General features: G+C 38.9%; 1 protein-coding gene across 1 annotated transcript; it reads left to right on the top strand.

The window, feature by feature from the left end:
- The first annotated feature begins 115,164 nt into the window (after nucleotides 1-115,164).
- Nucleotides 115,165-212,681, top strand: LOC149302956 (protein Largen-like). The gene is made up of 2 exons (XM_089481917.1): nucleotides 115,165-115,308; nucleotides 211,923-212,681. The coding sequence occupies exons 1-2, from the start codon at nucleotides 115,165-115,167 to the stop codon at nucleotides 212,679-212,681; spliced, it is 903 nt and encodes a 300-aa protein (XP_089338043.1).
- Nucleotides 212,682-288,358: the final 75,677 nt, after the last annotated feature.

The following is a 288,358-nucleotide window of genomic DNA, read 5'->3' as shown; positions in this document are numbered from 1 at the left end:
ACCTGCCCATAAACACACACATACACTGCCCTTACACATGACTGCCCATTCACTCTGCCTTTACACATACCTGCCCATAAACACACATATACACATATACACATACACATTCTGTATATGTAGATCTGCAAAAATATTTTAAGAAACTCACCCTAAAAAGATTTTTCATTAAAAACAATGATAACCAACCTAAAAGAAGCATGGAACATCTTAGGTGATTCCAACATACAGTACATCTATTCCCACCCAACAGTTTAATGGGGAGCTATATATACCCTCTTGATATCTGCCAAAGAAGAGAACATCACTAAAACTAATTTTTATTATGTATTAGATAAGTTTTTAAGAACTTTAACTTTTTATCACCTACCCAACATACATAAGAATGCTAAACAGCCTCTGAGAAGACCAATAATAAGTCGTATACAGGGGCGTACCTAGAGTATTTGGCACCTGGGGCGGATCCTGTATGTGGCACCCCCCCACACACTTTAAAACTGCATAGCTTCTACCGTTATATACCGGCGCAGACACTGAAGGTGGTACAGCATAACACTTACTGTTATCATTATATACTGAGGCAGACATTGACGGTGGTACAGCATAACACTTATCACTATATACTGAGGCAGAAATTGACGGTGGTACAGCATAACACCTACCACTATATACTGAGGCACACATTGACGGTGGTACAGCGTGATCCCTATCACTATACATTTAGCCAGACATTGACAATAGTGCAGCATAACTCCAATCACTATATACTAAGCCAAACATTGATGTGGTGTAGGCTTACCACTTCATTAGTAGTAGGGATGCACCGAAACGAATTCTGGACTGAAACCGAAAATGCAGCATTTACCTGGCCGAAACCGAATATGACCCCCCCACACACCATAAAAAAAAAATCTAACACTTTTATTTAAAGTAAGTAACACACCAAAATAGGACAAAACAATTAAATAACAATATTAATATATATATATATATATATATATATATATGATTGTTAACAGCAATCACATTCCTATCATGCCCAGGCATACCCAGATTCCGGGATGTACTCGCAGACTTGGCATGATAGGAGTATGATTGCCCTATCTACCCCTTCTCACTTCCTTTTTGTCCTACCTACCCTTTCTCACTCCCTTCTCCCTATCTACCCCCTATCCCCCCGTCTCACTCCCTTCTTCCTATCTACCCCCTCCTAACTATCTACCCTCTCCCCCTTTGAAGTTCACTTACCTTTCAGGAGTCCTGCGGTGGGGTTGCAAGGCCTCTGTCTCCCAGCTCTGCCACTGTATGGAACAGTATAGAGTGATGGGAGTTATGATGTACTAGAGCATAATTATATAATGAAAAATACATTGGAAATGGTACAGCATAACACCCATCACTCTCACACACTTACCAATCAGCACATATACCAATCCACACACATACCAATCCACACGCACACCAATCCACACACACACCAATCCACACATACACCAATCCACACATACACCAATCCACACATATACCAATCCACACATATACCAATCCACATATATATACCAATCCACACATACCAATCCACACACATACCAATCCACACACATACCAATCCACACATATACTAATCCACACATATACTAATCCACACATACCAATCCACACATATACTAATCCACACACATACCAATCCACACACATACCAATCCAGACATATACCAATCCACACATATACTAATCCACACATACCAATTGTATTGATTATGGACTGTCCCCATGCATGCGAAATAACATATGACCTACAGGGGGCCTAGTGAGCTCAGTGACGTCGAGTGAGTAAAGATGGCTGCCGCATACTCAATGAGACATGTGCTTTTGAGAAAGGAAGTTGCCTAATGAGAACTGTGACGTCGAGTGAGTAAAGATGGCTGCCGCATACTCAATGAGACATGTGCTTTTGAGAAAGGAAGTTGCCTAGTGAGAACTGTGACGTCGCGTGAGTAAAGATGGCTGCCGCATACTCAATGAGACATGTGCTTTTAGGAGGAAGTGAGGATCTTTGGGTCACTTCCTTACACAAATAACCACCTGTAGTGACCGCCTCCTAGAAATGACCATTCGGTATCGGCTGGGTTACTCCCGTGGGTGGATACTGGATTTAAGGCTATTTAAGGTTCTACCAGTTAGTTTAGAGGGAGTTTCATGACTGAGTCGGAAGAAGCCAGGTGTCTTATTTGAGGAGCCCATGTACTTCAATTGAATATGCGGCAAGGAACTCTCCTCATTGTTTCAACTTTTATGCTGAGCCATTTATCCCGTGTAAGCTGCTGAGTCTACTAATAGAGCTAAGTATATTTGTATTGTTATATTTTGTGTGTATAGCTATTATACTGTTTTGGTTTTTCTTATACATGATATATATATATATAGGGTTTCTTCAGCAATGTATGTCTAAAACATTTGATTGATGTTTGTTGTTTATTTTTAGTAAAGGTTTGTTTATACTTTCATTGAGTATAAGCGAGGGAGGAGTCCAATATGCAGGGGTGTATTGAAAAGAGTCCCAAAATAGAGAGAGAAAGTTGGTAGGCAAACCAAGGTCTAGGCGGGCGGCAATCAATAGGCAGGGTCAGAGAACAATCTGTGGTCAGGTTAAGGCAGCAATCAATAGGCAGTGTCAGAGAACAATCTATGGTCAGGTTCAGGCAGCAATCAATAGACATGGTCAGATATCCGTGGTCGGGTAGATAAATCGGCAAAAGGGTTACAGAAGGAATAGGAGCGCAGAACTAGGGATGCACTGCAACAGACAGAGCGTCTCAGAGGTATTTTAGGGATCTGGGACGTGACGTATGACGGTGGCTCTGGAACAGCTTGTAGAAGTGCCGCTCCTCCTGCCAACGTACCCGTTGCCTCTGACTTAGACTCCCCGCGTGGACGTGGGAAGCGAAGAACAGGACAGCGAAGCAGACGACGGACAGAGCCACGAAGAGGACCGGCGTCCCGTTGCACCACCCCAATGCCCCCCATGTGGAGGAAAAAAGGTACATGCCTGACACCCCCCCTTCTCACTAGCTAACCTATTCCCCTTTGTAGTTCACTTAGCTTACAGAAGTCCTGCTGTGGGAGTGCGAGACTTTGTCTCACTGCTCAGCCGCGGTGCGCACTACTTTACTGCTGAGTGGCGGTATATGACGTCATATTGCAGCGCTCTGCATGAAATGCCGGCATTGTGACCAAGACGAAGTTTCCATTTGCCAAAGCCATTTGAATATTTTTTTCACTTAATACAATATTGTGGCTTTTAAGATCAAATATATATTAAACACCTAATAGCATGATGTATTGAGGAATGTCATTTCTAAACTCCACCACCATAATTTTTTTGGAAATATGAAAACAATATTAGCATCAAAAACCACTCCAAATCACTTAATGGCTTTGAAACGCAATTTTTTCTATTAAATCTGAAAAAACACCAAAAATGTAGTGTATATTCTACAGTGCAGCTGTGGCCAGCTATACGTGGTAAGGATGGGCCTTAAAAAAAACAAGTGGAGGAAAATGTATACAATATAACAAATCAAAAAAGCACCCTATACCTTTCCATTGTCATAGCTGTCCTTGGTTTAAATGAAAGACTCTTTTTCTTTAGCATAGAAAAGATAAAAGTAGTTTGGAGGGGGGAATGATGTAGTCCAAAAGCTCTCAGAAAGAGAGGACTTTTGGATACATCATTTATAAACATAACAACCACATGGCCTTAACCAAAACTTTGATATGGTCTGTTTTTTTTAATAATATTTTTGTACAATGCTTTAAATGACTGGTATATATAAGAGATTATTGGATGTATTTTAATAAATGTGGTCTTTTGATTGTACAAGACAAGCTTCAAATAGTTTAGAATAACGTGTTATCTCTAATCCTTTTAAGATGTCTGTATAACAAAATAAATTAGTATATAAGTATGTTCTAGTGTTTGTGTATTATTCATTTCCTGGTTTTCAGTTCTTCTGAATGTCCCCCCATCTTCTCTATATCTTTGTCTCCTTGCCGCATAGCTCTGCTTCTTCTCTTGCATTTGTCCTTTTGTCTGTAGATTCATGGAGAAAGTGAGGTGCAGAAACACTTATGTTTCTCAGTCAATCTGTCTTCATTATTCTTGCTTTCAGGTGAACGTTGGACACACCCTCTCCCCTGTTCCTCCAATCTGGAAAGAGCGTTCCAGAGGATCTGTCCCAGAAGTTCTATGTTACTGTATTGTGGGATCTTTAAGTATCATTACTATAATCCTCATTAATTCCTTCACACAATTTAAACCACTGCCACTGGTGCGGTTTGGTGGTTATTTACTAGATGTAAAAGTCAATAGTGACATTATAGCATTTTCAACAGAATCAATTAGAAGTTGGTGATGGGTTGTTGCATCCTTACTCTGAAAGCCCAAGATAATGAGGGTCTCACAGTAAGCTGGCAAAGTCCATGGCACATTTAAAACATAGATAATTTGTTGAATTAGTTATACAGTCAATGCAGTGTGTTGGTGAAGGCCTCATATAACCTCTACATCCTAGAGTTCTGATCACAAGCTTCATGGACATCCGTCAAAAAAGTATTTCCACGAGATGTCTTTTTTCCTGACCATCATGAGTCATACTACGTACAGTGTATAGAAGGCATGGACTACACTGCATTGCCACACAGTGCATCACAGCACCATACAACTGCAGTGGCAGTAGTTTAAATTGTATAAAATACCGTATTTGTGCGATTATAAGATGACCCCCCAAAATCGGAAAAAAAAGAAAAAGCCTGATTATAAGACGACCCTATAGGAAAAAAGTTTAATTCATGTAAACTTTTTGTTTGTTTTTATTTCCTTTTATTTGCCACTCTGCCCCCAGAAATGCCTTATACCCCCTATGTGCCACTTTGCCTCCCTGATATGCTTTTTACCCTCCTATATGCCACTCTGCCCCATGTTATGCCTTTTAACCTCCTATATGCCACTCTGCCTCCAGAAATGCCTTATACCCCTAAATGCCACTCTGGCATATAGGGGGTTAAAAGGCAAATCATGGGACAGAGTGGCATATAGGGGCTTAAAAGGCATAACATGGGACAGAGTGGCATATATGGGGACACTTACACACCCAGACATATACCCACTTACATACCCACTCTGACACTTAGATACCCAGACCCTAATATACACTCAAGCAACTAAGAGACTTCACTTTTAACCTCCTAAATGCCACTCTGCCTCCAGAAATGCCTTATACCCCTAAATGCCACTCTGGCATATAGGGGGTTAAAAGGCAGATCATGGGACAGAGTGGCATATAGGGGCTTAAAAGGCATAACATGGGACAGAGTGGCATATAGGGGGACACTTACACACCCAGACATATACCCACTTACATACCCACTCTGACACTTAGATACCCAGACCCTAATATACACTCAAGCAACTAAGAGACTTCACTTTTAACCTCCTATATGCCACTCTGCCTCCAGAAATGCCTTATACCCCTAAATGCCACTCTGGCATATAGGGGGTTAAAAGGCAGATCATGGGACAGAGTGGCATATAGGGGCTTAAAAGGCATAACATGGGACAGAGTGGCATATAGGGGGACACTTACACACCCAGACATATACCCACTTACATACCCACTCTGACCCTAATATACACTCAAGCAACTAAGAGACTTCATTCACTATGATGCCTCAGCAGGCGCTTACTGCAGCTCCCACGGGATCACACACAATGACGCTGTGTGACCCCGCTAGGCCCCGACTTTGGGACGGCATGGTGCCGCCGGGGTCCCAGTCTTTCTTCTGATCTCTCCGACCAGCTCTGCTTCCCCGGCAGTGGGTGGGCTATCCGGGCAGTGAGAAGGTACGCACTTATGCAACCTCCGCTCTGTGATAGACGCCGGTGGAAGTGCCGGCAGCAGCTGAGGTTATCAGACAGGAGGATCCAGGTCCCCTGCAGTGCTGCAGGGGATCTGGATCTTAGTCTCATAGTCAGACCTCTATTTGAGGTCTGATTAGAAGACGACCCCGATTATAAGACGAGGGGTATTTTTCAGAGCATTTGCTCTGAAAAAACCTTGTCTTATAATCGAGCAAATACGGTAATTAATGAGAGCACAATAGTAATACATTCAACCAAGGAGATAAAAGAAAAATACATAGTTGAACTTTTAACTGACACGTGTGAAAAAGTTGATCCATATTCAATCAGCATGAGAAAATAAGCAAGCAAAAACAGTTCAAGCTTAATGCATTTTGCACCTAACTGGGCACTTACTCATAAGCATATAGTGAAACAGTATCAGTTTAACCATTCATATGAATTAACAACACACAATAAAAAATAAGCGCATATAATTGCTTAATAAGTGAGATGCAGAGGTTGTTTAAACCTTAGAGTCACAGGGTCAACTTAGCCCTTCATTCTTCCGAGGTCAATAAAATGAGTACTGTCAATTGGATAATAACATCTATTATTTAGCTGTCAATTTGGTTAATTCTGAGAGCATGCACCAAAAGCGCCTTGACTCCCACTGGGAGAAAGGTGCTACATAAATACTAAATAATAATACTGAGTACTACTACTATAATAATACTAGTAATAATAATAATAATAATTGTCTAGTGCTGATGTCAGCTAATCAAAGGCGACGTATTCAATAACACTTGTGAATAATTATGTGATAACTATTTGTATACGCATTGCTATTTATTTTTTAACACTCGTGTCTAAGAAATGTATTAGCCTAATAAAGTGTTAAATGTAACAAAATAACAATCTGGTACAAATGTTAAACCTTTATTTAGGCCCTTGGTTTCTTCCTCAGAAAGAATTGTGCTTGACCAGGTTACTACATTTAATAGTTCTTCTTGCAGTAAGATGTTTTTGAGTATCTTTTTTCTTTTTCTACTTCTTCTGTTATATCTCTGCACGATCTTCTCTGCTTTTTTGTGGGTGTCTGTTCCAATTTTGTGGAAGTTTTCCACTCATAGACCTTATTATTAAGATACTCCGAATGATCTCTAATAAGTTTTTATTTTGGCAATTGCTTCTTCAGGGTTAGTTGTACTCAGTTGTAATTTGTCTTTATGCTCCATTATAGTTGAATCTACAGTGTGAAACACTTTGTGCTCTAATTTAGTTATTTCATTCTACAACATTATCAGAATTCCTTTTTTTATAATGCGCAATCAATTCAATGAATTTAAGGAAAAAGGATTCCAAAAGTTTGTTCCATGCAATCTGAAATTGATATCCTCTTCAATAAACGCCGTCTGTATTTCTTTGAAGTGTTTTGATTCCAATTCTCTAAATAGTTGTTAAGTGTCCAAATGACTAATGTATAGTCATAGTTATAGTAATGTGGGAAAGCAGAAGAGGAGTGGCGTGCAAGGAATATAAGCCTAGCAGCAGCATTTGGGACAGACTGCAGAGGAGACAGTCGAGACCAGAAGAGTCCTTGCAATAGTCAAGACGGGAAATAATAAGTGAATGAACCAGAGGTTTTGTGGATTCTTGGGTAAGGAATGGGCAGACGAGAGACAGTTTTTTTTAGGTGCAAACGATAGGATCTGGCGAGAGACTGAATTTGAGGGATAAAGGAGAGGTTTGAGTCAAATATGGCCCCAAGGCATCGTGCCTGGTTAGCAGGAGAGATAGTCGTGATGTTAATGGTGATAGAGAATTTAGGTACTGGTGTGGAGATGGAAGGAGGGAAGATGATGACTTCAATCTTAGAAAGACGGTTGGTAATACGGGACATGAGACAGAGTAACGTCTTCACTCACTTTACTTCTGCAAAAGGGCAGAGTCTCTGGGTACTCCCACTCCCTCGGTTGGAGGAACAGGGAGATGGTGTACCCTGAAGCTCTGTCCTTTTGCTAAAGTTTACAGGGAGGCCAGAATAATGAAGACAGGCTAGCTGAGAAAGAGAAGCATGTCTGCAACTCTCTTTCTCAGTGAATCTACCTGTATTATTCTGGCCAATCTGTTGAAATCCGTAAAATGGCAGGGCAACGGGGACAGCCCTCTCCAGTTCTGTTAATTGGGTGGAGGATGTGCCCGGAGGCAGAAGTTCATCCGTAGTTCATCTCTAGTTCTCCACAGAGAAGCGGATGAAGAAAGAAGACTTTTTAGAGCAGTGGACAATGAAAATAGAATGAACACAGAAGAACAAGAAGATGCAAGAGAAGAAGCGGAGCTGTGCGGCAAGGAGACAGGAACACAGAAGCAGTCAATGTAGAAGGTAGAGAGATATCCAGAGAGTGTGAAAGAGACTAAATGAGAGACTATAAGAGAATGTATATGAGAGTATGAGAGAGTGTAAAAGAGCAAGTGAGTGAATGAGTGTGGGCGACAATGAATTTCGTTCAAAATGTAAAAAGCCCTTCAATTTTAGTCCAAACTTAAAGAGAAGGAAAGGAAATTAGTTGTCCGAAAATGAACAGACCAAAAAATGAAAAATGTGAACCAATCATTTTTGGTCCATTTCCACAAGTATAGTTTATTAATCTTTTTTTTAATCAAGCGCCTTTAGCGAATGAGCTGGTCTCTATCCACTGCCAGAGGTACATACTTTTATTTGAATCAAGGGTTACTTTTATGAGTAATCCTAACCATAATATGTCTGATTTTATCTTGAATCTGTCCCACTTAGCATTAAGCAGGTGGTGACACTGTACAGACATTCATATGACTTTTTTTTAACTGTGGTCAAAGTGCACTCAACATTTAGAAAGATTTAACTATGAGTAAGGGCAGTTTTACAAAACAGTCCATTGCCCCTTTGTCTGCTATTCATTCTAAGAAAAAATATAAACAGGGAGTGGATAAAAAGGAGAGAGGGAGCAAGAATACAGAATAGCCCCTCTGTAAAGATGTCATCATGAAATTAAAGTTAGTAACCATTAGAATGCCTATGAAATTGCTGAGCAGAGGAGACAGAAGAACAGATGATAGGAGGCATGTCTAGCATTAAGTGTTACATACCAGAAGATTATGGTTCTTTTATGGTTTGGAATATCACATTACAAGAACAGAATAGCATGAGGTGTATCTTCCTAAAATTGACCTGGCCTGACCTCATAAGTACAGTATGAAAATAAAGCTTTTGGAGTTGTAAAGATTTCTTAAGCCACATCCTGCTGTCCAGTGTAAATGTTCATTCTAGGATGGAAACAACATGATATCAATTAACCCAGCCAAATAGGATTATAGCATTAAAGTGAATCTCCATTTTAACACCACAAACTCTCCAAATACTTGTTATATTGCTATGATGCTGAAAAGTAGCATTAGAATTCTGATTATAATAATGTAAAGCATTCTCAGCATCATAATTAAAAAGTGTCTATCCACAAACCATATATGTCGTTCAGTACACTAACAAACCCAAATGGTGGTGTATTAAAAAAATACATTTTTATGTATCAAAATGTGCATGATTATTTACATAATATCTTCTCTTTTGTTAAGTTATCTATTATCCAGGACCCACGCTCTAAAGTGTTCTATTGAATACAAAGTACAAAGCTTTAAAATCCAAATGCTATTAATTGAAACAGATTGTTTTATTATGAGAAGCAAAGACAATACTTGGTTATCCAGACTGAAAATGGTTGCAGTTGAAGGACATCTTCATCTGATAGTAACTCCTTCAATACAAGGGTTTTTTTCCGTACCCTAACTACAGTTTTGGCATAGCTGCTGAATGTCGGTTAAACTATTATTCCCCTTTTTCATGAATAGTGTATCCAAATAAACTATATATTGTTTTTTTAAGGAGAGATAGAACTTTTTTTTATACAATATTTGTACACATTTCTGTAAAGCAGACAATCCAGGGTATGTCGCTAGGGCTTCTGGACACTTGTCATGCAACTCTTTGGCCAACAGTCACTGCCAATGTTATTCGTAGCAATAATTTCCTGTGCTTTTTGTCACCAACATCATCTGTGTTGTTTAGGATTTTTTGCACATGTTATGTGTTATGACAGATAAATCCATCTGAACTTGTTCAGCTGTGTCTCTAGATTATGGAAATACTCTGCATATATTGACTTCCTGTTCTTCAAATTCTCTGTGGGACAGATTCTGTTTCCCATTGTAATTACTCTTACTCTTACCATTTTTTGGTTGTTCATTTATGTTAAAATTAAAAGGGCTACCTCACTGGAACATTTGGAAATCCAGAAAACTAAAGATTAATTATGTTACAAAAAATACAAAAAATAAAGGAGCGCACAACCTAAAATCCAGGCATAAAAATTCAGATTCCCGTGTTGCTGCCAGAATAATAATGACCAATAAGTATACAAAGCAAGAGTTCAGTGCATGCCCAGTGAATACAAAAAGCCCTCACATTTTTGTACATATTTTATTATATCTTTTCATGTGACAAAACTGAAGAAATGACACTCTGCTACAATGTAAAGTAGTGAGTGCACAGGCCGTATAACAGTGTACACTTGTTGTCCCCTCGAAATAACTCAACACACAGCCATTAATGTGTAAACCTTGGCAACAAAAGTGAATACACCCCTAAGTGGGAATGTGAAATTGGGCCCAATTAGTAAGGTGAGTTTATTTCACACAGGCAACATTTTGACACACAGGTCTTTCTCAAGCATTGTGAAAAAGGCTTGAGAAAGACCTGTGTGTTGAAACGTTGCCTGTGTGAAATAAAAACCCACCTTACCATTGAGTGCTGAGCCTCTGCTTCTTTATTTTGGACTCTCTCATACTGGTCACTGGAAGTTCAACATGGCACCTCATGACAAAGAACTCTCCAAGGATCTGAAAAAAAGAATTGTTGCTCTACATAAAGATGGCCTAGGCTATAAGAAAATTGCCAAGACCCTGAAACTGAGCTGCAGCACGGTAGGCAAGACCATACAGCGGTTTCACAGGACAAGTTCCACTCAGAACACGCACACTGCATCAAATTGGTCTGCATGGCTGTCATCTTAGAAGGAAGCCTCTTCTAAAGATGATGCACAAGAAAGCCCGCAAACAGTTTGCTGCAGACAAGCAGACTAAGGACATGGATTACTGGAATCATCTCCTGTGGTCCGATAAGAACAAGATAAACTTACTTGGTTCAGATGGTGTCAAGCGTGTGTGGCAGCAACCAGGTGAGGAGTACAAAGACAAGTGTGTCTTGCTTTCAGTCAAGCATGATGGTGGGAGTGTCATGGTCTGGGCCTGCATGAGTGCTGCAGGCACTGGGGAGCTACAGTTCATTGAGGGAACCATGAATGCCAACATGTACTGAAACAGAGCATGATCCCCTCTAGGGCTGCAACAACTAATCGATAAAATCGATAATAATCAATGATTAGTCGAATCGATTTTTATTGATTATAAAAAGTTTTTTTTCAGAGCTTTGAAAAACTCCTCTCCTTATATAATCCGACCTCAAACAGAGATCGGATTATAACACTAGAATCCAGATCCCCCGCAACGCTGCAGGGGACCTGGATTTCCCTGTCAGCTGGTGGGTGTTCGTGCGATGCGCACAGACAACTTCCGTCTCTCCCCTCCACTTCCACTGGGGCTTCTTCGATGCAGCGCCAGCATCACATGATGTAGAAGCCCCAGCGGAAGTGAAGGGGAGTAACGGAGGCTGTCTGTGCACATCGTGCAGACCCCCACCGGCTGACAGAGAATCATCCTGTCATCTGGTGGGTGTCTGCGCGATGTGCACAGACAGCCTCCGTTACTCCCCTTCACTTCCGCTGGGGCTTCTATGAAGTTGCAGTGAAAGTGCCTGTCAGCAACGGAGGTTCACAAAACACCAGGGAGTCAGGAGAGAGGCAGAGCGGTCTATGGGAGGGGGAGGAGGCAGAGTGATGCATGGGAGCCACCCTCCCATACACCACTCTGCCTCCTCCCCCTCCCATACACCACTCTGCCTCTCTACCCGACACCCTGGTGTCTTGTGAACCTCCGTTGCTGACAGGAGGCAGAGTGGTGTATGGGAGGGGGGAGAGAGGCAGAGTGGTGTATGGGAGGGGGAAAGAGGTAGAGTGGTGTATGGGAGGGGGGAAAGAGGCAGAGTGATGTATGGGAGGGGGGGAGAGGCAGAGTGGTGTATGGGAGGGGGGAGGAGAGGCAGAGTGGTGTATGCAAGGGGGGAGGAGAGGCAGAGTGGTGTATGGGAGGGGGGGAGGCAGAGTGGTGAATGGGAGGGGGAGGAGGCAGAGTGGTGTATGGGGAGGGGGGAGGAGACAGAGTGGTGTATGGGTCAGTTATAGGGTATAATGAATTTCAGGGTAGCAGAGTGGTGTATGGGAGTGTAATGAATTTCAGGGAGGCAAAGTGGCATATCTGGGGGAGTTAGAGTGGTGTATAGGGGGAGGTAGAGTGGTGTATGGGGGGGTATAATGAATTTCAGAGTGGCATATCTTGGGGAGGCAGAGTGGTGAATCAGGGAGTATAATGAATTTCAGGGTGGTGCAGGGCATTTATGGGGGATGGAGTGGCATATCAGGGTGCACAGTGGCATATAGGGAGGTATAAGGCATAAATGGGGGCGATATCGATATTAGGCATATCAGGGGGGCATAAGACATACCTGGGGGTAAAAGGTATATTAGGGGGCTCATTTGCATATCACTGACATATAGGAGGTATAAGGCATATCTGGGGGCAGAGTGGCAAGCTGGGGGTCAGATGTGCATAACTGGGGGCAGTTTGGTAAATAAAAGAAAATTTAAACAAGGCTTTTTTCTCATAGTTTTTATTAAATATGAAAAATGGTTAACATATTAATTAATATTTACTAATAACTTTGTATTAAAACCTACTTTGAGAAACACTGTGTTTGGGTTCTTGTGGCTTTTATTATTATGTCAGTAAAATAAGAAGGTAAATAGAAAATTCTATAGAGAGGCCATTGTGATAAAGAGATGAAAGTGTACATTGTAAGTTTTTTATTACATTATTTTAAATAAAAAACATTGCATTTTTTTTAATCCGATTAATCGATTAATTGAAAAAATAATCGGCCAACTAATCGATTATTAAAATAATCGTTAGTTGCAGCCCTAATCCCCTCCCTTCAGAGACTGGGTAAAGTATTCCAACATGATAATGACCCCAAACACACCTCCAAGATGACCAAAGTCTGAGGGTAAAGGTGATGGGCTGGCTAAGCATGTCTCCAGCCCTAAACCCTATTGAGCATCTGTGGGGCATCCTCAAACGGAACATGGGGGAGCACAAGGTCTCTTATATCCACCAGCTCCGTGATGTCGTCATGGAGAGTGGAAGAGGACTCCAGTGGCAACCTGTGAAACTCTAGTGAACTCCATGCCCAAGAGGGTTAAGGCAGTGCTGGAAAATAATGGTCGACACTTTGGGCCCAATTAGGATATTTCCACTAAGGAATATACTCACTTTTGTTACCAAGGTTTAGACATTAATGGCTGTGTGTTGAGTTATTTTGGGAGGACAGCAAATGTACACTGTTATACAAACTGTACACTCACTACTTTACATTGTAGCAGAGTGTAATTTCTTCAGTGTTGTCACATGAAAAGATATAATAAAATATTTACAAAAATGTGAGGGGTGTACTCACTTTTGTGAGATACTGTAAATATTGGGGATTCTGTCAGACTATATGGCCATACATTACTTAGCCCTCCACTACATCAAAGTACCCCAAGTTTGGTGAGTCCTACCTAATTTTTCATGGCTACATTGCCAAGCATATATATTACGAAGTAGCTGAATCAATGGGACTACATTGTATTTTAACCCAAATGAGACTCTCAAGCAATTGAGTAGGGTGCGTACTATTATGGTTCTGGTTTCTAGGACATAATACAAAATAACTACATTTGATTAAATTGCCCATTGTGTAAAGTGTAGTTTATTACTGAAGGGAATATTAGTTTATCATTAAACATGACAAAATGAGGAGACTTTACACCAAATAAAGTAAATATTTATTTAGTCACAAATACCTTTATTGAGATTACAGGCATAGATTGTGCCAAATATATTTTTTCAAGTAATATTCAAATGAGAGGTAAAGGAGGAGAGCGGTAAAAAATATACTACTTTTCTCTAACATGTTGATCCATGATCTGAAGCCCTTTTCTTCTTCCTATTCTTTATTACGAGGAGCAGTAATTCAATCAAAAATTTATTTAATAGGATGGTGCTGCAAAAGGCATAATGAATACTTTTAATATAAAGACAGCACAACTAAAATACCATTTTTACTAGATACTAGTTATTTCAAATAGCTAGGTCTTGTCATCATGGTAATTCATTTGAAATAGACTAAGACTAGATAGAGGTGCTTCAGTTATTTGTTAAGTATTTTTACATTGTTATTGTCCAATATCTTTTGTGGGACAAAAACAGTAAATACTTTAATTAATCTATTAATCTATTACAATGTTACAAATAGCATTTAGGCAAATGGGCACTTTTAAAATATCGGATGCCTAACTGTATGCAGAAACCCCATAATGCTGTTGGCCGGAGTAATTTAATTGCATGATCCATGTAAAAACGGTAATCCCTAAAGCACAACATTTGTTTTCTCTAAAATTCAGTTAACAATACACTTTTCTATCCATATTTTTACATCAATATAACGTTGCATGTCAAACAAGCTACAATTTCAATAATGGATTGCATTAATCCGTTACGAAAAAAAAGAATATAATCATGAAGATTGCTCATGTAATCATTTTAAAATGTCTTTAATGGTAATCACTTTCTCCATGAATCCTTATGTCTACATAAAATTATTATCACTATTATAAAACAGTTATTGTTTAATTATTATAAGTAAATTGATATTTTCTGGCTGGCTGAACTAAATGCATTCTCACTAAGTATTGTCATTCTAAAGTATTAATAAATAGAAGTACTTCTACATACTCAGTTTGAAATGGATCTCACTCAAAGGGGGGAATGCATCTCATATTTGATTGGATGGAAAGCAAACTTCCCATCTGGATACTATCAACGTCAAAACAATTTAAAAGAAAGCCTAATGAACTAGTTTGTGGCAACTAGTTTGAAAATAATTAGAAGGGAAATGTCAGTCTTAATATAATACAGATTAATTCCCAAACACATGGTTTAATCTACAAAATAGTCCCAATACAGAGGTTGTCTTTTTAGATTTTAAATGGTCATGATGAGGCAGTTTCAGTGTTGGCTGTAGGATTAGTCAGCAATGAGCTGCATTTCCTGTAACAAATAGAACATATGGCTGATCCAGTACTTTACACACACACATGTATATAAACCAATCCTTCCTTTAGAAAAAAACAATAATATATATATATATAACATATGTATGTAAAGTGTTAAAATGACACTATTTGAAATACCCTCGGTGTAAATTTAATTGGATGGCTTCAAATATGTCCCAAATAGCATATGGGGATACGATCACCAGATTAAAAAGATTTTGAAATAGAAAAATGTCAATTATACCTTTTGACCTTAACTTGTAAGTATTTCTAAATTCATAACAAATAGTAGTAGTTTTTAAATTAGCTTTTGTAGATAAGCAAAATACTTTTCAAATAAAAGAAATAAAAATGGTTTCTCAAAAATGTCACCATATTTTTTTAATAGAATAAAATTGAATGGTATGAAAAAAATGGTATCTGAAAAAAAACAACCAATATTTATCTTGTGTGGTTATACTAAATGAGAGAGAAGAAAATTACTGCTTAACACGAACACCGCAATAAAAATTAAAACAGCCTTGGTTGGTTGGGTACAAAAAGGAAAAAAACAAAAACCCCAGTCAAGTCCACAAGGGGTTAACAATGGTGCTTTTTTTAATTTTATTTTTTTTAGCTTTTTTATAACCTTCACCTTCAATTGATATATTTTTTCAGCAACTTGCTACAAAAGTATCATGTGAAGTATCCAAATCACAATGATTTCATTGCACAATTCAGAGCAATGTATTCATGTTAAGTAGAAGATTGTGTTTCCAAAATGAAGACTGACAGAATTCTGGGATGAAGCCCTGACAAATGATTTTTCATAATTAGTACTTAACTTGGATACATTGTAGCGAGTTGTTTGCAAGCATGCCATAAAGCAATTATGGAGGAAGCAAAAACATTGTAAATTCAATAAGATGATAATGTATAGGGATTTAAATGTATACATATGTATTGTATTTTGGTTATATCAAGGGGATCTGGACACATTTGTATGGCTAGTTTAGCTTAGTTACATATGTTGACTTATTCTGATTTCAAGTCAACACTTGGAGGTTTTCTTAGATCTGCTTAGAAAATAGAAAAAAATAATTTATTTATTAACGAGTAGTAAATTAGTGAGCAATCTTGTTTTTCCCAAAAGTCTTTATTTTCAGATGTCTCGCTAAATTAAGCTCAATGTTTATCCACAGTAAACATCCACTTGCAGAGAGATAAAGTTGTTCCCCTGGATGCAGTGTCCTTCCAGCATAAGATAAGGGTTATTTTTTGTGCAGCTAGTCTGCTAACAACTACAGAAATTATTTCCCAGTAGAGAGTTATGTGTTAATGGTGTGCTTTTAAACAATATTTCTGTCTTAGCTCAAAATGTATCTACAATAAGATTTTTCTAGTTTTCAATTGAGTCCTGCTAAACATTTGCATCTAAAGTACACTTTGACAAGATAATACAATTTTCATAAAGGTTATAAATCCCCATCACAGACATTTTGCTTGATGTGCAATATCGGGAAAAAAAGACAGACTAGATGTACCAAATGGATCTTATCTTGCATTCCATTTTCAACTCAAGTTTGCAGTAGTAGATGCACATTCAGCACCATTGCAGGCAGTTGGTTAGGCTTATATTGTGACATTATTTTAAGCCAAAGATATGATCACTTATGTTGCTTGTAGTTGGGTTCTATATGAAAGCTGGAGTACTTTGAGGTCAGTTTGAGAGTTTAGATTAGCAATTGTTTCCTCAACTTCATGTTAGTCTAAAAGTTAGACGAAAAATGATTATGGTATTTATGTGAATTCATTTATCATTTCTATAGTTGTTGGTTGGGGTGGTTTCAATGTACAGAAGGTGCTGTGATCTGATATTTACTTACCAATTATGAGTAAAATAATAAGATATTATCTGGCTTTGTTTTCCCTGACCCCCTTCACCTCTGTGCAGTGGGCTACAATGTTATATCCTGGCCCTCCCCTCATAAGGACAATGGTGCAGATACGGATATTATTGAGACTTTGCCAACTAATTACACATCTCTATAGTGTAACCAGGCTAGTATTAGGTACCTTCTTCACTTTATGTGTAGCAGAGCCCAGAGTGCAGAGATGGACACAATTACTTACTATGGTACAAACCAGAAGGAGACCATGAGTATGAGTGAACAAACCATAGTAGAATTCAATAGAGCCATAGAGCAGCAACAACGTTGAACCAAATGTCAGAGGTGAGGAAGCCAGAGAGCACCAGTAACAATATACAATGCCAGAGGTATTGGAATAAAATAAGTCTGCTAGATGGGCTGTATATAATAATATAATAGTTCACCTATGTGTTTTAACCGCACAGCTTTATTAACTAAACAGCAACATGTGGTGAGTTTCACTGACATGAAAGATAAAAAAATTGTGTGACAGAATCCTCGATACTTATGCTTCACGTAGTATAGTATTGTAAATGGTATTTACTATATACTGATTCCTTGCTTTGTTATGAAAGATCTCAGCTTTTACCCCTTCAGTCCCCTATGGACGTATTGGTATGTCCTGCTCTTCTTGCAGCGGCAAATACACATCCCTGCCACTGCCTTGATGGCAGAAGCCAGCATCTCTGGCTTTCTGCTGCCCAATATCCGATCGCTCAGATGAGGCACAGACACTGTGATCTCTATGCAAGTCTGTGGGGACTTGCATAGAGATCACAGTGTGATAGGTGCAGGGGGATCGCAGGGAGGAGAGTGAGAAACCATGTTTCTCACCCTCCTCACTTGCTGAAACACAAAGCGAAGAAAAAATGGTTAGTGATTTAAAAATAAATAAATCACTAAAATAATATGATAAATAAGAATTAAAACAATAAAGTCCCTAAGAGGACTTCTAACCATTTTTTAAATAAATATAAAAAAATAAAAAAAATGAAATAAAAAATAAAAAAATATAAAATAGATAATAATAATAAACATTTTTAAAAAAACATTGCATCCCATTGCCCTAACACAACATCTAGACAGTATAACCCTCCTGCCCCCATTCACAACCCCCAAACCGTTAAGCCATAAGCATAAAAATTCTATGAATAATGTATATCTTATAGTATGTTCCCTATAAGTGCTGGGAAAGAATGGACAATCTATATAAATTAGGTATTTCTGAAATCAGGACACCTGAATTGATAAACTTGGAGGGGATTTTACATCATTTTACCTAATTTTGTGAGGATTCAGAGGGAGTTTTTTTTCTAATTTTTGCTAATTTTTACTAAATTTCTCATTCTAAATGTTCAGCTAATCATCTAACTATGGTATCAAAAAATATATTGTTTACATGGGTGGACTATTTACAGGAAAGGAGAATGATCGCTGAACTGACATACCGCAAAAATGGCAAAATTGCTCCGGGACTTGAGGTACCAAAAACCCCTGGGACTGAAGTGGTTAATTATGTATTATAAAGAAGTGTGAGAAGTTTTCCCTTGATACAACTGACTGATGAATACAAATAATCACTTTAAATTAGTGCATTTGGATTCAAGCAGAAGTTCCAATAACAAGACAAAACAGTAAAATTAAATGTGTAGTTGTTATATTACATAAACCCATCTTTATGAAATAACCATGGTGTCTGACTATTTTTGGATTAATATGTTATGTCATTCTGGAGTATGTGAGAAATACTTAGCTTGATTCTCAAAGAAGGCAAATTCAATTTAATGGGTTCTAAAATTGAATCTGCGTACTAAATGTTAGTGAGACTGAGTGCATTTGCCATTATGGTATTGGATTTCCTTTCTTTATTAGTGGATTGATGGATGGGCTGCTTGACAGAGGCTTCCTTCAATGTATTCTTATTTTGCCCGTTTCAAAATGGATGTTATCACTGTGGCATGACTAGACTACTGATTTATATCATGATTCTAGGGAGAGGGTTATACTACTTTACAGATCTCTGGTTAGACATAACCTAGAGTATTGTTACATCATTAAGAACCACATCTCCAGAAGGGCAGAGAAATCCAGAAGAGAGTACTCGAAGGAATTTATATATAGCTTGGGGATAGAAGGGATAAGATAGTGATATGTATGCCTTTGGGTTTCATGGGTCTGGACACATTTTCCCCTTGGGAAGAAAGGACAGTTTTAATAGTATTACTTTAGTTATTTTTAGGGAAGAGGTCTTCTCACTCTCATGTCTATAATAATGGAAGCCTTGCCTGTACATTTAAACACGTGAGAATGCATTAACAGTTATGATGAAAATTATGGGTTGGCTCAGCAGCCCTCTAAAGACAGAAGATTTTTTTTTCTGTTATTGGCAATATGGTTGGTGTCACTGTCACCCCTTTCAGTACCGGGCGCGCGCGTGCAGAAGACTGCTCGCACGCGACGGTTACGGAGAGCATCAGTTAACACCCCCGATGCGGGTGCTCAGGGGTGCAACAGTCGGCATCAAAGTCGGGAGCTAAGAGTCTTGCTACCGACGGGCATCATATTGCCCGACGAAGCAGTGACTCCCAGTATTCGGTACTTACCCGCGCTCAGTCCGACATCATTCCTTCTGGCAGTAATGAAGGGGCTGCGGCTGGCCTGCTCTGGAGGCGGAGTTCTGGGAGGTCGTCCAGCGCTGCTGTGACGCGATCAGGGGGGTGGGGCTTGAGATGAGCACCAGATTTAAAAACACCGGAAATGTTCCTGCTGGTACCCTGTTTTGGTCTTCGTTGCTGTTTGCATCCTGCTGTCTAGTTCTCTGAGTTTCTCCGGATTTTTGACCCTCTGCTTACCTGACCAAGCCTTTGCCTTGCTATTTTGTACCATGTCCTGTGTCTCCCAGTTTCCAGTTTTTGGCTCATCTGATTACCCGCTCCGTTACCAACCTGGCTTGTAGGACTACCCGCTTTCGTGTACTGACCCGGCTTTCCTGACCATCATGTTCGTTGTAACCTTTGCACTGCTGAATTGGTTCCTGGTTCCTGTGCCTTGCACCTGGCCTCCTCACTGTTGGGATCATCTAAGTCCCAGCTCCCTGCCACTAAGGGTCTCCTTTGATGGAGGGCTTCTGGGCAGAAAAACTTATGCGGTGTGCGCCTTAGTGTAAGCGGTCGTGACATTTGGCATTGAAAAGTTTAAGTACAATAAAGAGATTCAATAAAGCACAAATGTAAATAGTAGGAGGACACATGTCAGGATGAGAGGTCATGCTCTAAAATTAAAAAACTAAACCTTAAGAAATGAATATGGAAAAGGCATGAGACAAAACCAAGGAGCATATTTTTGTAGTTCTTACCTGTAAAAAAAAAAAGAAGGATTGATGGTATCTTTTGTCAAATTTTTACAGTTTCATGTTGCTATGGTGATCCTGATTAAGTGACAAAAACACTGCAGAGAAGAAAAGAGTTAAATATATTGCTATTGCATAGAAATTGTTGTGGTTAAGGGGTCTCCCTCAGTCGTAGAAATTGCCAAGTGTGTCAATTACACACATTTCGTCTCTATGTCACTTCTGAGCACTTGTTAAATATGCTGTCTTCTACAACAGTAGTTCATGAAACCCCATAAATCTTACATCTCTATAATACAGCCTTTGATTTCATTGTGCAAAATAAATGCCAGAAAGATAATTGAAACCACTTCTTGCTCTCTAATGACATGGGTAATTAAATAATCACATTGACTTAAAATACTGAGACTTCTGTTGTACACAACATGTCCTTCACATTCTGTCATGCCAACTACTATCCGAGATACTTAATTTCCCTGTTCTCTGTATACTAATTCTGTCCCATAAATTCCAAGACCCCATCTCAAAAAGATTTACGTGGCTTTATCTGACAAAAATGAAATAACATTTTAACTCAAGAGTAAATGGCTGTATTTTCACATTCTGTACTGTTTTAGATATTGTGACTGATCGTGGTTAAATAACCAAGAACAGATCTCATGGGATACATATCTCAGTATGATTCCTTCATGCTGAAATATTTCAGGTTCAATGCCTTGCTCTGTCAAGATGCCCATCAAATGGAATAAACAAATGTGTGTTCTAAAAAAGAACTATGTTTACTTTTGTTAATGTTGAGAATTGTACAGCTTTCCACATAAGAAGCTTATCAATTGTTGTTTTTTGTAACAATTGATATTACAAAGCATTCAAAAAGAACATTCCTCAAATGCTACAATTTGTTGTAGCAGAGAAAATAGTTTGTAAGTAAGGAAAACAAATATGGGTTTATAAAAGCAGACCGGTAAGAACTGAAGTTCATCAATAAACCATAAGAAGGTTGTCAAGAAACCATAAGTAGCAACAAACCATATTTATTGATATAACTTAATGTTTAAAACAAGGTTAATTTCCCCCACTCAGTGTATGCACAGAGAAATACATACAAAGTTACAGAATTAGTGTTACACATGAGTTGTATTGATTGGCAATATCGTTACTGCATATCTGTGTCATGATTCCACCCTGCTAGCCTGGACCATGCATAATTATTTCGCGGTCATGTCCATCTCCAACCACTAGTGGCCACCCTTCTCACTCTGAAGTGATTATCAGGTCCAGCTGCTTCATATCACCTGAGCAAGCCAGGCTTTATAATCCTGCCCAGCCCTTCAGTCTGGGCCTTGACATTATCGTTTAAGGACTACCTGTTTGATTCCTGATCTGTTCCTGGTTTGATTCCTGTGTTGTTCCTGAGTTGCAGCCAGCGCCCCACTAGTGGACTCCCAAGATGAGTGCCCTGCATTCGGACTCCCAAGATGAGTACCCTGCAAGTGGGCAACCTGCCGTGTGCCCTGCAAGTGGGCAACCTGCCGTGTGCCCTGCAAGTGGGCTTCCAGCCATGTGCCCTGCAAGTGGGCTTCCAGCCATGTGCCCTGCAAGTGGGCTTCCAGCCATGTGCCCTGCAAGTGGGCAACCTGCTGTGTGCCCTGCAAGTGGGTAACCTGCCGTGTGCCCCATCCAGAGGGCTTCTAGCAGAGTGTGCCCCATCCAGAGGGCTTCTAGCAGAGTGTGCCCCATCCAGAGGGCTTCCTGCCGAGTGTGCCCCATCCAGAGGGCTTCCTGCCGAGTGTGCCCCATCCAGAGGGCTTCCTGCCGAGTGTGCCCCATCCAGAGGGCTTCCTGCCGAGTGTGCCCCATCCAGAGGGCTTCCTGCCGAGTGTGCCCCATCCCGGGGGCTTCCTGCCGAGTGTGCCCCATCCCGGGGGCTTCCTGCCGAGTGTGCCCCATCCCGACGGCTTCCTACCAAGAGACTTTCCTTGTTTATATGTTGTACCATCCTTTACAATACAAGTATTATCAGTATCATCAGTCTGTGGTTCATTTCATTCCGCTCGTCTGTATTATCCCCTGCACCTGGGCTCCTTCTCTACCTGTGTACCCGGTTCGTGACAATCTGAGATATAATTTATTGTTTATTTGGTGCTTAAAGTTCTATGAAACCTAAAACGCTCTTAAAATGGACTTCAGAACTTCAGAAATGTTACAGAAATATAATCGCTGCTTTTTCTGACATACTGGCATTCAAGATAGCGGCATATTTTTTTCATAATTTCATTCACTCATTCACATTGACAATTTTTAACTTTACCAACATTTGCCAATTTCATTAATTTGCATGAAGGTCCGAAAATGAAAAAGCCCCCCCCGATGAAACAAATAAAAACAAAACAGAGATCAAAATCATGTATCTATGAAAACTACTTTATCATTTCTGAATTATCCAATTATAACAAATAAAGATAAAAAATAAATACATATAAATAATACCAAAATCATCACATAATTCATTTTCCACTCCCAACAGATACCAAGCGGGGACTTGGTGCCTATTTTGAATATTCAAAAGACGTGTCTCATATTTATTGATGTTGTAATATTGCTTCTTCTAACTTCAAATTTACATTGTTCATAAAGGGAAAAAAAAGTTAATCTCCTGCAGTAGAATTTTGGAGATTAATGAGAGGTTTTTGTTCATCACATTTGATGTTCAATATTTGTTTTCTAATGCATTCCTGTAACTGTTTACTAGAACAGCCTACATATTGGTTGTAACACTTCTTACATGTAATTACTCCTACTTTCCTACTGAATTAACTGATAAATAAATGGGACACAGTATGTGACAGTATGTGGCTCAAGCCCTTTGTGAAATATATTTGATCTTGATATTCTGACCAAAGATATATCATAGTTGTTTTTATTGACTCTTAATTTGGGCAGGTTTTTTGTGTGCTATCCCTAATTTTGTCAAATCCAAATTATAGTCTGTTGTAAAAGAAAATACATTTTCTTGTTTTCATCGATGGCACTGGGCTTCTATTTATTTTAATCGTGGGTCTCAGCATTTGAATGGAGGAAAACAATATCGAGAGCAGGAAAAGCTGTGCAGAGTTCTTGTTTAACCAGAGCCGTAGTTGGCTCCATTTGCGCTCAAGGCAAGAATGTAAAATTGCACACATGCACTTCCTTTACACATATCTGCCCATAAACACACATATACACATACGCTGCCCTTCCACACTGCCTTTACACACACCTGCCCATAAATAAGCATATACACATACACTGCCCATAAACACACACATACACATACACTGCCCTTACACACACACACACACACACACCTGCCCATATGCGTTGCCCTTACACACACCTGCCCATTAACACGCATAAACACATACACTGCCTTTACACACGGCCAGCCCATAAACACGCATATACACATACACTGCCCTTACACACACCTGCCCATACACACTGCTTTTACACACACTTGCCCATAAACACACATTTACATAGACTTTCCTTACGCACTCCTGCCTTTACACACACATATGCATATACACACACACCAGCTTATAAACGCACATATACACTGCTCTTACACACAACTACCCATAAACACACACATATATACACATACACTGCCCTTACACCCCTTTCTCCTTATCTCTTACCGTTCTCATCTTCCATCCTTAATTAAATTTTGGGAGAGCGAGGTCCATAACTTCAGACCACAGCTTCCGTGCTCCCTCATCACTATGCGCCAGCTATTAATGCAGAGCTCGGGGATGATGAAATATCCCGGAGCTCGGCATCATTTGCCGGTGCATAGCGATGATGGAACACGGGAGCCAAGGTCTGAAGTGACAGACCTCACACTCCCTAATGTTGGGCCATTTAGAGGGGGATTGTGATCTCCCCAACCAGCCTTGAAGCTGCTGATCGGGTGGCTGTCCCCTCGCAGCTGTGCCCGAGGCAAGTGCCTCTTTCGCCTCACACTGCCTACGGCCCTGTGCTTAACCCCCCGTGACAATGGCTGATTTTATTTTTTGTACCCTTCATGACAATGGCTGTTTTAATATTTCCGCGGTGCTCGTGTTTAGCTGCAATTTTCTTTATTCTCATTTACTGAACCCAGACGAGTTATAAATTGTTTTTTTCAGGACAAAATGTCATTTTGATTGTATCATTTAATTTACTATAAAAAAGTATAAAATATGGTGAAAAATTAAGAAAACATTTATTTTCTCAGACTTTTACTTGAAAAATATTTTACTCATCTTTAAAAGCTAATGAAAAAAAGACTGCTAAATAGATTCTACTATTTCTCCTGAGTTTAGAAATACCCAATGTTTTTATTACCCAAGTTATAGGGCAATAATTACAAAGGCCTGGAATTTTTCACTAGAGAAGCATTTCAGCGAAACCGCTTAAGCTTAGGAGGCTTTTTTAAATCAGGCGTCTACTGGCGGACATTGACATCTAGGAGGAGGGGCTGCATGGGGCCCCTGCTGCCGATCACGGTGTTGTTGAATGCCTTGACATCGAGCAATTACAGCAACACCATTTGGGTGAAGAAAGCGATCATAGGTCACATAGATGTGTCTGGAGTGATGTCTGTGAGAGATTTCTCAGGAACATGTATTAAAGTCTCTCTGAGTTGAGTTGGTGGGGGAAGGTGTGTCTGGAGAGATGTTTGTGAGGCTGCAGGTAGAAATATTGTACTTTCGTATAATACGCTCACTCTAGATTAGGCCTCTATCTGATGATCAGTGAGACTGATCAATGACCTAAAGTTTTTTTATGTTGTGTATGTGTCAGGAACCAATTTTTCGCTGCCTGAACCATGGCTTTTTTAATACCTGTGGTGTTTACATCTGCAACCACTAGTGGCCACCCTCCACCCTCTGGAGCACTCAGAACTCAGGTGTGCCTTGTTACCTGGGTTGAGCCCTAGTCTACATCCAGCTGGGCCTTATTACCTGGATTACCCTGCCTTTATGAACCTGCCCTGCCCTTTAGTCAGGGCCTTTGTATTGAAGTCTATGGACCTTCCTGCTGTGGCTCTGCACCTGTACTGGTCCTGGTTCCCTGCTATTGTGTCCTTCCAAGTGGACTCCCTGCTATTGTGTCCTTCCAAGTGGACTCCCTGCTATTGTGTCCTTCCAAGTGGACTCCCTGCTATTGTGTCCTTCCAAGTGGACTCCCTGCTATTGTGTCCTTCCAAGTGGACTCCCTGCTATTGTGTCCTTCCAAGTGGACTCCCTGCTATTGTGTCCTTCCAAGTGGACTCCCTGCTATTGTGTCCTTCCAAGTGGACTCCCTGCTATTGTGTCCTTCCAAGTGGACTCCCTGCTTTGTGTCCTTCCAAGCGGGCTGTGTGCCTTTCGTACCCTTCCAAGCGGGCTGTGTGCCTTTCGTACCCTTCCAAGCGGGCTGTGTGCCTTTCATACCCTTCCAAGCGGGCTGTGTGCCTTTCGTACCCTTCCAAGCGGGCTGTGTGCCTTTCGTACCCTTCCAAGCGGGCTGTGTGCCTTTCGTACCCTTCCAAGCGGGCTCTCTGTCTGTCGTGCCCTTCCAAGCGGGCTCTCTGTCTGTCGTGCCCTTCCAAGCGGGCTCTCTGTCTGTCGTGCCCTTCCAAGCGGGCTCTCTGTCTGTTGCGCCCTTCCAAGCGGGCTCTCTGTCTGTTGCGCCCTTCCAAGCGGGCTCCCTGCCAAAAGACTTATTACCTGTATTTTATTTTGCCATACGTCCGGTTACTTGCTTAGACTATATTACCCTTATTTGCTGGCCCTGTTATATACATGAAATACACTGCATTACCTGGATTTCTGTTTGTGGTGTCTTTGTTTGCATAATCATGCACCGTGGGTTACATACTGAACCCCAAGTATCCCCTGCGCATGGGCTCCTACCCGACCTGATCACCCGAGTCCTGACAGAATACAAAGGCCATTACAAGGAGTCAGCGGGGTTACTTTCAGTCATCAAAATGATAGGAGAATGCTTGCTTGAACTGTGCAAATCATTAATGCAAATCTGGGACTCCAACTCCAATCACTCTCATGAAGACCATTCACCTACACCTGCTACATCACCTGAGAAATCCAACAAGCCTGTTACCAGTGTTAAAAAGGAATCTCCTAGGAAATCTAGGAAACGTGAACCCCTTACCACAACCGAATTACAACAAAGGCGTGATGAGGAATCTTGCTTTTACTGTGGCAAAAAGGGACACTGGATCACCCAATGTCCTCTGAAACCTCCTAAACCCTCTGTACCGATTGAGCAGTCTACGTCACAACCACAGAGCTCTGCTAAAAGGGGAAGTAGCTTTATTCCCCAGGATAGTGAACCCATGGAGTATATACCAACCCTGGTGATTCCTGGTGCTTCTCAAACTCCGGTGGATGTCCAGCTGAAGCCTGATGATTGTTCTGTGACGGAATGCAGCGTCTGTGATCCTACAGTCTGTGGCAGTGTGGGTTGCTCCCATATGGATGAACTTCCTATTGCTTTCTGTTCAGCCGTGATTGCAACTCCTATCACTGCTACCTCAGCAAAGTGTGATACACCAGAGACTACCATAGCCCCTAGTATCACCTCTGGACTGATAGCAAAGATACATGACCCTATTCCATCTCTGAGGAAGAAGGGGCCTTCCATCAGTGCTTCCCATACCAAGCCTGCTTCTCCCGTTTTGACCCAGTGCAGTTCTGGTACTACCCCCCTGCTCCCAGTAGTGCCCTGGGTACAGGGCAGCTATGTGACCCCTGGTACATGGAAAGAGAAAGCACTGAATCATACCTTCTCATCAACTTCTTCAGCATCCAGTCCTAATTTGACCTACGATTGCACCACAGATAACCTTTCCTTTGATTGTGTTATTACCTCTAATGGCAATATAATCAGAAAGGAAGACCTGGAGATCTGTGAACAAGCTTTACCGAAAAAGAAGAAGAAGAAGAAGAAGAAATCACGTTAAGTACACCCTTCTGCTCAGTTTATTAAAGGTGTACAGATTTTGTTCAGTCTGTTTGCGTTCAGTGACCGCTCCTTGGGGAGGGGGTACTGTCAGGAACCAATTTTTCGCTGCCTGAACCATGGCTTTTTTAATACCTGTGGTGTTTACATCTGCAACCACTAGTGGCCACCCTCCACCCTCTGGAGCACTCAGAACTCAGGTGTGCCTTGTTACCTGGGTTGAGCCCTAGTCTACATCCAGCTGGGCCTTATTACCTGGATTACCCTGCCTTTATGAACCTGCCCTGCCCTTTAGTCAGGGCCTTTGTATTGAAGTCTATGGACCTTCCTGCTGTGGCTCTGCACCTGTACTGGTCCTGGTTCCCTGCTATTGTGTCCTTCCAAGTGGACTCCCTGCTATTGTGTCCTTCCAAGTGGACTCCCTGCTATTGTGTCCTTCCAAGTGGACTCCCTGCTATTGTGTCCTTCCAAGTGGACTCCCTGCTATTGTGTCCTTCCAAGTGGACTCCCTGCTATTGTGTCCTTCCAAGTGGACTCCCTGCTATTGTGTCCTTCCAAGTGGACTCCCTGCTATTGTGTCCTTCCAAGTGGACTCCCTGCTATTGTGTCCTTCCAAGTGGACTCCCTGCTTTGTGTCCTTCCAAGCGGGCTGTGTGCCTTTCGTACCCTTCCAAGCGGGCTGTGTGCCTTTCGTACCCTTCCAAGCGGGCTGTGTGCCTTTCGTACCCTTCCAAGCGGGCTGTGTGCCTTTCGTACCCTTCCAAGCGGGCTGTGTGCCTTTCGTACCCTTCCAAGCGGGCTGTGTGCCTTTCGTGCCCTTCCAAGCGGGCTCTCTGTCTGTCGTGCCCTTCCAAGCGGGCTCTCTGTCTGTCGTGCCCTTCCAAGCGGGCTCTCTGTCTGTCGTGCCCTTCCAAGCGGGCTCTCTGTCTGTCGTGCCCTTCCAAGCGGGCTCTCTGTCTGTCGTGCCCTTCCAAGCGGGCTCTCTGTCTGTTGCGCCCTTCCAAGCGGGCTCTCTGTCTGTTGCGCCCTTCCAAGCGGGCTCCCTGCCAAAAGACTTATTACCTGTATTTTATTTTGCCATACGTCCGGTTACTTGCTTAGACTATATTACCCTTATTTGCTGGCCCTGTTATATACATGAAATACACTGCATTACCTGGATTTCTGTTTGTGGTGTCTTTGTTTGCATAATCATGCACCGTGGGTTACATACTGAACCCCAAGTATCCCCTGCGCATGGGCTCCTACCCGACCTGATCACCCGAGTCCTGACAGTATGTATGATAAGAGAAAATAACCATACGCTTAATGTTAATTACATGGACATTTCAAGACTAAAAAGTATAAATAGTTTTGCTATTCTGCAATTCACTCCCTTAAGAAGTTGGTCACTGGCCAATGAAATGCGTAGTCCACAGAGTTCACAGGAACAAAGATTGAGATATAGTGACATTACACCATAGAGAGGGACCGATTAAAGAATCGGAACAGAGTTTATTCCACAGCGCTCATCTCCTAAACTGTTGCCATCATAGAGAACACTTTCTGGGATGTTTCTTTAGAAGACATAACCTTTTTATTCATAGAGCTTAGTACCCCTTTTTTATTATTACACTTTTTATCACTAAACCAATACAACACTATACAGTTTTTCTTACCTTATGTGTTCCAGATCTTAAATTTGTGACAGACCATCAACAGGTAAATTGATAATACATTCTAGACAATTTTCACACAGAATATAGGATTTTTTTCTACCACACATAATATACTATAACTATAATATATTATTATCATAACAAAGTATATTACTGGCAGATATGTGACACTTCTGATTGCTGAACACAAGGGGCAAATGCATTAATACTTTTGAGAAGGTATACTGCTGCTTCTGACAAGGGCTTAAAATATAACCTTGATTGTTATTAAGCAGTTATCTAATGCCTTGAGAACAACTCATTCAATCTGCATTATGAATGGCTGGTCCCTGGGGATTTCTCCTGCACGGATGGCAGAGGTGCCTTTTATAATGTATGTTGAGGTGAACCTGCATAAAGTATGTTGGATTGGTATATAGTAGCTTATCTAATATGAACTAGAAGTCTACTTTTCTTTTTAGAAGAATTTTTGAATGTTCTAGGGCTAGAGCCCATGGCAAAATACAACTGCATTGTTGAGGCCAAAAAAGTATCTACAAATGGAGAGCTTTTTTTAAGCACAACCGTTCTGTCTGGTATTTGCTCTTGCTCAGGTCAATGCAACGTCTTTACATTTCTGTACTGTCTTCTATTCCCAAATAAAATGTTCTAAAGAGTACATGTGCATTTGGAACTCCATGCTGACTGATGTGGTCCCTGTTTTACATTGGTAAATGTAAAAGGAATAAGTTCCTTTCTCCTTATTTCGAATTATCTCCTCTCAAGGGCTGTACTGAATCATTAGTATCTGTAACCACATTGATTTCCGCTTAGAAAGTTCATGCTGCTCTTTTCTAACACCAGCAAAAAACACTATTGTATTCAGACAATTATCATCGATGAGCTGAATCTGAACAACTTGCAAATCCTGGCTCACATGAATGATTGCAGGTGAGCTTCTTTGATACAAACGCACTTATGTTTTACATGAGTTTGCATGGTTTCTCTGATGCTCCCGATCTGCTGTGCAAGGGTCTTATTCTGTAGTCTCTGACACAGTTTCAGTACAGTATTACATTATACTTTATAGATTAATCCTTTCATGATCTGGGATATTTTACAGTCAAAAGACTAGCTCCTTTTGCCATCAAGCCACCACAAACCTTTTAAACAAACTAGTAGACCTGGGCCCACTTCCAGAGAACACCCTTTTGGCCACTATGGATGCAATGGGCATATGAATGTTAAAACAATAAGCCAACCTTGTATGGCAGAAATAGAAGAATACTTCATATCCATCCGCCAAACAGAACCCCTGATCTACCTTTGCTACATAGATAATATTCTAATCATTTGTAAAGAGGAACTTCTCTCTTTTCAAGAGAAGGATAACACATCCCATCCCAACATCAAGCTCCCAATCAGCTATTCACCCTCAGAAACCAACTTCTTGGACAAAAATAAGAACAATTCTGAATAATTCCATTCACACATCCCTGTACCACAATCCGACAAACTAACCTACCTGAAAAATGACAGCTTCCACCCTAAACACACAAGAAATCCTATCATATACAGCTGGCCCATGAGATACAACCGCATCAGTTCTGATATGTCAGACCAGGACAACCACCTCCAGAAACTCGGAGGACACTTTATAAAACAGGGCTACAGTGCTAGTATTATTTACAACCAGATAGAGGAAGCCAACAACATTACCAGAAAAAAATGTTGAGGTATAAAGAACATCATACTGGAAGCCACATGCCACCGGTTGTCACCTTCCTCCCCCATATTGAAGTTCTGCACAAACTATCAATGAATTTAAAACAACATTACACACAGATGACAGTGTCAGGGAAATATTCCCACAAACCCCTATACCCTCATTCAAACAGCCCCCAATCTAAAACTGATTTTAAGAAGTGCCATGAACAAAAACACAAAATATGGCACCTCTCCACACCTACAACCATGCATACACATTTACATGCAATACTGTATCATGTGTGCAAAATCTCCAACAGCCCTCTATGTTGGTAAATATTTTTGCCAAATTGGATACAGCATCAGAGACATCAGACTGACTGTCTTATTTAGACTATTCCACAACCAGAGGGAGAGGACAATATGGGAAAGTAAACTAATGCTTGAATTTAACAGCCTAAATGATGGCCTCAACCGTGTCAGGGAATTTATTTTTCAATTATCACATTGTAGACTAACCTGCAAACCAGAGATCAGTGTAACTCTTAACTGCCCACTTATGAAGAGTCCACTGGGAGTAAGACCACAGCAGCTACATTTCCAAGCAAGTTTCCAAGTGAGGCCAAGAATGTATAGGGCTGCCTCACAAGTGGTCAGATAAGGTAATTGCATACATGAGGCAGACACACCTTGGCTAACAAATGCAATTAAGATAGACTAGAGGGCATCACATGTAACCCTTTGATAGCAGCAGGGTATGGAGACATGCAGCGTAAAGACATACTGGGTGGAATACAGGGGCAACAGCAGGAAATGAGGGGTTCAGGTGAAAGGTGCACCAATCGCACTGAGATCAACAGACAGGGCTCCATAACAATCCCACTTTATAAGGATTAACTAGTTTTTTTTTATAGAAAACTTCTAAAATTTTGCTTCTGACATTGTGACAAAAATGCTAAATTGCAAGTGTTCAATGAGATATTTTATCTACCATGCTATCAATGCAACAAAAATAACATTATTGCATTGTCATATTTCATATCTTTTTAAAAACAAATATAAGTACATCAAATCCATTTAAATTCTATTGCGCCCAGAGTTCTACTTAAAGAACCAACACATACAGAATGAGAAGCTAAAGAAATATTGTGGTGCGTATGTATTCAAAGCTATCTATTAGCTGTATAACATCTAGTCTATACAGTTGGATTTTATATAACACACACAATGTACAGAGCACCATGATGTATGTATAGAAATATAAAATATTAAAAGTGAGGGAGCTTAAACAGGCAGAGGAGGATGCAGAGGCTAAAGATAAAATCCCTCCAAGATAAGCGTGTGTGTATGACAGATTGTGAGAGTTAGACTGTGTTATTGTTTAATTTTTTTATGTTATTTTTTACCTGTTGAAGAATGCAGATTACTTACAATTTACCGCATTCTTCATTGATGAGGATGCATGGCACAGTAGAGTGCCCCTTTAACTGAAATGACCTTTTCATTTTAAAGATTTTAATAATTACAACTTTTGGGTATGAGTAAAGATTACATTTCTGTGGTATCCCCTTTACAAATGCTTGGGGGGATTTCTCGAAAGAATTGTTGGACAACAGAGAAAGAGGGCAGCTGCAGCATTGATCTTAGGTGATTGATTTTAATTTATTTTATTTTTAAAAATGAATGTCAGTGTACTCACAGATTACTTTGGTGGGACTGTCAATAATAGTAAACTGTCCCTTTTAACATGTATTCTTGCTACTTGTGTTTGCTGATAACAGAAACCACAAAAGATAATTTTATGAAAATTATGAACTAAGGTTCTTAAAGGAGTTTGCATTTTTATATCACAAACCCATAGAACCCCTCATGACAATGTGCCACTTATCATACACTAATAGTTTTTCACAATAATCCAGGTACCAGTACAAGATTGAATATCAGCTGTAGCTGAATGCGTAGAACCATTCAACAGAAGATTTATGCTGTACTATTTTTTTCCAGTCTTTTTGCCTTGACACAGACACGTGCTGAAAACTTCAGGATATTCCGTGTCCATATTTATATATTATATTTATTTCAAGAAAACCAGAGTGTCTCTGCAGTATCAAAGATCTCAAGTTGTGAGATCCCCAGGACTTCCCAATTTCACATGTTCTTGTTTATGCTTTTGGGAAAGAGATGTCATATCAGAGTTAGTCATAGTGCTTCTGTCGCTTTCTTTACTAATCTTCTAAATCTCCTTAAGGATAAATTATTCGTTTGAGCTCATTATATATGTCTTTTGGCAGTTAAATGATTGAAACAGATAGTTGAACACAAACACTAAATTAGAAAAATATAGATTTTTTTGTTTTTAGTACTATGGGAGAATGAGCTAGTGATTCTAATTGTTTTATGTAGACTTTTTTTTATGCTTTCATCCTTACAATATTAGACATAAAAACTTGGTGGAACACATTTTTTCAAAATAACATAATTTACTACTGTACATAAAAAAGAACATGTACGGTATATATTGTACTTACAGTTTTGTATATTATGATGATACCTTTATCTGAGTGCAAAGACTAAATTATCATAGTTAGAAAACCAAGAAATCAAAGTGTTATAAATGACAAAAAAGACAAAAGGAAAGTACAGGCACACACAATCCATGTGTAAAACGTTGTGGATTAAAACAAGATACAATAAATGTCCTGTGATGATTAGTGAAAAATATTGCTTGTAATTTATTGCATGCACATAAGGAATAAACCAGAAGTTGATGGCTAAATGCTAGGCATATATGTAAATAAGTCAGGACAAGCAGTTTTGTTCTACAAGCAAACTATAGTTATGGGTAAAGTACACAGTGTCTAATAATCAACAAAAATTTGTAAAGAATGTAATATTCCGATAGTACCTGTAAGATTTGGGGCCAATCACAAAGAATCGATTGAGGCTTAATGTTTATTACAAAGGTACTTAGTGGCTACTAAAGCTTTTCTTTAACAATTGTTCCACCAGGCATCTTTGTTCTGGTTGTTAAGATTACCTGCCATGGAGCGCAGGACACCTCTGGACTCTCCTCTTCTCAACAGCTGTTCCAAGTTATTCACCTGTCTTGGAGCCTAATTAGCAGCGATATATTAACCAGCCTTTGCTTACAGAGTGCTCTCAGATACCAGATGTGTCAGACAATGGGATCTATGTGACTGAAATAAGCAAAGAAAAAGCTATAAAGAATAGAGAGAGGAAAAAAAGTCTAGCAAGGTTGACCTATGAATGAACAAAATGAAATGTTATGGCAGCTGTTAGGAAAAAGGTTGTGTTCAGCAGTGATATATTAATGGATGCTGCTCTAGTCGATGCATTGTGATTCCACCCCTACAAGAATTAAACTAACGTATCCTTTCACACATGCAGATGACGTTCCTTGCTACCCTTGCTTAAATATATACGGGAAAGGGAAATCTCCATTTAAGGGTGGTATTTTTTTAACCGTGCACCTCAGCGTCTATATCAAATATGGTTGGAGGCTAGATTTTTCATCAGCTGTACATTTATAGATTAAAACATGTGATACTGTAAATTCCTTCAAAAATATCATAGATTTCTTATACCAAATAGCAAGGCATAGCAGCCATAATCCTGTTTTCTGATTTTTTATATTTACAAATTAAGATTTCTGAGATATGTTCAGCATCAAAACATCTGGTAAAAAGAAATTACTACCACAGAGCTTCTAAAGCTTAGTTACTACTTTGGCTGGCAGAGTAGCACAGTACTTAATTTTTAGACTTCACGTGCCATCATTATAATTCTAAAATTATTTAATGAATCACTGAATCAAAGAAACAATTGTGTCACATATAAAAATGCGCCGGTTTTATTTTCTATAACACTTTTTTGTGAGGCCATTTATAACATTACAAAAAATGTGCAGGTGTTCATAAGATACATTTCTGTCTTTTATTTTGCACTACTTCACACGTCTGTCCTGCACTTCTTCACTTCTGTCCTGCATTACTCTAAATTAGCAGCATATATGCTGATACTACTACTTAAGGTGGTTTTTATTTATAAATTCTACTGCATAGAACAGTATAATTTAATGAAAGAACAACATGAACATTTTAGTCCCCAAAACTTTTTTTAATGGATGTTGCCTTTTACTGCATGCACATTAGAGAATGCATTTTGTAATTAGAAAATTAGACAGCTGTCCGACTTAAGTCCTAATCTTGATGCCTCTACTTTTTGCACAAACCCAGTTATACTCCCATTGATGTCACTGACATCACTGATGTCACCAATGTTGCAGCAACCAATCACAAACATCAGTGTTCAGATTGCATACATGTGATTGGCTTTTGATACCGAAGTTAATTTCAATGGTAGCTTAGCTCCCTTTCATTAGAACATGATTTCTTCTAAGCATGTGCAAAAAAGCATACCACAGAATGTTCCCTGCTCTTAGTAGAAGATGCTGGGGTCAGGGCCAGCCTTAGCATTTCATTTCTACATGAAATGCCGGCACCGCGGCAGAGCGGGAAGACGGATGCCTCCCGCTCCCACCGCAGGACTCTGGCAACAAGGTAAGTGAGGATAATGAGAAGTAGGGAGAGGGAGTAGATAGTTAGAAGGGGCAGGGGGGGGTAGTGAGAAGGGGCAGAGGGTATAGTGAGAAGGGGCAGAGGGGGTAGTGAGAAGGGGAAGGGGGATAGTGAGAAGGGGCAGAGGGGGGTAGTAAGAGGGGGGATAGTGAGAAGGGGCAGAGGGGGGTAATGAGAAGGGGCAGAGGGGGGGAGGTAGTGAGAAGGGGGTGCCAGAGGAGTATTCCACACAGGGCGCCAGAACACTTAAGGCCGGCTCTGGCTTGGGTCAAGAGTTGAATAAAACAGAAAACATCTATAACTAAAGAATGCTTGTACCGATATGCATGCAGTAAAATCCATGCAAAATAGACTGACTGCAACATATACTAATGGAATAGGATTAGACTAGAGCAGACAAACCTTTAGCAATGCACAGGACTGACACCTTGACATAGAAACAAATAAATAAACGATAGCAAGTAAAGAAGAATAAAATGAAAAAGAAAACAGAATTGAACAAAACTCATAAAGAACAGTTATATTGTCTATAAAGACAATGGAAAATGTACTGGAAGAAAAAAGTTTAGGCTCAAAAACAATAATCTATGGATATTAAGGAAAATGAAATAGCTTCAGCCAGTAGTGGTACAATATGTACTATGACTAAGACTTGTATTATTTTAATTAAGTTTCATGCAAAAGTGCAGGGACAGGCAATATATATTAAGCAACCTTAAGTAGAGTCAAATTGATACCTATTATTAATGGCTAATTGAGTAGATTTAGAATGTAAATGTTCAAGACATCTCTCATTTCTTCCTCGGGCATATTACAGGAAAGGTTGAGGTGCCATATAAATGTATAATAAATAATCATGGAAACAGCCAAATGTTGTGCACAAACATGTACTTTTTACAAGCCATTTTAAAGTCCTAGTGTATATTTGTCTTTAAGTTTAAGAAAAATGAAACTTGGATAATGATAGTTTTTTGCAGTTAATTAAAGTTAGAAAATGACATTTTATATGTAATGCATAACAACTGTGCCCGCTAATGGAGTAAATTGTAAAAATCCTGACAATTTGTCACAAAAGGAAAAAATATGCTGTGAAACATTTTATGAACGTACAAATTCACAAGGGGATGCAGAAAAGGACAATAACATTTTTATATCACTCTGGGCAAAGAGTATCTTTTTCATGTAGTTCCCCTGACTTATACCAAGCATATAGATAATAGTCTGTGTAAAGATCTAATCAAGTTCATTTATTTATTACAATATTTTCCATAGTAAATATTATTTTTATTTTTATTAATTATCCTTACATTGAGCAGAAAAGTGCCAAAAGCCTACCACCTTCCAAAGCACAACAAAATAAAACTTATATCAAAAGGTCAATGTCTAAATCAATCCCAATCCAAAGTCACTGAAAGTTTTGAATGCACTTCATTTCCAGAACATAATGATATGAGATGTGTCACTTATATATATCACATATAAGGGGTAAATAATGGAGAGGTGAATTGAGTTTTATGGAGTCACGTTTCATGTGTAGCAATAGAAATTGTGATGCTCAATTTGCCTTAAAGAAGCTACCAATTAATAACTTCAGTTTTCCTGGGGGAAAAAAAGATTTTTTCTTTGCCATGGTTATGCTGCCGCAAAGATGAAAGAGGGAAATTTGTCTTCAGAAAATGCTTTAAGAAAATATTTGCAGGACTTGGAATAATTGGAAATTTTACCTATATACCTATATAGATATAATTAATAATATTGTCTATTTTGGATTTTTTGTTTTGTCATAATTCATGTAAAAATGTTTAAGGGTGATTTAAAAAAAATAAATAAAGAATTATTAAAGTATTCACAAGGTACTTTGATATGTATCTTTTGTTTAGGATCTTGCGTTTGAGACTGGAGTGTGCCTTTAAATAGTATCATAGTATAGATAAATGTTTAGATGAAAAGGGTGTGTAGTATGTGTCCTGCTGTATTCTTAAATTGGAAGGAGTTGCTAAATTAGAATTCTGATTTTCAGTTTTAAATGGTTTAATGTAAATGCTTTTGATTTCAGTATAGTAGAAAAGGATATTAGCGTACATTTTGTCATGTAATTTTTCCTTTTCAAATCTCTGTGATTCAGCATTGAGATAAATATGCCACTCTTTTTCCACAGTAAGAATATGATGCATCAAATTACCTGACACAAAAGATGAGGCAAAAGTACTTAAAATGAAGTCTAAAGGAATCATTAACTTCATAATTTGAAATAGAAATGTTTGAAAAACCCACCGTAAGGTATTTTGTGTTGATAATGATAGTATGAATAAGTATAATCTAAGAATAAAGTGAACTTAGTGTGTATACCCTTTCTTCCTTCAGAATTTGTCTTCTTTTAACTAAAATCATAACATTAACTGCAACAAAGCCATAAAAATACACTGTGCAGAGGATATAATCCTTGATCGCATACTTAAAAACATTTTTCTCTCTTTTTTTTTTACAACTAGAATGTCCTGAAACACACTATATGACCAAAAGTATGTGGACACCCCTTCTACACCCATTGCTACCAGGTGTATAAAATGAAGCACATAGTCATGCCACCTTCATAGACAAACATTGGCAGTAGAATGACTGTCACAAGTCAGTCTATGAAATGTCTGCCCTTCTATATCTGCCCCAGCCAACTGTAAGCATCTATGAGTAACAACAGCTCAGTCACAAAGCGATAGACAATGCACATTTACAGTGCTGAAGTGCGTAGCTTTGTAAAAAACTGCCTGTTCACTGTGGCATCAATAGGTCTAAATCCCCTCTGGTAACAACATCAGCACAAACACTGTGCATCCTGAACTTCATGAAATTGTTTTCCATGGCCGAGCAACTGAAGATCACTGTGCACATGCCAAGCGTCAGCTGAAGTGGTACCAAGGATCAAATCAACTCAATGATCTGATAGAAACCCACGTTTCTGCCTTTCTGCACAGTTACAGTAGCAAAACTTACCCGGAATGCACACAAGATGCAGAAAGATTGAATAACTTTTAATTTAACTACAAATTTATATCATAGATATTGTTATACCTTAATAATATTACAAACACAAAAAGACAGCTGAACAGATTCACTGACAGTTCTCTTATTTTTATTGCAGTATTCCTCATGAATTAAACTAAGTGCTTGACAACTCTTTCTACACATTTTTTTAGTCATCCCTACAGAACTGAGAATGCTTCACTTTCCTTCGGGATACCCATTTCCTATTTATAAATAGTTTTATTTATTTTTAGTTTAGGAGGTGAACCCCCTGTTAACTCCCTGACTGAGCAAACAATTTTTGAATCAAATACGTTCAAAACTAGCGTTGGTGGTACAAATGAAGTAGCATACCTCCCAACAGTCCTGAATAGAGCCATCATCCTGCTGCCCCAGGTAGAACTTTAAAGTCAATCAAGGTCTTTGTCTTGTAGCATGGATCATGGTTCCATGTGGCTTAGCCTTGCAAGGTGCCTATTCAGTTGGGAGGGTTGTCACTCCACATTTTAGATGGCCTCCCTTCTTGTGGCTAGCACATTCAAGTAAATCCAAGTAAATAACTGTGTAGTCTTGGAACGAACTACAGAAAATAAATAGCATCTCATGAATTGCAGGAGCGCCATGGGCTATAGATAGAAACCAACGCTTTTGGTGCATGATTGCCAGGCTTTGATTCATCCTTGCTTCGGTTGAATAAGGGTGTACGAAAATAATCTAAATATGCATATTTAATATATATATAATATATAATATACAAAAGCAAAACCACAGTGTTTAGAAGCTTAAATCAAACATTGCCATTTTTAAGTTATACACGTAAAGGACTACAGTTCATCGTCTTGCTCCTAACATAGTAAGGTTGTATTAGACCGGTAGGTATTATTTGTATTACAATTGTTAGTGGTATTGTGGGGCAGGTAGAGTTTAGAATAGGTTAGGATTTGGTGAGAGCCACAAATAGGGAATACAGTTATCAATCATACAGTTGGTATGACTAAATGGGTCTATTCATAAGTCAAGTGGCCAGTTCATTTATGGGTTAAGGTGAGTGTCCCAACTCAATTGAGCATGTCACAAAAGAACTGCATATTCACTAAAATATGAGGGTTTTTTTGCAAGTACATGTATATGTAAATTTTCACTTTTTCTAAATGAAAACTTGCATGTCTTTACTGGCACCTCACAAAATCTCTAGCAATGAAATGAAAATAACTACATAACTAGGAAGATAAAAATGTAAAAATAGAAATGAGGGACCCCTAGCACTCCTTTTTATCAGATATTACCTAATGTGCATAAACGTTTTCACATTTTCACAAGTTTAATGATAACTTGCATGTCTTAACTTCCACCTCGAAAAATCTCTAGCAAAGAAATGAAAAAAATATTCAAATAAAAAGATACATTTAAAAATGTAAATTTATTAATTAAGGGGGGGTTATGGTCTCCTCCATCCTCCCCTACTCTTGGTAATTAAAGTATAGAGCCAATCTTTACCCTCCTTCATCCATATCTCCTCACTGTCCTGTACCTAATGATGAGAGTGTGGGGATAAAAGAGAAAACATATCCCCATGATATGACAGGGGGCCACATTGTGATATAGCTAATCTCTGTGACCAGGGATGGTGCAAGGATTTTTGCCACCCAAGGCAAAACATAAATTTGCCGCCCCTGGCCCCACCCCAACAAGCCCCTCCCATTTTCACCACACCCATTTTTACCCCACCTCTCCCTGTCTGTGACCGCACAAAGAATATAAATATACTTTTTTTTTAATACATTTAATATAAGTATCTTTTGATTGCATCAAAATGACCTGAGCCTTACTTTTTAAGCATCAGCTGTTAACTTATTTAACTGGTTTATACAACAAATGTGTTTATACAGCAAGAACACAGTGTACAGGAAACATGGTGATAATGCCAAGCACATGGTCACTGCTCGGTAAGTCTAGCAAAATTATGTCATAATATAGTAATAACGTTTTAAATCATTGTGACTGTTACAGGTTGCTGGATGTTTAAAAATGTTAGCACAGCTATATGTTTTTGTTGCGATACCGCTAACTTTACTTTATTTCAATAACATATTATAACACAGTATAGAATTTAGCAGCTGCTTTTTATTGCTTTTTACCTTGGCCTCAATGTGCCTCTTTAGATTAAATTGTTCCATGTGAGCACAGAAAGTACTTTAAGAAAATCATGTTGCTGTGGAAATAATTCTTAGTTCTATATAAATTTCTATATAAAAATAGATATGGTGAGCATATTTTAAAACAAACATCTACCATATGGATATTCAAACAAAAAGTAAAACTTCATAAAAAAAAAAATACACAGTTCATTTATTTTTGGGCTGGAAAAACTCACACATTACAAATCATTCCTATATGCTTGAATTCTTGGCTGGACTTAAATCCAAGATTGCCTTAGCATAAAGGCTATAATGACCCAGCCACACACACACACACAAATGAAATACACCATTTATAAGCAGGGAATATGTAAAAATAGGATTAAATTTATACATACAATTTAAAATTCTTTGTGTCTTGAACCAAAAATGAAAATCACTTTTAGCAGGGTGCAGCCATGAGCAAAGCAAAAAAAAAATTTATACTACATATACAAAAATGTGTGAACTGTGTTCAAAGTGCTGAGTGTCCTCAGTGCCTTATGGTCTTGTTTGCTCACAAGGAAAAACAGAATACAATAGGGTAATATCACCAAAACAACTTTAGTAAATCTTTAAACCACCCTTTTATGAAAATTGATGATGGATTTATAAACAATGAATAGTAAATGGCAACCTCTCCACAAAAATATGAAACAATCTTCACTTTTCCTCAAGACATTTCATTGTTCGTTTGACCCGTGTGAGATAATGTACACATCATTTGTTTCTCTAAAGGATTGAAACGCTTTACAAACAAACCCTCTAATTTCTAGTTTCTAGCATGTATGTATAGTTCTATCATCAAGCTTCGCTTATGAAAGTTACTCATTTTAAGGATGCCTGTGAAATAAACTTGTTTACATTTATTTTTTGCAACCTGGAATCTTTGAAGATCATGTTTTTGTTGAAAGACTTAACCATTTGAATATGTTGTAATTATGTGTCAAATTAAAGGACGTTTGAACACTAAACTACAACTGCTTAAATAATTATGGGAAACATAATGGAAACTGTGTTTGGCAAGAAATAACATATTTTTAATCAAAGTAAAAATATTACCTTTACATAAATAACTGAAATACGTATTTGATCCCCTATCAATCAGTAAGATGGCTCCCAGGTGTCTTAAAGGGAGTGCTCCTATTCTCAGCTTGTTACCTGAGACACCTGTCCACAGAAGCAATCAATAAGATTCCAAACTCTCCACCATGGCCAAAACCAAAGAGCTGTCCAAGGATGTCAGGGACAAGATTGTAGACCTATGCATGGCTGGAATGGGCTACAAGACCTTTGCCAAGCAGCTTGGTGAGAAGGTGACAACAGTTGGTGCGATTATTTTCAAATAGAAGAAACACAAAATAACTGCCAACCTCCCTCGGTATGGGGCTCCATACAAGATCTCATCGCGCGGAGTTTCCATGATTATGAGAACCCTGAGGAATCGGCCCAGAACTACACAGGAGGATTATGTCAATGATCTTAAGGCAGCTGGGACCATAGTCACCAAGAAAACAATTGGTAACACAATACGCCGTGAAGGACTGAAATCCTGCAGCGCCCGCAAGGCCCCCCTGCTCAAGAAAGCACATGTACAGGCCCATCTGAAGTTTGCCAATGAACATCTGAAAGATTCAGAGAACTGGGTGAAAGTGTTGTGGTCAGATGAGATCCAAATCGTGCTATTTGGCATCAACTCAACTCGCTGTGTTTGGAGGAGGAGGAATCCTGCCTATGACCCAAGAACACCATCCAACCATCAACATGGAGGTGGAAACGTTATGCTTTGGGGTGTTTTTCTGCTAAGGGGACAGGACAACTTCACCGCATCAAAGGGACAATGGATCGGGCCATATACTGTCAAATCTTGGGTGAGAACCTCCTTTTCTCAGCCAGGGCATTGAAAATGGGTCATGGATGGGTATTCCAGCATGACAATGACTCAAAGCACAAGGTGTCATGATTAACTCATATAATGTAGTAGATGCATGGAAGGGTAACCAAGCAGATGTGGTTAGTTTCTTTGTTTAAGCCTTCAATGAGTTAATCTGAGGCTGATTTAAATGTGTTTCTTTGTGCATGCCCTCTGTATCTGTTCTGGCTAGAGGTGTCATCTTCCCAAAGGACCCCTGTGGTGATTCATGGCATGGAACAGATGAGGAGAAACTCGTGAGTGAGGAGAAAATATTGGAGAAACTCGTGAGTGAGGGTCCTGTGTTTAAGTCCCATTGTTTTTAAGAACTGTTTGCTGTTTTATTTTTCTTTTGTATGTCTTGTTTTTTGTAATTCTGGCACTGTGTAATCTTTGTCTTTTTGTTATTAAAATATTCATAATCTAAGTCTAACATAGTAACATAGTAACATAGTTCATAAGGTTGAAAAAAGACCAAAGTCCATCAAGTTCAACCTATATACATATTGTGTCCCTACTGTGTTGATCCAGAGGAAGGCAAAAAACCCTTATGAAGCAGATGCCAATTGCCCCATACCAGGGGGAAAATTCCTTCCCGACTCCAAATAAGGCAATCAGAATAAATCCCTGGATCAACGTTCTGTCCCTATTAATCTAATATCCATAACTTGTAATATTATTGCTTTCAAGAAACACGTCCAGGCTCCTTTTGAACTCTTTTATTGAGTTTACCATCACCACTTCCTCTGGCAGAGAGTTCCATAATCTCACCGCTCTTACTGTAAAGAACCCCCGTCTGTGCTGGTGTAGAAACCTTCTTTCCTCCAGCCGTAGAGGATGTCCCCTTGTTATAGATACAGTCCTGGGTATAAATAGGTCCTGGGAGTGATCTCTGTACTGTCCCCTTATATATTTATACATAGTTATTAAGTCCCCCCTAAGCCGTCTTTTTTCCAAACTAAATAACCCCAATTCTGATAATCTTTCTGGGTACTGTAGTCCTCCCATTCCCCTTATTACTCTGGTTGCCCGTCTTTGAACCCTCTCCAGCTCCACTATATCTTTCTTGTACACTGGTGCCCAGTACTGTACACAGTATTCCATGTGTGGTCTGACTAGTGACTTGTACAGGGGTAGAATTATTTCCTTGTCGTGGGCATCTATGCCCCTTTTGATGCACCCCATGATTTTATTTGCCTTAGCAGCAGCTGCCTGACACTGGTCGCTACAGGTAAATTTACTGTTAACTAAAACTCCTAAGTCCTTTTCCATGTCAGTCGTCCCCAGTGTTTTCCCATTTAATACATATTCCCAGCCTGGATTTTTCTTCCCCATGTGCATAACCTTACATTTATCTGTGTTGAACCTCATCTGCCACATCCCAGCCCAAGCCTCCAACCTATGCAGATCCATTTGTAATCGTGCGCTGTCCTCTATTGTGTTAACCACGTTACAGAGCTTAGTATCGTCTGCAAAGATTGATACTTTACTATGCAATCCCTCTACAAGGTCATTAATAAATATATTAAAAAGAATAGGACCCAAAACTGACCCCTGTGGTACCCCACTAGCAACAGTCACCCACTCAGAGTATGTACCATTAATAACCACCCTCTGTTTCCTATCACTGAGCCAGTTACTTACCCACATACACACATTCTCCCCCAGCCCAAGCATTCTCATTTTATGTACGAGCCTTTTATGTGGCACCGTATCAAATGCTTTGGAAAAATCAAGATATACGACATCCAGCGATTCACCCCGATCCAGTCTTGAGCTCACCTCCTCATAAAAGCTGATCAGGTTAGTTTGACAGGACCGATCCCTTGTAAACCCATGCTGATATGGAGTCATACACTTATTTTCATTGAGATACTCCAAAATAGCATCTCTTAGGAAACCCTCAAACAGTTTACACACAACAGAAGTTAAACTAACAGGCCTATAATTCCCCGGGTCACTTTTTGTCCCCTTTTTGAATATTGGCACAACATTTGCTATGCGCCAGTCCTGGGGAACAGACCCTGTCACTATAGAGTCCTTGAATATTAGAAATAGGGGTCTGTCTATTACATTACTTAACTCCCTTAGAACGCGGGGGTGAATGCCATCTGGACCTGGTGATTTGTCTATTTTGATTTTTTTTAGGCGGCACTGCACTTCTTCCTGGGTTAGACAGGCGACATGTACTGGGGCATTTATCTCATCCTGCTGTATATTACCTGGCATTTCATTTTCCTCTGTGAATACAGCAGAGAAGAATATATTTAATAGATTAGCTTTTTCCTGATCCCCGTCTATAACTTCTCCCTCATTACTTTTTAAGGGGCCAACGCTTTCATTGTTAACCTTTTTACTATTTATATAGTTAAAGAACATTTTGGGGTTTGTTTTACTCTCTTTGGCAATGAGTCTTTCTGTCTCCAATTTTGCTGCTTTTATCTGATTTTTACATATTTTATTTTTTTCCCGATAGCTTTTTAGTGCTTCCTCACTGCCTTCCTGTTTTAGTAGCTTAAATGCCTTTTTTTTGCCATTTATTGCCCCCTTTACATTTTTATTTATCCACATTGGTTTTCTCTTGTTCCTGACTCTTTTATTCCCATACGGTATGTACCTTTCACAGTGAGAATTTAAGATATTCTTAAAAATCTCCCATTGAGCGTCTGTACTCTTGTTTTTGAGGACATTTTCCCAATTTACAGTGTTAAGGGCTTCTCTTAGTTGATCAAACTTTGCCCTCCTAAAGTGCATAGTTCTTGTGGCTCCTCTAAGAGTTCCCTTATTGAAGGACAAGTTATAATGCATCATATTGTGATCACTATTTCCTAGATGTCCCCTGACCTGCACATTAGTTACTCTGTCAGGTCTGTTGGTTAATATTAAGTCCAGTAGGGCGCCCCCTCTGGTCGGGTCCTGTACCATTTGGGACAGATAATTATCCTTACTTATAGTCAGAAACCGGTTTCCTTTATGAGATTCACAGGTCTCGGTTTCCCAGTTTATGTCGGGATAGTTAAAGTCCCCCATAATAACCACCTCATCGTGATTAGCTGCCTTGTTTATTTGCTTTAATAATTGATCTTCTGCTGCTTCCATTATATTTGGTGGCTTATAGCAAACCCCGATCAGTATTTTATTATTTTTCTTTCCATATATTTCTACCCATAATGACTCCACATTATCATTTCCCTCACATATATTCTCCCGCAGTGTGGCCTTTAGGCTGGACTTTACATAAAGGCAAACTCCTCCCCCTTTTCGTTTTTTCCGATCCTTCCTGAATAGACTATACCCCTGTATGTTAACCGCCCAGTCATAGCTATCATCCAACCATGTCTCTGTTATACCCACTATGTCATAATTTTCTTCAGACATTATTAACTCCAGTTCGTCAGTTTTATTGGTCAGACTTCTGGCATTAGTAAGCATACAATTTAGAGGTGTATGGTTTTTTTCCCTATGAAGCCTATCCCTATTAACTATTCTAACCCCTCCCTCTGCTCCACCCCCAGGTACATTTATAAGCCCCAGCTCTCTATCTACACTATCTTCCCCTTCTATATTGTAGTTTCCCTCCCCCCCTTTCCCTAGTTTAAACACTCCTCCACCCTTCTGACCATCTTCTCCCCAAGCACAGCTGCACCCTCCCCATTGAGGTGCAGCCCGTCCCTACCGTAGAGCCTGTATCCGACAGAGAAGTCGGCCCAGTTCTCCATGAACCCAAACCCCTCCTTCCTACACCAGCTTCTGAGCCACTTGTTTAGCTCCCTAATCTCCCGCTGCCTCTCTGGTGTGGCACGTGGTACAGGTAATATTTCAGAAAATACTACCTTGGAGGTCCTTGCCTTAAGCTTGCTACCTAAGTCCCTGAAATCATTTTTAAGGACACTCCGCCTCCCTCTCACTTTGTCATTGGTGCCAATGTGCACCATGACTGCTGGGTCTTCTCCAGCCCCTCCCAGTAATCTGTCAACCCGATCCGCGATGTGCCGAACTCGAGCGCCAGGCAGACAACACACTGTTCGGCGATCCCGGTCTTTGTGACAGATCGCCCTGTCTGTCCCCCTAATAATTGAGTCCCCCACTACCAGCACCTGTCTGGCCTGCCCTGCGCTCCTCCTTCCCTCCTTACTGGAGCAGACACCCCTCTGGTGGTCAGAGGCAGTGACTTGCTGCAGTACTGCTAACTCTGAACTAACATCCCCCTCATCTGCCAACCGGGCAAACTTGTTGGGGTGTGCTAGATCAGGACTAGCCTCCCTGGCGCTTTTCCCCCTACCCCGCCTTCTAACTGTAACCCAGCTAGCTGCCTGACTGTCCTGTACCTCCATCCCACTATCCTCCACCACCTCTACCTGCGAGAGAGCTTGCTCAGTGAGCAGCAGACTCCTCTCCAAGTTGTCAATAGATCTCAGTGTTGCCAGTTGCTCCTCCAGACTCAGGATTTGTGCTTCCAAATGAGCAACCCGCACACATCTCGCACAGCAATATGCACCCTCGAAGCGCTGCTCAAGGATTGCATACATTGAGCAAGATGTACACCTGACAGCATTGTCAAACATGGAGGACATCTTGGCAATGGGGATAGCTCCAATAACTGGCAAAAACAGACAGTAAGGCGCAAAATATATATAAATATATTATATGCAATCACAAGGATTTATACTTTACCCTCCTTCTTGCTTTTTAACTCCTTTTTGCTTTTTAACTCCTTCTTTGCTTGTAACTCCTCACTTAGAGATGTCACTTAGGAGATTCGCCCCAGCTCAGGATTTGCTTGTGTGTCCAAGCTAAATGCAACTGCAAAAGCCAAGCAGAACTCACAGAGAAGGTTACTTAATTAGCAACACACCTGAAATAGCCCTTACCCTTTTTTTTTGCTTTTTTCAACAAAACTTTACACTGAACACAACACAAACAAACACAGTGCTCCCCCTTGCAATAGTAATGAATATACTCTCCTTCTTTGCTTGTAACTCCTCACTTAGAGATGTCACTTAGGAGATTCGCCCCAGCTCAGGATTCGCTTGTGTGTCCAAGCTAAATGCAACTGCAAAAGCCAAGCAGAACTCACAGAGGCCAAGCAGAACTCACAGAGTCTGTCTTTGGGCTCTAGTATTGATATCCACGAACCCTAAGAGAGGATAACACGTTACCGTATTGTTATTAAGTTCTACAGGATATATATATATGTTGGTTGCCCAGGGTGGGTTGATATATATATATATAGAGATAAAGGTTCTAATTCAGATTTCTCACGAATCCGGTATCAAAATCATGAGTGGTGGCAGACTACCTGGGGGGATACAGGCAGGATTTGGGGTTTTGGTGTAACTTATGCCTTGTTAAGGGGTCAAGTTAGTAAATCCAGAGGCCTGGTGCTATTAACCCCTTCATGCCCACGCCCTCCACACAGTCACGGCTTGGCAAGTAGTCCTGACCGTGACATAAGGCAACAAAGGAGTTGCTTAAGAAGAAGCACATTAAGGTCCTAGAGTGGCCTATCCCATAGAAAATCTGTGGAGGGAGCTTTCCTTTTCCATATTGATATACCTTTGGAAAATAAAACAAATCGGTACCTGGCCATTAACGTTTTGGCCGCAATTAAAATCTGTATCGCACGGAATTGGAAAATGGAGCAATCTTCATCATGGCCCCAGGTTCTTTCTCCGATAAATTACCAATATAAAATGGAGAAACATTTTTATAGAATTCATAATAATATCAAAAAATACGATGCAATTTGGCTTCCATGACAAAAAATTATCTCTGCCGCTGGATTAGTATACTAGAGTTTCTATATAACCTTGGCAATTATTATTATTATTATTATTATTACTGTCATTATCTTACTCCCCTCGATGGCCTAGGTATTTTATTAAATCGTAACTATATCAACTTACCGTCCTTTGTATGAATGTTAGACAATTATTTTGGTAACGTTACTCTTAAAACGTAGGAGTTTTTATATGTTTATACTTATTATCTCTATATCTACCAAATAAAAAAAAATCTGTGGAGGGAGCTGAAGGGTCGAGTTGCCAAACATCAGCTTCGAAACCTTAATGACTTGGAGAGGAGTGGGACAAAATCCATCCTGACCTCTGTGATTGCCAACTAGGGTTTTGCCACAAAGTACTAAGTTATGTTTTGCAAAGGGGTCAAATACTTATTTCACTGAGTAAAATGCAAGTCACTTTATAACTTATTTGACGTGCGTTATTCTGGATTTTTTTTTGTTATTCTGTCTCTCACTGTTCAAATAAACCTACCATTAAAGTTATAGTCTGATCATGTCTTTGTCAGTGGGCAAACATACAAAATCAGCAGATTTAGTAGATTGTATAGAATTTAATAAGCAAGTATCCTTATATGTAAAATGGGAGTCTTATCAATCAGGAAGTAAACAGCAGCTAAAAGCGACAAAAGTGCACTGAAAATAATCCATACAATGTCCACAATAATCTTATTGCAACCTCCACACCCTGCACATTTCACTCTTACATGCCTTCCTCTTGTAATAGATATCAGCTGTGGCGTATTCTGGTCTAGGCAGGCAAGGCTTAGAGCAACACTCAGTTAAAAAAAACACAGGGTACGAATCTATATGCCAAAGGATTTGTATTGTACTTTGTTTGAAATTGTATCTGTGTAAACCATTTTTACTATGCTGCAGAAAAAGCTTGGGAAGAAATGTGATCTTGACCTAGTGGAGCATCAACCTAGTAGGGTCTTCTTCTGTTGCCTTTTTTTTTTTACAGTTTTACAAAAACCAACAGTCAATTAATTGAATGATAATTTGGACAAAATCAGCAAAACATATTATAGGACATTAACATAGAACATACATATAAACAAAAACATATTACAGCACTTTAATGTATCAGGAGCCTCTCACTCCTAGTTAGATATCTCACCCCCAAAACATCTCATTGTTCTATCCCATTTGTGGTGATCCAATAATAGCATTTTACATGTCATTTATAATAATAGGTGGGTGTCCGACCTGCCTTAATTCAGGATCTGCTGCAGTCTTCTCATAATACTGTATGTTTTGGGTATAATTCACTATATTACAGAGAAAAACAGAAGCCCAAAATACCATCTTGATGCTGCGATGCCAGTGAAGTGAGAGCACAACAGTCACCATGGTGACTGAAAGGTACATATTAAGCACCCTGCAACCTCTATATTATACCATAACAATAAGATGCTATGAATAATCCAATATACATGCCATTTAGATTTATTAGCAGTAACTTTATAATTTTATTTTTAATTGTATCTTTATTTGTAGTCAAAAAGCATTCACTGAACTATGAATAACCTGAACTTTACATTATGTGTGATGAAAAAAATTAAAAAATATTAATAGCCTTGTTACCACATAAATTGTCTGTCACACTGGACGGGGCTAGAAGTAAGGCCCAATCTAAGTGCACATGCTGCAGTATGGCCACTTTCCATCTCAGTGTGTCCCACAGCTACAAATGGTTTCTTGCACCTTTTTAAAAAAGGGATCCTGTAGGCTACAGAGACACTCTAATGCTCTGAACATGTGAAGGTTCCTGGTTGGAGTTGAACATAGACCCTCTGGCTGTAAGGCCTGAACAATGCTGACTCAACAGCATTTTGCATTATTCCGATCCATAGGCTCCTGTGGAGGAGCAAAGTATTAACTTTAGCTACTCATCATTAAGGGCTTTAAATATCTAACACACACAACAAATCAATGCACTCGGACGGTCCTGCATGTATCCGCTACCAGTGCATTGTTTGATGTAGTTCCTGTTGTGACCCTGCTTCCTGCAGCGCCTGATCTTTGGCTTCGACATTCAAATATCCATTTTCTGGCAATCTGACCTTTGCTTTGGCATTTGATTAGTCAGTTTCTCCTAACTTGATGTTTTGGCTTGACCAGCTGGTTCTACCATTATCCAACTACTATATCAAGGGAGGCACTTGAGGTTAAAAGTGGATCATCAAGGGGGGAGACAGAGCAAAACTACTTGATTCCCCATGAGATGAAAGGCAAGATACAAAACAAAGTTGTTTACACCAGTTTTTTACGTTCCCAGACTGATGTCAGCTCAATAGTAACCTATAAGTGGCCAATTTAAGAACTGGTAGAGTTCCCAAAATAAGTCTAGTAGCTGGGCCAACCATCCTTTTGTATCTATCCTTTCATCTCATTGGTGGTTTAGTGGTTTTGCCCTTTTCACAGTGCATGTTGTATGTAAGTGTCCTTTCTGCAAGTTGTTCTTGCTTGACAATGCAGTGTGCAGTGCTTTATCATTGCTTGCATGGGTTTAGACAAGTCTAGTGGAGGTTACATTAAACGTTTGATGGTCTTAAATGTATGCGGCACAATGTATCCTTGTACAAACTGCACACCTTATTCAACAGCTTTGAGAACAGAGCTTTCAATGGTTTGAACGTGGCATTTTCTGTGCATTTGTACTGTAACATTTACAGTCGTTGTTTTCAATGTAGTCATGTCATTGAAATGCTTATTGCAATGTTTTTATCATTGTTGGAAATTACTCTATAGTGAAGTCATGCAATCAATCCCATTATGTCTGAAATATGGGATTTTACAAAACATTTGATTACAATACTACTTTTATTACCCTAAGCTATGATCACTGTCTATTTATTGTGCAAAAATATTTAGATGATTAAAGAAGTTTGATTTCCCAAAAATACAACTTCTGGCATGTTTTCTTAAAATATATTCTTTTAATGTCCTAACAAAATTAATTTAAATCCTTTTTCATAACTAATAGAAAGCCTATCTCTAATCCTCAGTATAAAATATTATGTTCATTAATAATTTCCACTCAAAATGTGAACACAATAATGCTGTATTTAACAGTATTTGAGTGACTTCTTCAAAAGCATGAAAATACATCAGAAATTGAATATATCGGTGTTAGATCTATAAAACAATGAGTAATGTGAAATTACGGCATACTATGAACACCTATGCTCTTGATCGTCTGTGGTGCTATGGGCTTGTTGGGGATATCAAAAGATCTCTCCTGACTGGCTCAGAATTTATTTTGCCTCTACTGGCACGGGCCAAGTTCCATTGTATTGCACTGGGACATGAAGACATGTTACATGTAAACATGGGACATCGGCATTCAATTGATCCCTTGGATCCTGATAATTTTGTGCAATGAACATCAATCTCAGCCTCTGCTTTAGCTAACTGCCACTGTCTAACACCCCAATGCTCATCAGTTTGTAACTGCTGCTACTGACAACTTAAAATGGTATCAGCACACTTATATATCTAATGCTTGTCCCTTCACCTTGTAAATGTTGGTTGACCAGAGTGAAAAAGTAATGAAATACTCCCTTGATGTTGGACTCATCAATAATAGCCATAACCATGGATGAGACCGCCTCACAATGTTTTGGCTGCTTCTACCTATCAGTAGCTACCAATTCAGTGTGCCCAATAAAACCATATGTTTTTGAAAACTAGACCCTTCTAATGCTGGTATTGTAACTCTTTCCACTCTTTCCATGCACTAATTCTACCACCAGTCTTTGCAGGAATATTTTTTGTGTGTATTTTTCCCACACACATTGTACTTTAGGTTTGAATTTACAGGTCCTGGTCAATGTTCCATCTAATTTTTCTTAGTTGGTGTGCGCAGAAAATTTCTCTTGTGCAAAAAGTTTCACAGAGCAAAAATTTTGTGCGCACAATATCCGCACCGCATAAAGTTTCAAAAAAATTATTATTTTTTTCTTTTTTAGGGGAAAAACTGTTGTGCGCACAATTTTTGGACATGTGCGCTCTCTAAGAAAGCTATGTGCGCGCGCACAAACGCGCACAGCTTAGAGGGAACACTGGTCCTGGTATATGTCACTGTCACACAACACCCCAATATGTGTTCAGCAACATCTCCTGAGTACAGTGATACATGCATGGGTTTGCAAATTAGACTTTAAAATTAAATCCTTCCCAGTGTGTTAATTGGGACATTGTTGAACCAAGCCAATTTAATTTACCCTATCAAATCATTCATGTTTTAAAAGTAGACACCCCATGGGCATTTAATATGCCAGTATTTTTACTCTTTCCATGTGAGAAAATAAAGCGCTAATTTTAGGACTTGCTCATAAAAATATATATATATATAAAACATTTTTTGGCCTTTTTTTAAAACATTTTTTTGGAACTGGAAGGATGCCCAGATGGTGACATCAGTGGGAAATAATTTTTACATGTTACCATTTGTTAACATTTTTCTTACTCCCTGTAGTTCAACACATGTAAACAGCACTTGCACGTGTAGATCAACTGAATAAGACATACAACCCCTTTGCAGGTATAAAATAATAATGTATAGAAACATAGCAGGTAAAGATCAACAGAACACACAAACCCAGCATTGCAGATATTGATCAACCAGAAATAACATATAAACTCAGCACAGAAGGTATAGATCAAATAAACAACACATGGAAACAGCTCTGCAGTTATTGATAAACTGAATAAGACATACAAACCCTGTATTTGCCGGTATACATAAATAATGTATGGAAACATAGCATTACAGATTTAGATCAACAGAATAACAAAAAAACCCAGCTTTGCAGGTATAGGTCAACTGGAATTCACATAAAAACTCAGCATTACAAAAAAACCTCTAAATGACAGGCATAGATCACAGGTTGCACACCCCAAAGGCCAGCCCTGGTGCCCACATAGAACTTGACCAGCACCCAAATTACACACCTAGGACTTGCCATCTTTGTCCCCAAACAGCCAAGCCTGAGTCAACTTTGTCCCCATAAAGTCCAGCATAAGACATCCTTGTCCCCAAACAGCCCGCCCTGTGCCATCTTTGTCCCATAAACACCCTGCCTGTGCCATCTTTGCTTTTCCACAAAGAAATTATACATCTATTATACCCACAAACACTTATACAGTCACTCACTCATTCACACTTTTCATTTACACAATCATTTATTCTCACTCGTTCACACAAATCATTTACACATATTCATTAATGCATTCTCACAAAACATTCATGCAATTCATCCACACATGAATTCATTAATTAATTCATTCTCTAACTCATTTACGCAACTCATACACACTTTAATTAAAACTCTCACTCTTTCACACAATTCATACATACATTAATTATTTCATTCGGTCACTCATTCTCACTCTTTATTTATTTCAATATTCTTACTATTCCCCTTTCTCACTAGCTACCTCTTCTCTCTTTTCTCACTATCTACCCCTTTTTCACTATCTATCCTCTCTCCCCCCTCTTGTCACCATCTACCCTCCTCCTATCTACCCCCTCTCTCCCTTCTCACTATCTACCCCCCTTCTGACTATCTACCCCCTCTCTCCCTTCCTCACTATCTACCCTCTCTTCCCTCTTCCCCCTTTTTAGTTCACTTACCTTGGTGAAGTCATGTGGCGGGGGGCGCAAGGCCTCTGTCTCGCTGCTCTACTGCTCGGTACCCCTCAGTCTAATCTGGGAAGCCTCTGTCTCGGTCGAGGTGCCGGAACATGCTAAACGACAGAATATAACATCATATCCGGGTGCTCAGCAGTGAAGCCGTGTGCACTGCGTCTGAGACAGAGGCCTAGAAGATTAGACTAAGGGGCACCAAGCAGTTGCTGAAAACATATTTTTCAATCGCATCAATCAGTGTTCACTCGTGGCTGCACAAAAATTAATGAAAGTATGGCGTTTCAATTGAGGGGCACACGAGGGAGAAGAGCATGATGTAGGGGGGCATGGCCCCCTCTGGCCCTCCCCTGCTGATACCACTGATGAATACTAACAACATTTCTGCTCTTTTGCAATTTGTTTTTGGAAGTTTTGTCAAGGGTCTCACTCATGCAAATGCATACAACAGGCAATTTCCGTTAAAAAAAAACAACATTCGTACAAATCTTAAAGGATAAATATAAAAACCCTATTGTTGACACTCATCCTGTGCCTTAGACTGTCTCATGAAATAACATATTATAGTGGACATGGATTACATCATCCATTATTAGTGATTCACGTCACAGATGCAAATATATAACAAGAAAATGCTCAAATAATAACAAGAAAATGCGTCTTTGATAAGAAAATGGGGGGTTTAATACTGTGAAGGAGGGAAGACTGCACTGACTCCCACAGTTTTAACCTGCAGAGTCAGTGTGGCAAATATTTATTTTTGGTGTGGGAGCGGAGGGAGTGATTGCATTCTAGGGACCGTAGAGAGGGGGACCCAAGGAAATGCTTGCATAGGGTCCAATATTTTCAATATTAAAAAAATGGTTTTGTTACAAAGATTGCATTAGCTGCCCCCCCTATATTTAGTGTATTTAATGTACATTGTTCTTACCAGTGTTTCCAGTTAGACATTATTTTACTCTAGTTAAAACTTGTTTGTTACAAGATTATTTTCCTTTAATTTCTGTATGGGGGTGCCAGGGGAGTAGTCCTAACAGGGTGCCTAAACGCCTAAGGCTGGCCCTGTATATACTGTGTATATATATATCTATATATATATATTTATTTATTTATTTATTTTTTATTTATTTATTTAGTGTATATGTAACATTTTATAATTGCTCCCCTCTACTTTGCTCCCTGTCCCCCATGTGACCCACCTAAATATGAAAGCTGGAGACACCACTACTTCCATACAGCACTATACCATGCTTTTTATCACAGTATACACAAGACATTGTGTTCCATGATAGCATAGTATGGTATGTATGTTAGTGCAAATAAAGAAACAGAACCTGACAGCAGAAAAGAACCATTCCCTGATGTAAAAACTTAGACCATAATCAGTCATAATCAGACTATATTCAGGATAGCTTAATGTCTATCCCATTCATACTTATATAGTCAAAATAACGAAATCTATGTTTGCCCATGCTTTGTTTTTAAGAAAAAAGTTAAAGTGGTACACTAATCATTAAGTAGAACTCAACAATCATTATTAAACCATTGACCTTCAATATGTTGAAAGGCTCAATATTTCATGAGACTAATCCTTTTCGTTTGCTAATTAAAATCCATACCTTCCTTAACTCCATTAACCATATGAAAGAAGCTAATTATGATAAATAAGCCAGGGCACACTTTGTTTATAGACAACATTCAAGATATTAAGTATGTGTCATTAAGCCAATTATTACTGGGAAAAAAACAAAAGGATGTAAATTATGCTGTCAAGTTGCAGTATGACAACTTAAAACATAACTACTGTAAAACTGAGAAAGTTTCCTATGTTTTCTATCGCACTCATCATACACTCCATTGTTAGTGCTTGTTACTGGAATTACTCTTTATACATAACACCCACATCTTTTTTCTATTTTATAGTGAGTTCATAATAGTATGTTCCATATGTAAAAAGGTTCTCACTTCCACAGCTGCTTACAAATGTTATATTGCTCTAAAAACTTTGCACTTTACTGTGGATCCATCAGGATTGTCAAAAATAACTGATTATTAGGCAGTAAACTGGAAGAATGAAATAAAATTGACACCTACTTTATACAGGATTTGACATTAGCAAAACAACTGCGTGGACAATTTCTTTTTTTTTTCTAGGAGTTTTCATTTTAAGAATATTCTGGTCACAACTAACTTTTTTAAGCATATAACCCAATTTTTGATACATGTAACCAAAGCTTTGTATATATATGTAGAGAATTTACTCCAGGATTTTTTTTTACACCCTTGAATCTATAGGAACTAATACTCAACATTACTGTAATATAGATTGGTTTAGATACCCGCAGATACATTGTTCTGCACAGAAAACTTAAAGTGCTAAGCAGCCTACTATACATTTTTTTCAAAAGCTCTGTTATAATAGTGCTCACCCTTCAGGCCTCTATTAGTATCAACCTCTATTGAACATATAATTTCAGAAGGTTTCCTCTTATATTACTATATGATAGTTAGACCTGGGGGACATTGTGGATGGTGTGGGAATCCTTAGAACTGTGCACCATACTCCAGGTGAGGTCCAACTAATGATCTGTAAAATGGCAGAATCACCTCCTTCCTCCTATTGCTAATGCATCTAACTAAGTAACCCAGCATCCTGCTTGCACTGCCTGGTTACCTCAGAAATGATTATTCCCAAACCCCTTTTGATAACAGCATCAAAAAGGTGCAGCTCCACATAAACGTTTTTTACCCAACTTTCCTAGATTCTTATATTAATATGAACTATTGTGGTATACATCTTAAATAAACATATTCCTCTTTCTAAAATAACAAACCATTTTACTGTATCTTTCCCCCAAAACATTTCAGCAGTACCTCATAATGCTGTCTGTCTGCACTGCTCTGATATCACAAACAGAATGTTACCTTTAAGGTCTTGAAGTTTAAGGGAACTCACTCCCTCACTACTATCACAGAAAACACCTCACTCCCTCACAGTTATCACCCATCACTTCCATTATGCATGGCAACGCTCACCACCATTGTGGGTCTGAAAAGCTCTACTGTTTTACCTGCGTGAGCATGAAATGGCAGGTGGATGTGGTTGTAGGTGGTCAGACTGCAGTGATATAATACATAGAGGGATGACAGGACTATTTCTAGGCATCTATAGTAATTTTATATATACAGTTTTTCAGTGGCAGGGAGCATTAAGGAGAGAAACCAAAGATAGGTTTCTTTTACTTCTCTCTACATGGTGCATCGCTTATCTGGGGATATTATAAGAGGCTCCCTAGGTGAAACTGCTAGCGCATTCTCTAATTTACTTCAATTAATAGATTATTTCACTAGGAATGTCTACCCTGTTGCACATCTTTGTATACCTTTAAGACCTTGTGTGCCATTATAAAAAATAATGAGTTTTGCTGCGTTACCCCACAGTAGCAATATCTTCCTCTAAGTATTCTCTGTTAACTTTTGTCTCTTGTTAGTTATTTTAACACCTAAACTCTCTTGTATATTTATGAGTCCACTATGATGGATAGTGTCAAGTACTTTTCTGAAAATCATATCTTCAATATCTACTGCACCTTGCCTTGTCTATTATATTAGCTATCCAATAATAAAAAAAAAATCTGACTAATTTGACAGGAAATCCTTTTTTGTGTAGCAGTACTACATTTGTCAATTTCCAATCTTTTGGGATTGCTCCTGTCAATACTAACTACATTGAGAAATGTTTACATTTTCCTGTCCCTGAGTGAAAGATCGAGAAATAAAAGGAAAATGGTGTGGATCTGATAGACCCGTCTTCTTTAAATATATAAAAATTATTATTATTCCAAATACAACTGATCTTTGATTCTATGCTAAACTTTTTCTGTCACCCCCACCAAGATAAAACATATTTTGAAATAAACCCAAGCTATAGTTAAATTGAAGGACATATATAACAAAGTCCACATGTGTAAAATAGAGTCGAAAAATAAAACTTCCTGCTTTGCTTTCAAGTACTGGCTTACCCATTGCTTTTAAAGCTGCTTTGGATAATAAGCATTGATCCAGCCTGCATGCCTTTAACTTTTAAAATAAGCAGCTTGCTGGGCAACACTGTTTGCAAAGCACATAAATGGCACTACGTGAGTAAAGCCAGCTAACTCTTTATGTTGAGGACAAAAATGTGCATACTTCTCAAGAGTACATTCAAGGACACTTGGTAAGGTAGCATTGAAAAGCAAAAATGCACCACACTTTATGCATTTTACTAAGATTGACTAATACAAAATTAATTATGCTGTGCCCCTCAATTATACAAGCTAATAGCTTTTGGATACAGGAAAACCAATGCACAAAACTGGTAAGTTTAAATACCTTTTTATTGTTATTTTTTAAAAATTTTAAATCAAGTTCACTATAGGACATAGGCAAGTTCATACTCAACAAACAAAAGTCAGTGCAATCAAGAGCATTTTTAATCCAAAAATGGCTTATATGAAAATCCTTTTATTTGGCTTCTAAAATTCGGTTGTACCAATAAACTTTTGTAGTGCACCTTAAACCCCTTCCACCCTTCATGACGTTCTGTGCTGTCATGAATGAATCCAATGTAAAAAAAAAATGAACGTAATTCCTAATTTTGGCAAAGATTGAAGGCTGAGCGGTTGCATGACGAAAGTCTCAATGCTCCTAATAAAATACCCTGGGTTGTCTGATTTCCAGAAAAATCTACTTTAACCCCTTCGTGACAAAGGCTGATTTTACTTTTTGTACCCTTCGTGACAATGGCCTTTTTAACATTTCTGCGCTGCTTGTGTTTAGCTGTAATTTTCTTCTTTCCCGTTTACTGAACCCACACACATTAGATATTGTTTTTTTCAGGACAAGAAGGGCTTTCTTCAGATGACATTGTTTTGATTGTATCATATTATTTACTACTAAAAAAAGTATAAAATATGGTGAAAAATTTAGACAAAAATGACTGTTTCTAACTTTTAGTTGAAAAATCTTTTACTCATCTATAAAAGGTAATGAAAAAACCTGCTAAATGGATTCTACTATTTGTCCTGAGTTTAGAAATACCCAATGTTTTTATGTTTTTTTGCTTTTTTCTACCCATTATGGGGCAATAAGTACAGGTAGCGTTTTGCTATTTCAAAGCCATTTTTTCCAAATCTGGTAATTCTTCCCCCCATGTGCCATTTCGGGTATCTTTGAACCCGGCCAATGCAATTTACCCCATCAAATCATATATTTTTGAAAACTAGACAGCCCAGGGTATTCCAAATGCTAGTATTTTAACTATTTCCATGCACCATATCTACCACCAGTTTTTGTCAAACTTTGTGGTAGTCATTTTTTTGCATTTGTTTTGTCACACACATTTTACTTCAGGTATGAATTAAAAGGTTCTCGTTTATGTCACTATCACAAAACACCCCAATATGTGTTCAGCAACATCTCCTGAGTACAGCGATACCTCACATGAATGATTTTGCCTGGCTGTTTGGGGGCAAAAGGGCCACATTTGGGGCATGCGCATTTTTCAATGTTGAACTTTGGCATTTGGGGATCCACTGCCTATGCCCTATTTGGTACATCTTTGAGTCGGGCCATTTCAGTGTGCCCAATAAACCCATATATTTTTGAAAACTAGACACCCCAGGGTATTTCAAATGCTAGTATTTTAACTCTTTCCATGCACCATATCTACCACCAGTCTTTGTCAAACTTTGTGGTAGTCATTTTTTTGCATTTGGTTTTCCACACACATTTTACTTCAGGTATGAATTAAAAAGTTCTCGTATATGTCACTATCACAAAACACCCCAATATGTGTTCAGCAACATCTCCTGAGTACAGCGATACCTCACATGAATGATTTTGCCTGGCCGTTTGGGGGCAAAAGGGCCACATTTGGGGCATGCGCATTTTTCAATGTTGAACTTTGGCATTTGGGGATCCACTGCCCATGCCCTATTTGGTACATCTTTGAGCCGGGCCATTTCAGTGTGCCCAACAAAACCATATATTTTTCAAAACTAGACACCACAGGGTATTTTAAATGCTGGTATTTTAACTCTTTGCATGCACACATTTTACCACCAGCATGTTTTCAAAGTTTGCAGTAGTATTTTTGTGTGTGTATTTTTCCCACACACACCTACTTTATGTATGAATTTACAGCTCCTGGTATATGCCGCTGTCACACGACACCCCATAATGTGTTCAGCAACATCTCCTGAGTGCAGTGATATCCCACATGCATGGGTGTGTCATTTTTGTGGGAACTAAAAGGCCACATTTGGTACGTGTGCATTTTTCTAATTGGAAATTAGGTGTGTGGCCATCCTTCCCCCGGTGTTAATTGGGACGTTGTTGAACCTGGCCAATTCAATTTACCCCATCAAATCATACCTTTTTTAAAAGTAGACACCCCACGGGCATTTAATATGCCAGTATTTTAACTCTTTCCATGCGAGAATTGTTTTAAGCTAATATGCTAATTTTAGGACTTGCTCACAAAAATATATTTTTTATATATATATTTTTTTTTTTTGTCGTTTTAAAAAAAAAATTTTAACATTTTTTTTCAACTTGGAGGTTCCCCTGATAGTGACATCAGTGGGAAATGATTTTTACATTTTACAAGTTTTTTACTATTTTTTTTCTAATTATTATTAATTTTATTTTCTTTTTTAATTTATTTTTACTAATCACACTGTGATTAGAAAGCTGGGTTCCATTGACTTGCATGGTGAATGCAGTACCTGTATTCAACCTGCAAGTGGAGCCAAAGTTCTCTAGATGGTCTGGACCATCTAGCGAACTTTTAAAATTTGTTGGTTCCTGTTACAGGGCAGCGGCCATCTTGCTTGATGGCGAAGATCATCGGCAGCTGCGGCTGTGACCGCTCTCCGGAGCGGTCACAGCCCATCGAAAGGTAAGCGTTTGGTGTCGCTGGATGCCTCCTGATCGAGGCATTCCAGCGACACCATTTAAGTTTAGGAGGCGATCGTCGATCGCCTCCTAAACGCTTTTAAAACGGGCGTCCGCCGCCATACAAAGTATGGCGGATGTTGACGCCCCGTGGAGGGGCCAGAGATGGCCCCTTCGTTCCGATCGCGGCGTTGCTGAACGCCTCGAGGTCGAGGCATTCAGCAACGTTTTTTGGGTGCAGAAAGCGAAAACAGATCGCTTTCTGCACCAGTTTAAAGACGTGCCGGTCCTGGCACGTCAATTGTCGTAAAGCACATGCTTTTCCGTGTCGTGCCAGGACCGGCAATTGTCGTTAAGGGGTTAAAGGTTATTAAGGTTTTTGTGTTTGCTATTATGATTACATTATTGTAAAAATGTAAGACTTTGAAATAGCAATGTTTCCCTTGTAATATTCAGTCAAATTGCAATAAAGCTTGAGTTTCTGGGGTACAAAATACACTCAGTAAAAAAAGAAGTCATATTTTATAAATAAAGGCAATGTAGAACTTGCCAGGAACGGATGCATTCATATATCTCGGTAAAGAGTGATAAAAAATTAAGCTCTTTCAGTAAAATTTTAGGAGCCATTGCTACTTAGTGTCTGGGTTTTCTCCAACCCTGAATAAAGGTACCAAATCTAGTGGCAACATTTGTTAACTGTGTAAACTACAAGTGACTTATGAGGATTATTATTATTATTATTATTATATTTTATATATAGCACCAACAATTTACTCAGCGCTTCTTACAATACATATATTTAAGGGTCTATGACAAGACTAGAATTGACTAGACTTGGGCACCAGGGGGCTCTTCGTGTTCGTCTTCGTGCTCGTCTTCGGGGAAAAAAAAATCTTCGTATTCCGCGAATATTCGCCCGTTCCTGTCTTCTCTTCGGGCGAATATTCGTTTTTTCTTCGTTTTTTCCGGTTAAGGGGTTAATACGGGGTTAACGCAGCTCTGGCGCCAGTATTTTAAATGTGTGTATCAGCAACTCCATTGGTCGCCAGCAGGGGGCCTCCTGCTGTCGACCAATGATCACAGTACCATATATAGCTAATATATTCTCGGGCAGAATATTCTGCTACTCAGTGTAAAACCAACAGAGGGCAGCATTCTGTCCGATGATATATTAGCCATATGTGGCAGTGTGTTAATTTTCATTTATTAATTATTTAAATAAAATATATTTCCATGATCCGCTGGTCTCCCCACTGCAACAGTTAAATGTCCGCACTCACGGACATTAATTTTGTCGAATTTACAAACTCTTTTTTTCTATTTATTTTGGGTTTTTTTGTATTAAACTGTTAGACGAAAGGATCATGGGAATAAATGCAAATGAGCACACGGCCCCATATGGCTTATATATCTTTGGACAGAATGCTGCCCTCTGTTGGTTTTACATTAAGTAGCATATGTTTGAAATCCAAAGTTATTCTGCTACTCAACGTAAAACCAACAGAGGGCAGCATTCTGTCCGAAGATATATTAGCCATATGTGGCAATGTGTTCATTTTCATTTATTAATTATTTAAATAAAATATATTTCCATGATCCGCTGGTCTCCCCGCTGCAACAGTTAAATGTCCGCACTCGCGGACATTAATTTTGTCGAACTTCCAAACTCTTTTTTTCTATTTATTTAGGGGTTTTTTTGTATTAAACTGTTAGACTATGGCTAATATATCTTTGGACAGAATGCTGCCCTCTGTTGGTTTTACGTCGAGTAGCAGAATAACTTTGGATTTCAAACATATGCTACTTAATGTAAAACCAACAGAGGGCAGCATTCTGTCCAAAGATATATAAGCCATATGGGGCCGTGTGCTCATTTGCATTTATTCCCATGATCCTTTCGTCTAACAGTTTAATACAAAAAAAACCCAAAATAAATAGAAAAAAAGAGTTTGGAAGTTCGACAAAATTAATGTCCGCGAGTGCGGACATTTAACTGTTGCAGCGGGGAGACCAGTGGATCATGGAAATATATTTTATTTAAATAATTAATAAATGAAAATGAACACACTGCCACATATGGCTAATATATCTTCGGACAGAATGCTGCCCTCTGTTGGTTTTACGTTGAGTAGCAGAATAACTTTGGATTTCAAGCATATGCTACTTAATGTAAAACCAACAGAGGGCAGCATTCTGTCCGAAGTTATAGTAAGCTATTTATACTAAGTTAAATGTCCGTACCGGCGACTTTGTTGGTCGCTGGCACTGACATTTAACTGACACAGTTGTTTGATGCCAGAGGAAGACCCTGCAGGTGACCAATAGGCTCACTCACACTGCCCTGTAACCCCTGACGACGAACCTTCTGATTTCCACTTCAGTCAACTCCCGCGATGCTGTGAAGATAAGGTAAATTAGATGGGGGAGGGACCGGGTAGATTAGTAGACGAAGGCGAAGATTCTTCGTGTGTGAGTCTTCGTCTTCGCCTACGTTTTACCTGCACTGTCTTCTCTTCTTCATGTCTTCGGAACGAACACGAAAACGCACTCTTCGTGTTCGTTTTCATGTTCGCCCGAAGACGAATGCACAAGTCTAGAATTGACAGACTAAGACAAACCGATACATTAGGTGGAGAGATCCCTGCTCGCAAGCCTACAATTTTGGATTATATTTTAAATATTTTATATGTTCCATAAGTGCATCTTTAATTAATTATTTGTTGCTCTACATAATCTTGACATTTAAGTTTTTATCTTTAGCATTCCATTATACTTTGTCCTAAATTTCATAGGCATAAACAATACTTTCTTAAGATTTTAAATACCAAAACATACCAAAACAACCTCAAATTGTTATAATTAAGCTTTCACTGTTTTCTTCATTCTCATTACAGAGTATACACACAGCACAAAAAAAAAACAAATCAAATTATAAACAGAAATGAACATCCTGTTTATCATTTTTAATGAATTATTCAAAAAGCAATCATGAAAAATTATAGCACTTGAAAAAGATTGCAATGTTTGTATTGGTATAAAAGAAAGTATAACAACACTGCAAAGCAGTTTGTATAATAATGATTTGTATAATAATTATTGAAACAAAAGGAACTCTCATTATTATTTTTTTATATAATAAAAAATGTGTAAAGTAAAAAAACACTAGAAATAACTTAATTGGTCCCTGAGTAGATATGATTTCTTCTATTCTTGCAATATGAAGATTTTCATGGATCTCTGCTGTATTTTTGATACTTAAAAATGTTTTACCTGACATAGAAGTTGCTGTCCTGCTGCAGCAGCTGCCACCCCCTCCACTGTTCGACATTTGTTGCCACTGATGGTTACGTGAAGCATTCAATCAGTGACAGGAAAGTACTTCCATTGAAACCAATGGCAGCACTTTCCACACATTTTAATGGAGGTCTGAACAGACACCTGCACATAGCATTTGCCATGCCAGCACTGGAGCTGGGTATAGCACATGCATGGAGGTATGTGTGACTGAACAGATCTCCTGCAGGGCATTTAGCTTGAGGGTGAGGAAAAGAGCAAATGCATTTGGAGGAATTCTCCACAATCCTCCTATGCTTTTGCAAAACAGACAACATGACATTTTAAAGGGCTCATGCAGCTATTATATGAATTAAAGTGTATATGATGGCAGGAGTGTCCCTTTAAAAACAGACTTTTCCTTTATGTAAAATTTTATAATCTGTTTAGTCCTAGGCAAGCACTGCTATCATCACTGATGCATACAAAGAACTTTGGACACTTTACTTTTTAAGACTTAGTTATCCTGCAAACCCTTTTTCCAACTCTCCCTTTTGCAAGAAGACCCCAAATAGTATTTATTACTCTGTATTTATGGTTTAAATTACATTATAATATATTATTACAATTTTTCACTCTTGATAATAAAGACTTCATTGGATAGAACTTGACTGGCCCACATAGAGCCCTGACCTCAACCCCATTGAACACTTTTGAAATGACTTGGAACAGAGATTGCGAGCCAGTTTTTCTCATCCAACATCAGTGCCTGACCTCCTGAATGCTCTCCTGAATAAATGGGCAAAAATATCCACAAAAATGCTCCAAAATCATGCGGAAAGCCTGCCCAGAAAAGCGAAAGCTGTTAAATAGCTTAAATAGCTAAATAGGAATACCTCCAAAAAAATTCCCATCCCTTGCCCCCTTAATCCCTGTCCTGTGTTGGAGGAGGTAGGTTTAATAAAAAAAAGAAAATATAACAAAATAAAAAACGTGTTTGACAGGGCGAAGTCCGTCCAAGGACCCCTTGAATGTCATATGGTTGAGGCCACCAGGAAAAACAAAAAAAATGGCCCATGTAAATGAGCCATCCAAAGAATAAAGATATTTTTAAAAAAACCAGAGGAAAAAGTACAACCTTGCCCCCAGGGGCGTAACTTGAAGCCTCAGGGCCCTGGTGTGAGAATCTGCTAAGGGCCCCCCCAACCCATCTACCCCCTTCTCAGGCAATCTAACCTCTCCCTCTCCCCCCTTCTCATTATCTACCCTCTCCCTACCCCCTTCTCACTATCTACCCTCTCCCTACCTCCCTTCCCACTATCTACCCTCTCCCTACCCCCCCTTCTCAGGCTATCTACCCTCTCCCTACCCCCCCCTTCTCACTATATACCCTCTCCATACCCCCCCTTCTCATTATCTACCCTCTCCCTACACCCCTTTGTAGGTCACTTACCAGCCTCTGTCTCGCAGCTCTGCCGCGGTGCGCACGGCTTCACTGCTGAGCGACGGCATATGACGTCATATGCCGGCCCTCAGCGTGAAGCGCCGGCACCCAAGACAGACGCCTCACGCTCCCACCACTGCAGTCAGGGGAGGGCTGGCAGCCTAACGCCTGGGGGGCAAGTCTAGTCAAGTGGCCCATTGCGCCACCGAATCAGCACACCATCCATGCCCATCTTTTCCTGATTTTCTAACGCATATTGATGTAATGTGATGGGACTGGGAGTAAAAAAAAATATGTTTAATACATTAAAAAACAGCTAATCTTTGTAAAAAAAATAAAATTTAAATATGGAAAAATTGGACCCTAGGCATTTCCTTGGGCCCCTGCCTGTAATCATCCCTAGAGTCCCTTTGTCCCTCATTCACTAAGCCACACCTCTGTTTTACTTACTCCCTGTAGTTCAGGTATAGATAAAATAAACAACACATGTAAACAGCACGTGCATGTATAGATCAACTGAATAAGAAATACAAACCCTGTATTTGCAGGTATACATAAATAATGTATGGAAACATAGCACAGCAGATACAGATCAACAGAATAACACACAAACCCAGCATTGCAGGTACAGATCAACTGGAAATCACATAACAACTAAGCATTAAAGGTATAGGTAAAACCCCCTAAATTACAGGCATAGATCACAGGATGCAGACCCCCAAAGCCAGCCCTGGTGTCCACACTGCCGACATAGAACCCGACCAGCACCAAGATAACATTAACAAATTACAGTCCAGAGTGAGACAACTTTTTCCCCAAACAGCCCAGCGTGAGCCAATTTTGTCCCCAAACAGCCCACCCTGACACCAGTACAAGCTCTGCAAAACTGACACCCAAACACACACACCAGGACAGGCTCTGCCACACCGACACCCAGACACACACACCAGGACATGCTCTGCCACACAGACAGTCAAACACACACCAGAACAGGCCCTGTCACACAGACAGCCAAACACATAGACACCAGGACAGGCTCTGCCACATCAACACCCAAACACACACGAGGACAGGCTCTGCCACACCAACACCCAAACACATACACACACACAGACACCAGGACAGGCTCTGCCACACTGACATCCAAACACAAACCAGGACAGGCTCTGCCACAGCTACACCCAAACACACACACACACCAGGACAGGCTCTGCGACACTGACACCCACATCCAAAATGCTTTCCACACTGGATTGCTGTTTGTTTGTTTTCCCCCCTTGTGTATTGATGCCCCAGCCACCCCCCCCCTTTGGTTTTAATGTATATCCCCCCCACACCCTTGTGTATTGCCCCATGTGGATTTGTGCCCCCAGCCAGCCCCCTTTGTACATTATGCCCCTTGTGTATTGCCCCATGTGGATTTGTGCCCCCAGCCAGCCCCCTTTGTACATTATGCCCCAACACCCCTGTGTATTGATTTATGTGATGTCCCCAGCCAGCCCCCCTTCCTTGTGTATTGATCCCCCCCTTTGCATTGCTAATGTCAATAATGTATATTGAACCCAGCCACCCACCCCCCACCTTTGTGTATTGATTTATGTGGTGCCCCAACCACCCTGTTATGTACTTATACCCCCTAGCCACCCCCATTTTGCATTTAATTGTTGTCCCAATGCAGCCCCCCCTTTGAATATGGCCCCCCTTCTGCCTATTACCCCAACTATTTTTTTTATTTTTTTAATACTTGCGTTTTTGCTGTCATTCCTCACTGCTGCTGTCCTCCAACGTGCTCTTCTAGCTGTCACGAGAGAGAGAGAGAGATAGATCTTCAGTGTAGCGTTTTCAATCCAGTGGTGTTGATCTGGCTATTGCACCTCTTACCCGGGTTTTGTCTAAAGGCTGTCTTGTGCAGTTTGCAATTACTTTCAAGGGATCCATGTATAAAGTGGATATAGAGGCTAAGGTGATAATTGTTAGACTTATTTGCATGTACCTACCCAGAATCCATTGTGGTTGTGGCAGCACCATGAGATTTCTGAGGAAAAAACAGGCCTTCTGGCTTGTATGGTGTCTGTAGATGAGTGTTTAATAATACTTCTACTGTATATGTTTTTTTATTAGCGCCATTTTAACTTGCTACTATGTTTTTTAATAAAAAATATAAAAACGTGCATAGCTATAACTAGTCTAAGTATTTTTTTGCAAAGTTCCAGTGTGTCTGTTCCATGAAGAGTTACCCTGTAATGCGAGAGCTTGTCTGAAGATTTTCATTACACCTCTGATTGTTCTCCCCTTAGCATCTGATCTTTTGTTTGTGAAGAACAATACTTTATAGAAACGTATGATGAGTTTAGTCGATTATATAAAGATACTTAAGAAGCATATAAGCCTAAAGTAAAACGTTAAAGTCATGGACAACATGTTATGGAATTTCATATTGCTATTTAACTTAGAACCTGTTCTCTGAAGCTCTTGTGACCACTCATTCAAAATGGTGGTTTATTAAATGCTATAGATTCTTTGTTATCATGAAATAGGTTTGCCATAGTCAAACAGAATTCATAATAAAACAGCATGAGTTAAAACAAAGCTCATAATTCACACTATAAATCTCATTTTTTACCTTTCAAATATTAAAAATATTGTAACAATTTTAAAATAATTAAAACTACCAATTACACTTTTTATTTATATCAGAGAAAATAATCATTTTGATTTCTAAAAATATTGTAGGAAAAGTAATTTTCCATATTATTTGCCATATAATCCCACAATTTCCTCCTTATGCATACAAATTGTGACAATAAATACATTTAAGACCACACTAATTTGTTTGTTTATTATTTTTGTTCATGTTCTTTCCAGTAGATAATTTAGAACATTGAATCCTTGCAGCCCTTACTAGTAATACCCTTGCATAATTTTATTGTAGTGGTTGAATTATTTTCATCATTTGCATAAAATACAGCAACTCAGTTTTAATTATATAAAAAGCCATCCATACTTCCTGTAGCTTTGGGCGTTTTTTACGTCCATGTTTTAAAGGGTGCTGCCATTTACTGATTTGTGAACAATATCAGGGCTTTTTTTTTTAACACAGAATATCTTGAGGATCTAGCTTCAGGTACTTACATTATATGAAACCTCCAACTTAACATTTTTCTATGGGTGCATTATAGCTGCATTACAATGATGATATCTGAGCTATATACTGATATGTATTAGTATATATGAATATACTAATAATAAAACATTATTTACTATGTTTATGGAAACGTTTCAGAATCCTCATATAACATTTATTAATGAGTAGTGCTTGTTCATTGCACTGCATGTAACATTCTGAATTGTAAATTCATTAGAATTTGTTAACCACAAACTTCGCAAAGCTCCACGTCGTCAGATTCAGCCCTGGCACTCAAGGCAGATGCGCAATTTACTAAAATGTAACCGACTAGAGGAAGATTGTAATCTCCCAACTAGTCTTGCAGGCTGCATCTACTGATCGGGCAGCTGTGCGCCCCCCGCAGCTGCACCTGAGGTGAGAACGGCTCTCACCTCACCCTACCTCTGCCCCTGCCCCCTAATTTTTTTTCCTCTTACAGCCATTTACCAATTTGTACTTTTTTTTTCAGAGTGATTTTTGTTTGCATATCCATTACTAGGTAAGATAAAATTATGGTGTAATTACATATACATGTATATTTCCACTTTTTTTTTATTTTTTATTGACAGGTGGGGAATTTTGTTTCTATGACAACATTAATTAGGATACAGCATTTATTCTGAGAAACATGTTTCTCTTGAAGCATTGTTGATTTTTCTACCCTGTGAACTTTAACATAACGCTAATACAATATGAAGATCTATTGAAGCGTCACACAGGAGGATATACCATGAAGTTAATCAATAAATTGAAAGGCATTGTTGGTATCATTTAGAAGCGCAATCTTACTAATTATTCTGTTAACGATGTTAAAGAAAATTGATTGCCAATACCTGAAAATGCTTTCATTGACAAGTGCTATGATCCCTTTAAATCTGATGCTCTCAGATATATAAAAAAAATAGAAAAAAAAACAAACTCTTATTCAACATCAAGGTTACAAATTCAGTGCTGATTTTATTGTGTGGGTGTCTCAAATTTTGAAGGATCTGGAGAGATTCTGTACAGATGAATAATTTTAGATCCATTGGCATATATTCTCCAACCTCAACAGGCATTATACGAGAAGTCTCAGCTGTTATCTTGGCAAAAGGAGGTAGCACAGAGTATTGACTCAAAAGGTGCCAATAATTGTACCACAAATATATTTCATAATTTTCTTTTGGGGGTAATCCTGTGTTGTGTTTGCAATTGTTTGATAACCATAAGAGCAGATATTTGTGTATTTTTTTTTAAGAAAACAATTAAGACATTTTTTAGAGCTTTCCTTGCTCATATTTACCAAGGGTGCAAATATTTGTGTAGGGCACTGTATATATATATATATATATATATATATATATATAATGTAAAAGGGTGAAGCCGTATTAGTCCAGTAGACACGATGTCAAAAAATAGAGTATTGCAGAGTATGCGGTGATACCTTTTTTATTGGACTAACATAATATTAAAAAGACAAGCTTTCGAGAGTTATCCTCCCTTCATCAGGTCCGAAGCAATACTAATCAACATGATAGAGGTTACAACTTAAAACAAGTGATGGTATAAGAGAAGGGTGGTCACAACAACAAAACATACATCATCAAAGATTCTTACTCATGTACATCGGCAAACGTGGTGTACATGATACAATGCTCTGCATGTGACAAAGGGTGCTACATTGGAGAAACTGGGCTTAAGCTGCACCTTAGAATGAACCTGCACCGAAGCTCCATCAAAAACCATGAGGAAGAAAAATATTGCACCCCGGTAGGACATCATTTCACACAGAACAATCACTCCATCCAAAACCTAAAAATTAAAGTACTCAAAGGAAATTTCAGAGACTCTCAGGAAAGAAAAACATTTGAGATGAAAACGATTACACATTTTAACACCATAAAAGAGGGACTTAATGTGGATTCTGGTTTCCTTACACACTACCAGAACTTCATATGAACTTCATCTAAACATCCAATTTGTGTCTAATTGCTGTCATTATTTTTGATGTTTTACTGTGGTTATTGGTTTCCCTAAGTTTATTTGTTCTGTCCCTGGGTTATCTCTCTACCTCTCTGCATTTCTCACCTCTAGACCTAATATTTACGACACCCCACTCAACCCCCCCCACCCTTCTCTTATACCATCACTTGTTTTAAGTTGTAACCTCTATCATGTTGATTAGTATAGCTTCAGACCTGATGAAGGGAGGATAACTCTCGAAAGCTTGTCTTTTTAATATTATGTTAGTCCAATAAAAAAGGTATCACCGCATACTCTGCAATACTCTATTTTTTGACATCGTATATATATATATATATATATATATATATATATATATATATATATATATAAAGTCTGCTAGTTAAACCCTCAGCAGCTGCTAATTAGGCCAGGTGAAGTAGTACAAACTATGGAGGATTCTGGGTCCTAAATACCTTCCTTCTATTACTAGACTCTGTCACAATATATATATATACATACAGTATTGACTAATCGATTCATGTACCTTGGGGGATAGATATAATGCTGATATATTTAAAATAAGCAGTTACACTTTTACATTAATAATTTTGCACATATCAACAGTGTATCTCTGGATAAGGTTCAGATTATTTGCAGAGAAAGAGTATAGTTTTAGTGGATAGCACAGTAAAAGGTAACGTACCTGGGAGGGATGGGGGTGCACCGGAAGAAGACAGAATAAGAAAAGAGAGAGAGAGAAAGCATTAGTAAGTGCGTGAGAGTGATGGGAGTTACGCTGTAGTCCTGCAGTATGTGGGATGTATAGACTCATGGAAGGGAACCAATAAGTCAGTTATACATCATCCATACACTTTATCTGGTCAGCAATATGTAAAAATGATATGTGTCCTGGAAAACATGGCTGATATGGTCATCCTAATCTCAGTACATAATGATAGAAGGTATGCTGTACCACCGTCAATGTCTGGTTTGGTGTATAGTGATAGGATTTATCCTGTACCACCGTCAATGTCTGCTTCAGTATATAATGATAAACGTTAGGCTGTACCATCTTCAGTGACTACCCCAGAATATAATGGAAGCAGTAATGCTCTACCACTGACAACAATATGTTTCTCAGTTTATAATGATAACAGTTATGCTGTACCACCGTCAATGTCTGCCTCAGTATATAATGATAGCAGTTATGGAGTTTTAAAGTGTGTGTGGGGGTGCCACATACAGGATCGGTCCCAAGTGCCAAATACTCTAGGAACACCCTTATGGTAAATATTGACTGAAAAGTTTTTATGACAAATTAGTTTCTGTTTTACATATTTTTAGACATATGAAACAATTTCAGTGATGTGTTGATCCAGGTCCATGTATTTGATATTTTGTTTAATAAGTGATAAGGATATTTAATTAGAAAGGGCCTATTTATGATATCTGATGTTAAAATCCCAGTAATCTGTGATTAGTGCTCACAGCTAGTGGATAAAACCCGTAAGGCGGTTCTGTATTCTCTGTCAATGCCCTATTAAATTTTATGTGTGTTACTTGTCTTCAATAAAGATCCTGATGATTTACTAACCCAAGGTCCAGTTGTAAGTTTAAAGATTGCTGGAGTGTAAAGAAATCCTGCTTATTGAAGGGATTATTTACAGCCCATGCTTAATTAACAAACCCCTTTCTTCAATGGTCACCGTCCTTATAAAAAATATATAATATATATAAATAAAAAAAATAAAAGATGAGCAAGCAAACAGAATGAAAAGGATATGTAGTAGAATCAGATCAGCATTAAGAAATCATATGATAGGTTAAGTAAGCTGAAAAAACATGTAAAAATCATCAGGCAGACTAGAAGGGCTGAATGATTTTTAATTGCCATCAAATTCTTTTATCTGTCATCAAATGTTTCTATCTGATGCAGTTCAAAAAGGTTTAACATGATATTCCGATCAGAGAACATTTATATTATAAGTGGCAAATGCAATTGTGATAAATAACTACATATTACTAACTCCAACTCCTTACTCTCTTCAGCATGGAACATGCTTGCATACTGTGTTTGTCAGTGATTAATTTATGAACAAATCTTTACAGGCCCTTAATTAATCATAACAATAACAACAAGAGTTCTATTCCTGCTGTTCATTGCTTCCCCCAGAAAAAAATGCTCCTCTATCATTTTAAAGCAAAAATACCTGCAAATAAAATCTACAAAGAAATTGTATAAATTATATGCTTATTTTGTATTAAAGTAGGTATAATTTTTGGAGGTTACACCAATGACGACATTAAAATAATAAGATGATATACAAAATGGACAACGATAATGTCAGGGTTTCGGCCTACCTGCACTGGCTTTCCTCCTCATGGCTCTCTGTTTGTTAGGCCGCGCCCCCTTCCTCTTCCAACTTTATGTCCTAGTTAACCCCTCCTCTTCCTGCAGGCTGTGACTATATTAACCAGCTAGTTCAGTTGCTGGTTGCCCTTTCGTGGTTCTGGACCTGTGAGTGCGTCCTTCTTTCCAGTGTTTGATTCTTGTGTATGACCCGGCCTGTCTGACTCCCATTCTGGTGCTGACGCCTGCCTGCTTTTGAACTATGTGGATTTCTGGACTCCTGACCTTGGCTCGTATGACTACCCGTTCTGGCTCCTGACCTTGGCTTGTTCTACGACCACCCACTTGTCTTATGTTTTGGATTCTTGTTATTATTTTATTTTAATAAACATTTTGACCAGTACCTTTTTGCCTCCGTCCTGATTCACTGGTACCCTGACATTACGAAAGGGCCATGAATCCTGATGGTACTGGTACTCTTCCTGTTCCTACAGTCTTCACCCGGTTAGACCAACAGGATCACAGGTTGGACCAGTTGGCTGCTGCAGTATAGACACTCCTTAACCGTACAGCGCATTTGGAACCACCACCTGCACGACCTATAGCTCCAGCTCCTTATGTTGTACCTGCACCAGCTGTTGCAGCTGAACCACTGGCTCCCAGAGGCATGAGTGGTACTGCTCCTCTGCCCCAACGCTATGGAGGGGACCCCACCCAGTGCCGTGGCTTTTTGAACCAGGTTGGCATATATCTCGAATTGGTGCCTCAGGCTTTTCCGACCGAGCGGGCCAGGGTTGGTTTCCTGATCTCACTACTAACCGACAAAGCTCTAGCATGGGCCAATCCACTTTGGGAGGCGAATCGGCCTGTTGTGCAAAATTATGCAGAGTTTGTGGTTTCTTTCCGTAGAGTCTTCGACATTCTGGCCCGCGCTACCTCTGCTGCCAAACACCTTATGTCCATTCGCCAGGGGACTAGGACTGTGTCTGATTATGTGATTGAGTTCCGTACCTGGGCAGCAGAGGTCGGGTGGAACAATGAGGCTCTAGTGGCTGCTTTCTTCCATGGTCTGAACGATTCCATTAAGGATGAAGTAGCAGCTAGGGATCTCCCTACTGACCTCGAAGCCTTAATCACCTTCCTGACCCTTATTGATACGAGGCTTAGGGAGAGACCCTCTTTCAAGGAACGCCTGAGGAGGCATCTTTTTAGGTTGGCGCCAACCTTTTTGAACCCACCCGTTCCTCCCTCTCCTCCCGCGCCTCCTGTGGATGTCCTGCCAGAGGGCGTTGAGCCCATGCAGTTGGGGGCTACCCGGCTCTCTGAGGCCGAGAGAGCATACCGTAGGAGGGAGGGCCTATGTCTTTACTGTGGCCAAAGTGGGCATTTGCTACGTTCCTGCCCAACTCGCCCGGGAAACGCTCGCACCTAGGGTCCGGTCGGGGACACACTCTAGGTGGGCTTACCCGGTCCCCTAACATTTTCAAAAACAAGCCTCTAGTTACGGTTGTTTTGTCATGGCCAGTGGCTTTGATTGTTACTAAAGCGCTCATAGACTCAGGTGCTGCCGATGCCTTTATTGACACCTCCTTTGTGGCTAACCATTGTATACTTGTTATTAACAGGGAGAAGCCCTTGGCCGTCCAGGCTATTGATGGTAGGCCTCTACAGCCTTCGCTCATTACCAAGGAGACTATTCCTCTCTCCATGTCCATCGGGGCTCTCCATCAGGAGAAGATCCAGTTCCAGATGATCTCCTCTCCTTACTTTCCTGTGGTGTTGGGCTATCCGTGGTTACAAAAACATAATCCTACCCTCGACTGGCGGCAGTCTGAGGTGTTAGCCTGGTCGCCTTCTTGCCAAAAGGAGTGTCTTTGCGAAGTTATCAAGGTCCTTTGTACTGATGCTACCCGAGTGTTGCCACAAGGATACAAGGACTATGCTGATGTCTTTGACAAAGTTCGGGCTGGTTCCCTACCTCCCCATAGCTCCTATGATTGCGCCATTGTCATAAATCAAGTACTCACCCCCCCGCCATCGTTCCCACGCTGATGTCTCCGCTCCTTCCCGGCTTACTGACACAGCAGCAAGCAGGGCCTCTCCAGCTACACTCCCACGCAGCTGCAGCCGGAGGTTAACAGGAGGGAGGGGGCGCTCGCTCCGTTGCCAGGGAGACGCGTCTCTCTCTAGCTGCCGGCAGAATCAAGTGAAACGTAGGACACGCTCCACCGTTGCCATAGCAACACGTTTCAAATACTGACGTCATTTTGGCGCCAAATTTGAACGTATTTAGACGCTTCAGTCCCAGTATCCTTTGCTGAAGTATCAGTTGAAGTTTATTTCCTATACTGAAGCGTTCTCTGTGTTTTGACCCTTTGTGTACCAGACCCTATTCTCGCTTACCGACCATTATCTATTTTGCTGCCTGCCTTTGACCCTTGCTTGTTTTTGACGCTGCCTCTGCTCGTGCCCTATTGTACCTCGTCTGGATTTTTGTCCTGTGTGGATTGGTGTTTTTGCGATTAGGAACCTTTCGCTTACCAGCTCACTTACGGATCGTGACAGTATACTTCAGCCATGACTATGGTTCCTGCAGGACTCCAAGCCACGCTTTCAGATATGAACGAAAAGATGGAGAAGCTGGCCCAAATGATGATGGACATGCAAGCTCAATATGGAAATCTTCATAATGAAGTAGCGGACCTAAAGAACCAAGTTGCTGCTCCTATTAACCCTTCTCCACCACCTGCTCCCCCCGTTGCAGTACCTGAGTCAGGACCGTCGTTTGAACCCCAAGTTCCTTTACCAACCAAATTCTCCGGAGACCGAAAGACTTTCCGTACGTTTATTACGAATTGCGAACTCATATTCTCTGTTAAACCACGTACTTATAATTCTGACTCAGTGAAGATTCGTTCAATAATTTTGTTAATGGAGGGTGAACCTGCCAGTTGGGCACATCGTTTATTATCTTCAAATGATCCTGTTATTCATAATTATACCTCCTTTATTGCTGCTTTGTCCTCATTATACGATGACCCACACCTCCACTCCTCGGCATGTTCAGCTATCCGTACCCTATCGCAAGGCCGCCGTCCAGTGGAGGAGTACATTACAGAGTTCCGATGCCTCGCTGCGGATACTAAATGGAACGATTATGCCCTCGCTGACCAATTTCGCCTAGGTCTTTCGGATGCTGTGCGTGACGAATTGGCTCATGGCCAAGTTCCCGATTCACTTGAACCTCTCATGGCTTTGGCTCTTTCTATTGATCGGAGATTGCGAGAACGTAGGGCCGAGAAACATCGTTCCTGGACTCCCTCATGGAGAACATCTGTGCCTCGTTCACAGGATCCTACTCCTACATCCTCACCTCTATCAGAGGTGGAACCTATGCAGATTGGGCTAGCAAGATCTTCTCTGTCCATTCAAGAAAAGAACAGACGTAGGGACAATAATTTATGTTTATATTGTGGAGCGGATTCCCATCTCCTGTCGGCCTGCCCTATTGTATTTCATCCATACTTCTGGAGACCGCTACTCACCTATCTGTTCCTCTGCGTTTACAGTGGGGGTCTCATCAACTTCATCTCCAAGCCATCATCGACTCCGGGGCAAGCAGCAATATAATTGATAAAGAATACCTCGCCAAACAGAAGATCCCTACCTCTTCTAAGAAACATGAGGTATTTATCCAGACCATTGATGGCTCACCTGTGTCTTCCGGACCAGTGCATTTAGAGACTGTCCCACTCACCTGTTCTATAGGGAATAGGCATACAGAAAAAATAACCTTTGATGTCATCAATTCCCCTTTATTTCCATTAATCTTGGGCCTGCCCTGGCTCAAGCAACATGATCCCGTCATTCATTGGACTACAGGACGAGTTACATTTTCCTCTCCGTTCTGCATCCGCCATTGTCTCAGTACTGCACATATTACTCTTCAAACGTCCCCTACTGTATCCAGAACCTCCATCCCGGGTTTGCCTTCATGCTATATGGAATTCCAGGACGTGTTTGATGAGAAGGGAGTTGATTGTCTTCCGCCACACCGTTCATACGACTGTCCTATAGATCTCATACCTGGATCTAAAATTCCTTACGGCCGTATATATCCCTTGTCGGAATCAGAACTGAAAGTACTACGAGAGTACCTCGACGAACACCTAGCCAAGGGTTTTATTCGTCCATCCACCTCGCCAGCCGGGGCAGGGATATTCTTTGTAGGAAAGAAGGATGGGGGTTTACGGCCCTGTGTGGACTACAGAGAACTAAACGCTATAACCATAAAAAATCGATACCCTCTTCCTCTCATCCCGGAATTATTCGAACGTTTAAAACAAGCCGCTATATTCACCAAACTAGACCTACGAGGAGCATATAACCTTGTTCGTATTAAAGACGGTCATGAGTGGAAGACTGCATTTCGCACTCGTTATGGACACTTCGAATATTTAGTAATGCCCTATGGACTATGTAATGCTCCAGCTACCTTTCAAAACCTTGTCAACGATATTTTCCGGGATTTATTAGATACGTTCATGGTCGTCTATCTAGATGATATATTGATCTTTTCCGCTACCCTCCAAGAGCACCGCAGCCATGTCCACCAGGTTCTTTCACGTCTTCGTGCCCACCGTTTGTTCGCCAAAATAGAAAAATGCAAGTTTGAAACGAATAATATAGACTTCTTGGGATTTCACATTTCATCCAAAGGCATCGAAATGGACAAAAATAAAGTTAAGGCCATTGAACAGTGGCCACAGCCTCAATCACGTAAAGATGTGCAACGATTCCTTGGATTTGCTAATTTCTATAGGCGTTTCATTCATAATTTTTCCAGAGTCGTCCTTCCTCTCACAACCCTCACATCCAAAAATACCAAGTTTTTGTGGAGCACAAAGGCCGAGGAGGCTTTCGCAATGCTTAAACAAAGATTTACCTCTGCTCCTATACTGGTACATCCCAATGCTGATCTGCCTTTCATTGTGGAGGTAGACGCCTCTACAGTAGCGGTGGGGGCTATCCTTTCTCAAAGACAAGGACCTAAAAATCTACTTCACCCTATAGCATTTTTCTCTCGCAAACTCTCACCGGCGGAGAATAATTATGACATAGGCGATCGTGAATTGCTATCAATAAAGTGTGCACTAGAGGAATGGAGACATCATCTCGAGGGGTCTCGACATCCGTTTGTTATCTTTACCGACCACCGCAATCTGGAGTATCTTCAACGAGCCAAGAGACTACGACCTCGTCAGGCGCGCTGGTCTCTTTTTTTTACAAGATTTAATTTTCACATAACTTACAGACCAGGAAGTAAAAATGGCAAGGCTGACGCTTTATCTCGCCAATATGTCAATGAACAGGTGGACCCCAACACCACCCAACCAATAATTCCCCCGAGACATTTTTTGGTCACCAAGAAAGATTTTATTAGCTCCCTGAGGGACTACTTCAAATTCAGAGTTCATCGTCCTACAGTCCAGCCGTTGCAGAGGAGAGGAGGACTCTTTTATCATCAAAATAAATTGATAATACCTCCACCTTTTGTGACCGACGCTCTCCGCATCTGCCATGACGCTCCGTTGGCAGGGCATCCAGGGATCTCAGGAACGCTCAGTTTGCTTCGCCGTCGCTTCTGGTGGCCTAACATGGCAATGAATGCAAAAGACTATGTGAACTCATGCCAAGTTTGCGCAAGGAACAAGACCTCACACCAATGCCCTCCGGGATTGTTACAAATTATTCCCACTCCCCAATCGCCATGGTCCTCCGTATCAATGGACTTTATAGTGGAATTACCCTTATCTAACGAATATAATACCATCATGGTTGTTGTAGACAGACTGACCAAAATGGCGCATTTCATACCACTGAAACACCTCCCATCAGCAACTGAGACAGCTGACATGTTCATAAAAGAAATTGTTCGCTTACATGGAGTTCCTCTTCAAATACTGACTGACCGGGGTTCTCAGTTCACTTCAAAATTCTGGAGGTCTTTTTGTAAAGGGTTGAAGATTGAACCAGCCCTATCTTCTGGTTATCACCCTCAAACTAATGGTCAGACGGAGCGAATAAATCAAAGTCTAGAACAATATATTCGTTGTTTCACATCTTACCTCCAATCGGACTGGTCATCTTTGCTACCTATGGCAGAATTTGCACACAACAATATTAAGAACTCATCAACACAAGAAACCCCGTTCTTTCTGCTATACGGTTACCATCCTCCTGACTTACCTATATCCATAACCCCAGTGATGGTGCCCGAAGCGGCGAAAAGACTACGAATAATACATAAAGCATTACGCATGGCAAAACAAAATCTGACAATTGCTCAACAACGATATAAGGGTCAAGCGGATAAACATAGACGTAATGGCCCTGACTATCAACCCGGGGATAAAGTATGGTTATCTACTCGAAATATGAAACTAGCCATACCCTCTTTAAAGTTGGGACCCCGATTTATTGGTCCATATACCATCACTCACCGTATTAACCCAGTCACTTATCGACTTGCGTTACCGCCATCTGTCAAAATCCATCCGGTTTTCCACACCTCTCTGCTTAAACCGGTTACTACCAATAGACTGGCCACACGGTCTTCCTTACCTCCTCCTCCTATCATTGTTGAAGGTTATCCTGAATATATCGTTCAAGACATTTTGGATTCCCGTCTTAGGGGAGGCCGTTTGTATTTTTTAGTGGATTGGGAGGGTTACGGTCCTGCTGACCGTTCCTGGGAACCGGCCTCTTTAGTTCACTCACCTGTCTTGGTTCGTCGGTTTCACAGGAGTTACCCCTCTAAACCTGGTCCTATCGGTTCCCGGAGGTTACCGTTCGGGAGGGGGTACTGTCATAAATCAAGTACTCACCCCCCGCCATCGTTCCCACGCTGATGTCTCCGCTCCTTCCCGGCTTACTGACACAGCAGCAAGCAGGGCCTCTCCAGCTACACTCCCACGCAGCTGCAGCCGGAGGTTAACAGGAGGGAGGGGGCGCTCGCTCCGTTGCCAGGGAGACGTGTCTCTCTCTAGCTGCCGGCAGAATCAAGTGAAACGTAGGACACGCTCCACCGTTGCCATAGCAACACGTTTCAAATACTGACGTCATTTTGGCGCCAAATTTGAACGTATTTAGACGCTTCAGTCCCAGTATCCTTTGCTGAAGTATCAGTTGAAGTTTATTTCCTATACTGAAGCGTTCTCTGTGTTTTGACCCTTTGTGTACCAGACCCTATTCTCGCTTACCGACCATTATCTATTTTGCTGCCTGCCTTTGACCCTTGCTTGTTTTTGACGCTGCCTCTGCTCGTGCCCTATTGTACCTCGTCTGGATTTTTGTCCTGTGTGGATTGGTGTTTTTGCGATTAGGAACCTTTCGCTTACCAGCTCACTTACGGATCGTGACAGCCATAGAACTCCAGCCAGGCGCTGCTCCTCCTCGTGGTCGAGTCTACCCATTGTCAGTTGCTGAGAATAAGGCCATGGAGGATTATGTCTCCGATGCCCTGGCTAGGGGATTTATACGTAAATCCACTTCCCCCGCTGGTGCCGGCTTTTTCTTTGTAAAAAAGAAGGGGGGTGAACTTAGGCCCTGTATTGATTACAGAGGTCTGAATAAAATTATGATCAAAAATGCATATCCAATACCGTTGATCACTGAGCTTTTTGATCGGTGAAAAGGGGCCAAGCTGTTCACCAAGTTGGATTTACGTGGGGCCTACAATTTGGTACGCATTAAGCAAGGACACGAATGGAAGACAGCATTTAATACCAGAAGTGGGCACTATGAATATCTGGTTATGCCTTTTGGCTTATGCAATGCCCCTGCTGTCTTCCAGGAGTTTATCAATGACGTACTCAGAGATATGCTACAGGAGTGTGTTGTTGTATACCTTGACGATATACTCATACACTCGCCTTCTCTCGAGACCCATGTCAGTGACGTCAAACGTGTCCTCCAACGCCTCAGAGAAAATGGTTTATACTGTAAGTTGGAGAAATGCGAGTTCCATAAAAACCAGGTTGCATTTTTGGGCTATATTATTTCCGATAAGGGCTTTTCTATGGACCCTCAAAAGGTTTCTGCGGTACTTAATTGGCCTCGTCCTGTTGGTCTTCGGTCTGTCCTACTCTTCCTCGGTTTTGCTAATTATTACCGCAAATTCATACGCAACTTCTCTGATTTAGTCAAACCCATTACTGACCTCACCCGAAAAGATGGTGATCCTTTACGATGGCCTCTGGTTGCGATTCAGGCATTTGAGGATTTGAAAAAAGCATTCGCGTCCGCTCCCGTCTTGGTCCACCCAGACCCGACACTACCATTCATCCTGGAGGTAGATGCGTCTGAGACAGGAGTAGGCGCCCTTCTGTCTCAACGTCCTAAACCTGAAGGCCCACTACACCCGTGTGGCTTCTTCTCAAAAAAACTCTCTCCAGCCGAATGCAACTACGAGATTGGTGATAGGGAACTTCTGGCTATAATTCTAGCACTCAAGGAATGGCGTCATCTCCTTGAGGGGACCACGACACCTGTTTTGATTTTAACAGATCACAAGAATTTGACCTACCTCTCCGAGGCCAAAAGATTGACTCCTCGGCAAGCTCGGTGGGCCTTATTCCTTTCCAGGTTTAATTTTCTGGTATCTTACCTCCCGGGCTCGAAAAACGTACGTGCGGATGCTTTATCTCGACAATTCACTTCCTCTTCCAGAGAAGAAGTGCCTCCGACACCGATTATTCCTCCCGATCGCATCCTGGCAAGCATCCGTACCAGTCTGACCTCCCCATTGGGGGAGAAAATCCTGGCTGCACAAAATCAGGCTCCACCGTGCACACCGCCTGGCAAGTGCTACGTACCTGTTCCCCTCCGACATTCCTTGTTGCGCACTTACCATTGTTCTAAGGCCGCGGGCCACCCTGGTAAGAATCAAATGATTTGGGGTATGACCCGTCAGTTCTGGTGGCCCAAGATCCGTAATGATATTAAGGAATTTGTTGCCTCCTGCCAGACCTGCGCTCAAAGTAAAGATCTCAGGCATCTTCCTGTGGGTTTACTGCAACCTATTCCCAATGGCGAAAGACCCTGGACACACATTTCCATGGACTTCATTGTGGAACTTCCTCCCTCCCAGAACAATACTGTCATTCTGATGGTAGTGGATCGGTTCTCCAAGATGTGCCACTGTATCCCACTTAAGAAACTCCCGTCTGTGCAAGAATTGGCAAACGTCTTTACGAGGGAGATCTTTAGGCTGCACGGAATACCTAAAGAAATAGTCTCGGATAGAGGGAGTCAGTTTGTGTCTCGCTTTTGGCGTGCCTTTTGTCTCCAGTTGGGGATACGCCTTTCCTTTTCCTCGGCCTACCACCCACAATCTAATGGAGCCGCAGAGCGCTCGAACCAAGGCTTGGAGCAGTACCTTCGATGTTATATTTCGGATCATCAGAACAACTGGTCTGACCTGTTGCCTTGGGCGGAGTTTGCTCATAATAGCCATGTATCCACCGCCTCTGGTCTCTCACCTTTCCTGGTAAACTACGGGATGCAACCTACCATGCTACCCGATAGCTTTCCACCCCAGAGCATCCCTGCTCTCGAGGACCGTCTACGCGAACTCCGATCCATGTGGGCACGGGTCAAGGACTCACTCCAGTTATCAGCACGACGGTACAAGCTCCAGGCTGACCGCAAACGGCTTCCGGCTCCTTCCTACCAGGTCGGGGAGAGGGTTTGGTTATCCTCTCGCAATCTGAACCTCCGGGTTCCCTCTCACAAACTGGCCCCTCGTTTTGTGGGTCCCTACCGTATTCTGCGCAAGGTTAATCCGGTGGCTTATGCCTTAGATCTTCCTCCCAACATGCGTATTCCGAATGTCTTCCATGTCTCGCTGCTGAAACCACTTGTTTGCAACCGATTCACTGCTTCAGCTCCTTGCCCTCGCCCGATTCCGGTTAATGGTCATGACGAATATGAAGTTCAGTCTATCATCGATTCTCGTGTGTCCAGGGGTCGCCTGCAGTATTTAGTTCATTGGAAAGGATACGGACCTGAGGAACGATCTTGGGTGCCTGCCCAGGATGTTCATGCCCCTAGACTGGTACGAGCCTTTCATACGCATTTCCCCTCTAAACCTGGTCCCTCCCTCCGGGGGAGGGGTCGTTAGGGGAGAGGTACTGTCAGGGTTTCGGCCTACCTGCACTGGCTTTCCTCCTCATGGCTCTCTGTTTGTTAGGCCGCGCCCCCTTCCTCTTCCAACTTTATGTCCTAGTTAACCCCTCCTCTTCCTGCAGGCTGTGACTATATTAACCAGCTAGTTCAGTTGCTGGTTGCCCTTTCGTGGTTCTGGACCTGTGAGTGCGTGCTTCCTTCCAGTGTTTGATTCTTGTGTATGACCCGGCCTGTCTGACTCCCATTCTGGTGCTGACTCCTGCCTGCTTTTGAACTACGTGGATTTCTGGACTCCTGACCTTGGCTCGTATGACTACCCGTTCTGGCTCCTGACCTTGGCTTGTTCTACGACCACCCGCTTGTCTTATGTTTTGGATTCTTGTTATTATTTTATTTTAATAAACATTTTGACCAGTACCTTTTTGCCTCCGTCCTGATTCACTGGTACCCTGACAGATAATAGCATATTAAAACATACTGATACAGACAGAGAAGAGCCTGGCCCTTGTCAGTTTACAATCCATTAGATTGCAACAAATCTATTAGATTAGAATCTATTATACTTAACTTGCTACCCATTAGTATCCTGTTTTGTACAATGTCCCCAGTGTCCTAAAATGCATAGTCAGCCATGTAGGTAAAACTGTGTCACCATTCATCTATTGATTCAACACTAGTGGGTTCCTCTCACATAGTTGTCAACTTTTTTCCCGGAACATTCCCAGGATTAGGCAGTTTTCTCAGTAATTTCAATGTCCTGGAAAATCGGCAGTTGCTGGTTGTGGAGATCAGACTCCACAACCTGTCAGACTTCTGCTTCAGTACTCTCTTAAACTGTGTGCTGGCGATTGACCTTGAGCTCCAAGATATGACATCATATCCTGGTGCTCAGCATGGAAGCTGTGCGCACAGCAAGGGAGTGCTGAAGCAGAGGTCTGAAGAAACAGAGCTCACGCTCCCACCACAGTGAGCAGAAGGTAGAAGGTAAGAGATGAGGGAAAGCGGGGAGCAGAGGGAGAAAGGTAAGAGATGGGAAGAAGGGGAAACCAGAGGAAGAAAGGTAGGAGATGAAAAGGGGATAGATGCTAGTGACAAAGGTGAGAGCTAAAGAGAAATGAGTGAGTTGTGTCAGCACACATTGTTAAACTGCTTTGGGTGTTAGTGTATGATGTTGGAATAAGTATGTGTTAGTGTACAATGTGGTGTGTCAGTGTACAGTGTACAGTGGAGTGTATAGTGTTAGACTGTGTGGAGTTTCCATGAACAATGTGTTAGTTTATGATGTTAGACTAAGTGTGTGTACCTGGCTCAGCTGCCCCTGCATAAGAAATATTTGCTCTGCTTTACAAATATTGCCATCTATATAAAAGAATGCAAGGACGTAAGAGAATATTTCTGCCCCGGTGTGTATGAATGTGTGTCTGGGTATGATAGTGTGTGTCTCTTGATGTTATTGTGGATATATGTTTTTCTGTAGCAATTAACCTTCTGGATATAGTATGCCATTCTGACATATTCACCAACATTTCTTTCTTGAATCCCAGGACAAAGGGGGCAAGGGCCTAATGGGGGGCATGCACTCTGGGTGACCCTGCAGCTAGGTAGTTTGAAACTCATTTACAAGCATTTATGCTGTGTGTGTCTATCCAGTTTAAACACAATGCAGCCTGTGCACAGTGTAATATACTGTGTATAGACAGTATTTTTATGTTGGAACAGACCTGCATTTGACAGGGACAGGACCTAAAAAACTGAACTGTGCCAGGAAATTTGGGACTGTTGGCAGGTATGTTTTGATCATTTGGTATGTGTGGACAATATATTGTGTAGTTTATGTAGGTGGGGCAGGAGTGTGCCTTGCACCCAGGCACCAGTAACCCTGGGCTCACTCCTGGCATAAGTGCTGTGTAAAAAAAAGGCCTGCCAAATGGTTGCAGTGTTTTCTCTTATGGCAGTTATCTGCCAATAGGAAACCGCCACAAAAGTCAAGTTGCCCCCAGCTGGGCAGCCAATTAGGGACAGCCCTGGCTCCAGAGAAGTTAAACGTGCTTTATTATTCTTTTTTTCCTGATGTACAAATTCTCTTCACGTTAACGGCTTCAGTACAGGTACCTTTAACCCAACATATCAGTGCACAAATATGTAACCAGAGAAATTAATATATGTTCTTTGTTTCCGGCTTTAGATAATTGCATAAAGCATATGGTTTAAATGATGCAAGAAACATCATATAAGCAACATTGAAAACTGTAACTTAGTCATTTACAAAACATCTTTATTGCAAACATATGTGAAGGCAATAGTGTTTCAAAATTGAATTTCCTAGGTTCTTGTGTGCAAATTGGATAGGTCCAGTCAATATAAATGTGATTAAAGAACATTCTGTAGACTAAATATTTGAAACATCAAAATAAATACCGTGTTTATTAGAATCAATGCCCAAGAGGTAAACTTTTGTCCCGAAAATGTAACCATTTAATTTCCAGAATGCATTAAAACATGACATTCAAGAGACCAACATTTAATAGAAAAATACAAATGCATATTCTATGTTAGGTGATTTTTAACACACATATCTTGTTTGTATAGGGTTCATGTGCGACAAGAAAATATGGCGTAATTCCCAATTCCTTCTTTTTATTTAGCAAGCTTCTTTATTTATTATTTGAAAAATCTTTCTGAAAAGTAATTCTAATTCTGTGAATATTGCAGCATCGTACACATTACTCGGAACACTCCGGATGCAGCACTGCTTCTCTGGGTCACTCTTCTCTTTCTTCAGTGCAGGAGATTGTTGCTTAATCACATCCACTCCCTGTCTAATCTGCCTCCCACTAGTAGATTTTTTAATGTTATCTGAGGTTAGCCCCACCTCCTGAAGACACTTTCCTTTAGATAAAAAGTATTTTTAAACTGCATTGGGGAATTCCCAGGTACACTATATGACCAAAAGTATGTGAAAACCTGGCTATTACACCTATGTGAGCTTCTTAGACATCCTATTCGATGTCGATCGGACACGGGTCACGGGCCAAAGGGTGAGGCAGGCGGCTATCAATTGGAAACGGGTCACGGGTCAAAGGTCGAGGCAGGCAGCTAACGTTCAGAGACAGGGTAACAATGCAAGGGTCAGGATACAGGTACTCAGAGCAGGCAACACACAGGTACGCAGCTTAACCCCTTGATGACAATTGCCGGTCCGGGCACGTCACGGAAAAACAAGTCGTTTACGACAAATGACGTGCCAGAACCGTCATTTGTTAAAACGGGTGAAAAAAATCGATCCGTGATCGATTTTTTTTCACCCAAACGGCGTTGCTGTAATGCCTCGACCTCGAGGCATTCAGCAACGCCACGATCTGGCCCCTCCCCTCGGCGTCAACATCCGCCATACATTGTAAAACGCCCGTTTTAAAAGCGTTTAGGAGGCGATCAACGATCACCTCCTAAACTTAAATGGTGTCGCTGGAATGCCTCGATCAACCATGCAACTCAATGGAGCCCAGCTTTCTAATCACAGTGTGATTAGTAAAAATAAATTAAAAAATAAAATAAAATGAATAATAATTAAAATAAAAATAGTAAAAAAAAACAGTAAAATGTAAAAATAATTTCCCACTGATTTCACTGGGGAACCTTCAAGTTGAAAATTTTTTTTTAATAAATAAAATATATATATAAAAAATATATTTTTGTGAGCAAGCCCTAAAATTAGCACATTAGCTTAAAACAATTCTCGCATGGAAAGAGTTAAAATACTGGCATATTAAATGCCCATGGGGGTGTCTACTTTTAAAAAATGTATGATTTGATGGGGTAAATTGAATTGGCCGGGTTCAACAATGTCACAGTGTGATTAGTAAAAATAAATTAAAAAATAAAATAAAATGAATAATAATTAAAATAAAAATAGTAAAAAAAAAACAGTAAAATGTAAAAATAATTTCCCACTGATTTCACTATCAGGGGAACCTTCAAGTTGAAAATTTTTTTTTAATAAATAAAATATATATATAAAAAATATATTTTTGTGAGCAAGCCCTAAAATTAGCACATTAGCTTAAAACAATTCTCGCATGGAAAGAGTTAAAATACTGGCATATTAAATGCCCATGGGGGTGTCTACTTTTAAAAAATGTATGATTTGATGGGGTAAATTGAATTGGCCGGGTTCAACAATGTCCCAATTAACACGGGGGGAAGGATGGCCACACAAAAATGACAAACCCATGCATGTGGGATATCACTGCACTCAGGAGATGTTGCTGAACACATATTGGGGTGTCGTGTGACAGCGACATATACCATGAGCTGTAAATTCATACATAACATAGGTGTGTGGGGGAAAAATACACACAAAAGAATACTACTGCAAACTTTGAAAAAATTCTGGTGGTAAAATGTGTGCATGCAAAGAGTTAAAATACCAGCATTTAAAATACCCTGGGGTGTCTAGTTTTCAAAAATATATCGTTTTGTTGGGCACACTGAAATGGCCCGGCTCAAAGATGTACCAAATAGGGCATGGGCAGTGGATCCCCAAATGCCAAAGTTCAACATTGAAAAATGCGCATGCCCCAAATGTGGCCTTTTTGCCCCCAAACAGCCAGGCAAAATCATTCATGTGAGGTATCGCTATACTCAGGAGATGTTGCTAAACACATATTGGGGTGTTTTATGATAGTGACATATACCAGAACCTGTTTATTCATACCTGAAGTAAAATGTGTGTGAAAAAGCAAATGCAAAAAAATGACTACCACAAAGTTTGACATAGGCTGACGGTAGAATTAGTGCTTGGAAAGGGTTAAAATACTAGCATTTGGAATACCCTGGGCTGTCTAGTTTTCCAAAATATATGACTTGATGGGGTAAATTGCATGGGCCGGGTTCAAAGATACCCGAAATGGCACATGGGGGGAACAATTACCAGATTTGGAAAAAATGGCTTTGAAATAGCAAAACGCTACCTGTACTTATTGCCCCATAATGTGTAGAAAAAAGCAAAAAAACATAAAAACATTGGGTATTTCCAAACTCAGGACAAATAGTAGAATCTATTTAGCAGGTTTTTTCATTACCTTTTATAGATGAGTAAAATATTTTTCAAATAAAAGTTAGAAACAGTCATTTTTTTCAAAAATTTTCACCATATTTTATACTTTTTTTAATAGTAAATAATATGATAAATCAAAACAATGTCATCTAAAGAAAGCCCTTCTTGTCCTGAAAAAAACAATATCTAATGTGTGTGGGTTCAGTAAACGGGAAAGAAGAAAATTACAGCTAAACACGAGCAGCACAGAAATGTCACGAAGGGTACAAAAAGTAAAATCAGCGTTTGTCACAAAGGGGTTAACAAGTAAGCACTGTGTGTGGGGACTGCTAGGATTATATAGGGGTAGTGATAACATGTCCAACCCCCCAATCTAACATCTCTCTAATCCCTTATAGCCAGAAGAGAGGTAGAGGCGGAGTATTCCACCTCCCCTCATTCCCCCTAGCATCTCCTAGGCAGTCGCCACACTCATTGATGTGAGGCCACGCCTCCTCCCAGTGGGAGGCGCGTCCGCGTGTGAGAGACGCGATGCATGCCTGCTGCGAGGGGGTTGTGCCGTGAAGAGGATGCTGTTTGCCCTGCAGCTGTCTGCTATGCGGCGGAGTGCCCGCGCTGCGTGGATGTCGGCGGTCCTGGACATCAGGGCACAGTCATGTTGGAACAGGAAATGGCCTTCTCCAAACTTTTGTCACAAAGTTGGTAGCATGCAATCATCTAAAATCTATTTGTATGCTGTAGCATTAACATTACCCTTCACTGGAACTAAGACGCTGAAACCATGAAAAACAGCCCCCGACCATTATCCTTTCTCTACTAAACATTACAAAAGCAATTCCAGTAAATGTAGTGTTCTTCAGTATGTGAACACATGTCTTTGGGTATGTCGGTCTGTGTGTCTGCTTATGTTAGGGTCTGGGTATGTGTTGGTGTTGATGCTGAGTGTCTGTGTGTGGTAGTGTGAGTTTCTGGATGTGTGTTAGTGTTGATACTCTATTTGTGTTGGTGTGATTGTCTGAGTGTGTGTTAGTGCTAAGTGTGTGCGTTTTTTGTTAGCGGGTGAGTCTGGATGAGGTCAGGCTCCGGATCTGCCACTGATGATGGCTGGACTTTACCTATAATGAACTGAGTTTACCTTTTATGATTGCGGGAGTGTACATTTAACCCTTTGAGTGCTTGGCCTTGAGGCAATAATTTGAGGCTTTACTAGTTTTCATAGTTTTGCTATAGTAAGATGACAATCTTATAAAAAGCTTAAAGTTACCTAGGGGACAGTGGCTTAACATTGTTTTTATTAGTAGATTGTTAACAAGAATAGAGCCCTCTTCTTCTACATCAGTATGTCTTAAAGTATGTTAATTTAATTGTCAAATTGTATGTCAGTTATATTTTTGGTAACAATCATCGTAGCACTACAGAATGTGCTGGAGCTGTGTAAATACATTTGGAATGGTGGGGCAGCACCTGCAACATCACAGTCCTTGATTCCTGCATGGTAGAAGGGATAAGGCATATTTACCAGTATGGCAGTCAACTGATCACACAATAGATCAGCTAGCCGCATGCTGGCTACCTTTCCATGTACTAATTGCTTCGTAGAGGTGAATAAGATAATTTTGTATTCATTAATAGAGATGCTGCCAATTAGTCTATGTTGGTCTGCAACATTCTCTTTATCCCCAAGGGAATCATAAAGATATATTACAATTTTTGAGAAGTAAAAGAAGTCAACTCTGTAAGATTATTTTTCTTTTGTAATAAAAAGTATATATATATTATATATATATATATATATATATATATCATTTTTGCTATATGTTATATTGTATATGGATGTGGTTGCTGCAATGATGATTTGATTTTATTCATGTATGATCGGAAAGCAAATTATGTTGTAGTATTTGGATATTGGTGATACTTACCATTGACTATTTACATGTCTCTTAGTTTATTTACAGTAAGTAATAACAATGTATCATGTTTTTCAATGTTTCCTTTTGCAGGGATATCTAAAATAATTAATAGATGTCTTAACTGGTTATTCAACATTTTGTATATCCCTTCCTGTCTTTTTTGACATTCACCTATTTGATTGCTCGTTTGAGGTTAAGTGTTAAGTTTACTATTTAACACTCACCATATAGTTTTGTTTTCATTGGTATAATGGGCTTTTGCTCTGAAACATTTGCACATTTGTTGGATATGTATATAGAATTTGGTGACACTAGTGCACCTAATAGCCATTGGTGTGTGGAGTATACTTGTTTTGCACTATATTTGATTATTTATTGAACATTGATACAGCAGCTGTGTTCTCATATACTTATATATACAGTCAGATCCATAAATATTTGGACAGTGACACAATTTTCATAATGTTCACTGGCAATGTCTCATTCACTCTTTGAGTTGGCTTCTAATATTATGATCATGATCTGATATGTACTGGGCAAATGAGCCCAAAATGGCAAATGAGACTAACCTGAGTATTTGAGAACATTTTGTTTCAAAGGATCAGAAAGGGTGAACTAAAGGTGTCCATTCCCAGCTTGCAATCTGTATACCTACTTTGGGATGAGCCTATGCACATACGCACATATTAACACAAACTTGGTCTAACACCATACACTTACACATACATACACACATTATCTCCCTTGTCTCTCTCAAATTACTAACCATAGGTTCATCCCTGACAGCAACAAATGCTGACACTCACGCTAACACCATACACTAACACACACATGCACTACACTTACTAATACCATAGCATACAGTTTATCATACAATATAACCCACATGTACATTCTGTTGCCACATAGAAACACACACACTGTCCAACAACATACAGTAACACATATACACACTCTCCTCTTCTCCTGCTTTCAGTGCAGCTCACACAGTTCCCCCCCTCCCTATTACCTCCTACACAGCCATGTAGTATTAGCCCAATTTTGAGACTTTTATTAACCCCTTTAACACTGAAATATTAAATCATCCCCAATTCACTGATGAGAACCATAGAGCCAGATGTCAAACTGGATGAAAGCTACAGGAAGGTTAACTATAACAAGGATGTGTTTTGGATGTTTAACTATAACATGAATGTGAAAGCTAATGGATAAGTTTAACTATAACATGGATGAGGAGCATGCACTTGGGCTGCCAGTATTTCCTCACTCAAGGGTGAGTTAAGGTTGGTACGCGTGGTAGCGGAATGACCCCGAAGCAGAGCCGCCTGTTCCCTGGATGAAGTGAAAAATTGACATTCTTAGACCTAGGAAGATAGGAGATAGTTAAATCATGAGAGAAAAAGGGCCTACCTGGCCTGCCATGGGGATAGGTGTTTGGCTTCAGACAAATAGGTAAGATTCTTATGATCCATCAGGATCAGGACAAAGACAGTGGTACCCTCAAGGATGGCCTCCATTCTTTGAAGGCCAGGATGATAACCAATAAATCCCTCTTACCGATTCTGCGGTCGACAGGAATGCAACAGGGCCTCAGGTGAAGGATGTCTGGACAGGAGGGTGCCTACTCCTGTCTCAGGCATATCAACCTCCTAAAGAAATGACCAGGGAGGGTTAGTGTGCGCCAATACCAGGGCAGCAGCAAATGCACATTTGAGATTTTCAATAGCCTCGATAGCCATGGGTGGCCAGTAGAGATTATTGCTTTTAGTGAGATATGTGATGGGTTTGAACAACATGGAAGAATTTTGGCTACATTTTCAATAATAGTTGGCCAAGAGAATTGCTGAATCTAGCCCATTGGAAGACCGGGGATAATTTTTGAGGGTCCATGGAAACCCCTTTGTCTGAAAAAATGTCTCCAAGAAAAGAAAACCTACGATTGATAGAATTCACATTTTTTCCAATTTAAAATAGAGGCCATTCTCTCTCAATCTTTGTAGGACTCAAGGACATCATGATAGTGGGTATCTAGGGATAGTGATTGTATGAGGATGTCATCCAGATACACCACTACGCTTTCTTGTAAAAAATGTCATAGGACATTGTTTGTAAATTCCTGGAAGACAGGGTTAGCATTACAAAAACCAAAGAGCATCGCCAGATACTCATAATGCCCGCTCCTGGTGTTGAACGCTGTGTTCCCCTCATGCCTATCTTTAATCCTTATGAAATTGTAGGCCCCATGTAAATCCAGCTTCGTAATAACTGTAGCTCCCTTGAGGACATCTAGTAGTTTGGTTATTAGGGGTATTGGGTAGGCATTCTTAATGGTGATTTTGTTAAGACTTCTGTAATCAATACAGGACCTTAACTCACCCCCTTTTTTCTGGACAAAGAAAAACCTGGCACCAGCAAGGGATGTTGACTTGCGAATGAACTCTATGGCCAAAGCATCTGTGACATGCTCCTCCATGGTCTTATTTTCAACAACAGAAAGCAAGTACACTTTGCCACAAGGAGGTATGGCACCAGCTTGGAGTTCAATTGCACAGTCATACGGTCTGTATGGTGGTAAAGCGCCAGCTTTGACCTTATTAAAGAAGTCATCGAAGTCTGTGTATACTTTGAGAATGGAGAGCTACATAGGAGCTTAACTAGTCTGTGGAAGCATTTCTTGGAAAATTGGGAGGACCAAGATAGAATTTCAGATTTTTTTTTTGCCAGTCAAAAGTGGGGTTATATCTTTGGAGCCATGAATAACCCAAAACTACTGGAAAATGAGGAGAAGATATGATCTGAAACTGAATCTCCCCATGACAGAGATAGGAAGCATCTCATAGGTGGTTGTAGGGGTCTGCCATCAATTGCTTGGACAGCCAGAGGGAGTAGTACACGGTCTAATTGGTATAGCGTGTTTGGCAGTGAAGGAGCGTCCATAAACATGTCAGCTGCACCAGAGTCTCCCAAGGCCTGGGTAACAACAGAGGAGGGAACCCAGTACAGGATAACGGTTTACAAATTATTTATCCTTATTAAGTACTTGGGACGTGGATAGCCCACCCAAGGTCTGTCCCCAACAGACCTTAGGTGCTGGCGTTTCTTGGGTGAGTAGGGCAGAACAAGTGACCGCTTTGACCACAGAAGAGATAAAGTCCCTCTCTCCTCCTAAAGGCCCTCACCGTCTCATAGAGGCGAGTAGCTCCCAGCTGCATAGGTTCGACTGAGTCCGTAGACACAACTCCAGGAGGCGCAGGAGGAGAGGGAGGCACGAGCGGGAGCGAAAACAGTCTAACAGGAGGTCTCTGCAGACGCTCCTGAAATGAGGGTCTCTCTCAGAGCCTGGAGTTTCTATTTCGGCAGGGAGGTCCCAGGCCGCAATCTCATCTTTTATGGAATTGACAAGACCATGACAGAAAGGGGCCACGAGAGCTTCATTTTTTCATGAAGCCTAGGAAATTCAATTGCACATTCGGCTACAGTTCTAGTACCGTTTAGTGGCCATCAACTGTTTGGCAGCAACGGTGGAGTGGTGTAGGAACATCAAACACTTTGCGAATATGAGGCAACATTGTGGAGAATTGGTCTGCCAGCCTCCCAAAGAGGATTCGCCAGGTCATACACCCGAATCCACAGAGCAAGAACAGAAACGCACTTAGAGGTCTGAAACCACATAAACTAATTATAGGCAAAACCTGAAGGAAGAGGAGGACTTTAGCTAGATTCATAAGCTATAAAAAGAAGCGGGTGCACAATGAGAAAGCTATAAGGAGGAGGAAAACCAGTGCAGGTAGGCCAGAACCCTGACAGTCACATACACATAAAATACATATATTTATATATAAATATACAATATATAATATATATCTCATATGCACACCAATTCACATATACACACCATCACATACACATAAAATACATTTTATATTATTTTATATGAATTATTGGGAAGCCTTGGAACCATATTGATTTCAGATTTAATAATATATTTATATTATAATATACTTAGCGCTGGCTGTTATTTAAACTAAGCGTGGTGTGAAGGAGAGATCATGAGGAGAGGCTTCTGAACTCTTAGCCAATAAGGAGTGTTGAGAAGTCTCTCCTGATTGACATAGACCTCCTTCACTCAGAATTCTCCTTTTGGGACAATGCATTGTGGTCACCCTACTGTAAGGGTGGGCGAGATGAAGAACATTAGGACATGACATTGTCTGTTATGCAGCACTGACACACCAGCTAAATATGTGCAAAGTAATTATGCTGAATTCTAAACAAAATGTACAATAAATAGGTAGTTTTATTTAATTGATTTAGTATGCTGTAAATTTGAAGAGCACAATAACAAAATTTAATGAGCTGCCAAGAACACTCTTGTGTTTTCAACAGATCATTGTATACAACACTTTTTATTATATTGTCAGTAAGAAACACTACTTTCATCACTAAGTAACATTAGTCCTTGACCAAAGGCTAGAATGAAAATTATTTCAATTTTGGTTTTATGACTTCAATGCGAAACCCACCTCCAATGCAGTGTTGTTGTTTTTACCTTACTTTGAACATGCAGTTAATTTTCACACAACAATCATTTTTTGTTATTACTCATCAAAGTATGTTACTGAAAATGTATCACCCTGGCATAACCTACTATTGATGACTAAATCATTGTAAATAACCATAAAAACTGTAGGAGTGATCAGAAAAGTTGAATAAGTTGAGTAAGTGTCTTCCATGTAAAATTAACATTGAAAAAAATAATGTCCCTAGGTTTTTAGAGCTAATAAGTAAAAATAAAATGGGGGGGGGGTAGTATCTCACACTTAAGGCGGATTTAGTTACTCTAACATACATTATGTCAGGTCTTTGAAACGCTTAGGAATGTTTGTAATTGGTTTTGGGTCATTGTCGTGTTAACACACCTTTTTATGTTCACTTTATTTTGATGTCATTATTTTGATTGTATCATTTACTATTAAAAAAAAAAAGTATAAAATACGGTGAAACATTTAGAAAAATGTCTTTGTCAAACTTTGTGGAAGTCACATTTTACTTCAGGTGTGACTTTACAGGTCCTGGTATATGTCACTCGAACAAAGAAAAGGACTCCTAGCACTCCAAATAAATTTCTCTAAATAAAGTATCCTAAAGGTTGGAAGCTGTTTGGAGGGCTGGGATTCATTTTCTTTGTTTGTGTGCTTCAAGAGGGTTTATGCTGTCCCTTTTTTCCTGCTAGCACCCAGCTTCCTGGGAGGTGAGTGTAGAACCATTTTTTCTTTTTTACGGTACTGGTATATGTCACCGTCACACAACACCACAATATGTGTTCAGCAACATCTCTTGAGTACAGCAATTATGGAAGGCCACCTTTCAGAGGTGTGCATTTTTGGGGGGAATTTGAGCAAAATCGAGCCTGGATCTCTTAACTTTGAGATGGTGCTGCTGTATCTCACAAAAGTGAGTACACCCCAGGAAAATAATGGTGGCCACAGAAAATATGGACACTTTTTGCCCAATTTAGACATTTCCACTTAGGGGTGTACTCACTTTTGTTGCCAAGGTTTAGACATTAATGGCTGTGTGTTGAGTTATTTTGAGGGGACAGCAAATTTACACTGTTATACAGGCTGCACACTCACTGCTTTACATTGTAGCCGAGTGTCATTTCTTCAGTGCTGTCACACGAAAAGATATAATAACATATTTACAAAAATGTGTGGTGTGTACTTACTTTTGTGAGATACTGTGTATATATATATATATATATATATATATATATATATATATACACATAGACTTTTCAGTGGATAATTATTTTTACATGTTACTATTTTTTTAATTTTCTAAACTATTTTTATTTTTTCTTATTTTTTTAATTTATTTTACTAATCACATTGTGATAAGAAAGCTGGGCTCTATTGAATTGCATGGTTCAATATCTACAATATATGGCGGACATTGACGCCTGGGGGAGGGGCCACACAGGGCTGCTGCCAATCTTGGTGTTGCTTAATGCCTTGACATTGATGCATTACAACAACACTGTTTAGGTTAAGAAAACCATTTGGCAAGGGTCCCAGAAAATGTGGTTCATTAGTCCAGCAAATCTCTCAGGTTCTGCTTAATAAGTATTAGCAAATGCAACCTTCCAAGAAAACAATCAGGGCCAGGATGCAAGAGATTACATAAAACAACAAAAATGCTATAGTGAACCAATGCCAGAGATATCTATTCTAAAAAAAAATCAACTTTTTAATAATATCTTTAAACATCTCAACCAAAAACATCAACTTATAACAGAGAGGTGAAACGATGAGAAACTGAAACCATGTCTGGGGTTCTGTGGACCTTAAGCTACTTCTACTGGGAGATTGATTTACATATCTACCAGAAGTATATCTTCTTTTATTACATTAAACAAAAATAAAACTCTTAGGTGTTCCGTGGACCTTAAGCTACCAGAATGATATATTAGCCTGCATTGCTTCTGTGGGGGCAGCACAAGGTTCCTCAAAATTAACAAAACGTGGCTTTAATTCAAAACTAATGTCTCACTCAGCTGCCGCAAAATATGATACAATCCTAACTTAAACCACAGAGGTTAAACAACTAATAGGGATCGCAAATGTATAAAGTATAAACCATTAAGCCTGACTCATTTCCCAATGTACATCATCACTGCTTCATCCGGTCCTTTAACCTCTGTGGAATCTAAGCAAAGTCATTATTCTTCTTTCAAACAGGTAGTCGGATAATTCATTAAAACAGTTGTCGGTAAAACTGATGATGTTACTGTGCATAATTTCATGTAAACACATATCTGATACAAACAAGTGACTTTAGGTGAAGCGCTGAACAAACGTAATAAGTGCTGCTGAATCACTGAGGGTAAAACTCCACAGTTACCCCAAAAGTAATGAGAAATATCAAAGGTAATTAGTGACAGCGCTCAAAAAATCAAGTTGTGAAAAAAACAACAAAACAAAACAAATCGATAAATAAAATTGTATCAAAGATATACTTCCCAAACTTTTGTTTCACATGCAGTGTAAGTTCTCAAGAATCCTAGGTACCTGAAAGAAAAAAAAAACTAAAAAAACAAGGAACTTTATGGTGTCGTATGCAAAATAACAAGTGTTATATGTAAGAGGCTCTTACACTTTGCAGGACAATGCCTAGCCTCTTTATATTTTGTTTATTTACAGTGCAACTTTCCGGTGTTCCTGACGGCGTGCATGAAACCAGTTCCCCCCCCCCAAAAAAATAATTAATAAAAAAAAATCGTAAGGCGATTACCAGGAGGTTAAAAAGTATAACTATATCTTTAATCTTGAATAAAATCTGGTAGTTTACATTAAAAAGTGGTTTAAAACATTCTGTAACTAAGTTTGGTGTTGTGGTAGATGTAAATTCTTTAACATTCCTCTCTGCTTGCTTTACACTTCTACAGGCCAAACACATCCCACAGGCAAAAAAAACATTTTTGTGAAGAAAGCCCTTCATCATACCCCTTACCGGGGTCTTCGGCTGGATGCCGTGCTCCGTTCCGAGGCAGACTGCGTCCCCGTCCTCCTGCAGTCCTTCCCGCGCCGCCAACCACGCAACGTACCGTCCGCCCATCATGGCCGCCCGTGGCAGTTCCCGCTCGATCGCGGCCACATGCGCCATCTGCTGTTGTCACGAGCTGAGAACACAGGTTGATAAGGAGCCCAGGTGCAGGGGATACGAGGGGCTCTGTCTGTACCCCACGATGCATTATGGTCTGGGGTTGTTACAGACAGGCGCAGGATTAAACCACAGACAACAGATCTGGATTAAGAGTTGTATTGACTGCAATGGTACATCAATAAATACAAAGAAAGTCACTCAACTTGGCAGATAAGCCCACTTGCGGGGCACACGGCAGATAAGCCCACTTGCGGGGCACACGGCAGGTACTGGAACAAGGCAGGTACTGGAACAAGGCAGGTACTGGAACAAGGCAGGTACTGGAACAAGGCAGGTACTGGAACAAGGCAGGTACTGGAACAAGGCAGGTACTGGAACAAGGCAGGAACCAAACAGGTAGTCCTCAAACATTAATGTCAAGGCCCAGACTGCAGGGCTGGGCAGGTTTATCAAGGCTGACTTGATCAGGTAAGCCACTGCAGCTGGACCTGATAATTAGTCTGAGATGTCCTGATTGGCTAGGGCGGCCACTAGTGGTTGGTAAATGAAAATGAACAACAAAGTTTGCACAAGTCCAGCTAGCGCATGGTGAAACGTGACATACCCCCACTGCAAGGAGCAGCCTCCGGATGCTTACGGAACCACGGAACGGTGGTCTCACCGTTTGCGGTGAGACTTCTTTTTCTTCTTCTTCTTCTCCTCCTCTCTAGCACGTAGTGCTTTCTCATATGCTTCCAGATCTACACGACATATTACATTGCCGTTGGATGTCACTACACGATCTGATGGCAGAGGTTCTGTTGTGCCGAGTTGGGCTGGATAGACAGATGCGAAAGTCCCGGTATGTGCTTGTCGTGTCCTACTTCTACTCCTGTGAGTGGTAGGAGTGGTGCTTCTGGCTGCACAAACAGCCGGGGGGTTGATCTCCATGGATGTGTCCATGACCTCTGTATCAGATGACGCACTGTCCATATAGGGCCACTCGGGGGTGTCAGACAAGGTCTGGAGGTCTTCTGACATTGTGATGGAGGGTGTAGGAGTCACAGGTGCCGAGGACTGGTTAACCCCTGCATCACCTGTCTGTGGATGTGACAGGGTATGCTCCTGCTTTGTGACGTTGCTGGCGTCATGTGCAGGTTCTGGGGCATGGGGTTTCTCCAGGTGGGTTGCAGATGTCTTGACTGGTCTGTGCGGACAATATGTAATCCTGTGGCCAGTCCCTCCGCAATAAAAGCATAAGTCGTCCTCTTGTCTCCTTTGTATTTCTTTTTTGGTGAGCGGCTCTCGCTTAAAGCTCTTAGCAGCCTTCTTTCTTGGTGTCTGGGTCTTGGTTTTTGTGTCCACGCAATCGGCTTCCACCACAGTCCTTACCGACTTGCATAGGTGGAGTACACATTCTGCCAACAATTCCAGCACTGCAGGTATCCCCGCGAACTCCTTGTATGGGCCTTGACATTCTGTCACGAGCTGAGAACACAGGTTGATAAGGAGCCCAGGTGCAGGGGATACGAGGGGCTCTGTCTGTACCCCACGATGCATTATGGTCTGGGGTTGTTACAGACAGGCGCAGGATTAAACCACAGACAACAGATCTGGATTAAGAGTTGTATTGACTGCAATGGTACATCAATAAATACAAAGAAAGTCACTCAACTTGGCAGATAAGCCCACTTGCGGGGCACACGGCAGATAAGCCCACTTGCGGGGCACACGGCAGGTACTGGAACAAGGCAGGTACTGGAACAAGGCAGGTACTGGAACAAGGCAGGTACTGGAACAAGGCAGGTACTGGAACAAGGCAGGTACTGGAACAAGGCAGGTACTGGAACAAGGCAGGTACTGGAACAAGGCAGGTACTGGAACAAGGCAGGTACTGGAACAAGGCAGGTACTGGAACAAGGCAGGTACTGGAACAAGGCAGGTACTGGAACAAGGCAGGTACTGGAACAAGGCAGGAACCAAACAGGTAGTCCTCAAACATTAATGTCAAGGCCCAGACTGCAGGGCTGGGCAGGTTTATCAAGGCTGACTTGATCAGGTAAGCCACTGCAGCTGGACCTGATAATTAGTCTGAGATGTCCTGATTGGCTAGGGCGGCCACTAGTGGTTGGTAAATGAAAATGAACAACAAAGTTTGCACAAGTCCAGCTAGCGCATGGTGAAACGTGACAGCTGTCCGCTGCACGGTAGTGCAGGGCAGACAGAATTAATTTATACTCAACACCATGGTGGGGATTACATATCCTCACAGGTGAAGGTGGTAACACCTGTGAGTCAGTGGGAGGAACCTGGCCTGTAAGATATAAAACCCTGCTCACCCTCCAGTCTGGGCTTAGTTATTGAGCTTTCTAGTGCCTCTTGTCCTGATCTGTGCCAGTCCTCATTTATCCTGCCTTTTTTCATGTTTGACCTCCTGGTATTTGACTTCGGCTTTGTTCTCTGGACTTTGTGTACCTCTCCTGTTTTTGCTCCTTCGCTGCCTGCCATGACCCGGATTTACATCTCGGACATTGTCTTTGGCTCCTTCCTACCATCTGGTGCCACCCTGCTCTACTCTCCCTACCTATCCATCAAGCATTCCGACAGTTATGTACTTTTTGTCCTATATCAGGTTTTAAAAAACTCCTCACTAATTTATCTTTTATTTTTGGTGCCCCCCTGAAAACAATTTTAGGGTGTTCTGGTATCATTCCCATCAAACGTCATCTTTTTCTAAAAGATGCCAATGTCTGTTAATAATATTCTGTACTTTCTTACATGCTCCATTGTAGTCCAATATCAATGGATATCAATGTTTATTATTATCTCTTGGTGCCTTATTAACTTTTTGGAATGTAGAATGTCTTTTTGATCTTTTTGGATTACTTTCTTTAGAATTTGAACTTGTAAGGGTCATATTTTTTCTCAATAAAATAATTTTTCACTTTTTATGCTTGTAAGTTATATTGCGTTGTGTCAGTACAATTACTTTTATTCTAATGAACTGGCTTTTGGGGGTGTTTTCTAGCCAGGGAGTGTGGTGGAAGCTGTCTTGATATATGTAGCTGTTGACATCGACTGACTTAAAAAAAAAAGTCCTTGTTATTAAAGTGGAGTTTTCTATATATGTAGTTAGATCTAAAAAATTGACTTCAGTCTGACTATAAGTAGTGGTGAGGTGTAACCCCCACTGGTTGTTGTTGTGTACAAAAATGTATCTAAATTTTCTTGAGTACTGCGCCATATAAAACAAAAATTGTTTATATATCTTTTATAGGTTACCAGGTTTGCCCCAAAAACCTGTTTAGAGTAGATGTACTTGTTTTCCCAGGCTGCCATAAAAAGATTGGCATAAAAAATAATTGTGATTTAAAACTAGTTGTATCCCTTCAATACTTATTACTTTATTTTAAACCTTTGTTAAGTATGCTAATTTGTATGTTAGTTGTTTCCACTAAGATTGAATATTCCTATTTCAGAGTTGTTTCTTTCTTTCTCACTGCCATCGTTATTTGTTCTTCTTCCTCCTCTTTTCCCCCTCTTTATGAGCTCCTCAGCCTTTTTTGTGGTGTGTGCCAACGATCCCTCCAGTTTGGATCCTGAGCTAAAAAAGTCCCAACAGGTAGTGATTGTCTGTATTTGCTCTTGGTGTATGGTCTCTATTGGACATATCATTGTTCCTATAGTGTTTAGGTCTATACATTTTATATTGATCTCTATCTACTTTTCTGGTTTTACTCTTATATTGGTTTGGATAATTTAACCCCCTATCTTTGTTATATTTTTAGTTTTTTTTTTTTAGGCCTGTATTCATTCTGTGTGTGTGTGAATGTCGGCAAGAAATCTGACGACACCAGTTCAATGAGTTGAGTAAGCAAGAGCTTCTTTATTCAAGTGCGCACAGGGGAGAGTCCAGTTCGCAGACTTCTTTCCCCCCTCCTTAATTTTCTAACAATATATAGGCAATGAAGCGCAAACATTTATTAGCATATTGTCTAGCCATCTGTTGGTATATTTACTTTAATTTGCTGACACACACGGTTTAAAAAGGTCAAGAAAAAATAGCCCCCCCCAGACATGTGAAATCTTTACTTACAGAAGGTCAAGAAAGGGACAACTTGTCCTTTGTCGTGGTGGACTCTGATTCTTTTGCAACAAGGCACTTAGAGCAAAGAAAACACACAAAAACATACCATACGTACACATTCTTCCAAGACACAAACAAGACATAAGTAAACTAAGAAATGAGGTAGACAGGTGATTGTAGTGTTATCTTATCTGCTATCAGCAGAATAAGCAATGAGGTAAAGATCATTGTGCTGACATCCAGAATCAGCAAAATTCTTCAACTTCCACAGTCCCCCCTTTTTATTCTTACGGACTGACTGTAAGAATCAATTTCTTCAGAGTCCAGTGGAGGTCTAAGTTGGCCAATTCCATGAGCCTTGCTCCTTCTCATATTGATTTTCAAACATGTCACTGTGCAAAGTCTCTAGGGGAAACTCATCAAGTGGGAAGTCATCATCATATTTCTCCTCCTGTATCTGTGGCATTGCTCTTGTTGGTCCGAGACATTTTTGAATTAGTGTTTTGCAACAAACAACAATTACATAGATACATACAAAAGCCACAAGCAACAAAAACATACCAGACATCAGCTTTGCTCCAAGTGAACCAAATAGTCCACCCAGACCAAAAAGGATCCCAAGTAGTCTCCCTAGATCTAAGTCTTTCCTGATGTGGTGGTTTGCTCACCTTTTCCATATATCCACAAACACAACAAGGCCCAGAGACATTAGAAGCATTATACACCTTTCTCAACATTTCTACAAAGGTATTATCTTTTTCCCAAGGAGAAGCATGCACATCACGTTTAATTCATGAATGTATCTTATTCTCTGCTATATTTTTAGTAGGTTCTGATCTGAACACCTGAAAAGGACTGAAAGGAAAAAAGAAAAAAATAGCAAATACATTTAGTATAAAACAAGTAACGATAATATACTCAAACATTTTTTTTTCAAACATCTCCTGATGACCTCATTCTTCGTATCTTCACGAGGGGCTCTTGCCGATCTCGTCTTATGTTGGTTAACCAGCTGGGATTATTGTGCCCGATGGAATGGTTAATTTAGGAGCGTGGATTGAGTTTTGGCACCAATTTAAGATGAGTGCAATGAATCCACGGTGTAATTTCAGCTACCTTTACAGCTGTTTTAGTGATCAGTAGTACTTGGTATGGACCTTTCCATCTGGGTTTTTCTGTTGGAAATGCTTTACCAGCGCGTAATCATCTGGTTGGATGTGATGAATTGGTTTTTCGGACTCTGTGTTCGTGCGCACAGCAGCAGCCTGGGATTTAAATTGCTCAAGAGATTTTATTAGTTTTTACAATACACTTCTATTGTGTCATCAGTTAGAGCATGATCATGTCTTAGTAACTCTACAGTATTAGCAGCTATCATGGGTCGACCCATTATGAGTTCATGAGGAGAACATTTAATAGCTGAGTGTCAGGCATTTCTTATTGACATTAAGGCTATAGGTAATGCATCTGGCCATTTTAAACCTGTCTCGGCACATATCTTGCTAATCTTATTCTTTAAGGTGCCGTTAGCGCGTTCTACTTTTCCTGCGCTTTGTGGATGGTAGGGACAATGTAAATAATCCACAATTCCTAGCCTATGTGCTATCTCCTGCACTATCTCAGCAGTAAAATGAGTTCCTTGATCAGAGTATATATGCTGAGGAATTCCATACCTAGGAATGAACTCTTGTAGCAACTTTTTAGCAACTGTTAGAGCGTCCGCATGTTGGCAAGGATAGGCTTCTATCCAGCGGGAATATGTACACACCACCACTAGTACATATTGATAATGTAGAGATTTAGGCATTTCAATAAAATTAATTTGCAAATTTTGGAAGTGTCCTCGAGGACAGGGAGTCTTTCCACCTGGGCTGAACAGTGAGGTGGGAGAGCATTAGCTTCCACTTCTCCTTCTGATGTAACTACAGCATACCCAGTACAACGCCTGCCGTCAATATCCATAAATGAGGAACCATCTACAAAGTATTCGATATCAGGGTCAGTCAAAGGTCGCTCATACAATCAGTCGCAAGTAGTTTGTAATTGTTCTATCAAAATCACACAATCATGAGGAGTTCCCTCCTCTGGTTCTGGTAAAAGAGTGGCAGGATTTGACACTGTGCACCGGTGGACGGCGGCATTGGGTGTACCCTGCAAAACAATCTCGTATTTAGTCAACCTACTATTAGTAAATTGTGTCGATCGACGGGTTAACAATGCACTCACTGCATGAGGAACCATCACTTTCAGTTCCTGTCCCTGAACTATGGCCTGTGCTGATTCTACTAAGGCAGCAGCCGCCGCCACAGCCCGCAAACAAGGGGTTAATCCAGCTGCCACAGAATCAAGTGGAGTGCTGTAGTAGGCAAGGGGTCTCTGTCTCTCTCCTTGGCTCTGGTTTAGTACTCCAGAGGCATTACCCTGTATTTCATGACAAAATAAAGTAAATGGCATATCATAGTTAGGGAGCCGAAGAGCAGGGGCACGCCACAAAGCCTCTTTTAACTGAAAGGGTAAATCAATTCAGCAGCATCAGTATTAGGTTCAATAGAACCAGCATCGGCAAATTGTTACCAGTTCGTCTAGCAGATCTACAATTTCTAGCCAAATGCTCTGGCTTGTTACAATTAAAACAAATAACATTCTTTCGAATTTCCTTTCTAGAGGAAGATTGTCCGTTATCTCTCACTACATCAGACAGAGTTCTGTGAATAGAACTGTCTCTGACTTTCCATCAACATTCTCTGTTCTTTCTCTCTAACTTTCTCTTGACGTTCCTTATTCACTTCCTTTTGCTTTTCAAAATGTTTAGCAGCTGCTATCATTTCAGAAAGCGGCTTCTTTTCCCACCCTAATACATTATTAGTGACACCCTTATGGAAGTCTGGTAACAACCCTTTTACAAAACAAGATACAATCAACTGTCTTGCATTCTCCTCTGGATGTCACACCACTGTGTCCTGTTACAACTTTCGCTACTCTGTCAGCGAATTCACTTACTAATTCATTCTTTCCTTGCATTGTAGAGTTAATCTTTCCCCAGTCAGGTCGCTGTAGCCATGCAGTCTCACAAGCTTGTATTATACAATCTATTGTCTGCTGTCTCTCAGTACTCAATCTCTTAATAAACAGTTAATTAGCTCAAGGTGTTACACCAGGAATTCTATTATAAGCTTCAATTAACTGTTTTCTCTCTGCATCAGTCATAACCAAATCAAACAATTGCATAAAATCCCTTTTCACTGGATCATAAGGAATAGACACACTACGTAATTCTTTACAAAACTGACCAACAATTTCAAGTCTGGGGAATCGATCTTTCAACAGCAATAATTCCCCTGGTGTCCATGGATGATGAAAAAAACAAAGGTAGGCCTCATATTATACATTTGTATTATTTGAGCCTGAGACTAGCTTAGCGCACCGACATTTTTTCTTTTCCCTGTTTGTCCATGGATGATGGACAGATAGAGGTACACCTCTATCATCTCTAGCCCCCCCAGTCTCTCTCATGGGCATAGCATGCACAAATGTCTTTTCCTCAGCATCAGAATCTGAATAAGGATCTAAATTGGGCTTTCTGGATCTGGTTCTACTTGATGGTCCTGTGGGCTGAATGTCGGACCTTGATGTTCTAGGAGGATCAGGTTGCCTTTCTTGGTCTAAGGGTGAAATATGAGCTGGTGGTACAAATGGGACAAGCTCCAAAGAAAGTGGCAACTCTGCTTCTGGACCTGCAGGGTGTTGATTAGAACCAGGCATATTAGGGTCTGCTGGTTGAGGTCCATTATATGGGGGTGGGTCAAATAATTCTTTTATTAGAGTCCATAGATCAGATGGATCTAAGGATGGATATAGCAAAATATGGACCTTAGGTGGTCCTGGGGTTACAGACACCTCCTGTGCTTTCTTAGAAGTCTCAACAGGTTGAGGTGTTTGAGCACCCTTTTGATTCTTAAAGTTACCTGCCGGACGGCAAGGATATTGGGAATCGGCAGAACAGGTGGGGTCTAGTAACTTCTGCTGTTTCTGTCTTTTAACGTTGTCCCACCCTTCTTGATACCATTTCAAGATAATCATTCTCTCATTCCTTTTCACATCACACATATTCAAACATTCTTTCAAATTATCTAATATTTCTACATTCAAACTACCGCCAGCTGGCCAAACATAACAGCTTTCATTATCCTCTTCAGATATTTTCTTCCAATGAGACATATATTTTCCTGCCTCCTTTCCATGTTTCCTTATCATATATTCTAAGGGCGTCCCCTTAGGCACATTTTTTGACAACAAACTCCCCATCTCCTCTGCTACAATAATCCGTGACTATGTACTTCAAAAATATTTACACTAGTTCTCACCACTAGGTACTTTACAATAGCCCGTGATTATGTACTCAAATAGTTACACTAGTCTTTCACAACTAGGTACGCTACAATGGTCCCTGACCATGTACTTAAATAGTTACACTAGTCTCTCACAACTAGGTACGTTACAATGGTCCCTGACCATGTACTTAACAATAGTTACACTAGTCTCTCACAACTAGGTACGTTACAATGGTCCCTGACCATGTACTAAAAACATTTATCACAATTAAACAATTCAAGATCTTATAGGTCTTACTTACTCAACTCTGGATCCCGTCACCCGGATGGAATACCGAGGACGACCTTACCCTCATCCACCCAATAATTAAACTATAGGCATTTCAAAAGGTGCCTTACCTCTTTTGGATGGCCAAGGATTAGGTGGATCAAGGTTTAGTCCGCTCCTTCGATTACTGCTTCCGAGACTGTTGGGATCCCGGACGAGCCCCCAAGTGTGAATGTCGGCAAGAAATCTGACGACACCAGTTCAATGAGTTGAGTAAGCAAGAGCTTCTTTATTCAAGTGCGCACAGGGGAGAGTCCAGTTCGCAGACTTCTTTCCCCTCTCCTTAATTTTCTAACAATATATAGGCAATGAAGCGCAAACAGTTATTAGCATATTGTCTAGCCATCTGTTGGTATATTTACTTTAATTTGCTGACACACACGGTTTAAAAAGGTCAAGAAAAAATAGCCCCCCCCAGACATGTGAAATCTTTACTTACAGAAGGTCAAGAAAGGGACAACTTGTCCTTTGTCGTGGTGGACTCTGATTCTTTTGCAACAAGGCACTTAGAGCAAAGAAAACACACAAAAACATACCATACGTACACATTCTTCCAAGACACAAACAAGACATAAGTAAACTAAGAAATGAGGTAGACAGGTGATTGTAGTGTTATCTTATCTGCTATCAGCAGAATAAGCAATGAGGTAAAGATCATTGTGCTGACATCCAGAATCAGCAAAATTCTTCAACTTCCACATGTGGTATCTCTGATTTGAGTAATGTCTCTTTCTATCAAAGGAGTGTCTTTGTGTGTATGTCTAGGGGGTTGTGTGCAATCTTTGTGTGTCTCTTATCTTTTTTCTCTCTTCTAGTGTATTGTGTTCTTGTTTTCCCAAATTCCTAATTCTCTGTTGCCTATAATCTTCTTTATCACTTATTGCCTATAATCTTATTTATCGTTTTTTTTCACAACTTTATTTATTTTTGAGCACTGTCACTAATTACCTTTGTTATTTCACATATCTGATACATCCCTTGATTTTAACAATACATCTTTTCATCAGAATAATGTGACTTTTTCATTTCATGAAGGACAAAAACATTATCCTAGGTTCCCTAAAAATCCAAATTTATATGTTATTTGTTTACAACATCAACTAAACATAACTCAGAATTTACAGCTCTTAATTTCATATGGTAAACCATATGTTCCTGTATCTTCAGCTACTTCAGCTGGACAGGTTTATCGAATTAATTATGCAATTCGTTGGTAAATACAAGACTAATGGGGTTTTTGCTAGTGAAGTGAAGTTAGGATTTTATTAATTGTCTTTTTTGACACTTTCTGGTTCTTCAGTTGGTTGAAATCGATTGTGATTAGCCAAAGTAAGAGGAAGTTAGGAGATGTGAAGACTCTGGCTTTAAACCCATTGAAGACCTTTGGGATAGATTAGAATGCCAATTGAGAGCCAGGCCACCTCATCCAACATCAGTGCCTGATCTCAAATGTTCTTTTGGCTTAATCAGCATAAGTTCCTATAGACACACTCCAAAATCTTTGGAAAAGCCTTCCCAGAAGAGTGGGGCCGTTATAGCCTTTGTGAAGGGGGTAACTCAGTATTAATGCATAGGTTTTGGAATGAGCTGTCCAAGAAAATCAAGATGTGATGGTGTGATTGTGTTACAAACAAAAGTCTTGATGGTGTGTCAAAGGTGTGATGGTCAGGTGTCCTCATTCTTTTGTTCATATAGCATGTCTATTAGCAGTCACTAAATGGAGCAAATTCCATTGGCAACAATACCTGTTTTTTGCTTTATTTATTATATTTATTTTAAGAGTTTACAAAACTGAGTAGCATGCGATTGAACAAAAACTGCCAACAAAGAGAAGGTAACTAGGAGAAGGAAACCATCAGTAGATAAACCCTATATACCCTGTTGTCCCTCATAACATATAATATCCTTTGGCCGTTTTGTGTTTTAAATCAAATCAAGTAATTTGTAGCTAATGAAAAGCCATTTTACCACATAATTACAAATTAATTGATTTAAAAGATATTGCATGCCACATTACCTCCATCCTAGACTTATCCGCCAATTACAATGGAATGCATGTGTTAGATTCTTCACAATACCACATTGTTCATTCTCAGTAGTGTCCTTCAGAATATACCACACTTGTTAAACCTTTTCTAATCATGGCAACTAGATCCATGCTTGCTTATGCCCTACACATGTAGGCTTGCCTCAGAGAATCAATAGTGAAAGCCAGATTCTATTCATGTTAAAATTATCTAATGACATAAAACAATACATTTTTAACTGGTCAGCATACAATGGCCAGATGCATTGCCAACATTGATCAAATGTGAATGGGTTGTTTGAATCACAGCCATGGATATACAGCATATGCACAACATGAACCCGCAGACATTGGTGGTAAACATTGAAACCCATAATGGACATAATGCGTTTTAAAAGAAACAAAACTTTTAGAATAGCACAAACGACTTATTAATACTTAGGGGATAGCCTTCAAAATATATTTTTGAGAAATTCTTGGATCACACTTTACTCATATTTTGTAAATATCCACTCATAAAATGTTATGGAAAATGTTCCTCTTAAAATGTTCCTTATTGTGACATTCTTGACATTTACTTAACTGTTCGTGGATAGAAGATTGATGTTACCTTATCTGTCTGCTGTAAACTGGGGCATATTTAGATTTAGGACCTGTGCCTCAGATCTCCACCTCACTCCCCCTCATGCAAGCTGCAGTGAGCACAGAATGGTGGGAAATGAGATTTGATATTTGAATTTAAGATTCATATATTTCTGTGATGTAGATGTTGCTATGGGGTGCTGGTTATGACCTAGGATAGCATATTCCTTAAATACATGTTTTTCCTTTTTGCAATTACAGATAATATTGCAAATTAGAACATATGGCGATATCACATCGTTATTCCTCTAGAAGCTTGCCTCATAGTCTTGTTTTTCTCTCTCCTCATCAAGGACTTTGTGGATTTTAGGAATGCCTTTGGGTTCTGAAGCATTACTGGGGCTGTGTAACAAAAACAGAGACAATGAAGACTGAGAAATAAATATATGATCTCTTCCAGGGCCTCAGGCTCATAGAAATGTTAGCATGTCAAAAAGGATTATTTACAACTAGTACTGTACTTCAAGCATGTACGTGTTAGATTTAATTTTCTGGGAAGGCTTTCCAAAAGATTTTAGAGTTTTTCTGAGGGAAATTTTGCCCATTCATCCAGTAGAGCATTTGGGAGGTCAGGCAATTATGTTGGACAAGAAGGCCAAGTTCTCAATCTCCAACAAATCTCCCTGGCCCCTTCCCCATCTAGCCTATCTTATCTGCGCAGCATAGCAGGGGTTAACAGGAGAGAAAATCCATAGGTCCGTGCGAGCCAATTGGTTGATGCTAGAGGAGGCCCCTGTCGGCGACCAATAGAGTCACTCTTATGGACCTTTAACTCCTGGAGCAGGCCAAGTTCCACCGTCAGGAGTTAAAGGTCTATACAAGCGACTCTATTGATCGCTAGTACGAACCTTTAATTCCTGGAGCAGGACATGCTTCCTACCCTGCAGAAGAACATAACTAATAGCAACATGATATACTTCTAACAGTTCTTTATTGAGTAGACTGTAAGCTCACAAGAGTAGGGCCCTCATCTCATCAAGAAAAGAGTTACATTACAGCACAACTATTCTAGAAATGTTTTAACTCCATCTTTGCGTGCTATCTACATATGTGCCACTGCATATATATATATATATATATATATATATATATATATATATATATATAGATACACAAAATTTGAGAGTAGTAACATCCAGACCACAATTTGGTACTTGATCTTAATGTACTAACCCAAAGGTGGTTGATCTTCAGCGTTGTTTAACATTGACTTTTGAGACAGTCTCACAGGTCCCAGTCCCATCTGATGCATGATTTACCTTGACCTAGGCATTTCTAAATAGTTTAACTTGATTTAGCTGTTTGTTAGGTTAACTCCTAGCTATATCTATAGCAAAACTATAAAAGAAAGTGCCCTACCTCTTGGGTACATAAAACTGCATAAAAAATGCACCTGCATAAAACGCATATTATGATACTTTCTCTAACTTTTTTTATAGTTTTTACATAGCCAAGAACCTTACTGTATTTAAAAAATATAGTACAGATGAAGTAATGCATCTTTCATCACCTTCAGTAGAGGAATCTTTACAATATGCTAAAGCTTTAGGATCCCTGGACACAAAAATATTCTTTTTTGATTCAGTGTATTTGATACAATTTTTATCGCAACCCTGATTTTATATTCTTGTATGTAATGTCAGTTGTTTGCATTCACAAGTATACAGTTACATTGGGCTGCCAGGATTAGAAGCATCACAGCTGCTGCTTGCTGATTTTATCAATGAATTTACTGCTACTGAAAATTCCATGGCTGTTGTAGCCTCTGTCGCATCAAATGTGAGTATGCTTTTAGGAAATCATGTTACACACAACCATTTGACAATGGAACATTTGAGGCAGGACAAGCGTCAAGGAATTGGTTAGGTAGAAGGGAGATCTGAGCTAAGGAGTAGGAGGAGCCAAACTCTATTCCATTACCTGGAGACTGAAGGCTGCTACGGAGACCCAGCTATGATACCCATAAACCCCAGGCCAAACTTCCAAGGTATACAAGATATTCATTTTGCTGTTCAAGTTCAACTCTAATTATCCTGTGTCAATAAACCCAGTTAATCTGGTCAATGAAGATAGCCGTGTATGCAGTCTTAAATACCCAAGGATACTTTGCCATTCAGTTTTTCATATTCAGTGGCCTTTTGACAGTGGTCCTTGTCCCATAACAGGTCTAGAATACCTGGATCTAAAGGCTGAGGTACCATGAAGACCAAGGTGCTGTGCTCCTAGGCAGGTCCATGTTAGGCATGTCCAGTTGTTGATTTTGATGTGGGTTGCACCAGGTCACTTCTTGAAAAGGCATTGGTAAGAGCTTGGATTCATCTTGAACCCTTTATTTACATCTTAACCAGCCCTGATTTTTGGCTGTCAGGTAAACAACAATGATGGTCCCAACCATTAAATGTGTGTACTTCATTGGTTGATGGCAGAGGAGGCCACTGCAGGCGACCAATAGAGTTGCTTGTACGGACATTTAAACTCCTGGCGCTAAAACTGCTGCGTAGTCCGTACCGGGTTAACCCAGCGTTAACCCCTTCTAAAAGCAACGAAAAAAAACGAAGCAATAAATGAACACGAAGAACACACGCGAATATTTGCCCAAACAGAAGCCAGGAACGGGCAAATATTCGCGGAAAAAACGAACACGAAGAACGCACGCGAATATTCGCCCGAACAGAAGACAGGAACGGGCAAATATTCACGATTATTTCTTCTCCAAAGACAAACAAGAAGACGAACACGAAGACACCACCGGCGCCCAAGTCTAGTACTAACATAAATCATGTCACAACTTTTCCCACCTTTAATGTGTCCTATAACGTGAACAATTCAATTGCAAAACAAACTTCTTTGGGTGATGTGCAGTGTTGTTTTTGCGTCAAACATACCCATTTGGAATTATGGCCAAAAAGTTCAACCTTGGTTTCATCAGATCATAACACATTTTCCCTCATGCTTTTGGGGGACTTGATGTTTGTTTTTGCGGACCATGGCTTTTGCTCTGAGATGCAACTAAGGAAATGTCAGGTAAATCCTACTAGAACAGCTGAACTCTATTTGTGATTAATCAGAGTCACTTTAAATGATGGCAGGTATGTAATGACTTCTATTTAACATGAGTTTGAATGTGATTGGTTAATTCTGAACACAGCCACAGCTCCAGTTATAAGTAAGGTGTACACAGGTTATTGTGAGTTTTTGGGGGTTTTTCCCCCTCAAAGATTTCAGTCTGTTTTGCAATTGAATTGTTCACATTATAGGTCACATTAAAAGTGGAAAAAGTTCTGACATGATTTATCTTTGTCTCATTCTTTAACATCACAAGAACCTGGCATTTCAATAGGGGTGTGTAGACTTTTTATATCCACTGTATATTGTATAGTTCAATTGGATGTTTAGACTACAATGCTTTCTATGTAATATTATTTTTATTGTCCTCCTTAAATTTCCTTGAGATTCAGGATTCACGATCGTAGCACTTTGTTTTTCTCACAAATGGCTCAAATTGCTTATTTTATTAGATGTAGGCTTTGGTCAAAGTTGGTACCTTTAACTGTGCCAATGTAACAAAGATGTAAAGTCAAGTGAGGTAAATGTAACAAAAGACTATAGTAGATAAAAAGAAGTCAAAGTAATGGAATGAAGATTAAAAGCAGCACATAGAAGAAAGAAGGATATTCATTTTCCCAGGATTCCGCTACCCTGCATAATGTTACCATATTAAATAATATGCAGGCATACTATGCCCCAACTCTTTGCAAATGGTCAAAGGAGGACACCTTTCTTTTATGGGATGTGGTTTGTAATGTGGCTAGGGGGCAGGGGTTTACTAATCCTTTTTTTATAACTTTATTACCTATAGGTATTTTTTTAAGAATTTATAAGAAGAATTATGTATTTTATTTACACAATTTAGTTTATAAACATTTTCTTCTGTCTCTAAACACATTATTTGGAACTTGTACGGTTGGAGAACACTGAGATACACTCATATTCACCAATGGAGACATGAGAGAAGGAAAGATGGATGGTGGAGTTTAGGGCCACTTGGGAGGTATGCTCCTGAAAGTATTTAAGGATTTTCAGTAATATTTATGCATAGTGTCTTTATTGGTGCTCTGGGAAGCAAACTCTCACACACCTTATCATTCTTTCCCCATAATTTCCCAATTTTCTTGCATATGTTATTTTTAACCCATGGGAATACTGTTGATATCTGTGGCTAGGGTTTGTGAAGTAGGTCCAGTCATCTGCAGGCATTAGGTCGGCCCTTTATGCAATGTTTCAGATTTCAAAACCTGGATGAGCAAGACTAAGACTGAACTGAACCGATAACACGCTCTATACATTTTTGTTTATCTTTTCATCACTGAGATGGTTAACTGTAGTACAGAATGTATTGATGGGCGGCTGGTTGCTACCACTCCAAATAGTCTTAGCCAGTAAAGATTCATATTTCACGGGGAAAAAGACTGACTTGGCATTTTGTGAGTACTATAAATTAGTCAATTGTGACATTTTTAACTCAGCTGGGACTTAGATGGTTAACGTGGTTCCTTTACAGTCTTTGTATTTTACTTTCTCTATTTATAGCGTATCTGTCATCTACAGAACTAATACAATACTGGAGAGTTGACAAACAGATTTGAATGTCCAATCTAACCATTAAACTGGAAATAAGTGCAAACTAGACATATCAATTTAAGTCTTGTACTGAGCAGTATTTCTCATTTGGCACATAAATGGGTCATTTCCACATCTTAACCTAAAAAAAGCAAGAATGTTGCTGTGTTTCAGTATTGATTTAATTTGAACCTGATGAATGTGGAGCAATAAATAAAGAAAACCCTAGAGCACTAGGTAGGAAAATGGCAGAAAAAAAAATAGCCACTATAGAATGTTATTTATTCATACCATTTACTTAAAATCAAAGCCCCAGATCTTTATATTTTTTTATATTTTTCCAGACCCTTCATTTTTTATCCTCAAAATTGATCTCTTTCTGACATCGCCGCTTATTATTTCATTTCTTAGATGATAAGACTGCAAAAAGATGAGAACAACATTTCCTACCTAAGCTAAGGAACTATCAGAAATAGGAAAACTCTTCTGTAGACAACAATTTATTATAAGGCATGTGAATTATGTTCCTTAAAGGGGCCATATTGTGACTTATTGACATTGACATCAAATAAGCTCATTAAAGGCTGTATTTTTTGTGACATCCCTTACAAATCTTTCGTGCAATGCATATCAATTATGATCTGTGCTTTAAGCAAGTCACAAAGGGGGGTGATGCCTGTTATCACTGGTCCCCTTGGTAATATGGAACACTGCTAGTGCTGCATTAGATGGAGAAATACGGTAATGCAGGAACGTATAACAGAACAGCTTAGAGTGTGTGTGTATCAGGGAGCAAGTAGCATGAGCGCTGTATGGAGCCGTGCACCAAGCAATAGAAGGGCATCCATTCGCTGTGAATGCCTGTCAACCATTAAAAGTAAATGGATATTATGCGGGCTCTTTAAAAAGGAGTGTTTTGCGTTACATGTGAACTTCAGGGTTTTTATTTTTTTCTATTTTTTATTTTTTTGCACTTTTCCCCTCCTTGATTTAGCAGAGTACTGTGACGCAGGCATTCCCGGCCACTAGTCTGCAGCCCATTCCCTGTGCAGTTGTGTGGAGTTGATGGCACCGTGCGAACAGGGAGAGGAAAAAGAGGAGAAAGAGGGAGATCTAAGGAGGAAAATGTGGAGAATGAGCATCTCGCAGAGGGATGGGACCAATCACCCTCTTTTGAAGCTCCCTTGAGTTGGATTGCAGCATGTCAGCGAAGTCTAAGGGAACATCCTCACCAACAGAGGGGCAAGCCTCCAAAGCCAAGGTGAAAGAACAGATCAAGATTATTGTGGATGATTTGGAACTAGTGCTTGGAGATCTGAAGGATGTAGCTAAAGAACTTAAGGAGGTAAGGTCTCCAAGAGGCAAGAGAAAAGAAGAAGGCTATTCTCAACTCATTGGGGCAACACATAGCAGTTGGATTGCTTAAACTCTTGATAAAACTACCAAACACGAGTAATGGCTATTTAAAATTCATTTATTTTAATGCTTTTCCTTATTTTGTTACTGCATGAGTACATTTGGGCAGTTCGCAAAAGATAGATGCCAGCATACAACCGACAATGCTTTACATGCACATTAAAACAAGCCACCCTTTCATACACATGCATCAATGTGCATCTGAAGCCTGAAATGCTTTTAATTACCCCATCATGCCCCTGACTATATGATTCTGCCCCAGCAGTGTAGTGTCATTTTTTTCCCATGATGAATTCCCATGCAGTGTTGGTGGGGAGACTGTGGGTGATTGAAGATTGCTGGTGTTTTTAATGGAGATCTGTGATTTATTCTGGATTCTGACATTTCACGTAGACTTGTTTTCTGAGTAGGAGTTGCCTTGAATTGATTACAAGTTTTGGGCTTGCTCTACACTGTACCCATTGCTTGTAAAACAGTGCATGTTGTGCAGCCAGTAACAATCCTACATGTATGCTGTGTCTGTATGATTCATCTCTTACCTTGTGACTTTTTTGTATCAATGATATCCAGATCCTGTTCAGCCATTGCAGAAAACAGGGGTTGTTGGTTTTTTTTACTATTTAAGGGCCAGGGCTTTTGCACACACTTTTGTATGTAAAGGGTCAATATCATTAATGACTTACCTCTCACAAGGCTGCCTGACTCTCATTGAAAGCACCTTTCTTAGCTTAGAGAGATTTGCTATGTCCTGTATTACAATAATCCACCATACAGCTCTCCTTTAATTAACACAGTTAAGGGAGACACCCCTGAGATGCAGAAAACTTGATATGTATCCACTTAATTACAAAATGTGGGGTACGCCTAATGTCAAAAACCATTAATAAAAAGAACAAAATCTTTAAATGTACACACATTTTTTTTAATTATTATTTGGCACACTGTACAAGTAGCCCTATTGAATTCTCTATATGTGAATGGACAAAAAGGTTAAGTAAAAAGTGTGGTTCTTAAACCCATGTTACAGCATCTGCTTGAGAATAATTTACCATGAAAAATATAGTGTATTATGCATCACGAGGTCATTCCATATGAATGGTTAGTGTCAAAGGTTTGAAAAAGTAATTAGGTAAGCGCTAAAACAAATAATAGATTTCATCGTAATATTTACATTGGAATGATTCGAAGACATAAATCAAAATTCTCTATCCGTCTTGAGCACATTCAGGGAAAATCATGCATCCCTTTGCCAATGGCAAGTGTCAGAATCCTTCTGGTTTACAAAGAGACATAACGGATCTCACAGGATAACGTCAACAGCAGATAAATGTAGCTACAAATAAAGAAAATGTTTTTATTTTTTTCCTAAGCAATTTCCTAAATCATAATTTTGGAGCACAACTGGTCGACAGATGGTTGGATTATTTACTGAAATTCAAGTCCAAAGACTTTGTGCTTTACCTAGTAATCCTGGGTTTGTTTTTATTTATAGAAGGCATTCCTTTCATTCAGTATTTAGTATCTTTTTGAACTGCCTGCAACAGGTTTTTATTTGTGTCCTGGAATTTAACCAACAGTGCGCCAAAGCATTCCGAGCAACAATATGTTGCTCCAATAGTTAAAAGCGTCATTTAAATAATCCCATCAGAATGTTTGTATAATGTGCTGGGATGGTTCTATCGATGCGGTATAATAATGGCATGGAAGGGAAATGTACTTAACTTTCATTGAAGGGTGTTATAATTTGTAAAGTTTTTTTTATTTTAGATTTTTTCCTCCAGGCATTGGCTTCCGGGGTGTAGATGAAATGGCTCTGTTTACAATTGTGCTGTAAAGAATGTTGAATTACATCACATGTCAAAGGGATTTTATCACTATAACTGGAATCAAAATGACAAATGAATTATATCATTTTCTTTCTTTCTCATACAGTAGTCATACAACATGAATCTTCTGCTTGATTAACTTTATTTTTTTTATATAATGACACTAATGGCTTGGGAATGTAAAACACTAAATTGTATACAAATCTTTTTTATATGTATTAATCATCTCTCTTTTTTTGTGATTCATTCCTCATCTTACTGAAAGCATTTGCTGATTAAGGATTTTTGTCCCACATTCTAATGCCAGTGGCAAATAATTCAATTAAATTGGATTTCTGTATTTTTAAAGATCTGAAAGGATATCCTGGTAAAACCTATTTTGTTGCTGATTGGGGCAGCCTAACATCGAATGATGACTGTAACTGTAAGGCAGATGGAATCACTAATCCTTCATCCCAATTTTGGGGCTCTTCTTATATGTCTGAAAAATTAAACACAGTGGATTATTTGTTTAAAACAGATTGAAGAATATAATTCCTTTCTGTTGTCATTTTTTAACCAACCCAAACCATTGACTCCACACAGTAACATATATATTCATAGCAGTTGAACCTTAATTTCTTAAAATGCTGTATAGCGTGTACTTATTTTTTAATCTCTGTGTGTTTGATATATTTGGTTTCAAAGTAGGAGATCAAGGGGAAAAAATGCGGAAAATCCATAATAACAATTGTTTTCCTGTTCTGTTTAATCACACCACAATTATGAAAGTAGAGAGACCCAATCACCTGCCATCTAGAAGGTACAAAAACTTCTCAACCAAAAAGGAGAAATAACCTAAAGGGGCAGTTTAATGTCCCTAAAGTAGTTTAATATGCATTATTTAAAATAAAAAAACAAAAATATAGGAAAAATCACTTACCCAAGATAGAAGCTGCAGCTATACTCTTTGTTGTCCAATGACTCTTGCCATTGATTGGCTGCTTGAAACAGCCAATTGGTGGCAAGAAAGCACACCCATTAAAATCAGTGGGAGCACTTTACATGTAGGTCTGAACCAAGCTGCTTGCCGATGGTCTTGTAGCCCATTCCAGCCTTGTGTAGGTCTATAATCTTGTCCCTGACATCCTTGGACAGCTCTTTGGTCTTGGCCATGGTGGAGAGTTTGGAATCTAATTGATTGGTTCTGTGGACAGGTGTCTTTTATACAGGTAGCAAGCTGAGATTAGGAGCACTCCATTTAAAAGAGTGATCCTAATCTCATCTTGTTACCTGTATAAAAGACACCTGGGAGCCAGACATCTTGCTGATTGATAGGGGATCAAATGCAAATCAATTTATAACTTATTTGACATGCGTTATTCTGAATGTTTTTGTTGGTATTCTGTCTCTTTAAACCTACTATTAAGATTATAGACTGATCATGACATGTCAGTGGCCAAACATACAAAATCAGCAGGGGATCAAATATTTTTTTTCCTTCACTGGATATATATATATATATATATATATATATATATATATATATTATAATTTGTTTTAATCATAATCATAGCTGCATTTGGTGTAGGTAACTGTTAAATGTACTGTAGGTTCTGAGAAAATAGCCAAGGGACAGATAGTTCTGAAATTAAATACCTTTTAAGTAATGGCCCTGCTCAATCACTTGATAAAACTAATTAAATCATAAAGGATAGTACTAAAATAGATGAGATAATTTAATCTTCACATGGCAATAAGGATTTTGAATAGGTTATATTTCTATAAATTTGCACATAATTATGGCCCATTGCTGTCTGTTTTACATTATTTTTTCTGTTTTACAAGAACAAAGGTGAGCAGTCAACGCATGGTAGAGCAGTGGAGGTTTTTTTAACCCTTTTTTAACCCTTAAGCGTGAGCTGCTACTGGCATATTAAAACACTGGTTACTGGTCTTTAAATGTGAAAATTTGATTTTTGTAGTGAAATTTGCCCTATCGGTACTGGTACAATAATAACCATAGAAATCCAATGTTTTAAAACCTGGCTAGCTTAATACAGGGACTATGGTTTTTCCACAGGACTGCACAGGGCACTGCTGGTATGTGTGGTGGGCTCTTATTGTTGGAAGGTGGTATTGACATTCCAGTTCAAAGTGAGCAGTTGCAGAACCTTATCAGTTACAAAGTGTGTATAGCATTATCTGTTCTATATATCTCACTTACATTTTTACTATTTTCAAGATACTAGAAATTGTTAGTATTTGGCTGAAGCTGATGGTGATGAATCTTTACTTTTGGTGCTGCATTCTGTCGCAGGATGAATTCTCAATCTTGGTCATGTGTATCATTGTGATCTTTGCACTTTACACAGGACATACAAGCAATTGTGAAAGCTCTTGGCTTCCCTATTGCAGCCACACTCATGGCTATAGATGTCCACAGCTCTGCAATAAAGTCCTCATTGTAGTTATGTTGATTGTCTAATGGTCCGCAAATGTGTTTAGAAACATAATCATAACAATTATAAGCGTATTATTCTATGAATGAAATGTAGGGTCTGGAACATGGGTCATATTAGATGACATTGTAGTACACAGGATAAGAATTGTCTTCTTTGTAGAACACCTAGAGTGACCTAAAATCGAAATATGTCCCTGTCTGGTCATATGCATCTCTCTCCCTGAAAGTGCTGTATCATTAGCCATTAATGCAATACCACCTCTGAAAGAATTAAGGACCTTTTTATCACATTTGCTTAATCAAGGGGACATACTACAATTTGAACTAATAAATGTATGAGTCTATGTAATGCTTGCGATAGTAACTGATTTTTATTTCAGCATTGGCTGAAATGTTTGTCCAATGCTGCAGTATGTTAGCATACATTATTTAGAAAGCTGCTGACCTCTTCGTTTATTGCATGCTTTTTCTGTGGCCAGATGTAGCAGGTGAGTCCATTTTAATTCAGAAGTATGCGCTGATGCAGAAAGAGTTTAATAATGTGTTTTGATAAATTTTTAATAGAATGCTCCCATAGATATGTAGGTTTAAATCTGGTCATTTAGCCAAGCACTTGGTTCTTTTCCTGAAAGGGAATATTTGATTTGAGGTCTCGTTCATACAGATGTAGGACAACCATTTGTTTACAATGGGAAAATGCTGGCAGAAAGCTAACCTTTGGACAGTGTGCAAGTATATAGTTCAAGCACCATATGACTGATTGTTTTCTTAAATGTATTCCTTGCTAAAACGTGTTCCATTAGAAACTGATTGCGAACTTCAATTAACACTTCTAAGTGCAAGTGCATGGTCGTTGTGAAGCATACTACAAAACAATACACTTCTCACCTTCTTAATACCCCAACAACATGGCCTCCACTAGCAATATTTTGTATTTTTTTGTTGTTTATGTTGCCAAATTGTTGCTTGGTAAAATATTGGTACACAATTCAAAATATTACCCCCTACCATGTTGCACTATGCCATTAAAAAAGAGGTAGGTTTATATACTACTGGTGTTGTGGAGGCATGAGGCATTATGAATCCTGGAATTGGACAGTATGCTTGGAAGCACTGTAATACCCAGTTGCAACTGTTTGTTAAAACTAAATAATGTTTGTCATTCACAATGATCTTTTGTTAAGTTCACCTCACAGAAGCTGAGATAAGTGGCATCCTGTTGCCGAGTCATTGACATGCCGAAACTGAGCTGCAGCAGCAGAGCAGGGCACAGGGCAGGCACTGGCAGACAGATATATCTCCAGCCTTAAGACTAATTCCCCTCCCCATATTAGAAAAAAGATAATGGATTCACCAAAGCAAGGAAGGTGAGGGGCAGCAGCAGCAGCAGCAGTAGTAGTAGTAGTAGGGCACTGAGCCTGGGCAAGCTGGCACTGGCAGATGATAGGCACATGCAGCCCCTTGAAGCAGAACTGAATTTCCCCAATATTATACATTATACATATTATAATGCCTGGTTTTGTGACCAATATTTATTTATCAATGAAAAATAATATGACATGATAAAAGATAATAAAAAAAATAACTTGTTCACAAATTAGAGGTATGGCTGGTAGTGATTTAAACTACACAGGAACACGTTTTCAATTTTAAACAACTGAAAGAAAGTCACGCTATTCACAAGGCCAGTAGAATGCCTGGTTTTGTCACCAATATTTATAATTGAAGACGAAGAATAATATTTGATAAGATAAAGTTAATACAACATATTTTGGGTTTTGCCCTAAAATAAATTACATGGATGCAGATGCAAATTAATACACTACAGTAGTACACCAAAGCTTCTCCAAGCTACCCCACACCAGTAAATTTTTTGCACTAAAACTATGATTACTTTATTAACTTGCAGTATTTTATTTGGGCATCAATTTCAACCTCTGCTGAGCTAACTGCCGCTGTTTCACACTCCAACTCTCATCAGTCTGTAACAATCACAGCCATAACAATCAATCCGACCACCTCTTGTTTTTGTTTTTTTTTGCTGTTTCTACCAGTCATCAATCAGTCATTGATATGTACCGTCCCTTCCCACTTTACCTCATCACCTAATAAATTTCTGCAGTTTTGCAATTCATTTTCGTCAGTTTCTTTGGGGGGGGGAATCACTTTGGTTTTTGGCGATCCATACGAATGCATGAAAAATTTCGTTAAAAAAACAAGTTCGTACAAAGTCTAGTGGTTACACAGATTTTTTCTCTCAATTTACTAACACAGACAAAATGTCAATTGAATTCAGTTTATCACAAGCACCCTTAAAGTTGTTGTGAACTTGGAATATGCTGCACTACAATGTCCTTTAAAATTCAAAACCCTTGGAGCAAGATTTTTTTTTTAATGTAATTTCATTTAGTCTGAGACATTCTTACTTCTGTAATGTTTATTCTCTCTTCTGGATGTTTATTTCTTTATTTCACCTGCACCTGCTATATTGTTAAATTTAATCTTGGCACAAGTATCCTTAGCCATTAATGCAATACTTCTTCTGGCTGCGGGACTATAAATTGTAATAAAACGCATAAGGAGGTCTGTGGCTATCATAGAACCTGTCAAGAAAGCATCTGCTACAGTGTTAAAGAATGTTGCAAAATGTAGTACCATCATAAACCTACACATTACTTTTATTCATCCATTCATTGTTCGTTTCCCTGTCCTGAGTTCTGGGTTCTTAGTCTGCTGGCAGCTTAGGAAAATATGGGTGCATTAAACACTCTAATTCATATTCTTTCATAATGTGTCAGCATTTTCAGCCTATGGCCGGACCAATACTCTGTTGTCTACAAGCAATTCCATTACAACTTGGTCCTGTTAGAAGACCCAGTCAGGGCCAAGTTTTAACTTTTTTGTCCTGTGCCTTTTCCAACAAAACTCCCCCACATCATGAAGCCACCGCTCCCATGCTTCACAGTTGGGATGGTGTTCTTCATATTAAAAGCCACACCATTTTCTTCTATACCGTACATAGTGCTGATCATCATGACCCTATAATTCAATTTTTGTTTCATCTGACCAGAGAACACTCCTCCAAAAAAATAGATTTTTATCCTAGTGATCACCTTCAAACTTAATTCTGTTTTTTATTTTATGCTGTGGCTTCTTCGTGGACCAAAGTACTTTCAGGCCTTGGAGTTAATTTATGCTCCATGCTTTTTATGTTTGTATGCAATTGTTTGTACAGTTGGTCGTGGTACCTGCAGTTGTTTGGAAATTGCTCCTAAGGAGAAACTGGACTTGTGGAACTGGGTCTTCTAGCAAGACAATGAGTAACACAATGACTTATAGACAACAAAGCATTGGTCTAACCACCACAAAGCCCTGACCTGAATCCCATACAGAATTTGTGGACTGAACTGAAAAACAGTGTCCAAGCAAGAAAGCCCACAAACCTGACTGAGATACAACAGTTTTGTGAGGAGGAATGGGCAAAAATTCCAGCTAAATATTGTGAGACGATTGTGTAAGGCTACCCAAAGCGTTTGATTCAAGTTAAGAAATGAAACAAAGTGTATGTAAACTTTTGAACCACTGGAATTCTGATAAAGGCTAGTAATTATCTAGTAATTCTCTTGATTTTATTATAACACAAGTAAGATTTTAAGTATTGCACTTTTGGTAGCTATATATAAAATCCCCTTTGTGTTCCTTAGTGCGCAGCCTTTTAAAGCATCTTTAGGTAGCATGCCTTCCTGTATTTTGCTGAAATTCAGGTATGGCCAAAGTGTCTTTGATGATCCTGTCCTGCTGTGCGCACCCTGTTAGTGAAACTTACAGCTACAGAGAAATATCTGGTCCCTGAACTACTAGGTTGTCACATAGAAGTATCCCATCCTGAACCCAAGACCTGAAATTAGATTTGTTCTTTTACCTTGATGATGACATATTTGTATATGTATTCTTTATGACAGGCATGTCCAAACTTTTTTCGAAGCGTGCCAGATTTCATGAGCGAGGGCCAACCATTTTGCCTGACATTCTTTGAACTATTAAAATTAAATGCAAATTAACTATTTTATGCAAAGTTTATTGAAACAGCATACTTTTCATTTTGTGACTTGGATGACAAATCTAAACAGGTGTTAAATCACTCTGCCTTTAATATAAAAAAACCAGATCTATATTTGGGCAGCTTATCTGTGGGGCCTTATCAGTCCGGAACGCGGGCCGCAATTGGCCCTCGGGCCGGACTTTGGACATGCCTGCTTTATGATATGGAATTTTACTTGTCAACCCCATCCAGCCATATATACTTTAGATTTTGCCTCTGCGCATACATTGATTGTGTGATACGTCTATTACCATTGTGTAGAATGTAGGACCTTAAAGCTTATAAATGGATTCAGCACAAAGTTTTCTCTAATGGTCAGAGAATAAAAATGTCTGCCTTCTCTGTTGTTTTCCAGCATTGTCTTTGTCTGTTTCCTATTTCCCTGACTATGCCTGACTGTTCAACTTTGGTTAATCATTGGAGACATAGGAAAGCCTTTCAGATGTACTACTGCAATAAATAATGCATGAGATAATTAATAACATGTTATTAAAAATGTGCATGGCAACATGGCTTGGTAGGTATTAAAATAGTTTTTGTGTTTTCTTTTTTCTTTTTGTTATTTCACATTTAATTTGTTAACATATAACTTAATTTTGAACACAATTCTCATTGTCTTACTATATGGTAGGTTTTACAATACCAGATTGGAAGGCACAAATTCTAGTCAACAAGAATCTTGAGAGAACAAGGCTTTAGTTATGTGCACTTAAATTGAATAACTGCTTCCTTTGGAATTTACAGTGGAAACCAAATCATTTGTCTGGAAAAAAACTATTTTGAATGGGTTCTTTTAAAATAACTTAAGTAAGAGACCATCAAATCTGCCAAGTAATTCCACATCTTATGAGTGATTTACGTTAAACCAGTATGTTTTCAGAAATTCATCAGCTTAAAAGAACCCAGGTAAAATTCAGTTTCTCTTGTTCCAGCCATCGTGTGCACTCTGGAGGTATTTTTGCTTTTAGGTAAATTAATGCATATTTGAAGTGCTTTAATATACATTCCCCACGATGAGCTGATAAACTGTCCCTTTTAAATAAACATACGGTTTAAGATGTCTTAAACACAAATGGTTGTAGACCACAAACTGTTGTGAGTAACAAAAAAATGCATTTATACCATATTTATAATATGCTTAAGGTTAGGGGCTTGGCAAACCATTTAAAAATGCTGCCGTTAGAAGTAGACAAATGTAGTTTCCTCCAAAAGCTTTAATGATCTACAAAAACAGGTACTTTTTACATGGACAGAATAACTTTAAAAAATTCCAATCCATCACTCAGGTGTGTGTGTGCATCAAAATCTTTTTAGCTTTCAAATACTATGTATGTACATAAATAAAGCTGAGCAATTCCCCATCATCTAGAAATTGTCCTTCCATTTCCTTCACAGTAGAATTTGCCATTACCTGATAAAATGGACCTTTCAATGCTCTGCAAATGTAAACTCTCAGTAGAGCTGAATTCTATTACTTACCATGTGATAAATTTATCGTTCACTATCTTTCTCTGTTCCCCCGCAGACTCTGAAAAACACAAAGCGATGACTTTCTTTGATAAACATCACTAGAGTGCATCCTACATATGGAGTTTTTAAACTTATGTGACATAGATATACATAAACAAAGAAAAACACTTTACATGTATTGTGCTGTTTTAATTAAGTGTTTAGATTTGTTTAAAATGAAATCTGTCTTTTAGAGACATAACCATACTTTAATGCATATTCACTTTCCACAACAAAATTAACAACAAGAAAAGGAGACAATTATTGTTCTCAGCAGTTTGGGGATACATAATACCCTACCAATGCAGCAAGGACTCAATTCTGATCAGGGACTACCTTTTATTAAGCAGCCGACCATAGGCATTTGCACGGTACGGTAACTGGAGGTACTTGTTGTCATGGTCAGGACTACTTGCGAAGCCATGACGGTGTGGAGGGCTTGGCATGAAGGGGTTAATATCACCAGGCCTCTGGATTTACTAACTTTACCCCTTAACAAGGTTATACCAAATTAACCCCCAAATCCTGCCTGTATCCCTCCAGGTAATCTGCCACCACTCACAATTTTGATGCCGAATTTGTGAGACACCCGAATTAAAATATCTCTCTATATATGTATCAACCCACCCCGGGCAAACTATATATATATATATATATATATATATATATATATTGTCCCCTTGGTTTCTTGTCTACATCAGTAGTGCCTTGTAGATTACGTTAAAATAGTGAGGATGTCATCAAGCAGATTGGAGAAATTAATGGAAGAAAGAACATTTTGTTTCTAACCTGAATATTTGCTAGATAACTAGTGTTATAAAACCAAGTGAAACAGAAAATTAAATGTTTGCTTTCAAACCTTGCTTTTACTGAGGAGTGTATTCAGAGCAAATATTTCCTAATACCATCAAACTAAGAAGGAAAACTCTAATCTTTTTAAATGCATACTTATTTGGTTCTTTGCGTTTCAAATAACGGAAAGCTCAGATTGTCTGAAAAAAGACAACTTATTATATTTTACCTACTGTAGTCTTAGTATACTAAACAAAACAAAAAACAGGAAAAAAAAAGACTGGAAAATGTATTAATTTTTAGGAACAGTAGATAACTGTGAAATGGCAACTAGTATTTAAGAAGAATCTATTGAGATAATGCTACTTGCATGCCATGAGTTCATTACTGCATCAACTTATTAATAATTTTTACTTTCTTACTACTTATAGTCTGGAACAGTTATGTGAAAATATATCCCAGCAATAGCAACACAATGTTAAATAAAATAAAAAAAATGTTTATGGTAGATGGCAACTTTTATCATGGCTTAAATGCAATCTCTCTCCAAATTTCCTCTTACTGCCTCACCCTCCTCGTGTTTAGTATTATTCATTCACTATCATTAGCATCAGAATAAAAGCCCTTCTATGTATCCATACATGCACTTGGAAGCATCAAAATCCGGACGACGAGGAATTGTAGGTCTGTTTTCGCTCTGGCTTGTGCTCCTATTCATTTTGCTCCTCTTTTCTTCTTAAGCAAAGGTCACCCCAATGTTTAGACTTTAGTCTGGCTCTAACCAATATTGTTTCGTCCAGCTGTAAGGGATTTCTGTATACACACCTATAATGCTTGGTGGGGTTTTAGCTATATGACAATAACAATTTTTTGATGAATAAGTGGGTAAATAGTTAGGGACTAATGGGGACTGACAACTTTCCTACTCATCTGCAACTAAACTAGGAATGGCACTTGCATAGTACATGAGTGGGGCGCTGGTTGTTTCAAGCGCCTGGTAATATTAAAAAAACAAAAACTGTCTGTGCTTCTCAGCCTAATAAAGTTGGCAACAAATATATAAACATAATATAAATGAGAGGTTTTGGTTATATGAATTGGCCAAAGCATAATTAAGCTCACCCGTCATGTCAAGGCTCCTCTTAATAGGGTGAGATCCTACTCTCACCTCCTACATAGTGGGCACACAAAGCAGGTTATACGGCTACCAAAACATCATTTATTATTATTAATTATTTGTATACACTGTATACAATACACTGTATTTACAACATCCTCACACCTGTTTGGTAGGCTTCATTTTACACATTTGTATTATTTGAGCCTGAGACCAGCTTAGCGCACCAACATTTTTTCTTCTTCTTCCTGGTGATATTAGTCTCTAAAAACTAAGTTACACTATTAGATTTGGACTCCAGTTTTCTTCTTACAGACCTATCTTTTAAAAACTGTTCTGAGATTCTTTGTGTCCTACATTGACCAAAAAAAACATATTGCATTTATTATTTTATTTTCAAAATGCATTGTAGCTTCTGATCAGTAAGTCACCCATACTTTTTTTTCAACAAACAATACTGTGTTTTTCTAGCAAAAGAAATGTTAAACACTGTTTCCAATAATTCAGCTTCATTACATAAGTTTTAAAGAATGCATTTTCAATGCATATTTATATTCATGTCTAGCACAATAACATGCTTGAAAAACATCAGATATACAACAGATCATTTGGACAAAGAAATAGCTGCTCTGTATGGTTTATAATATATATAATTACTGTAGGAATTGGAACCATAGAATCAGATTTTTTTGTCTGTGTCCATAGCTACAGTTGCTAGAAAAATGAAATCATACAAAAGATTTGCAGTAATTCTATTGAGTCCACCGCTCCAGGGAAACATGCTTTTAACTCATGATGTAATTCAGATGCTTACAGGGTTAAGGCGAAGGGATGCTGTCAGACAGTTGAATAATATATCTAATGCTGTCTGTCTACCACAGAGCAGATATACAACATTTTCAGGCTATATTATGATTATTTTGTTATCTGATTTGGTAACTTATTTGTACAGGATATAAGATCCCGATGACAGTTGGAGCATTGTACAGTGGGAGAATATATGGCTACCCAATAAACAAGTGGCCAAAGGAGTATAAAAGTGGCCTCATCATCATAACCCAAGTAATGTCCAAATTCAAACATAATTATTTCAACTAAAAAATATATAATTAATTTATAGTGTCTAATTGTGTCTGCATGCAATCTCTGTTGGAACAAATATCAATACAGTTGGCAGCCTCACTATATTGGATTTTACTGGCTAAGAAGCGTTGTGGGCGCACAGTCCCTATCGCACATGCTCGGTAGCCATGAAGAACTTTTTGGGGGGCTAGGCCCTTTTGTCGTACTAGGGAGCTTCCCTGCTCCTTATGGAAGAATGGAAGGTGATGTGGCTTCAACAGAAGGACAGGACTAGTCCATAAAGCGGTGGAACCTGGGCAGTATGTGATTATGACCAAATGCAACTTCCCTTCCTGAAGACTCTGGAGACCCAGTGAAACATTGTTTAAGTTTAGGTGGAAAAGCTGTAAGCTCTGCTTATCATACATGCTCTGCAGCTGTTCTGCTTGTGGAGCACAAATGAAAGGCTTCCTCACATCCACAAAACTATCTGGTTGTAGGATGTGTTGGAGATACCTTAGCAAGGTGGTCTTGGAAGGCCTGATTGCAGTGCAGAGGAGCTGGCCTGTTTTATGTAAGGCTGCTAATAATTTAAAAATATTAATTTTGGCTGTGTTATATCGACTACCTGTGACCTGTGGTTCCATGACCCTTGCTGTGTATACCTTTCTCTGTCTGTCCACCCATTCTTCTGGCTACCCACAAGAGCGCCCTGTTATCATTCCAGACCTCTTATAGCATGTTCTGCATCAGCAAGAGTGTCCATTCCTGCATTGGAGTTGCTTATCGTGAAAGCAATCTTACAGTAGGGGGATTACAGGAGTTGTTGAAGAGGGGCATGTAATGAATAAGTACACCATAAGAAATAAGGCTGTCAAAATAATATTAGTGACAGCGTAGTGGCCTAGAGCTGAAATTGAAATACCGTATTGGCTCGGATATAGGCCGCCCCCGTATATAGGCCGCACCCTAAAAGTTTGGTGCTTTTTTAAAGAAAAAGCACCAAAAAAACATGCTGCCACTCTGTCTCCCCCCCCCCCCGAGATATGCTGCCACTCTGTCTCTCCCCCCCCGAGATATGCTGCCACTGTCCTCCTCCCCCCTCGAGATATGCTGCCACTGTCCTCCTCCCCCCTCGAGATATGCTGCCACTGTCCTCCTCCCCCCCCGAGATATGCTGCCACTCTGCCCCCCCCCCGACTTACCAGAGGAGACTCCCGGGTGTCTTGCAGGGCTGGCGGGGGACATCTACGCAATACGCGTACACAACTTCCGGTGCCGGCACTTAGCTGATGTGCCGGCACCGGAAGTTGTGTACGCGTATTGCGTAGATGTCCCCCGCCGGCCCCGCAAGACACCCGGGAGTCTCCTCTGGTAAGTCTTGGGGGCAGAGGTAAAGCTTAGACAACCTCCCGTGCTGGCACCCCCCTCCCCCGTGGAAAGTGCTGGCAGGGGAGGCTGTCTGAGCGTATCGGGGAGTAGGATGCATGTCCCCTGCACCGCTGCGGGGGATCTGTATCCTAACCCTGCCCGGCGCCCGGGACTGCATGTCCTGGGTGTCGGGCGCTAGACCCCGAATATAGGCCGCACCCCCACTTTAAAGACTTAAAGTGGGGGGAAAAAGTGCGGCCTATATTCGAGCCAATACGGTATGTGTCCCATGGAGTTTTGCAGAATCTGGAAATTATTGTCCAATATTCTTGTTCCCGTGTTAGTTTATAGATAATAAATGATATAAACCAAAAGTTCACATGCTAGAGAATATTTTATGAACTAATCCTAAATCCAACAATTGCATTTTAAGATAAAGATGAAGGGTAGGAGTAAAAATGTGTACAAAATATCTTCACAATTATAAAATTTAATTCTTAAGTAATATAAGAATATGTATATTGCTGTATATTTGATATTAACATGTTGTCTTGAAAAATATTTATCCATTTAGTTATTTAATTTTGTTTTTATTTCAAAATGTCACTAGTCACCTCTGCAATAAAATATGTGCACAAGCAAATCTATTACCTATGTCTCAAATTGCCACAGAGTCAGAGCTACATGTCGAATGCCAATAAGCAAAGATAATTGACACCTTCCTTGTAGTTGCTATGAAAAAAGTCATTCAGACCCCTTTTTTTGGAATGTTGGAAAACTTGCATGTGTCATAGAAGCTAAATTAAGGTCTCTGTACTTGTTACAGTGTTCTTCTCTGAACTGAGTATACATACAATGGTATAGCTGGGCAAACCAAACAGCTGTCTGACTTAGTCCACTTTGTTCTCTGTATGGTTGTTATTCAGTATTTTGGCTCTTGTAGATATCCATAATTACCATTTATGTAGAGGGTGAATCTGGCTCATTTTGCGTGCAACATGACAAGCCAAGTCTAGGCTGACTCCACCAAGCTCTGCTCTTTTAACTAACCCACCTTTATTCCGGGGTGTGTTATCCTCCTTATTTGATAGCATCTTTTCAAGGGCTGTCTTGAACTGTTTCTAGTACGTGACCATATGAACCATTTAATAAACAATCACTGTTCCTTCTGTGTTAACATTTTTTAACATGCTGACAGTTTCTGAAATGTCATTATTAAGTGGTATACAACATGGTGTAGTGCTGTTATTCAAAATACATAATGAAAAATCCAAGAGAAAATTTTGTATTTAGTCCAAGTGGATATCTTTTATTGAAAAGCTGGAAAGCTACATAAGTTGTTTCGATCTTACCAAGAGCTGCGTATGGCTCTGAAAGCATAAACAAATTTAAATCTTTTTCTATGTTGGTCCAATAAAAGGTATGTAAAAGTTACTCTCGCTAAAGACACCAAAATACACTCAGGTGGACATTTATCTTTATTCTTTTTCCTAAAACATCAAATATATAAACATAGTATATCACATAGGCAATGGTGTCAGGATACACTTAACTATATAAAGTAAATCTAATATGAAACTCTTGCATCAAATAGTGTTTTGATTACTGTATTTGCACAAGAATCTGCCTCTAAGATGCTGTACATATTTTTAATGTTGTCATTTGCTTTCCTGTCTGGAAAATCGGGGAGACCGCCAGTGAATCACTAATGGTGGTTAGCCACAAAACATTGTGGTTGCTTTATTTATTCCACTGTATTCCAACTCACAAGGACAAAATAACTACATCAAATAAAACAGATTAATCCTTTTGAGACTTTAGAAGGTAGTTGGCCTGAGGGTTAAATTACAAAGATGCTAGAATATGTAGCTAACAACATTGTCTTTAGCATGCTTTGTTTCCTCTTTCAAGGTTGACTGGTATGAATATTATGGTTAAACATAAAGTATTTTAAAAATGTTTTAATTGTATTATTATTGTTTTTACAGCAAAAAGTCCACTTTATTATTATTGTTTTTGTCAGGCATTGTTAGTTCATTTCAATAGACAGTCCTGGGTGTATTACAAACGCCATCTGTTAGACTGTTACAATCCGTTAGGGAGAAGGCCTTGCTTCAACTTTACATGTGTAAATGTGGGTCATTAAAATAGAACTCCAGCTCTCTTCTCATGTTAAATGTGTATATGGACTCCAGGCCGTTTTAAATGCATGCAAAGCCATGCAGGCATAGCTTAGTTTTTGGAGTTAGAAAATGATACCTTTTTATCATTTAAGTCCTCCCCAATCTGCCGCTACTGAAAACAGGAAGCATTTGTCAGTACACTTCTTGAACATACTCGGTACAACATCTATTCTAGTAAGTGGTAGCTGATTTCCATTTAAAAATCAATAGAAGTAGCATCAGCCAATCACATGTACTGTATATTGAACACTGTTTTCCAGCATACACTTGATTGACTGCTGCTAGTTCCATTGATTTCAGTGGAGCTTAGTTAGCTTTTTTTATTTTTATATTTTATTTTTAACATGACTGCTACTGAGGATATGCAGGACGTGTATGTGCCATGGCGTCTTGGTTTTAGTAGAAGCAGTAAGGGGAGAAGTTAAATGAAACAGAAGTCTACTTTTCCAGCTCAATTAACTAAAGGATGTATTCACCAATTTGCATGCAAAATGAACTCCTACATGCATTGCAAAATATAATTTTGGGGAACAGTCTGTTCCTTTTAAGCCCCTTGGGAATTTGCAGTGGGTCCACAGACTGCAGATTATACCACATTATAAAACTCATACAACTGCCTTAATGCTCATAATGTTTTGTTATTACTTTGCTCAAAGGGTTAACCCTGGTATCTAGATTTATTCCACTCTTCAATGTGTGATGAATATAAATGGAGAATATAGAACATGATAATAAGATCTTTTTTTTCCAACTGCAGTTGCTAATCTTTCATTTTATTTATTCATTGGCTTGATATAGAAATGGAGTGGTCTTGCTGTGTTTATTGTAGAATTTAAAAAATTGCACGCATACTATGTCAGATGGCCAAGAACTGAAATGAAACTGTGCGTGATAATAAGCACCAAACTACACTTTAGGGAGCTAGCCGTTGTCCCATGTCACATTAAGATATATGTAAGCTAAAGAAAACCATATGGTGCATAATATTTCAAAATGGAGCCAATATATTAATAGAGGGTTATATTATTAAAGATTTATTGGCATGTCAGTTTAAAAATGTGTATAATTTCATTGGCACATTACTTTCTGTAGACTTCATTTTTATTTTTTTTACATGGCTACTAATTCGTGCTAAGATCTGGTTCTTTGTTCAGAAGTTCTTTATTATGTTAAAACACGTCCAATCTAGTTGTTCATGAAAATGTTCTTTGTATCTAAAATTGAAATATTAACCTTCACAAAAAAAATAAAATCAGCAAATTTGAAACTTAATAGGAATTTAGCATTCATTGTACACATTCATCATTATGAGTGTCAAATGTTTGGCACCAGAACAATTATTTCAGGATAAGTTTCACATCATTAGAATACGTCATATTTTAGAGTGAAAAGTGTGTGTGGTTATCTTTTATGCAATATGCTGAAAGGATTTTTTTGAATTGTCAGTCTTTGGTTTGATGCAGTATGAATAGGTTATTGTGATAATTGCCAATATCTTGTTCTGAATGGTGAGACCCAAGAGCTACTATAGGAAAGTATTTAGGTTCCCTGATTTGCATGGATTGGTTCACAAAAGAAGACTGCAAAGTAGATCTAAGTAATATATAATAAAGCACACACCAATTGTGGCTTAAATCCTTCATTTTGAATCTCAGAAATCCCCTGGTGCAACCCTATGGATTAAAGGAGCTGCCCCGTTGAACTTGGCACCTCAAACACCCTGAATTTCCGGTTCAACCAAATATAATGGTGGTTTACCACAGTAGTGGTCTGGTCCAATGATAAGTGTATGTTACAAAGAACAGTGTTATGATGTCATATCTAGCTCTACTAAGTCTAGGCTAAGCTGACACCAGTGTATGTTATGACACCCCCATTTTATAAATTATCCAGGGCTATTTAAAAGCAAATAATTATCACATGTAACAGACAGTAAAGTGACTGACATAGGAATGTATTTACTAAAGAGAGAGCTGGCAGGAGAGTTGTGATTTTAACACTAGCAGGTTTCTCCAGTTATGCACGCACGCACACAACCTCTGCTGCTGCTGGCACTTCCTTTGGGCCTTCTATGATGGAGCGCTGGCATCACATGACTTTCCGGTGCTCCACCATAGAAGCTCTGGCGGAAGTGTCGGCAGCACCGGAAGTTGTTTGTGTGCATTGCGCAGACGTTCACCGGCTGCCAGAGAGGAGGATCGCTGCAGGAGACCTGGATCCTCCTCTCTGGTGCTCAGTCATAGAAGCCCAAGCAGAAGTACCGGCCAGCAGCAGCGGACCAGCAGACCTCCACCAGCTGCCCCCACTAGACACCAGGCAGTCTGAAGCACAGGGGACAAGTCTAGGGATGCACTGGTAAGTCGGGGGGAGGTTAAGAGTGGCATATGGGGGTAGAATGGATTTCTGGAGGCAGAGTGGCATATATGGGGTAAAAAGGCATATCAGAGAGGCAGAGTGGCATATAGGGGCATATAAGGCATATATAGGGGGCAGAGTGGCAAATAGGAGGTTAAAAGGCATATCAGAGTGGCTTATAGGGGTATATTAGGCATATCTGGGGGCAGAGTGGCATATAGGGGGTATAAGGCATATCTGGGGCAGAGTGGCATATAGGGGGGTATAAGGCATTTCTGGGAGGGCAGATGTGCATAACTGGGGGCAATTGGCAAATAAAAGGAAATAAAAACAAAAAAATATTTTTTCGCAATCATTTTAATAAATATGAAAAAATAGTTTACATGTGAATTAATATTTACTAATAAAACCTTTTTCCTATAGGGTAGTCTTATATTCAGGCCTCTTCTTTTTTTCCTAAATTAATATTCAAATTTTCATCTTATTATCAGGGTCGTCTTATAATCGAATAAATACGGTATTTAAAGCATAACATCTTTACTGACTTGTGTGTGCTTCAGTGCAGCTATCTCAATAATAAATGGTCTTCTCTATCAAGAATGGAGGACAATTTGTTGACCACATCTTTGTTTTATATTCGAACTGGGAACTAATGTGTGTCAGATATGATACGTCCAAAGATTCCTTGTGCTTATATTGTACTGCACACAGTCAGGTATTGATCAAAAATGGTTACCTGTCATCTTGTGGCTTTTATGATCCGCATGGCTTCACTTGCATTCAATCACAATAAAGCAAGTGAGGTAGAAAAAATCTATTTGTGCATCTGTCTTCTGTTGTTTTGAAGGATCTTAGTTCATTCAAATAACTAGATCTGGGCTTACATAGTAGACATTGGAATATGGTTTGTGTGTAACTGGCTTTACATTTTATGGATGAACATACAAGAGTCATACAATTTAGACCTGTGCATTTTGATTTGTACAAATTTAGCCAATTTCGTTAATTTGTACGAATAGAATGTGTTCAGATACATGACTTGGCTTAGATTAGGAATCTAATATAATGTAAAACAGTGAGGGAATTAAAAATATGCTTGGGAAGACCTGATTGAGGTCTAAGTCTTCACATCAGGAAAAATGGTCAGGCTAGATGGGCCGAGTGGTTCTTATCTGCCGTTAAATTGTATGTTTTAATTTCTAAAAGTGTAAAGTGGAATTTGAAAGTAGTGACTTTTTATGTCAATGTTTCCTGTGCACAGATTTGCTGGAAAAATGTTGATTTTTAATATGTATATCATTTTATGAAGAATATGTTTAATGATCAATGGAATGCGATTGTCTTGATTAGGGCTGAAACAACTAATCGATAAAATTGATAATAATCGATAATTAAAATCGTTGACAACGATTTTCATTATCGATTAGTCGAAACGATTTTTATCGATTATAAGAGGATTTTTCAGAGCAAATGCTCTGAAAAACTCCTCTCCTTATATAATCCGACCTCAAACAGAGATCGGATTATAACACTAGAATCCAGATCCCCCGCAACGCTGCAGGGGACCTGGATTCCCCTCACTGTCGGCCGGTGGGTGTCCGTGCGATGCGCACAGACAACTTGCGTCTCTCCCCTCCACTTCCATGCACCCCTCTGCCTCCTCCCCCCTCCCATACACCACTCTACCTCTCTCCCGACTCCCTGGTATTTTGTGAACCTCCATTGCTGACAGGCACTTTCACTGCAGCTTCATAGAAGCCTTAGCGTAAGTGAAGGGCAGTAACAGAAGCTGTCTGTGCGCATCGTGCAGACCCCCACTGGCTGACAGAGAATCGAGGTCTCCTGCAGAGGATCCTCCTCTCTGTCAGCTGGTGGGGGTCTGCATCGCACAGACAGCCTCCGTTACTGCCCTTCACTTACGCTGAGGCTTCTATGAAGCTGCAGTGAAAGTGCATGTCAGCAATGGAGGTTCACAAAACACCATAATCGTTAGTTGCAGCCCTAGTCTTGATAAAGTCTACGATGAAGAATAATGGATACTAACGATCCATCATCAGGCAGGAGGTAGCAGCTAACAATGTAGGCTAAGATGAATCTAAGACAAGACCAAGCACTGATTAAGATGTGAGTCTTTACATCAGAAAGCATTAGCAGATTAGATGGGCCAAATGGGTCTTATCTGTTGTGAAATTCTGTGTTTTTTTTATCCTGAATAAAACATAGGTTTCCCAAGGTGAAAACTGTTTATATGATTGTCATCTAAATCTAACTACAGCAAAGCTTTGAAAATAAGCCTGGGCTCTTAAGGGGAACAATCTATCAAATGGTTAAAATATACAGCTGTATCATTCATGTTACATTGTACTATGAACAGTTTATCTACTTAAATAGTATTTTTTAATAATGTTTTGTTCTTTTCAATGGTTAATGGGGTGTTTAGGTTTGAATTAGGGGCAGTTATGGTTGATGGGGTCTTTAGGGTTAATTTAGGGGCAGTTATGGTTAATGGGGTCTTTAGGGTTAATTTAGGGGCAGTTGTGGTTAATGGGGTCTTTAGGGTTAATTTAATACTGAGGACTGAGGGTTAATTTAATTAATTTAATAAAGTTAACTTAAGGTGCAGTTAGAGGTAAAGGGAGGCAAACTAAGGGGAATCTAAATCCTGGGGCCAGTGAAGATTAATCCTGTATTTATTTATAAAAGTATTGTGTCAGTGTGCTGTGAACGAGTCTGTGAATCTATGAGGGCACTATGGAATATCTGGGGGGTATAAGGCATATCTGGGGAGGACAGAGTGACATAGCTGGGGGTATAATGTATACTGGGGTATAAGGCATATCAGGGGGCACAGTGGCATGTCAGGGGATATAAGGCATATGTTGGGAGGGCGGAGTGGCATATGTTGGAGGCAGTGTGGCATATCTGAGGGTATGTGACATATCTGGGAGGCAGTGTGGGAAGCCTGGGCTCAAATGTGCATAACTCGGGGGGGGGGGGCAGTTTGGGAAATAAAAACAAGAAATGCATTTTTATCAAAGGGGGTTTTTTTTATTCAGCCGTTTGTTTTTAACATCCTGTTTGTTTATTAAATTATTTTAAATAAATCCGATTAATTGAAAAAAGAATCGTACAACTAATCGATTATGAAAATAATCATTAGTTGCAGCCCTACTCTATATTAAACTTCAAAAAGGTATTTTTTAGAAATACATGACTCTTTCTATCAATGTAGATTGCATAGCCTACATATAAACATAGAATTTGATGGTGTTAAAGAACCATTTCGTCCCACTATTCTGCCGTTTTTCTTCTGTAAATACCTTTTTTAGTCCTTGGTTTTAAATTTCCTCACTGTATTAACCTTTACCACTCAGAGAATGTTCCACTTACCTACAACCCTTTCAGTGAAGTAAAACAGCCTTACATTACATCCAAGGTTTTTACCCTTTCCCTTTAGACAATGACCCCTTGTTCTAACATTTTATTTCACTCATGTGCTTTATTGAATCCATTTTATGTATTTAAATGTTTCTATCGTATCCTCTTTTTTCTGTTCTGTGTTATAGACTAGTAGACACTATACCTTGCTGAGTATCTACGTAAGTAGTCAAAGACTAACCTTCATTAGAATGTAATAATCATTAGGTCTTAATATGTAGCGGTACTTAATATCCCTTGTACTTTCTTACAGAGCAAGCAAAACAGACTTCCATGATTTTCCTGAATGGACACAGTAGGCTGAATCTGTTAGTCTTAGTCAATATAAGCGTACAATGCTAATGAAAGATCTGTCATATTTTATGTGAAGAAATGTTGAAAACCTTCGCTTTTGACAAAGGGGATAGAAGTTGTTTAATAGCAACCTTCAGCCTCACCGAGGTTAAGATAAAAAGTTCAAAATAAATGATTTCTAACATGGCAAACATTAATCATTTCTGATTCCTGTCTGTGTACAGTAGTTGTGGGGCAGAGGTGTGGAAAATGAAACCTTGAACTGGATTTTGTAGCAGTATAGCAGAGGATATAAAACAAAAAAATCGAGGCACGCATCAGAATCAGTAAAATCGGGATTGTGCGACGAGGAAGCAAAGTCCCCAAAATAAAAACATCTTAAATGATCTTGCATTGCAATAAATTGGGCTATAAAATCAATAATTCGACTAATAATAGTATTACTTGAAACAAAATCCAGGTTTACATTCATGAGGGCCCTGTACATACAGTAATATAATATAATAATAAAAATAAGAGTTGTTGTGGGAAGGGAATAGCATAAAAATACTGAAGCCACTAAGTCCTACTTAGGGCCATACCTAAACCAGATATGACCACTGACCACATATAACCTAAATATTTGACTCTTTTAACCCACAGTACTAATTTTTGCCAGGGTCACGCTTGGTTCCCATAGTCTTTCCTGCAGCCCATATAGAGAATACTATATGCATGCCTCAGCCCTTATTGCACGTGGAGAATCAGTGAGCAAGTAGGGGTCCAAAGCATATGGAACACTCATTGACATCCCAGAATTGGGTGACCTAGTATGTTTTTTATTTTAGGGAATCAGCACTAGATATAAATACCTGGAAGGTCACACGCTTGTGCATTCCATTTTTGCAAAAGAACAAAACAACTTTATGTCAGAAAAAGTGTTGGTGGGAGAGTTGGAGTCTCAGCTCCCTCTTAAATCTTTATGAATGGCCAACATTGACAGGTTATTCCAAGATGGGGGGAGCCAGCATAATTCAATGTCTGAGGTGATGGAACAAATCTCACTGCTTTGACTATATATTATAAAGTATAGCCAAGTTCTTTCTACAGCAGATGCTCACTTAGGTTGGGCATTCATAATTAGTGAACTCGCTTTAGTTAATAAACCCTGATGGGTTATTCGTGAGAAAATGGTATACTGACGATCTTTGAGTACAGATACAGAATAGCTTTAACTTAATATTTTATGTGGGAGAAGGAGTGTTAACAATTTTCTGAGAATATACTCTAAATATATTCAATTTTCTGAATAAAACAAGGAATAAACACACAAAACTGGAAATATCAAGTGTTATGTTCTGTTAGTACAAAACTCCCATTGGTGTAGGTGCTACGAATTAGCTGCACATATATTGTATGTCACACGGGGAAACTATGTAGCAAGTTCATGTTTTTCTCAGGCCTTCATATTTGTGTTAATGTATTCTCTTTATCAGCTTGTTCAGACTGTCTCCATTGTTCCCTGTCCTTTAAGGGAGTAAATCTCTCACCGCTTTCCCAATCAAAGCTTCTTGATTCTGTTTTTTTAATGTATATAAATATTTGTGTGTTAGAATCTGTCTTTTCCTTCAAAGCCTGCAAAATAATTAACCTCCTGGCAATATATATATACAGTATCTCACAGTGAGTACACCCCTCACATTTTTGTACATATTTTTTTTTTTAATTATTTTTTCAGATCCTCAGAGAGTTCTTTGCCATGAAGTGCCATTTTGAGCTTCCAGTGACCAGTATGAGAGAGTGTGAGAGCGATAACACCAAATTTAACACACCTGCTCCCCATTCACACCTGAGACCTTGTAACACTAACGAGTCACATGACACCGGTGAGGGGAAATTACTAATTGGGCCTAATGTGGACATATCCACTTAGGAGTGTACTCACTTTTGTTGCCAAGGTTTTAGACATTAATGGCTGTGTGTTGAGTTATTTTGAGGGGACAGCAAATTTACACTGTTATACAGGCTGTACACTCACTGCTTTACATTGTAGCAGAGTGCCATTTCTTCAGTGTTGTCACATGAAAAGATAGAATAAAATATTTACAATAATGTGAGAGGTGTACTTGCTGTACACCTGCTGTGTATTTTCAAGTAGTTAGGTTTTCTGTAGCTTAATTAAATTTTTATCAGTAGTAAGTTATTGGTTTTGGAAACTTTTTTGTTCCATACACTGTTCCACAGTTTTTTTGTTCCATGTACAGTTAAAAAAGAAAAGTTACATTCTTGTGATTCTGTTGAGTATTTTTACAGTCTTTGTTCACCTATGTACACCTTATACTACTTTGCATGTAAGTTTTTTGAGAACTCCCCCCTCCCCTTGACTACCCCAACATCCATATTATCATACATCAGCCATTTCAATTTATCCTATTTACCGTATTTGCTCGATTATAAGACGAGGTTTTTTTCAGAGCAAATGCTCTGAAAAATACCCCTCGTCTTATAATCGAGGTTGTCTTCTAATCAGACCTCAAAATGTCCGCTGGGGCCATGCTGCTTACCGGGCTTTGGTCGTGAGCAGCAGGAGAACAGGAAGCTAGAAGAGTGTCACATAACTCTGCCTCCCCCCTCCTTCCTCTGGGGGCGGGGCCAGAGAAGTTGCTCGCACAGCCGGGCCCCTGCAGAAGTCTACGAGTGAGAGATCTGCAGTTCAGGTAAGGGGGTGGGGGAGGGTTTTTGAGCAAGTATGTGTGATTAATGGAATGAATGAGTATTTAAATGTTTGTGAATGAGTGTGTGTTAGTATTGATGTGTAAGGGTGGTGGTGATGGTAGCATGGCATAGGGAGGCTGTACTCACACTCCTATCATCCCCAGGTTCCAGCATGTACTGGCTGCCTTGGCTTGATAGGAGTGTGATTGCTGTTAGCAGTTATATATATATATATATATATATACCTCCAGAAATGCCTTTTAACCCCCTATATGCCACTCTGCCCCCATGATAGGCCTTTTAACCCCCTATATGCCACTCTGGCATATAGGGGATTAAAAGGCACATCATGGGGCAGAGTGGCAAATAGGGGGTATAAGGCATTTCTGGGGGCAGAGAGGCAACCCTGGGGGCAGATGTGCATAACTGGGGGGGCAGGTTGGCAAAAGGAAATAAAAAAATATATATTTTTCTCAATCATAGCTTTTATTAAATATGAAAATATTGTTTACATGAATTAATATTTACTGGTAAAACTTTTTTTCCTATAGGGTAGTCTTATATTCAGGCTTTTTGTTTTTTTCCTAAATTAATATTTAGATTTTGGGTGGTCGTCTTATAATCGAGCAAATACGGTAGTTTATAATTATAGTAGTTTGAAAGTTTGTGTATAAAGCTGTAGAAAGAGTGTGAAAAAATATATATTTTATTTATTATGCGTACCTCAGAAGCAGCCATCTTTATTAAATTGCTACGGCAGCAAGAGGCTTTGGTCAGACATTTATTTATATGACCCATAGGCATTAGTAATTTTATAAGCCTTGTCACATTTTCATGGAACAAACATTTTTTTGTCAAAACGGATCCATTATTGGGAGTAAAATAAAGCCATATAGCGCTCAATAACCTAATACCAAAGTAGTTGTAGTTGCTTTAGTGTTTTTGCACACTAGAAATTCCCCTCGGGTGAACTAAATACCAATATACCTTTTCTGCCATATCTAGGATTTTCCATCTTGTACCTTGATGTTCTCATTTAGTTGAGTATTATTTAAGATCTGGCAATCTTCCATTAAGTTCAGTTTTAGGCTAATTTGTGTATTTTGAATATTAGGAAACGTTTGAGGTATGTATGCTTCTTCTGTAATAACATAAATTATGGCATTATTATTTGTTTATATTGCACAGGGTTGTGCAGTGGCAAACCATGGGCGGATCCAGGGGGGCAACAAGAGAAAAGTCTGGGTGTGAGTGTGTTACTATGTGTAAGTGTTGAATGTGTAGTTGTGTTAGTGTCTAGATGTGTGTGTTAGTATACTGAGTACAGTGTGTGTGCATATGTGTTAGGGTTGAGTGTCTGTGTGTGTCTGTCTCTGTGTGTGAGTTACCCCTCCCAAGGCCAGGCTCTGGATCGGCCCCAGGGCAAAAAATACATTATGCATTTATTGTGTCCTTTTTGCCCCTCCCGATGCCAGGCTCTGTATCTGCCCTGGGGCAAAAAGGACGTAATAAATGCATAAGGTAAAATTAAATGATTAGGAAGGATCTGTCCAAATGAGATTTTATACCTGAGGTTATTTTGATCTTGACCTTAGCCTGTTAGATTTGGGTGTCCTTCCTATTTTTATCAGTTTATATGACTCACTTTAATCCGTAATGTAAGGGGTTTTTGAGGGTTTTTTCCTTTTTTTGAGAAATGCTGTGCCTTGAGTAAGACACTTTTTTTGGAGAGACATAAATCTAGTGTTGCGTAGTGTAAGGGCAAGAATCGTAGCTTAAATCTCTTGTTATATCCAAATGCACACATAAAAGTACATCTTTGGAAGTACTATGTGCTTGATGCTCTGGAACAGAATGAATAGTCCTCAGGTCAGAATGCCAGAAAAGATCCTCAGTTTTGTCAGTAATGTTGAATCTTGCCAAGTGCCCTTTCTCTCCCCTTTAATAAAGCATGGAATGCCATCTATAATGTATGTAACATATAAAGTATGTTTTCAGCGTAATATAATTTGACTAACTATGTCAAGGACATTCAAAATAATGTTAACCCATGCAGAAAAGAACACCTTGATGCCTAATTGATTGATTATCTTTGCAAGGCAGAAATACGTTTTGAGTAAACCGGTAAAAAATACCCCTCTTTAATTACAATTTGGGTTTCTTAATTGCTTTTTTAATTAAAGAAAAAGCCAGGAACAAAAGCTTTTATTTTGGAATGAAACTTACTCAGAATAAACTTTCCATACATTTCCAAACATTTGCTGTTAATATTTCTGTGCATTGATCCTTTTTTTAAAAAATTTTTATTATTTTTGTCCCATCCTTTGTTTTTTTTTTTATTTAGTAAACCATGAATTTGAACATGAATAGAATATTCCATTCTGTGATGTCGCAATGCAGGAGTATCAACCTACACTAGAAGAGCTCATCTACCAATGGATAATGTATATTCAGCTTTGTCTAGTGTTCTTGATTTTGTTCCCAAAGTCTTCTCACTGTCCTGTAGGTTGAGTGTGTGCTGAATTATGCAGGTTGTGTCAACCAGTTACTTCTATATTGACAGTTGTTGTATCAGCTTGGTAGGTCAGTTCATATCAAGAAAACAGACATTAATTGCCCTTATACATTCAAGTATTTTTTTCTCATTTGGATATAGCCGCATAGACTATGAAATGGTTAGAAAAAGTCATTCATTGGTAATATGATTTTTGAACAGGCATATCCACTTTATAAATAATTAATATTCCATTATTATGTCTATATGAATTGATTTTCATGATCATTGGTCTTAGCATGCCTAGATTAATAACACTACCAATAGATTGTGAATTTTGTTTCAATTAGCCTAATAATTTTACTTTAAACTTTATATTGTGGTAAAACTGGCATAATTTAGTGCTGGGAACATTTTAAAGTCAATTAAGGTTTATTTACTAAATGGATAGTTGGTAGAAGAGTTTGCAGTAAAGTTGTGGCTTCAACTCCTTGACTTCAATGTACATTATGACGGTCCATTGCTACCAGAAGAGCTTGACTGAGCTTTCTTTAGTCTTCTTACACTTTACATTATACATTATAAAAGGCTGTCTCTGCACCTCCAGCTATAGGACCTCTCCAGTGTTTGTCATTTGTAATGTACAGTGAAGTGAAGAAGTTGAAAATACAACTCTTCTACGTACTCTCCTGCCAACTCTCCCTTTGCTGAATATACCTAATTGTGCTTGACCGGGAAAACTTTAGCAGAATGTAATTACATTTATTGTATTTATTGTATTGTGCTACTCCAAGCACCCATGAAATATTCTCAAGCTATATGACTTATAGGCGGTGGAGTGTTTTTTGTTTTTTTTTTAACTAAAATACCTTAAATATCTTTATATGCAGCTTTGATGTAGAAACTGTGCAGAGCCATTATTTAATTACTTGCTTATCCAGAAGCAGAATAAATCATATGGAGAAGAGCAGACATCACAGAGAAACAATGACATGCAGAAGTGTGTTTATTAAGTGCAATACATTGTAGCAGGATATAGTGATGTCATTTGTGTGGAAACTTTGCATTAAGCAGGAAGAATTCACCGTATATGTTGCATTTTGACTTGAAAGGGGATTTTGAGATAGTGTTTCTTAGTGATGGCATGGAGGTGGACTGTGTGCTGTCATGTACACAAAACAGAGAGTGGAACTTACATTCTGTTATGTAACACAGTAGCTTAATTTTTCTACTCGAGTCTGAAAGACCATTTTGAATATGTAATAAAATTAATACAATATGCGAAACATAAAAGCACTCAAGCCTGTCAGGATCCTTAATTTCACAGCACAAAACCCGCACATTTATTTTTCACTGTGTTTTGCTTAATTAGCTATAAAAACTATAAAGCTATATTTTGGGCAATATAATTGATTTTGTCTTTTCTTCCAATTAAAATGTTTTTGTAGATGTGTATTAGAAAAACCACAGAAATATGTCATGTCATATTACCAGGAACCGTATTGTAGCACTCTCAAATTACATCAAGAAGACAATCGTAATGTCCTGTAGATCTCAGACTCTTAACCAAATGTCAATTGGAAAAGTAAATCCTTGACGTGCTACAGTATCTGGTGGCAGATATTATTTTTGTCTTTTTTCCTGAACTGATAAAAATGGTTTGTAGAACACATTAAAAAGAGAAAGATGTCTCAGTTGCCATTGCGTGTCAACGCTGATATCAATCACATCACTCAGGTAATACTTAGTCTACAAAGAAGTCCCTTTGGGGCCTAAGTGGCCTTTTACAACTGTCTCCAATATTCCTATCACCTTGACTTCTCCAGAATACAGGCTGTTCCTTCATATCGCACAGTTGTTCACTTAACAGCAGATATGAACCATGACAAAAATGACATTCTCAAATTAACACACTGATTATTGTGTTCAAACATCTGCTCAGAGCAGACTAGAAAGTAACCATTTTCTGCTTATTGTTCGGTTTCTCTGAATGACATCTATTGTATGTGTGGACGCATCAGGAAATTCAGTGGCAGAACAGTGACAGTGCATGCATATTCATATACAAAAATATCTATAAAAAATAGCAGCTTAAGGCTGTTTCATTTTTTTTTCTAACTTCCATTTAAGAGCATGTTATGTTTTTTTCAACCAATTTTGTATTTATGACCATACTGTAAGTTGGATACTGCTAGTACCCTATAGCATTTTGTAATGTGAAAGCTATATATATATATATATATATATATATAAAATAGTCCCCAAAAGGGCTAAAATTCGTTGTATATTCAGTTGTCATCAGAGGACGTACACTGACTTGTCTCTGGAATCTGTTACCGCAGAATATTAAAGCTTCTGCCTCTTTGTACTGAGTTGGATTCACTGAGCTGAAGTCCACCTTCCTGTTGTTGTAAGACAACACCTACATATGATAAGCTGTGTGGTCTACATTTTTGTGTTTTCCCTTTTGCACGGGGGAGGGTATGAACAACCATCCATATGCATTTGCCCCTTTCACTCCTCCTAGCTAAATGTAGGACATATGTTTGGCTAAAAACAGCTCCATGTATGTGATATACAAACCTCTAGTGAGCTCCAGTTCTGACACTGGGCATCTGTTTTGCTTGCAGTGCATATGCATGGAAATGGCTTCATTAATTGTTCCACTACGGAGGAGGAAGGCAACTGCACAGTGTACTCTAGTATGCATTTTTCTATAGTAGGGTTGTCAGGGACATTAAACTGTCACTTTAAGGGTGCTACCGTACTTCCTTTTGACATATTGACAAAACTTTCCCTCTGATACCTACCGCCTTTATTTTTTCTGCCTCTCCTGCTTCCCTGGCCACTATCCTATGGTTTTTAACTCTTTTACTGCTGTATTACCTAACCTAACCTATAACCTGGAGACCTTCTATATGACAAGGATGTTGAGATGATTTCCAGCAAAGGAAGCGCCTGACACCCTCTAAATCAGCCATTCTGGTCCATCCTGTCACTCTCTCAGTGGGTGATGAAGAAAGGAAACCGTGTGTTTGCACTATAAAATAAAAATAAAAGCTGAACTTTAAATTCGACGGTGCTTGTGTAGAAACAGTAATAGAGGATTTGGCACCATGCAAGAACCATCTAGTCTGCCCGTTTTTCTCTGCTTTAAAGACTTAAACCTCAATCAGTGTTTGATCTTTTCTTATATCCAAAGTAGCCATATAATTATCTCATTCATGTCTAAATTCTCTCACTGTGTTAGCTTCTGCCGGGAAGATGTTCCATCTATCTAAGCAGTGAGTATATTTTTATATGATTAAAATGCAAAAAAATATTTAAGATCTTATTGCATGTTCATTTTAGGTACTTAGGTAGGAACTTCTTGTACATTTTGAGAACCCAATATACTTTTTTGCAAGCCCAAACAGTAAATCACAGTAAATTCTGTTATTTGCCATCAGTTTATCACGTATATATCCGGTACTATCACGTATAACGTAGACAGTCGCATCCAGTCAAAGGACCAGTTAGCTTCACACTGCATACAAATGTTCTGTTTCAGAATATAATTTATAGCAAAGCATGTTTTTAAAAGTGTACCAAGAACAAATTTATATCATTGAGATATATTGGAACTGTCAGTTGGATATATATAAAAAAGACCTTATGATGAATGTGCCTTTAATTTGACTCATGGCCTTGGAAGTGTCATTCATTAAAATATGATGGTTGAAATGTGCTCTGTGGGTAAAGTGGCAGTATCTTTGTGCTGTAGACAGGGCAAAGACAAGGAATGAACTCATCCTGTTCCTAATTGCAGTCTATTAAAGCATAGTAAATTAAAGCTGAAGGCTAATTGGATTTTTCTTAATCTTCTACTTGCCTCTGAAAATATTGAACATAAAAACTCCATGGTACTTTTTACATTTAAATAACATGTTTTATGTTTTTAGATTTCCTGTTTTGCTTAATGAAAAATAAAATTTAGTTTTAACTTCTAAAACTGAATATATGATGCTGCATAATTTCGTTTAATAACCTGGTATATTCATATACATTATTGAAATGTTCCCATTATGATGTATTTAAGGTAAGCCTTTAAAAGGAAACTGTAAACCAAGGACAGCTCAAACTGGTACTTAAACAATTTATGCATTAAACACGAAATTATCAGTTGTTTTTGGACCAGTAGTACTGGCAAAAAATGTATATGGTAATAAGGAAAACATATATGTTTCCTCTATTCTTGAGGGTCTGCATTGTTTCCCTTTTTTGGATCATTAAAGTTTATTGAATTTTTGAGCATACTTCATATGTGCTTAAAGATTAATCTTTGGAAGAGTGCCTCCAATTTTGCCTACTGCTGCAAGAATTGTTATTTTATACAACTACATTGTATTTGGCTACAAACAAGCTTTGATTGCTTGTCTTGCTGGTGTCGCTTAGGATGCTGACACCTACTGGAAGTGCACTGGAGGACAGGAGAGACTTCCTAGACCCTGCAGAGATCTCAGATTTCTCCCCCTGCTGGCTGATCTCACATATTGCGATCAACGCAGGGTTATTCATGCCTGATTGCTGATCACAATATGATCAGCAGACACAGGTTAGGGGGAGGAGAGGGCAAAAAAAAGAAAAAATGAAATATACATTAAAAAAATAATTATTAATAATTATTTTGATGCAAGTAATGTCATCATTACCATTACTGGCATCAAATATGTTGGTGATGTGACCAAAAATGAATTTTTCCTATTTTATATTATCACTAATCATTATGTATTATGTATTTCAATGTTTTTAAAAGAAGGTCTTGCCCTGAACAAAATGATGTATAATTTGTGGGGGATTCATTAAATATTGTCAGGCCCCATCCAGGGGGAGCTGCATGTCTTTTGCTTCCCTGTCTTGATGTGGTCCATTTCTGGATTTTCGTATGTTCTGTCCTGAACCTCTGATTCCTGGATTCTAGTTGTGCTCTTTAAATACTGTTTATGTCATCCCCTCTCTGGTTTCATTAAAATACATATTATTGTACCGTTGTAACTTTAGACAGTTGTACTAATTCTACTTGAATATAGGCATTTCTTTTATAGGTGTAACTTCTATGAAACAACAAGTTTTAGCGTTAATCATACCCACTGTTTACTCGTGCCTGAAAAATCTGGAGATAAAGCAATTTGACAAACGTCACAAGTCACTGACATAGGGGTTACACTAGTATTACTTGTTGATTAATTTTTTCAGAGTCACTAAATTTATTGACTACATAACTTCATCTTCCAAAGGTTGGACAGTCAGACCTCCCTTTTAATCTAGGTCATGTTGGAGAAAACTCAGACAATAGGCTTCGTAGACCACAAAGCAGCAGAATGGTAATGTGTTTTATTTCTGAAGTGTCCTGTATGATAGATTAGGTCTAGCAGCGCTTTGACAGCAATAAATCAATCACCCATTTATTTGAAGAGTTGATAAAAAGGAGGTGTTCATAAATTTTATAAAAACAGATTCCTGAAGTATATGTCTTTTGTATGTAGCGCTTGCATCACATTGAGGATTATCCTATTAAATTTAAATAATATATTGAAAATATGTGTTATTAACAGTCTGAATATTTGAATATACTGGGGGATCAAACAACTTTTAATATAAGAAAAAGGCAAAGTGTGTTAACACAAAATGCAGATTTTAGTGATCATTTCAAGGTAAAGAGTTAATCAAAAACTAAATCACCCATGTGTTGCGTTAACTGGAAATTATTCTTTTACATCGCTGTGGAAGATTTTTGGCCCACTCTTCTTGTCAAAATTGTTTTCATTCAGCCATGTTGGAGGGTTTTAAATCATTAACTGCCTTTTTAAGGTCTCAATTAGATTCGAGTCAGGACATTGACTAGGCCACTCCAAAACATTTGTTTTGTTTCTTTTGAGCCATTCAGAGGTGGACTTGCTTAGGATCATTGTCATGCCACATAATCCAACTGTGCTTAAGCTTTAGGTCACAAACTGATGGCCAGACATTCTCCTTAAGGATTTTCTAGTAGAGAGTAGAATTCATGGTTCCATCACTTATGGTAAGTCCTCCAGGTCCTGAAGCAGTAAAGCAGCCCCAGACCATCACACTACCACCACTGTGTTGGTGTTATGTTGTTATTGTGGAATGCTGTGTTAGCTTTAAACCAGTTCTAAAAGGACCCATGCCTTCCAAAAAGTTTTGTACCAAAAGTTTTGGGGGTCATCAAAATGTTTTTGGGAAATGTGAGACAAGCCTCCGTGTTTAGTAAGTAAAATAAAATTTTTCTTATTGTGGAATCGTGAACACTGACCTTAACTGAGGCAAGTGAGGCCTGCACTTCTTTACATGTTATTTTTGGTACTTTTTTGACCTCCTGAATGAGTCATCGGTGCGCTCTTGGAGGAATTTTAGTAGGTTCACCACTGTTCCAGGTTTTCTCTACTTGTAGACAATGGCTCTCACTGTGGTTCACTCAAGTCTCAGTCTTTGTAAGCCTTTTTTAGAGTGATAGATGTAAATGTGTTTCTCATCTGTTCTTGAATTACAATTAAATTAGGTTAATTAGTTGATTTATTAAGTAAGGGGCAATTACTTTTTCATATACACTCAGGTAGGGTTGGATAGCAGTTTTTCTTCTATACATGAAATCATCATTTAATAACTACATTTTGTGTTTACTCAGGTTATCTTTGTCTAATGTTTAAATTAGTTTCATCTGAAAGATGTAAGTTTGACAAAAATGCAAAATAGAAAAATCAGGGAAGGGGCAAATACTTTTTCACAGCATAGATCAGGGGTGTCCAAGTGTTTTTTCTGCAGTGGGCCACTTCATCAGAATTGTATACGTGTGCGGGCCACACACATTTTTACTGTGAGAAAATATGGCCTTTAATAAAATATGCAGATTAAAATAAAGTAAATGACACAAAACCTTTACTTTTCCTCTCACTGATTTCTGGGCCTAGAAAGTTTTGTTACTACAAATTCAGGATTCTGGATAAGTTAAAATAAAATAGTTCCATTTATACTAGGGATGCACCTAAATGAAAATTCTGGACCAAAACCGAAAATTCAGGGTTCACTTAGCCAAAACTGAAAATTACCCCCCCACACACACTTTTAATACAAGTAAGTTGCACACCAAAATTGTACAAAAAAATTATATATTATGATTGTTAACAACAATCTCAGGCATACCCAGATTCCAGTATGTACTGGTTGGCTGGGCATTGTACCAGTAATTTTTGTCCAATTTTAGTGTGTAACCACACTTTTATTAAAAGTAACACACCACAATTGGACAAAAAAATCAACAATATGACTTGGTATGATAGGAGTGTGATTGCTAACAGCAAACACACTCTTTTCATACCCAGGCAACCAGTAAATGCTGGAACCTAGGCATAATAGGACTGTGATTGCTGTTAGCAATCACACTCCTATCATGCCAAGTCAGCCAGTACATGCTGGTACAGGGTGGCTGTAAGTGCAGACCCCATACTGCTGGCAGCATCAATACACAAGGGGGGCAGCTAGCCAGGTTTCAGCATGTACTGGCTGACTTAGCATGATAGGAGTGTGATTGCTAACAGCAATCACAGTCCCATCATGCCTAGGTTCCAGCACTTACACATCCATGCTATCACACACACACTCATTCATTCATATACTCATTCATTCACACATGCATTCCCTCACAGACATACTCATTCAAACAACCTCCCCCACCCCCTTACCTACTACAGCTCTCGATGCCGCTCACAGACTTCAGCAGGGGGCGCGGCCTCCCTCGTTCTCTCCACAGAGGAGGCAGGACTGGAGCAGAGAATAGACCCTCCAACAAGTAAGCAGGGCTTGTGATGATGTGATCCTGGCTGCCGATCTCACGCGGGCCGCACCTCGAGGTCACGCGGGCCGCATTTGGACGCCCCTGGCATAGATATATAGATCTATATAAACATATCTGCACACTAATTCATAGATATCAAGCTTTATACATCTCGTATGGCTATATCTGCAAGTATTTATAGTTGTTAATTTTTTTCTGCATAGCTATATATATAGAGAGAGAGAGCTATGGTTGAAAACACTTCTCATACGATGCCTTTTTAGGTTTTGCATCATGTCTCAAAGAATTACAACCTGCATTGTGTACTGTGTTTTGGTAAATCTAGTGCCAACAGAGATCAGTTTTATACAATTTACAAAAGGCCAAGCAGTTACAAGTATATACACTGTAAATTTACATAATGAAACATTATTGCCTCATATTTTTAATATATAGCCCTTCTCACTATTTTCTGGTGTTCTACAGCATACTTATTGAAAAATGATTTGACGGTACGGAAACTTTTTTATCGCTTGCAGACTGTCGTGTATTTATTTATACAACATTCACTGTACAAATATGATGTAGGACGTGTTGCATGAAATGTAAAAGCCCAGCGTATGAAAAGCCACATTGATGTATTTAATGCCATAGCAAAATGTTTATTGAAACTCCGATTTATAAGGAAAGACATATGGTCTAATAATCTGTTTCATAAAAAAGACATAGCCATTCAGCAGCTTGTGAGCATTCCATATGGACGCTTAGAGCAATATGAGCCAAGCAATCTATCTTATTTTAGTTTTGTATATTTTGTTCAACAAAGATCAATTTTCATAACATTTCTAAATATATTATAAAAATAAACAATGTTCAATCGGATAACCGGACACATAGGGCGTGGGTGTGCAAGGGTTAACGATATCAGCCCTTTGGTCACTTACTTTACCACAAACACTCCACAAATGCCACACCAGGCAGGTAATACGCTGCCACCACTAAGTTATGTTTAAAGCTGACTACAGCTTGTGGACGCTTCGGTACTGCATTGAATGGATAAAAAATGTATAAAACCCAATTTAAGTAAAACAATTCAGTAAAGTGGTTTATTCTGGCTTTCCCGGAAGGTAGAATTCTGTTAGAGCACAGAGACGGAAACGGGTTTAATATGTAGTTTAATCTGACGAATGTCACAGTGTTTATGTACTAAAATAATATGAACAAGGATGGTAACAATTTAGACACACAGTATATGACACTGTTTGTAGAAATAAAGAAGAAACACAGAAAACCCTAATTATTCAAAACCCATATAGGTCCTCTGTGGGAACCTCAATGTCCTTGTTGAGTTTGAGGGTTTTCAGCGATCTTACAAATCCATACAATGTTCCAGGAGAGGTTCCCTGATTTTCAAGAAAACAGGAAATTTTACCCCCTGGTGAGATGTTCCGCCCCTCCAGTGTCACAGAGAAACGTCTTTTGCCTAGCCCTTAGTATCACACTTATATCAACTACATTTTAACATAAATCTGTTAAGATTGACAGATCCCATTGTGCCCTCAAGATGATCCAAACCCAGCATAGAAGGCCATCACCCTAAATTCAATGTCATAGGGGAGTTACCACTAATGGTCACTGCAGCTGAACCAGAATGGATTTATGGCAGGGCTCTGGTCAGTACAAGGTGTGGGGCATTCTGTATGGCTTAAGAGGGCAAGCTGTTGGCTGTAGAATACATGTGACTAGGTTAACCCTTCCAATGTCAAACCCCTGCATGGCAGTTCCATTCAACTTATTTTTAATCTATAATTGTCAGTTGGCATTTAGTTTTTTGATTCAAATTAAAGCATTTTTATTTTATTACTAGTATGAGATTAACATTAGTTTAAAAAAATGCTGTGCTTTTTTGCATAATATAATATTTTCAGACAGCCGCATATAAGCCATTTGCATTCGTTCCATCTATGTTATCTTAGACCAATCGAAAAAACAATATATAATTAGTGTGAGTACACCAAATGAGAGAGAAGAAAATTACAGCTAAACATGGGCACTGCAGTAATGTTAAAACAGCCATTGTCAGAAAGGGTACAAAAAAATTCACCAGCTTTGTCATTAAGGGGTTATGTAAATACTACTAAAGTTTACCAACATGATTTTCTTCACAGAGTCAATCATTGTTTGTAAGAATCTTGATTTTTAGTAAATGAAAATGTGTAGAATGTTTGACTATAGAATTGTTGGGCAATACAATGGTAAACTATATAATTACACTAAGCCATGCATAATTTACTTGAGGAGCCTCTGGCCCCCTCTGCGACTGCTGTCCAAGTGATGTCACATCCAACCACTCTGACTATTAAGGAGAAAGGGTGCCTGTGTGTCAAATGCCTTACTGAACTGAACTCCATGTAGGCTGTACCTCCTGCTCCTTCCTGGTCTATTATTTTAGTTACCTAGTCAATTTATAAAAGCCCCAAGGTTAGTGGGTCCACTGTGAAAAAAACATGCCAGAAGGCCACCGCACACCTAGCCTAAAAGTACAAAAAAAAATAAAAAAAATGGTTAGTTTGACAAGATCTCCCTGCAGTAAGCCCATGCTGTTTCTGGTCATGCAAACCATTTACACACAAATATTTAACAGCCCTTTCATGGTTTGGTGGGCCGCTTAACCTTAAGGTCTGGCCAAAACATCTAAATTTACACAAAAAGCAAGCACATTCTAAGAAGCATTGAGGTGATTTGTAGGTGTGCTGCTGAAATGACCAGCAGGAGTGTGTATCAATTATATATACAAATTATAAAGATTCCAGAAGATATAGCAAGCTTTTCAAATGCCACCCAACGTTTCAAATGGCCAAACAGGCTGATATTTATGAAAAAGAATAAGATGTTTAAGAGAATAATGTATTTCATTTAATTTACACAATTGTAATACTGATCAGATTTCCTGTTGTCCCTGTGTACTCTAATGGGACCTGTACAACATGATCCACTCATACCCAGGTAATGTTCTAAACTTTTTGAAAAGAGGGGCATCAGGGGAGAAGAAGGATTATACTTCTTAAAATGGGATACACATGAGGTATGCAAATGAAAGACAACATTGAATTGTATCAGCATGCCATGTCAAAGGAGGAACAATAGTAAAATAATTACAAAAGTGAAAAGTTAAAGGCAGGTAAGGAGTAAGGTTAAATAAAAGAGGGTATTTTAGGCACAGAAAGCATGAAATGGACGGCACCCCAACCTTTTGTTGTTGTTTGTTTCCAACATAACAGATTATCTCCATTCTGATCTATTTTTGGTTGTTGGAAATGCATTAGAGACTGGAGAGGTACTAGAATGAAATGACTACTGAAAATGCATCTGAACATTGGTTGACCACACTTATTGAATCTGAAGTAGTCCTCACTACCTACTTGTGGAGTGAAATCTAATTTCTACTCATTTCTGCAAGAATACCTTGTAGGTTTCCACAGTAATCATCAGAGCCCTTGTTGTGGTTAGTATTGAGAAGCAGGCCACTTGATGCATTAGATCAGTCATCCTGAAGATTATAGTTTGTGCTCTAATACCCTACTAAAATGATACAAGCCAGCAAGGATCTCCTTCTTATTTTAAGATTTGTTGAACAGCATATAACAGGGGTGTCCAAGTTTTTTCTGCAGTGGGCCACTTCATCAGAATTGTATACGTGCGCGGGCCGCACTCATTTTTACTGTGTGAAAATATGGCCTTTAATAAGATATGCAGATTAAAATAAAGTAAATGACACAAAACCTTTACTTTTCCTCTCACTGATTTCTGGGCCTAGAAAGTTTTGTGACTACAAATTCAGGATTCTGGATAAGTTAAAATGAAATAGTTTTATTTATCCTAGGGATGCACCTAAATGAAATTTCTGGTCCAAAACCGAAAATTCAGGGTTCACTTAGCCAAAACTGAAAATGACCCCCCCACACACATACTTTTAATACAAGTAAGTTGCACACCAAAATTGTACAAAAAAATTATATATTATGATTGTTAACAACAATCTCAGGCATACCCAGATTCCAGTATGTACTGGTTGGCTGGGCATTGTACCAGTAATTTTTGTCCAATTTTAGTGTGTAACCACACTTTTATTAAAAGTAACACACCACAATTGGACAAAAAAAAATCAACAATATGACTTGGTATGATAGGAGTGTGATTGCTAACAGCAAACACACTCTTTTCATACCCAGGCAACCAGTAAATGCTGGAACCTAGGCATTATAGGACTGTGATTGCTGTTAGCAATCACACTCCTATCATGCCAAGTCAGCCAGTACATGCTGGTACAGGATGGCTGTAAGTGCAGACCCCATACTGCTGGCAGCATCAATACACAAGGGGGGCAGCTAGCCAGGTTTCAGCATGTACTGGCTGACTTAGCATGATAGGAGTGTGATTGCTAACAGCAATCACAGTCCCATCATGCCTAGGTTCCAGCACTTACACATCCATGCTATCACACACACACTCATTCATTCATATACTCATTCATTCACACATTCATTCCCTCACATGCATACTCATTCAAGCAACCTCCCCCAACCCCTTACCTACTACAGCTCTCGATGCCGCTCACAGACTTCAGCAGGGGGCGTTCTCTCCACAGAGGAGGCAGGACTGGAGCAGAGAATAGACCCTCCCACAAGTAAGCGGCAGGGCTTGTGATGATGTGATCCTGGCTGCCGATCTCACGCGGGCCGCACCTCGAGGTCACGCGGGCCGCATGTTGGACGCCCCTGGCATATAATGTTCCATTCAGCATATCAACAAGAATTAGTGTGTGTTAAAACGGTTGGAAAAATAAAGAAAAGTACATTGTATTATGGGTTAAATGTCTATATGCAGTTGCTACTAATAGTTGACAGATGACAATAGACAAAGGCTACAAAAAATTATATTTTATTGTAAGTGTCATATTTTCCCATGGCTCAATGACTTGACAACATTCAAACCATGTTACTTTTCACACTCTAAAGCATGTGATTTATTGTACTTTCTGCAGTACATTGTCAGTTATGTTGGAACAATTCCATAAGAAACTTCTGGTTCACTCAAATGAGTCAGCTGTAAAATGTCTATTGGTGCTTGAAGGTATTTTAGAAAAAAGCTTTAATCGGTTTCTGTAGTACAAAATATTCAAAGTTAATATTTAAAAAGTTTTTAATGTTAACATTTTACTTGTAAGTAAATATTTATATGTATATATTTCTATAATATTCATGTAATGATGCATTCCGTGAACAGAATATTATTTTTGTAAACATATTTTTATAAAAAATATTTTTTCTTGTGTAGAATGTAACCACACTATGATAATTTAGCAAATGGTAAGGATTAATGCATAATGGAGAACATTTTGCACTGACTCCAGGGAATTTTAATGCATACAAATATGTGCAGGCAATTTTTAGAAAATGAGACTTCTGCACACCTTAACTCCACCTAGCTGCCACTACTGAAAGCAAGCAGCATACCTTAATATGACTCTTGTGCATACTCAATAGAGCTCCCACTGAAGTCAATGGAAGTAGCAAGAGCCAATCACAAGTATGCTATGTAAACACTGATGTTCTGATAGCACACCTGCAATTGGCTGCTCCATCAGTAACCTTAGTGGAGGTGCTGCTGTACATGTGCATGTCTGGGTACATGGAACCCAGAGAAGGAAGCACACAGATTTCCTAATTTGCTCAACATGCATAAAAAAAATAAAAGGACAAGAGAAATAGATTCATAACGGGGCACTCAAGCCATCATATGCACATGACATTGCAGAGCAGTCCTTTAAATTTCAGCATGGGCCCCCTTGCAAATGCATGGTGAGACACTGAATAATGCATTTCCTTCTTTTGCTGATCCCCTAGCTGTATGGCAGTTATCAGCCATAAGATTATGACCACTGACAGGTGACGTTAATAACACTGATAATCTTGTTATCGTGGTACCTGTCAGTGGGTGGGATATATTAGGCAGCAGTTGGACATTTAATCCTCAAAGTTGATGTGTTAGAAGCAGGAAAAATGGGCAAGCATAAGGATCTGAGCAACTATGACAAGGGCCAAATTGTGATGGCCAGACGACTGGGTCAGGGCATCCCCAAAACTGCAGACCGCTGTGATGTAATACATAGAGGAGGGCTTTGGAGGAATGACAGGACTCTATTGCTAGTATTTGAATGAACTATTAAAACCAGTTTGTAAGAGACAGTCAGCATTAAACAGAAAAACAAAATGGCAGATAGCTTTCTTTTATTTGTCTCTACATGATGCAGAATTTATTTGGGGATATTTTAAAAGCTCCCTATGTGGAACAGCTTTAAATTTCACTGTAGTGAATGTATCCATATATATATAAAATGTAATATGTTTATTCTGTAAAACTCTTTTATATTCACTAGTGATATATTTAATACGCTGTTATTGTAATGCATTAGAAAATGCATTACCTATTTTTCTTCCAAACCTGCTGTTTTATTGCAGAGAAAAGCAGTTCGCTATTTCCACCATCATTATTTTTCTCTTTCAAAGTAAAGACTCTGCAACACTTTTCTCAAGCTCAAACTGTCAATTTCTTTTTTTAACGCAGGGGACAAGATATGGCAATGCACTAGTGCCAGTTATGTATTAGTGCCGAGTAAATCCCACTGATGATTGAGAAAAAGAGTGTTTTTGTGCTTTAATGTTATCTTGGAACCACCACACTTTCATGCACCATCCCCTTAGGAAGTTAAAGCAGCTGCATGTTGCCAATTAAAATTCAGTAACTAAGCTTAATTGCAGCTGCTTCTTTTGCAGATGCTGGAAAAATGCCTTTTCCCATGGATTTCAGGAAAAGTTACTATAACTTGCATTTGAGTATGTTTATGACAGACTTGCAAAAATTGTCAGTATCTGCCTATATACTACTACAATATTAAGCCATTTCAAGAGCAACATACGTCATTATCTATAAATAAAATCTTCCTCAATGATCTAGGAAGATAATAATATCAGACTGTAATTCTAAGATTGCGAGAAGGGCCCTCTTTACCTAATGTAAACCTCTTAGACGGTCCCTAAAGCCCTGAGTAACCGTGGGCCTTTCTCAGGATGTCAGCTGGGCAGTTCAGGGGTGAGGAGTGGAATTATTAGAGAAGGGATCAGGGAGAATGGTCCAGGGGGGCCATTGAAAAAAGGGTGGACGGCTCTCTGGACGACCTTTTTTTCAGAAGAGTGAAGAGGAGTGAGGACTTTCCCACCAATCTTCCCTTGGCTACAAGGGTATTCTTTTGTTGAGATGTTTCTTTCATCTGGGTCTAGTTTCCATTATAGCAGGTGCTCTGTTTTTTTCTGAAAAGGAGATTTGGGAGTTCATTAATGGTATGGAGACAGTTATCACCCTGCCACTAACTCTGACACTATACATACACACACACAGTGACTAACACTATGGTACAGTACACACACTCTGACTCTAGGACCATATATATACATATGCACCTACACTGACACTACAGTGCAGTACATACACATTGACTCCAGCACTATACATATACATACTGTGAGATAGGTCTAGGATCGCCCCTCGCTGAGGTCAAGGGACAAGTGTCCGTCTTCATTCACACCAGGCAAACAGCAGTAAATTCATGCAATCTGACACAGGGTCAGGTTTATTAGAAAGGTTGCAAAGACAAAAGAAATGTAACAACACAGCAACAAAAGAAATACCTTGCCTGTCCGGCACTTACTATACAAGGGATGTCCCTCACTACCAGCTGGAGAGCTTCTCTCTGCCAACTTAACATAATATGTCCAGCAAACTTTACTCACATGTCTCTCCCACAGACAGGCTTTCTGTGTCCTCAGCCAGAGAGCTACCTGCCCTCCTGGCTTCCCTTTTATATCCGCCCTCTCATTCACCTACATTAATTACATAGGAAAGGAATCTAGGAGAAACATACCTCCCTTCCACCACCAATCCTACATGAATGTCACAATACACACTTCCTCAGACCCGTGAGCAAGCTGCCTGCTGCTACCTCTCAGGGTCACCTAACGTGGATTCCTTGGTGTCGCGTGCTTGCCGTACATGTGTCCCCCTATAGATAAGTGGGGGGCCCAGACATACCTTCCAGGTGCCCGTGAAGTGATTTCTAGTGGCTATGGAATTTGTCAAGTCCTGGGAAACTGTCATTTTTGTTGTATTATTACAATATACCTATATATATATATATATATATATATATATATATATATATATATATATATATATATTACATTATCATATATATCATATAACAATAAAGTTAATCCTTGATATTTCTGGGGGTTTTTCAGAAAAAATACTATATTAAAATATTAATCTTTTAACACAGAATATGTAGTTTGATCACTTTATTCTTTATTTGTTGTTTCTACTCTCCCTTTAAAGTTATAAACAGAAGCTGTTAAGTAAGCACAAACATAATGACAGTTATAATGTGACAAGATGGATCAAGCTGTCAAATAGAATGGTATTCCAGTAAGACCAGACCGTGTTCCATGTAGTGGAAAAAAAACATTGGACTATATTTACGGGAATGGTCGTAAATATGTGTTTATTATTGCAGAGTCAATATTATTCCATTCCACTGCCTCTTGCAATTTTGAAACTCCTGGCTTTTCATTTATGAATTTATAAAGCATCAATCAATATTTTTCCTGTTTTAAAAAACTTCTCCTGTTTAATGTCTGTGTGACAGCATGAACATCCATCACCGGAATGACTTCTGCCCACTGTAGACAAATCAGTTATCACATATTCCCATCCCATCTCTATCGTTCTAAGGTTTGTAGGGCCATATTCAAAACCCACACCTCATTATGGTCCCCTTCTTGCTCAGTTTATCCTTCCAGCCTTTTGTTCTTTTAGATGTTACCTTTTCCTCTAACAATCCAACTGTTTGTGCCCCATTAATTTTTGCCAGTTATTTCCATCCCTTTCATTTACCTAGACCTTTCTACTGACACATCCTTATAATGCCCTGGTTATGGACATGGTCCTTATGTACTGGTGCTGCAGACATTGGTTGGAGCTAGTAGACTATTCAACTAATACAGTTTCATTAGCCTGTTGCAAAAACCCATAATTGTGTTCCAATAGACTCGCCCATGTGTCATTAGTCTATTTACCAAGTAGTCCTTAGAATTCTAGCAGGTTAACATCAAAATAAAACACGTTTGCACAATTTTTTTGTGAAATTATTAAAAAATAAATAATGTGCTTGAAATGTTAAAATATTTTTTCTAATTTGTTTGAATAGCATTAGTGATTATAACCACAAAAGTCACATTGTAGACTGTTGTTCAACTATTTTATACAATTTAATGCAAACTATATAGCAGCTGAGTCCAGGTGACATCACCAGAGGTAGCACAGATGTAAACATAGAATTTGTTATATACTAAGGATAACCTTATGCTTAGTATATGATTGTTTACATTTCCTTACTGTAATAATGTGATGGGAGGAACTGTACCCCGGATAGGTACACCCGCCAGATCGTTGCTTCCTTCCCGAGACTTCAGTGATTAATCCTCCCAGCGCTAGACAGAACTAGCGCTAGAGAGATGAAGCGGGACTTTGTCGGAATGGAGCAGTGCTGGCACTGTAGCTGACCGAAATCTAGCTGATGCAGCGCTGATACTGACCTGACAAGGACAGTAAGTGATTATAGCAGCCCACCCCAAGCATCAGACTGAACCAATGTTGAGGCGAAAACAAAGAATACTTTGTTGTGAAAACACACAGCCTTATATACAAAGTCTATCAGAAAAAAAGAAAATCCCATTACCACAAACAATACCCAGCCCAGACAGCCTGGCGCCACCAAGCACAGCAAAGCCCGTATAACCCTAAATCGTTGTTTTCGGGTTGATCCCAAGGGATCAGTATCCATCCTATAGGTCCGGGTGACACAAGTGTGGGATTATACTCCTGGGCATAACCAAAACAGGTAAACACAACTGAAGAAGGGGTTAAAAGTCCTCTGCAGCCCTAGTTCCGTGACAAATAACCTCTACCTTTTCTGTTGGAAGTAAAACTTGAATCACTTGACTTATCAGGCTATGACTCTCCATTACTAGACTAGCATGTTTCCTTCTTTGAAATATACTTCTACTTTTGTTGAATCTCATTCTGTATTGAAATGTTCTGTGTTGAAAATCAAATCGCCCTCTTTCGCCTGTCCTACAAATTGTAGAACAATCAGATTTGTAGTGCACAATTGTACCTAATTTATTATAAATCCACATTAGAGCAAGTACTACCAACCACTTAATCACTAGCTTTTGAAATTTGACCAAACCTAGTTGCTACTTTATACACATCAGATCATATATACTTTTTTTCATTGTAAATACATTGCAATGTAATTCATGTTTCTGATTATCTTATTATATTAAGGATTTTTGGAAACAATGATAAAAAGTGGCCAATTGACTCTAATGCACCGGTGAGGAAATATCCCTGCTGGTACTTGGGAGATCGGGTTGTTGTAAGACAGCCTGGAGTCTCCCCTGACAGCAGGAGCCAGCAAACATATTATTAAAAAAGTTTTAAAAAATGTTTAGGGATTAAACTGAGCTGTGAAAAAAACTACTTTACAATGAGCAGCATGGGTTTTAATTACTTTACATTCCCTAGTAATACCAGTTTCCTGTGTAAAGTATTCATCTTTAATGTTTATATATATTCTCTAAAATGAAATAGTATTTTGATTAATGTAACAAACAGTATAATGATGATGAAAATTTAAGAGATGGAATTCCATTCTAGTGCAGAACTATTCACTACCATCAATTTACCTGCAAGTCCACAATATTACGGACATTTATAGAGGATAAAGTTACTTAAGGGGATCCATTCCATCTCCATTGAGGGAGCACTTAGGCTCAACCCAGGCTGGGTGGGAGTTTAATATCTGCCTTAGCACTTGAATGATGTTACATGTGGCTGCCAGCTGGACTTGGTTGGTTTGCTTCATAGCCAGTCAGTGTTCGACATAAAACTAATATTAGATTTCCTTCTTTTTGATGTCTGACACTTTCCCCCAGTTCAGAATTCTATAGTTCCTATGAACTGGTATATACAGTACCTATTGCTAGGTCTGTTACATGACCCTGCTAGGCATCTTGGTTACAAGGGCACCTCGGTGCAGCGCACCTGCCTCCTAGCACCCCTGGCCGTGACAAGGAGATATTACATTTAAATACAACAACAATATAAAGAACATAATATTATCCTTAAAAAAACTTTTTCCCAACAATATAGGCCACATATGGAAATAATATTTTTTTTAAAACATATTTTTGTCCCTTCTCATTTTTAGAATGTCTGAGGGCTTAAACCCTGCTTTTTACTTATTTTTTTTTTTGTTACATTTTGTGATCCATGTTCTTACAAAAACTGGAAAAAAAGATGTCTGACTAGCTGAAAGATGCTGCTTCCCTCACACAAAAGATTAATTTAAACAAATACATCTTGGCAAAACTTTTAAGATCCTTTTTTTTACAATATGTTACAGAGAAAGTATGGTACTGTATTAACCAGCAGAATAGACACAAAAGCAGAGTAAAAGGATACCGTTAATGGGTAACCAAGAGGATGGTACTTGTAAGCTTATAAGATACAGAGGTAACTTTTTCAGGTATAGTTTTTATTTAACTGTGCCTGAAGAACTCTGTGTCAACAAAGTTTGCATTAAATAGTATTGTCTACCCAGCTTTTGTGATACCTTCATTACAGATGTTCCACAACCCCTATGAGTTTCTATGGTAACAATCTGCCATGTCTGCTTATTGCCACATGACACATTCCCTCACAAAATTGTGAATGATTAAATATTTCTGTGTTTAGGCATTTAAAATTAAATTTGCCCCGGTCAATGCTACTACCCAGAGCCTCTAGGGCAAAACCAGGGCGCTCCCTTCATGTTATTACCATAATGTCCTAAATAGACCTGCCTTGATCAAGCCTAGAAATAAGCTAGTTAGGTTAAGAGACATACAAATACATACAACGTATACTAAAGTATATAAACTGAGTTAATTGTCTACATATAATTGCCTATGCTATTAGTAATAATCCTGTGCAGAATCGTCTAAGTACATCTGTGTTTTCATTTATTTATTTGGAACAGAACACAGCCAGGATTTCTTGGCAGCCTTTGCTAAAGAAAATCCCTAAAGTGCAATTGCATGACCGAAGCAGGTCTAGATTAGGTATGTTGGCATTGGCATTGGCATGGGTGCATAGGGAAGCCTGTTGTAATGTTTGCCAGAATGTTTCTAGACTCCGTCCAGAATTCTGAAGACTCTATATTTACAGAATGGAAGGAAGCATTTCATTACTTTCTTTTTATATTCAATTACTAGTTGTATAATTTACTACATTATAATAATAATAATAATAATTTACAATAAATGCTTGAAATTATTTTAGTCGTTAAATGTATGTATACAAAATAAAATACAGATGTCATTATTTTCCCTTCCATCCGTTTACTTTTAACTTTTTTTAATTAGGGCTAAGACTTAGAATATAATTTATCATATTCTGAAACATTGAAACACTTAAAACTGTAAATGTTACTACCTTGGATATTATCTCTTATCTTTGAAGGTTGTAACATTTTATAAGAATTGTAATTATAATAGACTGAATAACCGATTGTTTTAGACAATACTTTAACCTTGGAAAGGATATTGTAATGTAATTAGGATACTTTTACTTATCTTTTAATGTTTTACCAGATTCTCTGCTTATGCTTGCTTGATTTACTACTTTTTGAAGTATATTTGTTGAAAGGTGAATGAAATGATTATTCAGGGTTATTTTAGATTTTAGATTTTTATTTTAGATTACCAAGTCTCTCTTTTATAAACCTAACAAAATTATTTTAAAAATCGTTTATTATTGCATAGGAGAGAACCGGAAACATATTTTCTTTAAGTGCAGAACCACAATCAATTTAATTTGGTTTAAAGATCCAGAGGTTATAATTTGATTTTCAAGCCACCAACAACTTTCCTGCCCACAAGATTATATAATAAGGAAAATGATTTATATTCTTGAGTGTGTCCCTAGAGACCAAGGTGTACTTACAGGTCTTCTCTCACATCCCCTTCTAAAGATACCACTTATCCAGCCTGCACTATATGGAATTTGAATCCTGGATCTAAAATGAACAAGAGCATTTATGCACAATTTAAATTATGGTGGTTCTCTATGTATACTGATTGTATGATCATAAATGTATGATTATTGTCTAAATAAGTCTTAATAAAGTTACACTTACATGAAATGCATAACAAATGATTGTCATACACTGATTAAGATAGACTACCTGCATATATACATATCACCGACCACCGATCAGCCATAACATTATAAACACCTGCCTAATATTGTGTAGGCCCTCTTTTTGCCGTCAAAACAGCCCTGATCCGTTGAGGCATCCATGTGTTCTTTAGGTAAGCGACGCACACGCACCCTGCCATCCACATGATGTAAACGAAAGTGTGAATCATCAGACCAGGCCACCTTCTTCCATTGCTCCAGTTCTTATGCTCACGTGCCCATTGTAGGTGCTTTTAGCAGTGGACAGGGGTTAGCATGGGCACCCTGACTGTTCCCATATGCAACAAACTGCGATGCACTGTGTGTTCTGACAGCTTTCTATCAGAACCAGCATTAACTTTTTTAGCAATTTGAGCTACAGTAGCTTGTTTTTTTTTATTTGAACACAAGGGCCAGCCTTTACCCCCCATTTGCATCAATGAGCCTTGGTCTCCAATGACCCTGTCGCTGGTTCCCCACTTCTCCTTCCTTGGAACACTTTTGACCACTTACTGACCACTGCAAACCAGGAACACCCCACAAGTGCGGGGAGATGCTCTGACCAAGTCGTCCAGCCATCACAAGTTGCTCAGATCCTTATGCTTGCCCATTTTTTCTTCATGCAACACATCAACTTTGAGGCCGAAATGTTTGCTTGCTGCCTAATATATCCCACCCACTGACAGGTGCCATGATAACAAGATTTTCAGTGTTATTCACTTTACATATATATATATATATACACACCACCATAATTTGCTAGAAATCTCCACAAAAAATGCCTTTTCATGTATAAAACCTATGTAGACATGTAAAAAAAAAGCAGAGGCAGACAGAAGACCAAGTAAACTAAGAAACATCCCCACTTTTACAGAGAAACCCTTTTTTGTGTCACCACAACAACCACAGCTTGTTCTTATAGAGACAACACATGTCTTTTATAATAGTTGACTTAATCATAGAATTTAAAGTCCTTCAGTATGTATATATCATGGTTCCCATTATGTAGTAGTGTATTCACAGGTTTCTGATGCTGTTAATTTACGGAATGGAAAAAGAGGGTCACTGATAATTTTAAAGAGTTCAAATGGATTTAACAATATAACCAAGGAGATATTTTATGTTATAAACAGTGATTTAATCTTTGAAACTGACAGCATTGATAAACCGTGTCAAAGGTCACATCCTACAGTAAATTCTGTTTTGCTGACCCTCCCAACACATAGAAATGTCCAGGACAATAGAATGTTTTATTACCATATGTTGGCATATGATACACAGTTTTAAGGAATACAACATTTTAGGGACAAACCATTAACCTAAAAAACGTATTACCAATCAATTTTCCTTAACCAATTTAAGGAATAACATTCTGGGGGTCCTGAAAAGAGTGATTTGCCCCCCCCCCCCGATTTGGGAGCAGGAAGAATGCTTCCCCCTGGACTTGCTGCCTTAGGCCTGAGTCAAAATGTGTCACTCCTCTGATGTATCGTATCGATATTCCCTCAAGAGTGTAAGCTCGTTTGAGCAGGGACCTCCTCACCTGTCATCTCTGTAAGTCAAATTGTTATGTTACACACTACTTGTTGTGTCCTGTCCACCCATTGTACAGCGCTACGGAATTTGATGGTGCAATATAAAACAATAAATAATAATAATAATAATATGCAAATTTGGTAAAGACGATACGTTTATTGTCTAACGGAAGATAAGTACAGCATTATCTGCAGGCCTAATTGCAATATAATAAATTTCAATTTGCCAATTCAGGTATTACCTTTACCAAATTAACCTCTTTTCTTTCACAACTAACATAGTACAGCTCTATACGTCTATTACCATATTCATATGGTGACTGTTTAGAGGCAAGCCATAAATCATAGCATATATGGGCTGGCCATATTTATTGCAGGTTGTTGTATTGTAAATTAAGTGTGATGGTGCAAATATGGGGCTTTTTGAAAGGTTTAGCAAACTTTCTTTATTGTAATGCACTTTTCATAGAAATAATACGAACATGCCTAAAGCAGTTGATTAAACTTAATAGTGCACATTTTTGTTTTTTATTTAGTAAGCCAGATGAAGTTCAGTGGGTACTTTGCATAAGTATTTAGATGGAACTTAAAACAAAATCCTGTTGATGCAAACCTATCTCTATGCAGATTGATTTTTAGTATGTATACCGCATGCTGTTTAAAAATATATGAGAGAAAAGTAAAGTATGATCAGTGAACTTGAATTGACATTATTTTCAACAGTATTTGGCCATTTTCCACAGGAAACTACAGAATGCATATGTTGTTTGGCTTGTTTAAGAACCTGTTGTTTCTTACAGATTCACGTGTTTCAAAGAACGTCATAGCTTTGCTTATTGAATATGTTAATAAACATTTTCACAGCCTCATGTATTGTGCAATATTTCTTCAAAACCATCTATTTGATATCTGCTGAAAATACTTTAGAATTGTTTGACATAAGGTTTAATTTATCATAGATACCACTGTTTAGATATGTTAAGAATCTTTTACTCATTTACTCTACTATTTGTCCTGAGTTTAGAAATACCCAATGTTTTTATGTTTTTCTTTTTCTTTTTTTCTGGAAGTTATTGGGCAATAAGTACAAGTAGTGTTTTGCTATTTCAAAGCCATTTTTTCCCCAAAGCTGGTCATTCTGACCCATGTGCTATTTCGGGTATCTTTGAAGCTGGCCAATGCAATTTACCCCCTCAAACCTTAGATTTTTGAAAACTAGACATCTCAAGGTATTTCAAATGCTGGTATTTTAACCCTTTCCATGCACTAATTCTATTACCACCCTTTGTCAAACCTTGTGGTAGTAATTTATTTTGTGTTTTTTTATCACTAAAATTGCGCTTTAGGTATGGATTTACAGCTCATGGTATACTTCACTTTTAAGCAAGACCCCAATATGTGTTCAGCAACATCTCCCGATTACAGTGATACCCCCCATGTATGGGTTTGGCGTGTTGTTTGGGAGGTAAAACGCCACCTTTGAAGCCGGCTAGTTTAATTTACCCATCAAACCGTATATTTTTTAAAACTAGACACCTCAAGGTATTTCAAATGCTAATATTTTAACCCTTTCCATGCATGAGATTCTACCACCAGCCTTTGCCATAGTTTGTGGTAGTAATTTTTTTTGAGCCCGGCCACTTAAATTTACCCCATTAAGCCATTAATTTTTTTTTTAAATTAGACACCCCTTCTGTATTTGAAATGCTTTTACATTAACTCAATGTCAACATTTTTGGGAAGATACAGTGCTAATTTTAGCATTTGCTCATGATAATAAACTTTATTTTTTTATTTTATTTATTTTATTATTTTTGGACTTTTGAAAAAATTTTGCTTGAACTGAATGATTCCTCTGTTGCATGATTATTTTTAAATGTTACCACTTTTTTTCCTCATTTTTTTAAAATAATTTTTTTTAAATATTTTACTAATGCCATAGTGATTAGAAAGCTGTGCTCCATTGACTTGCATGGTTGAATGCAGTACCTGTATTCAACCTGCAAGTGGAGCCAGAGTTCTCTAGAGGGTCTAGAGACCCTCTGGCGAACTTTTCCAACTTTGTTATTTTTTTAAAGGACGTAGATAACTTTCTAAGCTTGTTTAATGAAATGACGTGCCAGGCAAGTCATAGGTCGTTAAGTGACCGTTGTTGCGTGACGTGCCTGACCCGTCAATGGACATTAAGGGGTTAACTTACATAAGCTCATTTAGTTCAAAGTAAGTCTGGATTTAGGTGATCCTAGTCACAAAAACCATTGAGGTCTCCATCCCATGTGTTCTTAAAAGTGCTTGTGGGTGGGGAATGAGCAAATAAAGAATAACATTATTGAAATAAACTTTGCTTGGTAAAAATAATAATTGGGTTAATATGGAAATTGAAAGAGTTACTATTCAGCTTTACCGCCTGCAACAAAAACAACAAAAAAACAAGATAAGACAGACACTGTTGCACTGTTTTATTTTATTTACAATCTAACTGTTGGATTGTAAAGAAAATTACGAGGGTGGCAAGAGTGCTTGTCTTTTCTTTTTTCGTTAAACACACAATCCTTTTTCCTGTGACTGAATAAACTTACTATATTGCCTTCCAGCCGTAGTAGTAGCCTGGTGTGTATTTAATTCCTCCCACAACAACCCTAAAGAAAATATTGTGCTTTAGGCTCTAGTCAACTTTAGAGAGGATGCAGCTCTGTGTCAATTTTTGCACCTAAGTATAAACCAAAAAGTCAAATATAATTTTCCCAATAATCATTAGATAATCTCATTGGGATCTTTCAAGAAATGTGACCTTCTTTTTTCCATAGAAGAAATATTTGTGAAAATTTGCATCTGTTTATAAATTGTTCCGCAACAGTCACGCTGAAAAGTGAGCCTGTGAAAATGAATAGATGCACAATCATACCATAAAAATCAGTGCATCTGCTTTTCACATTTTTTCAACCTTTTGTACCCCAAAAGGCAGTATTGCATCTGTCAGTGAAGTATGCTGTTGGTGTATAAAGGCTGGTTCATTTTTGACAGTATGGCTATTATTACTTTATATTAAAAATCATCCTGTTATTGTTTTATAAAAAAAAATCCAGAAACATCAGATAAAATAAATAACTGGTTTTCTTTTTGCTTTGGAAAGTAACCATTTTGGAGAACCCTTCCAAGAGACATAATTTATATACTATTACTATTATAAAAATAGCTCACTTATCTTAGAGCAGCCATGTGGCCCGCAACAAACAGCTTTCAAAGATGTACATAGAACAGTATTAATGTCAGCACACTATTTTTCTTTTTTTCTTGCTTAAGTGGTCTTAATTATGAGTGATTTAATGGAATCTGTACAAAACATGCAATTGTCAATCTTTCTTTATCTTAAAGAGGATTAGTAATATTGGTTTTCAGTACACATACAAAAATATTTTTTAAAATCGAACTCTTCAATTACATAATCATGGGAATACAAGCCACACTCTGCATTCACATATACTAAGCATTTCTTTGTTATTGAGCATATTATGAACAAATCGTTCTTTGGAAAATAGTCATGCATTTTGTTCTTTCTTTTTATTGTCATAAAGGTGATATTTAGGAGTTTCTGCAGCTTATAGTATACTCCTCATACATACTAGATCAATTCTTCTCCTTCGCCCTATGTTCCTTTTTTCTACAATAAAGAAAGAAGATGTGTGACCTATTATGATATAATATACCTATATCTTAATTTCTTGAACATGGTATACTTTTGATAAATCATGTGTCTGCGGATTCAGTAAATCTGAGTAAAAACAAAGTTGCAAAACAAAAATATTCACAGTAATAGAAGATAAAGGCTGCATTTCACATATTTATACTGGATAAGTATCAGTGAATGGAGGTGATCCCTTTGAAGAACCCTTGTAGATACTTATGCAGGGGCTTTTTTTGCAGAATGTAGCCAGGTATTTCTTGTCAGCCTTTTTGCTTTAGGTGCTTTGCATGATTGTATGACAACATCTAAATCACTCCTGCAGATCTGAAACATACAGGCTTGTGACAGATTTCTCTTATCTATTTCTCTGGTCGGAATAGCTAACAAACATTTCTTTTCTAATACCTCTTGCACCCTTCAAATATGTATGGACTTGGGCTGAAGCCAAAAACAGAATGATTGATGACTACAATTTTTGGTGTAGATTTTCATAATGCTGGTAAAGTTATAAATCTGCTGTCAGTTATTCATGTTTTTGTCACTGCAGTGCTTTAAAATTCCATTTATTGCTTTTTCTGTATGTAAAGTGAAGTACAAATTTCTATGGTCGGGGAAATCGAACACACGTGTGTGTATGTATAATATAAAATTATAATACTTAGACATAAAATATATAACAATAGTGCCAAATTCCAGTACTAAGCTTTAAAACTTATGGGCACAAAAGTGGCTGTGTATTACACATATAAACACATATATATTTCCAAAAGTAATGTGCTATGGAATGATACTTTTGTTATTGGACTAACATAATACTTGATCATTCAACATGGGAAGCCTGAAGCCACAATTTAGTACGACTAATCCTTGAAATAAATATTATAGAGTAAACAACACAATACCTTAACTTTTCCACTAAATGATTTCAGGGCCTAATATTAGATCCTGCTGCTGATATATATATATATATATATATTAGCCCCTGCTGCCCATATATATGAATATTAGCCCCAGTTGCCGATATATATATATTAATATTACCGTATTTGCTCGATTATAAGACGAGGTTTTTTTCAGAGCAAATGCTCTGAAAAATACCCCTCGTCTTCTAATCGGGGTCGTCTTCTAATCAGACCTCAAATAGAGTCTGATTAGGAGACTAAGATCCAGATCCCCCGCACCGCTGCAGGGGACCTGGATCCTCCTGTCTCACCCCCCCCCCCATCATACACACACTTACCGGTGCTTCCTGCTGTATTGCCGGGGCAGCGGGTTGACGTCTACGCGATCCGCGTAGACAACGTCCGCTGCAGCCGGAAGGAGGTGTGGCTAGCAGCGGGGGTTGTCTGCGTCCGTCGCGTAGACCTTCCCCGACTGTCAGAGATCTCTGATCTCTGACAGCCGGGGAAAGTATACGCGACGGACGCATACAAACCCCCGCTGCCAACTCCACCTCCTTCCGGCTGCAGCAGAAGGCGACGTCAACCCGCTGCCCCGGCTGGAAGCACCGGTAAGAGAGGGCTGAGAGGGGAGAGAGGGGAGAGAGGAGAGAGGAGAGGGGAGGGGAGGGGGGGGAGAGAGTGTGTGTGTGTGTGTTAGTTAAATGGGGGCATAGGGCATTTCTGGAGTGGCGTTAAGGGGGCATTTAATAGAGCACTCTGCCTCCTGAAATGCCTTATACCTCCCTATATGCCACTCTGCCCCATAATATGCCTTTTAACCCCCTAAATGCCAGAGTGGCATATAGGGGTATAAGGCATTTCTGGAGGCAGAGTGCTCTATACAATGCCTTTTAACTCCCTTAATGCCACTCTGCCTCCTGAAATGCCTTATACCTCCCTATATGCCACTCTGCCCCATAATATGCATTTTAACCCCCTAAATGCCAGAATGGGATATAGGGGTATAAGGCATTTCTGGAGGCAGAGTGGCATATAGGGGGTCAAAAGGCATACCATGGGGCACAGTGGCATATAGAGGGTTAAAAGGCATATCATGGGCCACAGTGCCATATTGGTGTGGCAAGCCTGGGGGCAGATGTGCGTAACTGGGGGACAGGCTGGAAAATACAAGAAATAAAAACAAAAAAAATATTTTTCTCAATCATAGCTTTTATTAAAAAAAATAGTTTACATGAATTAACATTTACTGGTAAAACTTTTTTCCTTTAGGGTCGTCTTATATTCAGGCTTTTTCTTTTTTCCTAAGTTAATATTCAGATTTTGGGGGGTCGTCTTATAATCAGGGTCGTCTTATAATCGAGCAAATACGGTAGTCCCTGCTGCCGATAGCAGGTATAGATCAACACATTAACACACAAACCCAGCTTTGCATGTATAGATCAACTGAAATTCACTTGTGATCTCAGCACTGAAGGTATATATCAAATAAACAGAACCAGACATACAAATCCTGTATTTGCAGGTATACAATAATAATATATGAAACATAAAACTGCAGGTATAGATCAAATAAATACATGGAAACAGCATTGCAGGTATTAATCAACTGAACAAGACATACAAAGCCTGTATTTGCAGGTATACATAAATAATGTATGGAAACATAGCATAGCAGATCTGGATCTACAAAATAACACACAAACCCAGCTTTGCCGGTACAGATCAATTTTATATTTAAAACCGACTAAATTACAGACATAGATCACAGGTTGCACACCCCAAAGTCAGCCCTGGCGTCCACATAGAACCTGGCCAGCACCCAGATAACACACATAAGATTTGCCATCTTTGTCCCCAAATAGCCCAGCACAAGTCAACTTTGTCTCCAAATAGCCTGGCCTGTGCCATCTTTGTCCCATATACACCCTGCCTGTGCCATCTTGGTCCCCAAGGCTCAAACATCCTGTTAGTGCCATCTTTGCCCTTCCACAATTATACATCTATGATACACACAAACACATTAACTCATGCTCTCCCTCATTCAGACAATTCATCCACACATTAACTCATGCTCTCCCTCATTCAGACAACTCATCCACATATTAACTCATGCTCTCCCTCATTCAGACAACTCATCCACATATTAACTCATGCTCTCCCTCATTCAGACAATTCATCCACATATTAACTCATGCTCTCCCTCATTCAGACAATTCATCCACATATTCACGCATGCTCTCCCTCATTCAGACAACTCATCCACATATTCACGCATGCTTTCCCTCATTCAGACACCTCATCCACATATTCACGCATGCTTTCCCTCATTCAGACACCTCAGCCACATATAAACTCATGCTCTCCCTCATTCAGACAACTCATCCACATATTAACTCATGCTCTCCCTCATTCAGACAATTCATCCACATATTAACTCATGCTCTCCCTCATTCAGACAATACATCTCACTCATTCACACTTTACTTCAATTCAATATTCTTACTACCCTCTTTCTCACTATATACCCCCACTCCCTCCCTTATCACTTTCTACCCCTTCTCCCTCCCTTATCACTTTCTACCCCTTCTCCCTCCCTTATGACTTTCTACCCCTTCTGCCTCCCTTATAACTTTCTAACCCCTCGCACTCCTCTTTCCCTACTCACTATCTACCCTCTCCCCCTTTGTAGTTCACTCACCTTTAAGTCCTGCGGCCGGGGAACGAGGCTTCTGTCTTCCTTCTCTGTTGCGCTGCGCGCGGCTTCACTGCTGGGCACCGGATATGACGTCATATACCGGCGCTCAGCATGAAACACCGACACCGCTACGGAGGTGTAGAGGACTCATGGAGGAGACTGAGGGGGGCCGAGTGGTTGCTAGGCTTCCCTCTCTCTCCTCCGCGTCAAAAAAAAGAAAAAAGCGTTTGAGGCTGCCCAGGACTTAAAGTCCCATTGTGGGACTGTACTGGGCAATCCGTTGGGTGGTTCCAAATTCGGCGGTGGGGGCAACATTGGGGGCAAGGAATAACCTAGGGGTTATATTGCCCCCCTGTAGCGACGCCACTGAGGGGAAGTATTTTATAGAACATGTCCTGTTCTACACTTAACTGCCTACAATGTTTGAAAATTGAGTAGGAAAGTCCCAGTGTTGTTTTAAATCAAGTTCTTGCGGTCCTTCCCACACCAATTGTTCACGTGCACCAAACCTGCTACCCTTGTTCCTAGTGTCCTTGTGGTTATCCTTAGTTATGTCCTCACATTTATATATTATGTTTAATGTGCTTTGGAACCTTACAAACCTCAGGTTGACTCTACCCAGGAATAATAATTGCAGAATAGTATTCATTAATTATATTAACAGTACCATAATTGTTATAGCAGCATGTCATTAAACATGGCAGTCTTCACATATGACCAAACTTGGCAACACTCACCTTTGCACATGTGGTTTTATTTACCTACACAAGCAAGAACAAAACGTAAAAATGAAAATTGTAAAATGTAAGGTGACACGTTCCATAAAATAAGACACTGAACCAATTGCTATCATCATATATGATAGCATTGTAGAAATGAGAAACAGATTTCAGTAAATGTCTAAGTATTAATGTACCTACATCTACCTCGAACATTCAGATATTGTTGAATGAACAGGAGCGGCATTTCTTTGCAGTCATGGTATGCAGATAGTTATTGTATTCCCCAAAGTGCTTATTACCTTGGGTGTTTTGGTCACAGAGCCATTATCATTATACGTTATCTTAAAAGCCTTTCATTTATGTGATACTCCTACAGATAGGATCTTTGTTCAGTGATACGCCACACATGTTTTTGAAAAGGACATGTTCCTACTAAATCATTGAAGATTATTTCATGTCCATGTAAGGTTTCACTTGCAACAGTGGATAGAAAATGGGATTCTGTGTGCAAATCCAACTAGAACTCCTATCTTGATATATAAAAGGGTAAGGAGCGAGGTTATATTTGCCTTCCTGGGATTATGTTTCCAGCAGTACTTCAAGATCCTTCACTAGACCATAAAGACATGTATAAATGTTTAACTCGATTGGACATTTTCATATTATGCTAGGTTGCATTGGGGATCACTGTACAAATTGCTTCTGTGTTCAGCCCAGCATATAAGTCCAGCCTTTTGACTTAATATATGCTTCTATCAAAAGTATACATCAAAATAGAAATAGAATGAAAAGATTTATACATATGAATGCATAAGGTCTGTGCATAGATATCCCATGACAATGCAGAACAGTCCAAAATAAATGAACTGGAAACAACCTTAGTGAAGACCTAAAATAATGTATATAATGTATCTAGGCACATAAGTGCATAGGTTTCACCAGTTTTTCCCTATAGGTTTTACCGGCATTAGTATCTAAGATGTTTCCTTCAATTAGGTCCCGAGTAAAACACAGAGCGTACTCCTAATTTTGCACATTCTTACTCATATTACATGGTCTTAACAGATAATTTATCCCCAATTATTGCAGGATTGTAGTTAATTGTAAAGGGGAAGTTCCATGGAAAATATCTTTCTCAGCATAAAATATAGTGCTGTGTACAGACAAGCGGGATATGACAAAAGACTTGTTTTTGCTTGTTCTTTCTATTGTTTGGCACAGGCAGTATGCCAATGAGTTAAAGTGTTTGTTAAGTACATTGGGCTAAGATAACAGAGATGAAACAAATGGCTAACATGCAGCTGCCTGCAAAAATTATACTATACAAAGTTTACTATTAGAAATGTTTTAAATAAAGAAACTATTAGAAACTATTAGAAATGTTTTAAATAAAGAAAACAGGACACTACTTAGTAAATCTATTTTAATTCTGATACAAGTAAAAAAAATGTTGAGAATTCAATCATAAAATGCTTAAACCTACCATTGCGGCACATATCAATCTCTGGCGCTTGGAGGCATGACCCTTTTTACCTTATATATAGCTTTAGAATTGTCTGACATGCTGTTTGTTGAACGAATCAGACAATCTATATATTATTGGCAGTAAATAAATAGGGAAATAATGTAAAAAAAAATACGTTTTGTAATGTGACCTTATTTTGCATTGTTCATTGTTCCTTCATTTATTTTCACTACTTTAAACATTCGTTTAATACTTTTGGTTCAGAAATCTCATCTTTGATAAAAGATTTGAATTGTAATCTTTCTTTATTTCCCTAAAGCATTTGGTTCTAAAGTCTCATTTAGTGAGTACCTGGAAGCCATTATAAGTAAACTACATTAAGGCTATGCTAATGACCTATATAATGGCCATCATTAACTTGTGGATAAAGAACTGATCTAAAGGGGAAAAGCATCTGTTCAGAATTTCAATAATATCACATTATATCCCCATATTTAGAACATGATGTTCCTTGTGCTCTATCACAGATTGAGAATCATCTTGGCATGATTTCTGTAATTTTGACAAGGTCTTATTGTTGTACTCAGTGCATCTTGTGATGTGCCGGACAAGTCAAACAGTTTATTATCTTTAAAACGTCTGCGATAAACAAAGTATGAAATATCATTTTTAGAATATTATCTTGCCACACATTTCTTCATTTTTCTCTATCAATTTGCAGCTTACCAAACATTTGTAGGAAACTTATGCCAACATTACCAATAAGTAATAAAAAAAACTATAATAAAGATTAAAAGTAACTTTGTCCCTCAGTTTTTTTAGAGGGTACCATTTTTTAGAGGGTACAGTATTATGTAGAATGTCCTGCCCAGCGCTCTGTTCGGTTACATCTATTAAGCCTTAGGCGCATAGAAGTTTATATTATAAATGTAGTCTTTTTTCACTATTTTTTGACAAAACTTTTAACCTCAAATGGAATACAAGAAGTCATTTTTAACAGCCCTAAAAAAAGTCAAGCTTGTGTCAGTGATATGTAACAAAATGGGTACTGTATTCTTTGGACACTGCATTCTACAGAGATAAAAATGTATTTTAACTATTTAATTAAGTTTTCTGCATTTAAAATAATAGCCATTTGTGGGAGCTTTGCAATATTTGTCATCTGACCAAATAAAGATCTTGGATAACACATTTTTTTTTCTTCTTCAAAATGTTACCATATTGTGTTGAGTACTGCTACTGAAAAAGAGTTCCTCTTATACACTTATGGGAAAAAGAAACACCACATTTATTTCACTCCTAAAAGACATCAATATTGAAAAGATATGTAAGTTTAAAAAATTATGTTACATTCAGGTTAGGAGGCTGGATGACTCTTAATAGTATATAAGCTATTTAAAAAGAGGCTGCAATTTGAATGTTCCAGGTCCTCTTTGTGTGTGTTGTTAAAAATATAAATAACTATTTACATACTGTCATAATATTTAAATATTTCAGTTACTGTGTTTTTCACCCAAAGATTATACAGAAAATTAAGTGTCCTGATTTGAAGAATGTTAAAGGTTGAAGAATGTTAGCCTACTGGTGTTTACACATCTGGTTTTAATACATTTTTAGGTGTGATCTGCATAATTTAGTTCTGCAGTGGAATGCTTTTTTTGGTATTGACCTATTAAGTTTAATACATATTGAAGAAAAAACAAGGACCATGCCTTTCCAACAGCCCATACCTGCTATCTGACGAGATCTAAGTTTGTTTGCACTCAGACTTCTTAACCAAATATTCTCACAAGCCTGAGGGACATGTTGTTCTCACTGTGTTATGCTTCTCTAAGTATAACGAGCTATATAAATTTGCAAGTTTGCAGTATACACTCTTTAATACACCATACATCATTTAAAACTGACAAGTATGTTACACCAAACAAAGCTAAGTTCCATATGCTTTGTTGTACTAACTTTAAATAGTTTTCTATGCATCCTTTGCATATATTTTGTGCACGTAATGGCCTATTTTCTGTTCAGCACACAAAACATCTGTTTTTATCAGTTATTCAGTATAAATTTTGTGAAAATAATATCCATTATAATATGAAATCTATAATTCTATAAAAAACTGAGCAAAATGTATTTTGTTAACAATGCATTTTGCCTAGCCATTTAGTCCCATATAGTTTTGATACAAAATACTTTCATTTTACCACTTGTGACAGAAAGGCTGGTCCAGTAGTAGATGGGTGATATATACGTCCTACTTTGGCTAATTTTGTTTGCCCTTACACCTACAATTGAAGACCAAGGGAAAGATAAGCACAATAAATATTTAAAATATAAGTATGAGACTTACAAACTGTGTAATGGGTCCCTGGGTGGAGTATCCACCAGACCAGGATTTTCAGGTGACTAACTACAGCTCACCTGGTGTAATCAGGAGAGTTTAAAAAGCCCAGCTTGGTGCAACTCACTCTCCTTCTTGTTCCATCCAAGAAAGCTGCTGGACAAAAACCTTGCTTGATCTATTTTGTTTGGTTGGAGTGTTTTGGTGGGAGGTGGAGAAGCCACCCCAACCTAGAGAGAAAGCAAAACCCTGTTTTGTTATTGCTCAGAGGAGCAAGGATTTATTTTGTTTATATTGTATTTTGGTTTTGCTGCTGATATTTCAATTGTATCTGTATCTGGAATTTTATATTACCCTAGAAGACAGATGGTTCTGAAAGATCTCTTTTTGAAGGCATCTCCCATTAGGCATAGTAAGGTTTATTCCCTAAACGGTGAATGCTTGCAAACTTGTAGCAGCAAACTCCCACAAGCTTCACAAGGACAACAAACTTATTAAAAAATCAATTTACACAAAAAAAATCACACACTCTACGGTAACCTTTAGCCAGAATACCTGGCTGTCATGTTGATATCCTGCACATGTCCTCCATGAATGGTCGTGTAAAGCTTCCAGGCAGCAGGGCACAATCCTCAGGAGTATAACGCAGTATAGCTCTTTACCCAACAAAGTAGAAAACTACTAATAATGAGTGTAACTAAACAATCACTCCTTTATTAGAGACAAAACCAGGTATTTTATACACACCAGAACAATGGGAATGTGATAAAACAATAGATAATTTAAATTTGGCTTGAGAACAAAAAAAACACTCAACAGATGGACTTTCACAAAAACAACCAATCAGGAGAGGCAGATAATTGCACACCGTTGGGGAAGGTATAAGGTGGCTTATGGGAGGCCTCTTTGTCTCCTGGGAGTAGGGCAACCCATAGAAGTGCCGACCTGCAGAAGAGGTGATTTAATTGAAGTTGAAAAAACAGGCAGGTTATTTTATTGGATAGTAAAATATTATACTGCACAGGGGATGGTTATGAGGAAAGTATAGTTGGGGACTATAGTTCCAAGGGTTTTTATTACCCTTGCCCCATCGTTCACAGGATGGGGGTGATCTTCAGCCCCCTCCTTGGTTAGGAGTAGATCCTGTTTTGTTTAGTATTATTTATTTTAATTTATTGTGTGCATTTTTTGTGAGTCTTTATTTAACTTGCATGCCCTTGCTTGAAACACTCACAATGTAAAATTGTATGCACTCCTATGCATGTACAAACAACTCATGTTAAAGTGAATATGCACATTGTTTTGTGAATATGTATATGAGAGAGCTTACAAAATTACTCAAGTCTTGTCAGTCAAGTTAACCTTTAACTGTAATGGCCACTCAACTTTGTGAATAGTGAATAATAGTATTACTGAGATCAGTGACGTCAGTAACGTATTATTCACAGAAGCTTTTAAGAAGCTTTTAAAGTTTGTGTGGTAAAAAACTTTCGGTGCCCACTTGTGTCACAGGAGAAGTATTACTTGTGCAAAGATGGAAATGCGGCAAAACTTTAAATATTTGAAAATATTTTTATTCTGAAAGATTAGGCATAGGTAAGTAGTAGGAATACATCTAATGCTGCAGTTAATTTCACAATTTTTAAATTCAACAGAGTGGTTAGGCTAAATGAACAAAACACTTTATTTTGGTGGGAAATCAGTGCTGTCTCAATCCTCTGTTAATTTGAGTTGCATTATGGGTAGTGAGGAAGTGGAAATTTACTTTCATTTTCACTGGGACCTATTAGTTTCTTTTTAAACAATAGTAAGGTCTAATGTACCTTGCTAGAAAATGCATAGCTTTTTTTTCTTTTAGAATCTCAGAATTCTCCATTCTTTCAGTGTTCCAAACAACATATTTTTTCATTGTACAAAATATTTGGTTGTCAACACCCATTCTTTCAGTGTTCCAAACAATCGAAACAGACTTACTGCACATATTCCATTGTACCAAATATTATTTGGCTCTGAAAACGCTTTTTTTATTTGCATATGCCAGAAGTATTTGCCTAAGGCTGAAGAATTATTCTTTTCTCGTATTTACGTTGTTCCAAGCAAGTACTGGAATGTCTATGCAGTTCATCGCAGTGATTTTAATAAAGAGTAGAATGCATAGAAGAACTTTTAAATACTGTTTTGACAGAAAATGAAATTCTTAAATTGGATTTAAACGTATTCAGCGAGTAAATCTTCCTAAATGAAAAGAAAAGCCTGACCTGTGTTATTATCCAATTTATTCGTACATGAAATAGAATGATTCTGATGTCAAAAAATAATCCAAATCTCAAATACTAGAGATAAATTGCTTTACACAGCTAATGATTTTCTTAATTCAGACCTAAGGCCATGTCAGAACAGAGCACATATGCATCAAGAATTTGTGTGTATTACGGGTCCTCATTCTTACTACTTCCAACCCCTAGGTGCAAGATGAAACAAGTCTGATAACGTTCACCATCCTTACCCTAGTATATATATAATTGGATTTACTTTACGTATTTTTTGTTCAAAGTTTTTTTCCCCCACTCAAAGCTCTGTTGCCAAGTTTGCAGTCTTCTTCACATTTTATAAGAGGAGGCAAATTAACTGGTGATGAAGCACCAGCCAAGCTAGACCAGGGCTAACATGTCGATATAGATGTCTGCAAGGACTAAAACTCTAAAGTGAGTTACTTACTTACTCCAGTAAGCACTTACCGCCCTATCTTAAACTCAGTCCAGCATTAGTCCACCAAATGTTTGGTGCTTACTCTTGGTCTTTAAAATTGTTTTTGGCATATGGTTAACCACATGATTTACTGATATATTTTAATTAAGAAGAGGAACATGTAAAAAAAAGGCATAAAAACTATTTCAACTGAAATCCTATAGTCTCAACTAGTTGGAGTAATTCAGACATTGGGTTTGTTGAATTGTCCATGGGGTACTCAAGCAAGGGTGCATAACATCTAAAGTGTGTGTTATTAAACCTAGTGGTCTCCTTATCTAGCAGAAAAATAATTATCTCTGTTTCCAGTAGTAAGAATACAAGTTTAAATAAAATGGTAGAGGTTGTCAGGGTTCCTTGTGTGGGCAAGTTCAACTAAAATGTTGTTCTGATTTATTAAAATAATGGAAAAAAAATACTAAAGTATAATAATTAGTTTGTAGCCTCCTTGTGTGATAAGCAAATGTGTGTTTGAGAGTCATAGTTAAGAACAAATAATGAATATGTCTCAATTAAAGTCATATGGTTGCTCTGGAATTACTTTGAATCAGCCTTTTTTATGAACCCTTGGATTTGCAATAAATGTGGCAAGTTAGTTAGGGCTGTTTGTTTTAGGAAACCAGCCCATACGCCACTTTAACTCTAATAATAGTTCTTGGCATCTCTATATCTCTGTGCACAATCTTTATTGTGCTTTTTAGACTAATACATTAGTAATGTTGCTTCTTGGCCATCTGTCTCAGATAGAACAGTATTTGTCGAAACAAATTCTATTATTTGGAGTGGTGCTTTGCCAAACAACAAACAAGATTAAAACATAAAAGAAAAGGAATCCTGTTTAATAAGTGGATGCTATTGAATCAGTCCCGTTTATCTGAAGTCTTAGGACTCAGCAAATTAATCTACGTATACAGTGGTTCCCATTTGTATTGTAGGTATTGAGTACTCTCTTTCTGTTCACAACATGGCAATTAAATCATGTTAATTTTTAATTAAAAGAGACAATACCTTTGGGGACCATTGCAGTTCATGAAGAAATTAATTGCTAGACAAATTACTGTACATATTACACTGTCAGTTTTCAGAAGAAAAGGCGATGAGTGTTACTATTAATTTCCACATTAATAATCATGGAGCCAAGTTAGAATCCAGAAAAAGGACATGTTCCAATGGAGGCCCACATTTCCCTTCCTACTAAATGTATGATAATGAGGGATGGAAAATAACTAGAAGCCATCCACACTTCCTATATTCAACTGAAATAGTCACTAATCTCTGTAGTGTTATTGACTTTGATCTAACCATTGACTATGCTACTGTTGGGATTGTCAATTTAAACATTGTTTGATATGTTAATGGATGTACACATTGGCTTTTTTCCTTTCGTTATTCATTAACATTAAGGATCAAACTGTAGTACTTGTGTTCTGTGTTCTTTTTGTTTTAGATCTCCTTGGGTTTTGTACATTATATGCAGTCACTAATTTTAATTATACTTTTTAAGAGGACATTAGAAAGTCGAATTCTCTTCCCCATCCCATCAGACTTTCTCCGTCATACACAACTTTTAAAACTCTCTGAAAACCCACCTTTTTCGAGAAGCATACAGCCTTTCTTCCTAACAACACTTAGCCATCATTCTACTCAAGTCATCTGAGTGATCAACAACTTCAACAGATCATCCAGACCTTATGAACTCATCCTCATCTAAGCAGTCCTCTCCCATTGTTTCACTTCCTCCTCAACCACCAACTTAGATTGTAAGCTTGCAAGAACAGGGCCCTCTTCACCTTTTGTGCCAGTTTGTTATTGTGTGATATTTTATATTATCCCACTAATTGTAATTATGCTATGAAATCTACTGGTGCTATATAAATAAGTGTAACATTATTGTATCGTAAACATGTCTATGGTTTAGGTTTTTCTAGAAATTGACTTAAGTTGTCAAGAAGGTTCTCCTTTTTGGGTGATTGTGATTTATTTCATTTTGTGCATAAACTCCAGAGTTTCAGGGATAATGACATAGCAATTTTCAAGTCACAAGTTCACATAAAATAGATGCATAATTACAGTTTGCAATTACCAAAGGTTTTGTGATTGTCAATGGATTTTTTTCTTTCATTTAATTTAATTTCCTACAGACATAGAGTAGGGTAGTAAAATAAAAACAGATGTTACTTTTCCTAAAAATCCCTCATTTAACTCATTTAAGGCTATTTTTTCATATTTCAGTATTATTTTTGCACCATGTGTTAGCACTAACATGGTATGCAAGTTATATAAGCATAAAATAATGAGAAAACATATATTAAAGCAGAACCAGTGCATATGTATTAACATTTTACTGGTATTTCACCATATTTAGTTTCCTTAATACATTCAATGTTTTAAATTAAAATAACACTAAAAATAGCAGAATCTATTCTAAGAAAGTAGCATTAAAATAAGTAGTAACAAAAATATTTCATGTATTTCATGTGTATTTATATACAGTATAATCGTTGTAGGTAGCCAGGGTGCTGTTTTGAAGGCATACCATTTTTCCAAAATGTCTTGATATGCTGAAGGGAACATACCAAGACATCTTGGACAATGCAATGCTTGTGGGAAGGTGCTTTTCTATTCCAGCATGACTGTGCCCCCGTGCACAAATCAAGGTCCATAAAGACATGGTTGGATGAGTTTGGTATGGAAGAACTTGACCGGCCCCCCCAGATTGTGGGCTAGGTGTCAGGACTCAGGTAAGCAAGTCAGGAAGGAGCCCAGTCACAGGGGATACCTGAGGCTTAGTTTGTACCCCACGATGCATTATAACTAGAAGGATGATACAAACAGGCAAAATGAAACACACCACAGGTTGAATAGTACAATATGGTTTGTATTGGGGAAGCTGGACGACAGGCAATTACAGGCTGTAAGTCTTTTGACAGGGAAACGGACACACGGCAGGGCACTGGACACACGGCAGGGCTCTGGACACACGGTAGGAGGCCCTCTGGCAGGGCACACGCCAGGAGGCCCTCTGGCAGGGCACACGCCAGGAGGCCCATCTGGCAGGGCACATGCCAGGAGGCCTATCTGGCAGGACACACGGCAGGAGGCCCTTCTGGCATAGCACACGACTTGGAAGCCCTTCTGGCATGGCACACGACTTGGAAGCCCTTCTGGCAGGGCACACGACTTGGAGGCCCTTCTGGCAGGGCACACGGCAGGAAGCCACTCTATGTAGCTGAACTGGCAGGGGCCCGCTCTGTGTAGCTGGGCTCAGAAAAGACAGATACAGTATGCAGCAGAGTGGTCAATATCAAGCCAGGTCAGAAGCAGGATGCCAGAAACGATTCAGGACCTGGTACAGAACCACAGCAATAGGCTGCTAAACTGCAATTCAAAGGGACCCAATGGAGGCGGAAGCAGCTATTTAAAGGGTAGGGTTAGCAGAGGCAGCTGGTCAGCTCATTAGTCTACACAGTGCTGTGTACAAACATGCGGCCTCTATAGGCTGCCGCGGAAATTAAATTAATACAGATTCCTGGCTGACGGTGGAATCCTGACACCAGACCATATGTTAAAATAATATATTGATAAAGTGATTTAAGTTGTCATCTCATGCAGACAGGAATCTGTAAAGTCAAATTCGGTTAAATACCAAAACAATGTATTTCACATTTAGGCAACATAATTTGTTTTGTTACTTAATATTCTATCAAATACAAAATAAATGTTTAACTATATTTGCAATGAGATTAGACTCCCATCCAGATGATCTAGCCTGGTCTCTTGATATATCATGATCTATGATAATGGTAACAAAACTATTTCAGTGCCAACCCTGTACATGGTATGTGATTGACCCAGAAGGCAAAACAAGGACATCATACGTGGTGGAACTTAAGGGTAGCCTATAAAAACACTTTCTGTAGTGCAGCAGAGAAGCTGATCTGCAGCTCATCCAACCGGCAGCCATGTTCCCCCTTTCTCAGTTACACCCTTAATTGTATATTGTTGATCCAATGAGAAATCAGATTGTCCTTTTTGGAGTCGTGAGTTTTCCACTTTTTTGAGCCACAAATGGAAATTGCTTCATTGTGGATTTTTGTTTTCCCTTCTGGATCAACAGCAAAGTTGAACTCGATGGACATGTGCCTTTTTCAACTACTATGTTACTGTGTTTGTAGACATCTGTATTTTCTGACTAGAGTTAGCATGATCATGGATTTTAACCCCTTCTTATGTATGTCTACCCTTTGATATATTGTGTGCTGTCATATTTATGGGCTTTGTGTGAATTCTACCTGTATATACAACCAAATTTATTTGATAACTTAATGGGAGTGAAAATTAATTTTGTGCTACTTTTACTGTATGGTGTTGCTTTTAAAGATAAATGAATGGTGGATAATTACTTTTTTCAAATTTTATTTTGTACTTTTTGTAGTTTCTACTATTTGATGTGATTTTCCACAAAACTGTTGTGACCCTCCCCATGCAAAGGATGTTTAGTTTCCAAATGACCCCTATAAGGCCAGTAGGATCTATTATTCTAAGAAAATCTAGGTATCATTTGTTTAGTTCAATGTAGTCACTAGAACAGTAAAACTAGTTCCAATGACCCAATGAGTATATGAATAGAACAGCAAGGAAGGATACAGCTTATATGCTCTTATTCTGTCTGATATAACTATCCTAAATATATTAATCGTGGTCAACAATACCAGCATTAAATATGTTTAGAACTTCCTAATGGATTCTTACAAAGAGTTATTGCTACTACTTTTTTAACAGTAATATAACATGAGAAAAACTATATGCATTTCGTAGACATTCTAAAAGGTCTGCTAAAAGTACCTTTGTTCACGTGTCTTTTAAAACAAACCACTATTTTTAATGGAAAATGTTAAAAAAGCAAAATATATTTTATTATCGGTCACAGATGAAACCACTGTGGATTTTCTTATTCTAGTTACTTAGAGAGACTATAAGTACTGTCTTAATGTCCTATCTGACCTTTCTTGACATCACATTTAAGATAAAAATGCTTTGCCTCTTAACTATGACTTCTTCCCATGATGCATATGAGTAATGCACACAAAACACAATGTTCTAATTAAGTGCTAAAGTAAGGTCGATGCATCAGTAACTATTTTGTCTTAATATGTAAGTGGATGTTTCTGGAAGATTGTTGTATCATTTTTATAAATATGATTTAGCATTCTTTGGAATAATTTTGTACAATAAGAGTAAATGTGTAATATTAAAATTATCTGCATTAAGACTATAAAAAGGACAGTAAAGCCATTATATGTACCATGTACCTTCATGCATATGATATAGCGGTCTCTTTAAATGTCCATGGTGTTCCTTTTTCAAATGCATGGGGGGGAATCTGCAATTAGACTACAACTGCCATCACATTCAAAGGGAGAGGACATTACCAAAATCACGGTAATTTTTCCTTTACGTGAACTGAGGGCAATATGCCGGCGCTTTTGCGGTGACATCATCTGTCACTGTACTGTTATTTTGCTCTCACATGAACTGAAGGCAATATGGCTGTGCTTGCGTTGAGGTCCTCTTCCCATATTGGCTGATCGGGGAGGACGTAACCGCAGCAGGTTATGTACGCTGAGATGTGGATGAGCAAAGAACATAGCAGATTAAGGATTGAATAAAGAATAGAGAGAAGAGAAGGGAGAAGATAGAAGATGAAGATGCGGAAGAAGAAGAAGCAGAAATAGTGTGCCAAGAAGGTAGGGAAACATTTAGAGTTTGATAGAGTGTAAGTGAATGTGGACCCATGAATTTCAAATGAAAATTCTGAGCTCTTTGCTTTGTTTTTGTCCTATTTGTGGGCTTCGTATGAATTGCAGAATTTACCGATTCGGTAACTTTGCACAAGTCTAGAGGCCAGTAGATAAAGAAATTCTAATATAATAACATACATTAGTGGCTCTTTATACACCATATTGTTGGTAATCACTTTGTAGAATGCTAATTGTTTGCTTCAATGTTGTACTTGGCTTATTTGGGCTAATACTCGATTTTGAATTTCGATTCAGTTGTTAAAGACAAATCCGTGCCATTGACTATAGAAGAGGTACAGAGATCTTACCCTCCATAGGACTTTCCCAATTAAAGGGATTTATGATAACCTTTCCCATCTTGTTTTAGAGTTAGATTCATGTTCTATATTTTTCCCAGACTGTTCCTTGATGTCAACTACTATTGATGTTTAATGCACACTGAAGTCTTATTAATTCTGATATGTGTATCTCTGGTTTGGTCAAATTGAAATATAATGATATCCTTCAAATGCAAACATTGCTAAGCTGTCCCAAAAAGAAATTAGGTTTTCAACAAAACATTCTCTTACTAATAGTCACAATGTATAAATCAATATTGGGAGCACTTCTATAAAAACAAAAACAAAAAACCCCAAGAATACGTGCAAGAATAGTGCTTGCTAATGACATCAGCAAAATATGGCCAGCTTTTTAGAGAGAAACATATAATGTAACCAAAAATGCTGTATCATATACCAAATTCAGAAGCAAGAGTGTAGTGTGACATTGAATAGTCCGAGGGAGATGTTTTGAGGGAATTTTTTGGAAATGTCAAAGCCCAATTTGCATGATCCAGCCCAGAATTCTCAAGAAGCCTGCAAGAGGTAGAGGACACCGCCATTTAAACTACTTGAAGCCTCACAATCAGTTAGACTGTTGAAATGAGACAAGGTTTACCTATACTCCCAGGGCAAGACAAGGCCCTGAACAGAAGACCCATGAGCCAAGTAAGGCAGGTAAAGCCGAGTGAACACATCCGCCTCTTGCCCTCTGTAACTAAAATACACGCTCTCACACTTACACACAATTATACACTTATGCTAACACAATTACACACATACATAAATAGTCACTAATTAGCTATTGTGTATCAGCTGTAGAGTTAGAGTGAATAGAAGTACCTTAGAATAGGGAGAGACTTTGGTCTAGGCTGTGGACTACCATTGTGGTGCCTCTTCAAAAGCTTTAATGTGAAATGATGGTTATGTCTGTATTAAAAATATGTTTTCATTTAATTTTCCTCGCATTACATTATACATGTTTTTGTAGTATGATAACGCTGTAGCCATGGGCGTAGGAACCCCTAAAAATCTGGGGGGGACAGCATTTTCCCCCATCAGATCCCCACTTTCTCCCCATCTCTCACACTATCTCCCCCCTCTCCCCCCTCTCACTTTCTTACGATCTACCCCCTCCCTACCCTCCCTTCTCACACTATCTACCCTCTCCCTACCCTCCATTCTCACTAGCTACCCTCTCCCTTCTCACTAGCTACCCTCTCCCTACCGCCCCCTTCACACTAGCTACACTCTCCCTACCCCCCTTCTCACCAGCTACCCTCTCCCTACCCCCCTTCTCACTAGCTACCCTCTCCTCCCCCTTCTCATTAGCTACCCTCTCCCTACCCCCTTCTCACCAGCTACCCTCTCCCTACCCTCTCCCTCTCCCTACCCGCACTCATTTTTCACTGTGAGAAAATATGGCCTTTAATAAAATATGCAGATTAAAATAAAGTAAATGACACAAAACCTTTACTTTTCCTCTCACTGATTTCTGGGCCTAGAAAGTTTTGTGACTACAAATTCAGGACTCAGGATAATTAAAAATGAAATAGTTACTATTTATTCTAGGGATGCACCAAAATGAAAATTCTGGACCAAAACATTCACGGTTCACTTGGCCAAAACCGAAAATGACCCCCCACCTTTAAAAATAATAATAAAAACTAAAAATTTTTATAAAAGTAGGTAACACACCACAATTGGACAAAAAAATTAGCAATATTACTTGGCATGATAGGAGTGTGATTGCTAATAGCAATCACACTCCTATCATACCCAGGCAGCCAGTACATGCTGGTACAGGGTGGCTGTAAGTGATGTGCAGACCCCATATTGCTGGCAGCATCAATACACAAGGGGGGCAGCTAGCTAGGTTTCAGCATGTACTGGCTGACTTGGCATGATAGGAGTGTGATTGCTAACAGCAATCACAGTCCCATCATGCCTAGGTTCCAGCACTTACACATCCAACCAGTAAATGCTGGAACCTAGGCATGATGGGACTGTGATTGCTGTTAGCAATCACACTCCTATCATGCCAAGTCAGCCAGTACATGCTGGTACAGGGTGGCTGTAAGTGATGTGCAGATCCCATACTGCTGGCAGCATCAGTACACAAGGGGGGCAGCTAGCTAGGTTTCAGCATGTACTGGCTGACTTGGCATGATAGGAGTGTGATTGCTAACAGCAATCACAGTCCCATCATGCCTAGGTTCCAGCACTTACACATCCATGCTATCACACACTCATTCATTCATATACTCATTCATTCACATCTTCATTCCCTCAATCATGCATACTCATTCAAACACCCTCCCCACCCCCTTACCTGCACTGCAGCTCCTCGATGCCGCTCACAGACTTCAGCAGGGGGTGCAGCCTCCCTCTGCGTTTTCTGGTACTGCACAGAGGAAGCGGGACTGGAGCAGAGTCATGTGATGTCACGTGAACTCTGCTGGGTTCCGCTTCCTCTGTTGCTTTTAGGGCTCTTGTTGTAGCAGGGTGTGGACCGCGTAAGATCGGTTGCCCTGGCTGCCGATCTTACGCGGGCCGCAACTCGAGGTCTCGCGGGCCGCATTTGCGGCGTTTCTATTGCGGGGGGTTCCTACGGCCCTGGGGGGGATTTCTTCATTATCAGTGCCCCCCGCATGAGTTACTGGGGGGATCTGTCCCCCCCGGTTCCTATGCCCATGGCTGTAGCGTTAGTTGAAATGTGCACCCTTAAAGGTAATGCCTGGTTTATGCAAGCTAAAAACGTGTACTAAAAAAAGTATCTCAGAATTCGCCACAGTAGAAAATATTGTACACTTATGATTTATTTGAATTATCTCTGAGTCTGCCAAGTAAACTAAGCAATTCAAAAGCCGATTTCACTGAGGATGGATTTTATTACTTTGGAATATAATGTTTGTGCTGTCATTTCAGATAAATCCAAATGAAAAATAAAAAAAATGGCTATTCGGTTTTATAACTTGCATTGGCTGTGTTGCAGGAACATTAAAATACTTGTTGTGGTGTGTCTATAGCAGGGGTGTCCACGTTTTTTCTACAGTGGGCCAGTTCATCAGAAATGTATGTGTACATGGGCTGCGCTAAATTTTCATTGAAAAAAACGACATTAATAAAAAAGGCAGTTGACAAACACATCCAGACAGTCATGCACACACACTAACACACACACACCCGTACACCCACAGAAACATACCCAAATACTCATACTACAAACACATGCTCAAAGATACATGATCACACACTAAAAATACCCCATACTAACATACCCAGACACACACTTTCACTTACATACCCAGGCACACACTTTCACTTACATACCCAGGCACACACTTTTACTTACATACCCAGGCACACAAGCTAACATACCCAGACACACACATACAAACATACCAAAAAACACATGTTCCCATACTACAATACCCAGACACACAAACATATCCAAAGACACATGCTCACACACTGACTTATCCCCACACACATACTAACATATCCCGACCCACACATTAACACACCCAGGCACACACATATATACATAGACACCACACACACACACCTTATCTTTTGTTTGTGAGCTGCCTCGCTACTCCTAGCAGTCAACCGCTAAACAACCACAAAAAAATGAAAAAAGACTAAAAGGAAGAGCAAACAGCTTCATGACAAGGGACCAAGACATACAGTATTACATGGACACGGTGCAAGAAGAAGCTGACAAAATAACTGAATTGAAATTGTTGGTGTCACGGTCAGGACTACTTGCCAAGCCGTGACTGTGTGGAGGGCGTGGGCATGAAGGGGTTAATAGCACCAGGCCTCTGGATTTACTAACTTCACCCCTTAACAAGGCATAAGTTACACCAAATTAACCCCCAAATCCTGCCTGTATCCCCCCAGGTAGTCTGCCACCACTCACGATTTTGATACCGGATTCGTGAGAAATCCGAATTAGAACCTTTATCTCTATATATTTATCAACCCACCCCGGGCAACTAACATATATATATATCCTGTAAAACTTAATAACAATATGGTAACGTGTTATCCTCTCTTAGGGTTTGTGGATATCGATACTAGAGCCCAAAGACAGACTTGGATTATGAATATTTTAATAACAAAAAGACAAAGATTACACAGTGCCAGAATTACAAAAAACAAGACATACAAAAGAGAAATAAAACAGCAAACAGTTCTTAAAAACAAAGGGACTTAAACACAGGACCCTCACTCACGAGTTTCTCCAATAAGTAGGCCTGTGGGAACTCCTTAAGTCCAGATGGTTTCTTATGATGTTGTTCCGATCAGAGTATATCATGGAGTTCTGCTTTGAGGTCGCTGCTTTGTCCCTAAATCAGACTTTTGCAAGCAAACGCCCCTCTGACCACATGACTGATTATATGACACCATCCCCAAGAATCGGGTCCCATCTTTGATGTGCCAATAAGTTATGGTGGGGTAAAGGTGATGGAAACCCCCCACTTAAGATAGGAATGGAATTCCTATAACTCAGGGTCCTTATCTGTTAGGCCATGAATCACCACAGGGGTCCTTTGGGAAGATGACACCTCTAGCCAGAACAGATACAGAGGGCATTCACAAAGAAACACATTAAATCAACCTCAGATTAACTCATTGAATGCTTAAACAAAGAAACTAACCACCTCTGCTGGGTTACCCTTCCATGCATCCACTACGTTATATGAGTTAATCATGACAGTTGGGACTCTAATGGCTGCTCTGCACTTTTGGCTATCGCATTTTGATCCACATCAACAAGTATGTGTGGTGCTTCTGTGAGTGCTGCTTACTAGCAGCCTGTTTTCCTATGGTCGGTTAATACTATTGTTATTGTCAATTTCGAAGTTATGTTTTGGGGTGTCTCCAAATTTACAGCGGTATTTACTACCTTCCATGCCCTTGCTTCCAGGCCTTTGATAAATATAGTCAAAGCCAGTTCCCTGAACATAAAGAAAGGTACTTACAGCTAAAGCAACATATAGGGATATTGTGCCGAAATACCCAATAGAAACTTTGCCCCCAGAAATCCTAGCAGTGGACAAGGATGTTTTCATAAGGCAGAAAAAAGTTATTGCATATTATAGTGGCTGTGGCATGAAAAACGTTGCTACACCCTTGTTTTCCAAATGGAGTGGTTGAAGACTAGTGCCAAGGGAAAAAGTAAAAATACTTAAAATCTGGCAACCATATATTAACACCTTAAACTTGACACTTCGGCAACAAAGTCAAAGTCAACTTTTGAACCTACCTTGCGTTGTTGCATCCTACTCAGACAAGATGCCCCAGTTATAATACCTTGATCACTAACTTGATATTTGTTGCCTAATTATGGCCACTTAATTTAGCTCTTGACAGTGATGGTGACCTTTTTTCCTTGGAGACATTTTAAATCCTTATAACTCACGGGCATGGAGGTAAGGATAATGGAGACACCTTGGGAGGGGGAGGGAAGGGAGTTTCTTTTTCTTTTTTTTATTTATAGTTCGGTGGCATCTAGGGACTCTGTGCAAGGATTTGTACATTTAAGCTTCATATCCTGAGGATCAGGAAGGGGAAACAAGAAAATGTGAATTACCGAATGATTCTCATACTGGCGTGTATAGGATTGTCTTCCTTCCGGCTAATCCATAAAATGTAATGTATTACCAGTTGGATTTCTGTATGCCTGTACTTTGATGATGCTCTGTAAATCCCATGTTGTCCTAAATTAAAAAGTCATATATATAAAAAAGATAGAGCCTAATATCCACTCCTAGAATAGTAAGCTAAAATTATAAAAGACCACTGGCTGAGGGCTGCATTGAGTTATTTGGGGTAACAAACTTAGGGCTCTTGCTTGTAATACATGTTGTGTTCCCTATAAAATAACCTGCAGTCTCACTAGAGCACTGTAAGAAGAAGGCAAAATTCTTCCGATTACTCACCACTCACAGAATACTGACTCCATGAAACAGATAATCTATCCCAAGGTGTGACACCCAAAGAAAATGATAAACTATGGTTAAGTGAATGGTGCCTGTGACGTACAACATACAAAGGATATAATGTACTTTACCTTTGATTTAGAACCCTGCTTTACATCCCTTGATGCATGAAACAAAGGTTCTGAACTGTCAGACTTGGTTATACTAGATTATGAATAAAATACAATGTAAGTGAATGCCCAAGACAATCCAGACACAATGTTATACACTTTCTGCAATTGTATAATTCCTTAATTGACTATCTTCCACGTCCTAGGACTAAGCATGAATATGCAAACACATGTAAGAGAGTATGCAACGTTGGCATGCACTTAACAGGTCATCAGTGAAATGTAAAGATCTTGATCTATTTCTTATGACAGGAAGTCCACTGGCCCAATTTAACTTTTTAATGATGCCTCTGTAGTCTCATTCTGTCATAGTAGGTTTTTATAAAATAATGCGGAACTGATGTTGATATTTCGCATGACAGAAAAGACATGGCATGAATGTACAATCAAGTGATATTTGGCAGATACATCAATTAAAATGTTCATATTCAAAAAAGCACTTTACCTACATAAAAATATTTGGGTACTATTAGCATCCTGTTTGCATTTTGACACTACGTCCTATGGCATCTTGCAATATTACACAAATTGTGTTTGGAAGCAAGAGTTATTGCTTTTAGAGTTCAGTTTCTTGGCAGATCGGGACATATTTAGTGGGAGTGATGAGCTAGAAATAAAGTGATGTATCAAATGAGATTCTGTTAACTGGTTTGGAAATTAGTAGTTTGCAGATAATTAATAGTTAGGGTGACATTGTGAGCATGCTATGAAAATGTTGGCAATTATCCGGAAGGAAAAAGAAAACAGGCTTTCCAAGTGGAAGTCATAGTTTTATGTTTCTCTGGTAGAAATCCAAATAACATTTACATTTATTCTAAGGGACTAAAGTTATTCATGGGGAAAAAAATCATGTAAACGGATTTTTGTAAAATATTTATATTTAAGTCTGGGTAATTCATATGTTTTGTAAGTGTGTTTTCACTCAACTGATTTGTCATCATTTTGCATCATTGATTTTAGCACAATACAACCAAAAACAAAAAACTGTCAAAGCCATACAAAATGACAGAGACACTCTTAAGAGACACTCTTGTTAAAAAACGTTATGTTACATCGGGGCTGAACAAATCCAGACCTCAAGGGGCATAAACAGGCCATGAATTCTGAGTATGCTTGCCTGAAAACAAGTTATTCTTGCCTATATTCAAGCTGTGAGATCCAAACATTGTAGCTTGTCCACGAGGACTGGAATTGTAACTCCCAGGTTCAATTGTTCATTGCACTTTTGTCAAAAATGCCTCTTTATCCATGTCCTTAGGTGGACGTTTTTATGACCAGATAGTTCCAATTCTCCTGTAGCAGTGGGTTTCTAAAGTGGCTTTACCTAAGCTCCTTTTAAGCCTAATAAGCATATACAGTATACATGGATATTGAACAAGGCTGGTAACAGATTCCATGGTTTGATCTACCAATCCAGCAAATGCACCAGGGTGGGTTAGAAGGCAAAGGAGATGGCCTTGGCTCTACCTCATCAGCAAGGCAGAGATCTCCCTACTGTAAATGGGTTTCTTTACAAATTCTAATCAGCCCAATTAGTCAATTGAGCAGTGGCTCACGAGGCAGCCCAGTCACTCAATAAGTCAGTCTGCCCAGTATTAAAGCACAGGGGCTACAACCTCCCAGGACCTCCTCCCTTAGGCCTCGATATATCACTAATGTATTTGTTACAAGGGGGCCTTTAATCACTTTCACTGACACGTCAGCAGCAGCTGAACATATTGGCCAGTTGCCAACAGGAAGATTTGCCCAGTAATGCAGCACTGGGCTTGCCAATAGGTAGGCATTGGGCTGGGTTGCCAGTATCATATATGTGTAATTTCTATACTGTAAGCTCTGTTTTGCTCCTGAATTTTACTATTTACCTTATAAAGGTATTCCACAAATATAAAGGAGGCTAGACATGTTGACATTATAAAAAATATATATGTAATCTCAGTAGACCAGTTGGACACAAATCCATTTTAACCTCAAGCCAGGCTGTGGATAAACACCTCCTAAAGCATTGCTTCCAAATCACATATGTCATTCCATATGTATTTCCTCTCAACTGTGCTTTCTTTCACAGGGCCTCAAATTACTCCGGGATAATGATCTTCCCTGATCAGTTGCTATAAACACTGACCACTCTTCTTTCTTTTGTAAGAGTGCCAAGCCATAACTGTGTTGTCAAAGAAATCATTTTTAAAATCAGGATGGATTTTTTGGCATTACTATAGAAACACACTTTTGAGTCCCTATCCAGTGCCCCTCCAGCTAGTACTAGTCACAATGATATGTGAAGCACTCATTGTACAATTTTGATTCTAAATGAGGGCAAATAAAATAGATGATGTGATAAATATGTTAATAAAAAAAAACCTTCACCCCTACTCCTCGCCCTTCGTCTATGATAGCTAGTTTTTACCAGCTTTGCAGGTTATTTATTCATATGTATAATTAAAATGCTGATTTTTTCTTGGCTTGGGCATTTCCCTTTCACTTTTTTAAATGAAGATATTCACCTTCATCATCTGCTGTTAAATTAATATGCATTGAAATGGTATTTGGAAGTAGTGGCAGGGTGGACTTTTTTTCATGACCAGTTGAGGTTTTTTTTTTAATGCTGTGGCGTACATAATGTATTGTTACACACTTCTCTGTTCTCTCTTCAGTGACTTGCATGTCACGTAGAGATCAGTATGAGGTCTTCAGTTCTTGTCAGCTTTTTTGCTCATAGATAGAATACTGCATGTAGTATTGACAAGTGCAGCCTACGGCTGCAGCAAATGGTACCTCACACACTATTTCTAAACCATAATATTCAATTCCAGGGGTGTAATCTGTAAAATGACAAATGTTACGCTACTATAAAAAATTTAATCAACATCGCCGAGAAACCCTGATATTTTATTTAAATAACATAATGTTTTAAAGGGTGTGACATTTTAGGTATTATTTCTCATTGCTTGTTGATGTGAAATCTATTTATAGGATTTAAATAGTGTGTGATGCTATTATCATAGTGTGGATTAGTAGTCTTTTTCTATGCAAGGCCACATTAGGGAGTTGTAGGCCCTGGAGCATTTTTATAGGAAGGGCACTTTTTCCGGATTTTCCACCTTTAGGAAAGATATTTTTCCCCTTTTCTCTCTACTTTGTGCATCTTGCGCATAATGAATAAAACATTCTATCTAGAAGACATACTTTTAGATGCCATGTGCCAAAACAGCAAACCAATATAATCCAGATACAGTCTGAAAACCAATACTGTTTGGATGTTATTATGTGTTTGGAATAACAAAATTATAATCTACCTGGGATAGTATAAAAAAAAGAACAACTAGAACAGTGTGCATGTGACGTCTACATTTAAAAACCCCACCATCCGTGCAAAGAAGAAAAGCCTCCATATGATCCGCATAACAAATGGACAACTAAATGAAAAGGCAGCTACTAAAGCAATTTTACCAGGGAAATGAAATTGTGGTGGAACTTTGCTCTTTATCTTACAATTTTATAGTATATGGCAGTGGAGGGCTGCCAACATTTAGCCCGGGTGGCAGCCCTAAACAAGACAACACTTACATTTTACATACACTTAATGTAATGCATAGCAAATGCTTAGAAAACTCATAAAAGGTGCAGAGGAAGGATCTAGTTCCCAATTCAGTGTTGAATTGGGAACCCAATCTATGTGGTGGCTTTACATGGAATTGCAAGTAAAAAATACCAGGAAAACTTAAGAAGACATTTGTAGACAAATATTGTTTCTATTGTTACGTAGATTAACTTACATATCTTCATGTTACCCCTTTTGCTCCAATTTCCCTATTTCATATCATTTCATTTAACCAATTGCCAAATTACCCACTGACAGCATTGCAACTTTTCAGGAAGTGATCAATTAGAATATTTTTGTGTAAAAAAAAAAAATAAGCGGAACCAAAAAAATGCTGCATGTTAAACGTACTAAATTAACTACATTTGTCCAGTTTTATCCACTTTATGTTTTTTACCTTGTTGAATTTGCAAGTACATATTTGTGTTTATGAAAAGGCCTTAAAACGCCTTTATTCTCTAGCTGGTGTTCAAAGAGCTGCAGTGACTCATACCACTTTTAAACCATGCACTTGTGACTTCTACATTAAAATAATCATTTTGAGAGACATAGTACAAGACGAAGATGTTTAGATATTTCCTTGTGTAGTAATTCAGGCATCCATCCGGGTACACATTTTCCGTGTAGAATACTATAGCACCCATATTTATCTCCCTTCTTTGCTTGTGGATTACTTTTAGTTAAATCGTGTTTTAGGGACAGTCTTCCATGGGGAGTTCATTGTTTTATATTTATATATATATTATATATGTAATAACATTGAATGGCATAATGTGAAGAAAATAGGTGAATTTTATGTTTTACCGTACACGTATTTCTTAGTATAAAACAGGGTTGTTCCAGAGTAAGGATGCTGTTTGGTTAACATATTGTAAAATCTTACGTGTATCACATTTCCTCTCATTTTTAGGATGCTAAGGGAAAGGTACTGCAATATTCAAAATATTAGGACCTCTGATATTTTGTATAGGAAAATACAATAATAACCATAGTGCAAAGATTATTGAACAGTACAGCAAAAAGAAAGTTACATGTCATAAGAAGGACACCGTTTACTACTTTTACTCTTTAACGCTATTACGGAAATGCATAAGACTATGTTTAAATGTTTCTATTACAGTGGATTTTAAAACAAAAATATCTGTAAAAGAAAGCTAATTTGAATCATTACGGTTACATTAAAAACACAATAATGTGAACAGATTGCCTCATCTGAGGTTTCCATAGTCAAGGGATGTGCTAATGTTTTGGACCCAACATATGAAAGGTGCTATATGAAGGCAATCTGCATCACACTTTGCCAAATCTACATCGAGCAAAGGGTTATTATATATGGCTTGAATAGATATAATATATAATTAACAGAGACTTACTCAGCTAGGATTAATATGAAAACAAGCGTAATGGTTATTTACCTAGAAATCATCTCAATTGATGTCACTTGGTGATGACAGAATAATAGAGGGTGATTAGGCATTCTCAGTGTAGCCCAGAAATAATTTTTATTTTATTATTGATTAATGAGAAATTACAATAATGGGCCTATTTGCTTTTTGTTCTCTGTGCATAGCCCATAACATTTCCATATAGGTAACAGCATTGATCCATAGATTATTTGTTAAATTCTGCAGTGATGAGCCTCAACAAAAGTGGCCTTCTGCTAAGGGGTCACAGGAAGAATACATCAGTTTGAGATTAAGGCAGTGTTGCACCAGTCCTCAAAATGTGTGTGCCCTTGTTTGGAAATTAGTATTTTAATGAAGTTTTGGTTGACATTCCAAAAGCTCTGGACTGTTTGCAGCACTTGATGACTGTTGTTGTGCAGCCCTAGATTAATGCATAGGGGCTAGGTATGCATAACTATGTAAATATAACTGTGTAAGTACAATAATACAATTCTGTTGAAGCTGGGTTGCACTCAAGTTCAAGATATTTGTAAAACCTGGTTTTCTTAAACAGAAGCTACCACTACTTTTTGGTCATCACTCAGTGTTTGGCTGTATAATATCCCACGCATAGTAAGATTTGAAGAGATCTGAAGCATGCCAAGACACATGTATCAATCTCTATGTGGGTTGCATAGAAAGACACTGATATCTTCAAATGCATTACTCACCCGGTTGTACCTAAAATTCAAAGGGTTGTAAATGTGACGGACTGTGTTGAAGATCATCACAGAGTTTAGTAATACCCCTGGCTTTACTTGAGTATCTATCTAGTGGACCAACCTACCCACAACCTGAGCTCAGTTGCCAGGATCATGGGGTTTGTACATGAACTCAGCTTAATTTCATCAGAATAACAGGGGTAACGTCAACTAATCTCAAAACAATACTGCCATTTAAAATGATATTGTGTTACTGTATCTGAATGACAAATTTACCATGCTGAATTGTTTGTAAATTGAGTTTATTCCGTTTAAGGTTCTGCTGACTGCTGTTTTAAGCTTAATTTTCAAGAATAAATCTGTGCAGCTAAATGCTACTCACTAACGCACATACATTATTGTTATTTCAAGATGTTTGATTGGACCTCAAAGAAGAAACTTCTTGTTCACCTTTTTGCTTTTAATCTTGCTGCTCATTGACAGGTGTTTTGTATTAAATCCTGATGTTTTCATGAAGTTCTCCAAGTGCTTAATGTGGTGGAGTAGTATAGTATAACGACTAATTGGCACACTTCTTTGATAGCACTTCTATGTACTGTACTTTTCTTTTAAGTTGGAATAGCTTCAATTTTTGTGTTAGTAAAAGCAGTGCAGGAGCAATAAAGGAGATTTTCTTACTGTCGGTTTTAAATGCAGAACACTATAGTAAATACAGGCTTATTTGGCATTAGTAATCAGAGTTTCTCATCTAATCAGCAATGTGCCTGACAATACGCAAACAAGCAGTATTATGTATAAAGCATGTAACTGAGGAGAGAGTGTCTTTGTGCGTTTATACACAATGTGTGGATATTGTGCATTTTATACGACCAACTGCCAAGAGTGCTAATCGTCCCCTCAAAAAAACTACTTGGATGAGACTCAAACAGTGGGGCCTACTTTTCCCTTACTTTGTTTAACCCCTTCAAGACCGGGACGTACCTGGTACCTCGTGGTCAAAGGTCACTATGAACTATGAACGCTGGGATCGGGAGGGGCGGGAGCTACTGACCTCTGGGTGTCCCCAGCGATCCGTAGCAGCCACTCCCCCTCAATTCCGTGCACGTGATCGCTTTGAAGCGAATCACGAGCACGGAATTTAAATATTTAAAAAAAAAACTGCGGTCTTCCAGGGAATACGCAGTTTGCAAACGTCGGTCTTGAAGGGGTTAATAATTAAATTCATATTGTCATTGAGAAAAATTGTTAAAGGATAAATTCAATCTAGGAAATCACTTTCCAGTGTTATAGTTGGATAGTTGGGTGCACATTAATGAATTTCCAAAAAATTAGTACACAGTTCCACACTATAGTGATAACAACGCACATGCATATAAAGATGTGTTATTGTAATATACTGAAAAAAGATTTGATTTTTCTTAGCGTTTCGAAAGCTGACAATTTATCAAAGAGAGCGTTATGTTCATATATTGCTCCATATACTCTTAAAAATCGATCCTGGTGCCTAAAATAATCAAACATTAATTTAAAGCAAACAATATACATTATAAATAAATTTTTAACATACTTAATGTGACATGAACATTAGAACTCATTTTTCTTAAAGCTTATACAAATCTATGAAAAATGTTTCACCAAGATTATCTTATCTGGACCAATGTGACATAATACATTCTCAACACAAATCCAAATATTTACAGTATACAGCACAAAAAAATCTTATTGAATATTTAGAATCTGGTTATAAGTATAAAAATATAAAATTCCCCTCTCAAATCAAGCTATATATTTTTGTTTTTATGATAGAATAAAATCTTATCTATTGATGAAATATCATCGTGTATCCTATAATTTGATGGCAAGCCAAAAAGAAACAAAAAAGTATTTAACTACATAATTCATCTGTTGATTACTATGATTACAACCAGGCTGTGAATTGTGGATAAAAGCAATTAAAACAACAAATGTCCTTAAATCTTTTATACAGATTTTTACATCTTTCTCTTAAAGCATTAAAATGTAAGTTTTAATTATGCTGATCCAGTCAGATATAATGCTTGTGAGCATGCTCTTCCTATTGTAGTCATTAAATATTCCCTTTAGTGATCTTTTGTTACACTGCAAGGTGAACTGAAGACCCAAAATGACAATTATGTTACGGAATGCATGTTAAACTATTACTTTTGACTGGAATGCAGTTAATATAATAATCTGTTATATTTAAAATAAATAACTTTTCTATAGTGTTATTTACACAGACTTGCACTCTATTTTATACCTACAAAACTGCAGTGTAAATATAACATCACATATTACCTATTGAGTACTTAAAAAAAAAAAACTATAAAATATTTTAAAGGAAAATATTCTACAAGATCAGCAAATGTAGTGATGCATAGAAACCTTTTTTAAACATGTTGACATTTTATATTCTCTGTAAATGTATCATGTTAATATTAAGTTGACAAGGCTTTCAAATTAAAGAGAAGGTAGGGAAAGTCAAAAAGGATTTGGAATTTTATGACACTAGTAGATAAGGTGAGAGTGGAGTTGTAGTTCACGTTAATAAAAGGGGTCAGGTTGGTGGAAGTATCTACCAGTAGAACCCAAATCTCAGTAGCTGCCAAGTTGTATTATATATGGTTTTCAGTTAGTTTATATGTGAAATTCTAGTAATAAACCAGCTTAGTATCTGGGTATTGGGGTCCTGGGCAACAGCATTTATTACTATAGCCCTAACTGGTAACTGATTTATAATAGCGGGCATATAGAATTGTTTCCACATTTCAATAATTTCCAGTTTTGAAATGGTAGTATTTTATTCCTCTGAATTCTTCTTTGTTTTCACACTTTACACCTTTTATGATTGTCAATCTTTTCCAAGTTGTATTTATGTCCAAAGAGTAATTTTATGTCATTGAATTATAATGACACTTTATCAGTATAATTTTCTTTTCTTCAACAGAATTGCCAGAGTAACAATTGAACGGTTTTAAGGAGCTGTTAAGTACTTTATTAGACATAAAGAACTAATTTGAAAGCGTTTTGATTTTTTTTTATTGTGCATAATGTTACAATACATTTGTTCATTTTCTAAAACCATTTGAAACACATCTGCATTTTTTTGTATGAAAGCAGATTCCACGACTGCTTCTTTGGTTGGCTTTGTCTTAGTCAAAATACAAATGTATTGCCCTTTGATGTTTTTTGATTCATTAGCCCTTAGTTATGTTTTTATTTGAAGTGAGACTGTTAAAGCCAAACCTTATTTTGTATATTTGTAACTCGCTATATACAATAACCATGCGTTATGCTCTTATTACCCCAAAAAATCAAGTTCCCTAGTTATTTTTAATCCATTTTTCATGAACTCAATGCATTTTACTGCATGCAAAACAGTACATGGCTTGTTTAGTTTGTAAAGCTAAAAGATGAGACTTCTAAAAAGGGGAAAAAAAGTATATCTCTAGTATGTCTTTCTATTTAGTAAATATATGTTTTTGTATAAATTGCTCTCTTTAAATACATTGTGAGCAAAAAAAAAATACACTGTTGGCTTCAAAACAAAACAATGTGCCTTATTTCTTTTAGTTATGAGAAAATCTTATTTATGCAGTCCAGATTCCTGATTGCAGTATTTGCAACAAGAGAGAGGGGTCACCAGTGATCCAGAGTATGAGCAGACCCTCCTTGATCTCTAATCCCCTCATTTAGTGCTTTCAGTGATATCATAATTGAACAGGAGTTGGGCATTTCAGAAGTGTTAATGTAACAGGCAGTCGCACCAAGCACTGATACACTTAACCTGGTAGCCTAAAAGCAGTGACGCTAGCTCCTGCTGACAGGGTAAAGTACAGGCTATTATTAGACAGACTGATCTCCATGGTATCAGCTGGAAAGTGCCATTGCAATAACCTTAAGATGCACTATTACATGCTAAGGTAGTTTAGGTTACTTCTTAACAATTGAATTTTAAAGGAGAGGTGCTTTAGGAAAGCCCTAAGAAACATTTCTGGATCAGGTAGGGGGATGAACTATACCAAAGTAAATTCTTCATCATATCCCTGAATGGCTTCAGGACCTCCATCATCTGCCCCATGAATGCCAATTCCCATTTGCTAATGGTGTTTATACCCAATGTTCTGCTCAGAGCACATGGAGTGAATAGCCCACTGTTGCTACATCCTGACGTAGATGGTGCTGGTATAGACCAACCTTTCCCTGCCCTCTCTGCTGGCTTGGCTTCACACATCTGCAGTCTAACAGCACTTTTCAATCAGTTTCTATACCACAATATGTAGTATATGTGCTGTGGAATGCAAACTCACACAGTCTCATCAGTCACCACAGTCCCATTTCTACTGCTGTGCCTGCCTGTGGTCCAATCCACTGCGCCAGCATCTTCCTAAGAGCTTCCAAAATGTGAGGTGCCGTGTGTTTCTCATCCATAACCTCAGCATGGAGTAGGAAAGATCTATAACCCTGGTCCCCTTCTGCTCCAGTTCCACCACCCCTTTTATACCGTGTCCCTACACCAGCTACAGTTGTACCCAGGGGCGTACCTAGAGTATTTTGCACCCGGGGCGGATCCTGTATGTGGCACACAAAAAAAATTATGTTGGCAAGAATATTTTTTTCACAAATTTGTAACTGTATGTCAACTGGAAATAACTAGAAATCTGAAAGAAAACAAAACTTTATAATTAACTTATTTAATAAATGAAATAAAGTTAAATGAATAACATTTACCGAACAGATATGCTACAGCATAACTCCCATTACTATATACTGAACCAGACATTGACGGTAGTGCAGCATAACCCCTATCGCTATACGGTAAGCCAGACTTTGATGTGGTAGGTCTCTGCCCCTCCCCATGCCACCGCTGCCCCTAAAACAGTCTTTCTGTACCACCGCTGCCCCTAAAACAGCCTGCCTGTGCCACCGCTGCCCCCCCAAAGTACCCTGCCTGTGCCACCGCTGCCGCTGAAGCAGCCTGCCTGTGCCACAGCTCCCCCTGAAGCAGCCTGCTTGTGCCACTGCTACCCCTGAGGAAGCCTGCGTGTGCCACCGCTGCCCCTAAAACAGCTTTCCTGTGCTGCAGCTGCCCCTAAAACAGCCTGCCTGTGTCACTGCTGCCCCTAGAACAGCCTGCCTGGGCCACCTCTGGCCCTAAAACAGCCTGGTCATGCCACCTCTGCCCCTGAAGAAGCCTGCTTGTGTCACCTCTGCCCCTGAAGCAACCTGCCTGTGCCACCTCTGTCCCTCTAAACAGCCTGCCTGTCCCCTTTCTGCCCCCCTGAAGCAGCCTGCCTGTGCCATCTTTGCCCCTGAAGCAACCTGGCTGTGCCACCTCTGCCCCTCTAAACAGCCTGCCTGTCCCATTTCTGCCTCCAAACACTTCATTCATTCACCCACTCACACATTCACTCTCCCGCACCCCCTTACCTCTCTTGTAGGTCACTGGTCCAAGGGGTGGCCGATGTAGGCTGGGGCCGTGCAGACATCCTAATGCGGACCTGCCGCTCACTGCTGTGGTGCCCGCGCTCTCTGTGAGGAAACTCTTTCCCCGAGCAGGTTCCTACTCCCCCTGCATGGGAAAAAAAAGTGGTGGACAGGGAAGGTGGAAGTGGGGAACGAAGTGCCTGAAGAGCACTCCCTCATGGAGAAGGAAGTGCCTCTGACACTGATAGGATGACTGCTGCTTTGACATGACCTTTGAATGGAAAGTGTTCTAGGGTAGGCTGGTGCAGTGGATGTCCTTGTCCCACTTGTCTCTGGTAACCAGCCACATACTTAGAGAAGTCTAAGGACTGACCACGCCCTTCACTCTGGCTGCTGCTGTTGGTGAGTCGTGAGTTTGCTGTTGTCGCCAATGCTGTTATTTCCCCCATGAAGCAAAGCTGCACAGTGGCGTGTACGTAGATGTTGGTTCATTTCCTTACAACACAACTTCCTTACAACACAACTTGCACCTTGCAGTGTGTCCATCTTCCATACTTCCACACTATACTACGATGTTGCCCACCATACAGGGTAGCAGTGGTACTAGTGTTTTTTTTCTTCCCATGTCAGTATTAGTGATGGTGGTGTTGACGACAATGCATGTAGGGTAACCAGTGGCATGGCTGTGCTGCTGCTTTTGCAGAGTGAAAGGAGCAACACGTCTAACAGAGAAATTAATGGAAGATGTGTTGTTTTACTACTCCTCCCCCTTAGGCTCATATTCTAAATCCAGGTCATTGTCTTACCATATACTTTTCCAATTGGGCTGGTGCAAAAGTAGACCTTCCCTCTTATTTCTCACTTTTTTATGGACAAAACAAGAGTATATTTTTGGTTCATGAAAATAATTCCATCATTTACATGGACTTCATGGAGCAATTGAACCTTAATGTGTTTTTTTTGGATAAGACTACCTGTTTTAACAGACTCTGAGCAAGAGCCATCAAAGTTCATTTTTCACAAATGCAGTACACATCCTTCTTAAGTGTTATTTCTCTTATTAGACCTTTTCTTTTTGAAAAGTCCTTATCTTTAAGCATTCTTACTTAAATCTGTTTTTGTGTATTATTTGTGGTTGTTGAACTTCCAAAATCTTTTTTCTAGAATGCACTGAAAGCTTTAGTAAGTTCAGTGTAGGTTGGGACTCTTGTGATGCCAGCATGTGGTTAGGCAGGTCTAGCACCGCAGCATCTAAAATAATGATGAAAACACTCTGGAAACCATTAGCAGAGCTTAGTAGCACAGGATGTAACTGTAGTGAGTATAATAAAGTGGAAATTGTGGTTTAATCATGTCAGCTTCTCAGAAAAAATGTTGTACATCACATGGTAGAAGTAGTTTGTAAATTGTAGTAGCCGGTGTTTCGTTGTGTAGTGTACTGCAATGTCAATGACTTCATATGAAATATTGGAACCATTATTACTGTAGCACGGCAATGCCATATAGCTCTGAGGTCCATGTTATTAGACAAAATAAGCACTCAAGTGTCCTAGGGAGCCCCTTAACCAATAAATACATATGAAATAACTTGCCCCCTTCAGTGTCCCAGTATTTCACGCAAACACATATGATAGCTGGAGTGTCTGTTTAACATAACTGTACTGGTCAGCCTGAATTATTATTATTGTGATTATTTTTATCTAACTATCCACTTATATATTGTGCTGTGAGATTTGTGTTTTGTGTCTTCCAAGTATGTGATTTGTGTACCCACATTTTTTATGTTTGTGCAATTTATATGTGTGTTAATGCAAGTAAAACAGACCCAACTATAGTAATTTTTTAATATTGCTGAAATATATATAGCTATATAGGTGGCAGAGAATGTGGTAGTGACTTGTTTCATGAATTCAATCTCAGAAATATTGTTGGTCAGAACCATATTTTATCACTCCACCCAAGTTGTAAAGTTGTACAATAAATACAATTGTTAGTAGAGAAAAATAATTAACAGCTTTTTTAAAAAGCTTAATGGTACATGAGTTTAACCTCCTTGATTAAGAATAGGCTCACACAAATCTTGCATGCTTTCATACCTTCTGACAGCCTCTGTTAGACCTAAAGGTCCATGTGGCTCTGTTCTATGCGCACACAATATTTGACAGATTTGAGGGTATCACATTGTTTTTCACTTTCAGCCCTGAAAGTCATAGTAATACAGATATAGACACACTATATTAGCATACAGGGGAACGCTAAGGGTTTCGTGGCCCCATTTCCTCGTTAAGCCACTTAGAGACCTGGGTAGCCTAACCTAGGAAGTTCCTGAGTGTGAGTTTATAAGTGGAACTGTCTAAGTCACAATGGGTTTTTTTCTAGATGCTTCATGCAATTACATGAAGCATCTATCAATACGTCTCGGCATGTATCAGTAAAGCCATCTCTCCTAGCCACCCATCATCCTGTTTGGATGAATGAAAAAATGATTGAACTCCCTACTACTAAAACCACAATCCAATCTATTTGATGTTAAAGAAATTTAATGGGGCTGCTGCGTTTACTCAAGGGCAACAACATCAACAGTCTCCCACCTACAAGTTAACTAAATAACCAAAACACTTCAAGGGGTTAAATAATAAATACAGTTTATTAAATAATGAAATATACCTTTCTCCAGTTCATGAATACAGGATTGTTAAAAACATCATAACTGTTATAATGTAATTGTTTGCCAGTAGAGGTCATTGTTCATAGCATTTATCAAACAGTCACATTTTTCCAAATTAATTACAAATAAATGCATTATAATGAATACAATAATTTATCATCAAAATCAGATTATTGAATAAAAACATACTAACTCATTTTGTTTTCCTCTTTTGAATTTATGTTGCATTGTATTATAATTTAGTTATTATCTACAGTAATTGGTGATGATTGAGACTATATTTAATATTTAAAGTACTGCACTAGGGGGAGAAGACACAATAATATCTTACACTGAAGGGATGGGTACTAAGTCAGCTGGTTTTGGGTTACAGAGATAAAATCTCAAATTGGAGGATTATATTGTGAACTATAAATAAAATTAAATTTGTACATTTCTTACATATCAGACATTCTCTGTGGGAGTATAATAAAGTAGTGCAAATGTAAATTACAATGTCATCTAGTGGTGCATATGTGAAAGTCTTACTGTTTTAAATAGACATTTTTTTTTAAATAATTCACTTTTGACTTTTTGTGATATTGATTGACATAAGAACATTAACCCCTGCCATTTCTGAATTGTCATGTATGACATTAAATATTATCATAACTGCTCAGGTCAAAGCTGTTATAGTCAAAGATTATGAACTACAGCAAATATTGCATGTGCTTTCCTGCCATTGATTGCCTGCTTCAGCTGCCACATGCAGTGCAAAAATGGAAGTGAGTGGTGCACCGCACCCCTGGAGCTGTAGCTTCTCCTAAAGTTACCCCCCCACACACAGACACACACGCACACATACGGGTACGTATGCAATGTAGTCATTCCTGGGGCTATGGCATGGGACTTAAACTTAAAAAGCGACTGGTGACAATACTAGAGAGAAAATACTTTTTTGTTAAATTACATTAAGAAAAAAAGTTTAAGAAATAAATGCACACAGAAAAACCAATTATCAAGGTAAAACCAATGCACAATTAAAAGCAATTTACCAATTTCAAGTGGAATTTCAATGTGATCTTCCTCAGATTGTTTTGCAAAGACTTAAATAGTAATTAAATGTGGCATAAATTTATGCCTGATCTAAAAAAAATTGCCGTTAACCTAAGGACAGGAAGATTTGAGAAATAAAGTGGAAGACAGTAAAATGTTTTTACCGTATATTCCGGTGTATAAGACGACTGGGTGTATAAGACGACCCCCAACTTTTCCAGTTAAAATATAGAGTTTGGGCTATACTTGCCGTATAAGATTACCCCTCTACCCAGCATACAACAACCAGCCAATCACGGCAAGCGATGTACCTTACCACATACTCACATACGCCTGTCCATACATACACATTTATACACTGCCCTCACCACACACCCCTGCCTTTACACACACACATATATATATATATATATATATATATATATATATATATATATATATATATAGGGTATATATACATGTGTGTATATATATATATATATATATATATATATACACACACATGTAGATATATATATATATATATACACATGTAATGTATATATATACACACACACACATATGTGTCTATATATATATATATATATATATATATATACATACACACACACCAGCTTACAAACACACAAATACCTACACTGCTCTTACACACACCTGACCATACACATACACTGACCATCTCACACCAACATACATACACTGCACTCACACCCCTTTCTCCCCATCTCTTACCTTTCTCATCTTCTATCTTCTTTCTTCCATCCAGTTGTGGGAGCGCGAGGTCTGTCATGTCAGACCTCTGCTTTACTGCTTCCTCATCACTACGTGCCGGCAATTGATGTCGAGCGCCGGGACATGACGTCATCCCCGCGCTCGGCATCAATAGCCAGCGCGTAGCGATTAGGGAGCACGGAAGCCGAGGTCTGAAGTGCCAGACCTCGAGCTCCTTATTGTTGGGCTAGTTAGGGGGAGGTTGTGATCTCCCCAACCAGCCCTGCTCATCGGTCGCCCGCTGATTAGGTCTAGTTGGGGAGATCACGATCTTGCACCCACATCGGCGCAGCCCTGAAGACCGGCCCAGGGGAGGTGGCTTCTCCACTCGCCCCTCCCCTAGAGATTCGTGGCTTCGTGGGAATCTCCAGCTCGGTAAGTACCCGGTACTCGGTTAGTACCCGGCGTATAAGACGACCCCTGACTTTTGAGAAGATTTTCTGGGGTTAAAAAGTTGTTTTATACGCCGGAATATACGGTAGCTTGTTAGGAGACTTCATAGTTTTTTCGTAAGTCTAACATAGTTGACGATAATTGTTCCCTCTATAATACGCTTTTGTTTTAGAAATTAAATTGTTAAAATGCAAATAAAGATATTTTACTAGTGTTTTAAATCACTAAATTTGTATGTTAACAAACCAGATATTAGAAAATAGAGAATTAGAAAATTAGAGATAAAGGGCAATGACACTAAATCTCAAATTTACATTATTATCACATTTTTTGTGCAATCAATATTTTTTCATTGACAAGCATTTCACAGGTTACATTGTAATTGTTAAAAACAGAAAAACTTAAGAGGTGAAAAATATACAAACATCATTTTATTTTTAAATAAATCCTGTGGTTTGACATACAAATGTAACGTAACTTATCCCGTTTAACACTGAGCTTATCAATCACAATTTCATTTTCTTTAATACCTTTCTTATTGGGTTACAGATACAAATTAAAATGGATTCACAATGGATATAGTAAGATTTATAGCTGAAAAGAAATTTATAGTTGAGTGACTTCTATGATGTATGGGGATAATTCACTAAAGCTGGAGCTTGCAGCTTCTTTGTGGTTTCAGTTCCTCAACTTTATTATGTATTAGCAAGACCAAAGCCTTGCATTTTTTTCCTGTGGACATGCTGAGATGGCCTTTCATAATCTCATTGATATCTATACATTATACAAGTAACTTTTATGATTGAAGAAGCTTATCAGAGTGATCAAAAGCGTGAAATTTAGTAAATACATCCCCAAGCATGGGCTGCTTTATTTCACAACTTTGTATTTATCAAATGTGGCACTTTTAACACCAACATTGTCAATCATTCACACAAGAACATTAGCTATCTGTATTTAAGCTTTCTATCCTTGCATGATCTAATTTTGATAATTATCATAGAAAACATATGTATTATTGAAATGGTGCATATTAATATATAATCTTATGCAACATACATTGTTTTGTGTACTGTAGGTCTGGAAACTATGTGGAAACTTTCATAATTGAAATGTTTTGACCCATTTTGTATTACCGTGTTTGCTCGATTATAAGACAAGCTCGATTATAATCGGGGTCGTCTTATAATCAGACCTCAAATAGGTCTGACTATGAGACGACTAAGATCCAGATCCCCCGCAGCTGTCTCCCCCCCCCCCGCCCCACTTACCGGTACTTCTGAGTCCCCGGTGTGTAGCTGGGGCAGCGTGTAGATTCACGATTCGCGAAGACAACTTCCGCTGCAGCAGGAAGGAGGTGTGGCTAGCAGCGGGGGTTGTCTGCGTCCATCGCGCAGACCTTCCCCGGCTGTCAGAGATCAGAGTTCCCTGCACCGATGGACGCAGACAATCCCCGCTGCTAGCCACGCCTCCTTCCGGCTGCAGCGCAAGCGCGTGGGATCTACACGATGCCCTGGCTACATGACAGGGAAGTCAGAAGCACTGGTAAGTTGGGGGGGCGGGGGAGTGTTAAATGGGGGGCATAAGGCATTTCTGGAGGCAGAGTGCTCTGTGAAATGCCTTTTAACCCCCTTAATGCCACTCTGCCTCCAGAAATGCCTTTTTTTAACCCTCTATATGCCACTCTGCCTCCTGAATGCCTTAACCCTCCCTATATGCCACTCTTCCCTGTAATATGCCTTTTAACACTCTAAATGCCAGAGTGGCATATAGGGGTATAAGGCATTTCTGGAGGCAGGGTGGCACATAGGGGGTCAAAAGGCATATCATGGGGCACAGTGGCATATAGGGTTAAAAGGCATATCATGGGGCACAGTGGCATATAGGGGGTATAAGGCATTTCTGGGGCAGATGTGCATAACTGGGGGGCAGGTTGGAAAATAGAAGGAAATGAAACCAAAATATTTTTCTCAATCATAGCTTTTATAAAAAAAAAAAATAGTTTAGATGAATTAACATTTACTGGTAAAACTTTTTTCCTATAGGGTCATCTTATATTCAGGCTTTTTCTTTTTTTCCTAAATTAATATTCAGATTTGGGGGGTCGTCTTATAATCAGGGTCGTCTTATAATCGAGCAAATACGGTATATTCACTATCTTACATAGATATTAGCATTGAGAAATTAAAGAATAAACCACATACTGGTATGTGGGTATTATTATAAGCGTGATTTAAATTTAAAATCACTGTTTTGGTGTTTTTTTTGCGACGTACACATAATCTAGATACGTGTGACAGAACATTTTTAGTTTATGACTTAAAATGCAAATGTACAAAACGTTGTATATGACCGCTGAGAGCAAATGTTAAAATAGCTTTAATCAAAAACAATATTATTTTAATCAAAACTAATATATGTTTATCAGTACATCTGTAACTCTAAAATTGATTGATGCTTGCCCTGTGCGAAATTGTAGAAATCGGTTACACATAATATATTAATTGCATAAAATATTAGCATGAACCTTCAGCTTGCAGAAAAAGGCATAGTAATTTATAGCACTATATTAAAACGTTGGAAAAACAAATCAATGATTAGTTTCTGGTAATACTCACAATTAAAACAGCATTTAAGCTTGGTGATGTCTGTAGATAAAGCAGTAAATTAAATTTACTATGTGTCTATTTATACTAAACAGAGAAACAATTTAATTTATTATATATTTCCATATAAGTTATGAAACCAAAATGCTATTTAAAATTATGTTCAAAAGTAAAAAGTAACACTAAACTCATATGCAATCCTGATAATAATTAGCAACATCAGTGAAAAGCACTACTTGGGATTAAAAAAATACTATTTGTAAAATTAAACCACAACATATCTGATGCAACATATAGTAAATTAATGAGATAGAGAAAGTGATAGATCGTCTTTTCAAATTGTTGTTCAACCATTAGAGATTTTACATCATTTTGCTGGTTATTCTCATCCATTGTTAAATCTTTCCCTTTGCTATTTGCTGGCAGATTGAAAAGGAGTATTGAGTAGAATAGAAGTAAATTTAAGAAAAAGCCATATCAATAAACCTGACAAATGAGCCAGAAGAGACATAACTCAAGAAGTATTTTGTGTTGAGGTATAACAATAGCTATGATTAATAACACTAATGTCTGACATACTTTACGGTAGTTATTAAAATTATATTCATTATTAGAAAGATTGGTAGACTGAAGTAAAGCATTTATTCCACCATGTATATTCATTCTTGTTTCTTATTTGTAGGTGGTTGACCAAATTGATACTCTCACTTCAGATCTACAGCTGGAGGATGAGATGACAGACAGCTCCAAAACCGACACGCTGAACAGCAGCTCCAGCAGCACAACAGCCTCAAGCTTAGATAAGATAAAGGTTCGAGCAAATGCGCCATTAATAACACCTTCCGCACATCCATCGGCTGTTCTGACAGTACTTAGAAAGCCTAATCCACCTCCACCACCGCCACGATTAACACCGGTGAAGTTTGAAGATACTCATAGGTTAAATAATTCAGCAAGTACTGTAAACAATAATGGACTTTTGCTACGGAATGGTGAAATACCTGGAGTACCTACCAAAGTTCCCAATGGTGATAGATGTGCCATTCATAATATTAAGGTGGATAAATTACAAGCGCAGCCTATGACACATAGACCAGAAAAAGAACGCTGTTCTCAGGCTACAACAAGAGAACGTGTGCGCTTTAGTGAAAATGTACTATATCATGGCTACTGTCCTGACTGTGATATTCGGTCTGAAGTAAAAAACAGAGAGGTACATCTGCATGGGGAGTCTGTCCATTTAGCTGGAAAACTTCCTCATCATTGTCCGCCTTTACAACCGCCACCTCTCCCAGCTTTTCCCCTTGAAAATGGAGGATTCGGAATAAACAGTAGTAATAGTAGTAGTCACCCTGGCCAAAAGCCTGGTGTCTTGCCTCCGCCGATTGCACCAAAACCTCAAAAAACTATCCTGAGGAAATCAACTACTACAACAGTGTGATATTTTTATATATATATATATTTTTCATTTTGAGGTAAATCTACATGAACATAAAAATGATTTGACAATGAGTACCTTAAAGCAATAAAAAGTTCGAATATAACCCTCCTATCTTTTGAAGTGGAATAACAATCAGATGGTAAGTAAAATGCCAATTCCAGCAATGTTCATTGTTCATGTGGACACGGCTGACTCTAAAGTTAATGGCTCCATGTTGAAGCTTCTCCTTTTGGAACTGTCACTGTTGCACCACGAGGAGGATACAAAGATATCAGGTACAACGTTTGAATCCTGAGAGAGAAACTTGGTGCAGCAGTGACAGGAATTCTCTGCACTCCATCAAAGCATCCTTTCATCAAACCATCCTTTAAGTCGCTCTATCTCAATCTCATGTCTGTATCTTTCCTCCACTTTAGTTGCTTGCTAGTGCAAGCTTTTGAGAGGTCCATGGACAGCGAGAGAATTACTTATGAACATTTATTATACACAGACAGAGCTTTAATTTTGCTCTATTAGAGCAACCAGTCCACAAATACAATGGTAGCTACAAGCCAAACATATTCACAGTTCAGTAGGGTGTTTTACTATTACATTTTACACACAGATTAAGAATTTACTGTATTTACTGTGCCAATATTTGTTCCTTTAAAAAATGTTGGCAGTTACACCATATGCAACAGGATATATTTATATATTTATTTCCCATGAACTGACATATTTAAACATTCTTCACCAGGCCATGTATCCGGAAATATGTCAGACACGATTAACGTCCAGAAATCTCTACCGGTGCATGTCTGACATATTCTGGAGAAAAAATGCACATAACAGGATGACGTTATACATAACTGTGATAGATAATGTATATTGATTTTAGTAGGTAATCATAGTTACCTTACACTATTACAAGTCACAAATTTACGCTAAAACGTAATATTTTTTAATCCGAGTTAACAATTGGAATGAGTACAGTGGTTGTTAAAAAATACACAATATTATTGAAACTAGTAGTAAAATGCCAAACATTATGTGATATATATCCATTCAAAACCAAATCCCTTGTGTGTAAAAGGCCTAGCTATTTAAACACACAGCTCAAAATCATTTTAAAATAAAAGGCAGACATCCAGAAACAGTTTACTATACCTGGCGCCCCCACTAAAGACACAAATCTTACCTTGTGAGCTGCCCTCCTGCTCCATGGCATGACGATTCTTGCCATTTAATGCTTGAAGCAGGGGCGTACCTAGAGTATTTGGCACCTGGGGCGGATCCTGTATGTGGCACCCCCCCAAACACTTTAAAACTGCATAGCTTCTATCGTTATATACTGGCGCAGACATTGAAGGTGGTACAGCATTACTGTTATCATTATATACTGAGGCAGACATTGACGGTGGTAAAGCATAACACCTAACACTATATACTGAGGCAGACATTGACGGTGGTACAGTGTAATCCCTATCACTATACATTGAGCCAGACACTGATAATAGTGCAGCATAACTCCCATCACTATATACTAAGTCAAACATTGATGTGGGGTAGGCCTACCACTTCATTTTCTGGCTTAGGGATGCACCGAAACGAAAATTCTGGACTGAAACCGAACATCCAGCATTTACCTGTCCGAAACCAAATATGACCCCCCACCATAAAAAAAATCTCACACTTTTATTTAAAGTAAGTAACACAGCAAAATATATATATATATATATGATTGTTAACAGCAATCACACTCCTATCATGACCAGGCATGCCCAGATTCCAGCGTGTACTAGCTGACTTGGCATGATAGGAGTGTGATTGCTGTTAGCAATTATATATATATTGTTATTATTATTGTTCACATGTGAACTCAGCACTGGAGGCATAGAATCAGACATACAAATTTGCAGATACACAATAATAATGTATGGAAACATAGCAAGAGATAAAACTACAGGCATATAGTTGCACAACCCAAAGCCAGCCCTGGCGTCCACACTGCCCACATAGAACCTGACCAGCACTAATTCACACTTTCATTCACATAATTAATTAACACAATCATTTATTCTCTCTCATTCACACAAATTTACACATTCATTAATGCATTCTCACAAACTCATTCAGACAATTCATCCCTCATTCAGACAATTCATCCACACATTCATTCATTCTCTCACTCATTCTCACTATCTACCTTTCCCCCTTTTCTACCCCTTCTCACTATCTACCCCCCTCTCCCTTCCTTCTCACTATCTACCTCCCCCCTTCTCACTATCTACTCCCCCCCTCCCCCTTTGTAGTTAAAGTTTTTTTACTTACCACCCTGTGGTGGGAGCACGACGCCTCCGTTTTCCTGCTTTGCCGCTGCTTCCTGCTGTGCCGCTGCGCCGCTTCACTGCTGAGTGCCGAAATATGACGTCATATTTCGGCGCTCAACATGACATGCCGGCACCGCGACGGAGTTAGAGGCCTTGCGAAGGAGACTGAGGGGCGCCGAGTGGTTGCTAGGCGCCCCTCTCTCTCCTCCGTGTAAAAAAATAAATAAAAATGACGATGCTGCCAGGGATCCGGACATGTGGTCACCCTAGCCCGTGGCACCCCCCTGACGATCGGCACCCCGGCAGCATATGGTCACAAGAGACTGAACGATGCCTGCCCGCAGCATTCCCTGAGCCATTTGTGGAGCTGACAGGAGGTATTTTTATCACGTGTAGGGATATGTGTTTGGCCAAACAGATTCCCTGCACTGCATAGAGCTGGGGGAGGGTAAAGGGACAAATGCATATTTGGGGGATTCTGCAGAATCCCCCCATGGACTTGCAAGGGAGAAATTAAAATGTAAAGGGATCATGCATTAAATTACATATGATGGCTGGAATGACCCTTTAAGGACATTGTTTACGGCACCTGTTGGAAGTTGCTGTCTTGGAAGGAAGACACCATGAACATTTAAAGGCAGGATGCATTAAAAATACATATGATGGCTGGAGTAACCCATTAAGGACATTGTATACTTGCTTATCAATGAGAAACTAGATGCAGTTTGATAAAATAATAGCGCCTGATGAAGTCGCTGTCTTGAATCTTTTGCACTGCTTAATTCAGAATACAAAGGGACATTTATTGAGCACACTGAGCACAGAGGTAGATTCCCTGAATCAGTGATGCTCCAGTCCAGTCCTTGAAGGGTACAAACAGACCAGAAATTATTTGTGCCATTGCCTGAAAACAAGTAATATTGCCGCTGAAGGGTGCACAGCATGAGGCTACTAAGTGTTTAGGAGGCTGCTCCAGACAGCACACTTTCATAGTTCAAATGGGCCAGGTACGAGGGAGATCCATGAGCTCCCCAACCTCACTCAACCTCTATCCAGGTAGCCCTATCGCCCCCCCTTACTCTTCTGTCTAATGCTTACATTAGTATACTCCACTGACCAAGACACTATTAGCACACTGAAGGGCATGAAACTAAAATCTCAAATTAAAAACAGCTATGATTTTATTAAATAAAATCCTCGAGAAGGACATTTTCTTCATAAACCAATATATCTTTTATTAATTTCCATTTCAGTGAGTAATAACAATGGGAGGCAATTACAATAACCATGGAAACAATCAGCTTGTAGCCATCAATCACTCATGGTTCACATTTTGACTTAATACTGACTGCAGGCAGATTTAAAAAAAAAAAAGAAACAGCTTGATTTCACTTCAGGATTTTTTTTTCACCCCCCTGCTGGTATAGTACTTGATAACATTGACATTCATGAATGAATTTACATATGTCCCTTGGCTTTTTAATTACATATCAGGAATATAATTTAGGCCCCTGGGGTTTTAGGTTCAGGTTGGTCATTTGAAGCTGAGACTAAAGATATGTACTGCTAATTACCTCTATAAGGTGTTTGATATTATGCAGAATAGAATGCATATATTTAATAAAGCAGAGTGCAGTTGGAGCGTTTACATGCATCATTTGTTATTTCATCTGGAAAAATGATTCGCAGTGCAGTTAAATGATTTATCTGTAGGATGACCACGTTTCCCACTCATGAGACAGGTCTCTAGAATACCCAACTCAATACTCAATTCGGGAACAATACACTATCCTACAGTAAATGTCCACGTTGTAGACACGAGAAAGCTGTCCCCTGGTTCCTGTCAACAACATTACTGCTGCTTACCACTCTCCCTGTATTTGCTCACATTGTCTGCAGCTTTATGATTGCTACACTTCTTTCACGCTTGCAGATACCTAAAGTGAAAGGGAGAGTGGCAGGTAAGCAGCTGTAATGAGTACTAATTTAATTTGTGCATATATTCTGATAAATGACCATTTTAATCTAAAACTGATTACATATATGTAGAGGGGGTAGCATTTAGCATTATGCCACTGATTAAAAAAATGTTTTCAAATAAGACTTCAACATTTGCATTGTAACTGGTGAGAAATTCAGGGTGATAATTCTCTTGAAATATGGGAGTAAGAGCTTTCATAAAAGGAAAATACATCTCTGCTAATGGGAAGGTACTGGACATGTCTTGTTGACTGCACAGTTTATTTCCATGACAAATATTTTTTTTAAATGAATCTAAGTGTATCATCTGTATCTCAGGATACTAAAAACCCTTTCATAGTCTTAATTCTTCCTATAGGGGAAGTCCAGAACCAAAATATCCATCCAATTGCCTCTACACATATGCCATAATCTACTATGCAAGTAGTGATGCCTAGTGTTAGGACTACAAATAGCATATTAAGGATTATTTTGGAAACTTGGCAATAACTAGAAAGATTTGCTTAAAAGTATGATGGGATGTGTGTTGCTTATGTTGTATGGTGTTGTATTTGTAGTTGTCATTGTTCTCTCCATAAGAGACTGGTATAAGAAGCTTGCACTTATACACCACGGCTGAAGTCACAACCATATCTCAAATTACATTTATCAAAATCTTGATATACACTGTATATGTTTGTATGTACTTTTTGTAGTTGCTTTCATTTGCTTATGTCCATAAGAGATTTATTTTCACTGGCCTATTTCAACAGCACTTTGAAGGCTGTAATACATATAATTTCTCTAGGGATTTGATCGAGTGCTCATGAGTGATTTTCAAATACAAAGTATCATGCCGTAGAGTAGTGCATTAAATTTACTTTATTCGTAATGGTGCATAAAATAGACATAGACAAAAAAGCGTGGTCTCCGATAAAAGTCCATCCCTTGTGGGGATATATCTCCTGTTCCAGGAACTACTTCATATTGTAACTGTGGCTTATTACCGAGGAAAAAGAATGCATGATCATCTTCATTAAAAAAAAATGCACATTTATATTACAAAACTAACACATGAAAGGTTATATGGGTATTTAAAGCCTCAGTGGCATGGATTTTTACCAGGAAAACATACTTTAACCTTTGAGAAAATTCCTTTATTAAAGTCAACTTAATATTGACAGAACTACCGTGTGAGAAATAGTATATTGTTCTGCCTAATGATCTGTGGAATTTTTTGCATTGTCATTTGGCCGAATGTTTTTTCTTATTATATTTTTTTCCTAGAAAAGAGGGCAGTACAGGTTTGTGCAAATGATAATTATGATTTTATAATTTTAAGGAGATAATGTGAATATTTTTATTCATTTGTTTTATAATTAAACCATGACAAAACCTGCAAGTAACATAAGCTGACAGCTCTGAAAAATAACTAATACCACAGAACTGCCTGGAAAACGACAAAATTATATTGAGACTTTTAAGATAGCCTTTTACTTTGTGTTGGAGGTCCAAATATAGAACTAACCTAGGTTTTGGTCTTAGAAAACCCTTACCGGGAACAAAAGAGGATTTTGCCAAGCTTGAATTTGTGAAAGCTGAGCTATGTGGTAAGAATTGTAAACCTAAAACCTAGTTTGGTGCATCAGAGGGACACCCCCTGTGCCATGTTTATGTTCCATATGAAGGTAGATGTGAGAGAAAATCACACAATGTTGGAGGGGGATAAGAGGGCTGTTATTCATTTTGATGATGATAATCCTCTTATCTTTGTATCGGTGTTAGTTTTCTCTAGATTTCTAGCCGATAAATGTGATGTCGGCACAAAATCCAAATAAGTTAACAGTAGTTTAAAGAAAGGCTCATAAAATTGACTTCTGCTATTTGCTGTCCTGATGACAGTAAGGGAGAGGCGCCATTGCGTCAGAGGTTGTTATAGTCTAGAAAATGTCTTCAATGTCTTATACTATTATTATCTTTTATTTATATAGCATCAACAGTTTATGCAGTGCTTAATACAATACATATATTCAAGGGGTATGACAAGACAAGAATTGACAGACTAAGACAAACCGATACATTAGGTGGAGAGGTGTCCTAACCTTTGACTGCTAGGCGATTGGAATTCAAAGTAAAAAAACAGAATCCAACTTTGAAAATGTGTTTGAACCCTTTTTTTCTCGGGATCACTGAGTTTCTTCTTCCCCATTCACTGAAGGCTTTTTATGCCTAGTACTGCTACTTCACAGAGACACCCACTTTCTAAAAGGAAGAGCCTATCCTGGAAGATTCATTAGGGTATATCAACAGCATATTGTTTTATCAGTGTTAATTATTTCTTGTTTGCAAGCTTCAGATAAACTCCATAACTCAGTTACTGTTCTGTAACTAATTCTATTAAGATGTTGGGGGGATTCGTAGGTTTAGGACATCTCCTTCACTCTAGCAGTGGCTGATTACAACTCCCATCTCTCTGCTGGTGCTGCATGCTTGGAGTTGTAATACACTATAGGAGGAGTAGCCCTACTTTTAGCACACAACAGTTTAATATGAATCAGCATGGCACACTAGTCTCCTAGCATAATGTTAATATTTTGGTCATCTTGCCCATTATTAATGGGGGGAAAATCTATTTTTTCAAGAAGTTTAACTAGAAGAATGTTCTAACAGAAAATGTGTCTATAGCTTATGTAAAAATTGTGAAGAATTACCATGTACTTCATAACTAAAAGCCAGCAACCATACACACAGCATAATGAAGATCCTCAATGTAAGATAGTTCCAGAAAAAAATAGCTATAACTAGTGGGCTTTAGCACAAATCTTTCTGGAACCTAGCAATGCTTCTGCCCGTATAAAAAGGGTTATACATATTTAGCACATTGCTATGTATACGTTAGGCTTCAGTGTCTTTTACAACATAACTTACAAATGAGTTTATTTAATTAAAAGAAACTCATTTAGTTTATTGCACAATTAAAAAAAAAAATACACACATACACCTGATTTGCCCTTTGGCCAGTTTCAATAAAATGTATGAATGTATAGCCCTTTAAAAAGAATTAAGGAAAAGCGTGAATGCTATGTTTCTGACTTACGACAGAGCTAAATGCAGAAGAACAATATATAAGCAGTAATATTCATCAAGCAGGCATACATCAGCATGCAAAGTGATGTCTGTTGTGAATTACAACACACAAAACACTCTGTACTTATTTAATCTCAATATAAGTATGCAGCAGCGGTAAAACTACATTGAATTTTATGAAGCAATATGCATTATGCAACCGCACACTGGGTCATTACTTTTCAGGATACATTACAGTCTTCTGTGTAAGTGCATATTTTTGTTTAGTTCTGCCAATATAACTATTCATGAACTCAAGTCTACATCATAGATCGACTTACTATAATAGCTTTTTTTATATAATTTAATCCCTTTACGCAATATATATATAATTATATGATAACTTTCAGTGTGCGCATAAATACAGTACCCTCCACTAATATTGATACCCATGGTAAATATGAGCAAAGAATGCAGTGAAAAAGCGTCTTTGTTTTTCAACCCTTTAACCTTTTCTTTAACCCCTTAATGACAATTGCCGGTCCTGGCACGGCACGGAAAAGCATGTGCTTTACGACAATTGACGTGCCAGGACCGGCACGTCTTTAAACGGGTGCAGAAAGCGATCTACTATCGCTTTCTGCACCCAAAAAGCGTTGCTGAATGCCTCGACCTCGAGGCATTCAGCAACGCCGCGATTGGCGGCGGACGCCCGTTTTAAAAGCGTTTAGGAGGCGATCGACGATCGCCTCCTAAACTTAAATGGTGTCGCTGGAATGCCTCGATCACGAGGCATCCAGCGACACCAAACACTAACCTTTTGATGGGCTGTGACCGCTCCGGAGAGCGGTCACAGCCGCAGCTGCCGGCAATCTTCGCCATCAAGGAAGATGGCCGCCGTCCTGTAACAGGAACCACAAATTTTAAAAGTTCGCTAGATAGTCCAGACCATCTAGAGAACTTTGGCTCCACTTGCAGGTTGAATACAGGTACTGCATTCACCATGCAAGTCAATGGAGCCCAGCTTTCTAATCACAGTGTGATTAGTAAAAATAAATTAAAAAATAAAATAAAATTAATAATAATTAGAAAAAAATAGTAAAAAAACAGTAAAATGTAAAAATCATTTCCCACTGATGTCACTATCAGGGGAACCTCCAAGTTGAAAAAAAATGTTAAATTTTTTTTTAAAAAAATAAATAAAAAAAAAAAAATATATATAAAAAATATATTTTTGTGAGCAAGTCCTAAAATTAGCATATTAGCTTAAAACAATTCTCGCATGGAAAGAGTTAAAATACTGGCATATTAAATGCCCGTGGGGTGTCTACTTTTAAAAAATGTATGATTTGATGGGGTAAATTGAATGGGCCAGGTTCAACAACGTCCCAATTAACACCGGGGGAAGGATGGCCACACATCTAATTTCCAATTAGAAAAATGCACACGTACCAAATGTGGCCTTTTAGTTCCCCCAAAAAATGACACACCCATGCATGTGGGGTATCACTGCACTCAGGAGATGTTGCTGAACACATTATGGGGTGTCGTGTGACAGCGGCATATACCAGGAGCTGTAAATTCATACATAAAGTAGGTGTGTGTGGGAAAAATACACACACAAAAATATTACTGCAAACTTTGAAAAAATGCTGGTGGTAAAATATGTGCATGCAAAGAGTTAAAATACCAGCATTTAAAATACCCTGTGGTGTCTAGTTTTGAAAAATATATGGTTTTGTTGGGCACACTGAAATGGCCTGGCTCAAAGATGTACCAAATAGGGCATGGGCAGTGGATCCCAAATGCCAAAGTTCAACATTGAAAAAAGCGCATGCCCCAAATGTGGCCCTTTTGCCCCAAAACAGCCAGGCAAAATCATTCATGTGAGGTATCGCTGTACTCAGGAGATGTTGCTGAACACATATTGGGGTGTTTTGTGATAGTGACATATACGAGAACATTTTAATTCATACCTGAATTAAAATGTGTGTGGAAAACCAAATGCAAAAAAATGACTACCACAAAGTTTGACAAAGACTGGTGGTAGATATGGTGCATGGAAAGAGTTAAAATACTAGCATTTGAAATACCCTGGGGTGTCTAGTTTTCAAAAATATATGGGTTTATTGGGCACACTGAAATGGCCCGGCTCAAAGATGTACCAAATAGGGCATGGGCAGTGGATCCCCAAATGCCAAAGTTCAACATTGAAAAATGCGCATGCCCCAAATGTGGCCCTTTTGCCCCCAAACAGCCAGGCAAAATCATTCATGTGGGGTATCGCTGCGCTCAGGAGATGTTGCTGAACACATATTGGGGTGTTTTGTGATAGTGACATAAACTAGAACATTTTAATTCATACCTGAAGTAAAATGTGTATGACAAAACAAATGCAAAAAAATGACTACCATAAAGTTTGACAAAGACTGGTGGTAGATATGGTGCATGGAAAGAGTTAAAATACTAGCATTTGGAATACCCTGGGCTGTCTAGTTTTCAAAAATATATAACTTGATGGGGTAAATTGCATTGGCCGGGTTCAAAGATACCCGAAATGGCACATGGGGGGAAGAATTACCAGATTTGGAAAAAATGGCTTTGAAATAGCAAAACGCTACCTGTACTTATTGCCCCATAATGGGTAGAAAAAAGCAAAAAAACATAAAAACATTGGGTATTTCTAAACTCAGGACAAATAGTAGAATCTATTTAGCAGGTTTTTTCATTACCTTTTATAGATGAGTAAAAGATTTTTCAACTAAAAGTTAGAAACAGTCATTTTTTTCTAAATTTTTCACCATATTTTATAATTTTTTTAATAGTAAATAATATGATACAATCAAAACAATGTCATCTAAAGAAAGCCCTTCTTGTCCTGAAAAAAACAATATCTAATGTGTGTGGGTTCAGTAAACGGGAAAGAAGAAAATTACAGCTAAACACAAGCAGCGCAGAAATGTTAAAAAGGCCATTGTCACAAAGGGTACAAAAAGTAAAATCAGCCTTTGTCTCGAAGGGGTTAAAAAATGCACAACAATGCTCTGCTCTCATGGCAAAAAATTGCAACATATGTTTATAATTTTTTTTTAAAATATATGTATGACACAAATATTGGCACCCTTGTAGCAAAGCCAATAGCAAAGTTAATACTTTGTGCTACTTCCCCTTGCCAAGATAACAGTCTCCTATAATGCCTGATGAGGATGGAGAATACATGGCAAGGGATCTAAGACCATTTGTGCATACAGAATCTCTCCAGATCTTTCAAATTACTAGATTGATGCTGGTGGTCCTCTTCTATTCATCCCACAGGTTTTCTATGGGGTTTAAGTCAGGAGACTGGGGTGGCCATGGTATGACCTTGATTTTGTGGTTAGTAAAACATTTTTGTGTTGATTTTGATGTATGTTTTGGATCATTGTCCTGCTGGAAGATCCAACCACAGCCCATTTTAAGCTTTCTGGGAGATGCAGTCAGGTTTTCATGTAATATCTGTTGATATTTAATAAAGTCAATAATGCCATGTAGCCTAACAAAATGTATCCACCACCATATTTAACCGTGGACATGAACTATGTGTGTATCAAACCCACCTCTGGTTTTTGTTGCCAGAAAGCTCTATTTTGGTTTTATCTTGCCATAGAACCTGATCCCATTTTTGAAGTTCCAGTAGTGTCTGGTAAACTGAAGACAATTGAGTTTGTTTTTGGATGAAAGTAGAGGGTCTTTTCTTAAAATCCTTTCAAACTACTTGTGGTGATGTAGGTGATGTTGGATTATAGTTTTGGAGACTTTCTGACCCCAAGACAAGACTAACTTTTGGGCCACTCGACCATCCTCTTCACAGTGCGTTGAAACAATATAATCTCTTTCAGGTTAATTCATAACATTTCCAGTTGACTGCAATTTCTTAGTTATTACCCTGATGGTAGAAATAGGCAATTTCAATGCTTTTTGCTGTTTTCTTATAGACACTTCCCATTTTGTGAAGCTCAACAACCTTTTGCCGCACATCATAGCTATATTACTTGGTCTTAACCAATGTGATGTATGACTAAAGGAATTTGGCCCATATGTTACCTATTCTTTATACCCCTGTTATGGTTGAACAATTTCCTGTTCCTAGTCATATTCTTAAAATATATTTTTCTCATATGAATTCACAGGGATGCCAATAATTGTGCCACACATATATTTTTCATTTTTTGTTTGCAATTGTTTGATATCCATGAGAGCAGAGTATTGTTGTGTATTTTTTCGAAGAGAAGATCAAGGGGTTAACCAATAAAGACTATTTGTCACAGACTCATTGCTCATACTTACCAAGGGCGCCAATGTTAGTGGAGGGCACTGTATATCTAAATATGCAGTGTGTATATGTGAATGGGTTGCATATCTGCACAGCTTCCTACCATGCATGAATGTCCATAGGAGGACATTGCCCTTGCATTGCATACAAGAAAGACTGTTTCCCTAAGCAAAGTGTACACAGGGCACATAAGCTTGCATGAGAAACAGTCAAATACTTTGTTACCCTTGATGTAACAGATTGTGTCCCTGTAAAGCAGAGAGGTCTGGGAAAGGTTGAAACTGTCTTTAAGTGGAATGCTCAACTCATGCATGTCCAACTCTATACTGAGCTAAAAGGTTTTATGTAAAACAGCATATGCAGATAAGGGAGAGCATGTAACTATTGTTGGGAGAAGCAGGGCCATATGCAGAGCTGGGTGGGATAGAAGTCATAGCCCCCTGTCTTACCCAAATATCTACCAGTCTAGGGGGCCCTGGGGCAATCATGGGAGATCAAAGGTTCTCTCCAACCAGCCTATTCTGCCAGAACAGTGTTGACATAGCTTATGGTGTCTGGCAAATATTGGGATGTATACTTTGTACCAATTTCTGCTGCATATAATGTTATATCTCACCTATTAAGCTGCCGATTGGTCTTGATTGCTTCAGGCAGCCTTCATAGCAATGGCGAAAGGAAAGAACTTTAGGAGAGAAAATTGATTAGAGAATGCTTCTTGTGCAACCCTGACACAAACGTATTAGCTTCCATCAGATTAATTTTTAAATACCTTCAAAACAAATAAACGGATTGCCAAACACAGTACAGAACCAGATGTAGCACAAAGCATCATTTTCATTTTAATATGATGGGTGTTCTAAAGCATTAGCATTTCAAGAGCTAGGCAATCTGAAACTATTGAACACTTTGAAAATGAATTCTAGCATAATTTTTCTGTTGTAGACTGTCACAGTGGGAGATGTAAGGTGAATGGCCACTTTGATCAAGCCAGTAGCACTAATGCTCCTGGCAGTGTTGTAGCCTGAGCATCCAAGTATAAAGCATGTCTGGATTTATAGTAGTTTTTGCTGAAAAATGAGAGGGGATGAAAAATATTGATGACCATAAATGAAGATTTGTATATGTACTTTTATAAGTTTTATGTACCGTATTTGCTCAATTATAAGACGAGGTATTTTTTCAGAGCAAATGCTCTGAAAAATACCCCTCGTCTTATAATCAGGGTCGTCTTATAATCAGACCTCAAATAGGTCTGACTATGAGACGACTAAGATCCAGATCCCCCGCAGCCGCAGGGGACCTGGATCCTCCTGTCTCGCCCGCCCCACTTACCGGTACTTCTGAGTCCCCGGTGTGTAGCTGGGGCAGCGTGTATATGTCTACGCGATTCGGGGTCGTCTTATAATCAGACCTCAAATAGGTCTGACTATGAGACGACTAAGATCCAGATCCCCCGCAGCTGCAGGGGACCTGGATCCTCCTGTCTCGCCCGCCCGCCCGGTACTTCTGAGTCCCCGGTGTGTAGCTGGGGCAGCGTGTATATGTCTACGCGATTCGGGGTCGTCTTATAATCAGACCTCAAATAGGTCTGACTATGAGACGACTAAGATCCAGATCCCCCGCAGCTCAAATAGGTCTGACTATGAGACGACTAAGATCCAGATCCCCCGCAGCTGCAGGGGACCTGGATCCTCCTGTCTCGCCCGCCCCACTTACCGGTACTTCTGAGTCCCCGGTGTGTAGCTGGGGCAGCGTGTATATGTCTACGGAGCCGCACCGGTGCGGGGAACTCTGATCTCTGACAGTCGGGGAAGGTCTGCGCGATGCACGCAGACAACCCCCGCTGCTAGCTACACCTCCTTCCGGCTGCAGCGTAAGTGCGTGGGATCTACACGCTGCCCCGGCTACATGACAGGGAAGTCAGAAGCACCGGTAAGTTGGGGGGGGGCGGGGGAGTGTTAAATGGGGGGCATAAGGCATTTCTGGAGGCAGAGTGCTCTGTGAAATGCCTTTTAACCCCCTTAATGCCACTCTGCCTCCAGAAATGCCTTTTTAACCCTCTATATGCCACTCTGCCTCCTGAATGCCTTAAACCTCCCTATATGCCACTCTTCCCCAAAATATGCCTTTTAACCCTCTAAATGCCAGAGTGGCATATAGGGGTATAAGGCATTTCTGGAGGCAGAGTGGCACATAGGGGGTCAAAAGGCATATCATGGGGCACAGTGGCATATAGGGTTAAAAGGCATATCATGGGGCACAGTGGCATTTGGAGGGTTAAAAGGCATATCATGGGGCACAGTGGCATATAGGGGGTATAAGGCATTTCTGGAGCAGATGTGCATAACTGGGGGGGCAGGTTGGAAAATAGAACGAAAAAAAACCAAAATATTTTTCTCAATCATAGCTTTTATTAAAAAAAAAATAGTTAACATGAATTAACATTTACTGGTAAAACTTTTTTCCTATAGGGTCGTCTTATATTCAGGCTTTTTCTTTTTTTCCTAAATTAATATTCAGATTTGGGGGGTCATCTTATAATCAGGGTCGTCTTATAATCGAGCAAATACGGTAATTTGATTTTCTTTGTTACTAATATTCTGAATGAACTTCAAAGATAATAAAGTTCAAAGTGGTTTCATTTATTGCAAGCCTTTCCTTGCAGGAGTCTTTTTCTATATTGTTAGGTGTTAAATCTGCAGAATTGTTGAGGGATGTATTCCCTAACCTTGTAGGAAGTCTGCAGGAGAACTTAACATTTTAACTTTTACAGTTTTATGTATCCTAATGCATAATGCTCAACAATTTGAATTATTGCTAACTAACACAAATGCACATTACTCCCACTTTGAAAACATTGTAAGTATAACAAAAATGATGGAATAAACACTTGAACGATTTTCAAATCTCAACTTTGTGCCTAAAATATGTAAAACTACATACTGGATTAAATATTAAATAACAGATGGAATAAGTATCTTGTGAGGAGCTCTTCTCCCTAAAACTAAAAATGGAGTACTCCACAAAATCCGTAAAACTTTCTGGACACTACAGTAAGATGTACCAATGGTACAACCCACACCTCTCTTTACAGAAAACCCACAGACAGATGCAGCTATCTCCACAAATCCAGCTTTCACCCCTCCCATACTAAGCCGGGCATCATCTACAGCCAAGCAACCAGGTACCATCGAATATGCTGTGACCCCAACGACCGTAACCTGTATCTAAACGACCTCTCCAAATCTATGAAACAAAAAGGCTACCAATCAAAAACTATCAACCAACAAATCAACTCTGCTCTCAAAGTTCCACGCACACACCTGCTACAATATAGAGAAAAAAGAATCTCTACACCTGTACCACTTGTAGTCACCTATAATCCGGAAAGTCATCAAAGACCTACAGCCTATGCTAGCAGAAGATGAGACACTAAAAAACATCTTCCCTGAAACCCCCATTTTGGCCTTCAGACAACCCAAAAACCTGCAACAAAAATGAATTAACCAGAAACTACCCACTGACAGAATGAATAAAGAAAAAGGGACCACACCGTGCAAAAGGCCCCGCTGCAAACTGCGCCAACATATATGCACTGACAACATAGCCACCCACAACAGCAAGACCTACAGTATTAAAGGATCATATACCTGCACATCTAGCAATGTAGTGTATATGATACAATGCACGAAATGTGACCTAGGATGCTACATTGGAGAAACCAGCCAGCAATTAAATGGCAGAATGAACATGCACAGACATTCCATTAAACATCACAAGGAAAATTCTTACTGCACCCCTGTGGGACACCACTTCACCCAAAATGACCATTCTATCAAGGACCTAAAAATCAAAGTACTGAAAGGGGACTTCAGTTATACCAAAGAAAGACAAACATTTGAAGTCAGAATGATTCAACTATTCAACAGCAAGAATAGAGGACTCAATGTCGATTTGGGTTTCCTATCCCACTACACAGGTTTTACATAACCCCCACCTGCTATATGTACTGTATTTTTAAGTGCACCATGTTCATCTATATGTACCTGTATATATGATAACATGTGTAGACATATACATTCCCATCCCTATATTCATCACTGCATTCCTATTCCCTGTATGTGAGCACTAGCATCTTATGGGTTTTTTTTTGTCAATTTATCTTCAGCAGTCCTAACCTCCCCCCCCCCAAATTCCCCACTCAGAACATTTATTACAACATCTCACCCTCCCTTATCAGATCTGGGTAGTAAGCCCCCCTCCCCTGCCACACAACATAGAATTCTATGTGTCGTTTTGCTCAGAAATGTTTTAGACTTGAGAAAGGGAGAGGAGCTCCCGAAAGCTTGTCATTCCAAAATTCTGTTCAATAAAAAAGGTATTATCACAAGATACTTATTCCATCTGTTATTTGATATTGACACCACTGGACTAATACGGCTACAACCTCTACTCTACTACTGGATTAAATATATGTAAGATTGGAAATCTGATGTGTAAACTGAATATTTGGTGTTTTTAAAAAATATTTCTGTTCTTTATTTTCGTTTGAACTTATTATAGGTAATAGTATGTGTTCATGTTTCTCTCAACCTTACAGTGTTAAAAATAGTCAGATATACTTATTTTGGGGGGGGTGTAGTTAGAGGGGTGGCACGGAGGCAGTGCTTTACTGGGTTTTTTTTTTATGTGTCACTGTCACCTACAGTGATGTAATTACATTAGCCAATACACTCCCAATTAGATATTCTATGGCCACCATCATATGCAGGTACCTTGTGTTCAACACCTTTTATTGAATGCTATGGAGGCTGTGCCTGATTGCGAGGTTCCTCTTTACCTTTTTGTTCCTGCAAATCCAACTGTTATGTGATGCAGCATCCTGTTTACTCATTGTAAAGTGCTGCAGCATATGACACCACGTGCTCCATTTTTCTTCTCATTGCCTCCAATTTTTATGAATCTCACTATCTATTGTAAGACAACATTTAGAAAATCTTATACTCGGTTTGATGTGTGATTCTGAATACTTTGTTTTCTGTTTTGTTTTCTGTTTTAAAAAAATACTGTTATTGTTGAAAAGTGTCAGTTAAATAGGCTTTATATAATGTTTTTTTAGAAAAAATAATATTATAAATATTACAAGAAGCTGTTTATTTAACCTATCTAAATGCAGATGTTATCCCTTTGGTGATGTCCTTGAAACTGTTAGACAACAGAGATTGTAGAGCTTTGATCTGTGAGATAGTAGGTCTTCATGAAAGATTTTTCTGGAAAATGTTCTACAGGTTCCTTGTTCTGAGCACGGCATTGTCTCCCACTTATACCTGCCACATGCAATAGGGTAAATGTAAGACATCTTGCATAATGTTTCTTGCTGGTGATAAGCTATTTTGGTGCAGGTCTAACCAGGCATATTGCTCCTGATAACAGCCAACAAACAACAAAATATAGATTCTGAGCAGATAAAAAAAATGTTGGTTAAATTAGTTACCTCATCTAATGTTAACCTAATCTCTCAATGCATATTTATTATTATAAATGTATATATTTATTTATCATTATTTGAATTCCCTAATTGAATTGAAATCTCCCACTTCTTCCCAAATACATTTATTTTTTCTCTCTTGTCCTCTAAGCCTTTCACCTTCTCCTTTTAGATGGTGACCTTTCATGCCCATTCTCACATCTTGCATCTAAACTACATATTAGACATTCCTAATAATTTAACTAAGAACCCTAAAATGTTGCAATCTCTTGATGTTCATTTTTTATTCTGCTTTACGATTTTCATTTCATGTATTTTTTTTAAGGCCATTTGTAGCATATTTGCTTTTATTTTATATTGTAAAGACATGTCTGTGTGTTTTATACTAGACTGGCAGAAAATTACACGTTGAAAAAGTACTAGGATTAGTCAAAGTACTTTTGACATGGAACATGATCATAGAGGCATTAAATATACCGTCTGTTGCGTTTCTTTCCTGCATTTTAATTAATGAAGTACAACATATGAGTAAAAAAATGGTTACTTAATAAGGTATTGCAGAACAGCTTTCCTACAAAGGGCACATCTGTGTACCTAACCTTTATTTAGCCCGTAAAGTCATCTGTCTCATTTGGTATATTGTGTATTTGATGGTAATTAATTCTTCTCAGTTACCATTGTCTGTGGAGAACAGAAAGTGATATAATTGACAAAACATACAAAATATTAAAGTTCATATGTTTTACAGAGAGAGAGAAATCTACCATTATTATTGCATAAGTGCAAATAACTTCATGTATTTTCACATTTTTAATCAAACCATATAAAACATTCTGCATAAGATAGTCTGTGCAGGTAATTCAAGTTTTAATAACTTTCTATTAAATATTACTAACTATAACTAAAGTGTTTTTTTAATGCTGTAAGAAAGCTTTCAAAAATGCTTTTACTAACAAGATGAGGTTGCTGAAGTTTAATGTCTAAAGTCATACACCACGGCAAGACTAAGCACAGCAATAAGACACAAGGTAGTTATACTGCATCAGCAAGGTCAAATTTCAAGGCAGACGGGTTTCCAGATGTTCTGTCCAAGGTCGTTTGAAGAAGCACAAAGAAAGGGTCAATGTTGAGGACCATAGACGCAGTGGTCAGCAGCAGATAAAAGACACATCATGCTTATTTTCTTTTCACAATAGGAAGATGTTCAGCAGTACCATTAGCATAGCATTGGCAGAAAACAATGGGACCCTGGTACACACATCTACTGCCCTGATAAGTCTGGTCATGCATGGTCTTCATGAAAGACTTGCTGCGAAAAGGCCATAGCTCTGACTTGGAAACAAGACCAAGAGGCTTAACTATTCATGAAAACACAGGAACTGGGGTGCAGAAAAATATATTTTTTAAATACCGTATTGTCTCGGATATAGGCCGCACCCGAATATAGGCCGCACCCTAAAAGTTTGGTGCTTTTTTAAAGAAAAAGTTTTGTAATAGATATGCTGCCACTCTGCCCCCCCACCCCCGAGATATGCTGCCACTCTGCCCCCCTGATATGCTGCCACTCTGCCCCCCCGAGATATGCTGCCACTCTGTTTTCCCCCCGAGATATGCTGCCACTCTGCCCCCCCGATATGCTGCCACTCTGCCCCCCCGAGATATGCTGCCACTCTGTCCTCCCCCCCTCAAGATATGCTGCCACTCTGTCCCCCCCCCCGACTTACCAGAGCAGACTCCCAGGTGTCTTGCGGGGCCGGAGGGGGACATCTACGCAATACGCGCATACAACTCCCGGTGCCGGTACTCAGCGGAAGTGCCGGCACCGGAAGTTGTATACGCGTATTGCGTAGATGTCCCCCCCCGGCCCCGCAAGACACCCGGGAGTCTGCTCTAGTAAGTCTTGGGGGCAGAGGTAAAATGCATCGTACGGACGTTCACCGGCTGCGGCGATGCGCGTAAACAACCTCCGCTGCCGGCACGTCTGCACTACCCCCGTGGGAATTCCCGCCAAGGGAGATTGTTAAAGCACATCGTGCAGACGTGCCAGCAGCGGAGGTTGTTTACGCGCGCACCGCCGCAGCCGGTGAACGTCTGCGCGATGCGCTTAGACAACCTCCCGTGTCGGCACTCCCCCCGTGAGTTTTGAGATGTTTCTTGAATGTTGAGAGGGAGGGTGAATGCTGAAGGTTCGGTGGAAGTAGATCCAGAGATATGGGACAGCCCGAGTGAAATCTTGTAGACAGGAAAAGAAAGAGGTGATAAGTGACTCTAAAGGAGTAGAGACATGAAAATAGTGCTCCTTTAAAATAAAGAATATAAGAAACATGTAACAGGAGCCCTGGATCTTTGTTAACCAAGGGGCCACCAAAAGAATGCCATGAATGCACCAGCACCATGGGGGGTAACAGGGCGATTTCTCCCCCCCCCCCAGAGATCGACGGAGGCATGGTCGGAGAGTAGGGATAAAGCGATTAGTCCTCACATCTGAACATAACTCTTTATCTCCCTAATTTGAGGAGGAGCTTGGGTCATGCAACGTTGCATTGCATGACCCTGTGGGGGTAGCGAGGCAGCTCACAGCGTGTGCTGCATCAAGCACAGGCTGAGGCTTTGAAAAATTTGTCCTAAACGTTTTTGGCCCATTTGTGCCTGTCTAATATTTTCTTTATTTTGTTTTGACCTTATCTGTACTTAGCAGCGCATGCACTGCTACAAGGACCAATTGGTGCTTGCATGTTTGAAACAAAAGTAATTTAGTGCCATGGAACAATTTAGGATTAAATTCTCATTTGTATATTTATCTCAATTTTATTTGTAGCTTGATCCTGTTACATCCTGTTCAGCACTTCAAAATAAATTGTGCATCAAATAACAATTTGGACTTACAATCCAGAATTAAAAAATATATACACAAATCAGGACACCTGTTTTGGGGGTGCAAGGAGGGGCCCTATAAGTGGGTGGAGCCCATCTGGATATAGGTGGTAGAGAAAGCCTTGCCACTCATTCACCTTTTCCAAATCTTATGAGGCCACTTGGGAGCTGCAATGAAGCACAGACCCTGGGACAGTTACAGGACATGAGAGAATCAACCAGCCCATGCTGCCCGCTGTTTGCAAAAGCAGGACAGTAGAGCAGTTACCCATGAAAACCGGGTAAAAAAGTGTTGGAAGTGATATATATATATATATATATATATATATATATATATATATATATATATATATACACAGTATATATGTACCGTGTTCTTTATTACCATTATCTCTCTAAACCATAGAAAGGATAGAATAGAACCTGTGGGAACACTTATTGTTAGCAGTGGCGACTCTAGAAACAATATATAGGGGGGGCACACAAGATATCACATTCAAACTGGGGGGGCATTCATAATTTCCAAAAATAATGTGCTATGGAATTATACTTTTGTTATTGGGCTAAAATAATACTTGATCATTCAACATGGGAAGCCTGAAGCCACAATTGAGTGCAACTAATCCTTGAAATAAATATTATAACACAATAAATAACTTTTCCACTAAATGATTTCAGGGCCTTGAACGTTTTGTCCCCTGAAGTCACTACAACTTCAGGAGGGCATTTTATCTCTGGATAAATATAAATTAAATAATTCCTACTGTAAGTTAAGTGCCAGGAACAGATGACCAAACACACACACCAACACAGGCTCTGTCACACCAACACCCAGACACACACACCAGGACAGGCTCTGTCACACCAACACCCAGACACACACACCAGGACAGGCTCTGCCACACCGACAACCAAAAACACACACACACACATCAGGACAGGCTCTGCCACACCCACATCCAAACACACACACACACCAGGACAGGCTCTGACACACTGACACCCAGACACACACACCAACACAGGCTCTGTCACACCAACACTCAGACACACACACCAACACAGGCTCTGTCACACCAACACTCAGACACACACATACCAGGACAGGCTCTGCGACACCGACAACCAAACATACACACACACACCAGGACAGGCTCTGCCACACAGACACCCACACACATCAGGACAGGCTCTGCCACACCCACATCCAAACACACACACACACCAGGACAGGCTCTGCCACACAGACACCCACACACATCAGGACAGGCTTTGCCACATCCAAACACACACACACACACCAGGACAGGCTCTGCCACACTGACAACTGAACACACACATCAGGGCAAGCTCTTCCACACCCACATCCAAACACACACACACACACACAGACAGGCTCTGACACACTGACACCCAAACACACACCCTAGGACAGGCTCTGCCACACTGACAACTAAACACACACCAGGACAGGCTCTGCCACACCAACACCTATACACACACACCCGAGGACAGGCTCTGCTACACTGATAACCAAAAACACACAAACAGCAGGACACAATCCACGTCACAGACGTCTGAATCAGGATGGATTTTTCACACTGCATTGTCGTTTATACCCCCCTTAGTGTTTTTGCCCCTGCTGCCCATATATATTAATATTAGCCCAAGTTGCCGATAGCAGGTATAGATCAACACATTAACACACAAACCAAGCTTTGCATGGATAGATCAACTGAAATTCACCTGTGATCTCAGCACTGAAGATATATATCAAATAAACAGAATCAGACATACAAATCCTGTATTTGCAGGTATACAGTAGTATATGAAACGTAGCATTGCAGGTATAGATCAAATAAATACATGGAAACAGCATTGCAGGTATTAATCAACTGAATAAGACATACAAACACTGTATTTGCAGGTATACATAAATAATGTATGGAAATATATAGATATGGATCTACAGAATAACGCAAAAACCCAGCTTTGCAGGTAAAGATCAATTGGAATTCACATAAAAACACGTCATTAAAAGGTATATTTAAAACCCCCTAAATTACATGCATAGATCACAGGTTGCGCACCCCAAAGCCGGCCCTGCCGTCCACACTGCCCACACAGCAATCACACTCCTATCATACCCAGGCAACCAGTAAATGCTGGTACCTAGGCATGATGGGACTGTGATTGCTGTTAGCAATCACACTCCTATCATGCCAGGTCAGCCAGTACATGCTGGCTGTAAGTGATGTGCAGACCCCATACTGCTGGCAGCATCAATACACAAGGGGGGCAGCTAGCTAGGTTTTAGCATGTACTGGCTGACTTGGCATGATAGGAGTGTGATTGCTAACAGCAATCAAAGTCCCATCATGCCTAGGTTCCAGCACTTACACATCCAACCAGTAAATGCTGAAACCTGGGCATGATGGGACTGTGATTGCTGTTAGCAATCACACTCCTATCATGCCAAGTCAGCCAGTACATGCTGGTACAGGATGGCTGTAAGTGATGTGCAGACCCCATACTGCTGGCAGCATCCATAGACAAGGGGGGCAGCTAGCTAGGTTTCAGCATGTACTGGCTGACTTGGCATGATAGGAGTTTGATTGCTAACAGCAATCAAAGTCCCATCATGCCTAGGTTCCAGCACTTACACATCCAACCAGTAAATGCTGAAACCTAGGGATGATGGGACTGTGATTGCTGTTAGCAATCACACTCCTATCATGCCAAGTCAGCCAGTACATGCTGGTACAGGATGGCTGTAAGTGATGTGCAGACCCCATACTGCTGGCAGCATCCATAGACAAGGGGGGCAGCTAGCTAGGTTTCAGCATGTACTGGCTGACTTGGCATAATAGGAGTGTGATTGCTAACAGCAATCACAGTCCCATCATGCCTAGGTTCCAGCACTTACACATCCATGCTATCACACACTTCATTCACAGATTCATTCCCTCAATCATACATTCTCATTCAAACTCCCTCCCCACCCCCTTACCTGCACTGCAGCTCCTTGATGCCGCTCACAGACTTCAGCAGAGGGCGCGGCCTCCCTCTGCGTTCTCTGGTAAAGCACAGAGGAAGCGGGACTGGAGCAGAGTCATGTGATGTCACGTGAACTCTGCTAGGTTCCGCTTCCTCTTTGCAGTACAGAAGACCCTCCCACGGGTAAGTAGCCGGGCTCGAGGTGCGGCCCGCGTAAGATCGGTTGCCTTGGCTGCCGATCTTACTCGGGCCGCACCCCCTCTCTCCTCCGCGTTTAAAAATAAATAAAAAAAAAGAAAGAAAGACGGGATCCAAATTTAGCAGGGGGGCAACAGGGGGGGCAAAGATTAACCTAGGGGGGGCAATTGCCCCCCCTTGCCCCCCTGTAGCGACGCCACTGATTGTTAGTAATATATATATATATCTATATATGGAAAAAGAATAGTTACCCCTAATTTTTAGATTATATTTAAAGAGTAAAGAGAAGTGGATCCAGCTTGGGCCTTGGTAGCAGTAAAAAAATCATGTGATAGCATTAAGTGCTAATGCAATAGTTGGCATGTTTAAAGTCAGTTAGGTTTGCAATCTAATTTTTTCATACTTGTTTGGAGTAAAGCCAAATAGCTTATTGTTCACTTTAAGACGCTCTAGGATTTCCCTACATCAAGTAACATGACACAGTGTACAGAAATAATACAGAAACAGGGTAATTAAAGACTTTGGTGAATTACTCAAGAGAATTTTCCAAATAAGCTTTGATCAATAAAGAATAGGACTGCTATAACAACTGTACACACCAAATTAATTTATGTTAAGAGCCATTTTATGAAAGATTTGTGTATTTTCAGAAAGTCAATATTTGGATCTGTGCCCACAAAAAATGCTTGTTTTCCACATATTTAACTACTCTGTAATGATTGTTTTACAATTAGCTAGTCTACAGGGGGCTGTCATTTAGAGTCGAAAAATGTGCTTTAATCATATACTACCAAAGGAATTGTAATTCAAAATCCCTGAATATTTTATAAAATCTATAATTAAAACCAAATCTCCAAATTTCTGGTCTGGTTCAGTTAAGTAGGTATTAAAGCAATTGTTTCCAGGATGAAGAAAAAAATCCCATAAAAAAATTGGGAAATACAGTATTGAAGTTTCCTAAGCATTCCTACATTTTTAATTTATTAGAAATGCTTGGTTTGCTTGTTTTAAAGAACCAGATATCAATATGTTGGCGTTTTAAATTAGGTATGCTTAGTAATTCTTCATTCTCCTTGCGCCAGATGATTTAGGTTGGTTATGTGATACATGAAGTTAAGTTATTATGTAAAATATTTGGCTACAATTATTTTAAAATATTATGACTGCTTTTATAGTCTTTAGGTGCTGCCTTTGAAAGATAAATATGAAAATATAAACTTCTAAGAAGATTTTTCTCTTTTTTTTTTTCCTGGCAGTAACCTTCTTTTGTGTCACATGCCACTGTTACTGACAAAATTATGAGTAAGACAGAAACGTAATTTCATTTTTTCCCCTCTCTTACCAGTGTTGCTTAGCAACCGAGTCCTCTCCTGTATGTTACAGCGGTTAAACCAATCACAAGCAAACTTCTAGGCTGTCAAAAATGGGCGGGCTAACCAAAACTTTAGCTGTACGATATAAATTGCACAGCAAATTACAGAAAAACAGCAGTGTATTTTAAAACAAGGTTTCACTCATTTAGCACATACAACAACATAAATAGAATCATTTAAGTAGTTAGTAATGTTTTACAAATAAAGTGATGGTTTATTCTGTTCAGATTTAATGATTCTGGAGCTCCACAGTTGATCCTTTTTGCCATTGGTATATTATACTTGAATACACTTTTTCAACAAAGATATTTTTTCAGAATATGTTTACCTCCTGATAAGTATTCATTTTAAGAGCCACGTGGTGGCCACCACTAGCGTCTTTTGAATGGGTTGTAAAAGGGTAATTTGAAGATCAGCTCAATCTTAAAAATCCCAGGTATTCATACTAATGTAGGCAACGTTATTTATAGTTTGGTACCTCATCTAAGCCTTAGTTTGGTTCTGATTTAAAGTCACTGCAGAGCAGTTACCAGACTCCATTGAAAAGGCACCTAGCTTCTGAAAGCTAGCTGAATCCTGTATGGTCAACTCAGTCTAAAATGTTTTCGGTTTTGCCACAAATACAGTCATATTCGCTTCACCTTGAATGTTCTACAGTAAGAGCACTCATCTCTAATAATCCCTACCTCTGCATGCTTAATATTTTAGTCCTTCACTGAAAGGCAAGAAATATCAGTAACCTTTTTCTGCGTCTTTCATATTTTTTGGATGACTAATCTCGCACAGGTTAGCTATTAAAAATACAGCTGTTGTGATGAAATATAAGTATCGTAATGCTATGCAATGTAGAATTCAACATAGCTATTCTTTTTTTCGTGAACCAGAATTCATATGCATGTGTAATAGCAGCACATAAAATTCCATCTGGGCATTATATGAGGTTTTAAAAAGCAGAGCAATCCTTTCATTTTCAAGGTCTAGACACTTAGCTGTCCCTAATTCTTAATATGTTCTGCAGAATCCAATGGCATGCATTTAGCCCAGGTACGTGTAAATCAAAAATTTATAGCGAGGAACCATGGAGAGCCATAAAAGGTACCCAATATGTTAACATATTAATGTATATTTTATATTGAAAACACAACTGACACTAAATCTAATTTGTAATCGTATTCACACGTTGGGTCTCATGCCAGCGCAGCATGAGCTGGTCAATTTTGATCACTTACAGTCTGGTACCAATCACTACTGGTTTTCGGAACTAAGCTTACCTAGTTGCCTTTCCCCCAGATACTGTACATTACTTTCCAGTTATGTGCAGCGTACTAGGCCGTGTTATCTAGCGTGAGCAAACCAAGAGTCCTAGATCTGTGCTACTTGCATTGCTCTGTTTGAATGGTATGACTGGAGGACACTGTATACCACCCTAGTATAGTATTGGGAAGTGATAGATATCTCGCAACACATACAAACATTTCAATATTATTTTTTCTGCTATCATTAAACATCTTAATTTCTCAATGCATGTTCATGAAGAGCGAGCACATACTGTACTACCATCCCCCTCTTTCTTATGACCCTACAACAGGAGGTCCAGTGTCTCGAGTGGATATAATTCCATAAGCACATCAATTTACTGTGATTATACTTTAGCCATTAAAGTGTCTGAATGAAGAAGGTTATTGCAGTAAGATGTACGAACTCCTGATGACAAATCAGTGTAAGTGGTAAAAAGGTTAACCTCGCAATGCACCAATTAACCAACTATCTTAAAGAAGTAAAGTAATACCACTTATAAGCATTGGTGAGTGAGGGTGAATAACACCAAAGAAGTTGCTCCCATTGAACAGCAGCAGGAGTAAAACAGCATTGAAGGACACTAATAACAACATTGTGTATGTTGGAAACACTGTGTGGGTACCATGCTATTGAAAGTGATATCGATCATATTAGTAACAACACCGAAAGAAGGCTAGCTAGTGGAGTCTTGACAAAATAATATCTATTAACTATAAAATAATAATTCCATCCCAGACACAAGAGGACAATTGGGTATAGCAGAAGAAACCTAGCTGTTAGCCCCTATTTAAGCTTTTGTAAGAAGGACAAGAGACTATATAGCATGTTTTCTGCATTTGATAAGAAAGATTGTAGGTTACAGTAAATAAGTCTGCTAAAATGTGAACTCGATGGGAACCTTTGTGAGACAAGGCTTCTTACAAAGAAAAGGAAAAAATCATAACTGTAGAAGGAAACAGTGTCTCACTGTTCATCCAGGTCTATGTAGGATTTCAAGAAAGTGTTATAACATTAGGTCTTATTAGTGTGAAATATATATATATATATATATATATATATATTTCACACTAACATATATATATATATATATATATATATATATATATATATATATACCGGTATATATGATCATGAAATTATATTCTTAGTATAAGCACAACCATTTAACATTAGAAATATGTGTAAAAATGTGTCCTCTTTATTTTCAGTAGCAAACTTCTTTAAGTCGATCTCTTTAGATAATACATCTGTTTTGCAATTACTTCACCAGATCAAATTGTGCTTCAGTGAATCTTAAATTACTAATGCCCACTGTTGTTTTTTTTAGCAGCATGCAGAATATTTTTGTTATCAATACATGTCACTGTAACTAAGGCACTTCTTATGAACTAATGCACACAAATTATTACCTGGAATCAGGTACTTTTGTGTCTCTATCAACAGAAACATTCATGTCTTGCTTTTCTTCACAATAGCCATTCTAACAGTTTTTTTGAATGGTATGCATTAATATTTCTATTACTGTGGTTACAGATCTATGAAAAGAGAAAGTGCCATATAAAAGATGATAATACCACCATCTATTTTAAAGTGCAGAAGTGGGAGGAAGTGGGATGAGAATAGGTTCTACAATATAACAGAGGAGATGAGCGGTACAGGGTTGTTATCAGACACAATTTTCCTTTATATGCCATGATTTTATAGAAGTAAAAATGCAGTTATAAACAAGTGTACTTTAATCTCTTAACCCCAGTGGCGTCTCCAGGTTTCATATTTAGGGGGGGCACATGGGGGGCCAGGGACCAAAGTAGGGGGGCCAATTATAAAACGGTACATATACACTATATATATATATATATATATATATATATACACACACACACACACGTTAGACGTGCATTTTTAACTACATAATGTGCACTTATCTCTTTGAAGTAAAGACTGTGATTAAAATATGATTTCAAAATAACAGCTAAAGTGACAGTTATTTTTCATTATTTAATATTAGCCCCTGCTGACAATATATATAAATATTAGACCCTGCTGCAGATATATAGAAATATTACACCCTGCTGCAGATATATATTAATATTAACCCCTGCTGCAGATATATATTAATATTAGCCCCTGCTGCGGATACATACTTATATTATACCCTGCTGCCGATATACATAGAAATTATACCCTGCTGCCAACATATATTAATATTAGCCCCTACTGCCGATATATATTATTAGTCCCTGCAGCCAATATATATAAATATTAGCCCCTGCAGCCAATATTTATTGATAATAGGCCCTGCAGCCGATATATATAAACATTAGTCCCAGCTTCCGATATATATTAATATTAGCCCCTGCAGCCAATATATATTAATATTAGACCCTGCTGCCAATATATTTGCCACACTGACTGCAGATCAGGGGAAGACAGTGAGAGTCAGTGCAGTGTTCCCTCCTTCTGACTGCACCGTGACATTGAGAGGTCCTCTCCCCTGTAATCATCCCCAGAGTCCCCTCATTCACTAAACCATAGCGCTCTTTTACTTACACCCTGTAGTTCAGGTATAGATCAAATAAACAACACATGGAAACAGCACATGCAACTGAATGAGATTAAAAAAAACCTTGTATTTGCAGGTATACATAAATAATGTATGGAAACATAGCATTGCAGGTATAAACCAACAGAACACACAAACCCAGCATTGCAGGTATAGATCAACTGGAAATCACATGTACACTCAGCACTGAAGGTTTAGATCAAATAATCAACACATGGAAACAGCACTCCAGGTATTGATCAACTGAATAAGACATGCAAATCCTATATTTGCAGGTAAACATTAATAATGTATGGAAATATAGCCGATACAGATGAACAGAATGACACAAAACCCAGCTTTGCAGATATAAATCAATTGGAAATTACATATAAACTCTGCATTAAAGGTATAGATAAACCCCCCTAAATTACAGGCATAGATCACTGGTCACACACCCCAAAGCCAGCCCTGGTGTCCACACTGCCCATATAGAACCTGACCAGCACCTAAGTTACACATTATGTCAACTTTGTCCCCAAACAGCTGAACGTACGCCGTTTTTGTCCCATAAAGACCTCTCCCTCCCAATCTATCCTATCTACCCCCTCTCCCTCCCAATCTTTCCTATCTACCCCCTCTCCCTCCCTATCTACCACATCTCCCTCCCTATCTACCACATCTGCCTCTCTATCTACCACATCTGCCTCCCAATCTATCCTATATACCCCCCTCTCCCTCCCAATCTATCCTATGTACCCCCCTCTCCCTCCCAATCTATCCTATCTACCCCCTCTCCCTCCCAATCAATCCTATCTACCCCCTCTCCCTCCCAATCAATCCTAACTATCCCCTCTCCCTCCCAATGTATCCCATCCACCCCCATCTCCCTCCCAATCTACCCCCTCTCCCTCCCAATCTATCCTTATCTACCCCTTCTCACTTCCTATCTACCTCTTCTCTCTAACCCCCTCCTAACTTTCTAACCCCCCCTTTGAAGTTCACTTACCTTGGGCTTGTCCAGCGGTGAGATCGCGAGGTCTCTGTATCCCTGGTTCTGCCGGCTTCACTGCTGGGCGCCGGATATGACGACATATACCGGCGCTCGGCTTGAAATGCCGGCACTGCGAACCAGGAAGAGGCCTCGCGGTCGCGGAGAAGAGTGAGAGGCGCCGAACGGTTGCTGAGAACTTATTCCTCAGCAACCGCTCGGCGCCTCTCACTCTCTCCTCCGGGTCTATTAAAAAAAAAAAAAGCCAGCGTTTCAATTGGGGGGGCACACCGGGGGGCACAGCATGATGTAGGGGGGGCCATGGCCCCCTCTGGCCCCCCCCTGCTGACGCCACTGCTTAACCCTAAATCACAATCTGTATAATGGCGGAAATGCACAGATTTAATAAAATGCCAGAGTCTAAAATTATAATAAGGTATAAAATGTATTATGGCGCATTATATTACTTAGCCCTCTATGATCTCTTACTTGGAGTACTCTTATTTCTATATTTAGCTGTTGGTCTATTGCTCCAAGTGTTCTGCAAAGATAGTTTTTTTAACCCTCCCATGGTTCTGTCTCGTCAATATTTCAGAGGATCATAAAAGTATAACAAAAATGTGTAAGGCTGACCAATGTGTATGTACTTAAATGCTCTTAAGAATAGACAGCAGCAAAATACATCTTCACCATTCTTTCGAATACCGCATTTGCTCGATTATAAGACAAGGTTTTTTCCAGAGCAAATGCTCTGAAAAATACCCCTCGTCTTATAATTGGGGTCGTCTTATAATCAGACCTCAACTAGGTCTGACTATGAGACTAAGATCCAGATCCCCCGCAGCGATGCAGGGGACCTGGATCCCCCCCCCACTTACCGGTACCTCTGAGTCCCCGGTGCTTAGTCCTGGCAGCGTGTAGAGCTCTACATGATTCGCGTAGAGCTCTACACGCTGCCCGGACTAAGCACCGGGCAGGGTGTAGAGCTCTACGCGATTGGCGTACACAACTTCTGCTGCAGCCGGGAGGAGGTGCGGTTAGCAGCGGGGGTTGTCTGCGTCCATCACGCAGACCTTCCCCGGCTGTCAGAGGTCAGCGTTCCCTGTGATCTCTGACACCGCACCTTCTCCCGGCTGCAGCGGAAGTTGTCCACACGAATCGCGTAGAGCTCAACACGCTGCCCGGACTCCGCACCAGGGACTCAGGAGCACCGGTAAGTTTGGAGGAGGGAGGGGGTGCATAAGGCATTTCTGGAGGCAGAGTGCTCTGTGAAATGCCTTTTAACCCCATTAATGCCACTCTGCCTCCAGAAATGCCTTTTAACCCTCTATACGCCACTCTGCCTCCTGAAATGCCTTATACCTCCCTATATACCACTCTGCCCCATAATATGCCTTTTAACCCCCTATATGCCACATAAGGCAATTCTGGAGGCAGAGTGGCATTTAGAGGGTTACAAGGCATATCATGGGGCACAGTGGCATATATGGGGTATAAGGCATTTCTGGGGCAGAGTGGCAAGCCAGGGGGCAGATTTGCATAACTGGGGGGGGCAGATTGAAAAAAAAGGAAATAAAAACAAAATATTTTTCTCAATCATAGCTTTTATTAAAAAAAATTTGTTCACATAGTTTACATGAATTAACATTTACTGGTAAAATTTTTCCTATAGGGTCGTCTTATATTCAGGCTTTTTCTTTTTTTCATAAATTAATATTCAGATTTTGGGGGGGTCATTTTATATTTAGGGTCGTCTTATAATCGAGCACATGCAGTAATTGCTTTTTGCTCTCAATTAGTCATTTGTTATGCAACTATAATAAAATAACAATCCTAATGTTTCCCCATGACTTGCACGAAATGAGATTGGTCCCAGTTGTTTCCAGTACCCTATTGGCTCAAAAAAGATACATTTTTATGCATATAAATTTGAGATAGGTTTTGTTTTAAATCTAAATGTATAGTTGGTATATGATATCTCAGTTTTGTGACATAAGTTGCAAAGCAACCTTTGTTCATCTAACAAAATATTCAATTTTTTGTTTTATGGGCATGGTAACCCAGTATAGTAGAGTAGGATTATGGGTCAGGGAAGGTTTGACAGATGTTTGCATACAGCCCATCGCCTTTTTATAAAAGAATGTATGCATGTGTCTGATGGTATATCTCCTTTGAGGCCATTTACAGCTTCTGTGGTAACATTTCTGTTGGAGATCCTGCACATCCCACTATTTATGTCCATGCTGTTTAATGTTAAAATGAATACATTATCCTTTTAAAGTCAACCTTCATTACCAACAGACCAGAAAAATAGACATAACCTCAGCAGACTCAAGGGACAATTTACACATTCATGCAGAGAATTGGCACTGAATTCAAAAAGTCCAGTTTTACAGCTACAGTAAAGACAAATAAGGCACAAATAGAACATGTATTATATTTATCATTACTATGTCCTTACATTTTGTATGCTAATAATAAACTAGACACCCCGGGTCAGGCACCTTAGTGAGACCTCTTTTTAAATATATTTTTATTCATGGGGTTTAAATGCCCATAACGCAGACTTCTTAAGAGTCCTGTACTGGATCCTACAGAACATATCTCTTGCAAAAACTGGTATTGGCGCATCGGCCTGCCTTGCTATCCAAATCCTCATCTATGTGCAAAATCCAAATCTCCCCGGGGATTAAATCTGTCACAATACATATATGCATATATATATATATATATATATATATATACACACAGTGCATTAGCACGCCATTGACTGCTCAATAGGATTACTGCATTTCCCTTCTACGAATGTGGTGCTTTTTTATTAACCCATAGACAGTCACAGCACAATCCAACCTGGGATTGGAAAAAGGGGAATGGAGTCGCAGGCAAAGTTGGGGGCGGGAGCTCATGCATAGCAAGTCTTTGTTTCTACAAAACTGTGTAAATGTAACCATACCTAGGAACTCTCTGGGTTTACCCAAATCCTGCCCTTTTTTTCTTTAAATGGGGATGTTTCCCACTGACATCAGCGGGAACGCCCCTGACATCAGCGGAAGCACCCCCAACGTCAGCTGGACTGTCAGGGCACCTCCCACATCAGTGGCAGTCCTGGCCGCATACCGCAAGGGAAGGCTCCGGGTAGCCGGAGGGCGGACGTCCCCAGGTATGAATGTAACCCATCTAACGGAATGTCCGCACTAAGTACCCATCAGATAAGGTGGTATAAAATTAAATCTTTACACATGTCATGGACACTGCTTCTGTCCTTGTGCTCCTACGCTGAGCAAAACAGAGAAACACAAAGGCATAATGCACATAAATAAATATACACACACGCAGATATGTTCAAATGGCGCAACTACATACTGTACATTCATACAGAAATATCCCTACATGAATACACAATGACCACTATAAACCCAGAACCAAGCTCCTGCCTGCAAAGTGTCTTTTTTTGTCCCTGCAGCTACAGGTTGATGGGGATCCAGATACAGTAACCCTGAGCCTTACAGCCTTACATCAGAGAACCATGCAGCTCCCACTCTTACTGATTGTAACATCTGAATACAAAGGGATGTTCTTGGAATGCTAAACTGATTCAGGTTGCTTTTAAATGTGTGGAATAATGTATTCCCTTGTGCTCTGCCATGTATTTTTCATAGCATTCTTAATGATTGCTTACACTACCATGGGAATGTCGTTACGAGCTTTCTCTGCACTGTCAAGAAACAGATTTTTGATGATAACCTCCCTTTTCTTTTAGGCTTGTCATTCATGTCATCTTGACAGTCTTTATTCATTTTCAGATTATTAACTCATCAATATTTTATGCCACATATTTTTTTTTCCTTGAAATGGATCAAATACCCAATGACATAATAAACGTTGTGCATTCTCTAGATAGCTGACAGTAATAAACTGCAATTGATATTTTTAGCCAGATAAAGATTTGTTTACTTATTTTTTGTAAAGTGATTGGGTTGTAAGGGACTTCCAGCTATGAATAATAATTGACCTATTAAAAATAACCCTATGTGCCACTGGTGGATATTATGAGATAAGTAATAAAATGTGAACATTAATGTTCATTTATTGTTCAAGACATTGCACATTTTTTTAATATTAAGCATTGGCATCAAGAGCTTAATGAGAAATTGAGGTGTCAGAAATAGTGTCTGGATCATTACACAGATTTGTACAATTATATGTCATTTTAAATATGGATTATGTGCCACATTATAGGAACCTATTTCAGCATTTTAAAGTTTGACATTTTTTGTATAATCAAAAATTTCTGAAGCAGAGGTTAAACACTTCTAGCACCCTGGGTAATTTCTATTAAGATATTACCGTATTTTTCGCTCTATAAGACGCACCTGCTGATAAGACGCACCTAGATTTTAGAGGAGAAAAAAAAGGAAAAAATATTTTGAGCTAAAAAATGGGCTAAAATATTTATTACAATAACTGAATAAGCTATGAACACAGTAAGACACACACAGTAAGACACACACAGACACAGTAAGACACACACAGACACAGTGAGACACACACACACACAGTAAGACACACACACACAGTAAGACACACACACACACAGTAAGACACACACACACAAACACAGTAAGACACACACAGTAAGACCTCCCTCCCTAACCCCCCTTCTCAGGATCTCCCCTCTAACTCCCTAACCCCCCCTTCTCAGGATCTCCCCCCCCCCGCCCCGGTCACTTACCTTAAACTCCTGTGTTGGAAGCGTGAGGCGTTTGTCTCGGGTGCCGGCGCTTCACTGCTGAGCGCCGGCGTCTGACGTCATATGCCGGCGCCCAGCGTAAAGCGCCGGCACCCGAGACAAACGCTTCCAACACAGGAGTTGAAGCGCTGAGGCAGGCGGCGGTGGCGGTGGCCGCCGCCAGCAAAGGATTCCTGTATATCTGTCAGGCAGGGGGGCCCGAGAGTTGCCGAGCGGTTGTCTTCAGCAACCGCTCGGCACCCCTTGGGCCCCCCTGACTGGCAGAAATCCAGGACTCCTCTGCTGGCGGCCGCCGCCACCTGCCTCAGTTGCGACCCTGGATTTATCGGCGTATAACACGCAGGTAGGGTTTAAGCTCCGGATTTTAGTTAAAAAAAGTGCGTGTTATACGCCGATAAATACGGTATATCGTTGCCCCCCCTCCCTGCCTGCATCTTCGCTCCATAAGACGCGGCTGATTTTTCATCCTACTTTGGGAGGAAAAAAACTGCGTCTTATGGAGCGAAAAATACGGTATATTTGCTTGAATATAACATTTTCTCTGGCATCCACCAGATTTCGATCGAAATTAAAGAAAGAAAAAAAGCAAAGTACTAAATATTACCCATCTGTTGAGAAATATACTAACATCGTTAATAATGTATAACATAATGTATATCTAGGCTCTCCAATTGCCACAGGGCCCAAACGGGATAACTTTTAGGTGCTGTGGGTTTGGTTACAAAACTTACCAAAAATGCAAATTAAGCAAAATAATATTAGTGATTAAAGGTCTGAATGTAAGGAAACATTCTTTTTCATTTTAAATTAATTCAATGTATTGAAAATCCTGCTCATTGATTTTGAATTGAACAGTTTGGGGTTTATTCACTAAAGGAAGCTTTGTAATCCAGTTCATTCACCTTGCTACATATCATCAATAAACATCTGCTACAAATTCTGTATAATGTACTGTATATTTACATTTCTTCCAAGTCTACTTAAATATTAAATTATGCCTTATACATTGTATTCTGCAAGATTTGTTTCAGGAGGGAGGCAAAAAATCCTCCTTACCTCCTCCCTATTGCCCACCCTCGTTTGCTCAAGAGAGGGGTCTCATGTTGGAAGGTAAATTTTAGTTACCCATTAATTGGAAAAATTATATGACCGTGGTAGTAGTAGCTAACAGGCCAGCATGTACCTCCGCAACATGGGTTTACAATAGCTGGGGTGTTAAAGATTAGACACGACTACCCCAGTATCCAGCTCCTTTGGTGTTCACCCATCAATATGGCTGGCTGAATATTACTCTAGATGCAGTTAACATAAGATAGTGTGTTAGTGTTATATTTTATGATTTGTTATATATTTTTTTGGTTAATTGTTCCCCTTGAAAAAAATATTATTTGCACCTAATGGCAGACTTATAGTTTTATTAATTTTATTTAAACTTGCTTTTTTTTTTACATTTTATAATTTCATAGTTCATAGATTAGATAGAATATATCAAAGTATGTGCAAAGTGTAAACCTGAATACAAATTTTGTTTGAGTACGTAATATTTTAGAGTAATACCTTGTTTCATCCCAAATGTTATGTACAAAAGTGCTTTGTTTGATGTTCTATGAAATGTCATCAGTCCACAATTATTGGCCTCGATTTGCTGAAACCAATTATACTAGCTGTCACTGGATGTGTTACACTCTCTTTAAAAAAAACCATAAATGTATGTTACAGAAAAACCTAATTTATATAGCGTTAATCATTTCTTACGCAATATAAACATTTAAAAATACATTAACTTAATATTTATTAATTAATTTATTATAAATGGTTTCTTAAAAAGTGCCCCATTTCTGTAAAAAAACACAAAAGTTCAATAAGCTTTATGCAAGTGTCACTCAAATCAAAGGTTATGTAATGGTTCAGCATTAATCTGCATGGCTGGAGGCATTTTGAGTAAAGCTGTTTATTTTTGGATCAGATCCCATTCAAGAAAGTTTTTTTCATTCTCTGTAACTCAACATTATACCAGTACATATAAACAGATTTTCAGATTGCTATATAGCCCTAGGCAGACTTTCCATTCATAACGTATTTTGAGTCAAAATCAGTTAGCCATGCACAGTTCTTATGGTTTGATATTTATAGAACATCATTGATAAGTCATCCATAGATAAACATTTTGGGGCACACAACCGGTAAGATGCTATTTCTTTATTTTATTTTCCCTTTTGTAACATCACACAGTTATACAGATGCAAAATATGTTGGGTATAAGGAAATTACAGGACTAAAAAGATATAATTAATATATTTCTATAATGGTGTACTAGTTTGCAAACTGAACCCATTATTATTGTTATTGTTTTATCTGAGTTAAATATATGTTGTATCCTGATGTACAGCATGGTTTTACATTATTGCAAGGTATGACCCTTAGCATTAATCAGAAGTCATGCAGAGGATACCCACCTGCCATTAATAAAGTACCTTATCCTTTTACTCATCCTATACATATTCAATATCCTAAATGGATACATTACTGAGTATCTTCACAACACAGGAGAAGTAACTGGGGTAGGAATGAGGGCTGTGCAGTGCATCTGGCAACCTCGGCAAATAACCAATGGCAGGGCCGGACCGGCCCACCAGGAAACCGTGAAATTTCGGTCGCTTTAACTTCATTAGGCCAGTATGCAGTGGCAGCACTTACTTATCCTTACTGGATACACATGGTCATATGCTAGGGGGCTGTAAGAGCTCAGCATTGAACCACATCTGCTTTTACGTCATTTATCAGGAGCTGGCCTTAAAGTGTTAGGGCCAATTTCCCAGCTTGGCCATGGTTGGAATTGTAATTTACATTATAAGGTCAGGAAGTTTAAATGGTTAAAATTGGTTTTAATCTAGTATTTATTTAACTAGTGGCACATTTCACCATGGTTGACAGATATGGGGGAGTAGCAGCCTCTGGCTGCTTTTCTCGGGGACAATTGCCCTAAGGGGCGGATTACTTATTATCCAAGCCTATAACATAAAAACTAAGTGATCAATCTGCTTGTATTTTATGTATTTGAGTTACATGAAGATGCAATTTAGGATCAACATTTATACTGCTTAATGAAACCTCAATAGCTTGTCACGCATGGGTAATTTCATTGATGTAAATAAGTGAAGACTTAAGCTTTTGTAGTGCGACAAATAAACTGTAATGGAAAGCTGGCCATTTTCCGGTGGTTAACAGCCAATTTAAACTCAAATTGCACCATATGCCCTGTTACGATTATAAGATGTTTGGATCAAGATAATTTTCTTACAACAGTTTCAGGTTTAAACCCGTGCAACAAACCATATGTGTAATTAGTTAGAACAAAAAAACTATGCTCAATAAGTCTTGCGGACATGCCATTACTGTTGTTAGTTAAAGCTCAACTATTATAGGTGATAAAGTCCTACATAAGAACTGTAATGTGGGAAATGTAAATGATAAATGAGCCTGTAAACAACAGGGGGAAAAGAATACACATGGGTATTACTAGCCTTGTTTCTCCCACTTCACATTTTTTTACATAGTTGCAAAAAGAGTTGGCTTAAAAATATTCCTGAAACAGTCTCCTCTCTAGGTGTTCATTCACACCGCGCTACTTAGTTATTTATATAATAATACATATGTTTTGTGTTTTTATAAATCAAGTAATCCCTCTTCCAGTCGGTAGATCTGAAAATTTGTCAAATTAAAGATATTTATGGGGGGGAAAAATACAGCACACTCAAGAAATATAAATACATTTTCTGTGTGTGCATTTTAATAATAAGTAAACAATTGTATGTCTACACTGAAATCCTAAAAAAAGGTTTTACAGAAGTTTATGCGTAAAATTCCAGGTTTAGTTGGTCAATGTTACGATTGTGCTATAGAAATGTTATCAGTAAAACAAATATTGCAAATTAAGAACTAAATATAAATAACCATTTGATGCACTCTGCAAATGGAAATGACCATCAGAAGTAAACCGGCAAGGAAACTAGGAGGCCATGAACACTAGTTACAGGTATCATTCAATACTGTAGCATCACTTCCAGTGACAGATTTAGAGCACTAAACAGCCATAATGCACACAGAGTTAAGTTTTTACTATGCTACTATATATAAAAGAATCCCCCTGGCGTCACAAGTTTATCACTTGGACGTTGCAAACCTTTTTTCACTTTCATGCTCTGTTAGCTGTAAATGGGTGCTTGCCAAGGAAAAAAGATCCACCGAAAGTAACCTTTAAAGTCAATTATAAACAAATCTACAAGTAGTGTTATATTGTTAATAGTGCTATGTAATATATATATATATATATATATATATATATAAAGTCCGAGATTAACAATTGCACTCCAAATGCCAATTTTCTGCCCGGTGCCAAGTAGCTGCAGCGGTAAATAATATAATAACCAACGATAGTTACCGGCACTCCAGGGACTTTTTAAATAACCACACGAAAAGCTTCGATTCTCAGGTCAACGTTTCAGTCTATTTATTGTAGACTTTCATCAGGACATGATACAAACGAAATGCGAATCGTATTTATACCCTAAAGAAAAGTTATTAACAAGACTTACCACACCACAACTTTTCTTTAGGGTATAAATACGATTCGCATTTCGTTTGTATCATGTCCTGATGAAAGTCTACAATAAATAGACTGAAACGTTGACCTGAGAATCGAAGCTTTTCGTGTGGTTATTTAAAAAGTCCCTGGAGTGCCGGTAACTATCGTTGGTTATTATATATATAAACAAAAAAGCAATTTAATATGTGAGTTACATTAAGTACCATGCTAACATTTTCTATGGACCTCTGTTTTTCCTAATGATTTGTTTTTAAATAAATATTCCAACCCCTCATGTAATTGCAATGCATTTTAATTCATTTGGATCAACTCCCATTGATTTCAGAGGGACCTTAACTTCCATGTATGTGAGGCGAGATTGCATTCAAAGGAACCAGTCTCATTTTCTAACTACAATAGAAAAAGAATGCTTTGATCTGGATGATCTGGATGTAATGGATTGCAGTATGACTTTGGGGAGGACTAGAATGTACATATACACTGGACTAAAATTTTAATTGAAATTACTCATACTTTAAATTAGCTTATTTTAATATTTAAACTCCAGTATGTTGGTTAATTAGTTTATAAAATGTAGGATCTAGAAAAAGTGTCAGATGCCCTTCAATGGTGTAATGTGCTTGGTATATGCTGAACTATGCAGTAATATAGTTTATGGGGGTGGTAGTGGAATTAGGAAATAAGGAAATACATACATAGGGGTCATTCTTTGTTTCACTTAAAAGTTGAACAAGGTGATAGAAGCACACAAACAAAAAATGCATCAAATTGTGCATACAGGTCCCACTAGCTAAAAGGATCCCACTTCTCATGACGTGTGCTATCTGCTGCGATGCACAGGACAGGCTTGTCCCAGAATTTCCTGAAGTTTGTGGTTTTCATATGGAGTCCAGCTGCAGAGCCAGAGGCAAGATCATCACATTGGGAACTCCAGATTAGCCTTTTACAGTTGGCAGACTTCTCAGCATATAATACATTGACTAAACAAGTTGTTACTATATCTTGTATAAGAGGCCAAATTAGAGCTTCATGCCTGAGTTGTTATCACTAATATTGTGATTGATTACTTCTCAGGTTAAAATTGTGCTCTCTGCTTGAATGTCACTCCTTTAATTGCTGGCTGTGTCCTCCTTGTTCTAGCATCTAACTATCAACCAGGAAGGATTGGAATATAAATCAACAGCTACTCTTAATTTGTGTCTTATCAATACTCCTGAAAGTCTGCTTGTCTATGATGTGTGTTTCTTTCATGTTGACCTTGACCCGTCTATGATTTGTAATGTAATAACCTAAGTCAGAGATAAGCATCTCCAGTCATTTTTGAGGCTGTGATTACCTGGACTGTGCTGAAGCAGTAATAACTTAATTGTGTTTCTTACCAGTGACTGAGTTGCCAATTACTGACCAAGGTTAAATTTGAATTCAGTATCTGAAATGATGCAAAAGACAAAAAAATGGTGTGGCTTTATCCCCATGACCATCCAACACAGTCAAACTAGCCCAGGTAGATATCTGCCTGTTATGCCAGATTAATGACCACACTCTATGGGCACAAAGGTACTCTGCCTTTATTTCTTTATGTAGCTCCCAAAATTCCAAAAATAAAATGTGGTCACCCTACTCTTCTCTTGTTTCTAGGATGGGTGGATTTGAGGTTCTAGTTATTACAGAAAGAGAAACTTAATGTTAGTAACTCGGGGACAAACTTAACTATGTGTGCTCGCATAAAATATAGACATGATCAGTGAGACTCAAAGCCCAATAAGTTATAATCATAAAATATAGACATGATCAGTGAGACTCAAAGCCCAATAAGTTATAATCTTAAAATATAGACATGAACAGTAAGACTCAAAGCCCAATAAGTTATAATCATAAAATATAGACGTGATCAGTAAGACTCAAAACCCAATAAGTTATAATCATTTAATAAGTATCAATTTACATGCAAAAAAGTCCTTCCAAAAAAAGAAATACAGTGCAATATCTCATATTATTAATTTTCATAATATTCTAGAATACCCCTTAAAGAAAATTATTTTCCACTTCCTCTTAATGCTGAGTCCAAAGAAACGTTTTAGTTGCAAGTCTGAACTAGGATGTCAATAATAGAAAGAAGTCACCTTATTATGTTGGTTAAGTGCTTTCATGTAGCAAGTCTTTGTGATGAACATGTGTTGGCATTCAGTTTGGGGTAAAACTGCCTGCAGCTTGTGGCAATAGAGATCCCTAAAAAACTACTGACCCTTTCAGTTTAACTTGCCACAATCCTATTGTACATCGCTTCATAATATTAGATAAAATGGAACCTGAGTGGAGAAACAACAGAATATTGTGAAACGTAATTATTAATTAGGTTGATGCAATCCCCAATGCCACTGTGTAAAGATATATTCATTATCCTTAGATTTAAAAACCTGGTTATGTCACCTTTCGTAGCATTAACAGAAATCAAATGAGTCCAACTCATCCATGCAGAACTGCTTTAACTCCATGACATGTGTGGCTTCTCAGGCACAAACATTTCTTTCAGGTCCTGCCACACAATCTCAGTGGGATTTAGGCTGACAGACAGATGGCCTGACAGGCTCCTATATAATTCTGATTTAAAGCATGATTTCAAGTTGTCCAAGTTGTCTTGGTTCAGAAAGGCATCCTCAAACAATGACATTGCAACCACCATGTTTTACCATTGGTATGATCTTAATGTGGATTGTAGAATTTGCTTTTCCCCAGACATAATGGTGCTCATGTCACCCATACAATCACAATTTTGACTCATCTGCCTAGAGACATTTTTCCAGATGCCTTTTGGAAAACTCTAGAGAAACATTTTCTTCTTATTAGCTACTATGCTTTAAACCTCATGTTTTCCCATCATTTTTCTGATGATGATAAACCAGATAAAATTCATCAGTAGGAATGCATGCACACATTTACAAGTTTCAAAATGGACATGAGCCCATGTAAAAATAGACTCCAATAGGCATTTACAAATCTTTATTTAGAGACTAGAATGTCTCAACTCAACAATTGTAAAACCTGTTATTTCCATCACCCTTTGCATTTTGGTATTCTCATCCCTTTTCCAAAGAATCCAAAGAAATGTAGAATTATTTGAATAGTTTTCAGGGGGAAAGAGATTAATTGATTGCTCCTGTTACTATCAATGTAAACTAAGCCACAACAATGACATTGATTGCATGCTATACTTGGACAGCACATATATACCACCATACTTGGGAACTTCCAGGTTCTGATGACCCAAAGGCTTTCCAATCCCTCTCCATGAGGCACATGGTAGAACTAAGTTAGTGGGAGCAAAGCATTCAGGGCAAAGTCAGGGAGTTTCCATTGAGGCATATCATTTGAATTGATATAAATATGTAGTTGTTTAAAATTTATATTGAAATGACTTCATATTTTTCTACTTACTTATTTTTAGCTTTTAGTATATGTTTTGTTTTCAACCTGTTTAAGGAATAAATGAACTTATAAAAATAATTGACCAGAACTACAATAAATACAAAACACATTAAAGTATTTAAAAAAAATGAATTGCAATTTTTACTTGTTCCCGATTGAGACTCCTTTAGAATGTGCGTTTAGTGGTGCATTTAGAATAATGAAGTGTGTTTACAAGATTTAGCTTATAAATACATTGCTTATGTTTATACTCATATTATTGTGACTTTTGAGACTGAAGAACATGCTCAACAAAGATCCTGAGCTCCTAGCAAACAGGGGCATCAGGGCAGAAATGAGAAAATCAGATTACAGACTCATCCAGATAAAATGGTTTCTATATCCTAAAACATGGTCATTTTTTTATCACAAATACCATATTTTTTAAGGAGGTTTTTTTTTTAACGCTTTTTTAGTTTCACATGTGTAATAACCAGATTAAATTAGGTTTGGGGAAAATAAAAACACAGTAATTCAAATTTAAGTAACTAGATAATCATACTAGTTAGTTAGCACAATAAAATTTCAAAGAAACAGAAAAATAGGTTAACCCAATTTATAATCCAATATCCATCTTGTAATTGAGAAATTGTTGCAAAACAATGAAAACATAAATAAAACGGGAATGGTGGGATTAAAGTTAAAAGCGCTAATGGTCAAAATATATTTGCTTACTTCAAGAAGAGCAGTTGTAAGTGATTTGATGAACATGTACAACTAGATTCTAGATCAATATTAGGATCTCTCGGGCAAAGAGTATATTCTATATTGTGAGCAAATAACAAAAGGACATCACTTTGGATTCAAAGAAATAAGGTTTTACCTACAGGAGTAACTATTATTTAAAATAAAAACAGACAATAAACTATATTTAATGCAAGCAGAAATCTATCAAAAGTAATCAAATAGCGATCCTTGCATAGATTGCAAAGGAAAAAATAATATACAAAACCAGTGATAAATGTGTTTACATATGATATTATACACATTATTTATTAGGACTAAACACCTGGATAACAGTTTCAAAACACATTTATCACAATTTTGCTTAGTATTTCTTGCGCAAGATAAGCTAAAAACAAACTCAGTGTTCAACAGCTTTACCTACTGGAGGGTAGTAACCATCATCTGTAGATTGTTTTATGTTTTGAAGGGCCAGGACGCTCTCTTACATTGTGAGCTATTTTGTTATAATTTTAATTTATTTTTTTTACATTCATATTTTTAAGGGGGAGAAACAGTGTCCCCCTTTTGATAAATGTAAGCTCTGTACAGACCGCATACTCCCTGTGGTGACTATCGCCATTCAAATGTTACATCGGCTGACTGAATCAGTCAGCCTGGAGCTGCTGGTGTGGCCTGTTGACGTGCAGGTCAACCTGCGAGCGGAAGCACATCGTGAGACCCGGGCGGACAGTGTGTAAGTTAACCAGCCTGCGAGTGCTGCTGGCGTGGCATGTTGACTTGCACGACGCCCATGAGGGCGGACAGTGTGAGAGTTATAAAGACGTGCTTTAAGGAGCTTGGGAAAGATCTGATGGAGAGGGATTGAGAATGTTAGCATTGGTACAGGAGTGGACAAGAAAGACTAAGTGAGGGGATATCAAAGAGACACCTGGTCTGACGAGAGGTAAAAAGAAGAACAGAGTTTCAGTGTTTGGAGTGAACTGACTTAGGGAAAAGGAGGAAGGAGAGTCAAGGGTAGACGAGGAAACAGAGTCTAGAGATGGAAAGTGTGCAGAAATGTTACTTCTACTTATGTTGATCCTATCTTTAAAGTATGTATCAAAGTCAAAAACTGTAAGGGTATTTAAAAGAGTGGTCAACACTGGGTGTAGTAATAAATTGAAGGTTCCAAACCAGGCATTTCGAGTTGGAACACAATGAGAACATAAGGGTTGCGAGGTTGCCTTGTACTGCAAGGGAAAGCGTAATAGGTGTATAACATAAATTTATAGTAGAGAAAACCATTCCAAGTAAATTTAACAGATCAGTAACATTGATTAAAATGCCTGGTTAGTGTAGTATGCTACGGTTAAAATTGTAAATACAATATATAGCCGTTTCTGGGGCTACTTTTTCAAGAGCAAAGGGTAGAGTTGTAGATACATAGGTTTGGCTGGAGTAAGCCAAGTTGGTAGAAATAAGAGGTCATAGATCAATGGAGATTACTGGAGATCAAGAGAGTGAATGATTCCTACACCTTCACACACCTCTGAACAACCTGTGACATAATAAAAGAGCCGGATAGCATGGTTTCATGATTAACCCCTTAATGACAAAGCCCGTACATGTATGGGCTCAAAATACATTGTTTTCAATGGGTTCAGGGACCGCCCATTGTCCTTAAGGGGTTAAGAGGGGGAAAAAGGGTGTTAGACGTTCGTATACGTTTTGCGTCTGCCATGTTCGTATGTTCGGTATTCGGGCTGAACAACGAAAACGTACCCTTCATGTTCATTTTCATGTTTGCCCGAATACGAATCCACGAGCCTACTGATTATATATTATTATATACTAATGTTCTTAACTGTTAATATGTGATACGGTGGATCTTATGTTCTTAGTTTATTTTCCCATTTTCAGGTTATACCACATTTTAGCTATTCCTAAAAATGATATACATCTAACCTTAAATCTACTAACAAATGAGTGAAATACCAAGCTAAAATGGTGACAGATTTTATTTTTTAATTTAGTGGATAAATAAAAGTGTTCTCTTAAACCTTCAATTCCTGAGGATTAAAGGTAATCCCTTTTTAATGTGCATTTTACATTTTTCATGTAGATGTAAATCTTTGTAAGTAATTATTAATTGCTTGTAATAAAATGAAGGAATGTGGATAAAAACCATAGTTAATAAGTGATAAGGTAATATAAGTTTGCAATTTAAAATCATCTACTATATTTTTTTGTACCGTGTACTACTAAAGGGTTAGGTAATGAAATCAGATTTTTGGCTAAAACTGGCATTAAGATGTTGCGTACACTTTACATTATAATGAGCATTTGATTATTGTGGGCCCCTGGTTTTTAACTTTTTTGGTGCTTGTTCATTTTTCTTCCCCTTACTTGTGTGCATAGGAGGTTGGATGATTAATCACGTGGGTCATTTTGTAAAGGGAAATTAAGATAATATTGGAAAATTGTAAGCGAGTCTCTCATTTACAACCATATTTTCAGACTCACAGGTCCTGCTACCTCCTGGCTTCAATGTGGACATATAAGGGGAGACTTTGAGGGCAGCATTCCAGCGATGATCCCAGGTATGTCCAGGTCTTTCCCATAGCCTCCTATTGGACAATCGTAGATTATGACTGTGACAGTGGGAAATAACCACCTGGAATGTACAAAAGTAATTAAAAATGTTTTACTTTATGGACTTTGCCTAACCTAGTGGTATCATGGCTAGTTGTAGTAGTTATAGCACATGACTTGGCAATCCAGAACAACTATGTCTGGTTTTGATTCAAATTTGTTCTTCAGTGCATTACTTAGTCCAAGAACCTCTGTCATAAACTAATTCCTCTTTTATTCTGCAAAGCTCAACTAAATTTAATATTGCTTTGAGATCCCTTCCCAGCATGTAAACTCATCACATTATTGAAATTCTAATTTGGGTCACAGAAATAACCCAGTAACGTTTTAACAAAATAAAACATGAAACATTTGTCAAAGGTTTACATCAGTCAAAGAGTAAGCATTGATATATTTGTAGGGCTAACATAATACATACGACAACTTTCATTTTCATGAAAAATTATTAATAATAAAAACAATATAATTATTCAACAGTTTGATATTTCAAACAGTTTGTACTTTAGGTGCACAATAAACCTACCGTTCAACACACGCTTGAGTTTGACACAATCAAAATAGTCTTCCGTTTCCTGATAAATCATGTAAGGATGTCACACTAAGGTTCAAGGTGTAATTGGGGCGCAAATATGACACAGCCAAGTTGTTTGGGAGCAAATATGGCACAGACAGGTTGTTTGGAGGCAAAATCTAGGGCTAGGCAGGTCCTGTGGATGCAGTCTTGGGGCAGGGGTAATCTGTGTTCCAGGGCAAGTCCTATGTGTGCAATCTGGATGCCGGGGCTGGCCTTTGGAGTGTGTGATCTGTGATCTATGTCTGCAATTTAGGATTTCCATGCATTATTTACTTGATCTATACCTTCAATGTGAAGTTTACATGTGCTTTTCAGTTGATCTATACCTGCAATGCTGTGTTTCCATGTGTTGTTTATTTGATCTATACCCAAACTATATGAGGGATGATGGTGAAGTTGTGGAAAAGTGACAGAAGACAAAGGGACTCATGATCAAGGCTTGCTTTACGTGTTCAAGTGCCCGCACAGGGCGCCTGAAAACCTAAAGCAAGCCTTGATTATGACTCACACATCTCACCAGTCTCGCACCATTCATTAACTATGTGATCGGCATAGTATTGTGCACGTGTAGTCAAGCTAGGGTCAGAAGGAGCTAAGAAAAAAACTATTCTAACTACAAATGCACACTAAGAGACAGGATCTGCTGCACATGGGGTAGGGGTAGGTTTATATAAAGAATACAGTAACAAACATTTCCAAGAGAACATTTACATTCTTGAAATTTTTTATTTATTTTAACTAACACTTCTTTTTTAACTTTATTTTAGGTCCCTGAGGCGGGAAAGAAAATCTCCAATCAGTGGCTCCTTTATTAATTTATTATGTTCACATGCATCTTTGTGATTCTTGTCAATGGATACAGAAGCTGCAAGAGAACCGCTTTTCTTGGCCATTGGAGTTGAAGCACAAGGCCTGCAGAAGTTTTCACAAATTTATTTAGTTCCAGCATGTAAACATTTCCCTTCTATCACAGCCTTAAATATCGTTCACCAGGATTTTGTACCTAAAAAGCAATGTAAAACAATGTAGGTTCATCTGCATCCTCACCTTTCTCGGAGCAAACCACCCAGCCATGTCCAGTAAAGTAGATGGGCAGTGAGAAATATCCAATGTTTCCTGTATTCATTTTTTTCTGGAGATCTTGTACAACATACCATATTTTTTATGGTCTGAAAGCAAAAATTATTTTAATTACGGTTGAGAAAGAAACTTCTGTACTCCTTTAAGCCATAGATCATGAGCGGTGTTGACGATGACACTGGGGAAGTACTCCATCTTATTCTCTGAATAAACAGTTGTATTTCAACAGTTGTGGATTGTATTCAATGGATATTGCATACATTTGCACGGTCAATACCTTTCAGGGTAATATGTGCCATTATTTGCACAGATGAACAGGAAGATATATGATTATATGACAATGCATATTTAGGGGCATACAAGACAACTGGGAATGTTAGCATGGACGCCTCACCTTCCATCCCCAAAGATACATAGCTCCTTAATTGAATTCTGAAAAATCTATTTCAAGCTTTTTAAATTAGACTGTGTATATGTGTGTCTGTGTGTGTGTGTACACAGAGATCTATGTTTCTATTTCAGAGGTATCAATGTTGTCTGTATTAGCAGTTTAACCTATGAATTGTGCCAATAACTTTGTTTATCAGACACACACACAATATATATATAAAATGCACTACCTTTCAAAGGTTTGGGGTCACTTAACTGGTTTCATGGAAAACAAGGAAATTTGTTACTGCGCTATCATAATTTGCAAATGGGTTTCCTAATGATCAATTAACCTTTTAAACTTAAAATTCCATTCACTAACAGAACATTGGAACACGGTAGCGATGGGAGTGATTAGGGGCCTCTGCACACCTACAGAGATATTCCATAAAAAATCAGCCATTTACAGCTACAATAGTCATTTACAACATTAACAATGTCTACACAGTATTTCTGATGTTACTTCAATGGACAAAATTTGCTTTTCTTTCAAAATCAAAAACATTTCTAAGTTAACCCAAACTTTTAAACGATAGTCTATACTGTATATATGTATGTCTGTATATATATATATATATATATATATATATTTGTTTTATTTTATATTATTATTTGCCAAGGAATACCTTAAACAAGTGTCATCTAAATGTTATTATGTATCTTAAGTACTTTACCTTTCATGATGCCAATGAATAAATAGGAGGCATGTTGGTTTTTTTTTATATAAATAATTTCTGTCCATTTGATATATTGTCATCATCTTAAACTTATTTTACACAATAAATGTTGTTGTTTTTTAATTCAAGAAATACATCTTGCCATGTCAGGTCATAGCATTTTTTCAGGCTAAAAGCTTTAATATAAATATGATGTATCATAGCATAACTACAAAGTATATTTCTACTTGCACACCTGTACAAAGTAAAAAAATATTTTTCACTATACATTTGAATAAAAGTATTTTGATATTGAATACACAGTTGATTTAAGATAGCGGATCATTTTTGAATGTATGGGTGTCTTTATAATGTATGTTTAAACCAACGAACTTTAAAACAAGTAACAAAATATGTGTGAAAGAATGGTGGTATACATTTTTTTGTTTAATAGCCTACGCGGGTTTGTTTTGTGATGATATATCTCTGTTCACTATCTTTGGTCCCCAACACCAGCTAGCACACTGGTTTTCAGCACATCACCATAAGTAGCTCAATCAATCCCAGACAGCTGAAGTTGTGCTAACTAAATGAGTAACTTTGGCATCTCCCAAAGCCCTGAAACATTGAATACTAGAATTGGGGGTTCCTGTGATTTATCACTTAGGGATCACTTTTTTTATTTTTAATGTGTGGTTACTTTGGAAATGATATGTTATCATATTAAACACCCTATAGCTGGTGATTTTTGTATGTTTCTGAGAAATTTGCTAGGTCCTAAAGTCTTCTCCCTTCTCCTCACCAGCTTAGTACAAATGAAAAGGAAAAATATAACAAAGGGGTGATATATCTTAATTATAAGCAACAATCATGCAGATATTGAGAACAGAAAATGAATGTCACTCATATGGTATAGTCATAAGGTGGGTTACCATAATACATAACAACTTCTGTAATTTATGAAGACCATCAAGTGTTTTATTTAGTGGGATGAAATTTAAAATGTAGCATTCTTTATTTTTTATCTTGGGGTGCATTTAGCCTAACTTTAATGTATCCAAAATATGGAACTGTTCCTGAAAACAAGGGTCAAGATGAAAAGTAAGACAATACGCTACCGCACAGATATTTTACTTGTTAGGTACACACAGCATAAGTATACAATTAGTTTATTCTCCTTCCCTGTTGTAAGTGAAATCATCTTTTATGTAAATGAAATAATCAAAATATGATTGCTGACAACAACCGTATTGCTTTTTTGGAAGTTATACAAATTCCACTTTTCTGTAATTTTCTAAAGAGTTGCATGTACCCAAACAGAGGTGACGTCATTTTTATCATAACTGGTTTATATGTCATGGAGCAAGCTGCGCTATTTGGAAAGGGCATTTTCTCTTACACCTTATGCTGTTTAAGAGAACACAATTAAGACATCTCCTGGTAGTGATCTTTTTTGTTTATAATATTCTTTTGTGATTATGTGTTAAAAAATTCCAGCCTTATATAAGTAGCATCTATACAGGACAGACTATGTACACTGTGAATGTGCTATTTCCCATGGAATAAAAAAAAGAAAATATATACCGTATTGGCTCGAATATAGGCTGCACTTTTTCCCCCCACTTTAAGTCTTTAAAGTGGGGGTGCGGCCTATATTCGGGGTCTAGCGCCGGGCAGGCAGGGAGGTTAGGATACAGATCCCCCGCAGCGGTTCAGGGGACCTGCATCCTACTCTCCGATACGCTCAGACAGCCTCCCCTGCCAGCACTTTCCACGGGGGGGGTGCCGGTACGGGAGGTTGTCTAAGCGCATCGTGCGGACGGTCACCGGCTGCGGAGGTTATTTACCCGCATCGCCGCAGCCGGTGACCGTCCGCACTGAGTGCCGGCACCGGAAGTTGTATACGCGTGTTGCGTAGATGTCCCCCGCCGGCCCCGCAAGACACCCGGGAGTCTGCTCTGGTAGGTCGGGGGGGCAGAGTGGCAGCATATCTCGGGGGGGGAGGAGGAGGACAGTGGCAGCATATCTCGGACGGGGGGAGGACAGTGGCAGCATATCTCGGGGGGGAGGACAGTGGCAGCATATCTCGGGGGGGAGGAGGAGGAGGACAGTGGCAGCATATCTCGGGGGGGAGGAGGACAGTGTCAGCATATCTTGGGGGGGAGGACAGTGGCAGCATATCTCGGGGGGGGAGTGGCAGCATATCTCGGGGGGGGGGAGACAGAGCACCAGAAAAAAGCACCAAACTTTTAGGGTGCGGCCTATATACGGGGGCGGCCTATATCCGAGCAAATACGGTATATATACAAAAGCTATATCAAATATAGCTGTGTTAATGTTATAATGTGTTTAGATTGCTCAGGTATTTGAATGGATAAGTGCAAAATAAACAAAATAATAAGGACACTGTGAACTAAATGCCCCAGTTGAAAAATAAGAGAATTAGTTACCTAGAAGCAACCAGATCTGTGCAGGTAGAGCCAAGGGAATTCTTTATAGAATCGCAAGGTCAGTACCTAGAACCCTGGAACAGTTCAGCATGCCAGATTTCCAGTTGAGCGCTACTGGACCATTTTGACAGTGATGAAAAAGCCAGCCTTGCGCATTTATGGTAATAGAGGAAATCTCATGAGAAGGATATGAGTGTGTGAGGAACATGTGGAATTTGTTAGATAGTAACATAGTATCATAGTTCATAAGGTTGAAAAAAGACCAAAGTCCATCAAGTTCAACCTATATACCTATTGTGTCCCTACTGTGTTGATCCAGAGGAAGGCAAAAAACCCTTATGAAGCAGATGCCAATTGCCCCATACTAGGGGCAAATTCCTTCCCGACTCCAAATATGGCAATCAGAATAAATCCATGGATCAACGTTCTGTCCCTATTAATCTAATATCCATAACTTGTAATATTATTGCTTTCAAGAAACACGTCCAGGCTCCTTTTGAACTCTTTTATTGAGTTTACCATTACCACTTCCTCTGGCAGAGAGTTCCATAATCTCACCGCTCTTACTGTAAAGAACCCCCATCTGTGCTGGTGTAGAAACCTTCTTTCCTCTAGCCGTAGAGGATGTCCCCTTGTTATAGATACAGTCCTGGGTATAAATAGGTCCTGTGAGTGATCTCTGTACTGCCCCCTTATATATTTATACATAGTTATTAAGTCCCCCCTAAGCCGTCTTTTTTCTAAACTAAATAACCCTAATTCTGATAATCTTTCTGGATACTGTAGTCCTCCCGTTTCCCTTATTACTCTGGTTGCCCGTTTTTGAACCCTCTCCAGCTCCACTATATCTTTCTTGTACACTGGTGCCCAGTACTGTACACAGTATTCCATGTGTGGTCTGACTAGTGACTTGTACAGTGGTAGAATTATTTCCTTGTCGTGGGCATCTATGCCCCTTTTGATGCACCCCATGATTTTATTTGCCTTAGCAGCAGCTGCCTGACACTGGTCGCTACAGGTAAATTTACTGTTAACTAAAACTCCTAAGTCCTTTTCCATGTCAGTCGTCCCCAGTGTTTTCCCATTTAATACATATTCCCAGCCTGGATTTTTCTTCCCCATGTGCATAACCTTACATTTATCTGTGTTGAACCTCATCTGCCACATCCCAGCCCAAGCCTCCAACCTATGCAGATCCATTTGTAACCGTGCACTGTCCTCTATTGTGTTAACCACGTTACAGAGCTTAGTATCGTCTGCAAAGATTGATACTTTACTATACAATCCCTCTACAAGGTCATTAATAAATATATTAAAAAGAATAGGACCCAAAACTGACCCCTGTGGTACCCCACTAGTAACAGTCACCCACTCAGAGTATGTACCATTAATAACCACCCTCTGTTTCCTATCACTGAGCCAGTTACTTACCCACATACACACATTCTCCCCCAGCCCAAGCATTCTCATTTTATGTACCAGCCTTTTATGTGGCACCGTATCAAATGCTTTGGAAAAATCAAGATATACGACATCCAGCGATTCACCCCGATCCAGTCTTAAGCTCACCTCCTCATAAAAGCTGATCAGGTTAGTTTGACAGGACCGATCCCTTGTAAACCCATGCTGATATGGAGTCATATATTTATTTTCACTGAGATACTCCAAAATAGCATCTCTTAGGAAACCCTCAAACAGTTTACACACAACAGAAGTTAAACTAACAGGCCTATAATTCCCCGGGTCACTTTTTAAATATTGGCACAACATTTTCTATGCGCCAGTCCTGGGGAACAGACCCTGTCACTATAGAGTCCTTGAATATTAGAAATAGGGGTCTGTCTATTACATTACTTAACTCCCTTAGAATGGTGAATGCCATCTGGACCTGGTGATTTGTCTATTTTTATTTTTTTTAGGCGACACTGCACTTCTTCCTGGGTTAGACAGGTGACATGTACTGGGGCATTTATCTCATCCTGCTGTATATTACCTGGCATTTCATTTTCCTCTGTCAATACAGCAGAGAAGAATATATTTAATATTATATTTTTCGGGGATTTTCCTGATCCCCGTCTATAACTTCTCCCTCATTACATTTTAAGGGGCCAACGCTTTCATTTTTAACCTTTTTACTATTTATATAGTTAAAGAACATTTTGGGGTTTGTTTTACTCTCTTTGGCAATGAGTCTTTCTGTCTCCACTTTTGATGAAACCAGCAAGGTTTTAAGTATACAACATGTAGAACATGGGTAAATCAGAATGGTTATACTGCATAGCTATGCTTATATGTTATAACCTTAAAAATATATAATAAAATATGTTTGAGAAGCTAATGACTAGCCATGACAATCTAAAAATGTATTAAAAAGTCAATATGGAGTTCTCAGTACTCAGCAATCATAACACTTTCCAAAGCCAGATGCATCATCTAGATTTTGTTGCATTAATGTGTTATTTTATCACATTATCTAAGATGTATATTATATTACTAATATTTTATTCCACTAAAAGCTACGTAAACTAAAGGTATGGAAAACTTATTACTGGAACTTCTTATATTACTTTCCTAATCTTAAACCCAGAAACTAGTATCAGGAGCTTCATGAGAAAAACAGAGTATGGAATTAATAACAAATCTGATCTTTTTTTTTTTTAACAAGATGTGAGAGACCAGTATTCTAAAACAAAGAGCCCTAAATTGTGTCACATTCAAGTTGGTACATAATATTGCAACCTACATATTATAAATAAAGGATATATGAATAAAGATATTGTATGGTTACAAGATGTATAATAAAATATCAATACATATTTGTGTATTTTTCTATTATTTTTGGAATAAAATAAAATGTTGATTTTTTTTTTTATATATAAAAGTGTAATTATTTCCAGATTACAATCAATCGACATTCTATATATATTTATTTGCTTTCTTATTATTTGATTTAGGCTGCACACAAAAATAGTGTTCAAATACTAAATAAAGTAATTCATTTAAGGGGTAGTACAACTCACTGCATGCCATTGGACAAAATATACTGATCGTACTATAATTTTACTGTTTTATACACATTTCCTCTCATCTTACCTTCCTAACTCCATAGCTAGTGCAATGGATTCCATATTTATACTGTTCCAGTGCAAGCCCAAATGTTACTTGCACCCTTGGTGATCTACCGTATTTGCCCAAATATAGGCCACACTTTTTCCCCCCACTTTAAGTCTTTAAGTGGGGGGCAGCAGGGTTAGGATACAGATCCCCCGCAGCGGTGCAGGGGACCCGTATCCTACTCTCTGATACTCTCAGACAGCCTCTCCTGCCAGCACTTCCCGCGGGGGGAGTGCCGGCACTGGAGGTTGTCTAAGCGCATCGTGCAGACGTTCACCGGCTGCGGCGATGCATGCGTAAACAACCTCCGCTGCCGGCACGTCTGCACAATGTGCTTTAACAATCTCCCTTGCCAAGAATTCCCACGAGGGGAGTCCCGGCAAGGGAGATTGTTAAAGCACATCGTGCAGACGTGCCGGCAGCGGAGGTTGTTTACACGCATCGCCGCAGCCGGTGAAAGTCCGCACGATGCATTTTACCTCTGCCCCCAAGACTTACCAGAGCAGACTCCCTGGTGTCTTGCGGGGCCGGCGGGGGACATCTACGCAATACACGTATACAACTTCCGGTGCTCTGGTAAGTCGGGGGGGGCAGAGTGGCAGCATATCTCGAGGGGGGGGACAGAGTGGCAGCATATCTCGAGGGGGGGTAGGACAGAGTGGCAGCATATCTCGGGGGTGGGCAGAGTGGCAGCATATCTCGGGGGTGGGGAGGACAGAGTGGCAGCATATCTCGGGGGGGACAGAATGGCAGCATATCTCGGGGGCAGAGTGGCAGCATATCTATTACAAAACTTTTTCTTTAAAAAAGCACCAAACCTTTCGGGTGCAGCCTATATCCGAGCCAATACGGTATATGTCCTCAAACATGCACCAGCTTGCTAACACAAGAGACAATATGTTGCTTGCTAATCAGATGGCCCAGAGCCATAGCAAATGCCTAGGTCACCTATACAGAAAGGTTGACCTTGTGCTTTTCTAAGTACTATGCTACCTTAGATTTTAGTTGTAAGCTATACGGTAATAAAAAATGTCAAACAGGTCTCCCTCGTGTATATTGTATCACCTTACGTATTGGTATGCATATCTATAGTATTTATTTTATTTCATTTAAAGTGCCAGAGGATTAGTCCAAACAGATATCAGTGTTTATTAATCCAGCCTGCTAATGAAGAACCAAACTCAAAGCGAATAACTAAAGAGCCAGCAACATTTGTTACAAAATGACTTTAGCTGAAGGTCAGGTAGCCAAAAAAGCAGCATAAAGACATATTGTGCAGGGGTATCCATACCAAGCAAAAGCAATCCCACTGCTAAAAACCATTAGGTACTTATTGCTTACCTCAAATCCTACTGAGGTTGATGTACAAGACACCTGTAATGGGTTCACCAAGAGAGCTGTAGTAACTCCCAGAGATCGCCCAGAGATATATCCTCCTGTTGTCCCTGGAATCACTTCCAGCACCAGTCAGCATGCACACCTTGGAACCCTGCTATGTGTACCCAATAAGTAGACTACCTTGAAATTGAACAGTTTATTGTTGTAAAACATAGCCTCATTTATCCACAGAACTTCATTAACATAAATTAACAGATACATGTATTCAACCCAGGGCCGGCCTTAGGGGTGTGCGACCTGTGCGGCCGCACAGGGCGCCATGGCAACAGGGGCGTCGTCCGGGACTTAAAACATTGTGTCAGGCCCCCAGCCCCTCATCATACCCCTTACCGGGGTCTTCGGCTGGACGCCGTGCTCCGTTGCGGGGCGGACTACGTCCTCGTCATCCAGTGTCTCCCGTGCCGGCAACCACGCGGCGGATCATCCGGCCATCACGGCCGCCTGCGGCAGTTGCTGCGAGGTGCGCCCCCACGCCGTTGCGGCCGCGCACGGCAATTACAGCAAGGCGCGCTCCCGCACGATCCCAATCTCATGTGCCACCTGCTGGCCGCCGCACGGTAGTGCAGGGCAGACAAAGTTAACCCCTAATTAACCCCATGGTGGGGAATACTTATGCTCTCAGGTGTAGGTGGTAACACCTGTGAGTCAGTGGGAGGAACCTGGCCTGTAGAATATAAAAAAACAGCTCACCCTTCAGTCTGAGCTTAGTTATTGAGCTTCTAGTGCCTCTTGTTCTGCTCTGTGCGATTCCCCATTTATCCTGCCTTTTGTGTTTGACCTCCTGGTAGTCGACTTCGGCTTGTTTCCCGTTATTGCTCCTTCGCTGCCTGCCCTGACCCGGACTTTTCACTCGGACTTTGTATTTGGCTTATTCCTTCCATCTGGTGCTACCCTGCTCTACGCTCCCTACCTTTCCAGCAAGCATCCCGACACATTGTTTGGTTTTTTTGTAACTTTTGTAATAAAGTTAAACAAAAAAACCCCGGTGTTTTCATTTAAGTCCTTGGCAGGGGCGCCGAGCGGTTGCTCATGAAGTTTTCAGCAACCGCTCGGCGCCCTTCACTCTCCGTGGCGTACGCCTCCCGCTCCCACTGCAGGACTCCGGCAAGGTAAGTAAGGATAGGGAGAGGGGGTAGATAGTGATAAGGGGCGGGGGGGGGGGTAGATAGTGATAAGGGGCAGGGGGGGTAGATAGTGATAAGGGGCAGGGGGGGTAGATAGTGATAAGGGGCAGGGGGGGTAGATAGTGATAAGGGGCAGGGGGGGTAGATAGTGATAAGGGGCAGGGGGTGGATAGTGATAAGGGGCAGGGGGGGTAGATAGTGATAAGGGGCAGGGGGGTAGATAGTGATAAGGGGCGGGGGGTAGATAGTGATAAGGGGCGGGGGGGGTAGATAGTGATAAGGGGCAGGGGGGGAGGCAGTGATAAGGGGCAGGGGGGGAGGCAGTGAGAAGGGGCAGAGGGGGAGATTTTTTTCCTTTCTTTTTTTTGGGGTGGGGGGGGTGCCAGAGGAGTAGTCCGCACAGGGCGCCAGAACACTTAAGACCGGCTCTGATTCAACCCAACTTTTAATCCCCTGGCAGCAATCCTATTGATGGGATTAGTTAAACAATGGAGCCATCTCTGAGTACCTTGGGGCCCTGTATGACAGGTCATTCTGTCACAACATCTATTAGTAATTGTGGAGAAAAAGAAGTTAGGTCATAATCACAATTGGGAGGACCACTCACGGATATGTGTATATTGAGCATCATGGTTTCATGGTAACAATTTGCAGCAGTTCATGCCATGTGCTCCAAAATGGTAACTGGCAGCTACTGAATAAGTAGAAGTTAAACACTGAATAGATTACGTTGGTCTGTTTGTTTCAGTAAAAGTTGGATGGATTTTAGTAAGATAATCAGGTACACCTTGACTTGCTTAAAGCAGATGTTATATTTCAGTTAAATGTCACTGTAAGCGATACGTAATAATTTGATGACCAATGTGAAAAAACATAATTTTATCAATATAACATTGTAAGACACGCATAGGAGGAAAGTTTAAAAATGCCAAAAAAGCATCAAAGAATGAAACTGAATTTACAGGTTTTTGAGGTTTTCCAAGGTTATCTACAGAGAGCTCAGTTTTAATTTCACTAGTTTAGCACATGATGATGTTATATATTGATGTGGATTCAAACGCTGATCAGTTTCTCTTCTTTTGCAATCAAAATAATCATTCTTTATTTTCCTTGTCACCATGTTACACATAATGTGGATTTATTGCCTTGTGATTTGTAACAGAGCACCTTGACTGACATCCCTTCATTAAGGAATGGGCTGTCAGAATGATTCTACATTTTTCAATTCTTATGTAGTATATATTTTCATCCATTACTGTGAAAGGCACAATGTATTACATATTAATTATGATATCAAATGTCCATGCACTATGAAAGGAAACACTTTCTATTTTACATTGCTTTAGATATTCTGCACTGATGACTGCTAATGGCTCAATTCTTTTTTTTTTTTACAACTGGCCATTCTATAAAACAAAGTCATATAACAGAATTGTCTCATTGTACTACTGCTCAATGATTTTTTTATAGCGTCACGGTTATATATTATGCTTTAATTATAGTTAACCAAAATAGATTTCTAAACACCTTTTCTTTGGTCAAGAAGAGTGGAAAAAGTAATTCTATGTTATCAGCACCCCAGTGATGCAAATGGGATGCTTAGAAAGACACAACTGATCTCCCTATTGATTAGTGCAAATAGGGTGATCTGGTCCCAGTAACGTTGCACAGGGGCTGCCTTCCTCCAGAATCATCAGCCATCAGATAGTAAGTAAACTATTAGAATCTAAACACCCAAATCCCCAATCTGAATGATATAGAAAAGGAAAATGCCATCTATTCTATAACCAATATGGTGAATTTGCATGGGTGTGCAGAATTTAATGCTAATGGGTTATTATTGATTTGTCTAGTCTCTAAAAGGGTGGGAAGGGCAGTGTAGACATGAAAAGGTAATGTACTCTTTAATAGAACCAATGGTTCATATAAGTTCAATTAATTTATCTTCTCAATGCATTTATAATAACTATTTATGTTGCCACTGTGTTGATAATCATCCATATTTGATAGACAGTAAATACTAGTTTTCTTCATCAACCCTTTTTTAAACATCAAACATATTTTTTATTAAGTTGTAATATAGTAGAAGAAATTATCACATGCAAATATTAAAGTATTATTAAAAAATTGTTTTTAATAATAAAACTATTCTTACGGGCTATATACAAAAGGGTAACGATTGAGGGATAATTTATACTGTGTGGAAAAAAAGAACAAAAGGTATCATGTCACCCAATTTTCAGGCCAACGCTTAGCATTGCATGGGCTATGATTACTTGTTTGATATCTTATGAAAAGTAAGATCTAATGCTGGTTGAGGAGTACACGGTAATAATTTCATATACATCTCTTAAAGTTTGTGAACTTCACATGATTAGTTTGTTTACAGTTTGACAATGTGATTGTAACCAAGAATTCTAACAAACATATTTCTATCAAGATGATTTTGTTTATAGCCCACCAGATGGCTTATAAACAAATCCAGGAACAGTATGTTGCCAAGATTGACAGTTCCTTTTATACACTCTTGAGAAAATACAACTGATAATTTACACTGGCTAAAATGAAACCCGCTAGAAAGTCTGAAAAATATGACATTTTAATACTCTGGACTGCAATAGATCACAACATGAATCCATCCACACAGGTTTAATGATTGAACAATAGTGGTACTATCATCTTCTGTTCTAATCTAAAATTGTAATACCTTGTATTCATTATATTTTGTGTCTCTCCATTGCTGCAGACTGTCTTACTTTCTTGTAGAGAAATGATATGAAATAAGTGAACTTCAGTATTCTCAATCAGTGTGCAAATTGATATACCCCTCATAGCTTGTATACTATGATAAAATAACATAATATTGCTTTAGTATGCTACAACAGATATAATGTAGGCATATTTTAGATTGCATTTTGCATTTCACAATTTTGTGATTTGTCACTCCCTATAAACTTGAAACCAAAGTAAAAAATGTGATATTTTTAATCTTTCATTTATAGATTGTTTGTTGATGGGTTGGTGATGGGCTAATAAAACATTTTTAAGGATTTCCTAAAAAAATAAATAAAACATTTCAAATATCTAAGATTTAGTTTGAGACAAATACTGGGAAGCTGTAAATAATGTATTAGAGCTAGAGCTAAGCCTATAGTCCCAGGCATGATGTTAATATATTACTTTAACAGTATAACAGTTTAACTATATGAGTTAATTGGGTCACTTTTGTCAGAAATTTTTGTTCACTGCAGCTCACATTAATACCTTTTTTAATTTTTATCACCAAAGAGGTTGGTGATAAATATATCATATATCATTGTATAACAATCTTTGAATAGATTGCAATTGAAAAAAATGAAGGAAAAAAACCAGGAATATATTTATCTCAGCCCACATATGACCTTTGTCATCTATGCAAGACTCGCTATTCAATTGTTTGTGATTATCTCCGACACCGAATCCAGTTATTTCAATTTGGGTTTGTAGATTTGTCTTTTTCAACTGTAATTTCCCTCTCTCTTATTTAATTTAAATAAAAATATTTGGGAAAAATCAGAGGATGTAATATCATATGGCTGGTTTTAAGTTCAAGTTTTGCAATATTATGTCTACTTTTTTTAAGGGGTTAAAGTGAGAAGAAGTAAAATCTCTCCAACTTCTACATAGGCATTATAGGATGTGATAAGGGGCAGCTCAGAGAAAAACATTTGGCACAAAGGAAGTGCTCTTTAAATAACGATGGAGGAAGACATATAACAATAGCAAAATTGGTTATTGAATTTACATTTATTTGTCATGATACCTTTTAATTTTTCTGATTTGCTAATGTATGCAAGTAAAATATCATGATTCTTTTGACCTACAGTTGATTTGGTTTGTTTCATATAGAGCAGCTCAGCTAACATGGGTCCAGACCTAACTTAAGGTTGTCCTTTGGTCAGCCTGAAGATGGAGGTTTGACAGCTTCCACCACGATACGTCTGTTATTAACACAATAAGTTCAATATGATTTATTAATAAAATTAGATAACATTTTCATTTTTATTTTCTAAAAAAATCAATTCAGTTGATAATTTTGTGGTATTTTTCCTGTTCCAAATTAAAACATCTCGTTGAGCTATAAAATGTAATCACTAAACAAGGAGTTTGAAGGAGAGTTGAAATCTCTTCCATCTACCTTACTTTATTATACTTTACCACACATTATGAAGTGAAAACTCCAGGGGCTGAGTTGACCATGTAGGATTTATTGTTACTGCTGGGAGATTTCTTTAATGTCATCTCACTGGTTTAACTAAATTTAATATCAGTAATAAGACCAGTCCAGTCTTTGTTGTGGGAGAGGTTTTCCATTCATAATACATATTAAGGTTAGTTGTAGTTTTCCTGCAAACTCCTTCTGTAGTCAATAATCATCATAGTTTCAAAAGCTGTTGCAGTTAAAACATGTTCTACACTTCTATTTTCTTGTCTTTTATACACTTTAAAAAAGCAAATAACAAACACAGACAAACATAATAATACCGCTGTAATGGATAGTAGACCCCCCCCCCCATTTTAGGAAAATTATTGCCACATTGGTTAAATTGTAATAGTTTGTATTTTCATCCCCTTGTTTTCCATTTCAATGTGTAGTTTAATTGTTACTTCTCTAAACCCTTCACTTATGTTGTGTATTCGCAATTGAATGTGTGAGGAGATAAGCTTGGTGCCTATGTTGCCTGCATAACCACTTTCCCTTATGTTATGTGTTAATTATGTTAATAATTTTAACTTTTCTCCTGCTGAAATGGTTATAAAAACCATGTCCAATCCCAACAAAGTGTTATCTTGCATCCCAGAGGAACCCCCTTTACCGGAGCGGCTACACATCTTATAGCCGCCTTTCGCTACAAGGAAAGCAGCAGCAGCATCCAGGGACATTCTGCTAGACCCCCTGGTTTGTAACAACTGATATTGTAAGAAAGGCATGACCCACACTCAACTGTCTTTATTCTCTTTAACTTTCAAAATAATGCATATATACAATTGGATAAGGCAGATACAAATACAGAATAATATTTTATTTATCACTTTTAATTAGATAAAGGGGTTAATGTATCTTAAATGTTGAGAGAGTCTGTTGGCCTCATATTAGTTCTCAGACACATATATGGTTACATAGTTAATCAGGTAAAAAAAGACCTATCATTCATCAAGGTCAGCTATTTCACAAACCCATATTAGTTGAGCAAGATGAAGGCAAAAAAGTGAAAGAAAAGACTCACTCTGGATAAAGTTTTTTGAATAAATTAATCAAATTATTCAAAACAACTTCAGATTGCAATCTATTCCACAGGTTTATCGCCCTAACCGTGAAGAAACCTTCTCTATGTTTAAAATGAAAGCTCAATTCTTCAAACCTTAAACCCCACATGACTGGAAGGTACAATTTAAAAAGAGATTTCCTAAAAGATCTCTCTAGTTGCCCGCTACCAGCAGACAGACAGACAGCCGGCATGAGGTCATTAGGCGATGCATACTAACGTGACAGCAGTGTGGAGCATGGCCCGTCAGGAAGATTCTGCTGGAGGCGAACCTGTGACGTACAGCATGGGGCGAGCCAGTGACGTGTGGCAAGAGGCTCGTCAGAGCAGGTGCCAGATTTTAATCCGGAATTTCTAAGCAGAGACACCCTAGTGTGGTCCAGCTTATTGTTTGCTTGTTGAATTTGTATATTTCTGTTGGCCCAGGGTTGTCTGACTACTCTCCTGCACAGTAAATCTGTACCTGATTGTCCTACCAGTGTACCATACCTGGCTTGTCTGCTCCGTGAACCAACTATGGCTTGTATGGCTTCCTTTTTAGTATAACAAACCCGACCGTGTCTGACCATCCTTCGTGTTGCTTCCCAGCATCCAGTACATGATATCCTGTGATTCTACTTGCAGTATTACCTGTCCAGGGATCTGGCTATCCTACTGTGCTTTGCCACCTATACTCAGTGCCTATTATATCTGCCTATACCTGAGCCTCCACACTGTTAGGCCCATCCAAGTCCATGTCCGCTTAACTTAGCGCTCAGCCTCTTGCTAGGTGATTCAGGGCGAAAGGACCTCTGTGGTGTGTGCTCCTGGGTGACAGCAGACATGACAAGATCTTTGTATTGACCTTGAACATACTTCTTAAAATTCATCATATCCCCACAAAGATATATTTTTTTCTCCAGAGAAAATAATCCCAATGTGGACAGCATTTCTTCATAGCTGAATTTTTTCCTTTCTATTTCCAGTATGTCATTTTATTGCACTGGTGCCTTAAACTGCATTTAATGTTCTAAATGTGGTATTGCCAATGAGTTATAAAGATGGAAAAAAGTTTCTTCTTTTTTCAGTTGATATTTAATATTATTTTAATATATAGGGGCATACACACTGGGAAAATATATATATATAATTATTCAGGTTATTAAGCTGCTAAACTGGTTTCACATTTTTACCTAAAATAAATAAGCCATGTGGAAGATTAATTTCTGTATATGCGTATATGCTGAGTATGAAATATAAGTTTCCTGACACAACCACCTTGAATATTTAAAATTATAGTCGACTACATTAAAAATTCATAGAATTGTTCTCCTGTTGACTTTCGGAATAGCTTGGTATTCCAGGATATACAATATTTAATATTGTGTCTGACCAGCAAGGGAAAGGTTAAGTCATTGTAAGCAGGAGCTAAATGTAGGTGAATGTAGGTGATGCAATTATGGATCATAGCAAGCAAGTTGCTAGAAGTCTTTTTTAGGGAGAAGTATGTTATGTATACTGTACTTCTTTGCAGGACAGATATTGTGAAAACCATGCTTTGGTTCTGTGAACTGGAGTTTAGCCATTCTGCATATATACAGTATATAAAAGCCAGCAGAGCTGGGAATTAAAACCAGTCCTGGAAATAATTGAATACCAACCTCATATTTCATGATCGACAACTCAGTGTGTGCAGCTCAATGAGTACAAATGCAGCTATTGTTTCTGATCATAGCATTAGAGTATGTATATGTATGTATGTTTGTGTTAATGTAGAGCTGCCCCAGAGCATCATCGTACCTCCAACATCCTAATTCATTGAAATACCTAACCACAACTATTATCCCCTTATCTCCATATTAATACCCCATAATCATTTCTCCCCACCATCATTTCCATCCCCTACCACTATCACCCCATATTGCACCACAATCATCCCCCTCCATCTTGTGTTGTTCCTTAACATAACTTCTCATCATTTCTATACCCAGCCTTGATTTCCCCACCATCTTTATATCCTTCCCTTGGCAAGCACCTCTTCATATTCATACAATATTCAACAATACTTTTCATTAATGTTTACAATTTAACACAGGGACAAAACTAGAAACCACATGGCCTCGGTGTGAAATTTGAACCCCCTTAACGTCACATGCAACCGGTCCCACAATGCCACCCGTGTCCCCAATCAGTTATAAGTGCTACCTTTGCCCCCGAATTGCTTGTCTGTGCTGTCTTTGCCCCCAAACAGCCTGTTTGTGTCATCTTTGCCGCTAAAACATCTTGTCTGTGTCATGTTTGCCCCATACAGCTTGCCTGTGCCATTTTCGCACTCAAAAAAGCTTTTCTGTTCCCCAAACAGCTAGCCACTGGAATATCTGCAACAAAATACCCTACCTGTGTCATCATAGCCCCTAAACATGTCTGTGCCACCTTTCCCGCAAACAGCTTGTCAGTGTCCCTAAACAACTTGCCAGTTCCTCCAAACACCATGTCTGGGCCAACTTTGTCCCCAAACAGCTTTTCAATGCCTCCAAACAGCTTGCAAGTGCCATATTAGTCCCCAAACATTTACACATGCATGCTCACATACATAAACGCCAACACAAATACACATACACATTTATACTCACATACACTTACACATTTATATTAACACACACTAATATATGCACCGATCAGCCATAACATTATGACCACCTGCCTAATATTGTGTAGGTCCCCTTTTTGCCATCAAAACAGCCCTGACCTGTCGAGGCATGGACTCCACTACACATCTGAAGGTGTGCTGCGGTATCTGACTTTTTTTCCAGCACATCCCACAGATGCTTGATTGGTTTGAGATCTGTGGAATTTGGAGGCCAAATGAAAACCTTAACTTTGTTGTTGTGTTCCTCAAGCTATTCCTGAACCATTTTTGCTTTGCGGCAGGGTGCATCATCCTGCTGAAAGAGGCCAATGCCTCAGGGAATACCGTGTCCATGAAAGGGTGTACATGGTCTACAACGATGTTTAGTCAGGTGGTATGTGTCAAAGTAATATCCACATGAATGGCAGTACCCAAGGTTTCCTAACAGAACATTGGCATTGATTGATGCCAGAGGAGGCCCCTGCAGGCGACCAATAGAGTCGCTTGCACGGCCCTTTAACTCCTGATGGGGAACTTGGCCTGTCTCTCTGCTCCAAGAGTTAAAGGTCTTTAACTCCTGACGGCGAACCTTTGGATTTTCGCTCCTGTTATCTACGCAGCATTGCAGGGGTTAATGCCAGAGGAGGCCCCTGCAGGCGACCAATAGAGTCGTTCATACGGCCCTTTAACTCCTGACGGTGAATCTACGGATTTCCGCTCCAGTTAACCCCTGCAATGCTGCGTAGATAAGGTAGGCTAGATGGGGGAAGGACCAGGGAGATAAGTAGACGAAGACGAACATGAAGGTTCTTCGTGTTGTGTGTCTTCGTATTCGTATACAATTTTCCGCCGCCATGTTCATATGTTCGGGATTTGGGCGGAACAACTAAAACACACCCTTCGTGTTCGTTATCATGTTCGCCCGAATACGAATGCACAAGTCTAGTTAAAACAAAAACAAAAAATCAGCCATTATCAAAAGGGAGTTAAGGCAATGTTCATGAAGTCCTGTTTGTACCATGAAATCATTTCCTGTATGGACTTTCATAAGTCAGAGTGTCAGTCTTGGAAATCTAGATTGAAACATTTATCAAAAGGCAATATGATGAGGAGTCACAGGGTTTGTCTAGTAGACTGGCTAGATGACCAACATGCAGTTGTTTGAAAACATTATATTTTATGCAAAAATTGGACATGTTTTATAATGTTCTCTGTTTTATATTTATCCCTACATAGGGGTCTGGTCTAGTTTTCATACCAATCACAAAATTTGCCAAAATCCAGTAAATTTGAAATTCATACAAACCCAAATGCACAAGTCTACTGGTTGATTTGTTTGACATGCCAGTCAACCAAACCTGAAACCCTTTACCCTACTAAACATTTGGGTTCTGCTTTTTAACAATGGATGTTTTGTACACAAAATTATTCTGGTACAAGCAGTGATAATGATGTCTGGTGTTGTGATAATAAGACTTATGTTAAACTTACCCTAGAATCACTTTTATACATAGTCCCCATAGTCTCATGTAAAACTCAATTATTCAATGAAACATTCTCATAGCATAGTCAGTAACATGGTGCATTGACACAATGAACAGTCATATGTAAATGATCTGTCATATGTGAAATATATTAAGGAAATGTAATGTTGAGCTAGGTCACGCTAGTGTTAAGGGGCCTGTGGGGAATTAATGTTGAGCAAGGTAACTCTGGGTGTTTAATTTGATTATTGTGATATATACTGACAGGGCCGGCCCGACAATGGAGCCGAGTGGGGCAACCACTCCAGGAGGCACTTTTGAAGGGGCGGCACTTTGCCGCCCCAACCCTTTTTTTTTTTTTTAAAGCAAAAGAGAGAGAAAGGGGCGCCGAGTGGTTTTCGCTTACCAAGCTGTCAGTACCCGCTCGGCGCCCCTCTCTCTCTCCTCTGCGACGAGTCTTCCTGTTCGGTCTCGGTGCCAGCTTGTAATGCCTATACAAATAAGTATTTTAATGCAACTAGTACTTTTGGTTTAAGCTAAGAAATAACATGCATTCATCTTTCTTTTTAATTGCCTTTTGTTAATTCATAAAATATTGGTGCGTATCTTCATCCATAATTATCCTTGCTAAGACCCCAGAGTCTCACATGGCTTTCCCAACTGATCTCAGATGATCAGTAAACTCACTTGAACCTTTTTCTTTAAGCTGTATCGTGTCTTGTAAATTTCTCCTGCAAAGGTGTTGAGCTATGCAAAATACATAGTTTCGTGAGGTGACTTTCAAGTAATCAGTTCATAATATAGGGCTGACCAAAATCTTCTTGCAGAAGAAGCTCACTAGGGTTGAACTTTCATAATGCATAGAGAAGTCTTCATGAAAATGGTGTGGTTTCATGAAAGCTCCCTATTATTTATTATTGACATTTACATATTTTTATAAAGTATCAATAAGTTCCTGATGATGACTAGTCTAATGGAAGTAATGGGGATTCCATACAATAAGTGATGAGAGTATGCAGAAGCTTTGCCTGAGGTATATTAGGTGGTATGCAAAAAGATCTCTTCCCCCACATCTTTTTCTCTCGGTCTCAGATCCTCTTCCTCACCCCCCCCTTCTCTGCCTCAACTCCGCTTTTCTGTTTTTTCTCCAAGCATTTCCCCCTTTCTCCTCTGCCGTTTAGTTGGGGCCCCCCAGTTTGCCCAAGTTTCCTGTTGTTGGAGGAGACTTGCCCATGGTTGTTCAGTGCAGGGAGACAGAGGCCTGTGCAATCCCTCAGGCCCCCCAATGATTACCAATAATCCAATGAGTCCAATGGACATGAAGGTCTGCTCAACATAATGACATCATATCTCAAAGCCTGGTATCAGGCTTCACACAGTCCGCAGGGAAGCCTTTTATTTTAAATGTTCAAATATACCTTTGGCATATTTAGAAACAAACGTCAAAAAAACTATTTTAATCAATGGCTGTTCATTAAAATAATACTAAGGAATGTTAGACATCTATTTTATTTTCTAATACATTTCATCTCATAACACCTGACCTATTTTTATATTTATTCAATATATATTTTAATATTGCATTTGCTTTTGTTCTGACTCTTTTCATGCAATTATGCTTTGTCTCTGTGCCCATTCAAGTGTAGAAAAACTTATATTATTTTGTGGCACTAGTAGGCTTTTTAAATTAGTGCAAAACATTATAAATGTAGTAATAGAAATATGTTTCTACCCACAGAGCATGAAACACTGTAACTGATAGCATTAATATAAGTATGTAATCTGAAATGTGTTGTCATGAAACAGGAATTAAGTAAAATAGGAGGCAGATTGTGCCTCAGGGTTCAAACAATACTATCCCCTGGACCTGTTTATTGAGGGATAGAAAAGAAAAAGCTATAAACTATTTTGAAACTGGTTATTTCATAATTAAACCTCTTAAATTTTAATAAGTTTATAATAATTATTAAACACTTAAATACTTAAGTGATATTAATACCAGCGACTTCATTTGTGAGTATAGATAGATACAGGGAATGTGTGTGGCTGAACCACTGCGTTGTGATATTTCTTAAACTCAAAATGTGTGCAGAACCCATTATTAATGTTAAACATGTAAATTACCAAATAAGCATACCAGTTACATTACATAATTATTGTTTATTGATTTATATTTGTGCCATTTTTTTCCACAGTGTTGTATAATAGATCTTCTAAAACACATCCAGTCAATGAATGGCAATAAGTATCACTACACATTATGTTTTAAAGAGTTAACTTGCTGCATTAGAGGGTTTTTTTTTTGATTGAATAAGAAAGGGCTTGTAGCAGCACCTCTACCAACTGCACATATCACTACTTTCTTCAACCCGTGATGAATGTCTGCTTGTAAGTATAATCCACTACAAAGCAATATAAATTAATATAATGTTATGGTAAATTCCATTTGAATCCCATTTCTTTAGAACTTGTGTTTATGTCTTTACTTTCATCATCCTTAACTGACTTCTTGTTGCTCAGCAGGTGTAACGGCAAATGGCAATCATGTAGTGATGTATTCCTGCAATACAAGGCAGTTAATTACTTTAAGAGTCATGAAAAATCTCACACAATAGAGAATGTACAATAACATGCTTTTTTATTGCAAATCATAGAGGATTTAAACATATAACCGAATTTTGGTAAAAATAAAATAATTCTGTTTGCAGATATTGATTTCCCCAGCAAAAATGATTTTTAACAAATGCTTGTCCCTGAGTGGAAATTTAAAATGGCAGTACATCCTAAATTAAATCTGGGTATGTCAAAAATATCCTTTCATTAAAGTCCATATTGTGATGGAATATGTAAAATCAGAAATGAAAAACAAAGTTCAAGCACTTTTGTGAATAGTAAGTAGTCTGAATAATACAAATGCAGTAATCCTAGATGTGTCATTGTAAGAATGCATTTATATTTCAAAAGTATGAAATCCCTTACCATTGTAATTTGATGTAATTTACAGAAGAAGAATTTCAACAAGAAGGCTTGTTTTAATATATTCTGCCTCTATAATCTTTTCATAATGAGGAGATTAAAAACACTATTTAATTATAGTGTTTATGAAAACATAGGGATTCCATGTGCTCCTTGCATATCATAGTATTACTTATCTACCAGTTCTTCAAACTGGCCCTTGGGCTGGCAACAACACCTGTGAGGATATCAACTCGCACCTCCGTTTTGGGTCACTCGTCATACCTGTACCATTCATTTACTGTGCATTCGGCATACTAATGTGCTCTTCCCATGCCCTGAAAAAACATGTGGTGTGAGGGTGTCTCATGCAGAGTCACACTAGGATCAGAAGTAGGCAAGACTTCACTGACTCTAACAGTCCACTCCTAATCTGCACGCTCAGTGTGGCAAGTACACTTGACCCCGCCACATATATAGCACCCCCCAGCCACATATACAGCACCCCAAACCCCATTATTTATATAATTTAAAAATTGAATACTTGTCTCAAGAAGTGTGGTTGGCAAATGGCACACACTTGGCTGATCAGTCACCCACTACCAGCAAGCAAGCCTGGTCTATCCATTCATTCATGGAGGCAGAGCTTTATGATGTCATGTATTTTTTTTTCTACCTCGCTACCTAATATAAACCTAACAGCTCTTCAGGCAGAAGGCTTGCAGTTTTCTGCTAGTTTTCTGTTCCTCTGCAAGTTGTGAGTAATGCATTTCCTCTGGTCTTTAACTCTCCCTTGCCTGTTTTGTGGTTGATTGGTTGGCGATTGATGGCTTTCCCTATGTACTTTAGGTCATGACTTCTGAGGAAAATGTCAACCCTGATAAGAAGGATTTAAACAGAAGTTAGCTTGGCTTGCTTGTGGTAAAGCTTAACCGGGTGGTTATAAGAAGAGACTGTACTGGTGACTTCCAAACATTCTGACCAACCCATGGCAAACATGAGGGATTGCTAAAAATGAATTATTATCCACTTTGAAGCAATTATGCAGTTTTTAGCCTTCAGTTCTTCAAGCTGTCCCAAAATTCATGCCACAATCCATAACGTTTATCCTACCTTCTTCCAGGAGGGACAAGATTTTTCAGACCTTGGAGAAGGTAACTTCAAATTAGACTCATTTCATAGGAGTTTCAAGCGCCTGAAGAAATGGAAAATTTGAATGTATGTTCACTAAAAGAGGATCTGCTGTTCAGATGTTTCATGAAGAAATATCACATATTCCCTTTCACAAAGGATGGAGACATCCTGAGAAAAAGCTTTCTATTTCCAGGAGAGTGTGGTAATTTTTTCCCTTCAATAATAAGAATTAGACTTGCGTATTCGTCTTCGGGCGAACATGAAAACGAGCACGAAGAGGCCGTTTTTTTGTTCGTTCCGAAGGAACGTAGAACAGAATACAGTGCCGGCAAAACGTAGGCGAAGACGAAGACTCACAACCACGATCGTCTTCGTTTTCGCCACGCAGCCCCCAAAATTTCAAACAGGAGTGAGCTGATCCTCGTCTGTCCAATTAGCTCACTCTTGTGACGTCACGCTAAGGGTCTTGTCCAATGCCTGTGCTGCTGTTTTTTGAATTCTGAAAGCGCCTTTATAAGACCAGAGCTTGCCTGAGAGATCCATTCATTTTTCGCTGTGACTGCTTTGGCAACACTGCTGTGCTGCATCCGAGCGTTACAGAGAGAGATTGTTCTGTTCTGTGTGAGACTGGTAAGCCTTAGCCTGCCATTTCTCACAGTGTACTCTTCCTCACTTCAGTTCTACTGAATTACCGTATATATGACGACCCTGATTATAAGACGACCCCCCAAAATCAAAATATTAATTTAGGAAAAAAAACAAAAAGCCTGAATATAAGACTACCCTATAGGAAAAATGTTTTACTAGTAAATATTAATTAATGTAAACTATTTTTTCATATTTAATAAAAGCTATGATTGAGAAAAATATATATTTTTTATTTCCTTTTATTTGCCAACCTGCCCCCCCAGTTATGCACATCTGCCCCCAGGCTTGCCACTCTGCCCCCAGAAATGCCTTATATCCCCCTATTTGCCACTCTGCCCCTTGATGTGCCTTTTAACCCTCTATATGCCACTCTGCCTCCAGAAATGTCTTCTACCCTCCTATATGCCACTGTGCCCCATGATATGCCTTTTAACCCCCTATATGCCCCTCTGCCCCATGATATGCCTTATACCCCTATATGCCACTCTGGCATATAGGGGGTTAAAAGGCATATCATGGGGCTGAGTGGCATATAAGGGGTTAAAATGCATATCATGGGGCTGAGTGGCATATAGGGGGTTAAAATGCATTTCTGGAGGTATATATATATATATATATATATATATAACTGCTAACAGCAATCACACTCCTATCAAGCCAAGGCAGCCAGTACATGCTGGAACCTGGGGATGATAGTTGTGTGATTACAGCCTCCCTATGCCATGCTACCACCACCACCCCCCTTACACATCCATGCTATAACACACACACTCATTCACAAACATTTAAATACTCATTCATTCCATTAATCACACATACTTCACACATTAATCACAAAAAACCTCCCCCACCCCCTTACCTGAACTGCAGATCTCCCACTCGCAGACTTCTGCAGGGGCCCGGCTGTGCGAGAAACTTCTCTGGCCCCGCCCCCAGAGGAAGGAGGGGGGAGGCAGAGTTATGTGAGGACTGTGCTAGCTTTCTGTTCTCCTGCAGCTAGTAGGAGCGACGCTGCTCGCGACCAAAGCCCGGTAAGCAGCCTGGCCCCAGCAGAATGAGGTCTGATTAGAAGACGACCTCGATTATAAGACGAGGGGTATTTTTCAGAGCATTTGCTCTGGAAAAAACCTCGTATTATAATCGAGCAATTTAGTCATTTTTTTATTTAATTTTTTTCCAGTGCTTCTGTCATCAACTGTGTAGTGCTGTTGAGTTGACAGTGCACCCAGTGCCTCAGTGGCACTGGGGTGCCCTTGCCCTGGGCTGGCACTAGTGCCTACTGCCTGTCCTGTCTTCAGTTAGATAAATTAAATAATAGAATTTATAAATAATAATTTAATAGAATATATAATAATTTAATAGTACATTAATTTATAATATTATATATATTTGTCAGTCATATATATATTATATACTATAGTATACTAGTGTAGAGTGTACTGTAGACATTCAAGACATCTACTAGTGTCTAATCTAAAATCATTATATTAGTAATATTATATAATTAATTTTAGCTAGCTTAATAGTTAATTAGCTATAAATAAAATTAATAATTAATTACTACTAGCTTATAGTTCAGCTAATCTTATTAGTACTGGTGCTGCAGCTCTTTAGTTTGTGCTTTGTTTTAGCAACAGCAAGAGACCAAGTAAATTTTTCTTAATTAATAATATTTCATTTTATTTCATTTGTTTTGCTCACCTCAGTCCATCAGTGAAGTGAACTTGTTGGGCTAGTGAGTGCAGCCGCATAAGTGCTGTGTTCTTTTTTGATCAGCAAGCAGTGACGTTAACTGTTTTGCAAAGATTTTCTCATTTATTTTACATTTTATTTTAATTTTATTAAAAGTATCCTTAGTGTTTTGCTCACCTCAGTCCATCAGTGAAGTGAACTTGTTGGGCTAGTGAGTGCAGCCGCATAAGTGCTGTGTGTTTTTGTTCAGCAAGCAGTGAAGCTAACTGTTTTGCTCTTACATTTTATTTTCTATTCTAATTTCTTTTCAAGAAAGATTGACTGTGTGACGACAACAACTGTACTAAGCAAAGCTTCAAGGTACTAGCTGTAGTACTAAAATAATTCTAATCTTCTTTAATCTCAATCTATAATATATTATAAATATATAATATAATATAAATTGTAATTCATAATCTATAATATAAGTAATTCTAAATTCTAATCCCTAATCTATATTCTTCTATCTATAATACATAATATAAGTAATTATTTCTAATCTATTAATATTATATAACTTAATATTAATTAATAAATCATATACTGAATCTGATTTAACCTCACTTTAGCTTAGTGGGCTTGAGAGCGTCTGCCTAGAGGTAGACTTATAGTAAGGAAATATAGCTTTAGCATAGTAGTAGGCTAAGCTCTTAGGCCTGTGTAAATTCAAATTAAAAATAAAATACTGCTAGTTATATAAATAGTTAATCTTGAGTTAATAATTTAAATAACTTTAGCACTTTGGCAGATTGCACACAACAGCACAGTGCAGTTGTGCATAGTTTTACTTTTTAAGCAGTAGCACTGAAGAGAACTTTCTCTAATTTTTTTGTCTTTATTTGTTTTTCCTTTTTTTTATTTTTTTATTTTTATTTTTTTATAGTTTTTTAAACACTACACTACACACACAACACAAAATTTGAAATGGATCCTCCTTTTGGGACTAAGGAGGGACAAGCTCTATCTACCACCACCACCAGCACCACCACCAGTTCTAAGATGCAGCCTTTGCGTCAGTCTGCTCTCGCTTATCATTTGGGGAAGCATTGCTTGAAGGATCATCAAGTAAAGGAAAGGCACCACAAGCAGGCAGTAGTAGGGCTGCTAGGCCCACAAGCTCTATGTTTTTTTACGGAAAGCCTAAAGCACCAGAAGCACGTTCAAAGTTAAAGGGTAGCACAACTAGTACTTCTACTAGCCCAGTCAGTAAAAAGAAGTGCCTTTTGCCCCAAGCAGCATCTTCCCCATCCACGAGCAGCATGCAAGGTACCAAGCAGAGCCAAATTAGCAGCAAGACTCAGAGGGGTCCCAAACCAAAGTGATCTCATTCCTTTGTAGGGAAAACCACCACCACCTCTACCACCACTAGTGCTGCGCCTACTGTTCTCCCCAGTACTGCCACGCCATGTCCTCCTAGCACCTCTAGCAAGTCACCAAGTCCTTACAATATTTTTGTAAAGACAGTTAGAGAGATGGCTACACATAGTGGAACTCCAGCTAGCGAGGTAGCAGAGGAGCCTGAGACTGAGAGGCCAAGTGCAGAGTCTGTTCTTCCTGCTCGCACTACTACTAGTCACGATATCAGTCTTAGCTCCAGCCTAGCAGGAATTCCATTTGATCTGGCTAATGAAGAACTAGACTATGAGCCAGAGGAAGTAGAGGAGATGAGTGGTCAGGAATCAGATTCCTCAGGGAGCAGTGTCCAAATGACTAGTGCACAATTTTTCCCTGAGCCTCCACCTTCTCCGCTGCGATCATCACCACCACCAGCAGCAGCAAAACCTACCAAATCTGCTAGACTTAAAGCAATTAGCAGTCCCACTATGGCCAGTACTGGTAGTACCACCAGTGCCACCACCACTAGTTCTGCCGCTGTTCATCCACCCCGAGCAGTAGAAGCAGCACCCAAGGCACACCCCAAGGCTATGCGCGCCCCAATTTGGGAGCACTTTGAAAATGTTGAAGACGGGCGCTATGGAAAGTGCAAACATTGTGGGAAGCTAATAAGCAGAGGGAAAGTGTCTGGCCATTTTACCAGTGCTAGCATGAAGCATCACCTCAGCACTCAACACAACGCTGTGCTATTGGGGAAAGATGCAGAAGTAAAACGTAGTGCAGGCAGCATAGCTGGTGGCCGTGGTACTACAACAACAACTAGTACCATCTCCAGAGACAGTGGTAAAACCCCAACAGCTGCTTCTGAGCCAATAGCAGCAGCTAGTGCTGGCAGCCAGAGACCAAGGCAGGTTGGAGCACTGCATGCCCAGCCCACCCTGGAAGAATTTGGGGCATTCCACTCCAAGAGAACAATGCCCAAACAGCAGGCCAATAAAGTAACGCGACTTATTGGTCAGTTCATTGCTGTTGGAGGGGCATCCTTCTCCATGATTGAAGGGGAGCCTTTCAAACAATTGATGGCGGCTGTGGCTCTACAATACACAGTTCCGTCACGTTCCACTTTCAGTAGGAACATTGTCCCCTCATTGTATCGGTCCTGTGTTTCAGCAGTGAAAGCGAAGCTTTCCAAGGCTGCTGGTCAGTGTGTTCATTTCACAACAGATTTGTGGAGTGCACCTAGCGGCCAGCATGCCTTTCTTTCTTTGACAGCACACTGGTGGCAGCCCGGTGTGTATAAGGAAGCTGCTGCAGCAGGCTACCGATCATTCCTTCTCCATGCAGAAGTGATGGATGAAAAGCACACTTCTGAAAATATTCTGCATGCAATGAGGAAAATGTTTAGCCTTTGGGTGGGAGCAGAGGCCGGCACCAATGTTGAAGTTGGTTTTGTGGTAACTGACGGAGGTGCCAATATGGTGAAAGCGCTGCGAGATGGTCATATTGTTGGTGTGCGTTGTGCAGCCCACATCATCCATCTTGTAGTGAAGGCAGCAATGTCAGAAGGAACTAATGTAGCAGCAGTAGTTCTGTCCCGCTGCAGAAAGATCGCTGGGCACTTTCACCATAGTGTTAAGGCTAGCCAACTTTTGAGGGAAGAGCAAGAGAGGGCAGGTCTTCCCGTACACTGCCTACGACAGGATGTAAGTACGCGGTGGAACTCCACTTTAGAGATGCTGGAGAGGATTTTGGCGCAGCAGAGGGCAATCCATAATCTTGCCTCAGAGCATAATATTGGGATTACATCTCCATTGAATAGGGAGGATTGGACAGTCATCGCCAAGCTAGTGGCAGTCCTTAAACCATTCAGGGATGCCAGTGAAAATTTAAGATCAAACACTGCCAGTCTGGCCCAGGTAATCAGGGGCGGGCTGGGCAGGGGGGCCCGAAATCTAATCTAAACGGCCTCTGGGTGCTGATGCCGCCGGCCGGCGCTACTTTAATACTTTTTTTTAAAATTGAATATGGCAAGCCGGATCGGCTATTAAATGCGGGCGGCATCAGCACCCAGCGGCCGTATGCGATGGCCGCCAAGTGATGG

This window comes from Sceloporus occidentalis, unplaced genomic scaffold (assembly GCF_023333645.1).
Source record: "Sceloporus occidentalis isolate IW3139 unplaced genomic scaffold, rSceOcc1.0.p SCAF_16, whole genome shotgun sequence".
Lineage (NCBI taxonomy): Eukaryota > Metazoa > Chordata > Lepidosauria > Squamata > Phrynosomatidae > Sceloporus > Sceloporus occidentalis.
Note: the sequence above shows the minus strand (reverse complement) of the source record. Positions and strands in the feature narration are given on the sequence as shown.

Coding starts and splice junctions, on each gene's coding strand:
- LOC149302956 (XM_089481917.1), top strand. CDS start 115,165: ATGTCAGCGAAGTCTAAGGGAACATCCTCACCAACAGAGGGGCAAGCC. Junction 115,309..211,922: donor TAGCTAAAGAACTTAAGGAG/GTAAGGTCTCCA, acceptor TCTTATTTGTAG/GTGGTTGACCAAATTGATAC.